Below are 285,702 nucleotides of genomic sequence, written 5' to 3' on the forward strand. Positions count from 1 at the left end.
TCAGGGGCTGGAGAGCAGCAGTAAGTGCCTGGATGGCCCCCGGGGAAGGTTCCAGGCTCAAAGCCCTGGGAAGCTGATCTCCCTGCTCCCCCCAGAGGGTGTTTGAGAACAGGGCCATGACGGCCTCTCCAGGGAAAGGCCAGGCAGGCAGGGACAGCTGCAGCCTAGCCGGGCCGCAACCAGCTGCTGCCCGGGAGACTGGCCAGGGTGGGGTGGGGCGGGGCGGGGTGGGCACAGCCCCCACAAGCCCCCAGTCTGAGCAGCAGAGCGTGGGAGCGGGCAGCAGCCTCGAAGCTGGGCTTCAGGCTTTCACGCTGTGTTAACGGTCAGCTTGGTTAATGCTGAGCAGATGGGGGAGGGGTGCTGCCAGCTCCCTTGGGGACAGTCCCAGGGCAGGCACATGGACACGCATGTGCAGAGGGTCCAAGAGTTCCACCCAGCGGATGGTGCCATGTGGACTCCTCTGCCATTAGCGCTCATTCAGACCATCACGTACACAAGATGGTGCTACGAAGACAGACCAAGACAGAGGTGCACACAGTTCCTGGGGGCGCCCTGAGGTAGCTGAGGTGGATGCAAACCCGAGGCCTGGCACAGAGCCCTCCGTTTGTAGCACGCAGCAAAACTCCCAGCTTGGGGATCCCTCCAGCCAGTTTCCCCTCCATGCACTGCAGGGAAGACACCAGGAACACAGAGGTTTATTTCAAAAAATAATTTATAAAAGGCCATTTGCTTCTGTGTTTTCGGCAGGCTTCCAGCTGCTCAGCTAGGAACACAGGTACCAATGCTCTTTCCACAAGATGCTGGGACAAACAGCAAAGGGGAGGCAGGGGACACCGGGGGAAATGGGGTTTAGAGGCCCAAGACCTCTCGGTGCAAGGAAGGAGGGAGGTTTAGGACAGCTCTACAGCTAGGTCCAGCCAAACCCCTGGATCAAGGACTGAGTGCTAAGGCCCCGGAGGCCAAGCAGAACCCTAACACTCAGGCCATTAGAACGCTGGGGCCATGACTCTAAAGGCAAGGGCAGGGCCTTAAGACTGAGGTTGAAGTCTGGCTTGGGAGCCCAGGCCAGAACAGGAAGCCTCATGTAGGGACCCCAGGAACAAGAACGGAACTCCCCAAAATAGAACTAGAGATCTGGGATGGTAGCCTGAAGTTGGGGCCTGAGGCTGCCCAAGCCAAGCACTGCCAGGGTGCAGCTCAGCTGGGGGTCCGAGGGCGGCCGCCTGCCTGCACCACCTTGTGGCCCTGTTCATGTCTCCGCCCCCGGGAAGGAAAAGGAGCTGGGCCCCAGGGGCAGGGGGTCGTGGCAGAAGACAGAGTCGTTGGAGGAGCAGCTGCTGGCGTCCCCGCCGGCAGGGGAGTAGGGTCCGAAGGTCAGGCGGAGGTCTAGGTACTACGGGGAACAGTCCTGGTCAGTCCTGGTGGTCAGCTGGGACGAGGGCCAGAGGGGAGTGGGCAGAGAGGGGTCATGGGACAAGAGGGGAGCGGTACCTCCTCGGAGACGGCCAGCAGGACCTTATCCAGTGCCTCCACCAGCTGCTTGAACGTAGGCCTCTGAGAGGGTGCTGCGTGCCAGCACTCCCGCATCAGCCCGTACCTGGCGGAGGGGGTGCGGGGTCAGCTCTAGGTGCAGGGCTTGATGAGGGGTAGGTAGGACCACTCAGCGGAAGGGCACGGGACCTAGGCTCAGACCTCCCCTTGGGGCTGGGAGGAGATGGTGACGGTGAATTAGGAGGCTGGGCCTTGAGGCCAAGGTCAAAGCAGAGGATAAGGACTGTAAAGTGGGGGAGAGGAGGGTGAGGCCTCACAGCTCTGGGGGGCAGTTCGGGGGCCGGTCCATCCGATGCCCCTCCCGCAGCAGTGAGAACAGCTCCTCCACGGGGATGCCGGGGTACGGGGAGCCCCCGAGGGTGAAGATCTCCCACAGCAGGATCCCGAACGACCACCTAGAGGCAGGACCAGGGCTCAGCAAGGCACAGCTTTGCTCCCTACTCTATGGCTGGGATGGGGGGCCTCGCAGGCACGAGCCACCATGGAGGGTACGGATTGGAGTCTGGCCCCACGCAGGTCCTAGGGTTGTGTGACCTTGGGCAATTGCTTTGCCCTTTCTGTGGGGCAGGGCAATGAGTGCTGGCAGATATTCCAGACCCCCAAGCCCCAGGACTCACACGTCACTCTGATGTGTGTACACTCGGTCAAATAAGGCCTCAGGCGCCATCCACTTGACAGGTAGGCGGCCCTGGATGGGAGAGGTAGGGGTCTCGGCGCGGAGTCCCACGGTCCCGGTACCCCCAAGCCCCCTTTCCAGCCCTGCCCTGCCCCCTCACATTGCTGGTTTTCTTGTAGTAGTCAATGTGGTGGATGCCGCGGGCCAGCCCGAAGTCGGCGATCTTCATCGCATTGTCCTCTGTCACCAGTACGTTTCGGGCAGCCAGGTCCCGGTGGATGCACTGGGGGCAGGGCAGGGACTTAGTTTTATTAGGACACGTGGCTGGAGGCTGGGCACACTGTACTTCCCAGTGACCCTGGGGGAGGCCTCGTCCACTCGTTGAACAGATGAGGAAGTCAAGATTCAGAGAGGGGAGACTAAAGCTAACTTCAGGGCCCATACCCTCCCGCTCACACGGCCTCTTCCCCTGTGCCATGAGAGGAAGGAATAGGGACATGCAGTGTCAACTGTGTACGGATGGGGGGTACAGAAGGGCTTGGGGACATTTAGACAGGGCAATGGAATGGGGAGAGCGGGAGAAGATGAGGACATTCAATGGCAGGGGCAGGAAAGGGAAGAGACAGAGCGGTGAGAATGGTCCAGAGTGCTGCCCACCGCCCCTACCTTCCTCGACTCTAGATACTGCATGCCTCGGGCCACCTGGTAGGCGCAGGACACCAGGGCGGGGAAGGAAAGCGGCCCCTCACTGCTCCTCGGCCCGTCAGGGCTGAGGTCAGGGCCCGGGGGCCGCCGGGCCCGCAGGAACTCCCGCAGGTTTCCCTTGGCGGCACACTCCACAATCACGTACAGGGGCCCTGTAGAGGGGAGAGGGGCCAGGGAGGCTGCTGAGGCTGGGGCTCCATACCCCCCCATCCCTGCCCTTAGCCCCAGTCCAACCCACCTTCCTGAGTACAGACGCCCAGCAGATTGATAATGTTCTTGTGTCGGCCAATCAGCTTCATCACCTCCATCTCAGAGACCAGGTCTGCCAAGTCCTTGTCGGAGGCATTGTCTGCGGGGGGGACAGCCAGGGCGATATACATGGGGGAGCTGCAGGGTCGGGGACAGGACATGGAGTGCTAGGCCTGGAGTCAGAAAGGTCTGGACCTGAATTCCCACTAGGCTGTGTGACCTTTAAAATGTCGTCTAACTTCTCCGAACCTCAGGATCCTCTTGTAGCAAATGGGACAATGGGTCGCGCCCTACCTCTCACGCCCTACCTCTCACAGCAGCAAGGAAGCAACAAGATCAAGGGTCCACAAGAGGTGGGCCTGTCCGTGAGTGGGACCAGGAAACAGGAGAACTCTGGACAGGAAGAAGTTCTATCTGGAGGTTTGGCATTAGTTCCTCAATGGGGTGAGAAATCCTGGGGGCGGGAAGCAGGCTGGCGCCCTGAGGTCGGACAGGGGCCTGGTGTCCATCTGGCCTGAGAATTCAGGGAATCGTCAGTGGGGCGCAGCTAGGGGAGGCTGAGAAGAAGCTGCTCCAGATTCTCTTGAGAAGGCTGAGGACCAGGGGCTGGCTGGTGGCCCTGGGCCAATGACATACCCTCCCTGCCAGACCTCACGATGCACATTTCCCAATCCCTGCCTCCCAGAAAGTACCAGGTGGCCCCAGCTGTGCAGAGAGGAGGGGGCGGGGGAGCAGAGATGTGGTTTGGGCTGCTCTTGTAGTGGAGGGGGGTTAGCAGTGATAGGCCCCCATGGTAGGTCCCAGGTATGTCCTATGCACTCTGGGGCTGGTGCTTGGGCTGTTCTCCTAGAGTAGTGGACACAGGGAGACAGATCTGGGAAGGGTCCAGGGTGGGGGAGGCTGAAGGTGTGACTTGGGGGTACTCAGGAGGAATGAGGTGGAAGCCTGTGAGGCTGACAAGGTTGTTTGAGGCCAAGGCTGACATGAGGCCAGGGCTGAGTTGGGGGTCTCTGACCCCAGTCACCCCAAATCCTTATAGTCATCATCATTCCAGCGGTTAAGATTTTAGGTACCAGGCACTTTCCACGAACCTCAGGCCGGGAGGTAGGGACAATTATTTACCCCCAGGTGCCACGTGAGCACATAGGCTCAGACATGGCTTGCCTGGGTTGATAGCGGAGTTGGGCCCTAGGCCCAAGGGTGGGGTCCTGCCGCCCTTCTGGTCTAACTGGTAGCACCATGAGCCTCTTCTGTTAGTCCCAAGGCCACAGCACGTCCCCCGGGACCACCACTCACCCTTGAGCATCTTGACAGCCACGGTGCTGGCTTGGTCAGGCCGGGCGGGGTCCATGCCGAAGGCCTCCGCACGCACCACCTGCCCAAAGCAGCCCTCACCCAGCGGCTTCCCGAGCACCAGCCTGGAAATGAGAAAGCCGAGGCCTCAGCCATATGAATGTCATTCCTGCCTGGAGCCCGCACCCCCACCCTCCCTCCACGCAGCATACCTGTCCCGGGGGAACTCCCACAGTGGGTCGAGAGGTAGGTCTAGACTCACAAGGCCAGCGAGCAAGGGAGGGCCACTGGAGGACAGACGGACGCCCCGTACTAAGGAGGAGCTCGACTTGGCCGAAGAACCAGACTCCAGGGAGAACTGTAAGGTGGGTGACTCGGTCAGCCTGCTGGAGCTGAGCTGGGTTGGGAAGGCAGGCCAAGAGCTTCGCTATGGGGACACCATGAGGGGTGGGGAACAGCATGGTACCTGTCGGGCCAGAGGGAAGCGGGACAACTTCTGCACAGTGGCGGGCTGCCTGGGGTGCTGGCTGATGAGAACCTGCCCTCGATACAGCCCGGCCAGCAGCAGGAGGACAACCAAAGCCAGAGAGCCGGACACGTACAGAATGATGTCCGTGTACCTGGCCTCAGGCGCTGCTGCTGTCCATGTGAGGTCCTCCTCTGCCCACAGACAGACACATATATAGACAGAAAACTGACCGGTCAGTGGTCGGATGGCCAGCTCCACACCCTCTAACTCAGGCCTCACAGCTCCCAACACACACACCGGGACACACACCAAGAAAGCTGCAGTTGTACCCATCCTGCACACCCTCACCCCAGAGCATCACACGGCCGTCCCGTGTGGACACGCACAGAAGCACTGCTACACGAGGGATCAAACACACAAATCCGCATGCCACGTCCCAAGCCCTACAGGCCAAGGGACACAGCCCGCCGCTGGATCAGAGCAGGATTCCGGCAGCCTCTCCCGGCCCCCTCGAGTGCTCACCTGGCAGCACCGTGAGCCAGGCGGACTGGTAGGAGAGGCCAATGGAGTTGCCCGCCAGGCAGGTGTATTCGCCCGCATCCTCAGCTGACACGTTCCGAAGGTACAGGACCTCCACCTCTGAGCTATTGATGTCTGCTGTCTGGGGATGGGGACATACTCAGGGGTCACAACAGGGCCTGGGGCCATATCATGGCCAGGAAGGAAGCTGGGGACCACCCCCCACCCCCACGCCCCATGGGAGAGCCGTGGGGTTCAGGAGCTGCTGGGGGCCGGACCTTCAGGACTTGCACGTAGGGGAAGCCGTCGGCCCCGAAACTGCTGCCATTGATGACGATGTGCTTCAGCCACTGGATGTGGGGCTGGGCGTCGCTGTACACCTTGCACAGCAGCTCCACGTCGCTGCCTGCCACGGCTGTCGTGTTGGCCGGGAGCCCCGCCTGCAGGATGGGCCGGTGCGGGGACCGCTCTGGGGGCCGGGCCAGGCGGTCAACCCTGACCGGTGGTACCCACGGAAGCACCCCGGTCACCTGCCTCCAGCATTCCTCCCACCTCAGCTCAAGGGAGGGAACTTCCCTGATACACAACTCAGACCTTGTCTGCCCCCTGCTTACCCTGCTGAAACCTTCCATAGCTCCCTACTGCCTTTAGGGTCAAGGACGACTTCAGAGTCTAGCTTTCAAAACCCTCCACGACGCGGCTCCCCGCTTAGGTACCACACCCCAGGCACACACCTCCTCACAAATGCATTGTGTTCGTTACACCTCGGACCTTTATTCAGCCTGGGCTCTCTGCCTGGATGTCTCTCCCACTTTTTCTCTCAGCTGACCCCTGTTCCTCCAGGTCAACATCACCCCCCCCCCCCCCCCCGCCCCGTGCTTCCCGCCCACCCACTGGGACACCTAGGGCAGTTTGAGCCATCTGAGCCTGAGGCCGCGTCGCCTGCCAGACTGGGCGCTACCTGAGGGCAGTGTCAGGGCCCCACCCCCACACCGCCTTGCCTGCCCGTCCGCTCACCCAGCACATCCAGCAGGTAGCTGTAGCGGATGCTGCCCATCGCGTTCTCCACCAGGCAAGTGTATGTGCCACGGTCCGAGGGCACCACGCTTTCCATCACCAGGCTCCAGTGCTGGTGGCGCAGCTGGGGGTGGGGGAGGCGTCTATGAGTGGCCATTCACCTGTGCCCACCCCAGGTTCCAGGGCACGAAGAGGTCAGATCCTGCCCACAGGGGTCTTCTCAAGCTCCAGAGACCCTGGGGAGGCCAGGCCCAGGCCGAGAAGTGTCTGACCCCTTGGTTTGAGCCTCTGAGTTTTAGTGTGGCCTCTTCCTGGCTGTACCCCTTGAGCCAGTTTTGCCCTCTTGGAGGGAGTCTCAGCTTCCTCACTGCACCCAGGAGCTGAGAATGAGCTGCTAACACTCCATACCTGCCAGTCAGGGAGCTTCCCACTTTACGAGGAAAGCCAAGGCTGAGAGATTAAGTCACTTGCGGGAGGGCGGCAGAGTGGGGATTTGAATCGGAGCTGTCCCAGTCTACGGTCTAGTGCTCCTCCTAGGGCCCGCAGTGGCCTTCCTCATTAGAGAAGGAATGACTTCTAGGTATGAGCGGACCAATGGGGGAGTGAAAACGGAGGAGCAAACGATCTTGGAACCTGGAGACTCACCCGAATGCCTCCAATGCGATGCTCCCCATGGAAGTCCTGTCCGTCCTTGAGCCAGCGGATGGTGGGTGTGGGGTTGCCTGCAGCTGGACAGCGGAACTTGACGGTGTTCCCAGCAGGCACTGCGTGCAGTTTCTTCTCCATGCGCTGAGGGTGTGTCCAGTAGGGAGCTGGAGGGGAGGGGAAAGGAGAACTTAGTGCCCCCAGGATGACCACCTGTTTCCACACAGGTGTCTTCTTTTCAGTGACCAGCTGGGAGGTAGGGAAATGAGTCCCTGACGACTCATACTGACCTTGCTGGGGGTAAATATGCCCGTTCAAGGGGCCCCCATGGGCCTTAGGGTCCTCATTACCATTGCTGGAGGTCAAGGAGTCTATGTCAGGGACAAAAAGAGATGTCTGAGGTCTAGGATGGGAGGGTATCTCTCCCCAGGCACCCTTTAGCCCCTGCTAGACCCCCTTACCATCCACAACCAAGGTAACATTGTGCAGGACAAGCATGGAGCCTCGGGCCAGGCAGAGGTAGCAGCCAGCGTCCTCCGGTAGGAAGCCGGCGATCTCCAAGCGGCCCCTCCAGCCTCGTACCCGGCCAGCAGGTGGTAGGCGACTGCCCTCCTTGTACCAGTGGCCACCACGCTCAGCCCGCCCACAGCATAGCCGCACAGGCTGCCCGAGGGCCACGGTCAGCTCCTGCTCTTGCTGCTCTGGGCTGGGGGCCAGGCAGGGCTCTGTGGGCCAAGGGCAGAGGTCAGTGAGCCCCACAGCCCCAGCTGAGGGGCCGCCTGTGTCTGGAGAAGATGCTGCACGGGCAGGGCACAAGCACCCCTGGGCACATGCCGGACACCGCTGCTCCTCTGCACACACATCCCATGCTACAGATGCTATATGTAAGGCATTTGCGTAGCACACGTGCTGGACTGGACATGCCATCGCCACACACACACGCACACACACATGCTACAGGTGCCACATACAGGGCACAGCACACTCACAGTGCATACACCGCACATGCTGCTGGGCCTCCCAAACCACACACCCGGTGCACAGAACACACACACACACACACACATACACACGGCCAGGGGCTCACCACCAGCTCTGCAGCCCAGCTCAGGACCCTCCACCCTGCAAGGCCATTCCTCTCTTGTGGACACAGAGATAGGCGGACGCTTGCTGGGAGCCAGACACTGAGTCTCAATGGTGGGGCCCTGTCCTGCTGTCACCACCTCAGGGCTGGGCCAGGTCCTTTCCAGCTTCGCTCAGCTAGTAGCCTCCTCCAGGTGCCCACCCCTGCCACCCGCTCCCACCCTAAAGGCCATACCTAGCTCCATTTCCTCGGAGGCTTCAAGAGACAAAGCTGGAGCCCCAGGCACCTCCACCAGGACCCCCAGCAGAGCCAACAGCAGCCACATATCCTTCCTGCTGCTCACAGGGACCCAGTGCGGGCTTACCACCAACTGCCTTCCTGGAAAGGAGGGAGAAGAACTCCTGCTATGCATGCACCTTTGGTAGTGCTATTCCCCTATTTTGCGGATGAAGAAACTGAGACCGGAAGTGGTCAGGAGACTTGTCCAACCCCCCGCACCCCACGCAGCAGCACAGCAGAGACTGGAAGCCACTCTGCTGTTGCCAGAGCCCAAAGCTTCTTCCCAGTAGGTTGTGCGGGGGGCAGGGCCGGGCTTCCTGCTCTCCTCCGGTCCTGCTGAGACCCTGGCACAAGTTCACAGAAAGGGCAGTTTGGGGATTCTTTCCTTGGAGGAAAGCGGAGAATGGAGACATATCTTCTGCTCGCTCTCAGCACACATAATTTATTTTTTGCTGAATAAATGAATTTATTGCTGAAGAACCAAAAAAAAAAAAAAAAACCCCACGAAATCTAATACAAGGCCAAACTTCAGCATCTGGGTGTTATCTGATCTGACCCACACTTCTAGCATTGCTGACATTTTCATGGCCAGCTTTGAATACCTTCAGTGGCAGGGCACTCACTCCTAACAAAGCAGCACAGTCCATGGCGAGCAGAAGTTCTTCCTCACTCTGAACCAGAATGGCATGCTGGGAATACATCTGCTCTTTGTATCCTCACAACTCCGTTTGAGGCAACACGGGCTCTGTGTCCAGCAAAGCCAAGTTCAAATCCTGACTCTTACCAACTTGCAAGTCCCTGTCCCTCTCTGGGTGCTGTCCTCAGAGGACTGCTTTGAGGATAAAAGAGACTATACAGAGGGGCTGGGGACACAGAATGTTGGCATGTTCTCCCCCCCCACCCCACCCCGTGACTGTCACTCTGGGTCTGCCCTTGGCCAATTACCTCTGATTCTGGTGCGGTTCCTGTCAGGTATGAGGTACACACCCACACTATCCATATGCCACCAAGGATGTCTCCATCTCCCAAAAGGAGCACTCAAAACGGCATCAGCTGGGGCAGGGGAAGAGGTGACCAATGTAGTCACAGGGGACTACTGGCTATTACCTGGGACTCCATAAATCGGGAGGCACTGGTGTCTCTGAATCTACTTGCCCAGGAAGCTCACTGCACCCTGTCTCTTCAGCCACTGCCCCCCTTCCAGCTCTGGCTCTGAGGCAGGGGACACTTAGCTTGTCCTGACCAAAGCCATCATCTCCCCCTCCAACTGCTCCTTCCCTGGGTTGCCCCTGCAGCTGGGGCATCATCTCTCCCCATCCCACTTCACCCCTCCTCCACTTCCAGTCCCATCTGCCTCCTCAATCCTCCAGTCCTTCTCACCTCCCTTGCTTGGACCCAAGGCAGGCAATGGTCATCTCTAGCTTGGGCCTTTGCAAACATCTCTCTTGGCTCTCCAGCCTCCACTCTCCAGCAGAGCTTTAGAAATTATAAGTATCTGCCATGTCACCACCCCAGATCCCCCAGCTTTCAAGCCCTTAATGGCTGCCCATGGCCAGCAGGATCCAATCTACAGTTTATCCCCCATTCTAGGCCTCCCTCCCTGCCCTTGTCAATATCTTTGGTTGCAGTCTGCTCCTTCAGCCTCTTCAGCACTAAAGCCATTGGCTTTCAAAACTGGGCATGTCTTCTCTCTTGCACATACATACCTCTGTGTCCCCATTTCTCTTCACCACCCCACTCAGATTCCACTGTTCCTGCACCCACCCCCAGCTTCCATTGCCCTCCTCCATAGAATCCCCCCACCCTGCTCTGTTCTGCAGGGAGAGCAGCCCTCTGGGTCCACAGCTCCAGTTGGGAGAGGGGTGGGGAGGTCTGGGGATTTTATTTCCATTCCTAGGCTGCCCTGACCTTGTAACCTCAGGACCCTTCCTAGGATCACACGCGGCCGCAGACAGACCAACCCACCGCCTTGCTCAGGGGCTGAAGGGCCTGACTCTGGCATCAGACAGTCTTGGGTTCTCCTTCAGCCTCCCTCACTCAAGCGCTGGGGGACCCTGGGCAAATGACCGCACCTCTGGGATCCTCAGCTTCCTCATCTCTACTCGGGGAGCGCAGACGGTCCAGCAGCCGAGGGACCAGCGCGCTCTTCTTCCTCCACCCCTACCCGGCCACCCTGGGGGGAGGTGCGAGTCGGCAGGTCTAGAGGGGGAGCTGCAGAGACAGCCGGCCCGCCCCCGCCCGGGTGGGCAATGAGTAACCAGCTCCATGGCCAGGGTGCTCTTTGGACGGAGCGGGACAAAAGGCCCTGTGTGCGCTGCGGGTTACTGATTTACCGTCTCCTCCACCCCCCTTCCGAGAGGACGCCCAGGTCCCCCGTGCTGGGCGGGGGCAGCTCCCTGAGCCCCGCCGCCGCTCGCCCTCTGGCGGCGGGGAGCGCAGCCTGGGCCCGCAAGGGGACCCGGCTCACCTCAAGCCTCCGGGGTCCCGCTCCAGGCACAGAGTTCCCGGCTCACCTGGGTCCTCCGCGGCCCCGCTCCCAGCTCCGGCCAGTCCCGACACCCGCGCCCAGCGGGGACCGCAGACTCAGCCGGGGCGCTCCTCCGCCGCGGGCCAGAGAGCCAGGAATGCACCCGCGACAGCGGCGTGGCCGCGGGAGGCCCAGCGCCCCGCCCACCTCGGGCCCCGCCCCTCCTGGACCAGCTCTATCCTGACAGCAGCTTGGCGGGGGACAACCCAGCGCCCCGCCCACCTCCGCCCGGCCTCTCCTGGACCAGCTCTATCAAGAGAACCACCACGCGGCGAGGAGCGCAGCGTCCCGTCCACCTGGAGACCAGTCCCCAAATCCAACAGAGCTGAGGGGCGCACTGGGTCAGCCCGATCCGGGGCCCCTCCCCAGCCCTCTACACGCCCCATCAGACTCCGCCTCTTTTGCCGCACCTAAACCAGGCTTCCAAGTTCTAGTTACCTGCATTATCCTCTGCTCTTCACCCCTTTTAGGGAGCAACACCCAGCAGTCCTGACCGGCCAGCCTCCACAGACCTTGGCCCAACCTGGCTACTCTGGTTTCCGTGCAATCACCATACAGTGGCTAGGAGATCCCCTCTGCCCCCAACCACTCCCATCCATTCTCTGCACAACATTAAGACTGATATTTGAAATACAAATCTTGGGGGGCGCCTGGCTGGCTCCGTCGGTGGAGTATGCGACTTTTGATTTTGGGGTTGTGAGTTTGAACCCCACGTTGGGTGTAGAGATTACTTAAAAATAAAATCTTTTCTTAAAAAGATTTTATTTATTTGAGGGGGGAGGGGCAGAGGGAGAGGGACAAGCAGACTCCCCGCTGAGCAGGGAACCCAAGGCCCGCTGGATCTAGGAGCCCTGAGATCACGACCTGAGCCAAGTTAGACGCTTAACCAACTGAGCCACCCAAGCGCCCCTTAAAAATAGAATCTCAAAAAAAAAAAAAAAAAAAAGAAGAAGAAAAGAAAAGAAAAAAAAATACAAATCTGAATGTATCCACTACCCCTTTAAAACTTTCTACTAGCTTCCCATAATGATTCTTGGCATGACCTGGCCCCTGTCCACATCTCCACACAAATCCTTCATTTCTTTCCTTGCTCCCACTCTACCTCTGGGCCTTTGCACATATGGTCCTCTCTTCTTGGAACGATTGTTCCCCTCCAGGTCTGGTTGGTTCCATCTTATTCTTAGATGTCAGCTCACTGCCTCAGAGAAGCCCTCTGGACCTGCCAGGTTCCTTTTAGATGCCTTCTGTCCTGTGAGCATGGAGAAAGAAGCAGGAAGTGAAGCGATTCAGAGCGCAGATTTCAGGACTCACATCTCAACACCATCACACTTGGAGTAACCTTGGCAGGTTAGTCCATCTCTGTTTTTTCATTTTCTCATCAGTAAAGGAAGTATAATGATAGATAGTATCTTCCCCGCGACCTTTTGCAGAGTAAACATGTATAAGGCTGTAGAACTGCCTGGTATATGACACTTGCTTTGTAATGTTAACTATGATTATTTAGGACCCGTTATTTCTTCATCCTCACGGAACATTCCAGAACTGTTACTAAACAGTTGTGTAAATAGAAGGCAGGAACTGCTACAGACTTCAACAATGTATCCCAAGCACCTGGCACACAGTGGCTACCCCCAATAGTTCTGCCCCACCTTGCTCGGGTCTGCCTCACTTGCAAGCATCTCTCCCCTTGAGCAACTAAACAGTGGTCAAACTAGGAGGGCAGCTGAACTTTGACCTCTGCCCAAGCCTCACCTGAAGTCTAAGCCCTCCACTCCTCGGAAGGCTTCTTGAGGAGAAAGGAAACCCCTTAGCTGGGGTCTCAGACTCATCTCCCAGGTGCCCCCCTAGCTGGTGGAGACCCTGCCCAAAGGGAAGCAGCTTCCTTTCCCATTGCTATGCGGAGAAGTCTAGCTCTCTCCACCCTAACTCCCTCCGGGGATAGAGGCTTTTCCTTTGCATAACTTGAAAGCCCAATAAAGTGATTTTTTTCCCCTTCTCAAACAAAATAATGATTTCCTCCCAAAGATAAATCAGAAAATAATTGGCTATCTTTTAAAACCAGTTGGTTCTGATCCCCTCATTCAGGGGCCTTCCTTGCTGAGTACCTGGAAAGGTTGAGGCTCCTGGCACTGGAGGAGCCCAGCAAATGGAAGCCTCCTGCCCAGAGGGGCCTCACCAGACCTCCCGGACTCCTGGAGAGATCCAGCTCCCCACCTGTGGTCCTCTGCGGGCTCCCCTTAGAGAATGTACTTGTTGCGGGGCGGAGGGGGAGGGGTGAGCTGCCAGTAGGAGCTGGACCCCACACAGCTTCGTTCAACTTCCAGGCACTTCTCAGGTTTACCTGAGCCAAAGGCAAAGGAAAGGCTTTCATAGTCCAGGCTGTGCAACCTGCCTGCCTCCTGAGATGGCCAAGTCCCTCGGACTGGCAATCCTATACCTCCCACCCCCACGGCTGCACATCCCTGTCCATCTGCCATCCTGTACTCGTGACCTCTGACGAGTCACACGGACCCTCTGTGGCATCTGATGCTCTTTCACGTCATTCATTCATACACACATTCATTTGCCAGGTGTCAGTTAAAGGTTCATTATGTGGTATGCACTGTTCAAGCGGTAATCTGCCCCAGCCCCTCCCCCTCAAGGAGCTGCTGCTCTGTAGTGTGGAGAGATGGCTAAGTAAACAGAGCACAGAAGGAGACATGCTGAGGGAGTCTGGGAGAGGCATCCAAGCCTGTCTCCCGATCACGGTCTCACTCTCTTGGTAACAATGTTCCACCAGTGACATTTGCAGTCTCTCTCTCTCAAAACCTTTCAAACACAAGCTCTTGGGGCGCCTGGGTGGCTCAGTCGTTAAGCGTCTGCCTTCAGCTCAGGGCGTGATCCCAGAGTTCTAGGATTGAGCCCCGCATCGGGCTCCCTGCTCCGCTGGGGAGCCTGCTTCTTCCTCTCCCACACCACCCGCTTGTGTTCCCTCTCTCACTGGCTGTCTCTCTCTCTGTCAAATAAATAAAATCTTTAAAAAACCCCCACAAAACACGACCCGCCCCACACGCCCCTAGCAGGAGGTCAGGAGCCTGCCATCCTAAAATCCTGCGTTTAGTCTGCCTCTGCCTCAGTTTCTCTATTCAGAAAATGGGTACACTCCTGCTTCTTTTTCCCCAGGGATATTGGAGGAAGTGAATGGGACTGGGTTTCAGGAGAACAGGAAGTAGGGAGGAAGTTCTTTCCTTGGCGAGCTCCCACCGTCCACCAGATGCCATGCCAAGCTAGGTGTTATACATGCAGCATATCCTTTGATCCTCCCCCAAACCAGATGGGGTTAGAATCCTTAGCTACGTTTTGCAGGTAAGGAAACAGAGGCTCAGGCAAATGGAATGACTTGTCTAAAGTCATGTAGCAGGGCGATTGGCTGGCTCAGTCAGTAGAACACGTGACTCTGGATCTCAGGGTCACGATTTCAAGCCTCATGTCGGGCATGGAGCTTACTTAAAAACATGCAGTTGCATAGCAAGTGGACAACAGAGCTGAGCTGAACCCCGATCTTCTGGGACAAAGAGAGCGAGCTCAGGGCGACTCTCCACAGACTTGGGATTTTTGACGCCCCGGCACCAGCCTGCTTTCTGCCCCCATCCTTCACTTCAGCCCAGGAAGGTGCGGACCCTCCCGGACGTGAGTGCAAGAGGCGGCTGGGGCGGGGCACTGCTCTCCCCATGCAGGTGGCCAGTACTGGCGGGGCACCTATGAAGCACCAGGTCCGAGGCGGAGGTTTGCGGAGTCTGGGCTCCTGAAGTGCGAGGCTGGGCCGGGAGGGACTCCTGAGGCCAGGCCCTGCCCCCCACCTGCCTGAGAGCAGAGCTGGGGGGAGGGGGCAGACGTCGCCTGGTGCCGACCGTGTTGCTCTTGGATGGCAGCCGGGCCGGGGAACACTGGGGCTCTTGTGCAGAAGGGCTGCCCTGAGCCCCTGCCCAGGCCCCATTCCAGCCCAGGCTGGCCCAAGCCCTGGCCTCTGAGCCAGGCCTGTGCTTTCTTGTCTTCTTTCCTTCATTTCTTTCCTTTAAAATGATTTTTATTTTGAGAAAGTTTTAAAATATAAAAAAAGTGCACAGGGTAATATCATATACTTGCTACTCAGAATTGACGATTATTATTACTTTTTCATTTTTTTTTTTTAAGATTTTATTTATTTATTTAACAGAGATAGAGGCAGCCAGCGAGAGAGGGAACACAAGCAGGGGGAGTGGGAGAGGAAGAAGCAGGCTCATAGCGGAGGAGCCTGACGTGGGGCTCGATCCCAGAACGCCGGGATGACGCCCTGAGCCGAAGGCAGACGCTTAACCGCTGTGCCACCCAGGCGCCCCTACTTTTTCATTTTTTCTAACCCCTTTTCTCTCTGGCTCTTCTCACAGACTCCAGGGAGGTCTGGCTTGGCTTGTCAACATGGAGGGGACACTGATAGCAAGTGACTGGTGAAAGGTTGGGTTTTAGAACCACACAGATAAAGGTTTGAATCCTGAAAACTTGGGACCTTTGACAAGTCACTTAATGTTAAGCCTCAGTTTCATTTTCTGTAAAATGGCAACAATAGGTTTTCTGTGAGGACTTGGTGTAATGATGTGTGAGAGCCCTGGCACACAGCCCAAGTTCAGGAAAAATTGGCCAGTATTAATAATAGCAGCTCTGGGTCTAGGTAGGACCTACCCAAATGTTGAGTAACACACTTTTGTGACCAAGAGTGAGGGACTGTAAGGGTCACCCCTCTCCCAACCCTTATATCTCCTTATTCCCCACCCATTGGGCACCTTTAAGCCCAATTTCTACGTGGGGAAAACAAAGCCATGAATTGCAGGCTGCCAGGGCATCGTGGTGGAGGCAGGGAGCCTGGTGCTGATGTTGGCAGCCTGGGAGAGGATGAAGCCAGAGAGAGGGGGATGGGCCAGGAGGAATATGGGGCTCTCCTTGGGATAGTCCTGGTGCTTCCCAGAGTCTCAGCAGCACCCTTGGCACTCTCGTCCCCTAGTCCCAGACAGTGCGGCCCCATGTCCTGGGAGGCTCTCAGGGTTTGCCAGACTCGGCTATCCCTAGACTTGGGCCTACAAACCTCACACCTACTGGGGCTTGGCATGCATATATTTGTGAAGGTGAGAAGGGTCCAGGACAGCTGTGAGGTGGCGGAAGCTGGGCAGGAAGGGTTACAGGGCTAGTAGTCTGCATCAGGAAAGAAGCCTCAGGGGGCCCTCACCCTTCTCTACCTTGCCTTGTGCCCACCTGGACTATATAGGATTTTGTCTGGGCATAAAAATCAGAAAACCTAAATGGCAAGGGCTTTAACGAAACAGGTTAACTCATCCCTCATTAGTACCAGGTCTCCCAAGTCTGGGGATGGGTGACGGTGGGTCTGAAATCAGGGTTGAGGTCCCTTTAATTCTCTACACTTTGCCCAAATGGTTGTAAGATGGTGGCTTCAGCTCCTGCCGTCACATTTGTGCTCAGGCAGGAGGAAAAAAGAAGCCACAGAGAGTTGAATCTGTATCCAGCAACTTCTGATTTTATCTCTTTGGGGAGCCTGTTATACATTGTCACCCCTAACTGCAATGGAGGCCAGAAGGGTCTGCTAGAAAGAAGGGGGGGCTTCATAGTCTCTGTATCACCAGCCTTCTCTTCAGTGCCCAAACGACTTCTTTATCATTATTATTTTTTAGGTAAACTCTACCTCCCAGTGTGGGACTCAAACTCATGACTCCAAGATCAAGATTTGCACGCTCCACTGACCGAGCCAGCCAGGTGCCCCACCAAAATGGCTTCTTTAAAACACAGATTTAGGGGCACCTGGGTGGCTCAGTGGGTGAGGTGTCTGCCTTTGGCTCAGGTTGTGATCCTGGGGTCCTGGGATTGAGCCCCACATCGCATCGGGCTCCCTGCACGGTGGGGAGCCTGCGTCTCCCTCTCCTCCCTGCTCTTGCTCTCTCTTGCTATCTCTGTCTCTCTCTCTCTCAAATAAATAAATAAATGAAATATTAAAAAAAATAAAAGTAAACATAAACCACAGATTTAACCAACTCACCCCTCAGCTTCAACTACTCTCTCCCTCCCTCCCGCTGGCAACCCCAGCTCCTCAGCTTGGCACTGGGGGCCCTTCCAGACCGGCCTCTGCTGCTGTCTCCTGTCCCACTTCCCGTCTCCGCAGGGATGCGTGTTCTGTGTGCCAGCTGCCCTGAGCTCCAGGTGAGCCCTCCTGAAAGTGCCTTGGTGCCTTTGTACTTGCTGTTCTCATTGCTGGGAGTATCCTTCCTTGGTCCTGCCTCCCCTCTTCCCTTCCCTCCAGCCATCGCACCAGATGACTGCCATTCAGCTTTCTGGACTCCTCACAAGTGTTCCCTCTTCTCTGACAACCTTCCTGACCACCTTGAACTGGACACCTGAACACTCCTCCTCTCTCTGAAAACAGCTCTTCCATTTTCTTTGAGGTCCTGGCCTTCCCTTACTCCCAGTCCACTGGGATTTGGGTCGAGCCAACTTCTCCCTGGTTCCTGTGGTGCGCATGTGCCCCTGGACTTGGCTAATGAGATTATTCCATCCCCCAGGCTATTATTATTGGTCAGGGATGAGCATGTGGCCCAAGCAGGGCTAATGAGAGCCAGTCTGGGTCTTTTATTGGAACTAATGGGGAACTAACACTCTCTGAGGCTACTGAGGCATGAATACGGAAGCCCAGCCCTGCTTGAGAGAGCCTGCTTATGAATGAGGCCAACACAGGAAACAAGAGGGCCGAGAGACGGAGCATGCCTGCATTTAGCCATGCCTCGAGGCAGAAATTACTACTTGGAACATTTCATTACCGTGAGCCAAATAATTTTTTCTTAAGCTAATTTGTCTTTTTTTTTTTTTTTACTCTTTATAAATAAAAAGCCCCTAATAAACGTCCTCTCAGTAGAAGTGACCCCTCCCTCCTTTGCGTCTGCACTACCCTCTGTTGGCTCCCAGGCCACAGTACTCACCAGTTTACATGTCAGCAAATTCATCACGTCATTGCCCTATTTCTTTAAAACCTTTCAACAGCTTCCTGTTGCTTTTATTTTTAAAGATTTCATTCATTTATTTGACAGAGAGAGAGAGAGAGAGCACAAACAGGGGGAGTGGCAGGCAGAGGGAGAGGGAGAAGCAAGCTCCCCGCTGAGCAGCAAGCCCAATGCGGGCTCAATCCTAGAATCCTGGGATCATGACCTGAGCCCAAGGCAGACGCTTAACCTTACTGAGCCACCCAGGCGCCCCTTCCTGTTGCTTTTAGAATAAACACCTGTATTAGTTACCTACTGCTACATAACAAATACCCCTAAACGTAATGGCTTTGAATAACAAACATTTGGGGACGCCTGCGTGGCTCAGGGACACCTGCGTGGCTGAACTTAAACTAGCTGGAGTTTGTTCCTTTTGCTTTTAGCTGAAAATCTTGATACACCCTGAGGGACCTGGGTCCTGCCAGTCTCTTTCCTTATCTGGTGACATACTATCCCTCTTTCAAGGTGATAAGCATCATCTTGCCTCAGGGCCTTGGCACATGCTTTTCCCTCTACCTGGAACATCCTCTCCCCACCTTTCCCTGCTTACGGGCTAATTCCTATTCATCCTTCAAGTCTCAGCTTGCGTGTCACTTCCTCAGAGAGACCGGCCCTGCCCTTCCCCCACACCCCCTCCACCTAGGCTGTCCTATTATATGCTCTGGCTACATTGGCATTTTTCTTTTAGCATTTTATCACAATTGGAATGAGATCTAGGACTGAAATTATGTCTCATTCCAGGGTCCTGGCATATAGGGGGACTGAGGAAAAATAAACTCTCTTCTCATACTCTCTAGGGACCTCTGTCTTACCCTAACAGCCTTCTGCCACACGCTGCTCAGCCTCCATCAGACTTCCTGACTCTCAATATTTTCATTCGGGTGCAAGTAACAGATATCTCAACTCAAATGGGCTTAAGCAAAATAGTGAATTTATTGGCTTATGTAATTTTAATGTATTTTTTAAAAAAGATTTTATTTATTTATTTGACAGAGATAGAGACAGCCAGCGAGAGAGGGAACACAAGCAGGGGGAGTGGGAGAGGAAGAAGCAGGCTCATAGCGGAGGAGCCTGATGTGGGGCTCGATCCCATAACGCCGGGATCACGCCCTGAGCCGAAGGCAGACCCTTAACCGCTGTGCCACCCAGGCGCCCCTAATGTATTTTTTAAAAGATTTTATTTATTTGAGAGAGAGAGAGAGACAGAAATAGTGACAGAGAGCATGAGTGGGGAGACGAGGGAGAAGCAGGCTCCCCACTGAGCCCAACCCCAGGACCCTGGGATCATGACCTGAGCCGAAGGCAGACATCTAACCAACTGAGCCACCCAGGTGCCCCTGGCTTATGTCATTTTAAAGTCTAGGGGTGGATCCAGGCTTCAGGAACAGCCAGACCAAGACTCATTCTCTTTTGCTTTCTTCCCTATGGCTCCGTTCTCTGGCAGGTGCTCCCCAAGAGGTGACAAAGAAGGCTACCAACAGCTCTGGGGTCAAAACCTTCCTGCTTAGGGGCGCCTGGGTGGCACAGCGGTTAAGCGTCTGCCTTTGGCTCAGGGCGTGATCCCGGTGTTATGGGATCGAGCCCCACATCAGGCTCTTCCGCTATGAGCCTGCTTCTTCCTCTCCCACTCCCCCTGCTTGTGTTCCCTCTCTCGCTGGCTGTCTCTCTCTCTGTCGAATAAATAAATAAAATCTTAAAAAAAAAAAAAACCTTCCCATTTAGCAACTCCTTCCCTGTTCTAGCAGAAGCCAGGAGGGGGGAGGTCATCTCCACCCGAGCACACCAGCCGAGCGTGGGGTTCCTCAAGGAAGAAGACAGGTAAATAGACACCAGGAGGCCCCAACAAGGTATGGTTACTACACTTGGTGATTCTGGAAGACTTTCTGCATAATAAACCATTCCCGCACATGGTGATTTAAAACATTTAATGTTCCTCACAATTCTGTGGATTAAGTGGGCTCAGCTTGGCGGTTCTCCTGCTGGTCTCTTCTGAGGTTGATTATGCTGGTGGCTTCTCTGTGCTGGATGGTCTAAGATAGCCCTCTTCACATGCCTGGAGCTAGCTGCTGGCCTCTCTCACATGGACTCTCATCTCCACTTGGTCTAGCCCAGGATTCCTTTTACAGCGGCAGGAGCGGAAGCTGCAAGGCCTAAGTTCTAGCCTTGGAAGTTGCACAGTGTCACGTCACTGCATCCTCTGATCAGAGCAAGTCTCGAGTCCAGCTCAGGTTCCCCACCTCGGTGGCCTGAGTGACAACGCCACATCGCAGAAGTGCACAGTTGCAGGGAGGCAAAGATTCATGCGAGGCCGTTCCTTAAACAATCACCTGTACTGCACAGCTCCTCTCCTCTAGGTCCTTGCCTTTACTCTCCTCTCGACCTGGGTCCTTTGACCTTGGTAACCACTGGAGGCTCAGCTCTTTCAAAAAGTCTTTCTGTGAAATCCTAGCAATAGTCCCTACCAGCCCATACCCACTTTTAACTTACCCATTAATTGACTCAATCACTAAGCAGTTACTGAAGCAATCACCGTCCCCTGCTGGGCACCAGGGACCCACTATGATAAGACCCAGTTACTGTCCTCAAAGAGTTTCTAGTCTACAGAGGAGACGGAACTGAGCAGATCATCATAATAGTACATTAAGGGCAATGTTAGAGGGGGCACGGGGCATCTGAGAGCACAGGAGGACAACCAGCTCAGCCTTGGGGGTTCATGATCCTCTTAGGGTCACTAGGTTGAGAGCGAAGCTGGAACTTGTATTAGTACTCCTGGTCGTGATAGAAAACCACCTTAAATTGCCTTAAGGAAAAAAGAGTATTGACTCATAACTAAACAGTCCTGAGAGTGTTGGTTTCATCAGAATCAGTCACTTCTCAACTCCCAGCTGTTTTCCTCTGTAATGACTTAATTTTCATGCAGATTGTCTTTATGTGTTGGCAAAGACGGCTACTAACAGCCCAGGGTTACTCTGATTGCCCAGGCTTCAGATTGCCCTGGAACCGGGGAGTGGGGTCAGTCTCTCCGGACTACAGGACTACAGGTGGAAGAATGGAAGAGAGATGTTACCCAAGGGAAAAAGAGTAAAAGAAAAGCTGAGTAGAGTGGCCATCAGGTGTCCTCCCAGGCAGGCGACCAAATTACAGCCTTCAAACAGTGTCCTCCGGAAGGAAATGTCCTGAGGGAAGGGCGAGGGGGCCTTTGGAAGTAGAGATAGCAGGTGTGCTGACAAAGACTTAGAAACATGGGGGTCAGATCCCTCGATGACTGCTTCTTGGTTATGTAAGCTCTCCAGGATTTTGCTTCTGAGTTTCCACTGTGAAATCGAGCCTTTTCGAGTTGTCTTGAGGGCTAGTGAAATATGAAATGCAGGGGCTCAGGACAAGTCATCCTATTCTCTTCAAGTAGCAAGGTCCTGGGACTGACCTACTTTGCCCAGCGGGGGGTGGAAAAAAGGCGCGTTCTCCACCTAGCGGCCATCAGGGTCATTGCGCTGTAGCATTGACGCGTTTACAGAACCGGCTCAAGTTTCTTCTGAGTTTTGGAGCGGCTGGACAGATGAAGCAGCATTTGTGGCGGACAGTGAGCCTCGGAGTGCCAGATCGGGGACATGCCGGCCCTCTCTGTAAGGTGGGCTTGGCGCAGGGCAGGGCAGGTGAGGTTGTTAGGTGGACAGATGGCCAGAGGCAGAAATTGTTTTTTTCTACTCTATTTGACACTAATGACAGCTGAACAGAAGCAAGGTCTGGTTAGGGCTGGGAACAGCTCATCTGGTAGGGGCTGCTGTGAGGGCAGGGCTTTCTTTGTTACCTGCTTTGGGAAGAACCCCCAACTGCCCATCCCTACCTCTTCAGGACTCGGGCTCGAACTGTGACGGAAGATAGCAAGGCTTCAGGTCACATGAAGTTGGTGGCAGCGCTCAGACCAACAACCAGGGACCCTGAATCCCAGACCAGTGTCCCCCATGACATGCCTCACGGCTGCTCTAAGGCTACATACACAGCTGTGTGTCCGCACTGAGGGGTTATTACATCCCAGCTTGCTTTTCATGCAGCTCTGGGTTCAGAGCTTTACATACATGATTCCATTGTCTTCTCCTCAGATGTCATTGGCTGCAGAACCTGAGGTGGCCCTGATGTGCCTGGGATAAGCTGAGTTTCCTTAGCAGTGAAAGGTGACTTCTGGCTGGAGCCCAGGGAAGAACCACCTCCGGCCAGCACGTTCCTCCCCAATCAGACTGAATTAGGTTTCTGGCATTTGATAAATCACTGCCACTTAATACAGGACTCTGTGCCAGATGCCATCTGCTTCTGGCCTCACATCCCCAGGGAGACCCAGAGCTTACTTCAGGCCAATAATATAAGGAACATTTACATAGTATCTATCATATGTCAGGTACTGTAATTGTTTCATATGTATCTATTCTTCTAATTCCCCCAAATAACCCTATAAGGTAGATACTCATGTCTCACCCTTAGATACAGGGCAGCTCCAGATCACACAGTCCTGCGGAGCTAAGATCTGAACACTGGCTGCCTGATTCCAGAGCCTGAGTTTTTGCTGTTAAACTAGACTGCCTCTCCAGGGCTGATGCCTCTCCCTCCACGAGACCTTTCTTAGCCACCAGAGCCAAGGGCAGGGGCTCCCTCTGATGTTTACCTGTTGGATTGGGTATTGTGGGTCCTGGGTACTGACATGAGAGACCATTCCAGGCTAGAGAAATTCAAATCTGATCTCAGGGATGCTCAAAGTAGGAGGGGCTCTGATATGAAGTCAATATGAACCCGTGGGTTCAAATTCCCACGTGCCACGACAGTGTCCAAATTAGAAAGACCGACAATACCAAGTGCTGACAAGTTGGTAAGCGGGTAGAAGCACAGTGGAAATCCATGTAGGGTAGCTAGACAAGCTAAGCACACGCCTGTCCTATGACGCAGCAGTGCTACTCCCGGGGGCATGCGTGCACAGGCACACCAAATGACACACGCGCAGTTTTTCACAAGAGCTTTACTTATAATAGTTCAAAACTGAAATAACCCAACTGTCCATCAACAGAACGGCTAAACTGTGGTGCGTTCATATAATGGACTACTACTGTGCAGCATGGCAAAAATGAACTTCTGATACACATAAAAACATGGATGAGTCTCAGACATAATATTGAGCAAAAGAGGATGTGATTCCATTTTTATAAAGTTCAAGAGCAAGCAAAACTAATTTATGGCGATAGAGGTCAAAACAGTGTTTACTTCTGGGAGATAATAACCAGGAAGGGGAACAAGGGAAACTTCTGGGGAGCTGGCGATGTTCTGTACCTGGATCTGCAGGGTGACTGCCCAGATGTGTACACATATATAAGGATTATCAAACTGTACTTGAAAAATTAGAGCACATTACGAAATGTAGCTCAGAAAGTTAGAGAAAAAGTGATATTTCAAATAAAGACAATTTCTGGGTACGGCTTAGAGCAGTTATTTTTGCCCACCACCATCCATTCTTCTTCCTTAGTCTGGAAGGAGCCCCACACTGTCTTCTTTTCTCTTAGAGTCGATGTGTTTTAGATGGTGCCCACTCCTTCCCAGGCCCCAAATGAGGGCACCATCTCCCCTAGTCACAGTGACTGGTTTAGGAATTGGAATAGGGCCAAGCTGGCTAATGACTCAATCCAGAATTTTTTCTTGGAACTAGTAAGAAAAGATTTTTTTTCTGTACTGTAGTTGCCTATCTATCAGGATACAAGCCTGGAGTTGCCAGTGGCCATCTTGTTACCTTCCGGAGAGAGTCCACCTGAGAAAGAGGCCGCACAGAGGAAAGCAGAGTGAGATTAAATTCTTCCTGAAGACACTGTGTCAGAACCTGGATCTAGCCATCCCTGTACTGAAATTTTCATTAGGTGAAACAAACTTTCCTTCTTAGCTAATCATTTTGATTTCAGTTTTTTACCGTTATAACTGGAGTCTAATACACTGGAAATCTTGGGTAAAATTATGAGAACTGTGCGGAGGCGGGGGCTTGGAATATAAAATAACTACTGAGCCTGGTCTAATCTATTCTATGGCTGCTTGTTCTGTGAGACCATAGCCCTGCCAGAAGGTGGATAGGGCAGACCCAGGGGTCCTGTGGGAAGGATTCTGGTCCTTGTTTGGAAAGGGTTCTGGACTAGCAATCTAGAGAACTGGATTCCACTCTCCATTTTGTTGCTTCTTAGTGGCAGAACCTTGGGCAGAACCTTTGAGTCTTTTCTATAAAATGGAATATCATTACCTAGCTCAAAAGGGTATTATCAGATCAAATGCAAGTTTCCCAACTTCTCCAGCTTCTTCCATACCCTTAGGTGAGTTAGTGCCTGCATCCTGGGCATTCTCACTGCACCCTGTATGACCCTCTGACCATTGCCATAATTATCTTTATAGTGTGAGAGCTCCCCAACGGCAAGAAAGTGTTCATCCCTGTGCCCTCTTGCCAACAGGGCTGGGCACGTGGCTAGCCAGGACTCCTGAATCCAGATTAAGGGGTCTTCCGGGCCAAGGGCTCATGATCTGGCAGCCCACCCACCCTTCTGCCCTCCATTTCCTTGCCTGATAGATGAGGCTGATTCTGAGATCCTGGATGAGGTAAGGACTCCAGGGAAACTGCTGGACAGTCCTGGGCTTTGGATGCTGAGAGCTGAGAAGCCACCATGGGGGCCACAGAGGGCCCTTCCCAGCTGGTCAAGAGCTGATGCCCAAGAACAGTTTGCTGAGTGAAGAATGGGGGCTGAGGCTGCCTGGGTACCCTCCTCAGATCTGAGGACATCTGCCATCTGAGACAAACGTTGGACAAAGGGCTCCTGAGGCCATCATACTCACTCCTTCCCTAGCTCATTTCTGGGTCATAGAAAAGCTTCCTGCAAGAATCTCTAGGCCTATAAGTTGATGGAACAAACCTAGTGCTGAGTAAGAGCTGTGAAGGAAAAGACCATCTTTCCTTAGATACCCTCATTCATTCAAACATTCATTCATTCAACAAACATTTCATGACATACCACTCCACATTAGAGAAGTGGAGGTGAAAGAGGCTAGGTCTCAGCCCTGAAGGGATTAGCCTGGAGAGAGCCATATTGGCACAGCCTCCATTTTGGCTTCCCTGTCTGTCTCTTGTCCTGCTCTCCTGCATCTCTTCTCCACCAAACAGCCAGAATGATCCTCTCAAAAAAGTAGATTCTCAGCTTAACCCCCCTGAAGACCTCCATAAGGCCCTCTGTGACAGGACCTCTGAGGTGGTATTAAGTTTAGGGCACCTGGGAAGGCTTCAACAAGGTTGCCAAGCACTTTAGATGTTTATCTCTGCCCCACCTCTTAAGATCAGTATTTAAAGCCTTGAGAGTTTGAAAGGGGTGAGGGTAAGCAGTCAAGACACACATATTAGATCCAACGGCAATATGGCACCAAATCCCAGGTCTGTTAAGTTGCAGTCTGGCTCATGGGAGAAATTCTTTATTTAGATGCTTCAGTGACCAAGAGACAGAGCATAAGCACACGCACACACACCCATACACAATACGTAAAGGCATTGCACAGGCAAAGGGACAGGCAATCGGGAGAAGAGGCCACGAGAGCCGCTAGGGGCTTCTCTGACTCAACGAAGAGGGGCCTATGATGGTGACACTCCTTGGAATTTCTGCTTGAGAGCTACAAGGAAAAGTCCACTCCCAGTGAGTCCCAGGCCATAACACACAGCAGAGTTGGAGAAATCTAAGCGTGGAGCCTGGGGAACATCTTTTTCCTTATTGCAGAAACCTGTACCAGCTCTCCTTTCTTCCCGTGGGGGTCCTATCCTGTTCCCTGGTACCCAGGAATCTCCTGGTGGATGACGGGAGAGGGATAGCACCACAGCAACCTGGGCAGGTGGTCTGCTGCATAAGGAGAAGGAGAGGGCTAGTAGAGCCAAGGAGCAGCAATGAACCTCTGAGCTGGCTGGCATGAGGCAGTTTGCCTTTAATGGCACAGAACCATCAAGGGAACTTGCATGTGGGGACTTTCCCACATGCCCCTGGGTCAGAGCACCTCTCTGACAGAGGAGGGGAAAGCTCCCCTTGGAGCTTTCCATGATCCAGCAGGGTACTGAGGTCTCCTCCAGCTCTAGCTTTCCCCCAGCTGCTGTGGATCCTTAGCACCATTCAGGAACCGTGGAGAGGGGCAGAAAGGACAGCACTGCTTGGCCAGGACTGTGTCATTGCTCCAGGAGGAAACTTCACAGTGGGCAGAAAGCTGCATAACTGGCCAGCATCTGGTCCCAGGCTCAGGAAAGGCTGTACTTTTTGGGGAAGGGGGAGTGTCATATTAGCTCCAAGCTTCCATGGGGCAGCCATTTCCATCTACCCTTTCCCATGTAGGCCAAGGTCTGGTGTGAGAGCTCCAGGTTTCACTGGAGTGGCCTAGGGCCCAGGGAGAGCCCAGTTCTTTAGCTGCAGAGACTGGTTCAAAACTGACCTGCAGAGGAAAGACAGGCCTGGGGCTCATGATGTATGGCCCAAAGAGACTGGGGAAGGGGAAAGGCCAACCTCCAAACTACTACCCTGTGAGGCCCCAAGTCCTCTCAAGATCCAGGCCCTTCCCTTGTCCTGACCTACAGGGCCCATTCCAAAGGGGAAGAGCAGGGGTGGATTTGCCTGGACCACTCAGAGGCTATTTGTGGCCCACTCCTGCCTTAGGCCTATGTTCTCCAGGTATCAGAAACGAGAAAGAGGGAGCCAAGGGCTGACCATGGTCACAGGAAGCTGGCTCATGGCTGATTCAACCTGGGGTGCCGGACAGAAACATCTCTAGTCTTCCAAGGTGGCTGAGTCTTTCTGAATGGGCTGCCTTTGCACTGGAATCTGGCCCAGGGGTGACGCCATTGTTTTCGGTGACCTGTAATTTGAGAAGGAATAAATGCACAGCATCAGTTCGTGGCGGTTGTGATGTGCTCTAGGTCATTTATTCTAAGGATAGTACAGCTCTTCCAGCGCCTTGGAGTAATAAGGAGGGCAGCTCTCCTTTACTGAGGGCCACTGCATGCTAGGCACAATGCTCGGTGCCTTGCCTCCAGCATCTTATTTCATCCTCATGGCAATTCTACAAGGGGGAGACAGTACCCCCATTTTATATATGAGGAAACTGAAGTTCAGAAAGTGTAAGTCACCTGCCCCCACTAAGCTTTTTATTGTTGTTTTTCGTTGTTATTTTTACCCCCTTCCCCCCCAAGCTTTTTGAAAGTGTGGTTGATTCAGGATGGCAGCCCATGTCTCTCCACTATACCATTTATTCTGCCTACAGGGCTCTATATGATCCGGACAGTACAGACTGACCACTCTCCCCTCACACTGAGTCAGAAGTGTCTCTCCTGTCTCTCTCTCTCTCTGAGCATCTAGCAACACCTGATGCTGTCTTATCCGTGTATGGATTTGTTTAGGGTCTGCTTCTGCCACTAGACGGGGATCCAAAAGATCAGGGAACACTACTGGTCTTGGTTCCTACTCTAGCCCTAGTGCCCCAAACAGGGCCTGCCACATAATCATAATAGGTACTCCATAAATATTTGTTGAATGAATGACAACTTATCTCTAATAGCTCCCCTTTCTGGTACTAGCAGTACACACACATTATCTCTAACTTTCATGTTACCCTACAAGGTGAGGAAAAGGAGCTCCATTTGGAATGGCAGAGCAAAATGAATGCACTTTGGAATCAAAAGATTTGAATTCTGGGTCTAACTCCAAGTAACTAAGCAATCTTAGGCAAGTCACTTAACCTACCTGACATTAGGTTTCCTTGGGTTGGAAAAGGGGGGTTTCTGTGTCTTTAATTCAGAGCTGCTATTGTGAATTAAATGAGATTAAATTAGGTGTTTCACAAATTGTATCTATAATCTCACAGAAAAGGAAGTGGAGGTTCAGAGAGGTTTACTGACTCACCCCAAGTCACAAAGCTAAAAGTGTAGGACAAAAATAGTAAATACTAGCATTTTCAAGATGGGGTGGCCCCAGGGTAGGGCTCTGGCTGGTTCCAGGTAGTCTGATGAAACTGCCACCAGTCACGCTGCATGGGAGGTATGTTAAAATGGGAGTGAGCCCCAGGCTGGATTGCGGGGGCTTGTGCCAAATTCATCAAAAGAAACCTCGAGAGTCCTCCCAATTTAAGATCTATACACAAATAAATAAGAAGATCTGCTGCGATGTGGGAGGGGAAACTTCAGGCAAAGAGGACCAAGGACATTTTGACTCTAATATTCTGTGTTTCCACCACCTTTAATTCCTTCAGCTCTGTGAGCAATACAGCGCCTACCACCAAAGTCAACGCAATCATTTTCGTAGACTCGCTTGCCTGGAACTCAGTCTCCTCAGCTGTAAAATGCAGGGTGTCCCATTCCAGAAAGTTACACAGTGGCGCACTGTCCACACTGCCCAGCACCCTTCTGAGAGGAAGGCGCAGGATCACGTGAGCCCTCCCCTGGCCAGGCCCTAGCCTCCTCACGTCACACGGTGCCACAGCCCCCTTGTAAGCAGGATGCCTGGGCGGAGTGTGCTGTGGGCCAGACAAGCCTTGGTTTGAATTATAGGCTCTGCCTCGTACTGTCACTTGGAATGGTGCTTGCCTCTGTAGTAATAATCCCTTCTACCTAGGGCTGTTGTGAGGGTTACCTGAGAGAATTGGCTTGCCATATGCCCTGTAACAGAATAGGGGCTCAAAGAATGCTAGTCATTTTCAAGGTTATTCTGAACAGGTGACGGATTCTGTTTACTTCTTCCCTTCAAAGCACTTATCACAATTAGTAATTACTGGTTGTTCACTTGCTTATTGTTTGTCTCCTCCCATCAGAACATCAGAATGTAAGGTCACGAGAGCAGGGACTGGGTCTCTGGCCAACACTCAGACGGTGTTCAGTAAATACTTGACCAAGGAATGAACAAACCTGGTCATATTTGGTAATAACCTGTAGAGGGAGCTCTTGCCATAGGATTGATGGCAATCGAGACTAGGTTCTTCAGGCCAATAGTGGGGGAAAAAAAAAGCTTCCCCAGTCAGACTGCTAAAGGGCAGGAAATCGAAGTACTTTTAGGAGACCGCCAAGGAAACTATTTCTCTAGTAAAACCTTCAGCCCAGCAGGTCCAAAGGCTGCAGAGAAGCTGACGGGAGAGAAACGTACAGAGGAGACACTTCTTTCTGTTAACTGATGGATCTTCTGTTGACTGAGAAAAGGCTGTCAGGAGTCCATTTTAGCAAAGGAACACCTGGCTTTGTTTTTATTTAGAAGCCCTGAGCTCCTGTCGCAGACCCCTGAATTTCGAAGCACGGTTACTCACTGGTTCTTGTGTTTGAAGCCGCTGACGTGAGCTTGATACTGTTCTATGGAGTTCAGCACTATCTTACACGTCTTGCAGGGGTAGCCCTTCCCAGCTGAAACACACAGAAAAATCAAGATGCTTAGTTATCCAATAAAATGGGACCTGGGCACTGCTGCTCTTGACAGTAAATGCCCTTCTGAGGATGGATGGTGGGTGAGGTTAGGTGGTTGGCCCTGATGAGAATCCCACAGGCCTCAATGCTCAGGGGGCACAGGCTGTGTGCCTATGTACTTCCTGGGGTTGGGAACATCCTTATCCCCTGCAGCACCCCCAGCATTGAACCTGGTCCACAGTAGCTGTCTGCTGAGTAAATAAAAGATTGACAGAACAAAGACGTGACATTTGGTGTAACTGTCTTTTCTACCTTGACTCTGCTAAGTGGCCTCATTAAGAATGCCCTTCACTGAGAGATCTCTGGGAAACTGCCACTCTCCTTGGGCTTGTAATAACAGTAATTAATGAGAATGCCTGCTATGAAAATTAATCTATCTTTCTACCTTGGGACTCACAGACACCCCGTCTTACTACCAGGGCTGATCCAATGACAAAGTGATCTTTGTTCACATGGTCTAGTAGAGAGCGTGGGTCAGGAACCAAGATATGGAGCTGGACTCCTGGCTCTGCCTTCATGTGATCTTGGCTAAATCCCTTCCTGATCCTCAGCTTTTCTCAACTATAAGCCAATTACACCGTAACTTATAACCATAATACTTATAATAAAAAGTAGTATTATCAACCAAGTATCTGATATAGGCCATACACACTATATAATTTTGTTTGGCCCTCATGACGATCCTGTGAGAATCATCACCATTATTTTATAGATGAGGAAAATAAGGCACAGTCACATGTCTAAGAACACTGAGTTAGGAAGTGGCAAACTCAGGCTTGGCTGGCCACAAAGGCTATACTTATTCTAGCATGCCAAATGTTAGCTGTAGAAGAAAGACAGCTGTACACGTAACTTCAAGAGCCCTCTGGTTTTGACGCTTTCCCAATCATCTGCCATCCTAAAGCTTCACAACTCCAGAGTGAGGTCACCTGGGCTCAAATCCCAGCTCTATCATTTCTTACCTGTAGGACCACAGGCCAGTTACTTAACCTCTCTGAGATTTGGTTTCCTCATTTGTAAAAGTGGGGCTTCTCTGAGACTCAGGTTCCTTACCTATAAAATGGGGTTAATATTAGTATCAACCTCATAAGGTTATTGTAATGATTTAAGTAAAAGTATTTGACACATAGTAAGTGCTCAACAAATGTGAGCTTTCATCACTAGTATTATTTTACTTTCACAGGTTCAGTGCGTCAGTCTGGTAAAGAGGTGGAGGGTATCTTTTAACCAGGCTTCCATGGCAGCTGAAGCTACTGTGAACACCAACGGTCGCTTCTACTGCAATAAACGAGCCGATGTTACAGCTACACTTGTTTCCTTTGCATCTTCAGGTATTTCCTTGAATGAATTTAAGGGGAAAATTACTGCAGTCAGAATTCAGGTTCTTTTTAGACATTAATGGACAGAATTTCCAGAAGGCTGAATTTTAGCTCCTCAGTTCTTCTCTCTCTAAACTCTTTAGGGGGTCTCACTCATTCCCCTGAGTTTAATTACCGTCTAAAACATATGAAACTACCAATATTTAACAGCTACTGACCTACCAAATGGCAGTATCTCTAACCCAGACCTCTCCGTTGAGGTCTAGACCTATTTATCCAACTGTCTACTTGGATATCTCACGGATATGAGATCTTAAACTTAAGCTGATGAAACCTGGCTTCAGGTTTACCTAATAGCTTAAGACTAAATCTGGTTATCATCCTTGACTATTCCCTTTCCTTCACCTTTCACATTTTTTTTTTTGGTAAAGATTTTATTTTTATGTAATCTCTTACACCCAACATGGGGCTTGAACCCAAGATCAAGAATTGCACGCTCTACTGACTGACCCAGCCAGGTGCCCCTCACCTCCCACATTTGATGGCCAAATCCTGGCAATTCTACTTCCAAATAGCTCTTGAATCCATTTACTTCTGTCTACCTTCTCCACTGCTACCTTAGTCCAAGCTCCCATCTTCAATATCCAATATCCTCATTGCTGGGGTCTCCCCACTCCCCTTCCTCCCTGTTCCAAACATTCTCCACTTTGTAAGCAGAATGATCTAATAATGCTCAAACTGTCAGTGGCTTCCCAATGCTCTTAGGATAAAGGCCCAAATCCTTAACATTACCAACAACACCATAACTGGATGTTTGCTCATCTTCCCAGGATCGTTTGGCCCAACACTATTCTCCTTACACTTTGGGAAGTCTTCCTTGATCCCTGCTCCTCCCCCATCTTAAGTTATCCCATTTGTTTCCTTTTTTTTTTTTTTTTTTTTTTAAGATTTGTCTATTTATTTGAGAGAGAGAGTGCACACGTGTGCACGAGCGGGGAGCAGAGGGAGAGGAAGGGAGAGGAGATTCCCCGAGGAGCCAGATATGGGGCTCAATCCTAGGACCATGAGATCATGACCTGAGCCAAAATCAAAAGCCAGGCGCTCAACTGACTGAGCCACACAGGTGCCCCCCCACTTTTAAAAAGATTTATTTATTTATTTGAGAGAAAGAGAAAGCGAGAGCAGGGGGTAGGGGCAGAGAGAGTCCTAAGCAGAATCCATCGCTAGTGCAGAGCCCAATGAGGGGCTTGATCTCATCTCACAACCCTGAGATCATGGCCTTAGCTGAAACCAAAAGTTGATGCTTAATTGACTGCTCCACCCAGGCACCCCATTTTCTTTTCTTTTTTTAAAAATATTTTATTTTTAAGTAATCCCTGAGATCAAGAGTTGCACACTCGGGACGTGTGGGTGGCTCAGTCAAAATGTCTGTCTTCGGCTCAGGTCATGATCCCAGGGTCCTGGGACGGAGTCCTGCATTGGGCTCCCTACTTGGAGGGGAGCCTGCTTCTCCCTCTGGTCACTGCTTCCCCTGCTGTGCTCTCTCTCTCTCTGACAAATAAATAAAAAAAAACCCTTAAAAATAAAAGAGAGTCTCACACTCTCCTGACTGAGCCAGCCACGTGCCCCATTTGTTTTCTTTTCTAAAGCTTGTCACACTTGTAGTTATTTATCAATGCCTAGCTTCTCTGCTAACCTCTAAGCTCTATGAGAACATAGACAGTACCTGTCTTGTTTACTACCATATATACAATGCCTGGCATAGAGTAGGAAAGAACCCAACAAATATTTCTTGACTATATATGAATTTAACAAGACCTGAAAACCTGTCCTATATAGTGGTTGAAGAGACCGGATCAGTATGGGGCAGAGAAAGCAGACCTGTTCTGTGTGGGAGGAAAGGCCCTAAACAGGGAGAGAAAATGATGGGGTAAAGCCAAGGAGGATCCTAGTAACCTGGGGATGTTGAATGCTCTGGCATTTGGAAGGATTTGGCTGCCTGAATGATATGCAGGCTTTAGTTTTGATATTCTTGGATAAACAAGAGAAATGTGAGCCTTGATTACAAAGCAAACTCCAAGTCTTTGCTCTGCTTGGCGGATGCTGCATCTTCTCCTTGGTGGAGAGATCTGGACACTCTGGGTCATCTCACATTTGACTCATACTTGTCATGAGACACATTGACAAGAGCCCCATGAAAACTATTCTCTGGACCCAACATAGAACTTGACCTAAGTTTCAATGCTGGCTCTGCTGCTGCCTAGTGTGGGACTCTGGACAAATCACCTTATCTTTCTGATCCTAATGACCTCATTTGTAAAATGGGAATAATCAAACTTGCACAACAGAGCTGCTGTGAGGATTAAATCAGGTAATTACATGTGAGAGCATCTAGCTTAAGCCTGGACTGCAGCAGCAAGAGCTAAGTGTAGGATGCCTGACTGAATGAACAAACAAGCTTTGGAAGAGGCTGGCAGGGAAAAGTCAAGCTGCTAACACACTTAACACCTTTGCTAAGGCGGAGTCCCTGTCAGCTAAAGTCACTGCTTTGCATGTCCTAGATCAGCATCCCTCCTCTGTGGGTAAGTGGGTCAGAGTAGGTTCAGTGCCTCCACTGATGTCAGGTAGTTGGAAAGCCTCCTGCCAAGTATACTCAGAGCTGTAAGTTTTGGAGGAGTGTAAGTTTTGGAACCAGACAGAGCCAGAGACACATATTGATACTGTTACTTAACAACATCAGGTCCTATCAGCTGTATGACCTTAGGCAAGTCACTCTGAGTCTCAACTTCTTTATCTGTGAAATGAGAAAATCATACTTATTTTTAGGAATGCTGTGGGAATTAAATTATAATATATATGTTAATATCGAAGGGGGTGTGATACTCCTACCCCCTGCCTAGGTTTTTATGAAAAATTTTGGCTGATCTGTAAAGCAGTCAGGTGCCTTAAGCAAGAAAAAAGGACCTAGGATACAGTTCTAGGATTAAGTATGGTAATTAGCCTTAGACAAATGGAGGACTAGATATAGGAAGGAGACTTTGGCTTAAGATACAAGTTAAGATAAGCAGCCTAAAACGCGCCAGTGCCTAAGACATCCTAAGATAATGAGGAAAAGACCAGGGCAGGGCCAAATAAAGGAGGGCCAGGAGCTGGAGCAAAGAAGGGTCAGCTGTAAGAGAGCCCTAGGTCACACCAGCTGGGTGCTGTGTTGTTTCTATCAGTCTCAGGCCAAAACAGCAGGGTGTCATAGAAGAACGGTTCTGAGGAGCGGGGTTCTGAAGTTTCCAGATGCCTCAGCATACGGGGCTGATGCTGTTCAAGGGGAAGGCACTGCGTGTATGTGGGAACACCAAGTAAATATCCAATTTTGAAGAGGTTTGTAAAGCAGCGTCCTTCAGTGGCATCGGAAGAGCACTCCTCAGCACCCTGCTGAAGCCACTGTTTCATGCCCATCTCATCTTGTCAGTGCTGCTGAGTGATGACCTGTGCTGTATGACTGCTCTGGGTTTGGGGATTGTTAGAGAGGCATGACCTCTCCCCTTGCTCACATGTGATCTGGCACATCTACAGCATCTGGGAGTTCGCCTTTCTAGGACTGTGGCAAGAGCACAGACGACCAGGAGCAGCGGGCTCCCCGAGGCCCAGTTGTTTGTCCTCGGCTACCATGGGGGCCGCGAGTGTTGGCTGTCTGGTGCTGCATCTCCATGGCCTCGGTGGGGACCCCCGAGGACCCATATGAATGCTCATGTAGGCTCCAAGAGACAGGGACTGTGTCAGCCTTGGTCACTACTGCACCTCAATGAGGGAACACAGTAGGTGCTCAATAAACATTTACCGACTGAATGAAAGAGAAAATAATAGTCTTCCCCTCCCACACTCTTACTATAAGCCATAAGTAGTTACTGTGATGGGAAGGGTTCTTAACTTTTCATGAATGCTTACTCCCATGATGCTGACTGGCATCTTTTTTTTTTTAAGACTCTATTTATTTATTTGACAAAGAGAGCAAGAGAGCACAAGCAAGGGGAATGGTAGAGGGAGAGGAAGAAGCAGGCTCCCCGCCGAGCAGGGAGCCTGATGCGGGGCTTGATCCCAGGACCCTGGGATCATGACCTCAGCTGAAGGCAGATGCTTAACCATCTGAGCCACCCAGGTGCCCGCTGACTGGCATCCTGAAGTCAGGGAAAAACTAATGTTCTCTGAGTCAGAGTGGTATCCTTCACCACCCTATTGCAGGGATATAGGCAGGCCTGAGTTGCTGAGAGATGAGGGGCCCTGAGGACACTCTAAAATCTCGCAGAGGCTACTGAGGTCTTCACACAGGAATGTGGATGACAGGGAGCTTAAATCAGAGGTTGCAAACTGGTGGCCCTTGACCCAAACCTGGCTTGCAGACAGGTTTGACTCACACAGGGTTTAACATTTTTAAAATTTGGTAGCACATTTAAAACTGAGGGGAATTTTTTTTTTTTTTAAGAATTTATTTTCAAGTAATCTCTACACCCAACATGGGCCTTGAACTCACAACCCCAAGACCAAGAGTCACCTGGTCTACTGACTGAGCCAGCCCGCCGCCCCTAAAAATGAGGGGAATTTTAAAGAAATCTGACTTTCTAGATTCTTTTGAAAAACTGAAGATATGGTAGTAACTAGCTGGAGCTGCCTAGGAGAGGCATGTACTCTTCAGCTCATCAAATCCCCTCTTGGCTCTTTCACTCATTTAAATGTCCTGTCTGGTTTCTATAGCCATTTGAGTTTGCAACGCCTGCTTTAGGAGATGTCAGGAAGAAAGGGCATAGCCTTGGTAGTCTGGGGAACTCCAGTGGTCATGCCCTGATCCAGCTCTGGATGTGAGCTGGGCCCCCTTACCTGATGAGTCAGTGACAGCAGGGTCTGCCAGCCGCCCATAGTGTGCCATGAGTTTGAGCTTGGTTTCTTGTTTCCTGTGTTTCTTGCCCACATAATGTTGTTGAGCCATGACAGGGTCGTTGAAAGTCGCATGGCAGAGGCTGCAGAACTTGTCTGGGTCTATCATCTCTCTATTCTGGTGCAAGGCTAAGGTGGAGGCCACAAGGAAAGGGTTTGTAAGGCGTTTCGACAGAGCTGCGGTGAGAGAGTTCAAACAGAAACAATGAAAAGACCCAGAAGGTGCCAAGCTTTCTTTTCAGAATGCTGAATGGAAAGAAAGGGTCACTAACACACTTGCAGATGTGGCACTGTCTGTGCGAATCACACAGGGAAAGACTTCTCTAACTGGGAAAACTGGGAAGATTTGGGGGAGCTCAAAGACCAGCTACTTGGTCAGCAGCTTCCCCTACTTCAGGTACATGAATCCTGATTTTCTCCTATTCTGAGGAGGCTTTTGCTATCAAGCCGCCAAATTACAATAGACTCGAAATGTACAGGTTTGTAGTCTTTTCATCCCTCAGAATTCCTGAGAACTTCACAAAAAGTGGGACAAGAAACTTGGGTATTTTATTCCCATCCTCAAAGTGCCCTAGTTACAGAGCTGGGAGCCAATGCACAGATGTAGCAACTGAGGGCCTGAGGACCTGCAGGGTCATTTAGAAAAGGCAACCGTACTAGGGAGGCCTTTTGGGTTACACTGCCTTCTAGGCTGAGTAGGGGAGAGAGGGGATAACAATGACCTTTAGTTATATGCTTTGTACATATTATTTCCTCCTCTGGTCCTCAGAACTATCCATGAGATAGGTATCATTGTGCCACATTATAGAGAAAAACCAAGGGTCAGATGGGTAAAGCGACGTGTCCAAGATCATCCTGCTAGTGAGTGAACCTGCCTGTGTGACCCTAAAGACTATGCTGTCTTTGCTATGCCAGGCTGCCAAAATGTGGTAGGGTAACCTGAGGGCCACAGTTCATGCTTTCACCTTCAGAAAACATCCCTGGCTTTGGTCAATGAATTCAGTTAATTAGAATCTGTTATAGGTATATGCACAAGCCCCTGTGGGTCAACAAAAGTCCCGATACTGATGGCAGGCCAGACTGCTGCTTTATGAAGTGGATGCCAAGACTCGCCAATGCGTCCATGTGTCTAGAATGCTGTCAACCTAGTAACCGCTGCTTTAAAAATGTGGTGTAGAACCCCCACCAATGGTGGAAGAGAAGTGGGGCTTAGCAGCACTCAGACAGATGGCTCAGATGCTTGTTCATCCCGGGACCACTTCAATGGGGGAAGTTTTTTTTTTTAAAGATTTTATTTATTTATGTGACAGAGAGACAGCCAGCGAGAGAGGGAACACAAGCAGGGGAGAGGGAGAGGAAGAAGCAGGCTCCCAGCCGAGGAGCCTGATGTGGGACTTGATCCCGGAACGCCAGGATCACGCCTTGAGCCGAAGGCAGCTTAACGACTGCGACTGCGCTACCCAGGCGCCCCGCAATGGGGGAAGTTTTGAGGATTTTTAGCAAGCCAGAGGAAACTCCTGGCTTTTCTCACAATGGTTTTCCAGCATAGGAATCTCAATTTTCCTGACCATGATTTTCCCTGTCCATTGTTTTATTAGCAAGTCACTTGAAAAGTAATGCGCATGTTGTAGAATAGTTAATATATGAGAAAATATTCTATATGTGGTGTTATGTTAAAAAAAAAAGCAGGTTATACAGCAATCTGTTTCTTATGTCCTCAATTTTGTAAAATAAACAAATGAAAAAACATACTGGTGATGCATGGAAAAAAAGGCCAAAGGCATAGAGTAAAAGGGTGCTTTTCAGTATTTTCCAACTTTTCTACAATGAATGTAGATTTTTCACATCACAAAGGGGAGACGATTATGGTCGTTAAGACATAAAAAGGTTATTCTTTAAAAGATACTGAAGAGAAGCATCAGAGGTAAATGGTTAAGTAAAGTTGGAGGAACTGCTTCATGGACAGCCAAGAAATCACTATGGGGGTCTTCTCTCAGGAAACAGTTTGAAATATGGAAAGAGTTTTCTACAGGGATGTTTGCTGTACTATTACTTATAAATATCCAAAAAGGGGGAGGGGAAAATTCAACATTAGAGGAATGGTTAAATGTGGTATGATGGGCTATTATATAGTCATTAAAATGCTTATGAAAAAGTTTTTAGTAACATGGGGAAATACAAATGTTGTATTAAACAGAAAGTATATAAAGTACACACAATATGATCTTATCATTGTTAAAAGATATATGCAGAATCTTTATGTGTATACTAATATTTGGAAATGTCACCAATATATTAATAGTGTTTCTCTTTTTGGGGATATTTTACTTTCTTCTTTGTACTTTTTGCATTGTTTGTGCTAGAATTACTCCTACTGAGTATGCATAGTGAGTATCATTTTTATAAACACAATACGGTCATTTAAAGTATTCTGTTTATATGCACATATATATATGGATTTAATCTGGATATACATAAAACAACTATACACACAGATATACACACATGCACATAATAAAAGATTATAGGAGAAACAGTACTCCAAAATGTTAACAGTGGTTATCCCTGAATGGCAAAATTATAGGTACGTTTTCTTTTCATATAACTATATTTTCCATATTTTCTACAACATGCTTCTATTACTTTTACATTAGAAAAATGTTTAATTTCAGAAATAGAGTTCTACACTCACATAATAACATGGAAATGTGCTTAAACTACAAAATTCAGTGAAAAGTAAAATGGTACATGGATACAAATGGTAGATGCACTTTGATTACAACTATATAAAAACTTATCTGTATGTGGTAAAGGCTGAAAATGAATATGGAAAATAACCTCTTTGTATGGAATCTTTGGGACCTGGCATATTCCAGGGAATTTTCCCATTTATGGAAAAGATCAATCCATATAAAGATAAATGACCTTATAAAATTCTGTTCTTAAGGTAGTTTCCCTAGGCCTGATGTTTTAAACCGACTTTTTTTTTTAAGTTTATGTATTTTTTTTAGCAGTCTCTACACAAAATGTGGGGCTCGAACTCATGACCCCCAGATCAAGTCACATGCTGCACTGACTGAACCAGCCAGGTGCCCCCAACACCAGTTTTAAACAAAAGCAATTTGTACTAGCATAACTTAATGATGAACAAACCATAAGCAAGGCCAATGACATGCTCCAGGTGTTGGATGCTTGACCAAATACTACATTTCATAAGGGGATTCCACTCGCTGGCTACCTTGATGATGGTGATAATACTAACAGCAGCAGCTGTCACTTACTGAGCATCTATTATGTCCTAGGTTCCTTATATACTTTATTTCATCCTCACAACCCATAAACTAGATAGTATTATTAACATTTTATAGGTGAGGAAACTCAGGTACAAAGAAGTTAAGTCATACAGATGGTAAATAGCAGCACCAGGATTTAAGCCTGCATGTCTATGACCTCAAAGTCCATATTGTTGTTTCATAGCATGAATTAGATTTGGGTGTGTTAAGAGGGTATAATTATGAGTGATTTTTCACCTTATCTTCAAAGTCTTCCAAAACATTGTTGTCTTGTTTTCATAATACAGTATTATAAAAAAGAATAATAAGTATTATAAATAGTACAGTTAGTCTCCTTCTTGGTCCAAAATAAATAAAGAAGCAAAAATTACCAAGAAAAAAATGAAATAAAAATCAAAGAACTTTCATTCTTGACCAACTGTAGTTAGCACAGGTTAAAAATTCCAGAAAGTCAGGAGTTAATGAGATGAGAGTGAGGGTTGAGTACCATGGTGACAAGATAAAGGGGACTATTTCAGAAGTCACTGCACTGGGAATGAATTCATGGCAGTTGCAAACACGGCTTGCTGGGCAGTAGTGGCAGCACTAAAGTATCCCGCTTTGAAAAGCAAGTTCCTGTCTTGAGGAGAACAGGCAGCTTTGAGGATTAAAGTGAGCAGGGCATAACCTGAGCACACAAAAAAAACAAGGATTTAGCTTTCAACTTGGAACACATGGTAATAAGGGCAGGTGGAAGCTGGGCGGGAAAAATCTAAGTGGGAGAGGTAGGAGATAGAATGGTCTCATGGTATGGCCTGGAGGAATCTGGCACTCCCAATTATAATTATTTGTCAGGACAAAAGCTCAGGGCTAAAATGCTTCTACAGAGAAAAACTGATGTAACTAAAGAAAGGGAGGTTAGGTGAGCACAACTCGGAGGCTGCATTTCACTGAAGCTGGGTCTACTTTGATATTTTTAAGGACTCTCAAAAGTAGTTCAACCTCTCCAAGTCCGTGGCCCCAGTGAGTGTTTCTGGGAGCACCTGGCATTGGTGCCCTGAGGATGGGAGGGGTACCGATATAGCACTACTCAGGAAAACCAGTACCTTCCACCTTAGTGGATTGCTGCTTCAGCTTTAAGTTCTTTGCGTGGGTCTTCCCCAGGTAGTGCGACTGGGCCACGACAGGGGAGGAAAAGGTCATGTTACAGATGGGGCAGCACTGGTTCTTGTCTTTGCTTCTGCTGCTCTTCTGGTTGGGAGAAAGAACACAGGTCTGATCACGCCACTGCCCAGCCAGAAAATCTTCAATGGTTCCCCACTGCCCATAGAAGAATGGGCATTTCAGGCCCCCTTCATACACTAACCCCAACCTACCTTTCTGGATCTTTCTCCAGGTACTTCATTGCAGGCTCTACTAACCATTCCCCACTTTATTCTCTGTTGCTTCTTTGCTTTGCTTGGGCTATTCCTGCTACCTAGAATGATCTTCCTTTTTTCCTGCCTGGCATGTATCTGCTTAGCCTTCAAGGCCCATATACATATATATCACTTCTGGGAGACTATTACTCAAAAAAAATCATTCAGTACACAATTATCGAGCTGTTCTGTATGGGTATAGAAAGTTAATCTTGTTCCATCTTTGCATGCCCAGAGTACATTAAACAGACCTCTATCATACCACTTGTCATTCAAACTGACAGTGTCACAGCTTAGGAGACTTTGGGCATGGGCCATTGGACTCATCTTTGTTTCCTATCCTTAGCACTCTGCTGGAATCTGGCACATAGCAGATATTCAGGGTTTGCTGAAGAAGCAGATATTTGGGTTTTATCTGTTGATTGTGATTAGGCCAGAAAACCATGTATTTCAAGCCTACGTTAAGCACTCCCAGTCCCTCTCTGAGGTCTGATCTGTGAATAAAGTATTCATTCCAAGAGCAGTTTACAATTTTGGCACTACTGACATTTTGGACTAGATAATTATTTGTTGTAGAGAAAGGGGAATGTCAGTAACTTCATTTGAACTACTGAGGTTGAAGTAATCAAGATACAAAGAGGTGAAGTAACTTGTCTGGAGTCATCGAGTTGGTCTTGTCTTTCTGAATTCTAAATCATAAGCAGAAGGGCAACTAGGGGATGGGTCCAGCGCATTGGAGAAGGGATGAGTAAGGCCCTTCCAAACCTGCGACCACTATAATAGGAGGCAATCTGTAAATTTTCATTCACTGAGCATCCACTAGGAATTGGAATTTTACCTCATAATACCCTTAAAAGGTATGAATTATTATCTCCATTTTATGGGTAAAGTACAGAGACGTAAGTGATTTGCCCAAAGTCACCAAACCAGTAAGTTGCAGAGCTGGTATCGGGCCCTTTTTGGTGGGCTTCTCATCCCATGACATTTGAACAACCCCCCATGGAACAAAAATAATGCCTCCCATGAGCAGGCATTTGGAAAGGTGTTTCTTCCACTTGTTTATTCAAAACATTCAAGTGCTGAACTAAGCTCTTTCCCTCCCATTTCAAGAAAGCAAGCAGCCTGGTTTCCTTCCCCTTTTTCTCCTTGAGTAGTGAATAAGCAGCTTCTTGTCCTGCTCCAATAAACCACTGGGTGGTAATGCATAACAATGGCTCCATTTACTGAGCCCTACTATGTGCCAGGCTCTGTGTTTGGTGCTTTTTATAAACCTTCCCTCATTTTAGTTTGGTAAAATCTTAAAAGATAGTTGATATTAGCATTCTCATTTTTAGGGAGGAAGAAATCAAGGCTCAGAGAAGGGACAAGACTTGTCCAAGTCACACAACATGGCCAGGATTTGAAGTCAATTCAGTCGGACTCAAAGCCCACCTTTTTTCCACCACACCAACCTGCCTGTTGGCTTCATCAGGAAGCGAGCAGTCTCAACATGGCAGCTGGATTACCTGATCTGAGTCTAGCTTCTTCGTTTCCCCTTTTAATGTCTCCATTCCATGGATTGCTAGGTATCTCTTCACTTTGTTGGCATGTTTTTTGCTCTGCAAGAACCCAGGAAAAAGATCAAAAATAGCCAAATGCCATTTCATATCTAAGGCACTCAAAAATACTAGAATTTCATCTGATCCATCCTCACAAAAACTTTTGAGGAGGAGAAGGTGGGGGAAGAAACCTAGTTTATTGAGCTACTACTCTGTTCAAGGCACTTAACATGCTATCAAATCTAACCTTTACAGCAATCTATGAGACAATTACCATCATCTCTATCTTAACAGATAAGGAAACTAAGGCTGAAGATGGTGAGGTTTCTAGCCCCAGATGAGCAGCAGAGTTGTGATTCTAACTCAGGTCTATTTAAAACCAAAGTGCATACTTTCTACTATACCATACTGAAAGGGAAGATGTAAGTATGATGATCCTGATTTGGATGGGAGAAATGAGACACAGAAAAATTAAGTCAACCCTCAAGTCACAGTCAACACGCATGGTGGCAGTGTCTGGGTGGCTAAGAAAGAATTACATACACTTCATTGCGCAAGCCAGGGAGAAGTGAGGGCTTGGCACTGAGTGTGGAAAGTAAAGTATTTATTTATTTATTTTTTTTGGAAGTAGAGTATTTCTAAAGGTACAATGGCATACCTGGTAGTGTGCCAGCTTCTGGGACTCAGAAATGAGCAAGGCGCAGCAAACCTTACACTGGGTATTGGTAAAGAGACACTGGTTCTTCTGGATCATGTGTTCCACTACAGAGAGGAAAATAAAAAAATCTTTGAGTTAAAAACCTACCTCAACAGCATTGTCTTTGAACCCTGTCTCAAATGTAGGCACTGAGTAATGGAATGTCATACGATTATATCTCGGCACACCTTAGTCATTCTTTCCCTATGATTTCATGACTCATGCTATGTTTTCTTTTCTTTTTTTTTTTTTTTTAAGATTTTATTTATTTATTTGACAGAGAGAGAGAGACAGCCAGCGAGAGAGGGAACACAGGCAGGGGGAGTGGGAGAGGAAGAAGCAGGCTCCCATCGGAGGAGCCTGATGTGGGGCTCGATCCCAGGACTCTGGGATCACACCCTGAGCCGAAGACAGATGCTTAACAACTGAGTCACCCAGGCACCCCCATGCTATGTTTTCATATCACCTATACAATTACTTTACAATTCTGTATAAGCCAATTTTCTTTACTGAGTAAAATTTTTTTTGAGTTATAATTGATTTACAACATTGTAGCAGTTTCAGTGTACAATATAATGATTTGATATTTGTATATATTGCAAAATGGTCATCATGATAAATCTAGTTAACATCTGTCACCATATATAGTTACAAATCTTTTTCTGGTGATGAAAACTTTCCAGATTTACTCTCTTAGCAACTTTCAAATATACAATACAGCATTATTAACTACAATCACCATGCTATAAATTCTTTTAAAAAGAAATCTTTAGATCATAAACTTAAATAGCTACCAATAAAAATGAAATAATTCTAGACGGGCACTGGTTACCAGAGGCTTGGAGCTCTCCTTAACAAAGAATAAGAGAGCAGCAGCTGTGAAGAAAGGTGTTAAGACATGACAGCACCCAACTGAGACTTCTGCCCAGATAGAATCAGAAAGATTGAAAGACTTGAAAAGAGAATTATTTTATCACTCATTTAAAAAAAACTGTAATAAATTCTGTATCTGTTTTATTATTTGTGAACATTTTCTGTGGAATTAAAAATAAAGCAACTCCCACATTTATTCCACTAAAAGATCAATAGCATTTTCTGATTTTATTATTTATTTATTTTAAAAAAGATTTTATTTTTATGTAATCTCTACACCCACTGCGGGGCTCAAACTCACAACCCTGAGATCAAGAGTTGCATGCTCTACTGACTGAGCCAGCTAGGCACCCCGCATTTTCTGATGTTAAAAATTTACATTGGTATAACTGTACACACCGTTTTGGTTAGAAAATTGTACTGGGGTTTAGTTATTAAGACTAGAACATTCTTTTTGTATGCAAAGAACATGTTTTTTTATTAAGGAAACATTAAAAATTGGTTTCTTTGGAATAAATCAGAAGATTTGAAAAGCAATTTTGGAGGATAAGTATCAATTAGAAGGTGCTGCTGGATATTTTACCTTCATGAGAAAAGGTAAATTAATCCTGTTATTATACAGTAAACACAAACTATTATCTAATATCAATTAAACGTGTGTGGTACAAATTGTGGTTAGGAACTTGGGCCTCCCAGGCATGCTGACTTAGGTTCAAATCCTGCTGCTGTTTCTGTGACCGTGTGATTTTATAGAAATTACTTAATGTCGGGGTGCCTGGGTGGCTCAGTTGGTTGAGTATCTGGTTTCGGCCCAGGTTATGATCCTGGCATCCTGGGATGGAGCCTCAAGTCAGGCTCCTTGCTTAGCAGGGAGCTTACTTCTCTCTCTCACTCTGCCTCTCTCCCTGCTCTTTTTCTCTCGGGCACTCTCTCTCTAATAAATTAAGAAAATCTTAAAAAGAAAAAAAGAAATTACTTAATTTCCATCCTTTGATTTTCCTCTGTTTACAATGGGAGTACAGAAGTCCTCCCCTAACTGGCAGTTTCACTTTCTGTGATTTCAGTTACCCATGGTCAAGCACAGTCTGGAGGCAGTTGATCTTCCCTCTCACATATCTTCAGAAGGTCAATAGTAGCCTAATGCTATGTCACAATGCCTACATCATTCGCTTCACTTGATCTCATCATGTAGGCATTTTATCATTTCACATCACCACAAGGGTGAGTACAGCACAGTAAGCTATTTTGAGGAAGAGATACCACATTCACATAACTTTTACTACAGTATATTGTTATAATTGTTCTGTTTTATTAATAGTTATTATTGTTAATCTCTTACTGTGCTTAATTTCTAAACAAAACCTTATCATAGGTATGTATGTAAAGGAAGAAATATAGTATATATAGGGTTCGGTACCATCTGTTTTAGGCATTCAGTAGGGATCTTAGAATATATTCCTCATAAATAAGGGGGATTACTGTACTGGTAACATGTATCTCATAGAATGTATTATTCTTATGGTTTTCCATGCAAAGCACCTAGTGCAATGTCCGGCTTAGTACATGCTCCTTGTAAATGGTGAATGTTATATGTCAAATTCTTTTTTGGGTCCTGTATTTCTGAGAAAATTAATTACTTTCTAGATTGTACCTGTGGGGGGGAATATACACACACACACACACACACACACACACACACACATATATATGTATATATATATACATATATATACACACACATATATACATATATATACACATATATATATATATTTTTTAAAGATTTTAAGTAATCTCTACGTCCAGTGGGATTTGAATTCACAACCCCAAGATCAAGAGTCACATGCTCCATGGACTAAGTCAGCCAGGTGCCCTAAGATATATATATATATATATATATATATATATATATATATATATATATATATATATATATATATATATATATATTTTTAAAGATTTTATTTATTTATTTGACAGAGAGAGACACAGCCAGCAAGAGAGGGAACACGAGCAAGGGGAATGGGAGAGGAAGAAGCAGGCTCCCAGTGGAACAGGGAGCCTGATGCGGGGCTCGATCCCAGGACTCTGGGATCAGGCCCTGGGCCGAAGGCAGACATTTAACGATTGACGTAGACGCTTAATGACTGTGCCACCCAGGTGCCCCGCCCTAAGATATTTCTTATTCTAGAAGTTGATAAGCGTTAAAATTTTTCTCACTGTTCTTGATCTTTGAAACACTCAATTCATTTAACATATTACACAATTCTACACTGTAGGAAACCATGACATTAACTGTTCTTAATTGTTGGGCCTGAGGAACTAAGCCTTACCTTTGGGAAGGAAGTAAAATTTCATACAAGGCATGAGTTCTATCATGACACCAGTAATCTGAGGCAGAGGCAGAGTTCAGAAAACTGTTAAGGAATAGCAAACTCACGTTTTTTTATCTTCTACTCTGGACCAAAATGTGGTCAAGATGCCCTGGAGGGAGGTTCTTGGTAGGAAACTTTTTTTTTTTTCTTTTAAGATTTATTTATTTGAGAGGGAGGGGCAGAGGGAGAGAATCTTTAAGCAGACTCCCTGCTGAGCAGGGAGCCTGATGTGGGGCTTGATCCCATGACCCATGAGATCATCACCTGAGCTGAAACCAAGAGTCTGATGCTTAACCAACTGAGCCACCCATGTGTCCCTCTTAGTAGGAAACTTTTGAGGTGACTTTCCCTACTCTGCAAGGTCTAAAGCTTATCTATGCCAGCCCTTTTGGGCAGAAAGGCTGCTGTCTGGCTGTATTTCTGCCCTTAGAGTCTCTGTTTATTTCCCCATTTTTCTCTTATGGTGCTTGGTAAATTTTTGTGAAAGACCTTCCTAGCCTCAGCTGAGTTCAGAGAAACAAAGGGAAGTGGGTCTGTGAACACATCTGGGCCACAGCTTTTATTTTAACCGACTGAGCCACCCAGGTGCCCTCAGAGCTTTTATTTTAAAGGGAGGATGAGAGGCTCCTCAGAATGCAAAGCCCATAAGGGGGAGATGGTACCCAGGAGTCAGAGTCCAGTCATTCTCTCCTGACCTGGAGATGCTGGATTTTTTTCTTTTTAATTATAGAAGATGAGGTTCTTTCTCAAAGATATTCAGAATCTGACTCTCAAAGGCTAAACAGGGCAGGAACCATGTATGACTTTGTATCCCGCTATCTAGTACAATACCTGACCCATAGCAGGGCCTTGGTGAGTAACTGCTGAATGAATGAAATGCACCTCTCTGACCTTAGAGAGTATATCCACACAGTCCACAAATATATATTTGGAATGCTTTCTATGTGCCAGCAGTGGGGCCATATCAACAAGTAAGACAGAATACAAAGTAAACAAAAAGCAAAACAGTGACAGAGAGGGAGAAATGCTATGAAAACAAAGTAAGTGGCTCTCACTGTCAGATAAGTAAATTAATAATCTTTAAAAAAGGGGGGGGGGCGCCTGGTTGGCTCAGGCGGTTAAGCATATGCCTTGGGCTCAGGTCATGATCTCAGGGTCCTGGGATGGAGCACCATTGGGCTCCCTGCTCAGCGGGGAGCCTGCTTCTCCCTCTCCCTCTGCCTGCTGCTCTACTTGTGCTCTCTCTCCGTCAAATAAATAAATAAAAAATCTTTAAACAACAACAACAACAACAAAGTAAGTGGTAGAGAACGGGGGAGGGGGGGCAATATAGTCAGTGAAGACCATCTTACGAGGAATTAGCCATAAGGAGGTCTGGGGGAAATAGTGTTCCAGCCTGAGACAGTGCCAGGTCTCTGAGGCAGGGATGAGTTTGGCATATTGAAGGAGTGGAGAGGAGGTCAGTGTGGCTAGAGCATGGTGAATGAGACAAAAGTGGTAGGAAACAAAGTTGGAGAAGCAGTGTAAGGCCTACCAGATCATGTTGAACAAATATAAGGCCTCAAAAGCCACAATTTGAACTATGCATTTTGTTTTTAGTGCCATGAGAGGCAACAAGATCTGGCTTATGTTTCAAAAAGATTACTTTGATGATTGTGTCAGCAGACCGTATGGGGATGCCAATGGAAGCTGGCAATTGAGACAGAGAAAAGTGTATGGATTTGGAATTACATTCTAGAAGTAGATCTGATATGTAATTTCTCAGATTGGATGTGAGGGAGTGAAGGAAGGAGTCAAGGATACCTCTGAGGTTTTGAGCTTGAGCAACTGAACAGATGAGACGAAAACTGGAGGATGATAGCCTTGTAGGAGAATTTTTTTTTTAAAGATTTTATTTATTCCTTTGACAGAGAGAGAGAGGCAGTGAGAGAGGGAACACAAGAAGGGGGAATGGGAGAGGAAGAAGCAGGCTCCCAGCAGAAGAGCCTGACATGGGGCTCGATCCCAGAACGCCAGGATCACGCCCTGAGCCAAAGGCAGATGTTTAACGACTGAGCCACCCAGACGCCCCTGTAGGAGAATTTAAGACTTTTCTTTGGCTATGTTAAACACGAGTGGTCTATCAGATATTTGGGCAGAGATATCAAGTAGTCAGTTGGAGATTCACATCTGGAGCTCAAGGGAGAGGTCGGAGCTGGAGATTACAAATTGAGAATCATAAGTATATCAATCATACTTTAGGCTATGGACTGGAAGAGAATGCCTAGTGTAGATGGAAAAGGAAAGAGGTCCTGGGACTGAGTCTTGGAGCCCTCCAAGCCCTGAGATAGAACTGTCCAGTCAAGCCCTTCTTAAATTCCTGACCCACAAGAACCATGAGAGGTTTACAAGGTTGGAGGAAGCTAAGGTCCACACTGGGAAAAAGAACTTACACAAATTATAAGAATTCTGAGAACGTGGCCTGAATGTGTGTCTCTATTGTCCTGATATGCACATACAACTTTTTTCATTTATTTATTTTTTAAAAAGATTTTATTTATTTGTCAGAGAGAGAGAGAAAGTGAGCACAAGTAGGGGGAGTGGCAGGCAGAGGGAGAAGCAGGCTCCCCGCTGAGCAAGGAGCCTGATGGGGGACTCGATCCCAGAACTCTGGGATCGCGACCTGCCGAAGGCGGATGCTTAACTGACTGAGCCACCCAGGCATTCCTCCACATACAACTTTAATCCAACTACCAACTACCTCCCCAGAACGGGACAGGTTTGATATAAGAAATTAGATGCTTAGAAAACCATTGGAAAGGCGGAAGGTACTTGGTTGGGCCTTCATAAATGTCTCTAGGAACAATATATGACTGTTGCAACAGAAGAGCTATAACTAGAGGCCTCCACTGCAACCCTATTGAAAGTAAGAAGCTTCCATTGTCAATGAACCCACATCTCAGCCTATGAAGCTTGATAATGGATGCTGAACACTGATGTAGGATGATCTCATAGTTCCATAGTTCTACTTTTCTTGATAGTGACAATAGCCAAAAGTGATAGGAATATGATCTTCACGCATTTCTGTCTTCCAAATCTATGATAAGACATGATTGGGATGCCTGGGTGGCTCAGTTGGTTAAGCGTCTGCCTTCGGCTCAGGTCATGATCCCAGGGTCCTGGGATTGAGTCCTACATTGGGCTCCTTGCTCAGCGGAAGCCTGCTTCTCCTTCTGCCTGCCACTCCCCCTGCTTGTGTTCTCTGACAAATAAATAAAAATCTTAAAAAAAAAAAGACATGTTTGGCAGGATTGGATTCATATCCATATTGTAGCCAATGAGAAGATGTATAGGGCAGAGACTGAGAGATCTAGCACAGGGCTGATTTTCACAGGGTCAGTGAAGTATGGACAGAGAGAGCTAGTGTAGAAAAGCAAGATAATTCATAAACTTAAGGAATGTAGGAGTAGTAGTATTTGGGAGACAAAATGATCATGACACCTCAATTCAAGTTACAGCTGTCTTTGGGTGACTTAAATGTGCCTTAAGTAGCCTTAGGATACTAAGGGCCAGAATAGCTGGTCACTGCATGACTAAACCACTTCCTATATTTCAATTAATGGTGAACACTGCTAATCTATAATGACTTGCTATTCCTTGAGCCCATATGTGGCCTTAGAATCTTCAACTCAGCTCCACAGAAGTTCAAAAATTGTCTGAAGATGGTCCTCAGAGAGAGATGTAACCTATTTAGTAATCTGCTTATTGTGGCTTATTGGGAGGTAGTGGATTTTTAGGTACAGTTATAGTTAGAAAGCAGCATACAACAAAAGATCCCAGTAAAAGCAAGCTGGTTATAATCCACTAGTGGGTCAGATTTGTTAGGAAGGGTAGTCTAATGGGCAGGGTGGTCTACAAGAATGAATTGGACAGCCCCATTAAGATTAGTTAGCCTCAGGACTTCTATCTACTGTAAATCCATATTGTTGATGGTCTGAAAAAACTCAAATTTTAGAAAAAATGCATGAAGAAAGCAAATGTAATGGTATTGATGATGTGATGTTAAAATTTTTTCTACTCAGAACATGTATAAAACAGAGTTGAAGGGCGCCTGAGTGGCTCAGTAGGTTAAGCATCTGACTCCTGATTTCAGCTCTGGTTGTGATCTCAGGGTCATGGGATTGAGCCCTGCATCGGGCTCCATGCATGGAACCTGCTTGAGTTTCTTTCTCTACCTCTCCCACTCTGCTTCCTGCTCTCTCTCTCAAAAACAAACAAACCAAAAAACAACAAAAAATAAAACAAACAAAACAAAAAAGCAGAGTTGAGCTGAAAGTATAATAAATGAAATGAAAAATTCACGAGAGAAAATCAACATCAGTTTCAAAGTAGCAGAAGAAAGAATCAGTGAACTTGTAGATAGATCAATAGAAATATTTGGTCTGAAGAAAAGAGAGAAAAAAATTGAAGAATAATGAATAGAGCCTCAGAGACTTGTGGGATACAGAAAACATACCAAACAAATATATATGGGGACTCTCAGGGGAGAAAGGAGTAGGAAAAAAATATTTGAAGAAACAACGTCTGAAAACTCCCCATATTTGATTAAAGAAAAACATTAATCCATACAGCCAAAAATCTCAAGTCTCTCAGAGTACCTGGATGGCTCAGGTGGCTAAGCTGCCTTCGGCTCAGGTCATGATCCCAGGTTTGTGGGAACGAGCCCCACATCAGGCTCCCTTCTCAGCGGGAAGCCTGCTTCTCCCTCTCCCTCTGCCTGTCGCTCCCCCTGCTTGTGCACTCTGTCAAATTAATAAATAAGATCTTAAAAAAAAAAAAAAGGTCTCAAGTCTCTCAAAAATAGGAATACCAAGAGATCTGTACCCAGATCCATCATAGTCAAACTATTAAAAGATAAGGACGGGGCACATGGGTAGCTCAGTCAGTTAAGTGTTTGACTTTTGGTTTTGGCTCAGGTCTTGATCTCATGGGTCATGAGATCAAGCCCCCTGTTGGGCTCTGCACTCTGCAGGGAGTCTGCTTGAGAATTCTCTCCCTCTGCCCCTCCACCTGCTTGTGCTCTCTCTCTCTCTCTAAAATAAATACTTTTTTTTTTAAAAGAAAGATAACGACAGAAACTCTTTTAAAGTAGCAAGAGAAAAATGACTCATCATGTATAGTGGAATAATTTGATTAATTACTTAACTTCTCATCCGCAACAATGAAAGCCAGAGGGCAGTGGAAGAACAGTAGTGAGAAGATCAAAACTGTCAACCAATAACTTCATGTCCAGCAAAACTATCCTTCAAACATTATGCTAAGAGATAAAAGCCAGTCACAAAAAGCCACATATTATACAATTCAGTTTATACGAAACATCCAGAATAGGCAAATATATAGAAACAGAAAGGGAATGAGTAGTTGCCAGAGGTAACTGCTAGAGGGTATAGGGTTTCTTTCTGGGGTGATGAAAATGTTCTGGAATTAGACAGTGGTGATGGTTGCACAATTCTCTGAATATACTAAAAACCACTGAATTGTATGTTTTACAAAGGTGAATTTAATGGTATATGAATTATGTATCAATAAAGATGTTATTTTAAAAAACTATTCTTTAAGACTGGAAGCAAAATAAAGACATTCCCAGATAAAGACTCAGAGAATTAACTGCTAGCAGGTTTGCTTTGCAAGAAATACTAACAGAAGCCCTTCTGGCCAAAAGGAAGTGGTACTAAATGGTAACTTGAATCCGGAGGAAGAAAAAAAGAACACCAGAAATGGTAAATATGTGGGTTAATATAAAAGACATGATAAACATTTTTCCCCCTAATTTCTTCTCTTAACTTCTTTAAAAGACATATTGTATAGGGTGCCTGGGTGGTGCACTGAGTTGGGTGCCTGACTCTTGGTTTCAGCTTAGGTTGTGATCTCCAGCTTGTGAGATGTCGAGCCCTGCATCTGGCTCCACACTCAGCAGCGGAGTCTGCTTGAGATTCTCTCTTCCTCTCCCTCTGCCCCTCCCCATTGCGCGCCCTCTCTCTAAAATAAATAAATCTTAAAAAAAACCCATATTGTATAAATCAATAATTATGACATCGAATAATTAGGTTTATAACATATATCGATGTAATATACATGACAATAATAGTACAAAGGAGGGGGAGGAATGGAGCACTATTAGAGGAATGTTTTTATAATTTACTAGAATTAAGTTAGTAGTATTAATTTGAAGTACACTGTGATGAGTAAAGATGCATCCTGTAGTCCTTGGGCACTAAGAAAATAAAAAAAGAAGTATAAAAAAATATTAACAAAGAAACTAAAATGGTCCACTAAAAATACTTCACACAAAAGAAGTCAGTAAAGGAGAAAGGAAAGAACAAAATGTAAGGAAATAAACAGCAACATGGAAAATGTAAATCTAGCCATATCAATAATGAAATTAAATGTGAATAGTCCAAACAGCCCACTCAAAAGGTAGAGACTGTCAAAGGATAAAAAAGCAAGATCGATACAATGGGATTCTATTTAGCAACAAAAAGTAATGCAGTACTAAAACACAGCACAACTTGGCTGAACCTCAAAAACATGCTGAGAGAAGCCAAATGGAAAAGACTACATATTGTATGGTTTTGCTTATATGAAATGTTCAGAAAAGGTAAATTTATAGAGGACAGTGGTTGCCTAGGGCAGGAGGTGAGAGTGGAGATTTAATGTAAACAGGCACAAAGGTATTAACTGGAGTGATGGAAATATTCTAAAACACAACTCTGTACTTTTACTAAAAAATCATTATACTGTACAGTTACTGTGGGTGAATTTTACGGCATATAAATTTTAACTCAATAAAAGTGCTAAGAGAAAAACAAAACAAAACAAAAACCAAGGAGAGTAGAACTTGGTGTTACAGGTATCTACCTAGACCTCATATAAATATTGGAAAGTGAGGAAAGTAGGAAAATCAACTGAGTCCTAACTGACACTGTATATTCACACACACATAAGCAATTCATTTTTTTAGAGCACAGCTGCTGTGTTCTCTGCTTCAAGGTCCTTCCCTGTCCCTGGAGGACAAAGGTCACTCCTTCTCTGTGCACAACCAACTCTTACACATTCCTCTTCACTGCCCCCGTTACATTATACTGAAATTGTTTCGGTGTCTGCTTCCTGGACTAGACGGTAAACCCCAACAGGGCAAGGACAGTATCTTCCTCGTCTCTGTAGCTCTGATGCCCAGCCAGTCCTGGGAACTGAGCAGGTATCAATGAATGTTTGTTAAATTAGTGAAAGGAAAATTGGGATGTGTTTGGGGGGGGGTGTTGTACCAAACAAGTTTTAAATTATGAGGCAGACAAAGAGCCCATATTAACTAAACTAGTTTTAAAACTGGAGAAGTATACACAAGGGTATAGGTCTATGTACCACCCCAAATTTAAACATGTCTTCCTTGGATATGGTCAAAATTCCATTTTATCCCAGGGCAATCAATTCACAAGCAACCTATTAAATTTTCCAAGATTAGTCTGCTTACCAAGCAAACAAACCATCTGATTTTATTACAGATTACTTGACAGGATTAGCACAGAAGGCCAGACAGTTCTTGTACTTCTGGGTTAGAATTAAGCAGCTAGCTCTGCTAAGGACTACGAAGAGAGGGTCACACAACCAGGTCAGGGCAGCTCTTTCCATTCTCCTCCATCTCCATCTTACCCAGTGCCAGGTCAAACGCAGAGCAAGCTGGGAAGCTTCAGCCCAGAGGCGGCTCCCAGTGTATCCTGTTCTCCACAGCTTCGGTACAAGCATGGGATACAAAGAAACTGGAGCCAGTTTCTCAGGCTCCTGGGCCCCATCTCATAAAAGGGACCAAGTAGGAGAGACCAGACACCTACAAACAGGGGTAAACCAGGTTGAAAACACCGAGGCCAGAAGGAACAGGGCGTAAGAAGGCCTTCTGAAGTCCTTGGCAGTGTGGGACACGAGAGAAGGGAGGCAAGCGACATCAGGGGTGGGGGAACCTGGAGACTGGGACGACCAAGAGTCAGGGAGAAATGGTGAGGGGCCAGGTTCTGTGGGTCTCCGAGAAGGCACGGATAGGAAATACAGTCCTCGAGTTTAGGAAGAGCTGCGCTCTGGTGGGTGAGAACGGAAGGGGGAAAAACCCCCGCGGCCTAAGTATGAGCAGGACCATTTGAGCGCGGAGACTTCATTCATGTGCTGCTGCAGCCTCAATTTTCGAAGGAGCTGGCCCACGGTACCCGGCCCGGCTGGGGTGCACGAGTCAAGAAGTCCCGGGGCGCGTCACGCAAGGGGGCGGGCCGGGCGCCAGGGGGTGTGACCGGAGACCCCGGGGCTGGTCCGCGTTCCCGCCCCGCGCTTCCGCCAGTCCCTGTGAAACGAGCGGGCGGGTGAGGCTGCCTCTGAGGTCCCCGGACTCACCTTCCTCCCTCCCCACTGGTTGGGCCCCGGACACTGCTTCCCACAGGCGGCGCGCCCTCTCGCGGTCGAAGCGCAGCCCGTCCGGTTCCCGTCCTTCTCGTTCCTCGGAGCTGTTGTATGGCCGGGCCCCTCCACTATCCGCGGCCTCCACGGTGCCCAACGCGGGATACTCCATCTTTCCTGCAATCCCTAACCGGCAGATAGCCCCTCATAAAGCTTGGTCTCGCGAGATGTGGGTGGGAGGGTGACTTTGCCAGGCCAACAAATCTCGCGAGGTTTGGGCGCTGCAGACCGCGTTGCGGTGCGGGCCCAGGCGCTTCTTTTTGATCGCTGCTGGGGGACCTCGGAGTTAAGTGCTATGGAGTTGAATCAGTCGCTGGTTTTACAGCAGCCTCCCTCCGGGACAGGTTTGTGCAGTCCTTGGCTAAAGGGTCTCACCTTGCTCACCGTCAGCCTTTGACACTTCTCATTTTGTTCTCTTGAAGGCCCTGTTATGTGGGAATATTCTCTACGTTGTACTGTTAGGGATATTGAGGCCCAGAACCTAGAAATAGTTTACTCAACAGTTTGCTACCAGGATGTGGTAGAGCCAGGACTCCATCTCCGTGATTCGGTTACTGGTTACTGCTGATAATAGATACATTTGAGTTTCAAGTTCTAACTCCCAGCCCAGACCTCCCCCTTAAACTCTCCAATGTAACGGTCAGGTCTGAAATTTTATCTTCCATCCCCACAGCTTCTCCCCCAGTCTTTCCGAGCCACTATCTCTTGGCAAGGTTATTATGGCGTCTTCACTAGTCCTTTCCCTTGCCCTTCAGGTATTCTCAGCACAGCAGCCCCAGCAATCTTATAACAAGCCATACCATGGTACCCTGATGCTCCTACTCTCCAGCAGTTTCCCATCTCACTCTTGGTAAAAGCCAAAGTCCTTAGTTTTGGCCAAAGGGACTCATACAGTCTGACTTGCCTTAAGCTCCGTGATCTCATCTCCTATTGTGTCAGCCTCCAACACCTTCATTACTGTCCCAGTTACCCTGACGTCCTGGAATGCATTTACCCCATATATCCTTATTTCCTTCTCTGGCTACCCTATCTAAAATTTAACGACTCCACACACATTTCATTTCCTCCTTTCCTGCTTTATTATTATTTTTCCTCCTTAACACTTAACATCAGATACAGTATGTTTTTACTTTTTACCTTGTTTTTTGTGTGTTTTCCCACTAGTAGGCATGCCCCAAGAAAGCAGAGATTTTTGTCTGTTTTGTTCTCAGTTGAATCCCCAGCACCTTGAAATAGAGCCTGGGCTCTCCTAGGTACATAAAAAATATTTGTTGAATGAATGAAACTTTTGATATAATTACTTTATTTCAACTTCATTTATTCAAATGCTTATTGAGAGTTTACTATGAGTTAGATATTATTTTGGGCATTGGAATACCGTTGTGAACGAGAGAGACAGGGCAGCTCTAGTATAGTGTTTTTTATTCTAGTGGAAGAGAGTGTAATAACAAGTCAACAGATAGTAATAAGAGCTAAGGAGAAAATGAAACAGGAATACGTATTGGGTGAATGATGTGGAAGGAATATTAGTCAGGGTGGTCAGAGAAAGCCTCTCAAGAAATGACATTTTACCTAAGACCTGATTGATGAGAAGTGGAAGACCATGCAAAGAGCTGGGGAAGAATGTTCCAGGAAGAGGGAACAGCAGGTCCAAAGTCCCTGCGGCAGGCGTGAACTTGCTCTGTTGAAGAACAGGAAAAAGGACAGTATGGTTGGAGCCCAGTGTACTAGGGGGAAGTGATATCAGAGGAGGCAAAAGAGAGATAGAGACAGAGATGTTTCTTGCCTGAGATGACACAGCTCACTGGTGGGATTTACTTTATACTCTAAATATTTTGCATCATCTCTGTGTCAGGCCTGACTCATAAATAGATGATTGATGTTTGTGCAGTGTTTTATAGTTTACGAAGCACCTTTAACATACATTATAACATTTAATCCTTAAGGTGGTTCTATGAAGGATTCTTTCTTATTTGACAATAAAGAAACAGACTGGGAGAGGTGAATCTGTGAGAGGATCACCCAGCTAGTTAAAGTCAGAGCCCATGCTTGAACACCAGACCTCAGACTGCAAATCCATGTCCTCTTGCTAATACCAGATGACCAGCCTAAAAACCAATACTTATTTATCTTAAAGAAAGTTTCTAGTTGCCCAGATTTCCATAGCATGAGTTATTCAGCTAGAAATTCAAAGGTATAGAGGACATTTTTGTCAAAGTCCCAGAATTCAAGCATATATATTTGACACAATGGAGCAAAAAACAGTCCCCCTCTCCTCGCTCCCAATCTGATTAGATGCTCAAAACAATTTAGATTACTCTCCAGTGAATGCTATCATGAGATTTTCTACTTCTCAGCTCTGTGAACACATCTCTTGTTGTTAGAAGTGACCATAAATTAGGTTTTACTAACAGGAGGTGTACAAGCATTATTTGACTCAGAATCTGAGATTGGTCCAAAACAGCAGGGTTTGCTCTTGAGGAAAACTGACAAAGCTATGTTGACAGGAGAGGTGGGGAGGGATGATGACCACACGCACGCACACACACACACACCTTTGCTGCAACCCTAGCCCACTGCTCGGGATGGGTCATTTTATAGTGTCTTCAGGGATGCAGGAAAGCATTGTCTTCAGGACATGCCAGGTTTTAAATGTCCTTTCCAAGGACAGACTGAGGGTGTAGGGGAGTTTGCTGATCACTGGACTGGGATTTCCAGAGGGTTTTGAGGAGGGGAAGGAGGAGAATTAGATTCAAGTAGAGCTTTCCAACTTTTTCCATGTCACAACCCACTTAAAAAATGAGCATATTTGTTTGGCAAGTTAGACTAAACAGATAAGGCAGTTTCTTCTCATCACCGCAGTGGCGGTCTGGGAACTCCACTATTCCAGGCCCTACTGAGCCACACTTGGGGCAGGAGAGCTGAATATTCGGAGCCCTGTGAGGTGCAACGGATGGCCGTGATGGCTTATACCCTGATAATGTCTGAGGCAAGCAGGATTGGGATTAACCCCAATAATCTCTGAGACATAAACAGGCTGTCAGTTAAAGTCATGAGATACTCAGCTTGACATCAGCTGCTCCATTCTGCAGTCATTGACCAATGCAACATTAGGTAAATTATTTAACATTTGTAAGTCTGCTGCTTCATTTGTAAAACGAGTAAATGATACTTGCTTTAAATGAAGATTAACCAAAATAATTTCCATAAACTGCTTACCACATTGCCTGGCACAAAGTAAGTGGTAGTTGTTACCAGTTTATTCTGAAAGCTATATTTTTCTGATAATTTCACAAACTGATATTAGGTTCTAGTCTCCATCTTGGTGAAGCTAAACCCCATTTTTCTAGATCTAGAGTTTTAGATCCCATAATTTCTAGAACCAGTTTCAATTAATTGTGCATTTGCTTATGGGTCAGAGTGCCTTAGTTTAGTTTAATGTATCCAAGGAAATCTAGAGTGGCTTTTTTTTTTTTTTTTAAGATTTTATTTATTTATTTGACAGAGAGCACAAACAGGGGGAGTGGCAGGCAGAGGGAGGGGGAGAAGCAGGCTACTCCCTGAGCAAGGAGCCTGATGTGGGACTCATTCCCAGGACTTTGGGTTCATGACCTGAGCCTAAGGCAGATGCTTAACCAAGTGAGCCACCCAGGCACCTATAGAGTGGCTTAAAATGATCCAGTGAAGCTCTGCCATCTTCACTGAAGGATTGCCAAGAAATGGGTATAGATCTTGAACTGGCATAGTAACTTGAGTCACATTGAATCAACAGGCTTTATTTTGGGCCTACTACATTGTATGTCAGTATCTTTGTCCATTTGGGCTACTGTAACAAAATACCATAGACCAAATGGCTTAAACAACAGTTTATTTCTCAAGTTCTGGAGGCTGGAAGGTCCGAGATCAAAGTACTGGCAGATCTGGTGTCTGGTCTCTGGTGGGAACTGTCTTCCTGATTTATAGACAGCCGTCTTCTCCCTCTGTCCTCACATGGCGGAAGGGGTGAGAGAGTTCACTAGGGTCTCTTTCATAGGGGCACTCATCTCATTCATAAGGGCTCTACCCTCATCACCTAATCAGTTCCCAAAGGCCCCTCTTCCTAATAGTCTCACATTGGGGGTTAGGATTTCAACATTTTAATTTTTGGAGAACAAAAGCTGTTTATTATAGCCAGGGATTGTACTGTACTCCCTTATGGACAATACTTAATGGCTCCTGTTGCTTGTAGGAGAAAGTTAAAAAGTTAAAATGTCCTGCTGTGGTATGAGAGGCCCATTATAAAGTCTTTCTCCTTCCCTCTCCACTCCCTTCTTCTACTTCTTTTTTTTTATTTTTTATTTTTTTAGATTTTATTTATTTGAGTGAGAGAGTATGATGAGCAACAGGAGAGGGAAAGGGAGGGGCAGAGGAGTGGAGGGGTGGGAGGAGGAACAGAGCGGGAGGGGCAGAGGGGGAAGCGGACTGCACACTGAGATCATGACCTGAGTTGAAGGCAGACACTTAACTAACTGAACCACCCAGGTGCCCCATCCACTCCCTTCTTCTGATACTCTCCCAAGCACCTTGTGCTCGGCCATACTGAAAGGACTTTTCAGCAGTGTGGTTTGTTCCCTGACTGGGGCATCCTTTCACAGCTCTTTGCCTTTGCATGTACTGTTCCCACTGCCTTCAATGCCCTTCCACTATCTTGTCTTGTCCATTTGATGTACTTTGTTGATTTTGCTTTGTAGTCTTTGGCTGTAATGCATTATAGCCATGAATGTAACTGTATACTGAATCCTGAGTCCTTGAGTCAATCATCGAACCTGGGTGATTGTGGGACCCCTGACATACCTACTAAATGAATTTCTTCTTAACTCCTCCTCTTCCTCTAGGAAGTAGTAAACAATTCCTTCCCCCATGCTTCCATAACACTTTCTACCACCTTTTCCTTATTTAAACATTTTTTAAAATAATCATTTAATGCATATAAAATATTATATATAACTTATAAAGCGTAATAATATAATGAGCACCCATGAATTCATCATCCTTCTGAACTAGAACATTATCACCCCACGTATTCTTTTTTTTTTTTTTTTTTAAGATTTGTTTTTTTATTTGAGAGAGAGCAACAGTGTGTGTACATGAGCGGGGGGTGGGGGGACCCTGAGATCATGACCTGAGCCAAAACCAAGAGTCTGATGCTTAACCGACTACACCACCCAGGTGCCCCATATCACCCCACCTATTTTTTTTTTTAAGATTTATTTATTTATTTGAGAGAGAGAGAGAGTGAGGGGGGCGGGGCAGAGGAAGAAAATCTTCAAGCTGACTCCCAGCCAAGTGTAGAGCCTGATGTGGGGCTCTATCTCATGACCCATGAGATCATGACCTGAGCTGAAACGGAGTTAAACACCTAACTAACTGAGCTACTCACCTGGGAGGAAGGGTAGAGGCAGAGGGAGAGAATTCTCAAGCACACTGTGTTTTTAATTTCCTTGCTTTAAAAAATTACGTGTATGCTTAACATATTAATTTTGCTTGCATTTGAGCTTCATAAACATTGTATCATACTATTTGTATTTTTTCTGTGACTTCCCTTTTTCACTTGACATTTTTTGTTTAATTTTATTTATTTATTTGAGAGAGAGAGTGAGAGAGAGAGAGAGAGAGAGCATGAGCAGGAGGTACGGGGAGAGGGAGAAGCAGACTCCACACCACTCCACACTGAGCAGGGTGCCTGAGGTGGGACTTGATCCCAGAACCCTGGGATCACACCCCAAGCCAAAGGCAGATGCCTAACCGACTGAGCTGCCCAGGCACCCGTTGACGTTAAGTGTCTAATATCCATGTTGTTGTAAGTAACTATAGTTCATTCATTTTTTTTTAAGTAGGCTCCATGCTCAATGTAGGGCTTGAACTCAAAACCTTGAGATCAAGTTATTTGCTCCACCGACTGAGCCAGCCTTGTACCCCTAGTTCATTCATTTTTCACTGTGGGATAATATTCTGTTATGTGAATATACCATAATTGATTTATCTGTTCTAGTGGTTGTGGACATTTGAGATGTTTCAGTTTTTGCTATTATGAACAGGGTTACTATTAACATTTTTTAAGATTTTTAATTTTTTAAAGTAACCTCTATACCCCATGTGGGGCTTGAACTCACAACCCTGAGATCAAGTGTTGCATGCTCTACTGACTGAGCCAGCCAGGTATCCCGACATTCTTCTACTTAACTCCTGGTGCACTTGGACAGGAGTTTCTTGGGATATACACCTAGGATTTTTTTTTTTTAAGATTTTATTTATTTATTTGACAGAGAGAGAGAGAGAATACAAGTAGGTGGAGCAGCAGGCAAAGGGAGAGGGAGAAGCAGGCAGAGGGAGAGGGAAAAGCAGGCTCCCCATGGAGCAGGGAGCCTGATACGGGGCTCGATCCCAGGGCCCTGGGATCATGACCTGAGCTGAAGGCAAACACTTAACCAACTGAGCCACCCAGGTGCCCCTACACCTAGGAACTGTCCCGGTTGGTAGGGTATGTGAATGTTGTACTTTACAAGCTAATGCCAAATTGTTTTCTCAAGTGGTTGTATCAATTTATATTCTCGTCAGCAAAGTGTAAGAGTTCCTATTGATTTTCGTTCTCTTCAGCACTGCTACTGTCAGACTTCTTTATCTTTTGCCAATCTAGCAGGTGTAAATTGTATTAGATGTGTAGTAGACCTTTTCATTCTATTCTTTATCTCTCTTTCCTTTTATAATTCATGAAGCATTAAGCATCCTCCATGAACTAGGTATTTTGTTAGGTACTAGAGACTTTAATGTCTCTCTTTTTTTTCTGATTTACTTTTTTTATTGAGGTATAACTTACATGGTATAAAGTATATAAGTATAAATCTTGAATAAATTTTTACATATAAATACACCCGTATAATCACTATCTATATTAAGATATAGAACATTTCAGGCCCTGAATGCTCACTGTGCTTCTTCTCAGCAAAAAGGAATCATCCCGAATACTATTGTTACAGATTAGTTTTGTCTAATCTTGAACATTGTATAAATGAGTTGCTAATTTCCAAATATTTGGGGGCTTTTCTAGATTTCTTATTGTTAATTTCTAATTTAATCCATTGTGATCAAAGAACATATTCTGTAAGACTTTACTCTTTTGGAATCTTGAGATTTGTTTTGTAGCCCAGCATATGGTCTATTTGGTGAACATTCCATTTGTATTTGAAAAGAATGTGTGTTTTGCAGTTGTTGGGTATAGTGTCATATAAATATTCAATTATGTCAGTGTGGTTGATAGTGTATTCAGATCTTTTATATTCTTACTGGTTTTTCTTTAGTTCTATCAGTTACTGAGGTGGGGGTGCATGTGTTCAAATCTCCAACTGTGACTGGATTTGTCTACTTTGCTTTTTGGTTCTGTTGTCTTTTTTTGCTTCATCTATTTCATTTCTGAATATATAATAGGAAAGTCATATTTTTCAGTTAGACACTTTTATCAGTGTGAAATGCCCCTCCTTATCTCTAGTAATACTTATTATCTAAAGTCTACTTTATCTGATATTAATTTAGCTGAGCTAGCTCTTTTCTGTTTGTATCTACATAGTACATATTTTTCCATCCTGTTGTTTTGTATTCTTTTAATCTTGATGATGTTATATTTAAAGTACATCTCTGTAAATAGCATATAGTTGAATTTTTAAAATCCAGTCTGACGGTCTTTTTCTTTTATTTATAAGAGTGTTTAAACCCTTTCCATTTAATTTAATTACTGATGTATTGAGTTTATTTTTACCATTTTCCTGTTTTCTGTTCACTCCATATGTTCTTTGTTCCTTTATTTTCTTGGTTTTTTTTTTTTTTTTGGCCTTCTCTTGGATTGAACAATATTTTTAATCATTCTGTTTTTTATCCTTTATTTTTTATTGTTATTTAACTATTCAGATATTTGATCACGATTTGATTATTCTTTTAGTGATTGCCCTAGAGATTATAATATGCATCCTTAACTCATCACAGTCTGCCCTAAATTAGTATTTGCCACACTTCCTCAATAATGCTAGCACTTTAAAATTAACTCTAATACTTTCTGCTTCCTGTGTTATTGTTGTCATATATTTTATTTCAATGTATTGTTTTAAATCCCATAAGACATTATTTTTGTTGTTGGTTTAAATTGTCAGTATTCATTTATATTTACCAATTTAGTCACCCTTTTAGGTATTCTTCATTCTGTTTTGCAGGACCATGTCTCCATCTGGCTCATTTTCCTTCACCTAAGATTCCATTTAGTATTTTTTTGTAGTGCTGGTCTGCTCATGATGAATTCTCTCAGCTTTTGACTGTCAGAAACTTGTTCTGTTTTGCCCTTATCAAAATTTTTTAAAAATGCTGGTGGGGCACCAGGGTGGCTCAGTCAGTTAAGCGTCTGTCTTCTGCTCAGGTCGTGAACCCAGGGTCCTGGGATCCAGCCCTGCGCCAGGGCTCTGTGCTCAGAGGGGAGTCTGCTTGTCCCTTTCCCTCTGCCCCTTCTTACCTCCCCTCTCCCCCGCTCATGTTCTCTCTCTTTTTCTCTCTCAAATAAAGAAAATCTTTAAAAAAAAAGAAATTGCTGGTAAGATCTATATAGCATAAAATTTACCAATTTAACCATTTTTAAGTGTACAGTTCAGTGGCATTCAGTAGTTCACATTATTGTACAGCCATCACCACCATCCTTCTCCAGAACTTTTTCATCGTCCCAAACGGAAACTCTGTACACATTTAATGGTAACTCTCCGTTCCCCACTCCCCTTAGCCCTTGGTAACTACTATTCTACTTTCTGTCTTTATGACTTTTATTATTCTAGGTACTTCATATGAGTGGAATCATATCATATTTGTCCTTCCGTGTTTGACTTATTGAACTTAGCATAATGTTTTTAAGGTTCATCCATGGTGTGTTATGTATCAGAATTGCCTTCCTTCTTAATGCTGAGTAAAATTCCATTGTCTGTATAGATATACAAACGTATATATGTGCACACACATATACATATATGTACATATACATATATACGGACCACATTTTGTTTACCCATTTTACTACAGCCACTGCTTTTCTTGTGAGCACACTTAGGCTTGAACTTCTCCAAGCTTTGTTGTAAATGAAGTCAGTTACTTGGGGAAGAAATTAGGAGCTATCTGTTCTCTCCGCCTCCCTCTCTCCACCCTGCCTGCCTTTCCCTTGAAGCAAAGTCTAAGCCAGGGCTCTGAAGCTGCAGGAAATGGGACCAATGACAAGCTTCTGTCTGAGTGACCCTCGTACGCTACAGTCTGAGGACTTGGTTTTGGGACCTGAGAATCTGTTAGCTTGTCTATCCTGCTGTGGAACTGTTACTGAAAAACCCAAGTTCTGCTGCCTTAGCTCAAAAATCCAATACTCAAGAAATGAGGGTTTTTTTTTCCCCTTTTCAATTTTTTATTTAGATTCTAGTTAGTTAACATATAATGCCATACAGGTTTCAGGACTAGAGTTTAGTGATTCATCACTTACATATAATACCCAGTGCTTATCGTAAGTGCCCTCCTCAATAGTCATCACCCATTTAGCCTGCCCCCCCACCTCCCTCCATCAACCTTCAGATTGTTCTCTATTGTTAAGAGTCTCTTATGGTTTGCTTGCCTCTGTCTTTTTTTCCCTTTCCCGATGTTCATTTGTTTTGTTGCTTAAATTCCACATAGGAGTGAAAGCATATGGTATTTGTCTTCATCTGACTAATTTATTTCACTTAGCATAATATACTGTAGATCCATCCATGTTATTGCAAATGGCAAGATTTCATTTTTTTGATGGCTGAGTAATATTCCAATATATTATATTATTTAATTTATATTTATTTTTAAATATTTTATTTATTTGAGAGAGAGAGAATGAGAGAGAGCATGGGGGGGGGAGGGTCAGAGGGAGAAGCAGACTCCCTGCTGAGCAGGGAGCCTGATGGGGGACTGGATCCTGGGATTCCAGGATCATGACCTGAGCTGAAGGCAGTCGCTTAACCAGCCACGCCACCAGGCACCCTAATTTATATATCATTATATATCACATCTTCTTTCATCAGCTGATGGACATCTGGGCTCTCTCCATAGTTTGGCTGTTGTTGATAAAGCTGCTGTAAACATCGGGGTGCATGTACCCCTTTGAATCTGTAATTTTGTGTCCCTTGGGTAAATACCTAGTAGTGCAATTGCTGGATCATAGGGTAGTTCTATTTTTAACTTTCTAAGGAACCTCCATACTGTTTTCCACAGGGGCTGCACCAGTTTGCATTCCCACCAATTTGCATCCTCACCATCTCTTGTTCCCAGTGTTGTTAGTATGAACCATCCTGACAGGTGTGAGGTGATATCTCATTGTGGTTTTGATTTGTATTTCCCTCATGATGAGTGATGTTGAGCATCTTTTCATGTGTCTGCTGGCCATCTAGATGTTTACTTTGGAAAAATGTCTATTCATGTCTTCTGCCCATTTCTTAACTGGATTATTTGTTTTTTAGGTGTTGAATTTGATAAGTTCTTTGTAGATTTTGGATACTAACCCTGTATCAGGTATGTCATTTGCAAATATCTTCTCCCATTCTGTAGGTCGCCTTTTAGTTTTGTTGATTGTTTCCTTTGCTGTGCAGAAGCTGTTTATCTTGATGAAGTCCCAATAATTTTTTTTTCTTTTCTTTTTACTTGAGAGAAAGAGAGAGAGTGAGTGAGTGGAGGAGCAGAGTGAAAGGGACAAGCAGACTCCATGCTGAAGCATGGAGCCTGATATGGAGCTTGATCCCATGACCCTGAGATTAGGACCTGAGCCGAAACCAAGAGTCTGACACTCAAACGACTGAGCGCCCCAGGCACCCCAACCAGTAGTTCATTCTTGCTTTTGTTTTCCTTGCCTTCAGCAATGTGTCTGGTAAGAAGTTGCTATAGCGCAGGCCAAAGAGGCTGCTGCCTGTGTTCTTCTCTAGGATTTTGATGGTTTCCTGTCCCACATTTAGGTCTTTCATCCCTTTTGAGTTTATTTTTGTGTATGGTATAAGAAAGTGGTCCAGTTTCATTCTTCTGCATGCGACTGCCCAGGTCTCCCAACACCATTTGTTGAAGAGACTGTCTTTTTTCCATTGGATGTTCTTTCCTGCTTTGTCGAAGATTAGTTGACCATATAGTTGTGGGTGCATTTCTGGGCTTTCTATTCTGTTCATTGATCTAAGTGTCTCTTTTTGTCCCAGTACTGTACTGTCTTGGGGATTACAGCTCTGTAATATAGCTTGAAGTCTGGAATTGTGATGCCTCCAGCTTTGCTTTTCGTTTTCAGGATTGCTTTGGCTATTTGGGGTCTTTTGTGGTTCCATACAAATTTTAAGATTGTTTGTTCTAGTTCTGTGAAAAAGCTGGTGGTATTTTGATAGGGATTGCATTAAATGTGTAAATTGTTTTGGGTAATATAGACATTTTAACAATATTTATTCTTCCAATCCATGAGCATGGGATGTTTTTCCATTTCTTTGTGTCCTCTTCAATTTCTTTCATAGATGTTCTATAGTTTTCAGAGTATAGATCTTTGACCTCTTTGGTTAGGTTTCTTCCTAGGTATCTTATTATTTTTGGTGTATTTGTAAATGGGATCAATTCCTTGAGAAGAGATGAGTTTTGATTGGAAAGGAATATGAGTATTTTTCAGGAAGCTGGCCACCTGGGGTGAAAGTGGACTCTTATCCAAAAACCAAATCCAAAATTTCTGCCTGGCCCAAAGATTTTTAAAGGAACTTTAGGGAGTTTAATCAGTAAAAGGGAAGCACAGTAGTATGTAACACTTATTGATTGCTTGCAGACTTCGTGGTGCAGGCTACAGAAGTTAATGTTGGTGCCTGGGTGGCTTAGTCATTAGGCGTCTGCCTTTGGCTCAGGTCATGGTCCTGGGATCGAGCGCCGAGTCTGCTACTCCTTCTCCCTTGCCCGCTGCTCCCCTTACTTGTGCTGTCTCTCTCTCTGTCAGGTAAATAAATAAAATCTTGGAAAAAAAAATAAAAGAAGTTACCGTGGTGCTAGAAATTGTGCGAGCAGGTTTGTTTCTGAATCTTTCTAGGAAACAATGAATTATCTATAGATATAAAAAGAAATGCTTAATCAATCACATGGGGTAAAGGTGCTTGTTAAAACTTAAAGACTATTAAATTGGCCAGAGGGGCCCAAGGCAGTGGCTTCAGAACTACTGTGTCTCTTGAGCTCAGGCAAGGGTGATGAGGGCCCTAGTGGTCTCAGCATGCCCTGCCCAACTTAGAGCCTCCACTCCGCGAGCAGGGGCTGTGTGAAGGAATTCTCAGCTTCTCAACAGTGTCTGCCTGGGACTTAGCCTCAGCAGCAGGTAGCTGGAGACAGAATGAGAAACACTGATGTCCTGCTCCTCCTTGGAAGGAGACCTCTGACTATGACCTGGGGGGAAGTGTGCCCTGTGTTCTTCACTATAGCAGTATGGAGAGGAATCTCTACCTCACTGAGCTAGGAAGTGGAAGGGGGAGCAGTCTTGGTTCAAATATATGCAGAATCTCACTTTTCTTACTGAATTTTTAATAGTTTGTGTTTTTTGTGTGTTTTGTTTTTAGCAGGTATTTCTTCATTTACTGTTTGTCCTTAGGACTATTTTCAGAGGCTTGAAAAAAAAATTTTTTTTTAAGATTTATTTATCTGAGAGAGAGAGAGCGAGCGAGCGTGTGCCAGCAAGTGGGGGAGGGACAGAGGGAGAAGGAGACAAGAAAACTCCATGCTGAATGCCCAGCCTGACTCGGGGCTCTATCCCAGGAACCAGGACCTGAACCGAAATCAAGAGTTGGAAGCTCAATTGACTGAGCCACCCAGGAGCTCCAAAATGGTTTTTTTTTTTTTTTAAAGATTATTTATTTATTTATTTGACAGAGAGAGACAACCAGCGAGAGAGGGAACACAAGCAGGGGGAGTGGGAGAGGAAGAAGCAGACTCCCAGCGGAGGAGCCTGATGTGGGGCTCGATTCCAGAACGCCGGGATCACGCCCTGAGCTGAAGGCAGACGCTTAACCGCTGCGCCACCCAGGCACCCTGAAAATGGTTGTTTTTAAAATAATTTTCCTGTTTCACTGAGGGCACACGTCAGTAGAGCTCTTACACTGTCATGCTATAAATGGATTTTCTAAGTAGATGAATTTTATGGTATGTTAATTACATCTCAATGAAGTTATTTTTTAATCTTATTTAAATTCGATTAACATATAGTGTATCAGCTTCAGATGTATAGTTCAGTTATTCATCAGTTGCATGTAACACTCAATGCTCATTACATCACGTGCCCTCCTTAATGCCCATCACCCAGTTACCCCAACCTCCCATCCACCTCCCCTCCAGCAGCCCTCAGTTTGTTTCCTAAGTTAAGAGTCTCTTATGGTTTGTCTCCCTCTCTGATTTCATTTTATTTTATTTTGCCCTCCCTTCTCCTATGATCCTCTATTTTGTTTCTTAAATTCCACATATGAGTGAAACCACATGATAATTGTCTTTCTCTGATTGACTTATTTCACTTAGCATAATACTCTCTAGTTCCATCCATGTCATTACAGATGGTAAGATTTCATCCTTTTTGATGGCTGAGTAGTATTCCATATTGTGTGTGTGTGTGTGTGTGTGTGTGTGTGTGTGTGTGTGTGTGTACATACCACATCTTTATCCATTCATCTGTCGATGGACATCTGGGCTCTTCCCATAGTTTGGCTGTTGTGGACACTGCTGCTATAAACATTGGGGTGCAGGTGCCCCTTTGGATCACTAAGTTTGTATCCTTTGGGTAAATACCTAGTAGTGCAGTTGCTGGGTTGTAGGGTATCAGTGAAGTTATTTTTAAGAAGAGAGAGAACATGTCACACTGTGTTTAAGGATTGAGGGGTTGTAGTCCCTGGCTCCTGGCCATGGTCATCCCTCCCATTTCTCCTGTACATGGATTTCACTAAATGATAAAAGTCATATTTTTTAAAAAAAGATTCCAATTCCAGATTATCTACTTATTACAAATTATTTGTTTCTTTGACACCTATATACACATTGTTTGTTAGCTGTCAGCATTGCGTATGGGTCTCTTGGGATTCTTCTGTCTTTAGCTTATCCTTATTTGATAGGGTTCTTGCCACATTCCTAGGAGGTTCTCTTGTTGATATTCCCTGTGGTAATGTGATAACTGTTATTGTATTGCTCTACCATGGCCTGTTTCAAGTTAGCCTCTCTCCCATGGGTGAACATTTGGATTGTTTCTAGTTTTTAGCAAGTATACTGTTTGGCTATAATCACCTTTGTTCGAGTCTGTTCTCTCTTTTGAATCATCTCCATGAGATGTACTCCCCAATGTGGTATTACTCAGGTCGGGAGTGTGATCATTTTTATGATTCTTGACAGCTCTTGCTGAATTTCTCTCTGGAAAGATTACACTTGTTTATACTGCATTCACAATGAAGAAATATACTTATTTTCTCACAGTCCTGTTACCATTGAGTTTTATTTGTTTCATTTTTGCTAATTTAACAAATGTGCTGTGGGACTTTTATTTTATATTTCTTCAGTGGTTCGTGATGCTCTACATTTGTTCTTTTTTTTTTTTTTTTTAAAGATTTATTTATTTTAGAGAGAGTGAGAGAGAGGGCACAAGCAGAGGGGAGGAGCAGAGGGAGAGACAGAACCTCAAGCTGACTCCGCACTGAGCACAGAGCCCAATGAGGGGCTCCAGCTCACAACACTGAGATCCTGACCTGAGCTGAAATCAAGAGTCAGAGGTTTAATCGACTGAGCCACACAGGTGCCCCTCTACCTTTGTTGTAGTGCTTGTTTATTGCCAACATTTTTTTGTGGGTTAACTCTCTGTGTTTGACAGTCCCAACTTTGTTTATAACTGTGTGACTTTGGGCAAGTCATTAGCCACTTTTTCTCACTATGACTCAATTTCTCAAACTGTGGATTAGAAATTGAACTAAAACAGTGTTTACTTTGTTTAGTAAAAGAACTCTTTTTTCCAAACATGATTCTATGTAGATTCCTAATGTTTGAAAGAGATTAAAAGTGGTAATTTATTAATATACAGTTATTTTATAAGTTAAAAATTATAACAGTTTTTTCTAAAATAAATTGATTTGAACAATGAGGCATTCCAGATAAAGACAAAATTTTGCCATTGGGTATTATAGGTGGCAATTGAAGTCTTTGTATCAGAGCCATCATGTAATTTACTCCTGTTCTTTTAACTTTCTATTTTGGCATAATTTCAGACTTATAGAAAAGTTAACAGAATGGTACAAAGAATTCCCATATAACCTTCATCTGGATTTCCCAAATGTTAAAATGTACTACTTTAGTGCCATCATTCTCTCTACACTTGCTTTATAGATAATATTTTTTTGAACCACTTGAGGTCAAGTTGTAGACATGATGCCACTTTGCCATTTTACTTCAGTGTATATTTCTCAATTTTATTTTTTTTTTAATTTAAAGATTTTGTGGGGTGCCTGGGTGTCTCAGTTGGTTAAGCATCTGCCTTTGGCTCAGGTCATGATCCCAGGGTCCTGGGATCGAGCCCTGCATCGGGCTCTCTGCTCAGTGGGGAGCCTGCTTCTCCTTCTCCCTCTGTCTACTGCTTTTCCTACTTGTGCTCTCTCTCTCTGTCAAATAAATAAAGATTTTATTTATTTATCTCACCAGTGAGGGCGAGAGAGCATAGAGCAGGGGGGAGGTCAGAGGGAGAGGGAGAAGCAGACTCTCCACTGAGCAGGGAGCCTGACACTGGGTGAGGTTTGATCCCAGGATCCCAAGATCGTGACCTGAGCCCAAGGGAGACACTTAACAGACTGAGCCACCCAGCTGCCCCTCAGTGTACATTTCTTAAAAACAAGGACATTTTCATATATAATCCCAGTACATTTATCAATGTAAAAAATCACATTGACACAATGGTGTTAATCTATCTCTGTTATTCAAATGTCATTAATGATCCCAATAATTTCCTTTATAAAAGCAAAAGAGAATTCTAGATCATATGTTCCATTCAGTTTTCATGTCTCTTTAGTTTCCTTTAATCTGGATGAATTCCTCAGTTTTTGTCTTTCATGCCACTGTCCCTCAGTTTGGGTTTGTTTCTGTTTCTCTATGATTAGACTAAAGTTTATGCATTTTGGCAGCAAACCACAGGCATCACATTAGATTGAAACATGATATTGCTGTGTCTCATTACTAGTGATGATAACTCTGATCAGTTAATTAAGATGGTGCCTGCCAGTTTTCTCTACTGTAAAGTTACTGTTTTTTCCCTTTGTAATTAATAATGATTTTATAAGGAAATTCTTTGAGATTATATAAATATCTTGTTAGTTATCAACCTTGTATCCACTAGTTTTAGTATTCATTGATGACACTTACTTATTACTCTGTTGCTTGCCAAATGGTGATTTTCTAATTTCATCATTCTTTCTACATTTATTAATTGACATTCCACCTAATGGAAGAGCTGTCCCTTCTCCCTTATTTATTTATATCAATGTAGACTCAAGAATTATTTTATTTAATGAGTTATATTCCATGACTATCACTATTTATTTTGATTTTTATATTGTCCCATATTTGACCCTAGAAACCCCTCTAAATTGGCTCTGTATGTTTGACATGTTCTCATTTTTCTTTGAGCATATCTTTTTTTTTTAAGATTTTATTTATTTATTTGTCAGAGAGAGAGAGAGAGAGAACACAAGCAGGGGGAGGGGCAGTCAGAGGGAGAAGCAGGCTCCCCAAGGAGCAAGGAGCCCGATATGGGACTCGCTCCCGCGACCCTGGGATTATGACCTGAGCGGAAGGCAGACGCTTAACCAACTGAGCCACCCAGGTATCCCTCTTTGAGCATATCTTTACTTTCTTGCAATTTCAGATGATCCAGGCTCCTCTTGTTCTTTCCCTGGAGTCAGCCACTTTTCTGAGGAGTCCTAGATTTGTATAGGAGAGAATGGTTTTAAAAACCAAGATCTGGGGTCTAGGTGCTCCGACGTGAAACATGAGGAGTTGTAAATAAATGATTTTCCCAATATTAATAAATGATCCACTTTAAAAATGACAAGAAATTCTATGCAGAAATGGTAAGAGAAGCTTTAGAGAGATCACGGAAACATTAGATAACTTGTATCTATCAATCACTAAAAACTCTCTGGTGATTACTTTGCTTTAAAATATATAGTTCATTCATTTTTAATTATACGGTAGTTTTAAAAATAAAATCAGAACATTAAGAATATAGTAATCTCTTTGTCTGACCCCGATTTTAGACCTCTAGCTCCCTTTTCAGAAGTATCCTATATATTCTGCTTATTATGTATCCTTGTATCTTCCCAAGCCTATGAAAATACTTCTACATGTGTCTGTTACTTTAAAAAATGTGATATTACTTGTATAAGAGTTTGTGTTCACATACGTGGAATCATGCTGAGCGTGTCATTCATTCTTCTCTATGTGCTAGGCATTCTTCTAAGTACTGGGGATACAGCAATGTAGAGAATAAAGTCCCTATTCTCATGCAGCTTGCATCATCTTATAACTTGCTTTTTAAAGTTAATATCATGTTTTGAGATGTATCCATGATGGCACCTGTAGATTTAGTTCATTTCTTTTAATTGTTCTATATCATGCTATTATGTGAATATACTATACCATGTAAAATATCATTCCCTTACTGATGGACATTCAGATTTACACCAATTAGGAAGTTGTTTACTACAGGTAACAAAACATGACTGATGTAAATATTAAGGGCATTTATTATTTCACATTACAGAAAATCCAGAAGTTGTTTTTTTAATTTATTTTTTATTTTTAAAGATTTTATTTATTTATTTGAGAGAGAGAGAGGGAAAGCCCGAGCAGGGGGAGAGGCATAGGGACAAGCTGACTCCCTGCTGATCACAGAGCCCAACACGGAGCTCAATTCCAGGACCCTGAGATCATGAAGTGAGCCGAAGGCAGACGCTTAACCGACTGAGCCACCCAGGCGCCCCAGAAAGTCCAGAAGTTGAATGGTTTCCAGGTCTATATGATCAGTGCTCTCACCCTGCTATTCTCTATTTTTTCCTCTTCAAAGCTGGGTATTAGTTATCTGTTGTTGTGTAACAAATCACCCCAAATCTTAAATAATAAACATAATTTTTGTGGGTCAGCAGTTTAGGTATGGCTTAGCCAGGTGGTGCCTCTGACTTAAGGTCTCTTATGAGGTTGTAGTTAAACTGTCACCTTGTGGGGGTGGTGGTAGTGGTGGGTAGTGGTGGTGGAGGTGGAATTCTCCCCCACAGGTGGGTCTTTCCACATGACTGCCTCCTAACATGGCATTTGGAGTCCCCCAAAGTGAGCAAATGTAGAGGGTGAGAATGCCCAGGAAGGAAACCAGGAAACCACAGTCTTTTCATAACCTAGTTTTGGAAATGCATCCCATCACTTCTGCCTCATTATATTTTTTAAAAAGTAAGTAGCCCACCCTAAAGAGTGTGAATGCCAGGAGGTAGGATGATTGAGGGCCATTTTAGAAGCTGCTTATCAATGGCTGGTTACAAGATGGCTGCCAACAACAACCGAATCAGCAGTCTTCTCTGAAGTATGATGCTTCAAAAGGACCTTTCTGGCCTTGCATTGAGACATTTTTTCATCTCCTCCTTCCCAATTCAATTCAGTCAACACGAATTGAATGTTTGTTTTTGGCCAGGCTCTTTGCTACTTGCTGGGGTTACATGGATCCTGTCTTCAGAAAGCTCACAAGTCTTATAAAAGAGATAGATACATACAGCAAATAACTCCATTGTACCATCGGTGATCAAATGTCCCAGCAGCTAAGGAAGCAAGCAGGAGAATTGTACTGGGGTTGAGATAGAACAACCCTGGACTTGGGTCTCCTCAACTGGTGTGTGCATTCTCATTCCAGAGATTAGCAAGAAGCAGGGGTTGGCCAGTGTCCCATAGCAGGGGGACTCAGGGCATTCCCTTTTCCAGTGTCCCTCCTGGCAATGACTACTTTGGTTTCATCCCAGATTGACGATTCCCTATCAGTCGTCTGGTCTTCTGGACCTCCTAGGGTCACCTGGAGCTGGTGGATGAATTAGGGCAGCCAAAAGCTGCATCTTTTTGGCCAATTTCCTATCTCTGTTAGCTTCCTCTGCCTTGTCCATGTTATTATAGACCTTGAAGGCCTCTTCCACCAAGGTTGACAGTGGAGTCTGAGGGCTGGCCTCTAACTTTTGTAATTTTCTCCTAATGTCTGGAGCAGATTAGATAATAAAATGCATGACAAACAGCGCCCTTCCCTCTGCAGACTCCAGGTCTATTAGTATAGCGGGCAGTCTTCAGAGTAGACAAGATCAATTTGACTGGCACAGTGACAAGCCCACACACCTCCTCTCTCCACAGACAGGGACAGAGGGAAGAAGTACCAAGAAGTTTTAAAGAGGGTAACAAAACAGGGAGTCTCCAGGTTGAAAGCAGTCAGTGGGCAGAGTGGGGGAAGCTGGAAGAGAGGGAGAAAGACAAGGAGAAAAAGAAACCAAGCAAGGGCTTAGAGGGAGGCACTCTGTCCACTGCCCATTGGGGTGATCAGGCCAAGAGAGTCAGTTTTTTCAACTCATCCCTTACATGTTTCTATTTAGACTACTTGGAGCCAGGGAATGAGAGGAGAAAGAGAGAGAAAAAAAAGAAAGTTTCCTGTGGCTATCAAACTTCCAGCTATTAGGCTACACTGTGTGAGGGTTATAGCTCCAGCACTCTTACTAGTCCCTGGTGAGGGACCGCCTGTTTGACCAAAATCTGCATGGTGTGAAGTGAGCCTTTCCCACCTCTACTGGTTAGTTATCTACCAGAGGGAGCATGTTCTCATAGGCTGCGAGGAGTTAAGCTGTAGCTGTAGACATCCCATTAGTAGAGTATAAGAAGGAGAGGGAAGAGCATGGAAAAGAAGAGGGAGGTTAAAGGAGGAAGGAAGGAAATTGGGAAGGAAGGACAAAGGGAAAAATATTACGTGAATGAGAGTAATGGGAACCCCCCGGGATGCTGGAGGCTGACTTACCTAGCACGGTGACACTAAGCAAAGTTTAGGTGGCTGCTTGTCAGGTATGAAGGGGTTGCATACATACTCCCTGGAGTCCTGGTAGAGTTGCCAAAAAAGTGTGATACCAACCTCTAAGGAGACTTAGGCGGGAAAAGGGTGACATTTAAGAAGCGGGGAATTCTTGACACCTGTGCACTTAAGGGTCATGCTTCTTCATGTCTCACATGTCTAATTAGCATGTGAAATCTCTACTCTTAGTATTATAACGAGGGAAAACGTCAGTGAAAGGTCAGCATTAGTGGGCATCTTGGCACAGATTGGTTTGATCCAGTCTTCACCAGTCTTCATAGTTGAGTCCCTCCTTTCCATAAACATTTTGTTTCTACATTCCTGCAAGATATACTACTCAGGATGCATAGAGTTTTAGCTTTTCTTTTTATGGAGAGCCAGGGAATGCTGGATTTTGCAGTGAGGGTTGAGGGGACCTGAGTTTAGTCCCTGCTCTGTCTCATTTCAGGAGACTCATGAACCTTAGATTAGACTACTTTTGTTAGAGAAGTGAGCCAGAGCTTACAATATATAATTAATCTAGGTCAAGTACATAAAGCAATACCAGACTTCGCAAACAAAATACTACCAGCCCCACCAAGGATGAGGCAGAAAGGAGGACCCATCCACAGGTTGACCCAGGAGATCAGGTCCTTCTTAGAACTTGTAAGCAAAACTCCCCAGAGAACCAACTGTTGGCTAAACCAAGAGACCCTGGCCACTCCAAATGCAGTCAACTTACAAGGAGTCTCTAACTAGGCATATCTTTCCAGGTTAAAATTCCTCTCTCTCAAACATCCACAGGACTATTCAGAAGACTTGAAGTCATCCTACTCCTGTGAGGCTGCAGGAGACCTTAAATAAATATTCAAGGGGCACCTGGATGGCTCAGTCAGTTAAGCCTCTTTAAAGCTCTCCCTGACGTCTCTTCAGGGAGCTAGCCTGAAGACTCTCCTTTGTGCTATCTTCCTTGTGCTGTAGCATAAGCCCCAGTAAAGCCTTACTTGGAACTCCTGTTTGACCTCTTGTCAATTTGTATTGTTCAGCCAGCTCAAGAGCCTTTTTCAGCATCAGGGTTAGAGGACACAAAGGAAGAAATGGTTGAGTTGGATTTTGGAGGATCAGTTGGAGGTAGGTGACTTGGGAGGATAAGAAAAGTTCATTCTAGAATTAAATGTTACAGAAGGGGGTGCTGGGTGGCTCAGTTGGTTAAGCATCTACTGTCGGTTCAGGTCATGATCCCAGGGTCTTGGGATCGAGCCCCACTGCTCTTCGGGGAGCCTGCTTCTCCCTCTCCTCCTGGCTGGCGCTGTCTCTCACTATTTCTGTTGCTATCTCTGTCTCAAATAAATAAATAAAATCTTAAAAAAAAATGTTACAGGAAATGTTAAGAATAATCTAACTAGTGTTTGCTTCTGCAGCACATGTACTAAGCATAATATAACTAGTTCCATTATCGAATCATTAAAATATTTTGTTATGTTTATATTTAGGTTTCTTCTTTTATATTTTGTTTTCCTATTATTTTTTAAAGATTTTTATTTCCTTGAGAGAGAGAGAGTGCAAGTGAGAGAACAAGTGGGGGAGAGGGGCAGAGGGAGAAGCAGACTCTGCGCTGAGCAGGGAGCCAGATGTGGGGATCAATTCCAGGACCCCAGGTCTATTGAAGGCAGACGCTTAACCAACTGAGCCACCCAGGAGCCCCAGGTTTCTTCGTTAAAAAAAGAAATCATGATAGATGTATCTGAAGTCCTGTTTATTCCTCCTCCCCCCTCTCCTGCCCTTATGTTATCATGGTACACATCTGCATATCTACCTAGTTCATTTTCTATACTTAACACATTATTTTTTTACATTATCAGTATATACTGTGATTCCGTTAAATTTACGTAAGTCATTTCACAGTGCACATAATTGACATGTTGCTACTTATAACTCTTAGATATCAAATGTTGTTACATATAGGAGTCATTTATTAGTTTTATTTGTTGTAACATTTTATAGGAACATATCATGTTTTATTCATCTGTGTTTTATTGCATATTTCCGTTGTATACGTTTTTCACAAGGAAGCTCCAACATGAATTTGTCTTCTGGTGCACACCTGTAGGAGTTTCTTTCTGTATTCTTCTAGACATGAAGTTGCTGAATCCTAAAACGCACATTTAAAATTCACCAAAAGTGGCTGTTCTGATTTTACACTGCCAACTGACACCTCTAAGAGTTTATTTTCTCAGATTCCTTCCCTTCCCGGAAATGGTCAGACTGTAACATTTACCATCCGGACATAGTTTTCAAGTAGTCATACGAACAGATAATTTCAGCATAATTCTACATGCAAAGGGCTAGAGGAGGCTTGATGTGGCAGAGGAGACTTTGAAGGGGTTACTGTAGTTCTTTTTTTTTTTTTTTTTAAGATTTTATTTATTTGACAGATACAGCGAGAGAGGGAACAGAAGCAGGCGGAGTGGGAGAGGGAGAAGCAAGGTCCCCACTGAGCAGGGAGCCCGATGGGGGCTCGATCCTAGGACCCTGGGATCATGACCTGAGCGGAAGGCAGGGCCTTAACGACTGGGCCACCCAGGCGCCCCTTCACTGTAGTTTTTGAGCGCCCTGTTGTTACTCTTTGGTTTCCCTTAACGTGCTAACAAATGATACAGCGAACAAGCACAGCGCGAGCGCTGGGGGAGGGCCCCACACTGCGCGAGAAGATCGAGTCTGACTTCCAGCGATGGCGCGCTCCAGCCCTAGGGCAGTGGTACGACCTGGCCGCGGCTTCCCCCCGCGGTGCGGGTTGGTAGCGTCCCCGGACGCCGGCGCACGCGCCCACACCCGTCCGGAGAGCGCGACTCCTCCCCGCGGTGCCTCACTTCGCGCGCGTGCCCGACCCCCCTCCCCCCGCTCCTGTTGTGCTGCGGACGCTCGCGACCCGCAGCGCCCCGGAGGAGGGGCTCGGCAGAGGGGCGCCGGCCGGTCGGTGAGTACCTGCCACCTCCGCTCACCTCCAGCCCGCCCTCTTCCCGCCTCCTTTTTTCTCTCACCGGGGCCGCGGCCCGCTCCTCACTTGGAGCGGCGCCCCTGACGCGGGGTAGAGCGCTCTCGGCGCGGAGGCGGACCTCTCCGGACGCCGGGGTCGGCCCTTCGGGACGTCGGGGTGGGCCCTGAGGATGTTGGGTGGGCGTCTCCGGACGCCGGGGTGGGCCCTTCGGGACACCAGGGTGGCCCCTGGGGACTTCGCTGGGCGCCGCCTGACGCCGTGGTGGGCTTCCGCCCCCAGTGCCAGGCCTGCCCACTTCGCGCCGGGGGTGCGGCCTTTATCCTCCGGGCGCTGCTTCGTCATTTCTCGTCAGTCGGTGGGCTCTGGTCCCCGCCGGTCCCTCGAAAGCGTCTTCCTCAAGCCGAACACCCCGGGAGGAGGCTCGGTTCTCGTCGTCTCCCCCACGGGGCCCCTCCCCCCGCAAGGCTACTGTTTCGTTGCGGAGTGATCCTTCCTTCTGTTAGTTATTTGCCCAGAAAGAAATATTTTGTTTGGAAATCCTTATTATTTGCCACTTCCCCCTCCAGCAGAACTGATGTTTCCTTCTGTACGTTGACCGTCTTTGAAGCCTATTACACGTACGCATTTATTTGATCTTAACGACACTTTGATGAGATAGGTACTATTAGCCTCAGTTTACAGATGAGGGAACTGAGGATGGAAGACCTATCTCGTAAGTGGTAGAGGTGTTTGGAAGCCAGGCAGCCTGACTCCGATATTCTTGCATTTAGTCACTATATCATACTAAGATGTAAGTATTATCAAGAAAAAGTGAAGGTTTTATGCTTCTGTCTTTATTTTTTTCCTGTTGGGAGGCAGTGCCTTGGAGATGAATCAAAGAATGTATTTTTGGAATCAGGCATATTGAGCTACAGTTCACAACATAGCCATTTACCAACCTACTAAGAATTTACCAATTGTTTGAGTAAGTTTACAAACATGTAAAATAGTGATAAAAATCGTTAAAGTAATGATTAGTGATAAAAATAGTGTAAAATAGTGATATCTGTCACATAGAGTTATTGGGAGGATAACCTTTATAATGCGTGTGAGGTGCCTAGAATAGTATCCCAGGACTCAATAAATGACTATAATTATTACTCAAAATGTGTTTCGATTTTGTTACACACTTGTCCTGAGGCTGAGTATAAAGAGGGAAATAAAGAATTCTGCGTGTGCCTGTGTGTGCATGTAAATGCATTTACCTTTTTTATTTTATGTATTTATTTATTATCAGTGCCAAAAGGTGATTTTATTAAAGCAATAGGACAGGATCCGTGGGTAGAAAGAGCTGCCACATTTACCTTTTTTTAAATCAAGGAAACAGTGAGGCACCTGGGTGGCTCAGTTGGTTAAGCATCTGCCTTTTTTTTTTATTTTTATTTTTTTTAAAATATTTTATTTATTTATTTGACAGAGATAGAGACATCCAGCGAGAGAGGGAGCACAAGCAGGGGGAGTGGGAGAGGAAGAAGCAGGCTCATAGCAGAGGAGCCTGATGCGGGGCTCGATCCCATAACGCTGGGATCACGCCCTGAGCCGAAGGCAGCCGCTTAACCGCTGTGCCACCCAGGCGCCCCAAGCATCTGCCTTTGGCTCAGGTCATGATCTCAGGGTTCTGGGATGGAGCCCCACATCAGGCTCCCTGCTCAGCGGGGGTCTGCTTCTCCCTCTCCCTCTGACCCTCCTCCCTGCATGTGCTCTCTGTCGCCCAAATAAATAAATAAAATGTTAAAAGAAAAAAAAAAAACCAACAAGGAAACAAGCTCTTGAAATCAGGTGATAATGTTTGATACCAAATTTCTTGAGTAGTGACTTACTCAGTAATTTACGGTTAATCGTTCATAAAGACTTATTGTTAAGGTCCCTATTTCCGCAAGCTTTCAAAGTGATTTTGACATGTTTGATAGGTAGAATGTCAAGATTTTAAGTTATTTATTCAGTAATTGTTCTTTAGATAGATCAAGATGATATGCTGAAAGAAAATGACAATATCCCAAATTGGGGAATTTCAAGGACACTACTAAAAATGCTACCCGTGAAGTAAATAGGAAGTCTCATTATTTGTCAGCTTTCCTGTTTGTGCATTCATTTAGAGACATTTCATTCCTGTCATGATTAAGATGAGGCTGTTGGCCTCTAAACTCTATTCTTCCTTCACAGTTAGTGGTAATTCATTCTTTAGCCTCAGTGCACGTAATTGAAGATAAGCCATTATTTTAGTGAGTTCTTCATTTTTAAGGGTAGCAACTTAAATAAACAGTAGTGCGCTATATGCTGGTCTGCTTGTTTAAATTGGCCAACCAGTGCCTTGTTTTCACTCTTAAAATTACTGTGTGGTTAAATCTCATGAAGCACTGAATTTTGGAGTCTGTAATCTGTGGGGGGGTCTCTACTTAATGCTTCTTATCAATCCCTTATCTGCTTAATTCTTGAAAACCCACTTTGAGACTGCAGGTCGTTCTGTGCTACAGAGAAGGGTAGAGTTTTTATTTATATATCTTTAAGAAATTATGTATATTTGGTGGTATAGCTAGTCTTGCTGTCAGATTTGAGCGTTTTGGTTTAAATAACTCTAGGGTACAAGAAACATTTAATAAGATGAAAACTATTCCATATAAGATGTTTTCCTGGGGTATCATGATTCCTTCAGAATTCCCCCAAACTAATTCTGACTTCTAAGTCTTACCTATGCAATTCAACCTATAATAATTTTGTCCTTCTGTGCCTTTATGTTGCATTTAATAATTTAAATACATACATTATACTGTTCATTCAGCACGTGTTTTTTTAAAAAGATTTTATTTATTTGAAAGCATGAGCTGGGGGGGAGAAGGGGGGGAAGCAGACTCCCCAGTGAGCAGGGACCCCAACGTGGGGGCTTGATCCAAGGACCCTGAGACCATGACCTGAGCTGAAGGCAGACGCTTAACTGACTGAGCCACCCAGGTGCCCCCATTCAGCACATACTTACGTGTGCATACCATACATCAGGCAGCAGTTTTAGTTAGAAGAGGTGTAAATATTAAGTCATGAAGTATTGGAGTCAGGAGACAGTGTCTCCTTTGTGACTTCTGACAAGTTACTTTTCTGAACTTATGCTTCCTAGTAATAATTATATATACTTTGGCTTTTGTGAAGATTAAAATATTTGGAACTCTTGAATTGCCATGTGAATTTTAGGATCAGCTTGTTAATTTACACACACACACACCCATCCAACTATGATATTATTAGGTATTGCATTGAATCCAAATGCCCGTTTGAGGAGTAGTAGTACTATTTTAAGTTTTTTGATCCTTGAACATGGGATGTTTTTCATTTATTTAGATTTTCTCTTATTTCTTTAAAAAATATTTTGTAGTTTTCAGGGTATGAGTTTTGCATGTCTTCTATTAAAGCTATGCCTAAGTAATTTAGTCCTTAGAATGCTATTTAAATGGATTTGTTTTCTTAATTTCATTTTCAGATTGGTCAATGCAAATGTATAGAAATACATTTAGTTTTGTTTTGATTTTGTATCCTGCAGCCTTGCCGAATTTGTGTATTCTTTTTTTAAAAAAATATTTTATTTATTTATTTATTTGAGAGAGACAGAGATAGTGAGAGAGAGCACGAGTGGGAAGGAGGGGGAGAAGCACATGGGACTCCATCCCAGGACCCTGGGATCATGACCCGAGCCAAAGGCAGACGCTTAGCCGACTGAGCCATCTAGGCGCCCCGAACTTGTGTATTCTGATAGGTTTTTCTTAGTGGATTTCTTAGAATTTTCTATATACAAGATTATTGCATCTAAATGATAAAACTGAATATTGTTTTACTTCTTCCTTTCCAGTCTAGATGCTTTTTATTTCTTTTTCTCTCTCTCTTTTTGCCTAATTGCTCTGGCTAGAACCTCTGCTATCATGTTGAATAGAAGTGCTGAGAGTGGACATGGCTTGTTTTGGACCTGGTCTAAAGGGAAAGCTTTCTTTCACCATTAACTATGATGTTAACCATGGGTTTTTGATAGATGCTTTTTATCAGGTTGAGGAAGTTCTCTTCTATTCCTAGTTTGTTTAGTGTTTTTATCATGAAGGGGTGTTGAATTTTGTCAAATGCTCTTTCTGTGTATATTAAGATAATCATGTGGTTTTTGTCCTTTATTCTACTGATAGGTTATAATACATTGAGTTTCAGATCTTAAACCAACCTTGCCTTCTCTTGATACATTTTAGTCATGGTATATAATTCTTTTTATATAATACTGAATTTGGTTTGTTAGTATTTTGTTGATGATTTTTGCATCTATATTTAAAACAGATTTTGGTTTCTTGTTTTATCTTTCTTTTCTCTTAAAGATTTTATTTTTAAGTATTCTCTGTACCCAACGTGGGGCTCAAACCCAACTCTGAGACTAAGAGTAACATGTTCCACCAACTGAGCCAGCCAGGTGCTCCTGGTTTCTTGTTCTTTTATTGTTTTTGTCTGGTATTGGTATTAACTGGTCAGGTAGAATGGGTTGGGAAGTGTTCCCCCACTTTTTTTTTTTTTTAAGAGTTTGTGAAAGATTGTTACTTCTTTAAATGTTCAGTAGAATTTCACAGCAAATCAGAAATGGTAGGACTAGAGCTGAGCTGAAAAGCCTAGATGCATTTGTATATCTTGTGGGCCTTTAAATTGAGTTTGTGATTGAAAGCCCAAGAGTGAATGCCACTGTGAAGTTACAAAGTAGGGAGAAAAGGAGATTGAGTATAGTATAGTGGTAAACGCTTTTATTTAATGAGGGGAATAGAAGGAAGAGGAAGGAAAGGAGAGGTCAGATCTAGGAGAAAACTCAGTTGAGCAGTGTCACAGACACTAAGTTAGACTATCATAAAGGATTTGCCAAGATGGCTAGTGGAATGAGAACTGAAGAGAGGTATATGGATTTGGTGACAAGGGGATCTTTATGATCCAAAAAGGAGAGCAGATTCAGATTATATAACATAGGAGAGAAGAGGGTAGTAAATGGACATAGTGGATATGGAATGTGCTCTTTAAAATTAATGTCAAAACTTCAAATTATCTCCAGAGTTTAAAAGTTTAAAGAAAAATCAAAGTAATATGTACACATGGTTCAAAATTTAAGTAGTAGAGAAAATGTCTTTCCTGAAGTATCTTTCAAATTCTCTCTCACACTTCCGGCAATTTCTTGTGTATCCTTCCAGATGGATTTTATTTGATTTTTATTTATTTATTTTAAAGATTTATTTATTTATTTATTTGACAGAGACAGCCAGTGAGAGAGGGAACACAAGCAGGGGGAGTGGGAGAGGAAGAAGCAGGCTCCTAGCGGAGGAGCCTGATGCGGGGCTCGATCCTGGAATGCCAGGATCACGCCCTGAGCCGAAGGCAGACGCTTAACGACTGCGCCAGCCAGGCGCCCCTTTCCAGATGGATTTTAAAACAGGGCTGTGTGTGTGTTTTCTAATTTACACAAGTAAAATAATACTAAACATGCTGTTCTGCCTTTTTTAAAAATTAATGATTGCTTTGGAAATTTATAGTGTGTGTCAGTGTGTAGATTCTGAGTAAAAACATTTGATGATAAAGCAAAGGAGAGATAATTTTATTGGTGATAGCGTTGAGGGAAGTTATTTTTAGGCTCAGGAAGTGTTGATAATGTTTGTAGCAAGGAAATAGAGTGGATCTAGAAGGAACTTAAATATACAAAGGGTTGGGAGGAGTTTACTGGGAAAGACTTGAAGGCTTAAGTTCCTTAGAAAGGACCAGTGAAAAATGTCATTGGTATTTTGATCGGGATCGCACTGAAAGTGTAGATTGCTCTGGGTAGCATAGACATTTTAACTATGTTAATTCTTCCGATCCATGAGCATGGAATATTTTTCCATCTTTTTGTGTCTTCAGTGTCTTTCAAGAGTGATTTGTAGTTTCTAGAATATAGATCCTTTACATCTCTGGTTAAGTTAATTCCGAGATAACGTATAATTTTTGGTGCTATTGTAAATGGAATGGATTCCCTAATTTCTCTTTCTTCAGTCTCATTGTTCGTGTATAGAAATGCAGCTGATTTCTGAGCATTGATTTTGTATCCCGCCACATTACTGAATTGCTCTATAACTTCTAGTAGTTTGGGGATGGATTCTTTTGGGTTTTCCATATAGAGTATCATGTCATCCGCAAAGAGAGACAGTTTGACTTCTTCTTTGCCGATTTGGATACCTTTTATCCCTTTTTGTTGTCTGATTGCTGTTGCAAGGACTTCTAGTACTATGTTGAATAATAGTGGCGAGAGTGGGCATCCTTGTCAATGACATTTTTCAAAGAACTGGAACAAACAGCCCTTAAATTTGTGTGGAACCAGAAAAGGCCCCAAGGAATTGTTGAAAAGGAAAAACAAAGCTGGGGGCATCACACTGCCGGATTTCAAGCTGTACTACAAAGCTGTGATCACAAAGACAGCATGGTACTGGCACAAAAACAGATACATAGACCAATGGAACAGAATAGAGAACCCAGAAATGGACCCTCGGCTCTTTGGGCAACTAATCTTTGACGAAGCGGGAAAAAACATCCGGTGGAAAAAAGAGTCTCTTCGATAAATGGTGCTGGGAAAATTGGACAGCTGCATGCAAAAGAATGAAACTTGACCACTCTCTTACACCATACACAAAGATAAACTCCAAAAGGATGAAAGACCTCGATGTGAGATAGGAATCCATCAAAATCCTAGAGGAGAACATAGGCAGCAACCTCTACGACATCGGCCACAGCAACTTTTTTCATGACACATCTCCAAAGGCAAGAGAAACAAAAGAAAAAATGAACTTGTGGGACTTCATCAAGATAAAAATCTTTTGCACAGCCAATGAAACAATAAAAAAAAACTAAGAGGCAGCCCACGGAATGGGAGAAGATATTTGCAAATGACACTACAGATAAAAGACTGGTATCCAAGATCTACAAAGAACTTCTCAAACTCAATACACAAGAAACAAATAAACAAATCAAAAAATGGGCAGAAGATATTAATAGACACTTTTCCAACGAAGACATACAAATGGCTAACAGACACATGAAAAAATGTTTAAAATCATTAGCCATCAGGGAAATTCAAATCAAAACCACACTGAGATACCACCTTACAGCAGTTATAATGGCAAAAATTGACAAGGCAGGAAACAACAAATGTTGGAGAGGATGTGGAGAAAGGGGATCCTCCTACATTGTTGGTGGGAATGCGAGTTGGTACAGCCACTCTGGAAAACAGTGTGGAGGTCCCTTAAAAAGTGAAAAATTGAGCTACCCTGTGACCCAGCCATTGCACTACTGGGTATTTACCCCAAAGATACAGACGTAGTGAAGAGAAGGGCCTTATGCACCCCAGTGTTCATAGCAGCATTGTCCACAATAGCTAAATCGTGGAAGGTACCGAGATGCCCTTCAACAGATGACTGGATTAAGAAGTTGTGGTCCATATATACAATGAAATATTACTCAACCATCGAAAAGAATGATTTCTCAACATTTGCTGCAACATGGACGGGACTGGAGGAGATAATGCTAAGTGAAATAAGTCAAGCAGAGAAAGACAATTATATGGTTTCGCTCATTTATGGAACATAAGAAGTAAGAAGATCAGTAGGAGAATAAAGGGAAGAAGAAAGGGGGGTAAACAGAAGGGAATGAACCACGAGAGACTATGGACTCTGGGAAACAAACTGAGGGCTTCGGAGGGGGGGGAATGTGATAGGCTGGTGATGGGTATTAAGGAAGGCACGTATTGCATGGTGCACTGGGTGTTATACGCAAGTAATCATGGAACTTTAAAAAAATAAATAAATTAAAAAAAAACTGATAGGAACAAGGAGAGGGGGAAGTTGTAAAGAAGACTTTCACTTTTACTCCATATACTTCCACATTATTTGAAGTTTCATTATAAGAATCTATTCATATATAATTTTTTTAAATTAAAAGTCCATCAAATGCCAAAAAAAAAAAAAAGAAACGACCAGTGAAAAATCATTTGGCTTGGTTTTGTGAATCTCTCCAGGAATCTTATCTTGGTGGCTGGGGCAAGAAGTACACAACAAGTAGTATTTTCTCAGGATTAGGGGCTTTAGAGATTCCATTGAAATGGCTGACTGTGGGACTCAGGGTAGGTAGCAAGTTATGAGAGGCAAAATTGTGATTTCTTTTTCTAGTATTGAGTACAATTCTGACTGATAATTGTTTTCCTTAATTTAAACCCCACTTCTTTTTTACATTTTAAAGTAGGTAATACTTAGAAAAATTATTTAACTTTCTTAAGTTACTTGAATGAACAACCTACGAAAGGCTTTTAAGTGTTTTTTAGTTAAAAAGTTTTTCCTAAAAATTTTTGAACTAGAGATGAGAGCTGAAGGTTGTAAATTGATTAATTTCTGTTTTTGATGGCCTGAGAAAGATTTATCAATGCTGATTTTTTTAAATCTTCTGCACAAAAGGTATCCTGTTATTTACTATTTTTCTTTTATTTTTCACTTATTAGTGCACATCTTGGAGACTTTTCCATGAGATTATGTATAGCTGACCCTTGAACTATATAGAAGTTAGGCATGTGACACCCTGCGCAGTTGAAAATCTGTGTACAAACTCTTGATTCCTCAAAAACTTAACTACTAATAGCCTGTTGTTGACTGGAAGCCTTACTGATAACATAAACAGCCAATTAACACATATTTTCTATGTTACATATATTATATATACTGTATTCCCACAATAGATAAGCTGGTAATAAGGAAATGCATTAAAAAATAATAAAAAACATGTTTATGGGGATGCCTGGGTGGCTTAGTCAGTTGAGCGTCCTACTCTTGATTTTGGCTCAGGTCAGGATCTCAGGGTCCTGGGATTGAGTCCTGCATTGGGCTCCCTGCTCAGTGGGGAGTCAGCCTGTCTCCCCCTTTTTCTCCCCCTCCCCTTGTGTGCATGCACATTCTCTCTCTCTCTCAAATAAATCTTTTTTTTTTTTTTTTAAGATTTTATTTATTTATTTGACAGAGAGAGACAGCCAGAGAGAGAGAACACAAGCAGGGGGAGTGGGAGAGGAAGAAGCAGGCTCCCAGTGGAGGAGCCTGATGTGGGGCTCGATCCCATAACGCCAGGATCACGCCCTGAACCGAAGGCAGATGCTTAACGACTGAGCCACTCAGGCGCCCCTCAAATAAATAAATCTTAAAAAAAATACTGTACTGTAAAAAACCCCACATATAAGTGAACCTACATAGTTCAAACCCACATTGTTCAAAGGTCAATTGCGTATGCCTTTGCTGTTTTTCTTTTTTTAAAATTGTAACAAAATATACATAATTTACCAAATATATAAAATTTTACCAAAATATACTTAAAACTTACAATTTTAACCATTTTGAGTGTACAGTTTGTTGGTATTAAGTAATTCACATTGTCATTCAACCATCAGCACCATCCATTTCCAGAACTTTTTTCATCTTCCTAAACTGAAACTCTGTACGCATTAAACAATAAGTACGCATCCTTCCTTCCCCCAGCCTGTGGCAACCACCAATCTGCTTTCTGTTCTATGAATCTGACTACTTTAAGTATCTCATGTAAGTGGAATCATACAGTATTTGTCCATTTGTGTCTGACTTGTTTCACTTAGAATAACATCTTCAAAGCTTATCCATTTTTAAAAAAGATTTTATTTACTTATTTGACAGTGTGTGCACACACAAGCAGGGGGAGTGGCAGGCAGACGGAAAGGGAGAAGCAGGCTCCCCTTGGGGCAGGGAACCAAATGCGGGGCTTGATCCCAGCACCCTGGGATCATGAGCTGAACCGAAGGCAGACGCTTAACCTACTGAGCCACACAGGTGCCCCAAAGTTTATCCATGTTGAAGCATATGTCAGAGTTGCTTTCTTTTTTTAAGGCTGAATAATATTCCACTGTATGTGTATATTGTATTTTGTGTCTGTCAGTGGACATTTGAGTTGCTTCCACTCCTTGGCTATTGTGAATAATGCTGCTGTGAACGTGGGTGTACAAATATGTGTGAATCCTAGCTTTTGCTTCTTTTGTGTATATACCTGGAAGGGGAATTGCTGGATCATATGAAAATTCTATTTTTAATATTTTGAGGAACTGCCCTACTAATTCCCATAATAGCTGCACCATTTTCCATTCCTCCTAGCAGCATACAAGGGTTCCAGTTTCTCCACATCCTCTCCAACACTTGCTATTTTCTGTTTTCTGGATAGTAGCCATCCTAAGGAGTGTGAGGTGGTATCTTGTGGTTTTGATTTGCAGTTCCCTAGTGATTAGTTATGTTGAACATCTTTTCATGTGCTTATTGGCCATTTGAATATCTTCTTTGGAGAAATGTCTATTGAAATCCTTTGCCCATTTTTTAATTGGATTGTTTTTTGTTACTCAGTTGTAGGAGTTCTTTATATAGTCTTGATATTAACCCCTTATCAGATAAATGGTTTGCAAAATTTCCCCCCATTTTGTGGGCCACTTTTTCACTTTATTGGTAGTGTCCTTTCATGCATAAGATTTTAAAATTTTGACATAGTCAATTATTTATTTCTGTTGTTGCCTGTTCTTTTAGTGTCACACCCAAGAAGTCATTGCAAAATTCAATGCCAGCTTTTTTTTTTCCTTTGGAAATTTAATCTTGGGTTCATAAGACTAAGTCATTGTTCTCAACCGTATTTACTGCTAATGCTGGAGAATTAGTAACTCTCTTCACACGTAGTAAAGAAGAATTAGAGATGAGAAAGATGGTTACGTAGTAAGGGCAGCAGAAGGAGCAAATGTGTTTGGAATAGAATTAGAAGGGATAGACTTAGAATTTTAGAGTTATGCAGTTATAGTTAGATTTTTCTTGATCAGAGCTATGTTGTTCAGTAAACAGAGCTCTGGTATTTTCAAGCTTTTATTGTCGATAGGTGACAAAAAAATGGTTTGTATTTTAATCACGAAGATGATGGAGTTCAGCCTTTACTTTGTTATTTTTTTTAAAGATTTTATTTATTTGAGAGAGAGAGAGAGAAAACGTGAGCGGGTTGGAGGGGCAGAGGGAAAGGGACAAGCAGACTCCCCACTGAGCAGGGAGCCCAATATGAGGCTCAATCCCAGAACCCTGGGATGATGACTTGAGCCAAAGGCAAGACACTCACCTGACTGAGCCACCCAGGCATCCCTCACTTTGTTATTTTTTTATTGGGTTCAGAAAATATTCTGACACCTCAATAAAAAAGCTTTTTCACTAATTTATGTTAGAAATCTTTTCCAAATTAAAAATACAGAATCCATTGAAATGAGAAATATAAGAGACTCTGTAGAGGTTAATTGTAACTTTATCACTCTATCAGAGTTGCACCTAAGCCTGTTTGTGTCTCTGCTTCTTTTTCATTTTGCAGGGACATTTAGCTTCTATCTGAATATATTTCAGATCCCTGAATAACAGGCACACTGTATTTGTCTTTTCCCCATCTTCTATGCCTTTCCAAATCCAATTCATTTATTCATACACTCATTTGGTCATTAAATTATTTAATCATTTATTCAGTAATATTTATTGAAAGCTAAGCTCTGAGCTAAATACTGGGATTCAGACGTGAATTAAGAAACAGTTTCTGCCTTTGTAACTTCACAGTTTCTGGGGAAATAAGATAGTAACCATCATTAAAACACAATATAGTTCTTCAGCATCATACTCAAAGTCCACCTGCAGCAAGGCCTTTCCCAACTTATGCAACCTAGGTGACCCAGGCCCCATCTTTTTGTGGATTACTATAGCATATATTGTTTGTGTTATATAATTACAAATATCTTCTTCACAGCAACGGAATTGAATACATAAACTATCATGAAAATAGTCTAACATCTCTTTGCCTTCCATTCTTTCTTAGCTGTTTAATGTTTATATTTTACTTAAATAGGCAATTCATTTAGGCAGCCAAAAATCAGTCTTTTCATTAGATTTCATTTGTATTGCCTTTGTACAACACAGTGTCATGTTCCTGTTGAACAAAAGCTTAGTTTCCATACTAATTCTAAAGTTGCAAGGGGTGCCTGGGTGGCTTAGTAGGTTAAGCATCTGACTCTTGATTTCAGCTCTGGTCATGATTTTGGGCTTGTGGGATTGGGCGGCAAGTTGGGCTCTGTGCTCAGTGGGCAGTCTGCTTGAGATTATCTCCCTTTCCCTCCCCCGCTCTGCTTGTGTAAGCACAAGCATATGTGCTGTCTCTCTCTCAAATAAATAAAATCTTCTTTTTAAAAAAGATTTATTTATTTGACAGAGAAAGAGAGAGCACAAGCAGGGGGAAAGGCGGAGGGAGAAGCAGACTCCCTACTGAGCTGGGAGCCAGGTGTGGGACTTGATCCCAGGATTTTGGGATCATGACCTGAGCTGAAGGGAGACACTTAACTGACTGAGCCACCCAGGTGCCCCTCAAATAAATAAATCTTTAAGAAAAGATAAAGTTGCAGTCTTTGTAAATGATCCTAATTCTCATTTAAGAGGAGAGAAGAAATAAATGGGTAAGTGAAGGAAGAACAGAATAAGTTTTGAAATAGAAAAAGAAATATGTACTTTTGTCTTAAGTGATATTATGATAAAGCAGATATACCTACAAAGATAGGCTTTATATGTTTGTGATAGATTAACATCACATTTTTCTTATTCTAGAATGTTGTAATTTAAGCCAAAAGTTTAGGCCTTAATTTTCTTATTTACTATGTAAAGCAGATAAGGACACTTGGAGAGTGTTGTGTTTGATATGTTTGATGTGTTTTGATATGTTTTTTTTTTCAATGAAGTAATTTCCTTTATTTAATGATCCATTTCAAGGATACATTTTGTTAATCTGAACAGCTAGGATGATGTGTTTTTAATCAATTGATTTTAGTATTATTTAAGTCATAGATTTTTAAAAAATTTTTTTAATTATATTATGTTAGTCACCATACAGTACATCCCTGGTTTCCGATGTAAAGCTTGATGCTTCATTAGTTGCGTATAACACCCCGTGCACCATGCAATACGTGCCCTCCTCACTACCCATCACCAGTCCATCCCATTCCCCCACCCTCCTCCCCTCTGAAGCCCTCAGTTTGTTTCTCAGAGTCTATAGTCTCTCATGCTTCATTCCCCCTTCTGATTACCCCCCTTTCTTTATCCCTTTCTTCCCCTACCGATCTTCCTAGTTCTTATGTTCCATAGATGAGAGATATCATATGATAGTTGTCTTTCTCTGCTTGACTTATTTCACTTAGCATTATCTCCTCCAGTGCCGTCCATGTTGCAGCAAATGTTGAGAACTCGTTCTTTCTGATAGCTGAGTAATATTCCATTGTATATATGGACCACAACTTCTTAATCCAGTCATCTGTTGAAGGGCATCTTGGTTCTTTCCACGATTTGGCTATTATGGACAATGCTGCTAGGAACATTGGGGTGCATAAGGCCCTTCTCTTCACTATGTCTGTATCTTTGGGGTAAATACCCAGTAGTGCAATGGCTGGGTCATAGGGTAGCTCAATTTTTAACTTTTTAAGGGACCTCCACACTGTTTTCCAGAGTGGCTGTACCAACTCGCATTCCCACCAACAATGTAGGAGGGATCCCCTTTCTCCACATCCTCTCCAGCAATTGTTGTTTCTTGGCTTGTCCATTTTTGCCATTCTAACTGGTGTAAGGTGGTATCTCAGTGTGGTTTTGATTTGAATTTCCCTGATGGCTAATGATTTTGAACACTTTTTCATGTGTCTGTTAGCCATTTGTATGTCATCATTGGAAAAGTGTCTGTTCATATCTTCTGCCCATTTTGATTTGTTTATTTGTTTCTCGTGTATTGAGTTTGAGAAGTTCTTTGTAGATCTTGGATACCAGTCTTTTATGTGTAGCGTCATTTGCAAATATGTTCTCCCATTCCGTGGGCTGCCTCTTAGTTTTTTTGACTGTTTCTTTGGCTGTGCAGAAGCTTTTTATCTTGATGAAATCCCACAAGTTCATTTTTTCTTTTGTTTCTCTTGCCTTTGGAGTTGTGTCATGAAAAAGGTTGCTTTGGCCGATGTCGTATAGGTTGCTGCCTATGTTCTCCTCTAGGATTTTGATGGATTCCTGTCTCACATCGAGGTCTTTCGTCCATTTGGAGTTTATCTTTGTGTATGTTGTGAGAGAGTGGTCAAGTTTCATTCTTTTGCATGTAGCTGTCCAATTTTCCCAGCACCATTTATTGAAGAGACTGTCTTTTTTCCACCGGATGTTTTTTCCTGCTTTATCAAAGATTAGTTGCCCAAGGAGCCGAGGGTCCATTTCTGGGTTCTTTATTCTGTTCCATTGGTCTATGTGTCTGTTTTTGTGCAAGTACCATGCTGTCTTTGTGATCACAGCTTTGTAGTACAGCTCGAAATCCGGCATTGTAATGCCCCCAGCATTGTTTTTCCTTTTCAACAGTTCCTTGGCGATTCGGGGCCTTTGATATGTTTTTTTATCCATTCAGCCACTCTGAGTCTTTCAATTAGAGAATTTAGCCCGTTTACATTTAAAGTAATTAATGGTAGCTAAGTACTTATTGCCTTTTGTGTGTGTGTGCCATTGTGTTGTTTTTTGGCTGCTTTGTAATTCCTCTGTTCCTTCTTTTCTTGCTCTCTTCCTTTGTGATTTGATGATTTTCTCTTGTGGTATATTTAGATTCCTTTATCTTTTATGTATCTACTATAGGCTTTTGCTCTGTGATTGTCATGAGACTTATCTAAAACAATATACAACAGTCTGTTTTAAGTTGCTAGGCAACTTAAGTTTGAGCATATTCTAAAGCTCTACATTTTTACTCTCCCTACAAAGTCATTAAAAAAAAAAAAGATTATTTATTTTAGTGGGGAGGGGCAGAGGGAGAGGGAGAGAGAGAATCTCAAACAGACTCTGTGCTGAGTGTGGAGCTGGATGCAGGGCTTGATCTCACTGCCCCGAGATCATGACCTGAGCTGAACCGAGAGTTGGATGCCCAACTGACAGCCACCCAGGCACTCCCAACATGTTTTTGATGTCACAGTTTATATCTTTTTATCTTGTGTTTCCCTTAACAAATTATTGTAGTCACAGTAAAATGTTCATTTTCTCTCCCGCTTTTAAGATTTTTTCCCCTCGTCTGTAACTTTTGACACTTTAATTATAATGTGTCTTGGTGTGGATTCCTTTGGGTTTATCTTTTTTAGAACTCTCTGGGCTTCCTGGATCTGGATGTCTGTTTCCTTCTCCAGGTTAGGGAAGTTTTTATCCATTATTTCTTCGAATAATTTTCCTGCCCCTTTTGTTCCCTCTTCCTTTGGGACCTTTGTAACATGAATGTTGGTCTGCTTGATATTGTCCTATAAATTCTTTAATGTACCACTCATTTTTCATCTTTTTTCTTTTGCTGCTCTAATTGAGTTCCAGTGATGTGTCTTCAAGTGAAGTGATCCTTTCTTCTTCATCTAATCTGATGTTGAAGCCCTCTATTGTATTTTCCAGTTCAGTTATTGTATTCTTCAGTTCAGTTATTGTATTCTTCAGTAATGTGACTTCTATTTGATAATTTTTTATATTTTTAATTTTTTAATTAAAATTTTTACTTTGTTTATCCATTCTTTTTCTGAACTCAGGGAGCAATTTTATGATCATTCTTTCTTTCTTTCTTTTTTTTTTTTAGGAGCGAATACCAAATATTTATTTCTTTTGTGTGTGTGTGTGTGTGTGTGTGTGTTTTGTTTAGAGGTTTTTTTTTTTTTCAATTAACATATTATTTATTATTTGTTCAGGGGTACAGGTCTGTGATTCATCAGTCTTACATGATATATAGCGTTCACCACAACACATGCCCTCCCTAGTGTCCATCACCGAGCCACCCCATTCCCCCCATGCCCCTCCCCTCCAGCAACCCTCAGTTTGTTTCCTGAGATTAAGAGTCTCTTATGGTTTGTCTCACTCTCTGGTTTTGTCTTGTTTCATTTTTTTCCCTCTCTTCCCCTATGATCCTCTGCCTTGTTTCTTAAATTCCACATATCAGTGAGATCATATATGATAACTGTCTTTCTCTGGTTGACTTATTTTGCTTAGCATAATACCCTCTAGTTCCATCTACATCGTTGCAGATGCCAACATTTCATTTTTTGATGGCTGTGTAATATTCCATTGTATATATATACACCACATCTTTATTCATTCATCTGTCATTGGACATCTAGGCTCTTTCCATAGTTTGGCTATTGTAGACATTGCTGGTATAGACATTGGGGTGCAGGTACCCCTTCGGTTCACTACATTTGTATCTTTGGGGTAGATACTCAGTTGTGCAATTGCTGGTTGTAGAGTAACTCTATTTTCAACTTTTTTGAGGAACCTCTATACTGTTTTCCAGAGTGGCTGCACCAGCTTGCATTCCCACTAACAGTGTAGGAGGGTTCCCCTTTCTCCACATCCTTGCTAACATCTGTCCTTTCCTGACTTGTTAATTTTAGCTGTTTTGACTGGTTTGAGGTAGTATTTCATTGCTTTTGATTTGTATTTCTCTGATGCCAAATGATGTTGAGCAATTTTTCATGTGTCTGTTGGCCATTTGGATGTATGACCATTATTTCGAATTCCTTTGTTAGGTAAATCGCTTACCTCTCTTTTGTTAAGGTGTTTTTCTGAACTTTCATCTAATTCTTTTCCTGTGGAACATACTCCTTTTTCTTTTTTTCCCCATTTTCTTTACTCTCCATGTTGATTGTATGCATTAGATAAGATAGCAACTCTTGCAGCCACCAAAAAAAAAAAAAAAAAAAAATCTTGGCATTTGCAACGATGTAGATGGAACTAGAGGGTATTATGCTAAGCAAAATAAGTCAACCAGAGAAAGACAGTTATCATATGATCTCACTGATATGTGGAATTTAAGAAACAAAGCAGAGGATCATAGGGGAAGAAAGGAAAAAATGAAAGAAGACAAAACCAGAGAGGGAGACAAACCATAAGAGACTCTTAATCTCAGGAAGCAAACTGAGGGTTGCTGGAGGGGAGGGGCGTGGGGGGAATGGGGTGGCTGGGTGATGGGCACTAGGGAGGGTATGTGTTGTGGTGAGCGCTGTGTATTGTGTAAGACTGATTAATCACAGACCTGTACCCCTGAATCAGATAATACATTACATGTTAATTAATTGAATTTAAATTAAAAATAATAATTGAGAAAAAAAACCCCCAGCAACTCTCCCAAGTTTTGAAAAAGTGGCCTTATGTAGGAGATGAATTTTATCTTTCAACCTTGCCTTAGCATTTAGCTGTCTCTCAAACTTTTGTGGTTATCCAAGAGTCTACTATATTTTTGGTGTCTTTTAGCACTTGAAGATATGCCAAAAACTGTCAGTGTCCCACAGGGGAGGAACTCAGTTACCACTTAGATTAAGGCTAATTGGAAGCCAGACTCTCAGGCTATAGCTTTTTTTTTTTTTTTTTTTAAGATTTTATTTATTTATTTGACAGAGATAGAGACAGCCAGCAAGAGAGGGAACACAAGCAGGGGGAGTGGGAGAGGAAGAAGCAGCCTCATAGCAGAGGAGCCTGATGTGGGGCTTGATCCCATAATGCTGGGATCACGCCCTGAGCCGAAGGCAGACGCTTAACCGCTGTGCCACCCAGGCGCCCCCTCAGGCTGTAGCTTTTAAAGTATACAAATTATATATAAAGTCCTGCAAGACTGTCCGCTGGTGGCCCCCAGAGGCAGATGATCTGGGAGTATCCCCTGGGAAGCAGCTGTAAATTGGAGTGTCAGACAAGGGTGCAAACTCCTTTCTGGGGGATACTGGCAAGCTTGAGTGAGAGGGAGATGCAAAGATGGTGCCTGCTGGCCTCTGTCTTTGGAATACTTTAGTAGGCACATATGTATGTTGAATTAGATACCTGCCTCTCAGGCTGATGCTTTAGGATAAGCAAATAAGCCTTTTCCACAGAAAGTCTGGGTGCTTTTCACTTGGCTGCCTTTGTGCTGAGCTCTGGGGTGCATGAATTTGCATGCCAGCTTTTTGAGAACTGCTTTTCAATTCCTTTGAGTTTTGGGAGTCTTGTGGATGCAAGCTGTGTTGGCTTTCAAAGCTAGATCTTTAGGGGGCTTATCTCTCAGGTGTAAGTCTTAAAAGTTGTGGTGCCAGGTATGGTTTTTTTTTTTTTCCCCAGCTTGGTTTATTTCTGTAATTTTATTTTATTTTATTTTTTTTATAATAATTTTTAATGTTATGTTAGCCACCGTACAGTATATCCTTAGTTTTTGATGTAATGTTCCATGATTCATTATTTGCGTATAACACCCAGGGCACCATGCAATATGTGCCCTCCTTAATACCCGTCGCCGGTGACAGGTATGGGGTTTTAACCTGTTTCTCCTCAGGGAGAAGTTCCTGGGTTGAGTTCCCTGCCCATTGTGGGTTCTTGTGCCTGGGGTGGGGTTTATGAGATTGTCTCTTAACCTTACCTACTTTCTTTAATGTGGTTTCCCTCTCATTTGTGAATGGGTTGCTCTGCCAGGTTTTAGGTTTATTTAGAATTTGTTCCATATATATTTGTAGATTTGGTGTGTCCGTAGGAGGAGGTTAATTCAGGATCTTCCATTGTCACCTTGAACTGGACCCTTCCTTCCACAATACTTTTAAGTTTTCATTTGTAAGTCTTGCACTTATATTGTTAAATTTATTCCTAAGAATTTTATTATTTTTGATGCTATTAGAAATTGAATTTTATTTTTGTCCTATTTTTTAAAGATTTTATTTTATTTTTGAGAGAGGGGGAAAGAGAGAATCTTTAGTAGGCTCCATACCCAATGCAGAGCCTGACATGGGGCTTGATCTCATGACCCTGAGATCATGACCTGAGCCAAAATCAAGTGTCAGATGCTTAACTTACTGAGCCACCCAGGCACCCCTAAAGATTTTATTTTTTAAGTAATCTCTACACCCAATATGGGTCTTGAACTCAGGACCCTGACATCAGGAGTCACATGCCCTACTGACTGAGCCAGCCAGGCACCCCTAGAAATGGAATTTTTAAAATTTCCTTTTTGGATTATTTATTGCTAGTGGATAACAGTACAATTGATTTTTTGTATATTGACTACATGCTGTAGTCTTTTTGAGCTTCTTCATTAGTTATAGTTTTTCAGTGGATTTCTTAGTGTTTTTTATTTTTTTGTTTTTGTTTTTTTAGAGATTTATGATTTATCTTAGCACAAAAGAGCCCCAGCAGGGGGAGGGGAAAGGGAAGGAGAGAAAGAATCCCCAAGCTGACTTCCTGCTGAGTATGAAGCCCAGCACAGGGCTCGTTCCCATGACCCTGAGACCATGACCCTAGCTGAAATCAAGAGTTGGACGCTTAACCGACTGAGCGACCCAGGCGCCCATTTTTAGTGTTTTTTTTTTTTTTAAAGATTTTATTTATTTATTTGACAGAGATAGAGACAGCCAGCGAGAGAGGGAACACAGGCAGGGGGAGTGGAAGAGGAAGAAGCAGGCTCATAGTGGAGGAGCCTGATGTGGGGCTCGATCCCATAACGCCGGGATCACGCCCTGAGCCGAAGGCAGATGCTTAACCGCTGTGCCACCCAGGCGTCCCTTAGTGTTTTTTAAACACAGGATCGTGTCATCTGCAAGCGATGGCAGTTTTACTTCTTCCTTCCCAATTTGGATGTCTTTTATTTCTTTTTGCATAGTTGACCTGCCCAGAATTTCCAAGATAATGTTCATCCTGTCTTCTTCCTGTCTTAAGGAGAAAGCATTCAGTCTTTTACCTTTAAGTATGATATTAATTGTGGGGTTTTTTTAGATGTCCTTTATCAAGTTGAGGCATTGTTGAAAAAAATTCTTTTTTATGTAAATTATAATATGTAGTCAAAAGAGCGGGTTATCTGGGGCGCGTGGGTGCATCAGTCGGTTGAATGTCCGACTCTTGTTTTCAGCTCAGGTTATGCTCTCATGCATCATGAGATTGAGCCCCACGTCGGGCTCTGTGCTCAGTGGGGAGTCCACTTGAAGATTCTCTGCTTTTGCCCCTTCCCCCACTCTCATGTGTGATTGTGCATGCGTGCCCGCTGTCTGTCTCTCAAATAAATAAATAAACCTTAAAAAAGAGAACCAATTATCTAAGTTAATGTTTAAGGAACTAGGATAAATTGTTGTATTATTTCTATTGAAATGTCCCTACAGAGATGAGATACATCTAGATACAGTTTTTTAAATAGAAAAATTGAAATTATAATGAGTGGTGGAAATGTTCAGAAGTTATTTTACTTCTTTTAGATGGAAACCTTTTTTCTGTTACATGACTAAGTTACAAATAGCATCTGGAAAACTTACACTTAGAGTGAATTACTTACCCTGTGTTTCAGACAAAAGAATGCCTCGGAGAAAGAAAAAAGTTAAAGAAGCCTCTGAAGCTCAGAACCTGGAGAAGAAAGATGCAGAAACTGCCAGTTCTGTCAATCTGAAGAGGAAACGTAGACTTGAAGATGCATTCATTGTGATATCTGATAGTGATGGAGAGGTCAGTATTCTGAAGAGTGGAGCTCTAGGTCTCAAACTATGCCTTCTCCATGACTGGTTTGTTTTGCAATTCTACCTTAATGCCAACTTGCCAGAGCATGCAGTTTTTTTTGTTTTGTTTTTTTTAAGATTATTATTTATTTGAGAGAAAGAGTGAGAGAGAGCATGACTGGGGTGAGAGGCAGAGGGAGAAGCAGAGTCCCCACTGAGCAGGGAGTCTGATGTGGGAATCGATCCTGCGACTCCAGGATCATGCCCTGAGCTGAAGGCGGCCGCTTCACCGACTGAGCCACCCAGGCGCCCCAGAGCATGCAGTTTTTTACTCAGCTTCACTTTGATTTGTAAATGGAATTAAGAATTACTTAACGTAATCATACTGTTTGGCTGAGGATGGATCATAGTTCCTCAGTTTTGTAATATTTTAACCCAAGGTGGTATTTTTAAACTATGAGAATAATGTAAGTCAAATGTAAATGTTAATTTTTATGTGTCTAGAAAGTGAGAGAAAGAGAATGTAAATGTAGTTAAGTCTTTATGGTCCAGTATGGTAGCAATGAGCTGCCTATAGCTATTTAAATTTGTATTAATTAAAATTAAATAAATCCGTTCCTCTGTTGGCCTGTCACATTTCAAGTGATCAAAGCCACGTGAGTCTAGTGTTTGCTGTATTAGATGGCACAGCGACAGAACATTTCCCTCATTTTGGAAAGCTTTATTGGACGATGCTGCTTTAGCTCTTAACATCTCTCCTTTGTTCTTTTTTTCCATTTGTTTGTTAGAGATTTCCCCTTGTCTGTAGGTCACATCCAGGAAGGCAACTAAGTCATTGTTTTTTCTTCCAAGTTCACTTCTCTTTTTTCTTTATCTTCCAACACATTTGATGGTAGAACTACTCATTGTTTTGTTATAAAGCTCAGAAATATCTTTAACTCATTCCTCTTTCTTTCTTTTTTTTTTTTAAGATTTTATTTATTTATTTGAGAGAGAGAGAGATTGCATGAGTATGTGGGGGGAGAGTGAGAGGGAGAAGCAAACTCCCCACTGAGCAGGGAGCCTGATGTGGGGCTCGATCCCAGAACTCCGAGATCATGACCTGAGCTAAAGGCAGACACTTAACTGACTGAGCCACCCAACTCATTCCTCTTTCTCATATTTTATAGCTAATCATTCACCACATCCTTTTTTTTTTTTTTTAAGATTTTATTTATTGAGAGAAAGCACATGCATGCACAAGCAGGGAAAGGGGCAAAAGTAGAGGGAGGGAGAGAATCCATGCTCGAGCCTGATACAGGACTCAGTCCCACAACCCCGAGGTCATGACCTGAGCTGAAATCAAAAGTCAGATACTTAACTGACTGCAACACCCAGGTGCCCCTTTTCACTACATCCTTTAGTTTTTACCTCTTAGAATGATACTCAGATCTATTCTTCCTCTTCCATTTCCATTTCTTTTCTTGATCATCTGTTATTTGAATTCTGGTAACAGACTCTGAACTTGCTTGTCTTTCTTTTTTTCCTCTATCGCAATTTTTTCTCTTATTTCACTTAGTTTACTCTAACTTTTTTTTAAGAATTCAGATTCTTTTTTTTTTAAGAATTCCGATTTTATTTTATTTTTTAAAAGATTTTATTTATTTATTTATTTATTAGAGAGAAACAGAGAGATAGTGAGAGAGGGCAGAGCAGGAGGGAGGGGCAGAGAGAGAATGGGGGCTTGATCTCCACTCCGCAGGATCATGATCTGAGCCGAAGGCAGATACTTAACTGACTGAGCCACCCAGGTGCCCCAGGAATTCAGATTTTACATTATTGTACTTGCTTACTTAAAAATCTTTGGTTGTCTAGTCCCTACAAAATTAGTTCAGAATATTAATATGGTATACTCCATTAGAACCTTCAAAAATCTGTTCTTATTTATATTCTCATTAGTAGTGCATTAGTTGCCTTGTTTCTTGCCAAAACTGTTACCACATTTTTTTCCCCAATTTGATAATCAAACTGTTGTATATTTTTAATAACTAGGAAAATTGAACATTTTTTCACATTTCTATTGGGTATTTATTTTTTTGAATTTCTTATAGTCTAGTTCTTAATTAGGATTTTGTCTAAATAGTTCTTATTTATTTATTTAAAGATTTTATTTGACAGAGAGAGACACAGTGAGAGAGGGAACACAAGCAGGTGGAGTGGGAGAGGGAGAAGCAGGCTTCCCGCTGAGCAGGATGCCGAATGCGGGGCTGGATCCCAAGACCCTGGGATCGTGACCCGAGCTGAAGGCAGATGCTTAACGACTGAGCCACCCAGGCCCCCTAAATAGTTTTTTTAAAGAAAGGTCTAAAAGTATAAAGAAGAAAACAGAACAGTCTATCGATTTTACCGCTTGAATAACTTCTCTTAATATTTACAAAAATAAAATAGTTATACACAAACACATGCAGATTCATTAAATTGTTATGTACATACATGTTAAAACAAACTAAAAACAGTTTAAAACTGTTTGAAAACAAAATAGTATAGAAAGGTATATAATGAAGGTATACACTGCAGTCAGTGCACATTTAATAAAAGGCAATAATTTCTTTATTCTTTATTTAGTACAGCTCGAAATCCGGCATTGTGATGCCCCCAGCTTTGTTTTTCCTTTTCAAGTTCCTTGGCGATTCGGGGCCTTTTCTGGTTCCATACAAATTTAAGGACTGTTTGTTCCAGTTCTTTGAAAAATGTCCTCGGTATTTTGATCGGGATAGCATTGAAAGTGTAGATTGCTCTGGGTAGCATGGACCTTTTAACTATGCTAATTCTTCCTATCCATGAGCATGGAATATTTTTCCACCTTTTTTGTCTTCCTCAGTGTCTTTCAAAAGTTATTTATAGTTTCTAGAATATAGGTCCTTTACGTCTCTGGTTAAGTTAATTCCAAGGTAACGTATGGTTTTTGGTGCTATTGTAAATGGGATGGATTCCCTAATTTCTCTTTCTTCGGTCTCGTTATTCGTGTATAGAAATGCAACTGATTTCTGAGCATTGATTTTGTATCCCGCCACATTACTGAATTGCTCTATAACTTCTAATAGTTTGGGCGTGGATTCTTTTGGGTTTTCCATATAGAGTATCACGTCATCTGCGAAGAGAGACATTTTGACTTCTTCTTTGCCGATTTGGATACCTTTTATCCCTTTTTGTTGTCTGATTGCTGTTGCAAGGACTTCTAGTACTATGTTGAATCATAGTGGCGAGAGTGGGCATCCTTGTCGTGTTCCTGATCTTAAGGGAAAGGCTTCCAGCTTTTCCCCATTGAGAATGATATTTGCTGTAGGCTTTTCATAGATGGTTTTTATGAGATTGAGGAATGTGCCCTCTATCCCTACACTCTGAAGGGTTTTAATCAGGAAAGGACGCTGTATTTTGTCAGATGCTTTTTCTGCATCAGTTGAGAGGATCATATGGTTCCTGAGTCTTTTCTTGTTGATATGATGTATCACGCTGATCGATTTGCGAATGTTGAGCCACGCTTGCATCCCAGGGATGAATCCCACTTGGTCATGATGGATAATCCTTTTAATGTACTGTTGGATTCTATTAGCCAGGATCTTGTTGAGGATTTTGGCGTCCATATTCATTAGGGAACTCGGTCTGTAATTCTCCTTTTTGATGGGGTCTTTGCCTGGTTTGGGGATCAAGGTAATAATACTGGCCTCATAGAATGAGTTTGGTAGCTTTCCTTCTGTTTCTATTTTTTGAAATAGCTTTAGGAGAATAGGTATTATTTCTTCTTTGAATGTTTGGTAGAATTCCCCAGGAAAACCACCCAGGCCTGGAGTTTTGTTATTTGGAAGGCTGTTTATCACTGACTCAATCTCTTCATAATTAATTGGCCTGTTTAAAAAATCAGCTTCTTCCTGTTTCAGTCTTGGTAGTTTATAGGTTTCCAGGAAGGCCTCCAACTCTTCCAGATTGCTTAATTTATTGGCATATAGCTGTAGATAAAAGTTTCTAATAATCCTGCCAATTTCAATGGTGTTGGTGTGACCTCTCCTTTTTCATTCATAATTTTATTAATTTGGGCCCTTTCTCTATTCTTTTGGATAAGTCTTGCCAGTGGTCTGTCAATTTTATTGATTCTCTCAAAGACAGCTTCTAGTTCTGTTGATCTGCTCTACTGTACTCCTGGTTTCTAATTCATTGATTTCTGCTCTAATCTTGGTCAGCTGCTTCCTCGTGCGTGGATTAGGCCTGTCCCTCTGTTGCTGTTCCAGCTTCTTGAGGTGAGAATATAAAAACTGCATTTTAGATTTTTCTATTCTTTTGAGTGAGGCTTGGATGGCTATGTATTTCCCCCTTAGGACTGCCTTTGCAGTATCCCATAGGTTTTGGACCGTTGTGTTTTCATTCTCGTTGGTCTCCATAAATTGTTTAAATTGATTTTTGATTTCCTGGTTTATCGAATCATTCCTGAGCAGGATGGTTGTTAGTCTCCAAGTGTTTGAGTTTCTTCCAGATTTTTCCTTGTGGTTGAGTTCCAATTTCAGAGTGTTGCAGTCTGAGAATATGCAGGGAATAATTTCAGTCTTTTGGTATTGGTTGAGACGTGTTTTGTGACCCAGAACAATGTCTATTCTTGAGAATGTTCCATGGGCATTAGAATAGAATGAGTATTCTTTGGTTCTGGGGGGTAGTGTTCTATATATCTCTATGAGGTCCAACTCGTCGAGTATGGCATTCAAATCTCTTGTTTCTTTGCTGATTTCTTGCTTAGGTGATCTGTCTATTGCTGATAGTGGAGTGTTGAGGTCTCCTACTATTAGCGTATTTTTATCTCTGTGTCTCTTTATTGTGGTTAAGAGTTGGCTTGTGTATCTTGCTGCTCCCCTGTTAGGGGCATATATATTTATAATTGTCATATCCACTTGTTGGATACATCCTTTAAGAATAATATAGTGCCCTTCTGTGTCTCTAACTATAGTCTTTAGTTTAAAATCCAATCTGTCTGATATGAGAATTGCTACCCCAGCTTTCTTTTGAGGTCCATTGGCGTGAAAGATTCCTTTACTTTCAGTCTGAATGTATCTTTAGGTTCAAAATGAGTCTCTTGTAGACAGCAAATGGATGAGTCATGTCTTTTTATCCAATCTGCAGCCCTGTGGCACTTTATGGGAGCATTTAGGCCATTTACATTGAGACTAATTATTGAGAGATATGATTTTAATGATGCCATGTTGCCAGTAAAGTCTTTGTTTCTATAGATTGTGACTTTCTGTTCTGTGTCACTCTTGGGGCCTTTTTACTTTTCTAGAACCCCCCTTAATATCTCCTGTAGGGCTGGTTTCGTGGTTACGAAATTGGTCAATGACTGGCGATTCTGGAAGGCCTTTATTTCTCCATCAATTCTGAATGACAGCCTTGCTGGATAAAGGATCCTTGGCTGCATGTTTTTCTCTGAAAGAGCTTTAAAAATGCCCCCCCCCCAACCCTTTCTCTCATTCCAGGTCTGTGTAGACAGGTCTGACGTAATTCTGATACCTTTGCTTTGTTGGTACGTGAGAGATTTCTTTGCCCTGGCCGCTTTCAATACTGTATCCTTGGATCTAATATTTGTGAAATGCACTATGACGTGACGTGGCGTAGGTTTGTCGTGGTTGAGCTTGGGAGGGGTCCTCTCTGCCTCTTGGACATGAATGTTTGTTTCCCTTGCTAGATTAGGCAAGTTTTCAGCTACAGTTTGTTCAAATATCTCTTCTAGACCTCTGTTTTTCTCCACCCCCTCGGGGATGCCGATGATTCTGACATTGGAACGTTTCATTGAGTCAGTAATCTCCTGTAACCTACATTCCTGAGCGTGGATTCCTTTGAGTCCAGATTCAATTTTAGCTTTTTCTTCTACTAACCCATTCTCCAATTTGCTGATACGTTCTTCTGCCTCATTTACCCTGGCCGTCAGAGCCTCTAGTTTTGACTGCATTTGGCTCATAGAATTTTTAATTTCTGCCAGATTCACTCTCATTTCCGCCCTTAGAGATTCTATATTCTCATTAACATTTTCGTTAATACTTTTTTCAAGTCTACACATCACCTTGACCATTGTTACTCTGAATTCCATTTCTGATAATTTGGTTATATCCATATCCATTAGTTCTGTGGCAGAGGCCACAGACTCATTGTCTTTTCTTTGCTGGGGGGATTTCTCCTTCTTGTCATTCTTTTTTTTTTTTTTTTTTAAAGATTTTATTTATTCGACAGAGAGAGACAGCCAGCGAGAGAGGGAACACAAGCAGGGGGAGTGGGAGAGGAAGAAGCAGGCTCATAGCAGAGGAGCCTGATGCGGGGCTCGATCCCGGAACGCCGGGATCACGCCCTGAGCCGAAGGCAGACGCTTAACCACTGTGCCACCCAGGCGCCCCATCCTTCTTGTCATTCTGACGAGGAGAGGGTGCGGGGTTGTCCAGAGCCCAAATTATTGACCGGCACCCAGGCCGTGCGCCCTTGTTTTATAGGGATCTTAGGGATGTGGGCTTCTTGACTTTTCAGCCTGCCTTCTGGGGGAGGGGCCTGCCGCGCTGATACTCAGGCAGCCCTGTTTGGGTAGAGTCTCTGTGTCCCCTGCGAGGGGGGATGGGGATGGGCACACTCTGAGCCGGTATTTCCAGGCTTTTGTTCTCTGGCGGCTTTCCTGGTGTTTGCTGTGCCTCTTCTGAGAGTCAGAGCAGCAGTGGCTGAATCTCAGCCTCTGTCTCAGAACAGAGGGATCGCGGACCGTTGTCCACTGATGTTCTGGCCACTTTAACTCTGTTACACTGGTGCTGCTCAACCCTGCAGCGTCCCGGGATGTGCGCCCCACACCTGGAGTCCCAGCCCTCACTTCCAGGGCCGGCGCTGTCCTTTGTGTTTCTAACACCGCCAGCCGCCAGCCGCCCCTGCGCGCTCCCGGAGCTTCCGGTCTCAGTCTGGTTCCGGTGAGCGCACCAGAGCTCCGGTTTTCAGTCTGGTGGCGCGCGTTCCCCGGCTCACGGCCTCAGTCTGCTCTCTCGCGGGTGCCGGTCCGCGGTCCGCGAGTCCGCCCGCTCCCCCCGTGCAGGTGGCTACCACTTCCCACCGCCCGAACGCAGCGGCTCCCTCCCCCTTCCGTTTATCTTCCGATATCTGTGCGCGGTTTCAAGGTTCCCTGCTTCGTACCTCAATACTCAGCGCTGGAGATGTTCATTTGTAGAGATCCAGATGTATCTTCCTGCGTCTCAGGCTGATTCCGTGGTTGTTCAGGCTGGTCTGGTACCTATCCAGCTCGACTCAGGGGACCGGCTGAAAAAGGGGTCCCCTATTCCTCCGCCATCTTAACTCCCTCCCCTCTATCTCTGGTTTTAAGCAATTTGATTATGATGTGTTTTTTTAAATTTATGATGTTTCTTGCGCCTGTGCTTCCTAGAACTTCTTGGATCAACAGATTTATAGTTTTCATCAAGTCTGGAATTTTCTCAGTCATTAATTCCTCAGAACTTTTTTTCTGTCCCTTGCCCCCTACAGGGACTGTAGTTACCTGTGTATTAGGCCACTTGAAACAGTCTCATAGTTCACTGATATTTTTTTCATTTTTGTGTGTGTGTCACATTTCAAAGTGCTCAGTAGCCACATGTGACTACTGGCTATCGTATTTGACCCCGCAGATATAGAACATTTCTGTCATCTGGACACTGCCTTTGGCAAGCACTATTCCTTTAAGAGATAACCAGGACTAATCCTATCATGCCTTAAGTCTGTTTACTTTGGACACCAGAGAAATCCAAGCCTCCTATGGCATCTCCCATCACCTAGATTCTCATCCCCACCTGACTGTCATCTGGGGGGATGTTTGTAAGCTGACTTGATCTTGCCCCTCCTACTCTCAGAATGACTTTCTCCCTTGCAACTCGTGTCAGTGATCAATAAAAGCCCCAATGTTTTCAGCGTCCTGTGTGAAAGTTTCCTTCATCCTCTTGCTCGTGTTGAAAGATGGCTGTCCTCTGAACATATTGTTTCTCTTTGTACTTTCTCAAGTACTGGCTGTTTCCCTATGGGGTATCTTATCATGCCCTTTGCTTATGGGAGGAGGTTAAATATTGGTCTTTTTATTGATTTGTAAGAGCTCTTTATATATAAAGAAAATTAGCCCTTTCTCTCATAATTATATTACATAGTTTTCCCTAGTTCTCTTGCTTTTTAAGTACTGATTTCAAATAAATTAATACACACTGACTTTTAAATATAGTTACTCGTTTTTTAAAAATGTTTATTTATTTATTTGAGAGAGAGAAAGAGAGTGTGTGGGGGGCAGGGCAGTGGGAGAGGGAGAGACAGTGTTAAGCAGACTACACGATGAGTGTAGAGCCTTGACATGGGGCTCAGTCTCACAACCCTGAGATCATGACCTGAGCTGAAACCAAGAGTCAGACACTTAACTGACTGTGCCATCCAGGCGCCCCCTGGTTACTCATTTTTTAATTCTCGAATCAAGCTTTCTCTGAACTTGAGTGCTTGCTTACAAATGGTATTATGCATGTGGCTAAGTTTTACACGAGTACCCATATGACAGATAATGTTGAACATATACATTTTAATTTTTATGATTTTTATTTGTTCCAGATCTACATGTTTTCTTTTTTGTACTGTACAGGATCTTTTTTCTGATGTTTTCTGTGAACATTTACAATAGCCACTGATTCTGCAAAGGCTCAGTGTTCTCTTAGTTATAGAAGAGGTAGTCTGATCACTGCTTTTAATAGTAGCTGCCCTGATGGTATTTCTTGTTTTGCAACAGGAACCAAAGGAGGAGAATGGATTGCAAAAAATGAAGACAAAGCAGTCGAATAGAACAAAGTGTTTGGCTAAAAGAAAAATTGCACGTATGTTTTTATTTTTGTGTTGAGAATGCTTTGAAAATTGCAGCATAGCACTGACGCTAATTTCTTCATTAAGAAGAGAGATCTCTGAGTAAGGATGTATGTGCTTCCTATTTGTTTTGGATTCCATTAATATTTTTAGGATTCATCATTACCTACAGCTTATACAATTGACTTATTATGGACAGAGGGTTGAAATTAAAATGTGAACTTCAGAGTTAGGGACACTTGATTTTGAATCCTTGCTTTAGCCCTTATTATATAGACTTTAGGCAAGTTAGTGCTTTCAGCCTGCCTCTGTTTTCTTATCAATAAAATACAGATATAATACTTAGTGGCTCAAGTAATGGTACCTACTATAATGGTATCATTTTCATCATGTTAAAAAAACTATATTCAACTGAATAAATTTGTAGATTTAATTGGCTTTATTAAATGATTCATAAATTGGGCAGCATTCCATCTAGTAAATAGAGGGGTGCTCCTGAGGAGTTGTCCAAAGTGGAAGGTTTTTATAGAAAGGAGGGTGGGGCAAGAAAATTATTAGCAAAAAAAGAAAAAGAATTGTTTTAGGCAAGATCATCTTCCCTTGGTGGAAAGTATAGGGATCTTATTAGGTGGATTACCTCATCTTCATTAGGGATGAAGAGTTGATGTGCTTATCTCATTGCTGCTTAATCAGAAAATTCCTGGTTGACAGGTTAAGACTTACATTTCTGGGGGAATTTGAAATTGTAGTTAGGTTAGGTATTAAGCCCTGGTTTTGTGACTTGGCCTGGTCCAAATGATGCTATTTGGGCCTGTGGTTTTCTTTTTAACGTTCGTTAAAATTATGAGGGAAAAAGTCTTCTGTGTGTCTTCTCTACTCTTGACCCTTCACTCTGGTCATCACATGTGTTGGGGGTTTTTCCCCATACGAAGCAATTCTCCAGTTTTTATTTTTATTTATTTATTTTTAAAAATATTTTATTTATTTATTTGACAGAGACACAGCGAGAGAGGGAACACCAGCAGGGGGAGTGGGAGAGGGAGAAGCAGGCTTCCTGCTGAGCAGGAAGCCTGAAGCGGGGCTTGCTCCCAGGACCCTGGGATCATGACCTGAGCCAAAAGCAGACGCGTAACAGTTGAGCCACCCAGGCGCCCCAGTTCTCCAGTTTTTAATCAGACATTGTCTGGTATCTCAGTTTAACCAAATTCTGACACTGTCTGCCCAGAGATAGTATCAGATCCCACAAGACAACCTTCACTTTTTGATGGCAACTGCAAGTCCAGGTCATTACCTGTGCATCTTACTGACTGGCGGATATAAAGAGGTTTACAGGACCACCTCCTTGGGTTTGATTAATTTGTTAGAATGGCTCACAGAACTCAGGGAAACCATTTATTTAGTAGATGACTGGTTTATTATAAAGGATATATCTCCGGAACAAGCGGATGGAAGAGATGTAAAGGGCAAGATATGGGGAAGGGCTGGAGAGCTTGCATGCCCTCTCCAGATGTGTCACCTTTCCAGTATCTCCACCAGCCTAGAAACTCACCAAACCCTATAGTTTACAGATATTTATGGAAGCTTCATTATGCAGGCACGAGTGATTAAATCATTGACCATTGGTGATTGAGTCAATGTCCAGCCAGCTCCTGTCTCTGTTCCCTCAAGGTTGGAGGACAGGGATGGAAGTTCCAACCCTCTAAACCCAGGGCTGGTTCCCTCATCCTTAGGGGCTTTCCAAAAGTAAGTGCATTAACATAACTCAGGTATGGTGAAAGGGGTTTGTTATGAATAAGAAAAGATACCTTTATTGTTCTTTTCCCTTAGGAAATTCCGAGGGATTTAAGAGCTCTCTGCCAGGAAACAAAGATCAAATATATATTTATTAGTGTAAGTCACAATAGCAGAAAAAAAATTTTTTTGTAGGTTTTGCTTTCTTCTCTGATTTTGTACTCAATTGTGAAGTTATTTAATTATTTTTGACATTTTAATGTGATGTGAAGTGTTCAGGTATTTCAGTGAATTTTTCAAAAAATATAAGTAGTTGAAATTATTACAAAAGTTGATTGAAGATATACAAGGCTTTATTTCACTGTTAATCTGAATTTCAGTGATTTAAGGTAGAATTCTTAGCTTTGTAAAATTAACCACAAACAGTTCTTTGTTGTAAATCATTGCATTATGTCTAGAGGTGGCTGTCACTAGGTTAGATCTGTTGAATGTACTCAAGTTACTTTCAGTATGGAAATTGTTGATAGTAGTTATTTTTTGAGATGCAATAATCTTCATCATTTGATAGTTAAGTTTATGTCATCATTGGTGGACTATTGATAGTTGTCTGATTATTCTGGATCTTTGCAATCAAATTGGGTTTTACTTTTTTATTTATTTGTGTCATGCTTTTTTATCTGGTCTGACAACCCTCTTTATCTTTTTTATGTATTCTGACTTTTGTCTTTTACAGTTACATTTAATGTAATTATTGATGTTATTGAATTAAAATATACCATTTGAAAGCTGTTCATTTGTTCCAACTGTTCTTGGTCTTCTTCTTTTTCTGTCCTTTTTTTGTGTTTGTTGAGTATTATTTTGATTCCATTTTATTTCTATTATTTATATCTCTTAAAGTGTATTTAGTGGTTGCCTAGAGTCTCTAGTACACACATTTAATTAATTAGTCACCTTCAAATAATGTTATATTGTTTCATGTGTAGTGTAGGCTGTGTAACTGTATACTCACAATTTTTGTCTACTCTACTTTGTGTTATTTTTGCCATACATTTTAGTTTTGCATTTGTTATAGTACACAACACATTGATGCTATTTTGCTTTAGATAATTCTCTTTTAAAACAATGAAAATAAAAAACAAAGAATGCCATACTTTATTTTTACCATCTCAAGGGCTGCTCATTTCTTTGTGTATATCCCAGTTTCTGTTGGAAAGCTTCCTTTATCACTTTTGTAATGTAGATCAGTTGCCAATTAATTCTGTTTTTATTTGTCTGAGAAAGTCTTTATTTCTCCCATTTTTATGGTAACTACTTTACTGAGATATAACTCATGTACCATACACTTCATTCATCATACAATGCCTTCATTATTTATACAGTAGTCTTTAGTATAGTAAGTGTTGTGCAGCTATTGCCACAGTCTAATTCTAGAACATTTTCATCACCCTCAAAGGAAACCCTGTATACTTCCAGTCATCTGAAGCCTTCATCCCGCTGAGCTCTCAGCAACTACTAATTTCTTTCTGTCTTCATAGATTTGCCTATTCTGGACATTACATGTACATGAAATCATATAACACGTATCTTTTTTGACTGGCTTCTTTCACTTAGCTTAATGTTTTCACATTCATCCATGTTTTGGCATCAGTACTTCATTCCTTTATTGCTAAGTAATACTTCATTATATTGTTGTGCCACATTTTGTTTATTCATTTATCATTTGATGGACATTTAGATTGTTTCTGCTCTGGCTATTACGACTAAAGTTGCTGTGAACATTTATGTGCAAGTTTTTGTGTGGACGTATGTTTTCATTTCTCTTGGGTGTATACCTAGGAGTAGAATTCCTGGGCCATATGGCAACTTAGTATTTAATTATTTGAGAAACTTTCAGACGTTTTCTAAAGTGGCTACCTGTTTTACATTTCTCCCGCCATTTTATGAGGGCTCCAATTCCGTCACATCCTTGCCAATACTTATTTTTCTTTTTTCTTTTTTTTAAATTATAGGCATGCTACTGGGTAAGAATGTTATCTCATTGTGGGTTTGATTTACATTTCTCTAATGACTAATGGTGTTGATCATCTTTTTGTGTGCTTATTGGCCATTTGTATATTTTCTTTGGGGAAAAGTTGATTCATATCCTTTGCTTATTAAAATTTTTTAAATTATAAAACTCACATAAGACATACTATTTTAGCCATTTAAAATGTTTTTATCATGAAAGGGGTGTTGAATTTTGTCATATGTATTTTTTCTGTGTCTATTGAAATGATCATTTGGGTTTTGTGTTTTACTTTGTTAATTTTGTATATTAATTGCTTTTCTTATGTTAAACTAACCCTGCATTCCTGGGATAAATTCTACTTTGTCATAGTGTAGAATACTTTCTGTATGTTGCTAGATTTATTTTTCTGGTATTATGTTGAGGATTTTTTTTTTAATTTTATTTTTATTTATTCGACAGAGATAGAGACAACCAGTGAGAGAGGGAACACAAGCAGGGGGAGCAGGAGAGGAAGAAGCAGGCTCATAGCAGAGGAGCCTGATGTGGGGCTCGATCCCATAACGCCAGGATCACGCCCTGAGCCGAAGGCAGATGCTTAACCGCTGTGCCACCCAGGCGCCCCATATGTTGAGGATTTTTGCATCTCAGTTTTCTATTCATGTCTTTGGATTTGGTGTCAGGCTAAAATTGGCCTCAGGGAATGAGTTGCATGTTGTTTCCTCCTTTAATTTTTGGAAGAGTTGGTATTAATTTTTAACTATTTGACAGAATTCACCAATGAGGCCATCTGGGCCTGGGCCTTTCTTTGTGAATAGGTTTTGATTACTGGTTCAGTCTCTTATCTGTTGTAGTTCTATTCAGATTTTGTTTCTTCTTGAGTCAGTTTTGGTAGTTTGTGTCATTTTAGGAATTTGTGTGTTTCATCTAAGTTAGCAAATCAAATGGCATATAGTTTTTCATAGTATTCCATTATAGTCCTTTTTATTTTTGTAAGGTTGTAAGTAATGTCTCCACTGTCATTCCTACTTTTAGTGTTTGAGTCTTCTTTTTTTTTTTCTTCCCCCTGATCGGTCTAACTCATAGTTGATCAATTTTGTTGTTTTCCAAACAGTTTTTCTTTTTATCAATTTTCCTGTTTTTCTATTGATTTCTTCTCTGTTACTCATTACTTCCTTCCTTCTGCTTTCTTTAGGTTTAGTTTGCTCTTTTTTTCCTGTGTCTTAAGGTAGAAGTTAAGGTTATTGATTCAAGATCTCTTTCTCTCTCTTTTTTTAAGATTTTATCTATTTATTTGTCAGAGAGAGAGAGCGAGAGAGAGAGCGCACAAGCAGGGGAAGTGGCAGGCAGAGGGAGAAGCGGGCTCCCCACTGAACAGAGAGCCTGATGTGGGACTGATCCCAGGACACTGAGATCATGACCTGAGCCGAAGGCAGATGCTTAACTGACTGAGCCACCCAGGTACCCCAAGATCTCTCTTTTTTAATATAAGCCTTAGACAGCTGTAAATTTCCTTTTTTTAAGTACTGCTTTAGCTGCATCCTGTAAATTTTGAAGACCTATTTTATTTTCATTCATCTCAGAGTATTTCCTTTTTTTTCTTTTTTTTAAAATTCAAATTCAATTTAGTTAACATATGCTGTATTATTAGTTTCAGAGGTTGAATTTAGTGATTCATCAGTTGCATGTAACACCCAGTGCTCATTACATCAAGTGTCCTTTTTTTTTTTTTTTAAGATTTTATTTATTTGACAGAGAGAGAGACAGCTAGCGAGAGAGGGAATACAAGCAGGGGGAGTGGGAGAGGAAGAAGCAGGCTCCCAGCAGAGGAGCCCGATGTGGGGCTCGATCCCAGAATGCCGGGATCACGCCCTGAGCCAAAGGCAGACGCTTAACGACTGCGCCACCCAGGCGCCCCTACATCAAGTGTCCTTAATGCCCGTCACCCAATTACCTCATCCCCCCCACCTCCCCTCCAGCAAACCTCAGTTTGTTTCCTATAGTTAAGAGTCTCTTATGGTTTTCCTCCCTCTCTGTTTTCATCTTATTTTACTTTCCCTTCCCTTCCCCTGTGTTCATCTGTTTTGTTTCTTAAATTCCACATATGAGTGAAATCATATGGTATTTGTCTTTCTCTGATTGACTTATTTTGCTTAGCATAATACCCTCTCGTTCCATCCACATTGTTGCAAATGGCAAGATTTCATTCTTTTTGATGGCTAAATTCCATTGTGTGTGTGTATAAAATACACCACATTTTCTTTCTTTTTTTTTTTTTTCAAGATTTTATTTATTTATTTTACAGAGACAGCCAGCGAGAGAGGGAACACAAGCAGGGGGAGTGGGAGAGGAAGAAGCAGGCTCCTGGCAGAGGAGCCTGATGTGGGGCTCGATCCCAGAACACTGGGATCACGCCCTGAGCCGAAGGCAAACGCTTAACGACTGCGCCACCCAGGTGCCCCTACACCACATTTTCTTTATCCATTTATCAGTTGATGGACATGTGGGCTCTTTCTGTATTCTGGTTATTGTGGACATTGCTGCTGTAAACATTGGGATGCATGTGCCCCTTTGAATCACTGTGTTTCCGTCCTTTGGATAAATACCTAGTAGTGCAGTTGATGGGTTGTAGGATAGTTCTATTTTTAACTTTTTGAGGAACTTCCATACTGTTTTTCAGAGTGGCTGCACCAGTTTGCATTCTCACCAACAGTGTAAGAGGGTTCCCCTTTCTCCGCATCCTTACCAACATCTGTTGTTTCCTCTTTCCTTTTTTTTCTGAATTTTATTTTTAACTGACCTCTATACCCAATGTAGGGCTCAAATCGACAGCCCTGAGATCAAGAGTCGCACACTCTACTGACTGAGCCAGCCAGGCACCCCCAAAGTATTTTCTACTTTCCCTTTTGATTTCTACTTTAACCCATTGGTTAGTTTAGGGTGTTTTGTCTAATTGCACGTATTTGTCAGTTCTCTATATTTCTTCTGTGTGTTATTACTAATTTCACTCATTATGGTTGGAAAACATATATTGTGTGTTTTTTAATCCTTTTTTGTTTGTTGAGGCTTGTTTTATTGCTATCATATGATCTGTCTTTAAGAATATTTCATATATACTTGAGGAAAATGTATATTCTCCCAATAAGGGGAGTGTTCTGTAGATAGCAGTTTGGCCTAGTTGGTTGGAGTGTTATATAGATCTGTATTTTATCTAGGTAGGTTATATTGTTGTTTAAATTGTCTATTGATGTTCTGCCTAGTTCTCTCTCTATTACTGAAAGTGATATATTGAATCATCTTCATTTTTGAAAAATACTTCCCTTGTTTATAGAATTCTGGTTTGGTAATTTTTTCTTTCAGTATTTTCAGAATATCACTCAATTGTCTTCTGGCTGCACAGTTTTTGATGAGAAGATGATGAGAATCTTACCTTTATTCTTTTGTACGTAACCTGTCTTTATTGGTGACTGCCTTCAATATATTGTATTTTTTTAATTACCAGTTTAAATATGATGTTTAGGTGTGAATTTTTTTTTTGGGTGGGGAGAATATATATATTTTAATAATCTTTTTGGATCCGGGATTTGTAGTCTTTTATTAACTTTTGAAAATTCCCAATTTTGTTTTATAAAGACTTTTTTTTTTTTTTTAGTTTTAGGTTTACAGCAAAATTGAGGGGAAGATACAGTGATTTTTCATTTACTCCCTTACCTCATACATATATAGCTTCCTCTATCAGAGTGGAACATTTATTACAATTGATGAACATGGATTGACATATTATAGTCACCCTAAGTCCATAGTTTATATTGGAGTTCACTTTTGGTGTTATCCATTCTGTAGGTTTTGACAAAAATACAATGACATGCATCCATCATTATGGTATACATTTTCACTGTCCTAAAAATCCTTTGTGCCCTTCCTATTCATCCCTCCCCCTGCTCATCTCTTACAACGACTGGTCTTCAGTGTTGCCTTTTCCAGAATGTCATATAAGTTGGGATCCTACAGTATGAAGCATTTTCACATTGGATTCTTTGACTTAATAATATGCGTTTAAGGTTCTTCTGGGTCTTTTCATGTTCTGGTAGATCATTTCTTTATATCAGTGAATAATATTTCATTGTCTGAATAGCATTGTTTATTCATTTACCTACTGACAGTCATTTTGATTGCTTCCAAGTTTTAGCAATTAAGAATAACGCATCTGTGAGCGTTGGTGCGCATTTGTGTTCACCTCTTTTGGGTAAATAACCAAAGAGCATGATTGCTGGATTGTATGGTACGAGTATGTTTAATTTTGTAAAAAATTGCCAAACTGCCTTCCAAAGTGTCTGTGTCATTTTGCATTTCCATCAGCAGTGAGTGAGAGTTCCTGTTGCTCCAAATCCTCACCAGCATTTGGTGTTTTCAATGTTCCAGTATTTGGTCATTTTAGTAGGTGTATAGTAAATATCTCGTTGTTTTAAATTGCATTTCCCTAATGACCTATGCGGAATATCTTCTCATATGCTTATTTGCTATCTGTTTATCTTCTCAGTGAACTATCTGTAAGGTCGTTGGGTCAGTTTTTGTTTGGTTTGTTTTCTTATTGTTGAGTTTTAAGAGTTTTTTGTATATTTTGGATAACATTCCTTTATCAGGTGTATCTTTTGCAGATACTTTCTCCCAGTCTGTGGCTTGTCTTCTCATTTTCCTGATATTGTCTTTTGCAGAGCCGGAATTTTTAATTTTAATGAAGTCTAGTTTATCAATTACTTCCTTCATGGATTATGCCTTTAGTGTTGTGTCTGAAAAGTCATTGCCGTACTGAAGTTCATCTAGATTTTCTCTTATGTTATCTTCTAGGACTTTTATAGATTTGTGTTTAATATTTTGATTTATGATCCATTTTGAGTTAATTTGGGGAAGGTGTTAGGTTGTTGTCTGGATTCATTTTTTTGGATATGGATACCAGTTTTTCCAGCAACATTTGCTGAGAATACTCTATTTGCGCCATTGTATTGCCTTTGCTCCTTTGTCAGAGATCAGATGACTATATGGGTCTATGTCTCCAGTCTCTATTCTGTTTCATTGATCTATTTGGGTTTTTGCTAATATCACATTGGCTTTGATTACTGTAGCTTTATATAGTAAGTGTTGAAGTTGGGTGGCATCAGTCCTTCAACTTTGTTCTCCTTACATGTTATGCTGGCTATTCTGCATCTTTTACCTTCTTCATATAAACTTTAGAATGAGTTCGTTGATATCTGCAAAATAATTTGCTGGGATTTTGATTGGAATTACATTGAATCTGCAGATAAAGTTGGGAAGAATTGACATTCTGACAGTGTTGAGTTTTTCTGTCCATGAACATGGACCGTGTCTTCATTTATTTCTTTGATTTTATTCATCAGAGACTTGTAGTTTTCCTCATATAGATCTTGTACTTATTTTGTTAGATGTATACCTAAATGATAAGTATTTCATTTTGGGGATGCTAATGTAAATGGTATTTTGTTGTAAATTTTAAATTACACTTGTTCATTGCTGGTATTTGGGAATGTGATTAACTTTTGTATATTAACCTTATATCCTGTAACCTTTCTGTAATTGTCTGTTAGTTCCAGGAGTTTTTTTGTCAGTTCTTTTGGATATTCTATATAGATGATCATGTTATCTGTGAACAAAGTTTTATTTCTTCCCATCTGTATACATTTCCTTTTCTTGTTATTGCATTAGTTGGTACGTCCACTGTGATGTTGCCTAAAGTCTTGTTCTTGGTGGAAAAGCTTTGAGTTCTTACCATTAAGCCTGATTTTAGCTGTATGATTTTGTAGATTTTTTTTTTATCAGGTTGAAGACGTTCCCCTCTATTCCTAGCTTACTGAGAGTTTTTATCATGAATGTGTTTGATTTTGCCCAGTGCTTTTTCTGCACCTGTTGCTATGATATTGTGATTTTTCTTTTTTACCCTGTTGATGTGTTGGATAACATTCACTTTTGAATGTTAAACCAGCAATGCATGTCTGGGATAAATCTGACTTGGTCGTGGTGTGTAATTCTTTTTATGCATCGTTGGATTTGATTTGCTAAATTTTGTTAAGAATTTTTGCATCTGGGACACCTGGGTGGCTCAGCTCATGATCCCAGGGTCCTGAGATCGAGTCCCACATGGGGCTCCTTGTTCGGCGGGGAGCCTGCTTCTCCCTCTGCCTGCCACTTCCCCTGCTTGTGCTCTCTCTGACAAATAAATAAATAAAATCTTTAAAAAAACAAAAAGAATTTTTGCATCTGTGTTCATGAGAGATATTGGTCTGTAGTTTTCTTGTAATATTTTTGTCTAACTTTGGTGTTAGGGTTAATGATGGTCTTATAGATCGAGTTAGGAAGTATGGCCTCTGTTTCTATCCTCTGAAACAGATTATAGAGAATTTGTATTTTTTACTTAAATGTTCAGTAGAATTCACCAGTGAACCCATCTGGTCCTGATGCTTTCTGTTTTTAGAAGGTTATTAATTATGGATTCTATTTTTTTTAAGTAGATATAAACTATTCAGATTGTCTATTTCTTCTTATGTGAGTTTGGGCAGATTTTGTATTTCAAGGAATTGGTTATCAGATTTGTGAGTATAAAGTTGTTTTTAGTATGTCTTACCTGTTTTTAAAATGTCCACAAGATGTGTGTTGATACCCCCTTTCATTTCCGATATTAGTAATTTGTGTCTTCTCTCTTAGCCTGACTAGAATCTTATCAGTTTATCAATTTTATTGATCTTTTCAGAGAACCAGCTTTCGGTTTGTTTCATCTTGTCTGTTGATTGATTGATTGATTGATTTCTTTCTTTCTTTCGAGAGAACGAGCTGGGGGAAGGGCGGCATAGGGAGAGGGAGAAGGAGACTCCCCGCTGAGCAGGGAGCCTGACCAAGGGGGCTCAGTCCCAGGACCCTGAGATCATGACCTGAGCTGAAGGCAGCCACTAAACCAGCTGAGCCACCCAGGCGCCCCTTGTCTGTTGATTTCTTGTTTTCAATTTGATTGATGTCTGTTGTAATTATTATTTCTTTTTTTCTACTTACTTTGGATATAATTTATTTTCTAGTTCCCTTAGGTGGAAATTAGATGGTTGATTTTAGGTCTTTCTTCTACGTAATATAGGCATTCAGTGCTAAAAATTTCCCTCTCAGCACGGCTTTTGCTGTATCCCACAAATTTTGATAAGTTGTGTTTTTATTTTTTCTTGAGATTTCTTTGACCCATGTGTTAATTGGAAGTGTGTTGTTTAATCTCCATGGGTTTTTGGATTTTCTGATTATCTTTTTATTATTGATTTCTAGTTTAATTTCGTTGTGGTCTGAGAGCAGACTTAGACTGATTTTTATTTAAATTTGTTAAGGTGTGTTTTATGGCCCAGAATGTGTTCTATCCTGGTGAATGTTTTATGTGAGCTTATTATTGGTTGGAATAACCAGAGATGTCAATTATATCCATTTGATTGATGGTGTTAAGTTCAATTATACCCTTAATGCTTTTCTGCCTGCTGGGTCAGTCCATTTCTGATAGAGGGATGTTGAAATTTTTAAATATGATAGTGGATTCATGTATTTCTCCTTGCAGTTCTATCAGTTTTTGCCTCACATAATGACACTGTTATTAGGCATTTACATGTTAAGGATTGGTATGTCTTCTTGGGGAATTGACCTCTTTATCATTATGTAATGCCCTTCTTTATACCTAATAACTTCCTTTACTCTGAAGTCTGCTCTGTCTGAAATTACTCCTACTTTCTATTTTCTTTTAAACATTTGTTTTTATTTGAGAGAGATGTACCAGGTAGAAAGAAACTGTAAGTGGGTCTTTGGTGATATGTTGGTGAGGTATTGGGGATAGGGAAAGTATTCTGCAGTTCTATGGTTAGGTGTCAGTCTTTCAGTGTCTGTGCCTCTGGACTTGAACCTCACAAGTGTTTCTCAGTAGCCTCCTCCCCCCTTTATGTGGGACAGGATGCCTAGAGAAGTTTGGAATTTGCTATTTCCCTTTTTTTGAGGTCAGTTTGACACTGATAATATCCCATCAGTGTGGACTCTGATTAACTGGTTTCACCTAGGACACACCTTCTTAAAAAGCACAGAGTGCTCTGGCGTATTTCAGAATAGTTCCTTTTCCCCTCCCTCTGTGGGATGCTCAAGAGGAAATTTTTGCTGTATTTATTGTGAGAACCCAGTTGCCCTCTTGGAGGTAAAACCCAACAAAAGTGTGGGGATTTGCTATGATTGAGTTCCTATGGAGTTTTTAATGCTTATGCACTGAGCCTACAGTAATATGTCAGTTACAGTTTGTTTTTCTACCCTGGCACTGGTTTCTGTGGCAGTGTCCACTATTGAATCTCTGTTCTGATAAACCATGACTCCCCTGTATTCCCCTGTTGATCTCTCTGTTTTGGGGCAATAGTTTGCCCTGTGTCCTCCCCCCTCATGGATTCAAGAAGAGTTGTTGATTTTTTAGTCTTTTCAGCTTTTTACTTCTTGGTAAGACAGAATGGCAACTTTCAAGTTGCTTACATGTGGAACCAGAAATTGGTTGTGTCATCCCCATTATATTTTCATTTGGCCTTTATATAGTGTATCATTTTTATATGTCTTTGTGATTAGCATTTTATGACAAATTGTAGGAATTCTTTATCTATTTTGGATATAAGTCCTTTGTCAGATTACATATATGTATGCATGTGTGTTGTGAATATGTGCTCCCATTTTGTGGCTTACCTTTTTATTTTCTTAAGAAGATTTAAATTTTGATGAGGTCCTTTTTTTTCTTTTACGCTTTTTTCTTTCTGAGTCTTGTCTAAGCCATCTTTGAGTACCCCAAGATTACAAAGATTTTCACTTATATTTTCTTCTAGAATTTTTATAGTTTTAGATTTTGTGTTTAGATGTGTGATCCATTTTAAGTTAGTTTTTATATATAGTGTGAGATAAGGGTTGAGGATAATTTTCTCATGGATATCCAGTTGTCGTAGCACTATTTGTTGAAAAGCCTGATTTTGTTGTTAAGTGTCTGCCTTCGGCTTGGGTCATGATCCTACGGTCCTGGGATAGAGCCCCCATCGGACTCCCTGCTTGGCGGGAAGCCTGCTTCTCCCTCTCCCACTCCTCCTGCTTGTGTTCCCTCTCTTGCTGTGTTTCTTTCTGTCAGATAAATAAAATCTTAAAAAAAAAAAAAGTAGCTTCATGCCCAGTGTGGAGCCCGGTGCAGAGCTTGAACTCAAGACCGTGAGATTGAGACCTGAGCTAAAATCAAGAATCAGACACTTAACCAACTGAACCACCCAGGTACCCCTGTATGTCTGTGTGTTATACATAAAGAGAGTAAGATTTTTTTGACCTCCAAGAACCAGTTTTTGTCCATTTGGAGATGATGTCACCCCTTTTGAGAATGCATGATCCAAGTTGTCAGATTTGTTGATAGATAATCGTCCACAGTATTCCCTTATTATTCTTTTCATGACTGTAGAATCTGTAGTATATATCCCTTGTGTTACTCATGATATTGTTAATTTGTGTTTTCTCTTCTTTTTTTCCTTGATCTAGTTACATTTTTATAAATTTTGATTTTTTTGTAGAACCAATTTTTTTTTTAAAGATTTTATTTATTTATTTGACAGAGAGACAGCCAGTGAGAGAGGGAACACAGGCAGGAGGGTTGGAGAGGAAGAAGCAGGCTCCCAGTGGAGGAGCCTGATGCGGGGCTCAATCCCAGAACGGTGGAATCACGCCCCGAGCCAAAGGCACATGCTTAACAAGACTGAGGCACCCAGGCGCCTCAGTTTTTTGCTTCTTTAATTTTTTTTTCCCTTCCATCTGGCATCTTCTATTTTGTTGATTTCTCTTCTTTATATTTCTTTCTGTTTACTTTGGGTTAATTTCACTCTATTTTTTAGTTTCTTAAAGTGTGAAGCTTGTATCATTGATTTTAAACTTTTTTCTTTTTTCTTTTTTTTTTACATTTCTTTATTTGAGAGAGAGGGAGAGAGAACAAGGGGAGGGGCGGAGGGAGAGGGAGAGAATCTCAAGCAGACTTCATGCTGAGTGCAAACCCCTTGTGGGGCTTGATCCCAGGCCCGAAAATCATGACCTGAGCTGAAATCAAGAGTCAGCCGCTCAACTGACTGAGCCACCCAGGCGCACCTCAACTTTGTTCTTTTCTAATATGATCATGAGGGGTGCCTGTGTGGCTCAGTCAGTCATTAAGCGTCTGCCTTCGGCTCACGTCATGGTCCTGGGGTCCTGGGATCTAGCCCCACGTCAGTCTCTCAGCAGGGAGCCTGCTTCTCCCTCTCCCCCTGCTTGTGTTCCCTCTCTCACTGCCTCTCTGTCAAATAAATAAACAAATAAAATCTTTAAAAAATAATGTGATTGTGAAAACCTATACATTTTTCTATAAATATTGTGTTAGGTGCATCCCACAGATTTTTATATGTTTTCATTCTCATTAAGGTCATTTCATATTTAGTAAGGTGCACTTTTTATGTTTGGATTCAGTTTTAAGGATCCCTCATTCTTACCGATTTTATTTTACTTAAAAAAATGTTTAATGTTTACTCAATTTTATAAGTCAAAGAGATACAAAAAGATATAGTCAAAGAAGTGTCACTCTCTCCTTATCCCTTCTGCCTTGTTCCCAACCACCTGTAGGTAACCACTTGGACTAGTTTCTAATTTATCCTTCTTGTGTCACTTTGCAAACATAAACAGGTGTATTATATATTTTCTTATTTCTCCTTTATTACACAAAAAGTAGCATACTATATATAACTCTTTTGTATGTTTTTTTCTACTTAATATTATATCCTTGAAATCGTTCTATTCATGGTCCATAGATATTTTCCTTATTCTTTTTTTACATTTATATGTATGCACATCAGAGTTTATTCAAGCAGTGTCCTATGTTAGTCATTAAGTAGATTCCAGTGTTCTGCAAATTTAAACAGTGCTGCAATGAAAAATGTAGTGCATTATTTACTTTTTTTTATTGTAAGTATATCGCTAGAGTGAATTGATAGAATTGGGATTTCTGGGTCACATATGTACTTTGTTAGATATCAAAATTCTCTCCATAAGCATTATACAAAATGGTGATATTCTAATTCTGTCATTTGTTTTACATTTATTAGCTGGAATAATTCTTTAAAGAGAAACTTCTCTTCATCTATTTGGTTACCCTGTAATGTAGCTTGTATTGGAAGAGTAGCACACAAGCTTGATTCTTTTTTATTTAGCAGTTGATCCACCAAATACCATAGGATCTCACTCATATGTGGAATTTAAGAAAGAAAACAGATGAACATATGGGAAGGGGGAAAAGAAAAAAGGAGAGAGGAAACAAACCTAAGAGACTCTTTTTTTTTTTTTTTTAAAGATTTTATTTATTTATTCGACAGAGAGAGAGACAGCCAGCGAGAGAGGGAACACAAGCAGGGGGAGTGGGAGAGGAAGAAGCAGGCTCATAGCAGAGGAGCCTGATGTGGGGCTCGATCCCATAACGCCGGGATCACGCCCTGAGCTGAAGGCAGACGCTTAACCGCTGTGCCACCCAGGCGCCCCTAAAACCTAAGAGACTCTTAACGATAGAGAACAAACTGAGGATTGATTGAGGGAAGTGGGTAGGGGACGGGCTAGATGGGTGCTGGTTATGAGGAGGGCACTTGTTATGATGAGCACTGGGTGTTGTATGTAAGTGATGAATTGCTGAATTCTACTCCAGAAACGAATATTGCACTGTATGTTAACTACCTAAAATTTAAATTTAAGAAAAACACTTGAAAAAACAAAAACCAAAATAGCTGATCCACTAACATTCTTCAACGGTGACCAGTTAGTTGTGGTTTTTTTTGTTTGTTTGGTTTGAAATTTTTATTTTTAAGTAATCTCTACATGAAGTATGGGACTTGAACTCAAACTCAAACCCAGTGACCCAAGATCAAGAGTTACATGCTCCATGGGGCGCCTGGGTGGCGCAGTTGTTGGGCGTCTGCCTTCGGCTCAGGGCGTGATCCCGGCGTTCCGGGATCGAGCCCCACATTGGGCTCCTCTGCTGGGAGCCTGCTTCTTCCTCTCCCACTCCCCTGCTGTGTTCCCTCTCTTGCTGGCTGTCTCTCTGTCACAAAAATAAGTAAAATCTTTAAAAAAAAAAAAAAAAAAAAAAGAGCTACATGCTCCACTGACTGAGCCAGCCAGGCACTCCAGTTGTGGGTTTTTTTTTTTTTTTTAAGTGTCCTTATGAACTCATACATTTAAACATATTTTTTTTTTAAGATTTTATTTATTTATTTGACAGAGATAGAGACAGCCAGCGAGAGAGGGAACACAAGCAGGGGGAGTGGGAGAGGAAGAAGCAGGCTCATAGCAGAGGAGCCTGATGTGGGGTTCGATCCCAGAACGCTGGGATCACGCCCTGAGCCAAAGGCAGAGGCTTAACCGCTGTGCCACCCAGGTGCCCCTAAACTAATATTTGATGTCTTAATTCATTGCAGTCATTATTCTTACTGATATTGCAGTTCAGTTTTTGGCCAGTGAGAACCTCTTAAAGTTTGCTACTAAGGTCTTTTGATATGACCCTAGTAGTGTAGTAGTGTCTGATACTTTGCTCATAACAGATATCTAGCTCATCTTCTACATTTCATGCTCCAGACTTGGAATCAGCCACTGTACTTTTGTATCAGCCATGGTACCTTTTTCCGAGGTACCCCAGTTGTCTTTAATGGGAAATGGTGTTTGGAGATTACATTCTGGTCACTAGGGATGTTCTTTTCTGCTGGGTAAATCAGAGGATTCTGAAGAGTAAAATTCTTCTGGTTAAGTGTTAAACACAAAGCAATGTGCTGTGTAGCAAAAAACCCTGGAATGGGAGCCAGTTCCTCTATTCATTTATCAAGTATTTATGGAGTCTCTGTCAGGTGCCAGACACTCTTTTATACATTGGAGATACAACAGTGAACAAAATAGGCAGAAACTCTGCCTTTATGGAGTTTACAGTCTAGTTAACCCATGATACTCATTGAAACAACTGTTACTTATCTTGGCCAACACCTTAACCTTTTGGTTCTTTCCTCATTTATAAGATTATAAAATTTTACTAAATAATCTGTAGTGTTTTCATTTGAAAAGTTTAATAATTTCTGTTTCTTGCTTCCATGCTTATTCAGTGTTTGTGGTGTTCCTTTCCTCTCTTTTTCTTATCCTCTTACAGAAATGACAGAAGAGGAACAGTTTGCTCTGGCTCTCAAAATGAGTGAGCAGGAAGCTAGGGAGATGAACAGCCAGGAGGAGGAAGAAGAGGAGCTCTTGAGGAAAGCCATTGCAGAAAGCCTGAATGTAAATATGCCATGTTGAAAAAGTTTGTGAGGATTGATTAGCAGTATATATATTTTTATTACTTCTGCAGTGTTACAGTTGTTTTAGGAATTAGCTGTAGTAGTTCATAGGGTTTTTAACTGACAAATATTTCCCATAATAATTTTTAAAGTGCTCGTCGAATTGTTGGTGAACCCAATTTGAAGTGTTTTGTTAATTTTATATGAAAGAGTTTTCTTCCACCCCACAGATTTTCGATACATGGTTTAAGAGAGCTAAGTAGTTGGCAGCTTCTGAAAAGAGTTACCAAGTCCCAAGAAACCAAAAGAGAACAAGATAAGGTGCTTACCTCCCCTGTTTTGGGGGAGAACAAAGGCAATGAGAAACTAGAGGTGGGTTATGGAAAAAAGAATGAGAAGTTAAACATTCTTCAAATAATGTTAAATTGTGATTTGAATATGTGTAGATGAAATTATTTTAAATGTGAAGGATATTTGCCAGTGGCAGGTCCTGAGCCATCCTTTATGTCATTCGTGTCTCTATTAGAAGAGAGCTTAGTATAGTGATCTGCTATAGCATTTTGCACATAGTAGGCATTTGGTACACATTGTGGAAGTCATTTGAATTGAGCATCTACGTTTTGGAAAGGAGAATCTCTTAGGGGACAGTGGCCTCTCTGTTTTGTCCTTCCTGTGACCCTTCATGTATAGCTATTTTAATAATAAACCTGGTCTGGTGTGGGATCACTTGTTTCAGAGTTGCCGGCCTTCTGATGCGTCTGCTACCAGATCTCGACCTCTGGCCACTGGACCATCTTCACAGTCCCACCAAGAGAAAACCACAGACTCTGGGACCACTGAAGGCATGTCTCCCTGTTCTGACTCCTTCCACTCATCAAGTATAACTATATCACAGGGATCTCATGCTGAGAGTAGATACACAGAAATGCCCCATATCCCTTTGGTGGTATTAAAGAGGTTAAATCTGAAAATAGTTGAGATCTCACTAATATCCAGCATACTTTTATCTCCAAGGAAAAGTCAACATTTGGTTAAACACAAAGAAGAGCCTTTTACCCACATTATGTAATTCTTGGTAAGTGATAACTTACCAAGCCCTCTTAATAAAGAACAGTTTGTCCTTAGCCCTACTTTTTCTCAAATACCTACAGGCATATGGCAGCTGGTACCTTCATCACTGTTTAAAGGCTCACATATCAGTCAGGGAAACGAGGCTGAGGAAAGAGAGGAGCCTTGGGACCACACTGAAAACACTGAAGAGGAGCCGGTCTTTGGCAGCTCAGGAAGCTGGGATCAGTCAAGCCAGCCAGTGTTTGAGAATGAGAACGTTAAATGTTTTGACAGATGTACTGGCCACTTGGCTGAGCACACACAGTGTGGGAAGCCACAGGAAAGTACTGGGAGGGGTTGTGTTTTTCACAAAGCTGCCCAGGGTAGGGGGGACACATCTAGGCATTGTCTGCCTACCCCAGCAGATGCCAAAGGTCTCCAGGATGTTGGGGGCACTGTACACTACTTCTGGGGTATTCCATTCTGCCCTGCTGGAGTAGACCCTAACCAATATACCAAGGTCATTCTCTGCCAGTTGGAGGTTTATCAAAAGAGCCTAAAAATGGCTCAGAGGCAGCTCTTTAAAAAAAAAGGGTTTGGGGAACCAGTGTTACCTAGACCTCCTTCTCTGATCCAGAATGAATGTGGCCAAGGAGATCAGGCTAGTGAAAAAAATGAAGGCATCTCAGAAGATATGGGAGATGAAGACAAAGAGGAGAGGCAGGAGTCTAGGGCATCTGTCTGGCACTCAAAACCCAAGGATTTCCAAGAAAGCCCAATTAAAAGCTTGAAAGAGAAACTTTTGTTGGAGGAAGAACCAACAACCAGTCATGGTCAGGTAAGGGTCAGTGATGCTGTGATTAAGGATGATTTATTCACAGTTTAAACAAGGATTATTATAGCTATTTGTTCTTTTTGTGGTTTTTTTTTTTTCTTCTGATTTTTAAAGTAACACGTGCTCACTGTGGAAAATTAGGAAAGTACAGAAGAGTGTCAAGAAGAAAAAAATTACCCATAACCTCAGCACCAAGAGGCAATCATCATTATTTCTATGCATTTTAAAATATTTTTTCTTTTAAATTTTTCAATAAAATGAAGACTCTTCTGTATAAGCTGTTTCTCTTTCCCATTTCATAGTTTATGTTAGATCTTTTCCTATTTATTAAGTATACTTGAAAACATTATTCTATCACATGGATATACCATAATTTATTTTTTGTGTTTTAAAATTTTTGTCATTTCTAAAAAGTTAAGTTTTTGAATAGATAGTAATATTCATATGGCCCATAAATCGGAAAGATGTCAATGAAAAGTATGTCTCCTATCCCCTTCCCAAACCCACCAGTCCCTTCCCTGAAGTCAACCTATATTACTGGTTTCTAGTATATCCTTCTAAGATATTTTATGTGGTACAAGCAAATGTGTATACATACTCTTTTCCTCACCTTTTTTTACACAAATGATCACATAATCTACACATTATTCTGCACCTTGCTTTTTCTCATTGAAATATTTCTGAGATCATTCCATAACATACATACCTAAAAAATTTCTTCCTTTTTTTGGATGTGTAATATATGGTGTACAGATGAGTTTATTTTTTTCAGTACCCCTATTGGTGGACTTTTAGGTTGTTTCTAATACTTTACTATTAAAAACACTACTGCACTGATTACTCTTGTATGGAGATGTTTCATCCACATGGGAGATATTTGCATAATTTCTTGCAGATGTAATTGGTAGATCAAAGGATATATGCATTTACAATTTCGTTAGCTGTTGCCAAATTGCTTTCCATAGAGGTTGTATAAATTTACACTCACAACAGTGTAAGAGTACCAGCTTCCCCCTTACCCGTTCCAAATCAGTACTATCAGGACTTTATGATCTTTGCCCATCTGAGGAATGAAAAATGCTATCTCAATACAGTCTTAATTTGCATTTCTCTTATTGTATGTGCAGTTGAAACCCATTTATATTTCCTTTTCTGTCTGTTTAGATCTTATGGACATTTTTCTTTTTCAACAATCTTTGTCTTAGTGGTTTGTGTGTATCCTTTATATATTAGGGGAAGTGGTCCTTTTTGTTATGAAGAGTAGATAGTTTTCCAGTGTATTTTTTTCCCCCACATGATGTTATATATCTGATTTTGCTTGTGGTGGTTTTCTATGATTTACCAAAAACAGTCCCCTGTTTGGGAACATTTAGGTTGTCTTTTCAGTTGTTTTCTGACATACCTAGCTTGTATTATATATCAAAGCTTATATTCTGTTTTTTTCTCTGATATTATAAAAGCAATCATATAATTACAAACTGTGTAAACTGTAAGTTTAAAGATTATTCTGTTTTATGACTGTACTCTTCTTTGTTGCTATTTCTGTTTTTGGGCTCTGAGTTTTGGTTTTGTTTTGCCATTATTTTATTCTTTCTCTTATGATAGGGGTTCAAGAAATGGTAGCCACGAGAAATGTCATAGCATAGTGTAGAGAGCATGGATTTGGAGTTTGAATTTTGACTTTTGTGTATGTCTTTGAGCAAGCCATTTAACCTCTCTGAATCTCAGTTTTTACATCTGTAAAATGGGAATAGCAATTCATGTCTTACAGTAGTTTTAATGATTAAAGTGAATTATGTAAAATGTCTAATATGATGCTTAGGAGATTAAGGCACTCAATAAATGATAGTTCTCTCTAAGGGATCAGAAGGCCATTCATTGAGGGTACCTGTCCGAATCATTCTTCCTCAGCAGCCTTATTCATCCACATTCTGGAAAGATTGCTATATGGGAAGAAAAAGCATTTTTCTTTTTTTTTTTTTTTAAAGATTTTATTTATTTATTTGACAGAGACAGCCAGCGAGAGAGGGAACACAAGCAGGGGGAGTGGGAGAGGAAGAAGCAGGCTCCCAGCAGAGGAGCCTGATGTGGGGCTCGATCCCAGAACGCTGGGATCACGCCCTGAGCCGAAGGCAGACGCTTAACGACTGCGCCACCCAGGCGCCCCCGAAAAAGCATTTTTCTTAATTCTTTTAGTGTCTTGCCTCTTTTCCAAAGGAAAGTTAGATTGTGCTTATGATAACATGTTTGTTAGTTCTTGGTAACTCAGAGATACTTCCCCTTAAGAGAATAAATTAACTCTAAAGAATGAACATTTATTTATTGTATTTGTTGACCGATTTTTTGTAATTCAGTTTGTTAGCTTGAAAATCCCAGGGGCCAGAGTTGTAGAGCATAGACTTGTGTCAAGTTCTGAGGTTTGAAAGCAGTGCCTTTGGAATAGCCTGGAAGTATTCAGAACCTAATGGCTGGCCCTATAAAGACTGAAGTTCTCTAACTTCCCTGAACTGGCCACCAGATGCTACAGATAGCATTATTGATTGGTACTATTTGGCCACAACCAATCAAATCAAGCTGGTTTAATTAAAAAGAGGACTTTATCATAAGGAAACAGGGTGCCTCATAAATTCTAAAACAGGTTGGTAACCAAGCCTGGAAAGGTACAGGGTCTAGAATATCATCTGTAATTTTTCTGTATCTCATTGCTATATTGTATCTGCTTCATTTTTCTCCCCTGCATATTGGCTTCAATTGCTTCTCTTTCACAATGGTAGGTGGAAGACACTGATCCTACAGCTCCCAAACTGAAATACAGGTTAAAGGAGATTTCTTCTTTCTTAATACGAATTTCAGATTTCTAGGAAAGGACTTAATGGCCCTTTGGAGTTAATAGCCTTCACCAGCCCAATTGACTGTGGCTTAAAGTGGGGTCTGTGTCAAATTGTACAAATGGCCAAGTCCACTACTATAATATAGTGGGGGGGTGACATACTAGTCTCAGTAAAAGGAGACCAGGGAGACAACCTAGTACGTATCCAGTATAGTCATTGTCATTAACATTAATTTTGGAAATTAGTTAGAAGTATTGAAAAATGCTGAAAAGTTTAAAAGAATAAAGTTGAAAGCATTCACAATCCTGTTTTCCAGTGATATATTCCTTCATCTTATCTTCTATACCTATTTTTATATGGTTTCTATCATATTTTTGTATTTTTAAGTTAACATTATGTAAACATTTTCTTTTGATGTTAAAATTATTTGTAGATTACACTTTTAATGACTACATAATATTCTGGCGTATGAATTTATTATAATATTTTAACCCTTTTCCTATTGTTGGATATTTTCATTGCGATAAATATCTTTTTAAGTAAAATGTTGTTTTATTTAAAATTAGTATCCTTAGGGGAGCCTGGCTGGCTCAGTCGGTGGAATGTGCGACTCTTGATCTTGGGGTTGTGAGTTCAAGCCCCATGTTGGGTGTGGAGATTACTTAAAAATAAAATCTTTAAAAAATAAAATAATAAAATTAGTATTCTTAGAGATAGGGAGCAAGAAAAATTCTGTATTAAAGAGCTATGAACATAAAAAAAAGACTTCCTATTTATTGCCAAATTGCATTTCAGAAAGGTGCTCAGATGTGTACTCCTTCCTTTCAGCAATGTATGAGACTGCCTAGTTCACTGCAGTCTTGCCAACGTAGAATAGTATCTTTAAAAAACAAAGCAAAACAAATAAACTTACTAATTTTATAGGCAAATAATGAAAGTCTACATTGTAATTTCACCACTAATATTGGTCTTTTGCTTTCAGCAACTGTGGGTAGAAAGAATTTACGTGTTTATTAAATGTTTTCTATTGATTATGACTTTGCTGGAACTGCCCATTTGTGAGACTCCTTGGTTGATAGAGATAGCAAAAAGTTCCCAGAACTAAGGACTTATCACCTTGGGTCAAATAACTTTAAGTGTATATGAAGGTTATAAAAGCTTTAGAATCATGTAACTAATTTCTGGCATCACAGAAACAATAGAGAGGTTGTTAATGAAGATGGAGAGGTCATCTTGATGGCTGTATAGCAGGGAAGTGGAGGAGTAGCATATTGATGTGGTCACTATATTTTAAGGTCTGATCTTTAATTTTTCAGTCCAGATACTGCAATTTGTTTTTCAGAAATGGCAAGATTGTGTGGGGGGTGTAAAAAGTGACTTTGACTAGTCAAACTTCAAGCTGATGTATACCAAATGACAGTTTGTTAATTTATTATGGAAGATATTTTTGGTGACCAGAATATTCAGGTCCACCATCTACTGTACCTCCTTCTAGGAAGAAGGTACCTAAAGGGCTGAAAATAGTAATCAGGAAATGGTAATAATTAAGGGATCATTCAGCTAGTCTATGGAAAGACCGATAAGCTACTAGTACCTGATAATAGAGGACATTTCTCTGGTGACCAGATGATGTGTTTGTTTATTTTTACTTCCCAGTCTACAGTGTTAAAGACGGTGCTTGCTTCTGAATCTTTGGATTTTTCTTTTTTAGATTCATTGCAGACTATCATTCCTTTTTCATTAACATATTATTTCTTAGGCAGAATGCAATGTCTTGATTAGGCCACAGCTTCCTTAGTTTAACTTATATTCATATCATGCGTCCCCGTTCAACTTGATTAGATTTGGATATTCTAATAAAATTTTGTTTGCTTGTTTTGCTATGTTATTTCATATTCTGGAAGAACCTCAGTTTACCCCTATGTTCAGATTGCTGTCATTGAGGTGTAAATTTAGAAATTAAAAATGATGTATTGAGATGAAGACATTCTTGAGATTCTATGTTGAAATGGTTCTAAGAAGATTATTTGAGTAAATAACATAACATAGTGGTTAGAACATGGATTTTAGAGTCCGATTCTAGCTCCACTTTAGACCAACTCTGTAATTTCGGGTACATTATTTAACTCATCAAAGTTTCACTTTCCTCATTTCCAAAAAAAACGTATTATTTCTGCCTCAAAAGTTTCTTGTGAGGATTAAAGGAGATAATGCATTGTAAAGTGATTTGCATAAAGGCTTGGCACTTAATAGGTGTACAGTAATAAAAAAAAAATAACGCTAAGAAAGGTAAAGATATGCTTTAGCCTAAGGTAGAGATGGAGGTATCTTGTAGAGATGGAGGTATCTTGTAACTCACCATTGCCTTGATTGCTTCTGAAACCCAAGTTTCATCAACTGTAGTTATTCTAAGATGGTAAAATCTATTAAATGGACACTAGGTGTCAGTATCTACTTTTTTTTTGATATTTCAGTAATGAAACTTTTGTCACTCCTGAGTTCAAGGTGATGTATTTATTGCTGTGGTATTTTAGTCTTTTTGACAGTTTTGTTCAACCCTCATTTTTCATAATGACTGCATTTCTGATCATTGTACAGCTTTATCTTCCCTTTGAATGAACGCTCATCTCAGCTATTTCTGTTTTTTAGTATATTTTATCATTTGCCTGAGTGGTGTAGAGATGCCTAACTTGTTTAGGTTATTTATATGCTGTTAGGAGACCCTGAAAACTTCAGTTAGTAGCTTTATATCTATTAGAAGAAGCCTCGCAGCTCAAGTACTTCTTCAGAAATTTCCCTAAGGCAGCAGTAGCTGCTTTTTCTGTGCACTTACATTTAATGAGTTGACATTTGCACCAACTTTACTATTAATCATAGAAAATAATCTTTTTAAAAATCTAGTCCCTATTTGTTACATTTCTTAAAAGACATCCCTGTAGCCAGATACTAAAATCATAGTGGCAGACTTGTAGCAAAAGGAATGTTTATAGCCTTCCCTTTGGGATGTCTGTGTTATGGCTTGGTTGTGTTCAGAGAGACTTCTTTCACAGATTGCGGTGTTTTTCCCAGTCGAATATTTCCATTGAAAGCTGGGCTTTTCTCTATATTTCCTCCTTCCACGAATAGAACTTTATAGTTGCTTTTCTTGAAATCATAATTCATTTGACTCACCAATTAATATTTATGTGTCTTGCATTTTACAAAGTACATCACATATATTACCTTTTTAAATTCTCACAATAACAGTCTGTGAGACAGTCATTAATAACTTTTAAGATGAGGAAACAGATTGAGATGTGACACCCTCGATTACAGAGTTAATGGGTGATCCACCTGTGATGTAAATCCCACTCGTCTGACTCCACAGGATATGCTCTTTTTTTACTGAAACTTACTGACTTCTGTAAAATGTTTTATTCTTATTGCTAATTGCTGAGTGATAATGCTGAGCAATTTTTTTTTTTTTAAGAGGAGAAACAAGTTCATCTGTGCCTGTATATTTAGGATGTTGTATTTCTTTGCAGTCTTCCCAAGGGGTATTTGTCGAAGAAACTTCTGAAGAAGGAAACTCTGTACCTGCCTCACAAAGGTAAGATTATAAGTTGTTATAGGTCTGAACTCCCTGGTGGTGTCAGAGTAAGACAGATGAAGCACGTGAGTGAGACTGTACAGGGACCGCTTGCCAGGGATCTTTTAGCTCCTTTATATGCACAGACTAAGAGAAATCATGATCTTCTAGTTCTCAAATCTGTATCTCACAGAAGCCTGGAATATTAGAGTAGAAGAGATCTTTGAAGGTGGTGGTGTTTTTTTGTTTTGTTTTGTTTTTGACATAGTCTAGCCATCTTGGCACATACCCCATTTATACCAAAGTGTTTACATCCTGCTACTCTCAACCTAGCTTCCTATGCCAATCTGAAGGCTCTACACTAGTTTCTTTTTCTTTACAGCCCTTCTAGTTCTCCTGTCCCCTTTTTTTATTCCCTTTGCTTATGCTAATTTTATCTGGATGTCCAAATTGTATACATCTTTTAAGTCTATTCTTAAGACTTATGTTTTTTATTATTCCTATTATTCAGGTCACAAAGATCATGGGTCACTCTCACTCCCTGTCTTATGCCACTTATAATCTGATTGTATCTTATTTTTCCCTTAAATTGTTATATTTGTATTACCTCCTCAATTATTCTTGCTGATTGATTGATGGGTGGTTGATTGATTACAAACTGCACTTTTCATTTGGATCGGGTTTATAATTTTCCCTTTTATCTGGTAGTTGACCTCTGGGGATTACTCAAGAGGTTAATTTTGTGTTGAGTGACCTACACCTCTCATATGGAAGTTGAGGCCCAATTACCATTTGCTGTATTTTGCTGGTGCTTCTTAGGGTTTTGGTTAAGTTGATCGTACTAGGTACTTCTTTCTGAGTTGAAGAATATGGTTTTGGTTTGATTCTCCTGCTGTTAAGACGATTTTGGAAGTGGTTTTAACTGGAATAGGCCTTTTGCTTCTTCCAGGCCCCTCTGCTTTGTTGTGGTGAGCCTGTGCAGAACAGATGTAAGTTTTAATAAATGATTATATGCTTTGTCACCAGGAGAGAGTTGGAACTGTAGGCAATGTGGTTTGACTTCAAATTGATTAGCCCATTTTATAAATGTCAGCAAATTGTTTTGTGATGGGCCCTTTGAATAGAGCCCTAATGTTACATGCAGAGTAAACTGTGTCTGACTTGGGTTTACAACAAATGTTATGAGATGTTTTATTTAGAAAGAGAAATCACTTGTGGTTTCCTATCAGGATTTAGTTATTTGTCATGAATCGGTGATGGTTAGTCTCTCTTCTCTGTGGTTCTTGGTTGATGTGAGGTTTTATTTTTTAAGCATCCTCTTGCATACGTGATCAGACTAGTCATAAAGCTCTGTGAAGCATGGCGGGGGGAGCTCAGATGCTCAGATCTCTCAGCCATGTGGTCCTGTGTCAGGAAGAGATTGCATTCCATGAACAGGCAGGGTAAACTGGAAGGTTTAATGATGGGAGTGGTTCATAACTATGTTACTCTCAGAAGAGATATTTAACTTGTGTGGGCAGGTTTTGCTGTAGGGCAGTTTGTGCACCTACTTTTTGTTGCTTGGAAAGCCACATCTTGAGATAAAGAGGAAATTTAACTGCAAGGTAAGGGAAAATTGAGTGTTGTTGTCAAGAGAATCTCCATATTTTCTATTATGAGTTTACAAATCTCTAACCTTCAGAAGGCTGAGATTGAGGCTATAAAACACCATTGACGTTCCTTTTTTTTTTTCTCTCTAAAGATGTATTTATTTATTTGAGAGAGAGAGAGAGCACGTGTGAGTGTGTGCACAGGGAGAGGGGCAGAGGGAGAGAATCTTTAAGCAGAGACTCCCCGCTGAGCAGGAAGCCCAGCGCAGGGCTCAGTCCCACAACCCATGAGATCATGACCTGAGCCGAAACCAAGAGTCAGACACCTAACCTACTTAGCCAAGTAGGTGCCCCCTGTTGACATTCTTATATGGGAGTGGAGTTTTTGTCTTCTAGAGTATTCACAGATAGTCCTTACCCTTCAACTTTCCTTTGTAAAGACTCAAAAAGGGGGTTCTTTTGGTTCAGTGATTTCACTGGAACCAGAGTTGTAAGCATATTTATTTTCCTCATTTCTGGCCTGGAGTTTTCACTACCAATTCCTTGCTTCCCTGTTGTGCTTTGGTATTGGACGGCAGGTATCGGATTACCTGTGGCTTTGTAAATGACTCACCATTGCTTTTGGCCCTGTGTTCTGATTTATTATACTGGGATTCACTTGGGGTTTGGTTCTTTTTCAGCATTGCTGCTTTGACCAGTAAGAGAAGTTCAGTCCTTATGCCAGAGAGTTCTGCAGAGGAAATCACTGTGTGTCCTGGTAAGCACCCCACTGATCTTACTGAATTTCTGATCCCTAGCTATCTACCTTTTTGTGCTTATTAATTTTTCTGGGTTTTCCAACCCACTTTCAGAAGGTTTATGTGTGATTGATGTATGTATGTTTATGTCCTCTACATATATACATGTATACACACATATACATACACACACACACTTTTTTAATGGACATTAGCTCTGCTTCTCCATCTTTTCTCAGAGATATTTTAGTTTTGAAGTTAATATGCTCTTTTGTCTCCTTGTTTGCTTACCAGCCTCATCAGAGATGGCAGCACAGCATCAGGAATAGCACTTACCTGTACATTCAGAGGCAAGAGTACTCTGTATTTTGGTCTGTGGGTTCTCCAGATTGGGCTGTCCTCAAATCTGCCTGTCATGAAGCAGAGTTTTCTCAGAGCCTTCTACTAGTTTTACATTGCCATTCACTCCTTATAGCAGAGGGAGTCTAGAAATTGAATTTTGTGCACAGTTCTGGCATTGACTTATTTTTAATCTCAGATAAGACCCTTAACCTGGTTAAGTACTGTGCTTTTTGTTAATTGTAGAGATGAAAAGACATGTGTACCTTACTTCAGGTGCACGAGATGCTCATTCAGAGTTGCACATGAATACATTTTGACATGCAAAATAATTTTATTTTAGGGGCGCCTGGGTGGCACAGCGGTTGAGCGTCTGCCTTCAGCTCAGGGCGTGATCCCGTGTTATGGGATCGAGCCCCACATCAGGCTCCTCCGCTATGGGCCTGCTTCTTCCTCTCCCACTCCCCCTGCTTGTGTTCCCTCTCTCGCTGGCTGTCTCTCTCTCTGTCGAATAAATAAATAAATCTTTTAAAAAAAAATAATAATAATAATTTTATTTTAATTACAACAAACTTTTATTTATTAAAAATTTTTTTGCTAATGGGATTTTATTTATTTATTTTAAGATTTATTTATTTTGGGGGGGGAAGGGCGAGGGAAGGAATCTCATGCAGACTCTGCTGAGTAAGGAGCCCGATGTGGGGCTTGATGTGGGGCTTGACTCTTGGGGCTCAGTGCAACAACCCTGAGATCATGACCTGAGCCGAAACCAAGAGTTGGATGTTTAACCTACTGAGCCACCTAGATGTCCCGATTTATTTATTTATTTATATATATATCACATATATATGATTTATTTATTTATATATATCACATATGTATGTATGATTTTATTTATTTGTCAGAGAGAGAGAATAAGCTGGGGGAGTGGCAGGCAGAGGGAGAAGCAGGCTCCCCTGCTTAGTGAGGAGTCGATGTGGCACTCAGTCCCAGGACCCTGGGATCATGACGTGTGCCGAAGGCGGATGCTTAACCGACTGAGACGCTGAGGCATCCCTATTTATTTTTAATTGAAGTATAGCTGATACACAATGTTACATTAGTTTCAGGTGTATAACATAGTGATTTGACATGTGTTATGCTATGCTTACCATGAGTGTACCTACCATTTATCACCCTACAACACTTTTATAGTACTGTAGACTGTATTCCTTCTGCTCTACTTTTTGTCACTGTGACATCCCTGTGACATATCCCTGTGAATATCCCAGTATTCCATAACTGTAAGTCTGTATCTCCCACTCCACCTCGATACACAAAATAATTTTATTTTTTTAAAAGATTTTATTCATTTATTTATTTGAGAGAGAGAGAGAGAGAGAGAGGGCAAGCGAGCAGGGGGCAGGGGAAGCAGAGGGAGAGGGAGAGGGAGAAGCAGACTCCACACTGAGTGCAGAGCCTGAGGCGGAGCTCCATCTCATGACCCTGAGATCATGAACTGAGCCAAAATCAGACACTTATCTGACTGAGCCACACAGGTGCCCCACACAAAATAATTTTATTTTTTAATTTTAATTTTAATTTTTTTAAAGATTTATTTATTTGAGAGAGAGCGTACAGGAGTGGGGGGAGGGGCTGACCAAGGAGCCTGATGCAGGGCTGGATCCCAGGACCCTGAGATCATGAGCTGAGCTAGAGGCAGACGTTTAACTGACTGAGCCACCCAGCTCCCCCCCCACAAAATAATTTTAAATGAACTAAGATACCCATTATCTAAGGGAACTCTTGAGTTGAATCATTGTATAATATGAAGAATTATTTTGTGATATGAACCACTACTTTTTAAGGAATTTGTTTTAGCTTATATTTTCTTTTTTTGCTTTTCTTATAAGTGAGGCCAATTATATATATCAGTAATCCCATTCATAAGAGATTGAGGGACTTCTTATCAATGTTTAAACTCTTTGGGCAGTAAGTATTGTACACATGTTACCATAGTCATACCTAGTTTTCCCTTAGGTCTCATATGAACCTATCAGGGTCATGGAGACACATAGTTTTCTTATTTTGGTTTCTTTCAACTTCTTTTTCCTATGGAGACTTAAACTTAGTTTACATATTCTTCTAGGAAAGACCTGTAAACATTTATAAACCTTTGGCAGCATATCATAAAAGGACTTCTTTACTTATTTTTAAGTTTAATTATGTTGCTTTCTATTAAAAGTGGTCTCTTAATTAATATAAAATGTATTTGAATTACTACCTGATGATACCCACTAAGAGACCTCACTACCAAGTGCTCTGATTTTGGCAGGGGCACTCAGGAATGCTGTGCTATCTTTGTGAAAAGAAAACTTTACAACACCCCCAACCCCCTACTGCCCCATCTTGGATTGCTGACTTAAGCTATCCTGTTGGAAGTCACTCCGTCTGTTTAGGATGATGGCATGTGATGTTGCCTAGGGATCTTGCAGGAGGAACCTGTAAATACAATAATTTTGAAAGCCCTAGTTAATGAGAGAGGAAAAAGTAGGCCCTTCAGGCCTGAGGTTAGATAACTTTTATGATCATGACTTGCTGTCATTAGCTTGCTAATTAAGTCCAACTGTTTGCTGACAAAAACTACTTCTAAATGAGATTGCAAAAGGTTTCCATAATATTACTGTTCCTTTTGCTAAGGAAGTATAAATACTTCTCCATGGAGCCAGACTCCTGAATCTCTTTGTAAATATGTAATTTAGAAGCTATGCATCTAAATTTTCCAGAAAATTTGAGTTCTCAGTGTGTTCTAAATGGGTGAAATGCAGATTGAGTGGTAGTCCATCTTACCTTTTTATTTTGTCTTATAGTTCTGAAAGTTCTAGAGATCTGATACTCAAAATTATAACATCTTTTTAGAGTTACTTTGTTGAAGAAGCAGGATTATAGCCTTTTATGCCCACCTTGTGTATGCTCCTAGCATTGCTTATTTCTAAGGAGCTAATGCTCTCTTTTCTTTATAGTTGACTATTTTAGCTATTCACAGAAAGCTTAATTAAAGACTTTTATTATTATAGTAGTGCAGACAATGAGTAGCTCTTATTTTCTAAGAGACTAAATGTCTTTTTTGGTAATATCTCTCAAGGAAACTTGACAAAGAAGGTTTTTTTTTTTTTCATCAGTTTTATTAAATGATTCATGAATTGGGCAGCATCTCATGTAGCAAGTAGAGGGGGGTCCCAACAAAGACGACTTTGAAGTTTATGCACTGTAAGCCTTTTTCCACCAAGGTTGTAAAATCTGTGTGTGTGAGTGTGTGTATTCATTTTTCAAAAAAAATTATAAGGTATTAAAATATAGTTAACACTAGAAATGTATTTAATTCCTCTTTGATGTTGAGAAGATACCTCAGTATCTTATAGGTACTTTATTTGCCCAACGTAGGCCACTCATTGTATTTGTGAAGCACAGAAGTATCCGTCAGATGTACAGTGCATACAGTAGTTAAGAAAGGACTTACTGGATTTGTATTCTGAGATAAGTTTCTGTTTCAGGTTTGTTGTCTTTGTTTGACTAGAGTTACTGGTTTTTTTTTTTTTGTTGTTGTTGTTTTTTAGATTTATTTATTTATTTTAGAGAGAGCGTGAGCATGAGTGGGAGGGGCAGAGTGAGAGTGAGGGAGAATCCCAAGAAGGCTCCGCACGTGGGACTTGATCCCATAACCCTGAGATCACAACATGAGCTGAAACCAAGAGTTGGTCTCTTAACCGACTATGCCACCCAGGCACCCCTGTTCTTTTGTTATATTGATAGGTGTCTAGACCAGAAGTTGGCAGACTTTTTCTGCTAAAAGACTAGGTAGATATATTAGTTTCGTGGGCTAAAGGACTCAACTCTGCCATTGAAACTACTCAGTGCTGCCATTTTAGCACAAAAGCAACCATAGGATACGGGGAATAATGGTTGTGGCTGTGTTCCAATAAAACTTTATTTGCAAAAACAGGAAGCTGGCTGGCTTTGGCCCATGAGCTATAGTTTGCTGACTCCTGTACTAGACTATGAGGGACACCATCTTATATCTCCATATTGCTTGTAGTCTGTATGGTGCCTGGAACTTGTTCATAAATATTTGTTGAGTTACTGTTGAATGAATAGATGCTGCCTAAAGAATATATTAAAGAAAGGTGTATCTTTGTTTAGGATGTATTTTCTATTTCTTCTCCTAATTTTTTTGTCTTCTCTAATCATCCCTTTAACTTTAGAACTAACATTGGCACATTTTTGTTTTCTGTCACAATAAATACACTTTAAGACCAGAACTATGCTGGAAAGAAGCCAGATGGATTAACTGATGAATGGATAAACAAATTGTGATATGCCCATACAGTGGAATACTACTACTCAGCAGTAAAAACAAATGAACTACTGAGAAGTTTGTTTTTCAAACACATTATACTAAATGAAAGAAAACAAAACAAAGAAACAAAACAAAAGATGGCACACTGTATGATTTCATTTATGTGACATTCTAGAAAAGGGAAAACTATGGGAACGTAAAGTAGATTGGTCATTGCGAGGAGCAAAGCAGTGGGGAATTCACTGCAAAGCAGTACATAAGAATTTTGGGGGGTGCTTAGAAATGTTTTATATTTTTTTCTTTTTAAGGTAGGGGTTGGGAGGTGGGGCAGAGGGAGATGGAGGAAGAGAAACCTAAGCAGATTTCATGCCCAGCACCCAGCCTGATGTGGGGCTCCGTCTCAGGACCCTGAGATCATGACCTGAGCTGATATCAAGAGTCAGATGTTTAACTGACTGAGCCTCCCAGGCCCCCCAGAAATGTTTTATATCTTGACTGTGATTGTTATATGGTATAAATGATACCGTTTATGGGTATCTTTAAAAAAAATGATACCGTGTATAAATTATATACATTATACAAACTCACCAAGCTATAACTGAAAATTGGTGAATTTGGTTGTATATAAATTATGCCTTATTAAAGCTTTAAGAAGAATCAAACCAGATCTGCAATACCACTGCAGTATTATACACTAAACCTTAGGGGAAATAGGTGTGTGTGTGTTTTTTTTAACCATGAAAATACAAAATGAAAATTAATGACTTTTTAACTTTTTAAATTACAGAGACACAGCTAAGTTCTCCTGAAACGTTTGACCTTGAAAAAGAAGTCTCTCCAGGTGGCAGAGAGATCCTGGATGAAGTAAGAATAATAATTGCAGATAAGGAGGTGAATATTCTCTATAATTTTTCTTTCTACTGATATTCCTCTCTCTGATGCAACACTGACCTTGGCTGAAAAGATTTAGGTGACAGAAGGTTGTAGGCTTGGAGATGCTTATGTCAGAGATTCTTACAGTTAAGTTCACTTCACTACAGTTAAGTTCAGTTGAGCACTGTTTCTAAAAATAGGAGTAGTTACCATTTCTTGATTTCTTAATATGCTTTATTATTTCTGTTACAGATGGGGAAAACAGAGGCTTAGGATGTTTAAGTCATTTACTCATACTCAAAATGCTGATAATGCTAGAACTAGAATTTGAACATGGATTTATCTCCAAAGTCTGGGATATTTTCTATTATATTACTGATAAGTTAACAGAAATGAACAAACTTGGAAAAAGTCACTATTATTTATATTATATGTAACTTTCAGTCCTAATTTCTACATGGTATCAGAAATGCAGTCAGGATAGCAGCATGATACAATAAGCAGATTTTTATTGGCTTTTTTACCTTTCCTAACTTCACATATCCGGCATCATCCATAAAGGTGGTTGATACAAGTTCATACCTCTGATTAAGATTCTCAGTATATATTTATCATATTGAGTATTAAAAACAGTTTGCCAGGAATTTTAAAAGAGAATTCAGAATCTTTAAAATTTGTTCTCTAAAGCAGTCTGAGAATTAAACAGATTTTTCTATGGAAGTAAATATTTTGGTTACATTTGTGTATGATATCTTACCCTGAGCATTTAAAAATAAAGGTTTCATTCTCATTCCTTTTTATACTCTAGGTTTTTTGAAAGCAGTTTTTATAATAGGAGGTAGATCTCTTCCCTAGTCTCTGCATTGCAGGTAGCTGGGTAGAAATTCTGCTTTCGTGAATCATGCACACTGCTTGGTTCCTTGAAACCTGATCTGTCACAACTGACAGACCGAGATTCCCTGATGCTAGTGGTGGTAGGGAAGATGGTGACACTCCCTACAACAGAGTGACTGAGGACAGATCCTGCTAGATAATGTTAAAATGGCTTCTCAGGGAGGGACTAGAACCTTCTAAATGGGGATGGGGAGCAGAGTGTTATTAACATAGTCATCTTAACTACAGAAGAATCCCTACAATCCTTTTGTTAATCAAGGCTGATTTCTTACCCATCCATGACTGCAAAGGAGACTGTTCTTAGTTTGGGGCAAAGAGCATGAACCCTATTTAGAATTTATAGGGTATATGTCTGCACCACTACACATCAAAGGGATGGAATTATATGGCCTTTCTCACATTGAATGTTCTCTTTCCAGTGTTGCTGTTTGCTGGTATCTGTGGATGTCTGTAAATAGGCTTAGAATTCTGTTTCCATTAAAAGATGTTAGAGATACTGTAGTTTTTAAGTCATTGAGTAGTCACTTACTAGTTACAAGTCACTTATTAGAAAGGTAGAATCTGAACATTTTCGAGCACAAAGATAGTATCATAATGGGTGTGGACTCTTGATCTTGGAATCTGTGTACAGGGTCTTTTGTCCTAAAATGTCTTGTTTATTGGAAGGTGGTATGGTGTAGTACGAGGAGCTTGAGCATTGGAATTAGAAGGATCCCAACCCCATCACTTAACTTTGTGACCTGGGGCAAATTAAGTAATTGTTTTATTCATTTCATATATTTGACAGACACTATAGTTCGTATACTGTGTGCCAGTCGTTTGTTTTAGACTCTTGAGGTACAAAGATCAAAATAACAACAAAACAGTCCCTGCCTTCTAAGGGTCCTGGTAGAGGAGGAGACAGACACATAGATAATTATAATGTGGTCTGACAGATATAATGATAGACAGATGTCTATGGCATTAGGGAAGCATAGAAGAGGAATGCTTTTCTGAATTTCAGTTCTTCATATGTAAAATGGAGACAAAAAATAGCCTATTTTACTGGGTTGCTTTGAAGATTAAATTAGATAAAGAATATGAAACGCGTAGCAGAGATTTGGCACAAGTAGAAGTATGTGTGTGGAACCAGTTATTATTTTACTGCTTTGTAATATATTGTGGCTGTTCAGTGATATTAGCTTACTAATGACAGAGAATTGCTCAACAGTATTTGAGTTATTTGGAATAGCATGGCAGAATTGTAATCCTTCTTGATTTGATTTCCTGCAGTGGTCAGATTCCTTTGGAAATAATATTTTCTGAATATCTTGCCTGAGATAATCCTTTGGTTGGGGATACTATTTTCTCAGAAAAGTTAATAGAAATTATTCGGAATCAAACAGTTGGTTTAGTCAGTTGGTTTTTAAGTAAACTGTGTTGAGTCCTGTGGAAAGAGGGGAAAGATCTAAAGAGCTTTCTAAGCTACACAGAAACTGGGTGGGGGAGGAACAGAGGGTTGGTGATTTGTAGGACGTTTATTTTCACCTGGTTTATTTCTTGAGGTGAGGTTTCTTTTGAGTCCAGAAGGTAAGGACCAACCTTTAAGAGATCAAGATTCAGTGTCCAAGTACCTCTTTTGAGAAATGACTGTATAGTATTTTAAAAGAAGTAGAAGCAGCTCTTCAGAGACTGAATCCCTGACTGCATGGTCCTAATAAAAGCTGCTTCGCTTATATTTTTTCCTCTTGAAGTCCGTCTATTGTAGTTAATATTTAAATAGAACTTTTAAATGGTGCTGAAAAAAATCTTACTTTATATAAAAATGTTCAGAAACCTCTGGGTTGTCTATGAATGTGATTGGAAGTGGTCTTGTATTCACAATAAGACAATAATAGACTATTCCCTCTTGAATACATTAATAGCTGAAGGTACCTTCTCTGCATTTTATAGAGCTAGTGATGAATACAAAGGAGTATAGTGCTGGGTGTGAGCACCAGTGACGTTCATGTCATATAACATTTCTGTGCTTAGTGAACTTTAGAATGCCAAGTAACTGCTCAATTGCCATTAACTTTCAGTAACTCAAGACTGCTTGCAAATTTTAGGGTATATTGATTTTTCTCCCCTCTGTTCAGATGGCTTTGCATGCACAAGACAACTTTTCCTTGTAAGATTTATGAACAGAGGAACCTGGGTTTGTGAGAAGCTGAGTGACTAAGCTTGGAATAAGTAACACCTAGAACTTCCAGACATACTTGGCTCTCTCCACCTTCTAGAGAAGAATAATAGAACCAGATAGTCTCCCAATATCTGGCAGGGTCAGCAACAAAGTAGAGAGGATGCTTTTTTTGCTTTTGCTGCAATTTGGTAGAATAGAAATACTGAAGTTTTGATGCCACAAAAATCTTGGGTTTCAGTCTAGATGGTCCACTTACTAACTTTGTGATCAGCAGGTTACTTTACCTTTCAAACGAACATCAATTTCCTCCTCTGTAATAGTAGACCTAGTGTTCCCTCTGCCAGTTGGGTTGTTGTGAGTGATGCGTATGGAAAATGCTTGGCCAAGCCTGGTATAGAAAATAAATTCAATCACTGTTAGTTCCTATTTCATCTTTCTTTTTTGTCCGCTTTCAGAGTATGTCTTTTTAAGTAAAAGGCAGGTGGGTTGAAAACGACATTTTCTGGCAGTTGTAGAAACTGTTCGACTTGGTATTTAGATGGCCTGTTTCCCTCTGTTGGATCACATTCACAAGCAGTAGATTTTAGGGATGGCCTAAACCAAAAAAAACTCCAGTTGCCTCAGAGCTCAAATTATCTACCCATCGCAGTTTTGGTCTTGTTTTGATCTTGGACCAGAAGAGGGTTTATTTTTTCCCCGTAGTAAGGCATAATAACAGCCCAGGTGTTCTTTGCTCTTAAATGGATGCAGTGGCTATGCGGGACAGTTTCACATTGATTGGTTAGGACATGCTGTCCTTTGAAGCAAGTGTTAGGCAGTAGTGCTGCAGTGCTCACGCATACTGTTGAATTAATCACTGCGGAGTTCTTGGCTCTGACCTGTAAAGGTAAAATAAAACTGCCTCTCAGACACTGGCAACTGTGGAAAAAATGGTGATTATAAAACACTGAGAGGAATAAGAGAAGGTATAAGAATGGCTTCTGCAGAATTGTCTTAAGGACTTTTATTTGAGCCTGCTTAAATATTTGGGTCTTAGTTCTGTTCTGTTTGCTCTTTTAATCCAAAAGTCACAGATAAAACAGAAGAGGTGGTATGTCTTAACTGGGGTAAGCTGAGGTCTAGGTCTTAAATTTTAGTTGTGCTGCTTTTGCTTAGAATAACTCTTTTGTTTCCTAACTCCTTATGTCTGAAGTCACTTGCAATGCTCACAGTTCTTTTATGAGATTGAAAAAGTTTCTTTGAGATGCTGTTAATATGTAGATTGTTTGAAATACAGCAGACACAGCATACTGACCTAAGAACTTGATAGAGAGGAGTGCCTTCAGGTTTTGGAGCTAAATAGTCCTTGATTTGAGTTTCAGCTCTGCCTCTTATTTGTACTGTAACTTGGGGCAAGTTGCTTTACTGTTTTGGACAATGCTTTCTTCATGTGTAAGAAAGGTTATGTTAATACCTTTGTAAGATTACTATGAGGATTAAATGAGTATTACATGCAGAGTGCTTAGCATAGAGTATGCAGGTTCTGAGTAACTATTAACTATATTAGCGTATCTCCTAATCTTGAGATCTGAATTTGGCAAACTGATTGGTATTGTGTGTCTCTCTCTCTCTCCTTCTCCCCCCCCCCTTTTTTTTTTGAGAGAGAGTGCGAGCTTGTGGTGGGGGTGAATCAGTGTTGGGCAGGGCAGAGGGAGAGAGAGAATCTTAAGCAGGCTCCATGCCTGGCGCAGAGCCTGATGTGGGGCTCAATGTCATGACCCTGAGATCATGACCTGGGCCGAAATCAAGAGTTGGAGGTTTAACCTACTGAGCCACTCAGGTGCTTCAGTATTGTCTCTTTGAAAGTAAATGGCATATGGGATAGACTCTCTTGCAGTTCTTTAAGGGAAAAGATATTTTATAAAGTAAAGGTATTACAGTTGCCATTTATTATTTCCTTCAGGTTGGTAACAGGGGAAATGCTGAGAAGGAAATACCTATTTCTACAGTCTCATCCAGTACCCAGGTGTCCTGCCCACTGTGTGACCAAGGCTTCCCACCCACAAAGATTGAGCGACACGCCATGTACTGCAATGGGCTGATAGGGCAAGACACAGGTAAAACTTATCAGGATTTATCATACTCTTTTCTTTGCACGGTAGTTTTGTAATCCTGTACAGTGCAGTACAGGAAAAACAGACCATTCTTCCTCAAAGTTAAAGTTGTTGTTTTTTTTTCTCTTTTCCCTATCTACTTAATTCTCTAGTACTTTTCATCTTCCTTATTACACTGGCAGGTATGCTACTTTGTTGCATATACTGAGGAGAAAGGGAGGGGAAAAATCTTTCATCTTTTAATGTTTCACCTTACTCTTTGGTCTATGTTGGCCAAAAATCAGTGCGATGCTATGGACCTTGCATTTCATCTTGTATATTCAAATATTGAGACTACTATGGAGCTTGAGGAAATAAGTTCTAGAATTGCCCATTTTTTTAAAAAATTGAAGTATAGTTGACAACAATGTTATAAGAGTTACCCATTTTTTTTTTCAAGGTAAGTCCCTGTGGGGTTTTGTGTGTAAAAGTTCTAACTAAAAACTGCAGCTAAAAAGTATCCCTAATTTCCGTTCATGTCCTGTATATCTCTGCTGCATCACCCTGGAACTTTTGGATACCTCTTGAAGAGAACATCAAAAATCTTGGTTTTGGTGCAGTTGTTGACCAAGAGAATCTGCTTGTTCATCACAACCCTTGAATTACCACCCCTAATCTTGCCTTTCTGTCTGTGGCTTTAAACTCTAAATATAATAGTATCAGCTCAGCTCTCTGTGATCCAACGTGCTGAATATAACCATATCTTAGATGATTGGAAGTGTTGCATGTCTCAGTCCTACTTGATTCCCATAACTTAGAAGTATTTAATCTGAAATTGTATAATTGTGAGGTATTTTATAAGTTAAGATTTCCAGGAAGAAAGGCACATGTTCTTTAATTTTTCTGAAGTATTTATTTATTATATAAGGTAGTACCTAAGCTTATAATTTACATAAATTTGTTGATTTTTCTGATTATAGTCATGTTCATTATAATAATAATTGCTTATATTTTTTGAATACTTAAAATGAGTCAGACACTACTTACATAAATGGGACCACACTATAGTATATATACTATCCTACAACTTTTCTTTATTTGGCGGTAAATTTAGATCTTTCCAGGGACAGATATAGTTTTTACATAGTCGAGATCTTACTATCTGTAAACTTTTGTATTTTGCTTTTTCTAATAGCATAAAATTTCCCCCATGTCACTAAAGTTATGTATAAAAATATTTTTAATACTTACATAATATTTTGTAATCTGAATTGCCTCCACTTACTTAGCTGTTGTGTATTTAGCATGTTTCAGGTTGCCATATTATACTTATATGTCATTGAGCCTTTATGCCTAAAGTTGTTGTATTTTGGGAAATTATATATATGTATATATATGATTATATATATGTATATTTATGATTATATATATGTATATATATGATTATATATATGTATATATATGGTTATATATATGTATATATATATAATTATATATATGTGTATATATATAATATATATATATATATTACTAGTTGGGGTGATAGTAAAAAAGGCTCTGGAGTCTAGTCAGTTTGAGGTTGAATCCCATCTTTATCACTTACTAGTGTGTGATTTTGTGCTAGTTTCCTAGCTTCCCTTTATGCAGCTGGCCAATTAATAGTAATGACCTTATTTGATTTTTGTGAGGTTAAATGAGATATTTTAAGGGAAGTACGTATAGTACATAGTAAATACTTAAGGACTTTCAGCTGCTGTTACTATTCCCAGTATAGAATTACTGGGTTAGAGATTTTGTCATCATTTTTAAGCATCATTTTAATAGATTGGTTATCTTTTAAATACAGTGAAAGTGGAAGATCTAAATCTGGTCATCATCTCCTTTTAGTAGAAGAACACTGAAGGACTAGGGTTCTAGATACAATTTTAATTTGACATAGCTCTTCAGGTATGATTTTTTTAGCAGAGGGTTCCAGGGACTGAAAGAATTCTGGAGCTGGACATTTGGTGACCAGAGAAGGAAGAAACTATCTTGCCTATCTCACCAAACATGCTTACCCAACTGGTATTAGTTATCTGAGTCAACAACCTACTCAGCATTGAGGTCCAAAAATAAATGAGTTTGAGAAGCTGAATGTACCTTGAGCTCTAGGATAGATAACCTTCTTCTGGTCAGAATTATTAGGTAAAGGGTAGTATAAAGTAGCTCCTACTGACACCTCTGAGACTGAACTCTCATAGTTGGTGGTTGAATAGCAGGTTTTGATGTTCATTACTGTCCAAAGACATCTTTCAGCTATATAACACTTGTCTTTTAGCCTGTTCTTCCTTACTAGGATGTGGTGGGGCAACTCACAGCCCCAAATACTTGCTGTTGAAATTGATTCAGACTTGTTTCTGAGTATTCTGAAACCAAATGCAGACTTATACCACCCGAACTTAGGGCTCAATCCCGTGACCCATGAGATCATGACCTGAGCCAAAACCGAGAGTCGGACACCCAACTGACTGAGCCTCTCAGGTGCCCCAACACTTTCTTTTTCATAGGGAAATTTGTTTTAAAAATTATTTTAGGAGTATAATAAAGACAAATCTAGAATACTATAAATTTCAACACCAACTTGTCTACCTAGAGTGAGATATTTGATTCCTTTCTGTCACCTATTGCCTTCCTCAGTGTTAATTCATCCAGATACTTACGGAACATTTTTTTTTTCTTAATGGTGCTAGAATTTATGTGGGTTACTAAAGAAGTTTAAGACAGAATTTCTGTCATTAAGGAGCTTGCAGTCTCATTGGGGAGATAAGAATTAACCTAAGAAATTAATTAACAAGATGACACAAAGTCAGTGATAATGTACCCAAATGAATGATTCTGACAGTAAGTTCAATAGGAAAAAGGAGAGCTGCAGTGAATAGGGATGATGTCTCAGAGGGTGGGTTTAGCTTGGGCTGGGAAGGCTGGATAGGTTTGGTTAAACCATGAAAAAGTAGGGGGCCCTTTATCCTCTTATAGGTTAGATAAGATAGGAAGCAAGGGAAACAGCCACTAAACAACAGCTTCCGTTTAATCTTCCTAGTAGTGTTAACTTGCTAACCTAAATTACTCTCTATTACACTATAAGAGAATTTGAAGCAGGGAGTCCCCACTGGAACTGTCCCACTCTTTGCTTTATTCCTGTTCCTAGGAACAGAGTTTGGGGCTATAGGTGGGGTGGGGAAATAGAGGAATTATGTAAAGCACCTACTAGTGTGCCATGTGCCTGCCATATCGTAGGTCTTTGATAAGTTTGCTATCTTTGTTTTTTTCACCAACTTGCCTGCCCCTGTCTTCCTTGCCAGAGATAGTAGTGATTGTTCTGGTTCCTCTCACATTTTATGACTGGAATCAGAGGCCAAGCCCTCAGCCCAGTTTTTGGTTAAAAGGAGCCTCTCCTGCTATGGAAGGGAAGAGTTACTCTTGAAAACATATAACCCAGACTAAGAGACTGTTAGCCCAATGCCTGAGAGTATGGAATAAGAGAGAGGACTTACCTCCCAGAGTTAAGTATCCAGCTCTCTCCTCCTTCCTGTTTTTCCCCAAATCTGATCCTAGACATACTTGGTTTGGCTGTGTAAAAGAAATAGTAATTAGAGTCATTTACATGAAGTGTCTACCATTTATGCCTAGTTACCATGCAGCACAATAACAATTATGCATATCATTAAATATGTGTCTGATTAACTTTGTAAGTTTTATTTGATTATAATACTATACTCTGGGTAAGTTGGCTCAGTCTGCTCAGTTTGTTGCTCAATGACATGGCTATCCACAAGTATGGAAAATTAGAGGTAATGAGTGTTCTTTGCATTGTTTGAAGGGAGAAGATTTGCTAAATTAATCTAGACTAGGACAAAGGCAGGTTGCCTTTGTATTTGCTTTCTAGAAAATGTGTTTGAGACCATTTTTATTTAAACACTTAGGAAGAATGAAGCTCTCCATTACTCATTCAATAAATATCTACAAAATAACTGCTATATACCAAATACAGTGAACAGAATATACAAAGTTCCTGTTCTCATGGAGTATATATTCTAACAGTGGGATACTGACAATAAATAAATAAACATACAATATGTTAAGTGGTGATAAATATTTTAAAGAAGAAAAGAAAGCAGAGGAAGAGGAGGATAGGGAGTACTGAGGTCAGGAGGTAGCAGTTTAGAATAGGTGGTCAGGGAAGGTCCCATTGAGAAGATGACATCTGAGCGGAGATCTAAAGGAAGTGAGGGATTTCAAGGTGGAGAGGAGAGTGCTTTACAGACAGAGGCAACAGTAAGTGCAAAGACCTTTACATGTGAACAGGCTTGGTGTGTGTGAGAAATGACAAAGAAGCCTGTGTGGCTGGAGTGAAGTAAGTGAGGGAAAGATAAACAATGAGATTAGAGAGGTAATTGGGGAGGGGACAAGTGGACAGGTCACATAGGGTTCTTAGGCCGTAGTAAGGATTTTAGCTTTTACTCTGAGCAAAGGGGGAACCATTGGAGGGATTTGGGTAAAGAATGAATTAATATTTGAGCAAAGGATCGCTCTGCTGTATTTATAGAGTGTTGGGGTGGGGGACAAGAGTGGAAGCTGGGAGAACAGCCAACATTTTATTTTTGGCAGTATGATACAGTGGGAGAAACATGGGGTTTGGAACTAGACAAATCTGAATTTAAATATCAGCTGTAGTACTTGTCAGCTGGATAATATTTGACAAATGACTTTACCTTTTTGAGGATCAGATGCCTTGTTTGTAAAATTAGTTTGACGTCATTAGGATTATCGTGAGAATCAGAGACACTTTAGGGCCACCTGGATGGCTCAGTCCGTTAAGCTCAGGTCATGATCTAGGAGTCCCAAGCCCTGTATTGGGCTCCCTGCTCAGTGGGGAATCTACTTCTCCCTCTCTCTCTGCTCTCCCCCACCCCTGCTCATGCTCTTTCTCTTGCTCACTCTCCCTCTCAAATAAATAAATAAAATCTAAAAAAAAAAAAAGAATCAGATACTTTATATAAGTGCCTAGCACTGTGTCTAACATGTAATAAACGTTCAATAAATGGTAGCTGCTGTTATTACTGAATATTACTCCTGCCTGTGTAGTCTTTCTGAAGTCTGTATTTGCGTGCCAATACATAAAGGGTAAGCTATCAGCCAGGTAGAGCTAAGGGAAAGATTAAAGGCAAGGAAGTGGTAAGGTGGTAGGAATAATGAGCTAGTGAGAAATAGATTTTGTAGGAGAGTTAGGGAAGCTGAAGGCATTAACTGTGTACACTTTGGGCCTAGATACAGGGGTGTGGCTTCGAGTCAGGATACTGTCAAGAGTGGATCTTCTTTTCATGGATATCTCCTGGAAAAATAATAGTGGTAAGTGGGTGAATGGAGGTGAGAGTCTTTGCTAAAGACTTGCCTGACAGCTAACAGAGAAGGACTGAGGCTTAGAATAGGCTTGACTTGGGTGACTCAGCAAAAATCATAAGCCCGGAACATCTCTAATGAAAAAGATTTTTTAATTAGACAAAGTTTGACTTTTTCTGTTTTATATACCCGAATTTATCTGCCTGACTGTAGTTTGTGCCCCACTTAGTCTTCTCACTTGTGTTAATATGGCTTTTGTGGTACCTAGGAGGCTTAGATTAACTATATTCCTATTGACACCTAACTACTGAGGTGTTAACAATTGGGAAATAGCATAGGTTTAGTAAAAATAACATGGATTTTGGAGACAGAGGCCTGTGGGGAGATACACAAATCCAAACATACTGAGATTATAGTGCAGTTGGGCAGAAAAGGCATGCACATGAATAACGGTAACAGAAGGTTAGAATTACTAATGGACATACAGTCTGTGGTGTTGCAGAGGAAATGTGATTGGAGATTGAGATGGAAGGGCATTAATGTAAAAGAACAGTAGGCAAAAATCACATAAATAGAAAAATACGAACAGTATACAGGAAAGAACACGTGATTCAATGTTGTAGTACGGGCAGTATGAAAGGAAATAGTAGGCAATTGTAGAATGACAAATTAACTTGAAATATGTTGGTTAATATGGGGTAGGGTTTTTTCCAACTGTAAAAGAGTTTTTTGTGTGTGTACTTCACTGTAGCATATAGGACTCTTTGGGATGTAAGTGTTAGAAATATAGTTCAAGTAACCTTTAAGCAAAAAACAAGTTAGTTCGGGTAATTGGGAAATCTGGTGTAGGTTTCATACAGAGCTGGATCTAGGGGCTCAGACGATGTCTTCCCATCTCTTGACTCTACTTGTCTGTGTTCAGTAGATAGGTCTTTTCAAGGACAAACAAGATGTCTGCCTGCAGCTGTAGACTTTTAGTCTTTGGAAATGGAATGGAAAAAAGGAGTTCTTTCTCCTGAAACTCTTAAGTCATTCTAGAGAAAGACTTTTGATTAGGCTTTATTTGATTTAAGTGTCCATCCGTGGTCTAGTCACTGTAACCAAGTAGATGGGTATGCATTGTTTATAAGTCAGAACAAATAACAGAAAAGCCTATTGATATCTGTCACAAAATTCTATAAATCACAGTAACAGAAAACACCATTAACAATGGGTTTAATATATAGGGTTTCTTTTTCTCACATAACAAGGTATCTAAAGTGAGGCAGTAACTCAGTGATGTAATAAGAATTTAGGCTTTTCTCTTTTGGCTCTACAATCCTTGACTTGTAGCTTCTTGACTCATGGTTTCAAGGTGGGTTTTTTATCTTTAGACCTCACATCTGTGTTCCAGGCAGGAAGGAGGGGTCAAAGGGGCAAGGCTGTAGATTTTCACTGTTGCAGTCTAATACTCCTATATTAGGAATCTAATATTCCTATAATCTTGTGGGATTGACCTTATTCCAAATTATGGTTTTAAATTTAGAATTGTTTATGTCTTTTGTGTATGTTTATATGTCTTTATGTGTATAAAATTATACTGCCTTTGAAGTTAATTTACTTTGTACAGTGATTCAAATTTACAAAAATTTTTGTGTTCTACTAAATTATTTAGTGAAGTGTTACGCTAGGTACTGGGGGTGCTCAAGAGGTGGTAAAGGGATAGGAGAGAGCCGACTGGGACCTCAAATTTATACTCAGGGAATTTACAGTCCAATGTAGCAAACAGACTTGGGTATAATTAAGTATGATACAAATCAGCTGAAGTACTAAAATAGAGGCACTAAGCACTTACAAAGGTGGAAGAGATTACTTCTGGTTGTCAAGAAAAAGAGCAGATTCTTATTTTAGTGTGTATATATTATATAATATATAGGTATATTCTATATAATACATATATAATATATTATATAATATATAAAAATATATATTAATATATATAAATATATATTAATATATGTATATGTTATATATATTATTTACTTTTTATATTTTTTGATTAGTAGTAAATTGAAATTTTTTCTTTTTTTAAAAAAGCCAATTTGTCTCTCTTCTTTGAAGAATTGTTCTCTTTTGGGTTCTTAGTATTTTTCTTATCTGTTTATATAAGTTCTTTATAAATGATTTGACTTTTGCTTCCAGGGTGCTTTCCAGGTTTTTTCTACCCATCCATCAGTTTTCACCAAGTTTCCAGATTTACGTAGCCTGAGACAGCAACTTCCTTGTGTGAATACTGTCAAAGCTTTTATTTCTTGAAGAGGAGTGCTGATTCTGTAGAAAGATCTAATTGGTGTAAATAGAAGTGGCACTGATACGGGGAAAAGAGTATTAGAATCCATGCAGAATTAAGGGGGTGGGCATCAAGGAGAAAGGATACACAATTTATTGCTCTTGATGATGGTAAGAGGAAGCTAAGAGATAGAGAAGGTCATGGCCTGGTATAGAAATCAGCAGGAGCCAGATACCCAAAGTGGTATACTGTTTAGTAGATTCCTCTTTGATAACTTGGGTCCAGAACTGTTTGGCATTTTCTGGAATGGCCACCATCTTATTTGATTTGAATGCCTATTGACATAGCTACTGGATGAACTCTTAGACCAGTACTTTCACCCCAGAATTACTAAGTTGCATTGCATGTAACCCTTCTCTTGTATTAATAACGTAGCAGCAGTGTGCTTCCCTTCCCCTTGCATCTTGGTTGTCTTCTGACAACTTTTGTTCAGCCTTTCTGTGGAACAGTTCCTCATATGTGCTCCACTGTGATACAGTAATAAAGTTGCTGTACGATTTGGCATATGAAATGGCAGTCTGACTGCAGTCTGTGTCTGCTTGAGTCCTCAGTGCCTTCACTCTTCTCATCTTATTCCTCTTACCATTGACTTTGTCTTTGCTTCAGTTACCCCTATTCATTATACCTTGCTGCTAAAGAGCCAGCCCTCAGGATTTCTTTTAGCAGTTTTCTTCTGCCAGATGTGCTTATTCTTTCCTTGAAAAATAAAATAGCTCTTATTAACACCTAAGGTTAATACCCAAAGTATTATGTGTTGAAGGAATATTATCAGCTAAAAACCACTTCAGAGAAGTTCTCTCACTTCATGATCTAGTCACACTTTTTAATTCAGGCATCTAGAGCATTTTAAGAAAGAAGAAAGTTCAAGGAATTTATATTAGATCAGTCATCTCCATTAGAGCTATCTTAGGGCCATAGGCAGGACTTCAGTTACCTTAGAAGATAAGTGTTACTGTTATCTTCATTTTACTCACAAGGAAACTGGCATCAGAGAGGTTTAGTACTTGTCCAGTATCAGATAGTTAATAAGCAGTAGAACCAGGGCCCAAGCCCAGGTTGACCTAATTTCCAGGGCTCTCATTCTTCTTGCTACAGGTTCTATCTGCCTTCCCATGCATGGAGATGGGAATACACACAGTCGGGAAAGTTTGAGGAGACCATGGAAGCCTCAGTCAGTTTTAGGAAAGCAGAGTACTAGAATCCTTCATCCCTGAATGCAAACATGAAATCTGATCTCATCAGAATTGACCTTGTCAGCTTTTCAATTACCTGGAAAAAACAGTTTGGTGGATTCAGACTATTTCCTAGCAAACAGAGTTGATATGACATAAGTCACCTCTGAAAAGCTTGTGTGCAAAGTGAAAGGATCAGGATGAACCATCAGAATTACTTCTGGTGGTGGCTGTGGAAATTGTCCATTTATAGACTGACTTGTTACTAAGGAGTCTGTGGGCATAATATAAAGGAGACACTTGATAGCGAGATACTATTTTTTCATTAAGTAAAAGGGTTTAATTTGCCAAGTCTTTACAAATCATACCTAATATCAACCAATAAGAGCTACCATTTATGAGTACCTGCTATATACCAGGAACTGTGCTTTTTGTATATTTTGTTTTAATTCTCTTAACAATTTTTGAAGCAGATATTATTCCACTTTTATAGAAGAGGAAATTGAGGCTTGGCAGAAAAAGTTTCCCCAGCATCACCTACCTAGAAAGTGGCAGGAGCTGGGCTACACAATCAACTTTTTTTTTTTTTTCAAGATTTTATTTATTTATTTGAGAGAGAGCAAAAGCGAGAGAGATCACAGAGGGGGAGAGGGAAAGGCAGAGTCCCGGCTGAGTGGAGAGCCCAATGTGGGGCTCGATCCCAGGACTCTGAGATTATGATCTGAGCCGAAGGCAGATGCTTAACTGACTGAGCCACCCAGGAGCCCCTCAGAATACTAAATTTAATATGGTAGTCAATATATTGTTTTAAGAATTTATATTAAAACTGTGTGTGTTTCTGTAAGAACAAACTAATGATAATATAATTTTGAGAATAAAGGGTTCTTCTTGGTGGAGGTAGGTGGAGGCAGAGGATGGGATCAGGAAGTCCACAGTTAGATAATCCGTTTTGAGAATAGTGTAGTTTTTAAGTTGGGTGATTGGTTTGGATATATTTTCTTTTGTATATATTATTAACATTTTAAAGAACTTATGTGTTTCTGTTAATGCTTCTTGTCATTCATTTCACTTCTGTAGGAACCTTGATAAAGCAGCCATAAAATTCAGAAAAGTTCAGAGTTCCTTTTTCCTCTATATGAAACACTTTTTGTATTACCTTTATTTAGGCTCTGACCTAAATATTTGACCACTGGATATAGTTTCCATTAATCATTCTCTAGAGAGAAGCCTCTTGGGTTTTTTTCTGGGTTCTTTATATCTGTGCTACCTTTCATACCAGTTTCTTCAAAAGACAATGGCCAGTTTAATTTTTACTATTGTCTTGCAAAAGGACTATGTGTGTTTGTTTGTTTTAAATACAAACATAAAATGCAACATAAAAATTGAGAGGATAGTAGTACTTTGAACCCTAGTGTGCCACCCATTCATCAGCTCATGGTCCCTGCTGTTCTATCTATATTCCATCCATAACCTCTTCTCAGATTATTTCAAATCAGATCTCAGATATCCTTCGTTATATTACTGGGTATCCCTGAAAGATAAGATCTCTTTATTTTTTTATTTTATTTTTTAAAAGATTTTATTTATTTGATAGAGAGAGAGCACTAGAAGGGTGAAGGGAGAGAATCTTCAAGTAGACTCGGTGCTAAGCGCGGAGCCCAACGCAGGGCTGGATCTCATGACCCCTGAGATTATGATCTGAGCGGAAACCGAGGGTTGGATGCTCAACCGACTGAGCCACCCAGGCACCCCAAGATCTCTTTAAAAGAAAAGCCAGACTAACTATAAACATATATTTTTTTTACCTAAAAAATTAATAGCATCAAATATTTGGTGAGTTCAAATCTCCTTGAGTCTCCTGATTGTTTCAAATCAGGATCCAACAAGGTTTATACATTGTAGGTAGTTTTTGATACTAGTAGCTCAGGCTCTCTTAATTTACAGGAGAGTCACACCTGCAAAGTGTTCCTTTTTAAGACTTAAACACTCATGATTTATACTCATAAGCTTAGTATTGTTACTAACAGTAACTGTGTCATAGTCGTTTTTATTCCCTCCATAGCATCCTAACAGTGCTATGCAGGTAGGCCCTCTGAAAATGTACTCTTCTAAAGCCAGAGTTGACAAACTTTTCTTAAAGGGACAGATAGTAAATGTTTTAAGCTTTACAGGCCATACAGTCTCTGTCACAACTACTCAGATCTCTGTTACAGCTACACAACTGTGCTATTATAGCACAAAAGCAGCCGGAGACAATATGTAAATTAATTAGGTGGCTATGTTCCAATAAAAGTTTATTTCTAAAAACAGTTGGTCAGCCCATAATTTGCCTATCTCTGTTCTACAGCATTGGTTTTTCAGAATGTGTTCTATAGATCACTAGGGTTCTGTGGAGGTGTGGAAAGGGCATGACAGCCAGGACTAGTAGTGGTATGAGAGTCTGCCTTTACCACCTACCTCATCCAGAACTCTGCTTTTATGAATTTTTATATATTGGGTTTCAAATGAGATTTTATTTGAAAACAGGATTCTCTCGTTTAGAAAAAAAAAGTTTAAGTTCACAGGTCTATAACATATTCCTAGTCTTTATAACAGTGACTCCTATTACTATTGCTTTGTGTTAAGCACTATGCACTTAATGTATTTATGCTTACCTTTATCTCATCTGATCTTTGCAGCAACCTTAAAATTAAATTCTGTCATTCCCAAGGAGAAGTAAGTAACTTTGTCAAAATCACTAAGCTAGTAAGTTGGATTGTTTGACTTTTTTTTTTTTTTTAAGATTTACTTATTTATTTGAGGTGGGAAGGGGCAGAGGGAGAAGGAGAAAGAATCTCAAACAGACTCCCCACTGAGCAGCAGAGCCTGATGCAGGGCTCGATTTCACAACCCTGAGATCATGACCTAGGCCAATATTAAGAGTCAGATCCTTAACCAACTGAGCCACCCAGGCAACCCTGGTTTGTTTGACTTTTTATTACTGAGACAGGAATTTTCTATATGTCCTGAATACTAGTCATTTGTCACATATATGTTGTACAGACAATATCTTCTAATCTGTGACTTGCCTATTTTCTTAATGGTATCTTGATGAGCAGAAGTTTTAAGATAAAGTTTAATTTGTCATTTTTTTTCTTTTATGGTTAATATTTTCTGTTAGGTTTATGATGCATTCTGAATTAATTTTTGTGGAAGATGTGAAGCAGTAAGGGTTGAGGTTTATTTCTTCTGTATGAATATCAGTTGCTCCAGTACCATTTGTGGAAAAAACTTGCTTTTCTTAATGGATTATTTTGTTGCCTTTGTAGAAAAATTAAATGACTATATAAGTGAGGTCTTGGTTCTCTGTTATAGTTCATTGATCTGTTTTTTATCTTTATGCCAATGATGCAAATATCTTGATTACAGTAGCTTCATAGTAAGTTTTGAAGTCAGGTAGTAAAAATTCCCCTTGTTCTTTTTTAAGATTGCTGGATATTATAATCTTTTGCATTTCTATATAAATTTTTCAGTAACTTGTAAGTATATTCCTAAGTTTCCAACTTTGTTAATATTTTTCTTGAAGTATATTTTTTCTGATAGAACAACTAAATAGTTTTTGCCATTTCAGCTCTTTTATGTCTACTGTTTGCCTAGTATATCTTTTTCCATTCAGTTACTTATTACATATTTGTATTTTCTTTTTTTTTAAAGATTTTATTTATTTATTTGAGAAAGGGAGAGTTAGCACACCCAGGGGGAGCGGCAGAGGGAGAAGGAGAAGCAGGCTTCTTGCTGAGCAGGGAGCCCGATGTGGGGCTCAGTCCCAGGACCCTGGGATCATGACCCTGAGCCAAAGGCAGATGCTTAACTGACTGAGCCACCCATGCACCCTGTATTTTTTTTTTAAGGATTTATTTATTTATTTATTTATTTGAGAGAGACAGAGAGCACATGCTCGTGGGGCAGAGGGGCAGAGGGAGAGAGAAACTTAAGTAGACTCCACGCTGAGTGAAGGAGGGATCACAACCTAAGCCGAAACCAAGTTGGTTGCTTAACCTGACTGCACCACCCAGGTGCCCCAATATTTTTATTTTTATTTTTAAAGTGAGTGTCTTCTAGACAGCAAACCATTGGGTCATGCTTTTTATCCATTCTATGATCTCTAATTTTTTGGGTCATGCTTTTTATCCATTCTATGATCTCTAATTTTTAATTGGAAAGTTTAGTCAATTGACATTTAAAATTTAATTATTGATGTGGTTGGATTTAGATCTACCATTTTATTGTTTTGTTGTTGTTTGGTTGTTCGTCTCTCTCTCTCTCTCTCTTTTTTCTTTCTTATCCTTTGATTATTTGAATATGTTAATAGAATTTTTTAATGCTATACCTCTTTGTATTTTTAGTGGCTGCTCTGGGGATAGTAGGCTTTTCATAGTCTACTTACACCACTTAACAAAAAAGTGTAGAAATCTTGTAACTGTATAAGTCCATTTACTATATTTTCCCTTAACTTTTATGCTATAGTTGTCAAATGTCACATGTATATCTCTATATATTATAAACCCCACAAAACATGCCAAAGCTTTTGCTTTAAACAGTCCTGTGTATTTTAAAGAAATTAAGAGGAAAATAGACTTTTGTATTTATCAGATAGTAATCATTTCTGATATTTTGAAGTTCTTCCTAATGATCTGAGTTCCTATTGTATCACCCATTTCAGCCCGAAGAAATTGCCTTTAGCATTTCTTACAGTGTGGGTCTACTGGCCACAAACTTACTTAGCGTGTTATTATCTGAAAATGTCTTGATTTCACCGTCATCCTTGAAGGTTATTTTTACTGAGTATAGAATTTGAGTTGATAGGTGTCCCCCCCCCCACTTTAAAGACTTTGTTCCACCTTCTTCTGGCCTCCATTGTTTCTGATAAGAAATCTGTGATCAGGGGCGCCTGGGTGGCACAGCGGTTGAGCGTCTGCCTTCGGCTCAGGGCGTGATCCCGGCGTTGTGGGATCGAGCCCCACGTCAGGCTCCTCCGCTATGAGCCTGCTTCTTCCTCTCCTACTCCCCCTGCTTGTGTTCCCTCTCTCGCTGGCTGTCTCTATCTCTATCAAATAAATAAATAAAATCTTAAAAAAAAAGAAATCTGTGATCATTCAAATTGTTGTACCCCTGTAAGTTGAAAATGTCACATTTGCCTCATTCTTTTTGTATATTAAGTAATCTTGAATTTTATCTTGGACATTGTGAATGTTGTGGATATTCTAGAGTCTGTCTTATTTCTCAAAGTATTATTTGTTTTATTAGTTAACTGGGTTGGAATCAAACTGCACATTATTGTTTGGGGAGGCAGTTCAAATCTTAATTTGGTTCTTTTATCCTTAACTGGAGTCTCTCTTCTGCATGAGTGGTTCTGGAGTCAGTCAGAGACCTGGGTAGAGTTTATTTACAAAAAGTAGGTCTTCTCTTTTCTGGTTTTTCCTCTCGGAATATTCCTCAGTTTGGATTTGTCTCATGTTTTCCTATGATTAGATTCAGGTTAAACATTTTTGGCAAGAATATAACAAAGGGAATATTGTAGTCCTCTAAATGCATCATGTCTTAGTCATTTTGGGCTGCTCTAACAAAGGACCAAAGAATGGGTGGCTTATAAACAACAGAAATTTGTTTCTCACGGTTCTGGAGGCTAGAAGTATGAGATCAGGGTACCAGCACTGTTGGGTTCTGGAGAGAGCCTTCTTCTGGGTTGTAGATTGCTGACTTTTTGCTATGTCTCATATGATAAAAGGAGAGAGCTCTGGTTCTTCATCCCCTTATGATGGCACTAATCCCATTCATGAAGGCTCCACTCTCATGAGCTAATCACCACCCAAGGACCTCACCTTCTAATACTATCACATTGAGGGTTAGGATTTCAATATATGAATTATGAGGGGACACAAACATTCAGTCCTTAACATCACATCAAGGGGCAAATGATCATCAGTTTTTACTATTGGCATTGTTCAATTTGATCTTCTCTTTAAGGTGGTGTCTACCAGATTTTCTTCTATAAAGGTACCCTTTCCCCTTTTAGTGATCAGTATGTTAATCTATGGGGTAGTGCTTTGAGGCTCTATGAATATTCTGTTCCCAAGCAGGCATTCACCCATGGTTTTAGCATCAATTGGTGATTCTTGCTTAAATTAATTATTACTATAGCAGTAAATGGTGATTTGTGTGTGTGTGTGTGTGTGTGTTTCTGCTGTTCTTCTACATTGATTAGCTGAGATTTTTCTGTAAAGAGAGGAACTTTCTTTCCTTACGCCGTGTTACTGTTTTTTTAGTGTGGAATGAACTCATGTATTCATTTTTTTTTTTCTTATTTTAGATTTTTGAATTTTGAAGTCATCTCTACATTCAGGGTGGGGCTTGAACTCACAACTGCAAGATCAAGATTTGCATGTTCCTCTGGCTGAGTCAGCCAGGTGCCCTGGATTCATTTCTTAAATTTAATGTGTTGTAGTTCATTCTTTCCAGTAGTCATTTTGATGTTCAAATTGTTCCAAATTTGACCAGTGGAAGTCCCTTCAGGTTGTCTTCTGTAACCTTTGGGCATGTGCCCAACAAATTTTTCAGCACTTCTTTTTACTACAAGAGGTTATAGGGCTACCATGACTTACCCTCTTCACATCTGGAATTTGCCATTTACCCAAGGGCTCTACTCCTAATCATTAGGCTGTTTTGCCTTCTAACAATGTTTTTGAACATCGTGTGTTTATTGTAGAAGATTTTAGGGAAATTTTATTCAGAAAAAATTTATCCATGACCCAGCCCAGTCCAAACCACTGCTATAGTTTGATATGTATCCTTTCTTTACTTTTTTTTTTTTTTACGTAGTTAGTTTGTACCAGCAGGTTTTATGTTGAGCCTGTTTTTTATTTTCATTGTTTAACAGTATAATGAATCCCTATAAACCTATTTTCCAGCTTCAGTAGTTATCAACATATGAAGAATTTTTTTTCACTTATACCTCCCATCCACCCCCCACTAGATTTTGGGGAAGCAGTTTTCAGGCATATCATATCATATCATCTATGAATACTTTAATATGTATCTCTAAAAGGTAAGGACTATTTAAAAAAAAATACAATCATGGGATCATTATTACATCAGTCAGCATCTCTTTTCCCTAATTATCTCATAAGTTTTTAAAATGGTTTGTTCAAATCAGGTTCCAAACAAGTTTTACACATTACATTTGGTTGATATCAGTTGCTTTTAATCTATTATCCTCCTTTCTCCCTTTCTCTCTTTTTCTTTACAGTTTGTTAAAGAGACTGGCTTTTTGTCTTTCAGAATTCCCTTTCTCGATTTTGCTGATTGTATCCCTGTTCTATCTTGAGTGTTATTCTGTTCTAGACAAAAATTTCTGGAAACCTTAGTTAGATTTGAGGTTTGATCAGATTTAGTTTGGATTTTTTTTTTTTTAAAGAGTGCTTTATACGTGTTATTGTATGTTTCATATTGCATGTTTCATATTGCATCAGTTTGGGAAGCACATACTACCTGGTTATCTTTTATGATGTTATGATTGATCAGTAGGGTCAGCCTAATTCATTCATTAGAAAGCCAGCGCTTTCAACTAATGGTCATTGACGATCATTGTCTAGATCTGTTCTTTCTTTTTTTTTAAATTTAATTTAATTTATTTATTAGAGAGAGAGAGCATGTACACAAGCAGGGGAGCAGCAGAGGGAGAGAGAGAAGCAGGCTGCCAGCTAAGCAAGGAGTCTGATGTGAGGCTCGATCCCAGGACCCTGGGTTCATGATCTGAGCCGAAGGCAGACGCCTACTAACTGAGCCACCCAGGCACCCCTAGATCTGTTATTTCATGAAGGATGTCTCCTAATATATTTTTGAAGATTTATTTATTTGAGAGAGAGACCACGTGAGTGGGGGGGAAGGGGCAGAAGGAGAGACTCTCAAGCAAACTCCCTGCTGAGCACGGAGCCTGACATGGGGCTTGATCCCACAATCCTGAGATCACTACCCGAGCTGACTGGACCACCCAGGCACCCTGTCTCCTAATATTTTAACAGTTTTTTAAGTTATAAAGTGGTATATATGCTCACTGGAAAAAAAAAAAAGGCAACAGAAAAATAATTACCCCCTCCCCACCATTACAGCTAATATTTTGGTGTATTTCTTTTCTGCTTTATTTTGAATCCCTGCATAGTATTTCATCTTGTGTTTGAACATTAGGTTGTTTAAATTTTTCATTGTTATAAATAATGCTTTGATAAAATATCTTTGTCTTACGATCTCATTTAAATTCAGATGATTTCCTCAGAATAGATTCCCAAAGTATAATTCATGGGTCAGTAGATATGAATTATTTTAAAATTCTAGATAAATATTGTCAAATTGCTTAAATAAAAATTCCAGCTGTTAAAAAAATTCAGCTATAAATATTATGCACAAGTACTAGGAAGAACTAGACAAGTGACTTTTTCTAAGACCTCTAAATTATTCAATACCTCGTAGATTGAGGAATTTTGTTCATAAAAATATAATGGTGGTAGACCCTTTATTTCTGTATATTAAGTGGGGATTGTGTGGCTTAAAGATTTTTCTCAGTATTTATTCTTGCCTTTAGCCTCAGGGTGGGGGGCACTGCTAAGAATATTTTTATATGAGTACTTTTGTCTTTGTATGGATAGGTATTGAACAAGCCATGCTGACACTTCAGATGCAGGGGCTAACTGTAGCAGCACTTAAGGATAGGGTCAGGAGCTCAACATTCAAGTGTACCTCTTAAGAAAGCAAGCTTATCTCGACACTTGAAAGGAAATTACTACAACTTAGATAGGACAGGGGGCCTCTATGGCTTCTCTAAAACAAAGAAGACAATTTGGTATTGTGGTACTGGCTTTGGAGTCTAACAGACTTGGACTCATATCCCAGACCAGGTATTACAGAATTGAGGCCTCTGAATCTTTATTTTGCTCATCTGTAAATTGGACCCAATGATGCCTATCTATTTTAGGGTTGTTTCTGTTTAGGACGTGTCAACATAATCATTAGGGTTTTTGAGTTAGAAGCTATCTTTAGTAGAATAAGATGATCAAGTCTAGTACCTAAGAGAATAAAAAGAATTTATTTATTGAATGGAATGAGGTAGATAGGGCTTTTCTGTTTCAAGAGTTATTTTGGATCAGGCCGAAGAGACAATTTCATCTAAGTTATAAAAATATTCTATTGTTCTTTTTTTAAAAAAGATTTTATTTTTTTTACATTTTTTACACATGGGGCTGAATCCCAGCACCCTGGGATCATGACCTGAGCTGAAGGCAGACGCTCAACTGACTGAGCCACCCAGGTGCCCCCAAAATATTCTGTTTTTAAAGCCAAAAAGATACTCTGGAATACTTGTGAATAAGAAACTATCTTGCCAAATTGATTCATTATATAAATGTTTATATTGAGTGTCAATTTTATGCCAGGAATGTAGAATACTGAAGTGATTAACAGATAGTCTTCTGGGGGCGATAAGTAGGTAAAGCAGTAATTAGAGTGTTGTGTGAGAAGTGTTATGATAGGGGCGCCTGGGTGGCTCAGTCAATTAAGCATATCTGCCTTCAGCTCAGGTCGTGGTCCTGGAGTCCTGGGATCGAGTCCCACATTGGGCTCCCCGCTCAGTGGGGAGCCTGCTTCTCCCTCTCCCATTCCCCCTGCTTGTGCTCTCTCTCTCTCTCTCTGTCAAATAAATAAAATCTTTGAAAAAGAAAAAAAAGAAGTGTTCTGATAGATGCACATAGGGCCCTTTTTAATTAAGTGTGGAGTTTGGGGCCTTTTTGGGTCAGGGAAGGCCTCCTGGGTACGGGCACTGGTAATGCTGGGCCTGAGTTATTCTTAGAGCAGTATGGAAGATTGGAGGGATTGAGGCTAGAAACAGGGAGAGAAGTAACAAAGGAGTGTCAGTGGAAGTGGACAGATTCGAGAATCTTTTAGTGAGAGAATCACACTTTGTGACTGGGGATCAGGATGAAAGAAAGCAACTTTGAATTAGGTTTCTGCCTAAGCCCACTGTAGGATGCTCAACTTAGAGAGTCCCCATGAATAATTCAGAAGATGACTGTATTATTTATGTTCCCTTACTGACAACCCCAATCGACAATTTATATATAGCACCTACTATAACCCAGGTACTGTTATACAAGCTGAGAATACAATACTGAACAAAAGAGAAATCTGTGCCTCATGAAGCTTACATTCTGATGGAGAAAACAAATAATAAATAAAACTTAAGAAAAATAAAGCAAGAACTAGAGGATAGAGAAGGGAAGGGCAGGGAAGGCAGTGGGGGCCGGGGGAAGGAGCTCTTAAATGGATAGATCAAGGAAGACTTTCTGAGGTGATATTTGAGTAGAGTCGGTCCAGGTAAAGGGAGTAACTATAAAGCTCCTAAAGCAAGAGCGTGTTTGGCATGTTTCTTACAGCAGCAGGGAAGCCACAATGAGTACAGTGGGATGAGCAAAGGAGAAAAGAGAGGAGAGGTCAGATCAGTGATCAGATCATCTGGGTTTTTGCACTTTATTCTAAATATGATGAAATGCCATAGAACGGTTGAGAGCATGAGAGTGATGTAATCCAACTCTGGCTGCTGTGTGAAATATAGTCTGTAGAGGGCCGGGAGCAAAAGTAGAAGTGAACAGGAGGCACTTGGCAGTAGTCCAGGCAGGGTCTAATGTTTACTTGGATCATAGTGATAGCTGTGAGGTAAAGAAGTTGCCAAATTTGGGATGTATGTTGAAGATTGAACCTACAGGATTTTCTGGAGTATGACAGAAAGAGAAAACTTAGGTGACACCATAGTTTTGCCCTAAGCAACTGGTTTAATGATGACTCCATTTTTTGAGATTAGGGAAATTCAAGGGATCCAAAATAGCCAAAACAGTCCTGAAAAAGAACAAAGTTGAGGGTGCACACTTCCTAATTATATAACTTACCAATCAAGACAGTATGCTGCTGGCATAAGGATAGATATATATATAGATCAATGGAATAGAATTGAGAGTCCAGAATTAAAACCATACATTTATAGCTAACCAGGTTTCGACAAGGCTATCAGAATAATTCAGTTGGGGGAAAATAGTCTATTCAACAAATGGTGCTAAGGCAACTGAATATCCACATGCAAAAGAAAAAGTTGACTCCTACTTCACACTATATACAAAACTAGATCAAAGACCTAAAAGTAAGTGCTAAAAACTCTAAAACTCTCTTAGGGGTAAATCTTTATGACCTTGGATTTGGCAATGGATACTTAGATACGACACCAAAAGTATAAGCAATGTAAGACAAAAATAGATAATTTAGACACCATCAAAATTTAAAGCTGCTGTGCATCAAAGGATGCTATCAAGAAAGTAAAAAGGGAAATACACAGAATGGGAGAAAATATTTGCAGATCATATGTCCGTTAAGGGTCTGGATTCCAGAATATATTACGAACTCTTACCACTCAACAATAAAAAGACAACTCAATTAAAACAAAGGACTCAAGTAGATACTTCTCCAAAGAAGATATAACCAACAAGCGCATGAAAAAATGATCAGCATCATTAGTCAATAGAGAAATGCAAGTCAAAACCACGAGATACTTCACACCCACTGGGATCTCTGTTTAAAAGAAAAATAAAAACAAAAATAACAAATGTTGGCAAGAATGTGAAGAAATTGGAATCCCGCACCCCCCCCCCCCCCAGTACATTTCCTGTGAGAATATAAAATGGTGCAGCCACTGTCTGGAAAAAAAGGAATGAACTACTGATATATGCTACAACATGGATGAACCTTGGAAACATATGTTAAGTGAAAGAAGCCAGTCACAAAAGACCAAACATAGTATGATTCCATTTATATGACATGCCCAGAATGGGCAAACCCATAGAGACAGAAGTAGATCATTGGGTTGCCTAGGGTTGGAGGTTAGCAGGGAAATGGAGAGTGACTGCTAATGGGAACAGGTTTCTTTTTCAGTTATTGAAAATACTATAAAAGTGATAGTGGTGATAGTTGCACAACTATGAATATACTAAAAACCACTGAATTATACTTTAAGTTGGTGAATTATCTAATATGTGAATCATATCTCAATACAGTTGTTGTATCAAAACAGAAAAGAATGGTGACCCCAGAGTCAGGATGGATACTGGCGGTTTGAGTATAGTAGAGGAGAAATAAAATACACTCTGGGAGAGTAGAAGAATAAACTGACTATAGAAACATATGATTGCTGGGCAGTACTGAGGGGCCACTTGAGCTTTGTGGTCTTAAATATACTGTGAGCCCAGTCAGCATTGTTGTGCTGCTTGTAAGGACACACAATAAATAGGTAGGGGGTTGGATTTAACCAAAATTGGGTTTTGCCAGGGAGTACAATAGAAATTAGAAATGAGTTGAGAAAATATTCAAGGGATTGTTAATATGATAACCGTGAAATCTAAGTCAGGTAAGAAGTGAGGCCATGACAGGGTGATGGACAATGAAAAGGTGATAGTCTAGAATGAGACACCCCAGTGGGGCTGAAGGCTTAGTGGAGTTAGGATATTAGAGATAGGTGGTGGTGATCAGAGAATGGGACATCTGAAAATGAGATCTTGGAAGTGGCACAATTATTATAGATAGGCTCAACCAGAACCAGGGTTGAGGAACCAGGGTTCTTCACTGGAACCAGAGAACGCAGAAAATGGATTGGCTGTTTCTTACTGCTCCCAAGGATGGTATATAACTGGTACCATTCGAGATGCAAAGGACAGAGGTTAATTCATTATATACAATGGATGTCTTAGGCATTAGGCCTACTTCTCTCTCAGAACCCCACTTGAGAAAGGCTAAGATGGCATGATCCATGGGAGTTGAGAGCCAAAAGGTCAAGGAACTGAGAGGCCAGCATATTGGACAGGTCATACCCTAGGTTGAGCCTACGAAAACTGCAACTTCATATGCTTCATTCTAATAAGTAAATACTAAAGTCACCAAGAATGATGGCAGGAGTGGTGAAGAAATAAGACAGTAAGTGATATGTTAAAATTTTCAATGAATGGCCAGGAAGTGGGGTGGCTGGTAAGGGACAGGTGACCAGGAGGATAGTAGATGACTTCAGGGGCAGGGTAGCAGGGCTAGCACAACGGTTTGTGTTTCAAACTGGGTTTTTCTAGTAATCTGGAAAAAAATGAGAGACTATTTACCCTACCTCCAGGTCAGCAGGACTGTGGTGTAAGGAAGAAGAAACAGCCAGTACTTGAGAAAGTACAAAGAGAAACAATATGTTCAGAGGACAGCCATCTTTCAACGCGAGCAAGAGGATGAAGGAAACTTTCACACAGGAGGCTGAAAACATTGGGGCTTTTATTGATCACTGACACGAGTTGCAAGGGAGAAAGTCATTCTGAGAGTAGGAGGGGCAAGATCAAGTCAGCTTACAAACATCCCCCCAGATGACAGTCAGGTGGGGATGAGAATCTAGGTGATGGGAGATGCCATAGGAGGCTTGGATTTCTCTGGTGTCCAAAGTAAACAGACTTAAGGCATGATAGGATTAGTCCTGGTTATCTCTTAAAGGAATAGTGCTTGCCAAAGGCAGTGTCCAGATGACAGAAATGTTCTATATCTGCGGGGTCAAATACGATAGCCAGTAGTCACATGTGGCTACTGAGCACTTTGAAATGTGACACACACACAAAAATGAAAAAAATATCAGTGAACTATGAGACTGTTTCAAGTGGCCTAATACACAGGTAACTACAGTCCCTGTAGGGGGCAAGGGACAGAAAAAAAGTTCTGAGGAATTAATGACTGAGAAAATTCCAGACTTGATGAAAACTATAAATCTGTTGATCCAAGAAGTTCTAGGAAGCACAGGCGCAAGAAACATCATAAATTTAAAAAAACACATCATAATCAAATTGCTTAAAACCAGAGATAGAGGGGAGGGAGTTAAGATGGCGGAGGAATAGGGGACCCCTTTTTCAGCCGGTCCCCTGAGTCGAGCTGGATAGGTACCAGACCAGCCTGAACAACCACGGAATCAGCCTGAGACGCAGGAAGATACATCTGGATCTCTACAAATGAACATCTCCAGCGCTGAGTATTGAGGTACGAAGCAGGGAACCTTGAAACCGCGCACAGATATCGGAAGATAAACGGAAGGGGGAGGGAGCCGCCGCGTTCGGGCGCTGGGAAGTGGTAGCCACCTGCACGGGGGGAGCGGGCGGACTCGCGGACCGGCACCCGCGAGAGAGCAGACTGAGGCCGTGAGCCGGGGAACGCGCGCCACCAGACTGAAAACTGGAGCTCTGGTGCGCTTACCGGAACCAGACTGAGACCGGAAGCTCCGGGAGCGCGCAGGGGCGGCTGGCGGCTGGCGGTGTTAGAAACACAAAGGACAGCGCCGGCCCTGGAAGTGAGGGCTGGGACTCCAGGTGTGGGGCGCACATCCCGGGACGCTGCAGGGTTGAGCAGCACCAGTGTAACAGAGTTAAAGTGGCCAGAACATCAGTGGACAACGGTCCGCGATCCCTCTGTTCTGAGACAGAGGCTGAGATTCAGCCACTGCTGCTCTGACTCTCAGAAGAGGCACAGCAAACCACCAGGAAAGCCGCCAGAGAACAAAAGCCTGGAAATACCGGCTCAGAGTGTGCCCATCCCCATCCCCCCTCTCAGGGGACACGGAGACTCTACCCAAACAGGGTTGCCTGAGTATCAGCGCGGCAGGCCCCTCCCCCAGAAGGCAGGCTGAAAAGTCAAGAAGCCCACATCCCTAAGATCCCTATAAAACAAGGGCGCACGGCCTGGGTGCCGGTCAATAATTTGGGCTCTGGACAACCCCGCACCCTCTCCTCGTCAGAATGACAAGAAGGATGGGGCGCCTGGGTGGCACAGTGGTTAAGCGTCTGCCTTCGGCTCAGGGCGTGATCCCGGCGTTCCGGGATCGAGCCCCGCATCAGGCTCCTCTGCTATGAGCCTGCTTCTTCCTCTCCCACTCCCCCTGCTTGTGTTCCCTCTCTCGCTGGCTGTCTCTCTCTGTCGAATAAATAAATAAAATCTTTAAAAAAAAAAAAAAAGAATGACAAGAAGGAGAAATCCCCCCAGCAAAGAAAAGACAATGAGTCTGTGGCCTCTGCCACAGAACTAATGGATATGGATATAACCAAATTATCAGAAATGGAATTCAGAGTAACAATGGTCAAGGTAATGTGTAGACTTGAAAAAAGTATTAACGAAAATGTTAATGAGAATATAGAATCTCTAAGGGCGGAAATGAGAGTGAATCTGGCAGAAATTAAAAATTCTATGAGCCAAATGCAGTCAAAACTAGAGGCTCTGACGGCCAGGGTAAATGAGGCAGAAGAACGTATCAGCAAATTGGAGGATGGGTTAGTAGAAGAAAAAGCTAAAATTGAATCTGGACTCAAAGGAATCCACGCTCAGGAATGTAGGTTACAGGAGATTACTGACTCAATGAAACGTTCCAATGTCAGAATCATCGGCATCCCCGAGGGGGTGGAGAAAAACAGAGGTCTAGAAGAGATATTTGAACAAACTGTAGCTGAAAACTTGCCTAATCTAGCAAGGGAAACAAACATTCGTGTCCAAGAGGCAGAGAGGACCCCTCCCCAGCTCAACCACGACAAACCTACGCCACGTCACGTCATAGTGCATTTCACAAATATTAGATCCAAGGATACAGTATTGAAAGCGGCCAGGGCAAAGAAATCTCTCACGTACCAACAAAGCAAAGGTATCAGAATTACGTCAGACCTGTCTACACAGACCTGGAATGAGAGAAAGGGTTGGGGGGGGGGCATTTTTAAAGCTCTTTCAGAGAAAAACATGCAGCCAAGGATCCTTTATCCAGCAAGGCTGTCATTCAGAATTGATGGAGAAATAAAGGCCTTCCAGAATCGCCAGTCATTGACCAATTTCGTAACCACGAAACCAGCCCTACAGGAGATATTAAGGGGGGTTCTAGAAAAGTAAAAAGGCCCCAAGAGTGATACAGAACAGAAAGTCACAATCTATAGAAACAAAGACTTTACTGGCAACATGGCATCATTAAAATCATATCTCTCAATAATCAGTCTCAATGTAAATGGCCTAAATGCTCCCATAAAGTGCCACAGGGCTGCAGATTGGATAAAAAGACATGACTCATCCATTTGCTGTCTACAAGAGACTCATTTTGAACCTAAAGATACATTCAGACTGAAAGTAAAGGAATCTTTCACGCCAATGGACCTCAAAAGAAAGCTGGGGTAGCAATTCTCATATCAGACAGATTGGATTTTATTTTTTATTTATTTATTTATTTTTTTTTTTTGCTTACTCAATTTCTAGAGATTTTATTATTCGGTAACCATTTGGAATTTAATTATGATGACTAGTGTTATTATTGATATTTTAGGTATTGATTTACCCTGATTAGAGCTCTTTTTTTTTTTTTAAATGATTTTTTATTATATTATGTTAGTCACCATACAGTACATCCCCGGTTTCCGATGTAAGGCTCAATGATTCATTAGTTGTGTATAACACCCAGTGCACCATGCAATACGTGCCCTCCTTACTACCCATCACCGGTCTATCCCATTCCCCCACCCCCCTCCCCTCTGAAGTCCTCAGTTTGTTTCTCATAGTCCATAGTCTCTCATGTTTCATTCCCCCTTCTGATTACCCCCCCTTTCTTTATCCCTTTCTTCCCCTACCGATCATCCTAGTTCTTATGTTCCATAGATGAGAGAAATCATATGATAGTTGTCTTTCTCTGCTTGACTTATTTCACTTAGCATTATCTCCTCCAGTGCCGTCCATGTTGTAGCAAATGTTGAGAACTCGTTCTTTCTGATAGCTGAGTAATATTCCATTGTATATATGGACCACAACTTCTTAATCCAGTCATCTGTTGAAGGGCATCTCGGCTCCTTCCACAATTTAGCTATTGTGGACATTGCTGCTATGAACATTGGGGTGCATATGGCCCTTCTCTTCACTACGTCTGTATCTTTGGGGTAAACACCCAGTAGTGCAATGGCTGGATCATAGGGTAGCTCAATTTTTAACTTTTTAAGGGACCTCCACACTGTTTTCCAGAGTGGCTGTACCAACTTGCATTCCCACCAACAATGTAGGAGGGATCCCCTTTCTCCACATCCTCTCCAACAATTGTTGTTTCTTGCCTTGTCTATTTTTGCCATTCTAACTGGCGTAAGGTGGTATCTCAGTGTGGTTTTGATTTGAATTTCCTTGATGGCTAATGATTTTGAACATTTTTTCATGTGTCTGTTAGCCATTTGTATGTCTTCATTGGAAAAGTGTCTGTTCATATCTTCTGCCCATTTTTTGATTTGTTTATTTGTTTCTCGTGTATTGAGTTTGAGAAGTTCTTTGTAGATCTTGGATACCAGTCCTTTATCTGTAGTGTCATTTGCAAATATATTCTCCCATTCCGTGGGCTGCCTCTTAGTTTTTCTGACTGTTTCCTTGGATGTGCAGAAACTTTTAATCTTGATGAAGTCCCATAAATTCATTTTATCTTTTGTTTCTCTTGCCTTTGGGGATGTGTCATGAAAAAGGTTGCTTTGGCCGATGTCGTAGAGGTTGTTGCCTATGTTCTCCTCTAGAATTTTGATGGATTCCTGTCTCACATCGAGGTCTTTCATCCATTTGGAGTTTATTTTTGTGTATGGTGTGAGATAGTGGTCAAGTTTCATTCTCTTGCATGTAGCTGTCCAATTTTCCCAGCACCATTTATTGAAGAGACTGTCTTTTTCCCACCGGATGTTTTTTCCTGCTTTATCAAATATTAGTTGCCCAAAGAGCCGAGGGTCCATTTCTGGGCTCTCTATTCTGTTGCATTGGTCTATGTGTCTGTTTTTGTGCCAGTACCATGCTGTCTTTGTGATCACAGCTTTGTAGTACAGCTCGAAATCTGGCATTGTGATGCCCCCAGCTTTGTTTTTCCTTTTCAACAGTTCCTTGGAGATTCGGGGTCTTTTCTGTTTCCATACAAATTTAAGGACTGTTTGTTCCAGTTCTTTGAAAAATGTCCTTGGTATTTTGATTGGGATAGCATTGAAAGTGTAGATTGCTCTGGGTAGCATGGACATTTTAACTATGTTAATTCTTCCGATCCATGAGCATGGAATATCTTTCCATCTTTTTATGTCTTCCTCAATGTCTTTTAAGAGTGATTTATAGTTTCTAGAATATAGGTCCTTTACGTCTCTGGTTAAGTTAATTCCAAGGTAACGTATGGTTTTTGGTGCTATTGTAAATGGGATGGATTCCCTAATTTCTCTTTCTTCGGTCTCGTTATTCGTGTATAGAAATGCAACTGATTTCTGAGCATTGATTTTGTATCCTGCCACGTTACTGAATTGCTCTATAACTTCTAATAGTTTGGGAGTGGCTTCTTTTGGGTTTTCCATATAGAGTATCATGTCATCTGCAAAGAGAGACATTTTGACTTCTTCTTTGCCAATTTGAATACCTTTGATCCCTTTTTGTCGTCTGATTGCTGTTGCAAGGACTTCTAGTACTATGTTGAATAATAGTGGCGAGAGTGGGCATCCTTGTCGAGTTCCTGATCTTAAGGGAAAGGCTTCCAGCTTTTCCCCATTGAGAATAATATTTGCAGTAGGCTTTTCATAGATGGCTTTTATGAGATTGAGAAATGTACCTTCTATTCCTACACTCTGAAGGGTTTTAATCAGGAAAGGACGCTGTATTTTGTCAGATGCTTTTTCTGCATCAGTTGAGAGGATCATATGGTTCCTGAGTCTTTTCTTGTTGATATGATGTATCACGCTGATTGATTTGCGAATATTGAACCACGCTTGCATCCCAGGTATGAATCCCACTTGATCGTGGTGGATAATCCTTTTAATGTACTGTTGGATTCTATTAGCAAGTATCTTGTTGAGGATTTTGGCGTCCATATTCATTAGGGAAATCGGTCTGTAATTCTCCTTTTTGATGGGGTCTTTGCCTGGTTTGGGGATCAAGGTAATATTGGCCTCATAAAATGAGTTTGGTAGCTTTCCTTCTGTTTCTATTTTTTGAAATAGCTTTAGGAGAAAAGGTATTATTTCTTCTTTGAATGTTTGGTAGAATTCCCCAGGAAAACCGTCTGGGCCTGGAGTTTTGTTATTTGGAAGGTTGTTTATCACTGACTCAATTTCTTCATAATTAATTGGCCTGTTTAAGGAATCAATTTCTTCCGGTTTCAATATTGGTAGTTTATAGGTTTCCAGGAAGGATTCCATCTCTTCCAGATTGCTTAGTTTATTGGCATATAGCTGTTGATAAAAATTTCTAATAATCCTTCCAATTTCAATGGTGCTCGTCGTGACCTCTCCTTTTTCATTCATAATTTTAATAATCTGGGTCCTTTCTCTTTTCTTTTGGATAAGTCTTGCCAGGGGTCTGTCAATTTTATTGATTCTCTCAAAGAACCAGCTTCTAGTCCTGTTGATCTGCTCTACTGTACTTCTGGTTTCTGCTTGATTGATTTCAGCTCTAATTTTGGTCAACTGCTTCCTCGTGCGTGGATTAGGCCTGTCCCTCTGTTGCTGTTCCAGCTTCTTGAGGTGAGAATATAAAAACTGCATTTTAGATTTTTCTATTCTTTTGAGTGAGGCTTGGATGGCTATGTATTTCCCCCTTAGGACTGCCTTTGCAGTATCCCATAGGTTTTGGACTGTTGTATTTTCATTCTCATTGGTCTCCATAAATTGTTTAATTTGATTTTTGATTTCCTGGTTTATCGAGTCATTCCTGAGCAGTATGGTTCTTAGTCTCCAAGTGTTTGAGTTTCTTCCAAATTTTTCCTTGTGGTTGAGTTCCAATTTCAGAGCGTTGTGGTCTGAGAATATGCAGGGGATAATTTCAATCTTTTGGTATCGGTTGAGACCTGTTTTGTGTCCCAGAACATGGTCTATTCTTGAGAATGTTCCATGGGCATTAGAATAGAATGAGTATTCTTTGGTTCTGGGGTGTAGTGTTCTATATATATCTATGAGGTCCAACTCGTCGAGTATGGCATTCAAAGCCTTTGATTCTTTGCTTAGTTTTTGCCAGGGTGTTCTGTCTATTTCTGATAGTGGAGTGTTGAGGTCCCCTACTATTAATGTATTTTTATTTATATGTCTCTTTATTCTGGTTAAGAGTTGGCTTGTGTATCTTGCTGCTCCCCTGTTGGGGGCATATATATTTATAATTGTCATATCCACTTGTTGAATACTTCCCTTAAGAATAATATAGTGCCCTTCTGCATCTCTAACTATAGTCTGTAATTTAAAATCCAATTTATCTGATATGAGAATTGCTACCCCAGCTTTCTTTTGAGGTCCATTTGCGTGAAAGATGGTACTCCATCCCCTTACTCTCAGTCTGAATGCATCTTTGGGTTTGAAATGAGTCTCTTGTAGACAGCAAATGGATGGGTCATTTCTTTTTATCCAATCTGCAACCCTGTGGCGTTTATGGGATGGTTCAAACCATTTACATTAAGACTGATTACTGAGAGATATGATTTTAATGTTGCCATGTTGCCAGTAAAGTCTTTGTTTGTATTGGCTGTGACTTTCTGTTCTGTATCACTCTTGGGGCCTTCTTACTTTTATAGAACCCCCCGTAATATCTCCTGTAGGGCTGGTTTCGTGGTTACGAAATTGGTTAGTGACTGGCGATTCTGAAATGTCTTTATTTCTCCATCAATTCTGAATGACAGCCTTGCTGGATAAAGGATCCTTGGCTGCATGTTTTTCTCTGAAAGAGCTTTAAATATGCTCCCTCAACCCTTTCTCTCATTCCAGGTCTGTGTAGACAGGTCTGACGTAATTCTGATGGTTTTGCCTTGGTACGTGAGAAATTTCTTTGCCCTGGCCGCTTTCAATACTGTATCCTTGCATCTAATATTTGCGAATTGCACTATGACGTGACGTGGCGTAGGTTTGTCATGGTTGAGCTTGGGAGGGGTCCTCTCTGCCTCTTGGACACGAATGTTTGTTTCCCTTGCTAGATTAGGGAAGTTTTCAGCTACAATTTGTTCAAATATCTCTTCTAGACCTCTGTTTTTCTCCACCCCCTCGGGGATGCCGATGATTCTAACATTGGATCGTTTCATTGAGTCAGTAATCTCCCGTAACCTACATTCGTGGGCGTGGATTTTTTTAAGACCATCTTCTATTTTCATTTTTTCCTCTATTAACCCATCCTCCAATTCACTAACCCGTTCCTCTGCTTCTGCGACCCTGGCCGTCAGAGCCTCTAGTTTTGCCTGCATTTGGCTCATAGAATTTTTAATTTCTGTCAGATTCGCTCTCATTTCTGTCCTTAGGGATTCTATATTCTCAGTAACCTTTTCGTTAATAGTTTTTTCAATTCTACTCATCATTTTGACCATCGTTACTCTGAATTCCATTTCTGATAATTTGGTTACATCCATATCCCAGACAGATTGGATTTTAAACTAAAGACTATAGTTAGAGACACAGAAGGGCACTATATTATTCTTAAAGGATGTATCCAACAAGTGGATATGACAATTATAAATATATATGCCCCTAACAGGGGAGCAGCAAGATACACAAGCCAACTCTTAACCACAATAAAGAGACACAGAGATAAAAATACGCTAATAGTAGGAGACCTCAACACTCCACTATCAGCAATAGACAGATCACCTAAGCAAGAAATCAGCAAAGAAACAAGAGATTTGAATGCCATACTCGACGAGTTGGACCTCATAGAGATATATAGAACACTACCCCCCAGAACCAAAGAATACTCATTCTATTCTAATGCCCATGGAACATTCTCAAGAATAGACATTGTTCTGGGTCACAAAACACGTCTCAACCAATACCAAAAGACTGAAATTATTCCCTGCATATTCTCAGACTGCAACACTCTGAAATTGGAACTCAACCACAAGGAAAAATCTGGAAGAAACTCAAACACTTGGAGACTAACAACCACCCTGCTCAGGAATGATTCGATAAACCAGGAAATCAAAAATCAATTTAAACAATTTATGGAGACCAACGAGAATGAAAACACAACGGTCCAAAACCTATGGGATACTGCAAAGGCAGTCCTAAGGGGGAAATACATAGCCATCCAAGCCTCACTCAAAAGAATAGAAAAATCTAAAATGCAGTTTTTATATTCTCACCTCAAGAAGCTGGAACAGCAACAGAGGGACAGGCCTAATCCACGCACGAGGAAGCAGTTGACCAAGATTAGAGCAGAAATCAATGAATTAGAAACCAGGAGTACAGTAGAGCAGATCAACAGAACTAGAAGCTGTCTTTGAGAGAATCAATAAAATTGACAGACCACTGGCAAGACTTATCCAAAAGAATAGAGAAAGGGCCCAAATTAATAAAATTATGAATGAAAAAGGAGAGGTCACACCAACACCATTGAAATTGGCAGGATTATTAGAAACTTTTATCTACAGCTATATGCCAATAAATTAAGCAATCTGGAAGAGTTGGAGGCCTTCCTGGAAACCTATAAACTACCAAGACTGAAACAGGAAGAAGCTGATTTTTTAAACAGGCCAATTAATTATGAAGAGATTGAGTCAGTGATAAACAGCCTTCCAAATAACAAAACTCCAGGCCTGGGTGGTTTTCCTGGGGAATTCTACCAAACATTCAAAGAAGAAATAATACCTATTCTCCTAAAGCTATTTCAAAAAATAGAAACAGAAGGAAAGCTACCAAACTCATTCTATGAGGCCAGTATTATTACCTTGATCCCCAAACCAGGCAAAGACCCCATCAAAAAGGAGAATTACAGACCGAGTTCCCTAATGAATATGGACGCCAAAATCCTCAACAAGATCCTGGCTAATAGAATCCAACAGTACATTAAAAGGATTATCCATCATGACCAAGTGGGATTCATCCCTGGGATGCAAGCGTGGCTCAACATTCGCAAATCGATCAGCGTGATACATCATATCAACAAGAAAAGACTCAGGAACCATATGATCCTCTCAACTGATGCAGAAAAAGCATCTGACAAAATACAGCGTCCTTTCCTGATTAAAACCCTTCAGAGTGTAGGGATAGAGGGCACATTCCTCAATCTCATAAAAACCATCTATGAAAAGCCTACAGCAAATATCATTCTCAATGGGGAAAAGCTGGAAGCCTTTCCCTTAAGATCAGGAACACGACAAGGATGCCCACTCTCGCCACTATGATTCAACATAGTACTAGAAGTCCTTGCAACAGCAATCAGACAACAAAAAGGGATAAAAGGTATCCAAATCGGCAAAGAAGAAGTCAAAATGTCTCTCTTCGCAGATGACGTGATACTCTATATGGAAAACCCAAAAGAATCCACGCCCAAACTATTAGAAGTTATAGAGCAATTCAGTAATGTGGCGGGATACAAAATCAATGCTCAGAAATCAGTTGCATTTCTATACACAAATAATGAGACTGAAGAAAGAGTAATTAGGGAATCCATCCCATTTACAATAGCACCAAAAACCATATGTTACCTTGGAATTAACTTAACCAGAGACGTAAAGGACCTATATTCTAGAAACTATAAATCACTCTTGAAAGACATTGAGGAAGACAAAAAAGGTGGAAAAATATTCCATGCTCATGGATCGGAAGAATTAACATAGTTAAAAGGTCCGTGCTACCCAGAGCAATCTACACTTTCAATGCTATCCCGATCAAAATACCGAGGACATTTTTCAAAGAACTGGAACAAATAGTCCTTAAATTTGTATGGAACCAGAAAAGGCCCCGAATCTCCAAAGAACTTGAAAAGGAAAAACAAAGCTGGGGGCATCACAATGCCGGATTTCGAGCTGTACTACAAAGCTGTGATCACAAAGACAGCATGGTACTGGCACAAAAACAGACACATAGACCAATGCAACAGAATAGAGAACCCAGAAATGGACCCTCGGCTCTTTGGGCAACTAATCTTTGATAAAGTAGGAAAAAACATCAGGTGGAAAAAAGACAGTCTCTTCAATAAATGGTGCTGGGAAAATTGGACAGCTGCATGCAAAAGAATGAAACTTGACCACTCTCTCACACCATACACAAAAATAAACTCCAAATGGATGAAAGACCTCAATGTGAGACAGGAATCCATCAAAATCCTAGAGGAGAACATAGGCAGCACCCTCTAGGACATCGGCCAAAGCAACCTTTTTCATGACACATCTCCAAAGGTAAGAGAAACAAAAGATAAAATGAACTTGTAGGACTTTATCAAGATAAAAAGCTTCTGTACAGCCAAGGAAACAGTCAAAAAAACTTAAGAGGCAGCCCACGGAATGGGAGAATATATTTGCAAATGATGCTACAGATAAAAGACTGGTATCCAAGATCTACAAAGAACTTCTCAAACTCAATACGCGAGAAACAAATAAATCAAAAAATGGGAAGAAGATATGAATAGACACTTTTCCAATGATGACATTCAAATGACTAACAGACACATGAAAAAGTGTTCAAAATCATTAGCCATCAGGGAAATTCAAATCAAAACCACACTGAGATACCACCTTACGCCAGTTAGAATGGCAAAAATGGACAAGAAACAACAATTGCTGGAGAGGATGTGGAGAAAGGGGATCCCTCCTACATTGTTGGTGGGAATGCAAGTTGGTACAGCCACTCTGGAAAACAGTGTGGAGGTCCCTTAAAAAGTGAAAAATTGAGCTACCCTATGACCCAGCACTACTGGGTATTTACCCCAAAGATACGTAGTGAAGAGAAGGGCCATATGCACCCCAATGTTCATAGCAGCATTGTCCACAATAGCTAAATCGTGGAAGGTACCGAGATGCCCTTCAACAGATGACTGGATTAAGAAGTTGTGGTCCATATATACAATGGAATATTACTCCGCTATCAGAAAGAACAAGTTCTCAACATTTGCTGCAGCATGGACGGCACTGGAGGAGATAATGCTAAGTGAAATAAGTCAAGCAGAGAAAGACAATTATCATATGATTTCTCTCATCTATGGAACATAAGAACTAGGAAGATCGGTAGGGGAAGAAAGGGATAAAGAAGGGGGGGTAATCAGAAGGGGGAATGAAGCATGAGAGACTATGGACTCTGAGAAACAAACTGAGGGCTTCAGAGGGGAGGGGGGTGGGGGAATGGGATAGACTGGTGATAGGTAGTAAGGAGGGCATGTATTGCATGGTGCACTGGGTGTTATACGCAACTAATGAATCATCGAACTTTATATCAGAAACCAGGGATGTAACTGTTCGGTGATTAACATAATATAATAAAAAAACATTAAAAAAGAAAAACCAGAGATAGAGGAGAAAGACCTGAAGACCATCCAGAGAAAAAGACATGTTACGCACAGATGGGAAAAATAAGAATTAATCGGATTTCTTGTTAGGAAAATACACGTAAGAAGACAGTCGGGCAAAATCTTTTAAAATTCTGAAAGAAAAAGGTTATCAACCTAAATTTCTATACCCAGCAAAATCTTTCAAAAATGAGGGCTACTAAATGTAATAAGGTATCTTGGATTAGATCCAAGAATTTTTAAAAAGGGGGGTGTAGTAGTAGAAAAACTGGTGAAATTTGAATGAAGTCTGGAGTTTAGTTTATCGTTGTGTACCAAAGGGGTGCCTGGGTGGCTCAGTTAGTTGGGCGACCAACTGTTGGTCTAGGCTCAGATCTTGATCTCAGGGTCGTGGTTCAAGCCTGCATTGGCCTCCACGCCGGGTGTGGGGCCGACTAAAAAAAAAAATAGTTATGTACCAATGTTAATGTTTTAGTTCCGACAAACATACCATGGTTACGTGAGATGTTAACATTAGGAGAAACTGTGAACGTTATAAAGAAATCTGTACACCATCTTTCCAACACTTTTACAAATCTAAACTATTCCAAATTAAAAATGTTATTAAAAATTTAAAAGATGAAACAGACTTTTCAGATATGCTAACACTGAAAGAATTCATCACCAGAGACCTACTCACAAGAAAGGTCAAAAGTCCTGGAGGCAACAGGAACACTGCAATGGACTGGATTGTGTCATCATGCCTCATGGGACTGAGGAGCTGAATTTTAAATTTTATTTGTTTCTAATTAAGATTTAAATTTAAAGAGTCACACGTCTCAGAAAATGATAGATAATTCTAATGATGACCTTTTTTGGGGGACTAGTCTTTTAGAAGAGGCTGGTAACACTGAGACAGGCATCATGCCCGTGGAACAAGCCTTCCCTTCTTCCTTTTAGCTCCTACTGAGGAAATGCTAGGCTGGAGGATGGTTAGTCTTAGCAGGACCATACACAATTCTGTGGCCTCCCATTTTTTTTTATTTTTTTACAATTTTTAAATTTATTCATTTAGCAGACTCCCTGCTGAGCAGGGAGCTGGATATGGGGCTTGATCCCAAGACTCGAGGATCATGACCTGAGCGGAAGGCAGACACTTAACTGACTGAGCCACCCAGACGTCCCCGTGTCCTCCCATTTTTTTCTGCTGAGATGGTTTTGAGTTTGAGGGACTCAAACTGTCATTCTGCCAAATTTCTCTTCTTTGTATATATAATTTCCACTCTTTCAAGGAGCCATCATCTTCACTGTTTACAGTTCTAGGCCACATGTTTTTATTTTTTTAAAGAATTTGTTTGTTAGAGCATGAGCGAGGGGATGAGCAGAGGGAGAGGGTCAAGCAGAGTCTCTGTTGAGCAGAGAGCCAGACCTGGGGCTTGATCCCAGAACCCTGGGATCATGAACTGAGCCCAAGGCAGATGCTTAACCGACTGAGGCATGCAGGTACCCCCCCACATCTTTATTTTTGATTGCTTGTCTTTTTTGGATTTTGGAAACAGTGTAGAAACAAATATTTGCATAGTACTGATAATTGTTTTGTAAGGCTTTGGTTATTTACTTGACCATTTTGTTTGTACAAATTAGTATGAAAACTGAAGATTAAGACCTAACCTAAATTATGGATAAGCTGGGCACTGGTTCTAAGGGTAGTCTTAAATCTTTGGATAAAGTTAAGAAAGAAATCTGGAATAATAATGGGAATATATAATAATGACAACAAATGTTTGCTGAAGGCTTTCTGTGGGCTGGGCACTATTACAACTTACTTTAATTATCTGATATGATCTTTGCCAAAACCTATGAGGGTAGATGCTGTTACCTCATTTTGTAGGTAAGTTGACTGACACTCAGGCTAAGTAACTTGCCTAAGGCAACACAGCTAGTAGAATCCCAACTTGGACAACTCTAAAGTGAATGCAGTTTATTCTGCTAGGTGTTGCTGCTTTTTAAAAATATATTAACAGTTCCAAGCCAAGTCCCAAGCACAGCTCCTTAGGATATTTTCCATCCACCGTTATATAAAGGCCTGAGTTAATGGTTGTAGGTTTATAGGTGTCTCTCTTAGCTCTCAGTGGTATCCCTCCTTTCTGTTCTATCCCTCCTACCTGGTAGTTGCTTTTCTGGTAGTTGTCCTCAGACTCCATTGTTCCCTTTTGAAATCTTTGGCTGTTGTCGCCAGCAGTTAGGTTTTTGGACTTAAGTTTCGTACTGAAATTTCTTCCTGCAGCTATCTGAATTGGCTGTCTCAGCCCTCAGAAACTAAAGTAGAAGGCTCCTTTAGAATAACATATACCTTCATGCTCCTTCGTTGGGTAATAGGTTTCAAAGGGAAAATGTAGCTGCAGGGTCCAGTCCAGTTCACTCTGAGCATAACATTTAATAATAGAATTAGCATATAGTTTTCAGCCATCTGCCAAATTTCTCCCCTCAGATTCTTTTCTACTTGCCCACTCGTTTACCACTGCTAACTTTTTCTTTTCCATCTTTTACCCTCTTATTTCCCAGGAAAGGCAGCCTGCTTTTGTAAAACAACATATGCTTCTTTATTTTATGTTTGTTTTATTTTTTTAAGATTTTATTTTTAAGGGATCTGTACACCCAGTGTGGGGTTTGAACCCACAACTCTGAGATTAAGACTTGCACACTCCACCAGCTAAGCTACCCAGGTGCCTCAACATATGCTTCTGTAAAGTTAGACTTGTATTGTGTTCCTGGTGCCATGTTTCTTTGTTGTTGTTTTAGCTTTGTGATCTTGATCAGGTTATTTAATATTTCATCGTCTGTAAAATACAGATAATCATATATGCTTTGCAGAATTGTTGTAAAAGATTAGAAATTATGTTTATAAATGTCCTTGGCACAGAGAATGTCCTCATAAAACAAGAGCTTTTTTAAATCCATTGCTGTGATTTAATTTGGCAAATATTTATTAGCATCTAATCAATGCTGGACTCTGCTGAGGATGCTGAAGAAACAAAACCCAGAATCTCTGAATTCAGAAAGTGGCATGGTATAGAAGGGGGACTGACATATAAACAAATAACAGAAATGTGCTAAGTGCAATAGGGGTGTATATAAAGTGCTAGAAGCAATTAATTATTTTCCAGCCTTGCCTGTGGAGTGCTTTCCAAGTATTTCTTTTGGAAAAATATTTGGTAGTCAAGATAGAGGACAAATAGAAAGAGAGAAAGAGGGGGGAAAAATGACCCTTAAAGGTTTCTGTAATCTGTGAGGTGCCAACCTTTTGAGAATTGATTTCAGCAAGGCACTTGATAAAATCTCTCATGAGGTCCTTATACATAAGATGGAGAAATGTGGACTGGCTGATAGAATAGGAAGTGAATTTGAAGGTGGTCATACAACTATGTCCAGGATGTTTTTCTCCTATAGTACTTTATTTTTACTTATAAAATCTCTGGGTTGGAAGGAGCCTTAGAAATAGTGTACTTCAACTGGTACCTAAGGCCTGTCTCTATAATCTGGTCTCTTTTTTCTTCCCTTTTAATTTTTAATTCAACAGTACAGAAAAATATATAGTGCAAAAATATGTCTCCCTCCTGTTGCATTCCCCAAGTGTCCCTGTCATCCTCCCCAGAGACAAACACTATTAATAGTTGCTTGTGAGGGGAGGGAGGGAAGGAAAAGAAGGAGGGAGGGGGAAAAAAGTTGCTTGTATATATGCTCTTGTTTTATTATGCATATCTTTTTACACCTTGTGTTATAGTTATTTAGTGTATGTGCTGTCTCCCTAGTAAATTGTAAGCTCCTTAAGAGCAAGGACCCTGGGGTGCCTCGGTGCCTCAGTCAGTTAAGCATCTGCCTTCAGCTCAGGTCATGATCCCACTGGGATCAATTACCACAGCCTGCTCCCTGCTCAGCAGGGAGCCAGCTTCTCCCTTTCCCTCTGTAGCTCCCCCTGCTGATTCGTCCCCCCCCCAAATAAATGGATAAAATTAAAAAAAAAAAAAAGCAAGGACCCTACCACATAATTTCCATATATCCCCCAAATCACTTGCACATTGAAGATTCTCAATAAGTATTTGCTTCATTAAGTATTTAAAGGAAATTTGGACCAGGAAAAAGAAGACAGGCCTACCTAGTAAAATGCCACAGGTTTCTGTCCTTGGCCATGTCATTTATCATAACCATTTTCCTCAGTGACTTGGATGAAGATGTAGAAAGCATGCTTGTCATATATGCAGATGACACAAAGCTGGAAAAGAGAGCTGATAACATCAGACGACAGAATCAGGACTGCTGATGATCTCAACAGACTAGAATGTTCAGCTGAAAAGAACAGGGATAAATATAAAGTCCTGTGTTTAAGGGGGGAAAATAATCAACAACTTAGTTGCCCAAGTATAGAATTAGGAGACTTGTATTGATAATTTTTTATTTGAAGGTAATTTGGAAGGGTAGGTGATGGATCTTAATTACCTTTAAGCTCAATTTAAGATTATCAATAAAGCAAATACAACCTTGGCTGGATTAGTAGAATAGAGTCTCAGTGGGTTAGTTTGTGGTTCTTGTGTTCTCTCTGCTGGTCAGACTGCTTGTTGAGTAATTGGTCCATTTTGGAGTTCCACACATATATAGAGAGACTGACAAATTGGGGTGTATGTAAAGGAGGTCAACTAGGAACATAAAACTTGGGTATAGGAAGTCAGACTGATTTAGATCTGTCCTGGGTTCTACCACTTACCATTTATGATAGCTTGGCAAAGTCAATTCCTCTGAGTTTGTTTCCATACCTTTAAAGTAGGGCAGAATAATAATACCAGTCTGCAGGGTTGTTATAAGGATTAGAATTAACCTAGGCAATCAAAAGTTTCTGTAGTCATTAGAGACTGGATTAATGACTACATATAGTCCCTGCTTTGAAGGAGGTTACATTTTAGTGGGGGAGACAACTGAGTAAATCCAAGATTGTAGTGTAGCTTGTGAAGTGTTCAGAGAGCTGACTTATGGAAAAGGGGGTAAACTTACTCATACAGCCCCCAGTAAATACAGATTGAGCTGGATTGTTGTGTAGCAATAGAATGAGTTTCCCTAGGAGAGGTAAATTCCCCTCAGTGAATGGATATAATCAAGTTGAGACTGTATGATTACTTGTTGGGGATGCTTATAGAAGGCATTTTTTATGAGTAGAAGGTTGGACTAGAAGGATAGGCAAACTATGAACAGCTGGGGGCCAAATCCAGGCAGACATCTGTTTTTGTAAAGTTTTATTGGAACATACCACACCCCTTATTTATGTGTTGTCTATGGCTGCCTTCTACTACAGTGTAGAGTTGGGTAGTGTGACAGAGACCACATGGCCTGCCAAGCCTAAAGTATTTAATGTTTGGCCCTTTAGAGAAGAAGTTTGCTGGCTCCTGGACGAGATCAGTGCTTTACAACCTAAATTATTTTGTGAACTGATAACCTTCCTAAATTCTCTGGCATGGGGATTTCAAGTCAAGAGGGAAGAAGGCGAGATTTGAAGTGAGATGGTTATAGTTCTTCTTGCTACTGCAAGGAACGAAGACTGGAAAACAGTTGAGTAACCTCCAAGATCTTTTAAGAGACTGTTATTTAATAAATAGATGCCTTTTGGTGTGAGACAAAGTATTGGTATGCCACCTGGGCTAAAGCTGTCTATACCCACTAGCACTAGGAGGTGGTCCCAGTGTAGTGGGAAAAAGTGGTTGTGTTAACCATTGTGAACTTGTTTCCTGTCTTGTATTCGGAGCACTTTCTAGAGTAGAGATTGGAGTTACTATGGGTATTCAGATAGATGTAGCTATCATTACTGTATGTTATAGAACACCTCATTGGAGTGTGTGTCACACCAGACAGAATTTTGGTTGGGAAAGTGTAAAAGGATTGAGTGCTGCCTAGTTGGGGGTACTACACAAAATCTTTCCTTATGTGGACAAGATCTTTATCTTTTTTTTTTAATTAAAAAATTAAATTTTTAATTAAAAGATTTTTTTAAATTTTAGGTAGAGAGTACGCGCCTGTGCATGAGCGGGGGGAAATGGGCAGAGGGAGCGGAACAAGCAGACTCTGCACTGAGCATGGAGCCCTTTGGGCTCCATCTCACAATTCTGAGATCATGAGCTGAGCTGAAACCAAGAGTCAGATGCTTAAGTGACTGTGCCACTTGGGCGCCCCTTGACTAGATCTTTAGATCTCATGGCAATAGGGGATAAAAAGATTTCATTAGCAAATACAGGAATATCTTGTGGCTGGCAATTTCAGTCCATACATTACGGTACATACATTATTCTCTTTCCTAGAAAGGCAGATGTTTCCCACACAGTGCACTTCTTCCAGTGGATTTTAAATTTCGCTTCTTCCCATACATTTTGTCTTTTATATTTGGAGTCTATTGCCAACTAACAGTTTTTCTTTCCCTCCCTCCCTCCCTCCTTCCCTCTGCCCCCTCCCTCCTCCCCCCTCCTCCACCCACCCTCCCTCCCTTCTTCCCTTCCTTCCTTCCTTCCTTCCTTCCTTCCTTCCTTCCTTCCTTCCTTCCTCTCTTTCCCTCCCCTCCCTTCCCCTCTTTCTTTTTTTGTCGAAAGTGTTGACTCGGAGACAAAAAGAGGCCAAGAGCAAGAGTGATAGTGGGACAGCTGCCCAGACTTCCCTAGACATTGACAAGTAAGTAGGTATGCTGTGTTCTCAGAGCTCTTTTAACATGCTATTGCTTGGACCGAATAAAGAGACCTATTCCTCTCCTACCCTGGTTTTCTTTGGACTTCTGATCACTTTATTACTTTGATGTCTGAACTTATTTTTCTTATTCTGAATTTATGTCAGTGCAGGTGGCCTCTGTATCTTTTTAAATTACCCTAAAAAAGTTCCTGCCACCCATTCCATTTCTACATTGCTCTTAGCTTTCTGTTTTCTTTGAATTTGTATATTGGTGTTTGGTACTTTTGGGAAGCTGTGAGCTGTTTTGCGATGTAATGGTACAGAAGTTGAGTTGCAAAAGGTTGGGCAATATAGGTGACTTCCTTGGGTTGTGGGTTGCAACTTGACTAAGAAAGTACATTCTCAGGGGTGATCGGGGGTAAGTGATGCCTCTTGAAAGTAAAGAGATTACCAACAATACATTAAAGCAGTCATTAGGCAGAAATGTTTATCTTTGAAATACAGATTTGAGATCCGAAATTTCAGGGCTGCTTTCCTTAATCCAGTTGAGCAGAGCTGATGACTTGTTCTTTTGGAATCCCGTCATGTGGACATTCCTCTAGGACTGTATTCATCCCACCATGTTGCAGTAAATGGTTTTTTCTTTTTTTATATTTCTGTCTTCCTGGGTAGGCTGTGAATTATTTGAAGGCAGATACTTGCCTTCGTTCATGTTTATATCCTCAGGATCTAATAAAATGCACCTGAGACCGTAGTCACAGTAATAGCTGTTTGTCGAACACCTAATGTTATGTACCAGCCACTGTGCTAAGTGTTTGATTTACTTTGTAACTCTCACAATAGCTGATAATATAGTTATTCTTTCTTTCTTTTTTTTTAAATAGTCAAGGAAATTGAAGAGAAATTATAAGTAACTGATTAAGATCATGCGGCCAGAACTGGCAAAACCTACTTGACTTAAAAACTTAAGCTCCTTCCCCAGTGCTGCTGTCTCTCATGCAGTAGGGCATTAATATATTATTTTTGCATTAATTCATAAATTTTTAAAAGTACACTGGTCTGGCTTTTCTCATAAGGCAGTTTTTTGCTCCTATTTTTAAAGACCTCCAGAGAAAGTTTTCCTTAGAGCTAATTCAGATCTCTCTTGCTGTATAGTAACTGAATAGTAATGACCAGAAAGAGAAGTCTAAAATAGCAAGCTTTGGAAAGTTGTCTTTAGCTCTTTAAAACTAAGATGATCTTAAGAATCAAGCAGACCTGGTTTCTGATATTTATTAGCTATAGGACCTTGAGGAGAATAGTACCTTCTTAATAGGGCAAAAAAATTGAGAAATTGTATTTAAAGAGCTTTGTACCAGTTCTTAACTACAGAGAAAATACTTAATGAATGTTCATTTTCTTCCTTTGTCCCCAGTGATTCCATTTTCACTGATGCCCAATAAACCTAACTTCAAGGACACAATTTCCTCTCTTCCTACAGATTCTACTGTTATAAAAAGATAAAAAATAACCATGTGTATGAAGTTACGCAAAAGTCCCTGGCAGAACTACATGGTTTTGGTAACTTCCTAGTTGATGTTGCAGAATTAGGGAAGGTTGTAGAATTAGGGAAGTCAGCATACAGACTTGATTTACTAATCAGACAAGTTCATCCACCCTAGTAAAAATGTCATCTTGATTTAATACTTTTGGTGTTCCTTTTCTGTCTAAATTTTAACTTCCCTTTGAAAAAACTATTACACTTAATTTCAGAAGAGTTTGACAGAATATTTTATGTCTGAAGAGCAATCAGCATTGTTTGAGATAGTTAGAAGAACTGATTTCATTACCATCCCACTGCTGCAACAGCAGGGTACAGAGAACAGCCAGGGAAAACCGCTAATCACTCAGTCCTTTTGATTGGCGTTGGGTTAGTTTTATTGGCCATCCCGCTGAGCAAATCTGCATTGGTTGACATGTCTCCTCCACAGAATAATGTAAAAACACAATTGAGACAGAATAACATAAAAACACAATTTGAGACATATCCAGGAGCCCAGAGGCAAAAGCAAATCTTTAAACTGCTTTCCCCCCCTTTCTTTTGATTGGCTAGGAATGAGAAGTGTTATCTCTGTAAATCCCTGGTCCCATTCAGAGAGTACCAGAGTCATGTAGAGTCCTGTCTCCAGCTTGCAAGAGGTGACCGAGGAGGTGAGCCTGAAGAGAGTGGGAAGGTATGCTCAGCTATGGAGGAGAAGCAGCAGCAGCGGCCAAGGAACCTAAAGGTGTGTATGGAATGTTTTAGGAAATTCTCTGAAGTTCTGTTCTATGTTTTTTTTCCTTCCTCCTTCCTTTTCTGCTTATCTAGAACTCAAGACTTTGTTTTAAAATTCTATTTTCTTTTAATTAAAAAGTAATATATGCTCACTGTAGGAAATACAGGAAATTAAAAAAATATATATAAAGAATCAGGGGAAATCATCACCCACAATGTAGTTACTTAGAAATAACAACTCTTAGTATTTTGGCCTATTTTCTTTTTTTTTAATGCATTTTTAATGTAGTTGAGACCGTGTGTGTGTGTGTGTGTGTGTGTGTGTGTGTGTGTGTGTGTAAACTTAATGTTGTAGTGTAAATACCTTCCTGGGTTTATTTTCAAACTATTTTTAAAAATTACTCTTAATGTTTGTATCACACAGAAGTCACTTAACCATTCTCATATTATTGGACATTCAGGTTCTTTCCAGTTCTCTCGTATTATAAGATTGTATTTGAACCATTAATCTGTGTACCACTGACTGTTTCTTAGAATAGATTTCCTAAAGTGGAACTCATTGGGGAATGCATATAAACATTTTAAAATCTGTTGAAACATACCACCAAATTCCTTTCCAGAAAGGATATCCAGTCATACCTCCCAGTGCCAGGAGCATGTTTGAGATCAACTCTGTTTAGCACCTTGTGTGCCTGGTCTTAGGAAGCTGTCAGATCTGGCCCCTGGTCACTGGGAAGATGAATGTGCTTTCTGGGCTTTGCAATTAGAGATCAGGAAGAGCAAGTCTTGGCTTAGAGATCAAAGATAGAGCAGCAGCTCCATATTCTAGGCTTACTCACTTAGCAATCACTGCACACTAAGATGGATAAGCCATTATCTGTCATGACAAAAGAAAGGGACCCCTGTATGAATGGGGTGATTTTGAGGTAGTGATTTGGAGTTGGGGTTGGTAGGTAAGTGCCTGTATCATAGAGCCAGTTTTTTCTTCTGGCGTCACTACCTCTAGAAGCTACCTTGAAACTGTTATTTTCTATTTTTAAATCTCTCCAAATCTATCATTGGTCAAAGGCTATTGTTCTTTTATATGATCTTGTTGGAATAATTTGCCTTGACTCTGATTATCCATTCTTGGATAATATTCTAAGCATGAAGATGTATTCTGTTCATCATTACAGTGTGTGTTTTTACTTGTATACCCTCATTTATTAGAAAGCAAAAGACTTTCTTAGAGCTATGTCCTACATTCCCTCTCTCCTGGAGACAGGTGTGATCTGGGCTAAGGAAGTTGTATTTTAGATTCTCTGCCATGAGATAACCCTTTCATCTCTGTTTCTTTGTCATAGGAAAAAAAACGCAGTGAAGGCCGGCTCCTCAGTCTCTTGGAACAGTCTGAGCACAAGACTGCAGGTGAAGAACCCTGGACCAGTTTTCTGGGCTTATGTCGCAGACCTTCCAATAAAAATAGCCACAGCCAACTCACTATTTGTTGGAGTTATGTCGGTGTACATTTGACCCATTAGCCAGACTTTGAGACTCAGTCTCGGTTATATCTTCCTAAAGATGATGAGGACATACCCTGTATTGTTCATTATATGTTTCATTTCAGGCTTTACAAAGCCTGAATTTTCGGGACTTCCTGTTAAGGGGGAAAAATTTTCCAAATCACAGAGGAATGACACAAGCCCCAAATACCTTCCAAAAGAACAGACTTGGAAAACCAGACATGCAGACATTTCTTCCTCCTCCTAATGTTTTGTGCATCATTTGTTACTTGTAATTAGTGTCCCAACCTACACTCCTGAGGGGTTGTAGGAAGTAACTCTGTCTCTTTGTGCCTAGTATTTAGGCAGCAGTAGAGTGGATTGGTTAAGAGCATTGCATAAAGTTAGTAATACTAACTTCATAGGTTTTAAGGGTTATATCTAGTAAAGTTCAAACATACTCCCTGGCATAAGTAGGCTCTTGATAAATGGTAGCTGCTATTATTACTCTTGTTATTAGTTGCCATTGTTAAAATTCACTAGATGCAGGTGGAAGAGGAGCTTTTGCTTAAGCCCGGTGAGATTTGCTTACCTTCTAGTTCTAACAGTTCATTCCCACTAAGCAAATCTGTTTTGCCTTCTGATGACTATAAAAGGCACCTCTCCAACTGCTATAATCTGCTGCCTCTAGATCAGCATGTTGTGAATCTCTGCAGGCGGCAGATTTCTCTTGGCAACCCCTTGTTCCTCAAGTCCAGATTTGAAGTAGATTATTCAGAGGTGGTTCATTCAGAAGTGTTCACCTTGATACTTCAGCAGCTGAGCCTGTTGGATGCTAATGCTCACATCTTATGGGTCTGGGGATGGGGATCTGAGCTCTCTGTATAAGGCTGATGAAAAACAGTGCCAAGAACACAGGAAGCACATGAGCAATGAGAAGTGGTGTGATTATAACACTATTAACATTGTTACTTTTTCTCTCTTATTACAGATGGAGAAATAACGACCAAGTCTTCAGAAACAGGAGGCTTCAGGTGAATTGGGGTGTATGTTGAAGTATGGCTGTCAGTAGTTCTAGAAAAGTACAGGCCTGGTCCTGGGTTCTGTGTATAGTGTGATATTCAAACTATTGAAGGTAGAAATCACCATGGAACTGTGTGACCTCTCTCTGTGCTACCTCCCCCCCCAATATATCTGGGCTAAGAATTGGATGGCTAGTTCCGTTTCATGGCATTAAAACAGGCAGAGCAAAAGCTGTGACTTATTCTTCCCTCCTAACCCTGGTCTTCCAACCTAGATTTCAAGACATTTGGGAATTTGGTAAAAAATAATTTTTTAAAAAATTGGGGAATTTGGGTCTGAATTCTTATTGTCTCGCTATCTAACTGTGTGTGGCTTTGGGTATGTGATTTACCCAATGTCCGTATCTGTGAAAGGGGAATGATAGTACTTAACCTGGTTGGATTATTGCAAAGATTACATGAACTAATAATGTATGTAAAAGCCTCTGGTACAACGCATGACACATACTTAGTGCTTATTAGTAGGTATATATTGAATTCTGAATTTTTTCCCCTTCTCTCTAGGGTACCCTCACCAGGGATGGAAGAGGCAGGCTGCAGCAAAGAGATGCAGAGTTCCCTTGCACATCTTGACTTAAACGAGTCTCCCATCAAGTCTTTTGTTTCCATTTCAGAAGCCACAGATTGCTTAGTGGACTTTAAAAAGCAACTTACTGTCCGGCCAGGTAGCCGGACGCGGACCAAAGCAGGCAGAGGAAGAAGGAGAAAACCCTGAATTTCTAGGGTCCAGACGTTGACAAAACCATTAGCAATAGGGGTGGGCCATGGTCATTAAGTCTTAGTAGCCCCTGTTTCATTGTTGAGCAAGTTTTGGCCCTGCAGTTTTCACCACCAGCATCCACTCAGCATTCTCGTTTTGATGTTTTCTGTAAGCTATACAGACGATTGTGTATAGTATTCTGTTTTATAACAGTCTGGATTCACTTATAGTTAAAAGAAAATTTAAATATATTTGTTTGTATGAAATCTTATTTCAATAAGATGGAAATCTTCCTTTTTTTTCCTCTGTGTTATAGGGTTTGGGGTGGGAGTATTTAAATTGTGGAGCTAAATTACATCCTAAATTACATGTTTCCAAATTAATTCCACTACTGGTCTTTGACATACTGCCTATATTCACTGAATGTATAGTGCACAATTCTGAGCACTGTGTGGTTACTTCCTTGACCTTTTCTGACATCATTGTGAAAGGTGCCAAGGCATCAAATCCTACTTTTTATTTTTCTATCCCTATTCAGCAGCCTGTCACTTCATCTTGCTGCTTCACCTAGTTAAGAATTCTGAGCCAGAGCATAGAACCTTTGAGGGATATCTCCTGCCATTCTTACCAGGAATTTGTAAGTGCTCTGTTACTAGTTCCTATGTAATTATTTTTCTTCCTAGATTAACCAGGGGGGGAAACCAGGCATATTCATCTATTAAAACCAAGATTAGTTCTCTTGCTGTCAAAGGTCAGCAGCAACAGGAAATAACTTCTGTTTCAGAATATTGGTAGAGGAGTGCACATTCTTGACCACATTGCCCAGGAGCTTTCAGTGCGGAACAAGATGTGGTCTGTCTGCAGTGTACTTGCAGACTTCAAAGATGAGAGGATGTTGAATGACAGAAGCAACTACCTGAGGAAGATGACCAAACAAGGACATTAAGAAAGCTAGCTTTGGCTCAAGCTGATTTGAAGATGTAATAAAAGACTGTGGGAGGTGGCTGCTGACCAGGAAAGGATCCTGGGACAGGATAAATAGGGACATCACTCAGAGTCTGCTAATTCTGATTCATCAAATTCAAAGTTACCTTTTTCTTGATTTTAAGATGAAAATGAGGTATGTGTTAGACTGAGTGGGGAGGTTCCGAGATAGCTGGGATGGAAGGCACCGTATAGGCCTTTAAGATACTTTTTTGCCTGTGCCGTTGCACACAAGCTCTTTGAGTTAAAAGAAGGCAGGATGACAGGCTCATGATTTCTTCCATGTTTTGGTGTTGGATGGCACTGACATTGTGGCCAGCATCACATAAATAATAGGTGTTATTTTTTTGAGGAACTACTATGGTTTAGGTAATGTATGTACCTTCATTTAATTCTCACAGCAACCCTGTGAGGCAGGTGGTATCCTCCCTAATTTTCAGGCGAGGAAACAAAGGCTCAGGGGAATAAATAAAGCCACTTTTGGTCCATGCAGTGAGACCACAGTGCCTCTCATATTCAGTCCTAAAAAAAATGGTTTCTTTTGACTCTCGTATTATTTTCGTGTTTTCCTTCTAACGAAAAGTAATTTATTAGTTCTGTCCCATCAACTTAATTTTCACTAGTCTCTCTCATTAAATGGCAATTTATTGGAGGTAAAACATTACAAACGGGATAGTATGTTTATCTCTTTGCCTGAAGAGAAGAAAGGGTGAAGGCTGATTCTAGAAAGTGTGTTTTTTTTAGCTTAAAACTGGGCAGTCTCCCTAGAACATGGGTTTGATAAAGGCTGCTTGTTTATTCTCCGTGTGCCAGTGGTCCTGTGGGAGAGGCATTAGTGAGACAATGAAGAGACAGAAAGTCAGTGGAAAGAGCATCATATCACATGAACCTGAGTCTGAACCCCTGCTTCTGATACAGGTTAACCCCCATGAGACTTAGTTTCCTTGTCCATAAAATGGGGGAATCATACTTACGGGGTTCTAAGGACTAAGATAATGGATATAAAGGCACAGTATCTGTCGTATGAAGAAGGTGATGAGTAAGTGGCATCAGTTATTAATGTGATGCTAGTTTTGTATGTCATAGGTAGTGTTTGGGTGAGAGAGAACAAAGCCAGAGAGAGATGGGGTGCAGATGCAAGAGGAAACAGTTCTTAGAGGAGTTAGCCCTTGACTATGTTAGCTTCATCAATTACCAGCCTTCTACAAGTTTGGGTCCCTGGACATTGAGAGCTCACCTAGGACCCTTACATTTTGGGTTGTTTTGTTGTGTTGTGTTTTGTTTTTGCTTCTTCTGAAAGATGGGAAGCAGATGTTCTGCTGGTGTTACCAACTCTTGGAGAGCTGGAAATCTCCATGAACTTCACAAACTATTACCATAAATTGGGAAAGAGAAGAGGAGTTCTCTGTGTCAGGCATTGTGGTTGTGTAATTTCCTTTCATCCTTACAACAGCCCTCTTCTAGCAGAGGCTGTGCCTTGCCCATTTCCCCTGGGCACTCACCATTCTATTACATACCCACAATGTCCTGTTGCAAGAACTTGCAGCTCTCTGCCTTAGCACATCTCTAGATTTGTGTGTGGCATAGGCTGGGAAGGCCAGGACTTAGGCCCCTGAGGCAGTCCTCAGTCAGTGAAAAATAGAAGTTGGGGGATAAATCTTGAGCCTCCTTACCTCTTAGGTGGATGCATTCTCCACCAGAGTTCTCAGAGTTCCTTTGTGGGATTGAACCTCAGTAGCTCCCAGCAGCAACTTAATTATATACGTTCTATTGTTTTTCTTTTCTTCCTACCTCACTTCCAGCTCCCCTGTCAGTGCTTTCTAGATCAGAGACTAGGGTGAGGGGCCCTCACTCTTGGGTTCATGTAAAGGCAGAGTTGGCACTTAGGTGAAGGTAAGAGGACCTCTTTGCATTTTGTAGCTAGGCACTTCCCATGCATCACCCTAATCCTAGCCCTGGCCGGGATCGCTTCCCAGTTAAGGTATTTGCACTCAAATTAGGTCTGCCTCTGGGGAAACCCAAAGTAAGGCAAATCCTATGGAGAAATTAGTCTCCGTGTTTTATGCTTAGAAAACTGAGACCCAGAGAAGTGAAGAGATTTGCCTAAAGTCATACAGCTGGTAAATGGGATGGGATTTGAACCCAGGTTTACCTAACACTAGAGCTGACGCTCTCTGTACTTCACTACCCTACCTCCTACCTCTCACTTGAGTCCCAAAACTCAATGGAAATTTCAAGTTTGGGTGGGCTCATTCTCACCTGTGAGGCAGAGAAGCTTTGGCCCTAAGTTGATTTAGTAGATGGAAATTAGGCTGAGGGGAAGGCAGATAGTAAGTGGGTGGGGGTACCATTGGGAAGATAGAAGAATGTATAAATCTGGAGTGGAAAGACTGCTGAAGCCATATGCACCAGGAAGGCAGGAAGAGGTTATTTCAGTTTCAAAAGCCCTGGACTATTGAAGAGGTGGCTCTTCAATTTAACAAAAATTAACTGATACCTATTACATGTCAGGTCTAGATCCTGGGACCTGGGTCTCTGAAGATGAATAAGAAACATTCTCTGGGAGCCCATGATACAATGGGGGAATACAAACACATAAACAGATTATTTTTTTTTTTTTTAAGTAGGCTCCACATCCAGCACAGAGCCCAGTGTGGGGCTTGAACTCACAATCCTGAGATCAAGACCTGAACTGAGATCAAGAGTCAGATGCTCAACTGAGCCACCCAGGTGCCCCTAAACAGATGATTTTTAACAGACTGTTGTCAATGCAATGGTATAAGCCAATTCAAGACACTGGGATCAATAGACCACCCTCAGCTGGGGTCAAGGCCAAGAGGAAAGGCTCCACAGCATTGGTGGTGACTGAAGTCTAGAGGATAACGAAAAATTAGGTGAAAAGGCTAGGGAGGGCAAAGGGGGAGGTTATTTCAGATAAATCAGCATGAACAAAGACTTATAGCAAGAAGCAGCTTGATGGGTGTAGAAGATCTGCAAGGCACACCTGGAGTAAAAGGGTGTGCAGGGAAGGGTGGGGAACTTAGAGCCTGTGTGCTTGGCTGCTGGGCAGTGTCAGCTGTGAGAAGCAAGCCTATGAACAGCTCAAGAGTAGGGAGACCCTGGCTCCTAGCCCAACCGTGGCTGCAACCCACCTTTCCCTGACCACCAATTCCCATTCCTTAGTTCCTTCTGGACAGCTGGAGATTGGTACTAATGGGCTACGGGGGAGGCTTGTCAGGATTTGTCCTTCTTGTTGGTCAGTGGCCATCTGGCATCTGAAGAGAACTGTTGGCCACTACTATGCCTCTGCTACAGCCAGGGTTGTCACAGCTGCTCACAGACCTTAAGCCCAAGGCACTTCCACCCTCCATAGGCTCTGACACAGACCTTCCCTGACACTTTGCCTAGGGACCCCTGCTCCTTCGGAAATAGATACAGGACTTCCAGAAACGTGGATTAAAAAAACCTCTGGCATTACTTGTCAGGGACATGCCCTTACCCTAGCCCAGAAGACTGCGGACTCTGGCTGTCAGCATGAATCACATTCAGTTCCATATTCTTTCCCAACTAGACAAAACAGAGAGAGACTAGAGCCCCAGGCTAGGCAGGATGTTATGGGTGATGGCCACTCTGTCCTCCCTACCTCCAACCCCGATTTCCCTGTCTTTCAGAGCCTGTATGTCTGATTGGTACCCAGTGAAATGGGCAGTAGGGCTGATAATCTGGCATGTTTCCAGGCCCAGTCATGCCAAAACTAATACAAGAGCCACTGTCCCTGGTCTCCATCCTGGTGTCATACGGAGGCCATGTTCTGTCTGTAGATAATGGTAGGGTTAACTGCTAATGAGGTAGCCCAAAGTTTAAAAATATCTGCTCACCAATTTCCCAGAAATGAAAATTGATGTGGTATGTCTAATCTCCTATCATGGTGGGTGTCTTAGTCTGTTCAGACTTCTATAACAAAATACCACAGATTGAATAGTTCATAAACAACAGAAATTTATTTCTCACAGTCTGGTGAGATGCTGGAAGACTCAGATCAAGGTGCCAGCATGGTTGGGAGAGGGCCCTTTCTTAGGTTGCAGACTGCCAACTTATATCCTCTCATGGCAGAAGGGGCAAGGATGCTCTCTGGGGTCTCTTTTATGAGGGCACTGACCCCATTTATTAGGGCTCTGCCCTTATGACCTAATCACTTTTTGAAGGCCCCATCTCCTAAAGTCTTCACCTTGGGCATTAGATTTTCAACATAAGCATTTTTTTTTTTTTTTTGGTGGGGGGCTGATATAGATATTCAGACCATAGCAGTGGTCATAGTGATGCCCCAAGGTTCTATGCATTCAAGAAGACTAGTTTGTGGTAAACCAGCTTTGTGGCCAACAACTCTATCGTAGCCTGAGATTCCCCTTCCCTGCTGGTAGAGAAGACCCAAGGTATGAACATATACCCCCTCTACCCCTCCTTGGCCTACCATCTCAAGGCTAGATTCCACAGTCTGGCTGCTACCTCTCCCATCATATATACCCACATACATGTATCTTTAGGTCTTTGGAGCTGACCCCCATACCATGAAGTTGCCTTGTGCTCCATGATTTTGTACACGCTCTTCTCTTTGTGAAGGATCACCTTTGCCAGCATACTGCTCTTCTTCCTTCAAGGCAGAGCTTCCTCAGCTTGCCCTGCCCACTCTAGGGCAGAGTTAGTCTCTTCCTCTTGTGTTCCACATTGCCTTTTGCTCGTTAGTACATTTTTGAAAACTGTCTATTGTATATTTTCATGCTAGATTCCTCCATCTTTCCAGGGGCGAGCCACCACGTCAAAACTCAGACTCTGAGTGTTTATAAAGTGGACGGAGCTCCCAGTATTAGGGGATGTCCCAGGGTCCTTGACCTAGTTCAGGGTTCCAGCTTCCTGCAGTCATCTTGCATAAGTTTGCACCATAGCACTGCCTGCCCTGGGCTTCTCTTAGGGCAGACTCAGAAGGAAGTGCACCTTCCTGAACTAACTGATGTCTAGATAGTGGTGGCCGAGGAAGAGGGTGGGACATTATAACTCAGGTGACCCATGAGTTTCATTTTTGGGTGCAAGCCAGGTCAGTGGGATGCCTCACATTGAGAGAGAAGAGCTCAAGCCTGAGGAAAGTGACCAACTGCTTCTTCTCCCGGGTAAGACCCTCCTCTAATTCCTCCTTGCTTCAGCCCCATCCCCTCACCTTCATCTCTCCAGCTTGGCCCATGCTAGCTGAGTAGAGGCTGGAATGACTAAGCCAGCTGGTCCTCAATGATAGCTCCCATCCTTGGCAGGGGTCCCTGGGATCCTTTTCAGAAGGAAGACTCACCTCATGTATCTGATTCATCTGAGTTAAGCTGAGAGGCCAACTGTTACTCAAACATGTGCAGACCCTGGCTGAGTTCTGGGAATCTAGTGATGTGGGAGACATGTCCCTCCCCACCAGGCTCAGCTGGAAGAGGCAGACATGAGTACATTTACTGGGAGTGTAAATATTGAGGTTTCTTGGAGGAAGCTTCACAGTCTCTGGCATGTAGAAATACTGAATAAATGTCCAATAGAAGAGTGAATGAATAAGAGAGTAAATGAATGAAAGAATGATTGAGTTAGCTGGGCCTCAAAAGGAGAGCGAAAGCTTACTCCGTGTAAGGGGTTGGCCCTTTCCTGAGATTATAATTGCCTCAGTCACCCCATTTTAGTCTTGAAATAGACCTGTAACATTTGGGGAGTTAACATTCCTATTTGACAGATTTGGAAATTAGGTACATGTGACTTTGAGGAAATTTGTTGGAAACTGATTTCTTAGTTCTCTGAATAAGGACCCCATCCCCACCCCGCACCCCCAAATTTTTCAAAGCTGTGTTAGCACCTATCTGTGTCAAATGCTGTGCTGGGCTGAAGATGCAGATGACTCAGACACAGTGGTTCCAGGCTCGAGGAATACACAGTGGTTCCAGACTCGAGGCTGGACAGCAAGAGACAGGGCGAAACTTGTAGTCAGTGTGGCTGGAGTATGAGGGGGAGGAGCAAGAGAGGAAGCTTGGGGCCTGCAATTCTATGATAAAGAGTTTTACACTTTTTTCCCCCCACAGTGGGAGATATCACAATGTGAAGGTTTACCTCCTTTCTTAGGGGGAGATAGGGCTGGGGAATGGCATGATAAAATCTGTTTTTGCACAGTCATTCTGGTGATGTGTTGGGAGTTGGTGGTGCAGGGAGGTGGACAGTATCAGTTTGGAGGTTGTTGGAATAATCAGATGGGAAGAAAGTCTAGGGCAGTGGCAGTGGGAACCAGGAAGAGGGGATACGTGGGAGAGCACTTTCCATTCTTAGCTCTTTCTTCCTGAGACCTGATTGCATAGAGGAGGTGAGGGTCAGGAATGTAGACAGTCACCTGAATAGCTGTATGAGTGAGCAACCTTGATGTCTCCAGCCAAGGTGGAGGACAGGAAGAGTTTCATGGGGAAAAGTGAAGGAGAAAATGAATGTATCTTCAACCATGGAGTTTGAGGAGTCTCTCCAGCATCTGGAGAGTGATGTCTAACAGACCATCAGAATTTGGGATTTGGCTCAGGACGGGGATTTGGGAGCCCTGACACAGAGGTTTTAATCAAAACTTGGAGATGATACAAAGGGCTGTGGAGAAGAGGGCTGTGATCAGAAACAGGGGTGGGGTGGGGCATTGTTAAAGGGGAGAGGAGAGAAAGAGTTTTGAAGATTATGAGGGACTCAGGAAGGAGGCCCAGGAAAGACTGGCTGTTGAAGCCAATGGACAAGAATTTTGCAGTGAAGAGAATACTCATGGTTTGCATGCCTGACAGAAGACAGTAGGGGTGGGGACTGAGGAAAAGACCGGGATGGGGCAATCAGCAGCAAATAGGTGACCACGAGGAGGGCAAATTCATGGGCATGATGGGAGTGGAAGGTGGGGAGGGGTTGCAGGGATGGGAAGGTATCTTCCCCCGAAGTCTTGCTGTTACAGGAAGAGAGGTAGACTGATTCAGTGGACAAATCCCTTCTGCCCATCTTGGGGCCTTTACTGCATTTCCCTTTTCCTTTACCCCTGAAAGACACCTAAATCACTGAAGCTCCCTTGGGAACTTCTTGGAACAGCAATACCACCTCTAGCTTGAATTAGCAAAATACCAGACATATCTACAGTTCTTTACAGTATGCAAAGGACTGTCAGAACCATTAACTCCTTTAATCCTCACAAGAACTGAATTTTTGTTCTGTTATAGAGGAGGAAATTGAGGCTTAATTCAGATTTAGCTAAATAAATCTGAAGCCACACTCTGCACAAGGTTCTTTTGCTCTCATTATTTCATTTGCCCCACACAGGTCTTTGACATATGTTGGTCCCCATTTGGCAGATGAAGAAACTTAGGCCTCCATATTGGAGACCTGGTGCTAGCTCCTTTGGGGAGAGCTGGGTCCTTAACTCTGAGCACAGGGCTCTTTCCATTCTGCATCATTATAGCTTCCAAAACCCACCCCTGAGCTGATGTTTCTGTTGCATATTAAATTTCCCAAAGCATTTTTCAAGTCTTATTTCATTTAATTCTTACAACAACCTTGTGAAAGTAGGTATCTCCTCCCACATGAAGAAACTAAAACTCAAAGAAGTCATAAATGACTCACCCGAAGTTATGCCACTAGTGGAACCCCTTTCTGAAGTGCAGATTCATCCTTGTCCACTTCTCTCTTCAGGATGAAGTTTGTACACCTTAGCTTGGCAGAAAGGCCATCCATAGTCCAGCCTGCCTGCTTCTCCAGTGGGTCTTTGGCTCCTTGTTACCTCATACCCTTTGTTCCAAACCTCTAGAACATCTCTGAACTCCCAAGCACAGTAGCAGGTCCATTTCTTACTGCCTGCGTCAACCGTACTGTGATTGTTGGTAAGGCTGTGAGATCCCTCAGGACAAGGCCTATGTCTGCTTTGTACTTCAACATCTGGCACAGTAGGCATCAGGAACTGGTAAATGTAAATGAGTGACAGAATGAATAAATGGCGTTGGGATTAGAAATCAGCCTTTGCAGTGCTCTGCTAATATATGTGCTTCTGGAAAGTAGGGGCCTTCTGTTTGATTACTAAAGGATCATTGATGGTCAGAGGTTCTGAGTCTGCCTACAGCTTTCTTCCTGGTCCCCTTCTGAAGGACGAAAATTAGGGGTCACAGCCTCTGAGGGCCTATAGACTATGTGGTTCACCCGGGCTGTCCCTTTCCTCCTATAGGTGGCCACCCTCCATTGTGGAACCACATGGACTCCATTGGGCCAGTAGGGTTGCAGCAAAGGGAAGGAGCTCCTGGCTGCTCCCAGGAGGGCTTGCCCTGCCCCTCAGACAGCTCTGAGCTGGTAAGTTCAGCACTGGGTTTCTGACTCATGCCTATTCAAGGCTATCAAGAGCAGGATCAGTTGAAGATGCCATGGGGCCATGGGCTCACAGCAATGCAGTCCTTTCTAGTTTATCAAGCCTTTCAGATCTGATCTAGTACCTTTGTGGCTCCACACAACAGCAAGTTGGGGATTATCTTCTCATTTTACAGCTGAGGAAGAGGGGGCTTAGAGAGGTAAAATGATTGGAGTTTTAACTCGTGACAGGAGCTTGAGCTGAGGTATTTCAGTTCCAAAGGTGTTATTACTTTTGCCACCTTGCTACACAGGTCCTGTCCCTGACCTAAATAGTCTAGAAAGGACCCTCTTGGGGTTTTCTGGTAGAAGACTGTATTCATAAGGGACTTCCTTCCCCTATTTCTCTAGTTACCCCTGCACATCTCCCTCCCTTCAAATGGCCACTGCAGTCAGGCCCACAGATATGATTTCAGTGCTGAACTCAACTTGGAGGTTATTCTGCAGCATAGTCCATAGGCCTCAGGTTAGCTCAGACTGAGTTTCTCTTTTCTGTCATCTTGACCAAGATTTAGAAACCCTTGCATATCACACCATCAAGCAGGAAACACTTGTGTAAGTCATTTCCTATCTCCTAGTCTGTTTCCTCATCAGTCAAATGGAGGAAAATAGTCTAATCCTTTGACCCCCTGGAGGATTAAGTGAGCTAATGGAGATAAAGGACCTGTACAGAGGAGGCATCTGTGAAAAGGTTCTTGAATTGTTCCCTGCAGTTTCTTTAGTTTTCCAGTTTGTTCTGACATCTGCTGGACTTGGCTTATTGCCCAAACTGTGGGGGCATCACCCCTCACTGCATTTCATGCTCCCACCTCACCCTTGTTCAGTCTCTGCCCCAGACCCTGCTGTCAACATTTCCTCTGTATGCAACTCATGGCTGGGCCACAGAAGTGAGAAATGACATGGCCCCTGGTACTGGGGACTCAGGGGCCTTCTGAATATTATTATTTTCTCTGGAATAGGGCCACACAGCCAGGAAAAGTGGCAGGGCAAGGACTCAGTAAGTTTTCTCATCCTATGGGGTTTCTTCACTGCAACCTTCATCAGTTTTGGGTTATTTTCAGGTGAAATTGCTTGTTTCTATAAGGCTTCACATTCATGTGGAAACACCTCTTCAGTCAGATCTGGGTTCAAATTCCACTCTGTCCCTTAATAGCTGCTTGGGTTATGCAGATGACTGTTTCTCTCTGAGCCTCAGTCTCCTCATTTGTAACATAACCTAGGAATAACCCTTCCTGGTGTGTGTGGCTGCTAGAAGCATCTCCTATAATGTAAACATGGAACTGAACATCTGGCACTCCAGTTAGGGTCATTTGCCTCCTTAGGGATCTGTTTTCCATTCTCTTCCTAAAGCAGAGGTGGAACTGAGTCACCCCCATCTCCCTCACTGAACAGCCTCTCCTCCCTGGCTCCCCCTGCCTCCTTATTCAGATGCCTGGGTGGTTACTTTACAGATACGGGTCCAGTGTGGAGCAGTGGGTCATAGGAATGGAATTCCTGTGGAATAGGTGGTGAGGACCTGGGAAAGGCTAAGCCCAGGAGAACAGAGTCACAGGTTGGGACTCCAGCAAACCCAGGGAGGCTGCTGGCGTCTCTTTGAAGGACAGGCCAGAGGGTCATCTGAGGGAGGTTTCCACATAGAGGTGGAGTACAGGGGCTCCTCTTAGCTCCCCCACAATGGGCTACTGGTGGGGAAGAACCTTGGGTGTCCCATCCTCTGCTTTCTGACTGCCTACCCCTCCCATTACTCTGATTCACACCTGGCCACCCTTCCCCCAAATCCATCCCCTCACTCTGAAGAAAATCCCTATATCCTCTTCCCCAGATTTACAAATGGCTTGTTCCCTTCCTTCATTTAGGTCACTTCCTCAGGGAGAACTTCCCAGACCAATATCCAAAAACACCTTTTCTCCCCTGGTCACTCTCAAACTTCTATTCCTGCCTTAAATAAATAAATAAATTTAATAAATAAATAAATAAATGAATGAATGAATAAATAAATAAATAAATAAATAGCTACCGTTACTACCAGAACCATATTATATGTTTATTTGCTTATTTTCTGCCTCTGTGCTGAACTCTGGGCTCCACAAGAGCAGAACTCACCTGGTTATGCAACATATAGTGCTTAGAATAGTGTTGGGCCCCTAGTAGGCGCTCAGTCAATGTCTGTGGAAAGGATGGCCGACTGCTGGGAGGACTCTCCTCCACAGTGTGGCCTCCAAGTTCTCCGGAGCTGAGCTTACTTAGGCTCCAGAGCTAAGTGGATTGGGAGAGGGAAGCACCTGACTTGAAATTCATTCCCACATTTGTTCATTTGTTTGCTCATTCAATGAATGACAACTCACTGAGCAGCCCACCTCTGGGTACTGGAGCCAGAGCGAATCAGTGTTATAACAGGAGAGGCCTCCAAGAAATGGAAGGGGCAGGGGACATAGGGATCTGAGAAGGAGCAGCCAGAGAATGGAGCAGGAGGAGGAGGTGGGTGTGTCTCCCCTCCAGGAAGGAGCCTTCTGAGAATGCAGGAACTGAGTATGGGCTGTGGGCAGCAAGAGAACCTAGGTGTGTGAAGAGGTGAGGAGTGGGGCTGGGCAGGTGCTGGGGAGACCAGCGAGGCTCAGAGAGGACTTAGGCAGGGCTCTAGTCAGCCCCTGGGAAAGCTAAGGGACGTGCTGTTCTGGACTGGGAAAGGGGGGAGCAAGCTGGGCAGGGCGGGCCTGGTTGGAGTCAGAGGACTTGGCTAGGCAATGGGGCTCCTGCCCAGATATTAGCCTGTTTCTCCCCAGGTGCTGGAGTGTCTACAGCAATTCAAGGTGACGGAGACACAGCTGCAGCAGATCCAAGCCAGCCTCCTGGGCTCTATGGAGCAGGCACTGCGGGGGCAGGCCACCCCTGCCTCTGCTGTCCGGATGCTGCCCACATACGTGGGGTCCACCCCACACGGCACTGGTGGGTGGCATAGGCCAAAATGGGTGGCCAGGCCTGGGGAGATAATTCTGATCTGGGGGACGAAGAAGTCCTTTATCCCTCTTCCCATTAAGGTTCCCAACTCGAAGCTCCCTTAATGAGACTTTGTAGTCCTTGGGGATGTTTCTGGGAGGCAGAGGGCTTGGTCTCACCAGCTGCATGCCTTTCTGTGTCCTGTTTGCCCCAGAGCAAGGAGATTTTGTAGTGCTGGAGCTGGGGGCTACAGGGGCCTCACTGCGTGTTCTGTGGGTGACCCTGATGGGCACTGAGGGTCATAGGATGGAGCCCCAGAGCCAGGAGTTTGTGATCCCCCCAGAGGTGATGCTGGGTCCTGGTCAGCAGGTGAGAACTCATTGCCCAGTCTCTGGGAACTGGCTGGGTGGCTGGGGCTCTGGTGGACAGAGCTGAGCCCCCAACTTGTCCCACAGCTCTTTGACTTTGCTGCCCACTGTCTGTCTGAGTTCCTGGATGCACTCCCCATGGACAAACAGGGTCTGCAGCTTGGGTTCAGCTTCTCCTTCCCTTGTCACCAGACGGGCCTGGACAGGGTGAGGCAGAGTCGGCATGGGGACAGTGGGTGGAAGGGTTGTAACCCCATGAAGGCTGTTGGAGGAGTGACCCAGCTTTTCTGCCCCCAGAGCACCCTTATTTCCTGGACCAAAGGTTTTAGGTGCAGTGGTGTGGAAGGCCACGATGTGGTCCAGTTGCTGCGAGATGCCATCGAGAGGCAGGGGGTGAGTGGAAGCAGGGGCAATGGGAGGGCTGCCTGTGTGGCTGGGCCTGGGGCCAGCACGCAAAGGCTGTGCCTGTGCTTCTGGGAGGGCCTGCTTTCCTTTTCTATTTATATCCTTTATCCAGTTTAACCCTGGGGCAAATGTTGCTACCATTCCCATTTCATTGGTAAGGAGTTTGAGGCTAAGAAGGGTCAAATAAATTTTCAGGACCATAGGGCAAAACAAAGATGAAAAGACTTGATCCTGTCTTCAAAGACCTCACAGTCTAGTGGAAAAGCATTCTGACAAAGGATTGTCCCTGTCAAGAAGGTGGTTACAGTGACTCTGGTAGCACTGGGAAGGGCACACTAGGACTTGGGCGGGGGCTTGAAGGAGGAGTTTGCCGGGTGCATAAGCTGGGGCTGGGGTGGAAGGTCTGTTTTCAGAGAAAGGTATATGCAAACACTTGGATGTGGAAGAAAGGTGGGTCTGGATCCATCTGGACTAACTGCAGTGATGCTAGTGGGTGGAAGTCAGGGCTGGGAGGGGCTGGCTTGGGAAGCCAAGTACCTACAGTGCGGTCTTCAAGGTGCCACGCTTGCTCACAATCATCTTGGTCCTGTGGGGAGCACTGGTGTTCTGGAGGTAATGACTGAGGTTGGGAGACTTTGAGAGACCCAGGGCCTGAGTAGGGGGTGGAAGAGACAAGGGGGAGTGTGGGATGGGAGGAAAATTCTCTACGAGGGGTTGGGGGGGGAGGACCTAGAGTATGTGTGTGGGCATGAACACGCATTGTGTTTCATGGACTCTGAGCACTTCCATCAAAGCCAAGGCCTTAGCCTTGCCCATCCCCCAGGTTCCCTGCTCTGCCCACTTAGGTCAGCCATGACCTCTGCCCTCTCCATTGTCCAGGCCTACAGCATCGATGTGGTTGCCGTGGTGAATGACACAGTGGGCACCATGATGGGCTGTGAGCCAGGGGTTGGGCCGTGTGAAATCGGGCTTGTTGTAGGTGAGCCATGGGCCATTTGTGGTGATGGGTGGGGGGTACAGCTACCTGATGGGCAGGTCCTGATGGATTCATCCCTGCCAGACACTGGCACCAATGCATGTTACATGGAGGAGGCAAGGCATGTGGCAGTGCTGGATGAGGACCGGGGCCGCGTCTGCATCAGCGTTGAGTGGGGCTCCTTCAGTGATGATGGGGTCCTGGGACCAGTGCTGACCACCTTTGACCATGCCTTGGACCGAGAGTCCCTGAATCCTGGTGCCCAGAGGTGGCCTGACCTTCTGCTCTAGGGCCTATCACTCTTCTGCTTCCTTTCTCACTGCTGTCCCTGAACTCAGGCCCTTAGGCCCCTCCCTATTGCTTGCTCATAGGGTTTCCAGGTGGCATCTTGGGGGGCCCTGGCCTGGCTCAAAGAAGGAAGGGCTCAAGATTCTAGAACCCATAATTTTCAACTCATAGCCCTCTCTTATTACTAACAGGTGTTGGGGATTGGGGGTAGCAAAATGTTCCCTGTCCTCCAGGAACCCCTCTGAACCTAAGCCAGAGGGGGCAGTGGGGTCTGGATAAACATCCATCTATCTCCTGGGAAGCCATTGCTTCTGGAACCTCCAGTCTGGGGGACCCCAAAGAAAATGATCTTTCTTTTGGGGCCCTTGGAGGTGGGGCCAGGTGGGCTAAGGGCTTAAGGAAATCTCTGTCCAGACACCCTTCTTACCTGTAGGTTTGAGAAGATGATTGGAGGCTTGTACCTGGGTGAGCTGGTGAGGCTTGTGTTGGCTCACCTGGCCCAGCGAGGCGTCCTCTTTGGTGGCTGCACCTCCCCTGCCCTGCTGAGCCGAGGCAGCATCCTCCTGGATCATGTGGCTGAGATGGAGGAGTAAGTAGGGAAAGCCAGTGGGCTTAGACAAGGAGCTTCTTGGCTTGGGAGAGGGGAGGTTGCTCTGTCCCCCAGGTAGCCATGGGGCTGGGGGAGGGCAGGAAGCTTTGGGGCTACTTGAGTCCCAAAGCAGTACCCTGTGTCCCTCCAGCCCCTTGGCTGGGGCAGCCCGTGTGCATGCTCTCCTGCAGGACTTGGGCCTGAGCGTGGGGGCCTCGGATGCTGAGCTCGTTCAGTACGTATGTGCAGCCGTGTTGACTCGGGCTGCCCGGCTCTGTGCCGCCGCCCTGGCTGCTGTTCTCTCCCGCCTCCAGCACAGCCGGGAGCAGCAGATGCTTCAGATTGCTGTGGCCACCGGAGGCCGAGTGTTTGAGAGACACCCCAGGTACTGGAAATACACACAATCCTGTGTGGGCAAGCAGCAGGAACATGAGTGTTTTCCATAAAGACCCAGAGGGCACTCAGGCACCATGTGTGTGAGGCAGTGGGTATGAGTGGCACCTGAGCAGAGTAAGGTCAGATGGGGACTAAGGGAGGCCAGAAGAAGTCGGAAGAGAGAAAAGATGCTTCCCTTTGGGTGTGCAAGGGAGGGGAACTCTGGGGGCACTGGGAGCACTGGAGACACTGGGCATAAGGTTGATGTAGAGCTGGATTTAGAACTGAAGGGATCTGAAGTGATGGGGCCCAGGACTTCAGCAAGCCCTGGGGCTCAGGGTCAGGTGTCAAGCCAGGTATGCCTGCTTTGTGTCTGTGTAGTTTCCTCAGCGTCCTGCAGAAGACTGTGATGCTCCTGGCCCCCCAATGTGATGTCTCCTTCATTCCCTCTGTGGATGGGGGTGGCCGGGGCGTGGCAATGGTGACTGCTGTGGCTGCCCGTCTGGCTGCTCACCGGCGCCTGCTGGAAGAGACCTTGGCACCTTTCCGGTTGAACCATAATCAGCTGGCAGCAGTGCAGGCACAGATGCGGGAGGCAATGGTCAAGGGGCTCCGAGGGGAGGCCTCATCCCTCCGCATGCTGCCCACTTATGTCCGGGCCACGCCTGATGGCACTGGTGAGGACCTGGCCTGAGTGTGGGGCTGGGGTGTGGGTTCCTGGAAGTCACAGAATGTGCTTTGTCCTGACACTGAGGACCTCTGTCCCACAGAGCGTGGGGACTTCCTGGCCCTGGACCTGGGGGGCACCAACTTCCGGGTGCTCTTGGTGCGCGTGACAGCAGGAGGTGTGAAGATCACCAGCCAGGTCTACTCCATCCCGGAGGATGTGGCCCAGGGCTCTGGACAGCAGGTAGCCAGAGCTTGGACCTGATGTCAGGGGCAGGGAAGGACCAGGGCTGGGCCACCCCCTGACTTGCCCTCCACCTCAGCTCTTCGACCGCATCGTGGACTGCATTGTGGACTTCCAGCAGAAGCAGGGCCTGAGTGGGCAGAGCCTTCCGCTGGGTTTCACCTTCTCCTTCCCATGCAGGCAGCTCGGCCTCGACCAGGTGAGGGAGGGCCAGGAGAAACCATCCCCAAGGGTTTTCCACCCTCATACCCTTCATGGAATGGGCAGAAGGCTGGGGAGAGGGCTTCAAGTATCCTGGGCTGGATGGGGGAGGGCAGAAGCACGGCTGGGCTGAGCCAACACCTAGCCTCGGTTTCACTGGACATGGTGGGTGCAGGTGGAGGGGGTGTGGTAAAATGGCCTGGAAACCAGGGCTGTAAAGAGGCCTGGGATGGAAAAGATTATGGATACCCCTGGGGACTGCTAATGGGCAGGAAAGTGGAGCCAGGTTAGGTGTGGGCACTTGGGAGCAGTATAGGCCCAGCTCAGGGCTGATGAAGGAACACATTGACTGTAGCCCACAGCCCTGGTGTACTGATCTAGGAGAACTGAGGGGAACAGCACTCGTTCCTAGTTCTCGAAAGGGCTCGGTTGCGCGGCTTCTTTGCCCTACCTCCCCTTCCCAAACTTGCTGTGTCCCTCTCCTGCCTGGCTTGGTGTTGGGTGGCTGACCGGAAGGGCAGAGCCGCAGGCACGGATCTAGACATAGCAGCACTAAGCCTACACCTCTGCATGGCCTTCAGCAAGAATGCTCGGCTTCTGAGTGCACACCCCTGACGCCTGTCCTGGAGACAGCTCCTCCCATACTCTGGTCCAAGCTCCCAGGAGTCTCCTCGTCAACACCCCCAGCTTCTGCCAAAAAGCCTCCTGTGAGGAAGAACTTGCTGCCCCTGAAATTGCCCACTATGTTCTTCCTGAAAAGCTCTGCCTACTCTACCCCACCCAGCCTTTGTGCAGTGTTCAGCTGTGCTCCAGCCCTGACCTCTCTCAGACACATGCTTCTGTACTTGGCTTTCTTTTACACAGTGGCCCTTTGGAATCAAGCATTCAGCAGTGTCTCTCTGCTGATCTGCTCCGCTCTAGACTAAGCATGCTGGTACCATTTGATTATTCCTTGTAAGGTGTGAGAAGCAGGTGGGACTCAGTATGCAAAATCAGGTGCGCAAGAAGAAACACGGCCCTATTCATTTTCTAGAACTGAACTTAATTTCTGTGTTGAGCCCACATTCTTTTGGGGGGGGGGGTGATAACTTAATGATAATCAATTTGGGGACCTTTATCCCCAGATAGGGGCCCCTTTCAGCTGCATAGCATCCTTTGCTGTGTGTGGGCAGACACTCTGGGACCTCAGGAGATGTTCAGGCCCCAGCTGTATGGACTCTGCCACTTCCTCTCTTGACACCTCCCTTGACAACTCACCTTCCCCTCCATGGGGAAGGAGGACAGAGACCTACTCTGCTATCAGATCACTCAAATCTCTTCTGTGTCCTCCCTTCCCACAGGGGCATGGCCCAGGTAGAAGCATAGGACACCCTACTCAGGAAAGTCCAAAACCTGGCTCTGAGGGCCCCCCAGCTCCCCTTCCCCAGACCAGGGGTCTTTCTTTTGTCTGGGAGCAGAGAAGTATTGCTGCTACTTGTAATCTGGGTTCCCCCACATTAGCCCTCCTTCTCATTTGCCCTCTCACTCTCTGGTTTCTGGTTTCTGTGTTTGAGACAATGAGCATTGAGCACTCTGGCTGTGGTTACATAGGGAAAGGGATAAAAGGAAATATTGTTGGGGGAAGCGTCAGTTCATATCTCTAAAATCTTCTGCCCCAAAGATTTCCTTTCTTTCTTTTTTTTTTTTAAGGTTTACTTAGTTTAGCGAGGGTGCAGGTGGGGGAGGGGCAGAGGGGCAGGGAGAGAGAGAATCTTGAGCAGACTCCCTGCTGAGCATGGAGCCCAGACGCAGGGCTCTATCCCACCACCCTGAGATCATGACCTGAGCCGAAATCAAGAGTTAGACACTCAACTGACTGAGCCCCAGGGCACCCCCGGAAAGCTTTTCATGCCTGCTCTACATCTCCTGCTTTGGGCAGAGCTGTGATCTTCTAACAGCAGGAGAATAATTCCCCCTGCCCGCTCCCTCAGAGGAAGCACACTTAGGAAAGAATAGTCCTAGACTGTGTAGCCCATCACTAAGTTCACAATTTAAGGCCAGTTTCTCCCAATAAAGGCCCATCTGTCTTGTCTCCTCCCATCCTGCCTAGGTGTTCTGGGTTCTGGCTTTCCCTTTTGTCCTTCACTCATTTCTGGAACACAAGTGAATCTCCTATCGATACGGCTCCGTCCCTAATTCCTCAGTTTCCTTATTCTCAAGTAACTCTTATCAGTTCTTTCTAAAAGAGCAGAATTTTCTGTCATTTGGACCTCTGAGCCTTCTCTGTCCTCCCCCTTCTCATACATAGCACTATTTTACCTGCTCTGTTCATTCCTAACCCAATTATGAAGGGCCATTCCTTCTGGGCAGCCGTCTTAAAACGTCCAGACTTTCAGACCATCTGAGCATTCTGGCACTAATAATAGAAGACACAGGTCCGATAGTTATTAATAGGTTTCTTTACATTGGAAGCCTCCTGGGGAGTTAGGTGGGGGCAGAGGGCAAGGCCCTCAGCCATGTGGCAGAGTGGGCATGGAATCCTGCTTGGTGAGGGGGGATATCATATGCTTCTGATGGGATACAGACTTTGGGGAGGGAGAGTGAGATTCCAAGGGCCTTCACCTTCCTGTCCCACCTTTGTCCCACCCCAGGGCATCCTCCTAAACTGGACAAAAGGTTTCAGTGCATCAGACTGTGAGGGCCAAGATGTTGTGTGTCTGCTGCGGGAAGCCATCGGGCGAAGACAGGTGAGGGGTCTGCCTCCAGGGGTGCTTTGGGGCTGTGGCAGGACTTGAAGGGAGCAAAGGGTCTCCTGCTTCTTGACCTGGGGGGGTCGAGTGGGTGGCTCTCTGCAGTAGAGACCTCTGGGTCCAGCGCTGGTTGCCATGACAACTGTGTTGCCCAGCAACTAGCAGCATCCTTTTGTGTGCAGGCAGTAGAGCTGAATGTGGTTGCCATTGTCAATGACACGGTGGGGACCATGATGTCCTGTGGCTATGAGGATCCCCGTTGCGAGGTCGGCCTCATCGTTGGTGAGGAGGGCCCTGCTCTTTTGTGCTCCTACTGCCTGATGTTAATTCATTGCCTCCTGTTGATTCCTCAGGTTGGACGTTCCTCTGGCCTTGGGGATGTGGCATCATTCCTGCCTGACTCAGCTAGGCCCTGCAACACTCATTTAGGCTGGGTGTCTGAACTTGGCTCAGCTCAGCTACTGATTCATAGTCATTTAAGCTTTCTGAGCCTCAGTTTGCCCTTCTGTTAAATGAATATGAGCTTTGGAGTCATACAGATTTGGGTGGAAATACTAGCTCTGCCACTTCCATCTGTAGGACCTTGGCCAAATCACCAGAGCCTCGGTTTCCTTCTATGATAGAGATAATAGTAACACCTATCTCAAGGATCGTGAGGGTGAGAGGAGAGGGAACAGTGCCTGGCCCATGGTACACACTCAATGCTTGGAACTGGGTAGAGGCTGGGGGTGGAGGACACAGAATGAGCTGTGAGTGTCCTTCAGGTAGCCCAAGATCCTGTCTTTATTAAGCATTTCTCCTCTGGCCAGATAGGGGCTGGATGAAGAGACAGAAAGACTATACATAAAGATGGGGGAGATACCTATCTTCTCAAAACCCAGCATTTAGCGGGGATTAAGCCCAGGACAGATGTAGCAGTCAGAGAGAGCTGAACCTGACTGTGCACAACAGGGTGACAAGGCCAGGAGCAGAAAGGAAGTGGTCCTAACACAAACGGGACTTGAAAAGAGGGTCTAGGTCAGGGAGGAGGGCTCCCACAGCTCTCTGGGCATCAGTCTCCTAGGGCAGGAGGTATGTGGTAGCCACCTTTTTGAAACTGGGAGCTTCTTGAACATAGAGCCTAGAGTGGGGAGGTGCTCAGGTGAGGTATGCCTAGATTGCTTTATGAATAAACTGGTCAGAGGAAATCCAGGTGGGGCTGACAAGGAGACCACTTGCCTAGAGCTGACCATGTGTTGGTGAGAGGAAGGGGATATCTTTACCCAGAATGTGCCTTCTGCCTAGAATGCCTTTCCTTTCTGTGCTTCTTGGCTTCAAAGTCAAATCCAAACATCGTTTCCTCTCTGTAGCTTTTCCTGAACCTCTAGGCGGGAAGACTCAGCTGTGCTCAAGGCTCCCATGATGCTCTTCTTTGCACTTCTATTTGGGTGCATACAGGCAATATCAGAGTTAGCGGCTTATTGCCCACCCCCTGGCCACTGTGGGGCTCCTCATGTCTGATTCCTGTCTATGTCCCCAGCTCCTGACCCAGAACCTGCTAGTTTAGACTAAAGCTCTGGAAAGCTAGTCAAGGGAGCTTGGGCCTCTCAACTGAGGACAGTGGGGGAGCTTTCACAAACCTATCAGGGGTGCCCTGGCATAGTATGGAAGATCCACGGATGCTGGTGCTCGTAGGGAAGTCAGTGGAGGCCCAGAGGGGCTGATGCTGCCAGGGTCTGCAGAAGGAATGTCCGAAAGGAAGGCAGACCAGGACATAGGACAGGTTGTGAGTGTGGGGAAATGGAGAGGTAAGAACGGAGCCCAAATTTTGCCATCTCAGTTTGGGAAGGGCACAGAGGGTCTTATCTATGTCAGTAACTGACTTCTACCCTGTCTGGCCTCTCTGCAGGAACTGGCACCAATGCCTGCTACATGGAGGAGCTTCGGAATGTGGCAGCTGTGGCTGGGGACTCAGGCCACATGTGCATCAATATGGAATGGGGTGCCTTTGGGGATGATGGCTCTTTGGACTTGCTTAGAACCTGCTTTGATGCAAATGTGGACCAGGCATCCATCAACCCTGGCAAGCAGAGGTATGCGTGGGGCTGGGCAGGGGTAGCGGGTGGTGGCTGGCACTGGTTATGGTAGCCAGTAGGGTCTCCTGACCTTTGTGCTTTCATGCAGCTTTGAGAAGATGATCAGTGGCATGTACCTAGGGGAGATCGTCCGCCACATTCTCTTGCGTTTGACCAGCCTTGGAGTTCTCTTCCGGGGCCAGCAGACCCAGCGCCTTCAGACCAGGGACATCTTCAAGACCAAGTTTCTCTCTGAGATTGAAAGGTGCCTAAGGCCTGTATTGCCTCCTTCCATCTCCCAGAAGAATCTATCTATCCACTTCGGGTAAAATGCTGGCTGGTGGGAGGTCTATTCCAGAGTATGGAGAACTCAGGAGGTGGGAAAGCTAATGCAGGACCTTGGCCCTCTGTGCTCTATTCCTTCCTGTCCCCAGTGACAGCCTGGCTCTGAGGCAGGTCCGAGCCATCCTGGAGGATCTGGGGCTGCCCCTGACCTCAGATGATGCCCTGATGGTCCTGGAGGTGTGCCAGGCTGTGTCCCAGCGGGCTGCCCAGCTCTGTGGGGCGGGTGTGGCTGCTGTGGTGGAGAAGATCCGTGAGAACCGGGGCCTGGAAGAGCTGACTGTGTCCGTAGGGGTGGATGGGACCCTCTACAAGCTGCACCCCCAGTGAGTCTGGGTTCTGGGATGGGCAGGGAGGAATGCCCCGGTGGGATCTGGCTGGCCTGGGCTCACCTCAGCCCCCCACGTCCCACAGCTTCTCCGGCCTGGTGGCAGCCACGGTGAGGGAGCTGGCCCCTCGCTGTGAGGTCACCTTCCTGCAGTCGGAAGATGGGTCCGGCAAAGGTGCAGCCCTGGTCACTGCAGTTGCCTGCCGTCTTGCCCAGATGGCCCGTGTTTGAGAAAGTCTTCAGAAACTACTCTTGCTGGACCAGGGCCCAGGTTCCACTGTCCCCAGCCACCCAGGACTCCCAGAATAGCCCACGTGTGGCTCTTCTGCAGCCGCTAGCCTTGACCTCTGGCTTTCCCAGAGAGAAGTAGCACTCGGGTTAGCAATATATATATATAATTTATTTACATTCACGTCCGCTAAAATCCCTACGCGCCCTGGCGGCCGGGCAAGGCTGTGTACATAAGGCCAAGTGTAAGTGCGCGAATGCACTTAAGACAGAGTCAGGGCACGAGCTTCACACAACAGGCCCCACATCGGGGAACCGGCCAGCCCCAGGAACGGGCACACCACGGCACGCACACTTGCCATTGTCCAGCCCGGGACTCCCATTGCATATTCACATGCCCTGTTGGGCAGGGCTCCTCCAGGCTGGGGGCAGGGAGAGGACCAGGCAGGAGCCACTGGGTGTCCCTGGGTGGGTGGGAGAAGGGCAGCATGTGAGAGGCAGATGTGGACTGACACTGGTGTGAGAGACGTGAGTGGCCTCTGGGTGTACAGCATGAGATGTGTGTGTGTAGTCAGTGGGGGGGAGCATGTGAGATGAGCACACGAGACATGCATGGGCACGTGCCCGTGTGGTGGTCGTGTGCCTGAATCCAGGGGCCTCCCCTTGTCCAGCTGTGGCCCTCGGTCTCACAGGCTTGGAGCCAGGCCCCTCAGATGTGCCCCTACCTGGCAGGCACAGAAATGTTTGCATAAGGTCCAGCTCAGGCAGGGGCTCTGGGGGCCATGTCCCAAGCCCAGCGTGTGCGTGCATGCCCGTGTGTATGCAGGCTCCTGGCCGGGGCAGGAGGAGAGGTAGCATCACACGCACATACATACACACAGATGGGCTGGGCCTGGCTTGGGCTCTAGGCACTGTCCACCCGGGGCCCCACAGGCTGGGGCAGGGTCAGAGCAGGTGGCAGTGCCAGCCTGGCCAAGCAGGCCTTAGAGGGGCGGAAGTGTGGGCAGGGTCTGAAGGGCCGGTGTTAAGGGACAGTGTCTGCCAGGAGGGGGCCTGTCCACACAGCTTCCCCTGAGTATGGGGAAAGGGCCCCATCTGGCTTCTGCCCGTCCCTGGCGGGTGCCAAAGCTGGTGAGAGTGTAGGCATTGTAGGCCTGCCCGGCCTCAGCACTCCGCCTCTGACACCGTGAAGAGGCCAGCGTCGGGCTGGCCCAGTCCGGCTACGGCTGCAGCCAGCTGGCTGAGGTTGCCATTGGGGAAGTGCCGCGCCTCCCACAGGTTGAGGATCATGGCTGTGGGGCTGGGCTTGGAGGCAAAGAAGCTGAGATGGCTGTGGAACGGAGGGGACAGGAGCCAGTCAGCAGCCCTGCCTCATCCCTGGCTGCACCCTTCTGCCTCTCAGCCCGCCCAAGGGCATGACCTCCCCTCGGCCAAGTGCACTGGAGACCCTGGCTGCTGGTGGATGGGGTGCAAGCCCCATCGAGCTTCCTATCCACCCCACCCATCCTCCCCCACCGGGATGGACTGCAGGGGGCCTTTGTAGCCCGTCCCTGCCCATCTCCCACCCACCTGTCCAGGTGGAGCTTCTGGGCCAGAGTCCGCCAGTCGGCACCCCGGCTACAGGGCGGGTCGAGGCTGGTAATGATCTTCTGCCGAATGAGGAAGGGGATCTTGAAGGCACTGGGGCCCACTAGGGCTGGGACCCCCCCTTCACTCTCCAGAGCCAGCAGCTCAGCAAATCTTGTGTCCTGGAGGTGGGGGAGGGGTGGAGGTGCCTGTTAGAACTTTCATGGCCCAGGCCCACTGCCACCTCTTGCTGGGGGAGCACCCAAACCACCTCAGAGCATGCGGGAAGCACGGACACTGTTTCCTGGGCACCCTTGGTGTGCCAGAGCCCTGCTCACTAGAGCTTAGAAGGTCTCAAGGCTCAGAGGTATGGTGACCTGCCCAAAGTCACACAGCCAGTGAGCAGAGGAGCTGTCTAGCCTCATTCCCCTCCTCTCTCCCCATCGCTCCCCCCGAGTGACCCTTACTGACCATTTAGAACTCACTGTGCTCCTCTCACTATCTTTGTCCTCCCCACTTAGTTCCCACTGCCAGAAGCCCCCTTTCCCTCATTTCTGTCTGTCTCTTATTCATCCTTCAAGGCATTGTACAGGGTTCCTCCTCCTGGAAACCCCAGGGCCCCCAGGCTCTGTCTCTCCCTCCTGCTGCTCCCACATCCTCTTCAATCTCCACCCAAAGTCAGATAGCGATTGCATCTGTCTGCATCTGTCTGTTTGCATCTGCACCTCTCTCCCTGAAGACCCGGAGGAAGCCGCTAAGCAGTTTCTAGGAGGAGGTGGGCTTGGTGGCAGGATAGGCCCAGTGTGTGGGGGAGAGTAGTGGGGGGAGCAGGCACATTTCTGCAGTGCTGACACCCCCTTCTGCCCACCTTGGTGATGTTGAAGTTGATATTGAAGCTCTGCCCATCGCCTTCCACCTGCCACACCCACACCTTGCAGGCCAGGTCGCTGGTGCTGGGGCTGACGCGCTCCAAGGTGAAGGTGCGGTGCAGGCACTGCTGCGTGCCGTTCCAGATATGGTAAAAGGGGATCTCCTGAGGGGGCGGGCGGAGAGGCGCGGTCAGGCGTGCCCGGCCTTGGGTGCGCCCGCTCCAGGCACCCTGCGCGCCCTCACCTGGTAGCTGACGAGGAGCTTGCTCTTCCACAGGGAGCTGGGCACGTCATGGATGGACAGGCGCAGGTTGTGGTAACTGTCCTTGAAGTGCAGGACTCGAGGCTCCTGGATCAGCTGGCCCCCCAGCTGCTTCTCTAGCTGCACCACCTCCTGCAGCACACCGCAGGCGCTCCGCTGAGCCTGGGGCCTAAGCACCTTTCCCGCCGCCGCCCCCTCCCAGAAGGGCCGGGGGTGGGGCGGCCTCCCCGTGGGGGGGGGCGGGCAGTACCTTGAGTGCGTCGTGGGTGTCGTGCAGGCAGTAGACGCGGATGTTGTACTCGAGGGAGGTGCAGGCCACGGGGGCAAAGAGAAGCAGCTTGAGGCGCTTGGTCGCGGCCACGCTGAGCGCCTCCCCCACCAGGGCGAAGCGGCCCAGTTGCTCGGTGAAGACGTAGCAGGCGCCGGCCTCCAGCTGGCAATAGTAGAGGCGGGACGGCGCCTCCTCGCCCAGGTGCAGCACATCCTGTGAGCAAGGGCCGCACGGCTCAGCTCGCGGCCAGCTCCAACTCCGAGCGGTGGCCAGACTGGGGCGAGCGCGGCTCAAGGGCCAGGTGGGGACCCCTCAGGGCTCAGGTGGGTGGGCTCGGGGCCGCTCCTGCTCACCTCCCAGCTGCCCTCACAGGACTGCTTTTTGAGGCGCAGGCTCCAGCTCTCCGGGCAGGGCTCCCCACAGTGGTCCATGGCGAGGATGACCGGCCGGGTAAGCAGGACTCCGGGGGGCCCGCAGCTAACGATGGGACTCAGCAGGGTCTGACAGCCAGCTAGGGGCAACCTCAAGTGGGGAAATACGGGTGGGAAGGGAAAGGCGTCAGGGGGCTGTCCCGGGAGCCGGCTGGGGCAGGGCAGTGGCACCCCGGGCTGGGGTCCCAGAGCTGGGTGGAGCTTATGGGCAGTTCTCCCCTGCCCTGCCTCGGGCTAGGCCAGAGCAGTCTGACCGTGGGTGGACAGGGCGTGTCATGGTGACTGAAGGCAGAGGGCAGGACCCGCCCAGCCCCAGCAACAGGGCCCGCGCCCACACCTCACGTCCTCCGGCTTGTGCAGCGTGAGGTAGACCTCGTAGATCTTTCCTCGGGGTATGGCGTCTGGGGGGATGAGGAGGCTGATCCCTGTGACAAAGCGGGAGGGGGGCTGGGCTTCACCAGGGCGGCAAAGACACCAAACACCCACTCTGCCAGCCCCTACAGGAGCCTCCCTTTGAGGACTGACCAGTGCCAGCCTGGACTAGGGGACAGAGGTGCCACAGGGACTGCCAGGCTGTCCATCTACCCACACGGGCTTCAAACGGAGTCCTAGGGACCCCAAGAGAGGCTGAGGGAACCTGGGTGGGAAAAGCATGCCTTGTTAGCCTGGGCACAGAACACCCTGGAACCAAAGGTAACCACCCTGTAGTTACCTGACCTGTCACCCGAACTCCCTGCTTAAAACCTTCCCTGCCTCCAGCATAAGGTCCAGCTCCCTGGCCTGGCACTGAAGGCCCTTCACCTCTGGCCCCAACTGCCTTTCCGGCAGCTTCCTCAGCCCAGCCTGTGCTGTATAGTTGGCCATTCTGAAGCCCTCTCTTGAGCACACGTCTGCCTGGTGCCCTCCTGCTCTGCTCAAGCTGTCCTCCTCCCCATCGGCCCTGGCCATCTTTGGGGACAGCCATTCCCAGCCCCCATGGCTTTGCTCCTCATTCGGTAGTGGCCCCTGCAGGTAGGGCAGGCCTTTAACAACCTTGCTGGCTTCGGTAGCCCTCCCTGGTTTGGGAGCCATTGCACGTGTATCCTCTTGTCTGGTGGATTCGGCTCTGTCCCAGGGTCTTGCAGGGCAGCATCAGAAGTGACAGCTCAGGGAGGAGTGGTTCCAGGGGAGAGGCAGTGGGACAGGGGCTGCAGAGTTCTTCTGGGGACGGCAAGGAGTGGTCCTGCTCCACCGTCCTGCTCTTTTAGGACAGGGGCCCCTACATCAGGAGGGACCTCAGAGGCACGTGACTGGGGAGGGGAAGGAGTTCTATGACTTTATCCCACCAAGTCCAAAAGCTTACATTTGTGCTCCAGAGTGAACTCTGAGGTGGGCTGGTTGGAATGACACTACTGCCCAGAAACTGAAGCCCAGGAGAGGGAAGCCACTGATGGCATATTTACAGCTACTGCTCCCTTCACCAGCTCTGTGATGCCTCCCGGTACCGGCCGCCAGTGCTGGTGACGGTCGCAGAGATCCACGTGCGAGTGCTCTCTGTGGTGGAGGTATACATTCAGTGGTGCTCATGTCCAGTACTCAGGGCAGTGAGGAAAACCAGGGGCCCTGCTCTCCTGAGGCACTCAGCCTGGCGGGTAGAAAGACAAGTGGATGGTAGCAAAGGGTGCTGGAGGAGAGTGGGGAGGGGCGGCAGCCCCCCGGCCCAGGGCGCAGGAAAGGCTGATGGGTCTCTGAGGGCCCACTGTGCGCCTGTCCCTTTCTAGGAGCTTCACGTGGACCATCTCACCTCATCATCCTAGCAGCCCCGTGAGCAGGACATGAGGCACAGAGAGAGGGCTGCCAGGCCAAGCGCTGAGCAAGAAGCAGCAGATGAGTCGGCGCGTGGGGCAGAGGGACCCGCGTGTGCGAAGGGCGGCATGGTGTGTCTGGAGTGCCAAGAGCCCACCATGACTGCCGCATGCAGAAAAAGAATGCACAGGACGGTAGAGGCCACGGCAGCTGGCCAGAGGGGACAGACAGTTCATTGTGGCCTGGTCATGTGGGCTTCATGTGGGGGCATGGGGAGCCCCGAAAAGGGCTCAGGAAGGGGAGGGACGTGATTAAGTCTGGCTTCGTTGGTGAGTGCTTGTTGTCTGGAACCAGGGGAGAGGTAGGTATGGTGGCCTGAGCCAGAAAAGACAATGGGGAAGAGGAGAACCGGGAGGATGCAGGAGCATTTGAGGAGGAAGAATGACGGAACTGGTGTGTGACTGACTAAAAGCTGTGGTGGAGGTGAGGGGGCAAAGTGAAAAAGAGCAGGAGGTCAAGGTGACCTCCAGTTTCTGGCTTGAGCAGCTTGACTCCGCTGTCCCCGAGGTGGGGAAAGCCAGGAAGCAGGAGGTTCTGGGGGAGGGTGGGAGACAGTGCTGTTTTAGGCACCAGGAATCTGAGGTGCTGTGAGACATCCAGATGGAGCTGCCCAGGAGGCAGCTGGGTGTATGATTCTGTCGCCCAGGAGAAATGTGGCTGGGGAGGGAGGAGTGGGAGTGATCTGCACAGACATGGCGAGTAAAGCCACGGAGGAGGCGAGATTGCTCTGCGGGAGGGTGCCAGGAGGGAGCTCTGAGAAACACCTCCATTTAGGGCACAGGCACCAGGAGTAGCTGGAGAGGGGTAAGAAAATCAGGGGCACGTGGGGTCATCTGAGCTGAGGGGATAGAGACTTTCAGGGTGGGAACACCAGAGGCTGCCGTGCTTGCTCAAAGATGACTGTGGAACGGGCCTGTGGATTCCCGACCCTGGACCTGCCGGAAGGGTGTCCGTGAGGTGGTGGGCAGAGCGGCCCCGTCCAGGCACTTGTCCTCTGCCATCTGTCCACTAGTTTGCCGGCTCCTGGGGGCTGGCACCTCCCCTACCTCTCGGCCCAGGGCCCAGCACAGAGTCCGGCACACACAGGCCGGCTGACCGTGTAAACGAATGGACGGTAGTCCTGTGCCCTTAGGTAACAGAAAGGAGACACTCTGGCCATGGCCTCAGTGCCGGCCCCACTGTCAGCCATGACTGGATTCTCTCCAAAACTCTCTTCCCTTTCCTTGCTGGCCTGGCTAAGCACTTGGGGTGAGGCTGAGCAGCCCAGAAAGGACATCAGAGCTGTCCCATCCTCCTCTAGGAGGGACACAAAGGCTAGTTTTGCCTCTTAGAGCTCCCCGGGGCACTCTGGGGTCCTTCCCACCTGTGTTAGGGATCATCAGCCGGCCCCCGAGGAAGTTGAAGGTCCCATAGGTCATGTTGCTGGTGCCGCGGGGCAGGGAGCGGAAGTAGTTCTGGGTAGAGAGGCGGGAGACGAAGTCCTCGGCCTCAGAGGTGGGCGAGCTGTGGTGCAGCGTGTGGCGCCCACCACCCAGCGGGCTGAGCAGGTGCCCATTGGCGAGCTGGAACTTGGGGCTTGGCCCGTCCTGCCGGGGACACAGACTGCCCTGGCAGGTGGTGGTGGTGGTGCTGAGGTCTGGCTGGATGGTGAGCAGATGGGGATTGTCTGCAAGGGTAAAGACAGACTCAGGGGATGTCACTGAGGTGACCTGTTGGGCAGCTCTTGGCGTGGGGGCCCGGCAGGAATGTGGAGAGCGAGGGGGCACCCCACCTGCTTTGTTAGGCTTGATGCTGACGGGCTGGAAGCCAGAGGTGAGGATGGACGAGTCAGCCACATCTGAGTCCAGCCCTTCCTTCTTGCGGCAATAAACAAGGATGAGGACGAGCAGCAGCAGGAGGAGGCACACAGCCACAGCAATGAGGCCCACGTAGAGGGCCACGTCCTCAGGCCCGGAAGCAGCTGCGGGAAAGAGCGCGGCCTTGGGAGGGGAAGGGTGCAGGAGGCCGGGAAGGAGAGGTCAGCGGTCTACAGCCCAGGAGGATGAGGCGCTCACTCACTGGGCATCAGCACTAGCGGGGCTGCGGATGCTGGCGGCAGGGAGCACGGAGTCAGCATGTGCGCGTCTTAGCCCTACATCTGCCACCACCTTGCTGTGTCACTCTGGGCAAATCACAGTGCTCACTGCTCGTTCGGTCTGAGGTCGCTGCTACTGAAGGATGGAGGAGGGGAAGAGACACTTCCCCAGACAGCCCTCGTGGGCTGCTAGGCTGAACCTACTCTTCTGGGGCACAGGGCAGCTGGGGCTGGCAGAAGTTCCTGGGATCCCCAAAGTAGGGGCTCTTCTTCCTGGGGGGGGGGGTCTGCTAATCTGATTCCTAGTCATGTCCTTGGGCCAGAAGCAGGGGTGCCACGGCTCTTCTCCTTGTCTGCCTCCCCAGGCCTGAGGCAGGGCTGCAGAGGGGGTGATTGCCTGGAGGAAGTTATATTGATTTTAGAAGGGCTTTGCATAATGGAAGAAACGTCCATCAGAAAGGAATTGACATAGATAATTAGGTTTTTAATTGAAAGAATGGGGGAGGGTGTGTTGTAGAGAAAAAAATCCAACAGAGATCTTTAATTGTTAGTTATGGCCTTGTAATTAACAGGCCTCACAAGGCCAGTGTCCCCATAGGACTTGTGTGTGCACTTGGGGGACCGCTTGGAGGTGAAACTGCAGGAGAGGAGGGGATCCAGGAGCCTGGGGTGCATGGGAAGGGTTCACATGTATGCATGTTTCAGGAGAGGCAGGAGAGGTACTGGGGTATACACAGGCACATGTGTGGGTATATTAGGGATGGGGAGTTCCCAAGGGTCCTAAACTTTGGAGAGGGGGTACAGCCTGTGGCAGAGGACTGATTCCCTTAGCCTTCACCTTCCTGGGGCTGGTCAGGGCCAATCCTGGCAAAATCAAGAGGACTCCTGGGACAGGGAGGACTCACTGTGCACACAGAGGTCGCTGGTACAATTTCGGGTATCCAGGTCAGTGCCCCGGCACTCCTCGCCTCCATTGCGGGGTGCTGGGTCAGAACACTCACGACTCCGCCAGTGGGTGCAGTCGAGCCCACAGGCCGACCACTTGCTCCATGGGCTCCAGCTGCCGTCCACTAGACGAGAGACAGGAACAGAGAGGAGACGGTGCGGTCAGCCCGGGCGGCAGCCTAGGCAGTTGGCCAGCGTGGCCCTGCTGGGCATCCAGACCTAGGTGCAATGCTGTGGTAAGGAGCACACCCTCTGGTGTCCAGCTGGCCTGAATGATGCATGCTAATGACGGGAGGCACGATGATGCCGGGCCTGCTTTGCTCTAGCCGCACTAGGGGGCCGTCCTGGCCCTGGGGCAGCAAGGGCACTCGGTCCCACGATGACCCTGTGATTCCAGGCACAGGTGGTTCTGTAGGCTCAGGCGGTGCCCTGCCCCTGCCCCACACCGTCTGTACCTGTCCTGATTGTACCTCAGACTGACTCAGGCCCTCTGTCAAGGCCTCGCCTGGACACAGACCAAGCCCTGCTTCCAATCACACTAAACCCCATCCCAGCCTTGGACTGAGCCTGGCCCTGCGTGCAGGCGGGTGGGATGGAGCCATGGGGGGCAGGCTGGTGGGCACAATGGAGCCAGGGCACGGAGATGGCGTGGTGAGCGATGCGGGAGGCAGCGGCCGCTGGTACCTGGGCACAGGGTGGCGCAGGCTGTTTTCTGGACATTCTGCCCCTCACAGAAGGCACCCCCGTTGAGAGGCGCCGGGTTGGTGCAGCTCCGGCTCCGTTTCTGCCAGCCGCGCCCACAGCTGGCGCTGCAGACGGACCACTCGGTCCACGTCGACCACCCACCGTTCACTGGCCGGACAGAGAAGGACTGGGGTCAGGGAGCGGGGGCTTCCTTAGACACGCTGGCCCAGGGGCCAGGGCAGGAGGGCAGAGGGGCTGTGAGCTGGAACGGGGCAGGCTGTGGCTGTGCTGACAGAGAAGCCCTGGAGGGGAGCCCATGCTTGTGCTTGCTGGCCCCTGGGGCCTGGCAGGACCCGCTCCACAGCCCTTCTCCCAGCAGGCTCTGCAAGGGCTCAGGGCAGCCGGCCCTCGCTGCAGCTCCCATGCTCCTCCGGCCCAGACCCCAGTCTTTCAGGAGGGCAACTCCTGCACCCGTCCCCTCTGCCTGCTCCTGGGGTGCCTGTGGTCCGTCACCTTTCCTAGACTCCCATCCTGTGCCCTCATCTCCACCTGCACTATGTCCCTGGCCCACAGGTAACCCAAGGGATGGTCTCGCCACAGAGGACCACCAACCTGTCCCACACCTCTGCCCAGATACGCCCCTTGGCTCCTGGACAGCCACAGCAAGCCCTCTCCCTGTCCTTCCCAGGGAGGCCACAGCCTGGTCCCCTGGGCCCTGGCTCCATGGGGAGCCACCCACCATCGTCGCCCGTCTCCCTGCACCTGGGGCCCTCTGCCCCACCAGCACTGGGGCCCACCGTAGACGATGACAGCAGCTGAGGCGCTGCGGCGACGCGCTACGATGTTCTTGGCCACGCAGGTGTAGTTGGCCGTGTCGGCCAGGCGGGCCTGTCGCACCACCAGGCTGTGCTCCCTTGTGATGTACACATTGGGGTCCAGGGACGGGTCCACCAGGTCCTCGTTCCGAAGCCACTCCACCTGGGGGAGGGAGCCATGCCACTGCACTGCCCGCCCGTGCTGGCCCTACCTGGAGCGCGAGTAGCCCCTGGGGGCGTCAGGGCAGGCAGGACCCGAGACCTGGGAGCCCTACCCACCTGCGGAGTGGGCAGCAGAGCCCCTCTCACCTCAGCCGGGGGGATGCCCTCTGGTGGGCGGCAGGGCAGCACGATGCCCTGCTCCAGGGACACCTCCTTGGCCAGTGGCTCCTGCTCGAAGTTCTTGCGCAAATCTGAGAGAAGAGCAAGAGTGTCCTCCAGCCTGAATGCCTCATGCCGGCTCAGCCTGGCTGGCCCTGTCTCCTGGTCCCGCAGGGGCCATGGTGCATGGCAGGAGAAAGTGCCAAGTGACTAGGGGGACACGGGGGTGGCTGGGCAGTGTGCAGAGGCACTTTCTCCACCCATCAAGGCAGGACCAGACCCTTACCCCTGGTGATACCCTCCTTCCGCCCCAGCCAAGGGCCAGGCCCTGGACTCACAGGCAATGCGGATGTAGGCCTTCTGACTCTTGGTGGTGCCCGAGGAGCTCCACGCCACACACTGGCACCAGTACTCCTCCAGCCCAAACACCTTCTCCACCTGCTGCCTCGAGACGTTGATGCGGACCTCCATGGCCGGCAGCCCTGGGGGCAGGAGGGGTGGGTAGCCAGGGTCCTGGTTGTGCCATGCCTCATACAGTTCTTGCAACCCAGATCTGTGGGGGTCCCTGCGCCACCACGGCTACTCTGCTCAGAAGGAGAGTGGACCCTGAGGTCAACCCTTAGCCTGGAAGGAACTCTGGGGGAGCTCCACAGGGTGCTCCATTTCTCTCTCCTGAAGGCCAGGAGCCAGTCCTTAGCACTTCCATTCGTTATACTCTGTTAGCAACGCCTGTCTCCCTCGAGCCACAGAAACATCTCTACGTCGCAGAGACAACAGCCCAGAAGAGCTTTGGGCTACAAGGGCTGGCCTTCAAGGACCCAAGGCAGAAGGGCTGGGGCAGACACGCTAGCTCAGGGGCTTTGTGGTTAAAACAAGGTGAGGAAGGATCTGGTTCACCTCCCTGGGGGTTAGCAGGTAGGTTCTGACATGTGATAATGTAATAACAGCTATTAACCATATAATTACTGCGATTATGTAGTATGATAATAGACCCCTGGGGCTTAGCCAGGGTCTCCCACATGCTGGCTTATTTTCTTCAATCTCCTCCCTTGGACGGTATTGCCCCCACTCTATGGACAAGGAAACAGAGGCTTAGAGAGACGGTGACTTGCTGTAGCCGCTCAGGGCTGTCTGAATCCAGAGTGTGTTCGGGGGTTCACCCCGCCCATTTCACGGGGGAAACGGTGGTGGGGGTGAGGGGGGGCAGTCTGCAGAGGTGAAGCTGGCCGGTGACGGGTATCTCTACCCTGACTGCACTGGGCTGAAGGGACCCCTCTCAAGGACAGACGGAGCCCCCCTACCCTCTGCCACACCTGGACCCAGAAAATGGGGCACCAGGGGGCCCAGAGCCTCTGAGGACCCAGAAGGGGAGATACCAGCCCTCTTCCGGTCCCCTGGCCCTTGGCCAAAACCAGTGTCCCCAGGAGTGAGAAAAGACTGTTTCCAATTTCTCCTTCTCCTGACCCCAATTTCCCTCGGGTCATTGGCTTATCAGGAGAAGGGAGAGAGGCCGGGCAGCCAATGTGTTTCCATTGTTAACAGAGAAATTCAATTAGGGCTGCACTGCGGGAGGGGGGCGGCCTAGCTGAGAAGGCAGGCCTGGAGGCTGTGTTCCCTCGTACCTTCCCTAACATGTCTCTCCCTGACCACTCCCAGACCCCTCCTCCTGAATCTCTCCAGCTTCCACACTGGGTCCCCAGACTTTTCCCACTTGGCCCTGCCCCCGGCAAGTTCTCACGGGAGACTTGGAGGTGGGGGGCCGTGTCCACCTCTGGCTGAGGTCGTCATGGCTGAGCTCCCTCCATTCTGGGCACTGCCTGCCACCTCTTTTCTTGAAGGTGAAGAATGTGTGCGTTCTCTGGGGGTAGGGTGAGGGCTGAGAACCCAGGGTCCCTCACAGGGTCTGTATACAGGAAGAGGGCCCTGGGCTCCAGCTACCTGTCAAGCACACGGAGTCTTAGGGCAACTGAGAAGGAGCCGTGCATTCAGTTGGGGTGGTGACAGGGCCCTCCAGCTCTAAGCCTCTGGGGTTAGTGGTGAGAGACTGTCAGAGCTTTCTGAACTAGGTACCTCTCCTGAGTGGACATGTCTATGGATGGATGGACTGTTGCATCCCCCGTGGTGGTGGTGGGAGCTCAGGCAACTCAGCTTGGGGAGAACAGCACTAAATTTAAGCACTCCTATTTCTTTCTCCCCTCTGTCCTGCCACTGCCACCCCCTCATCTCCTTCCTGCTGCCATGAATGAGGGCCAAGTTTGTCCATGATGTCCCAGATCCAGGCAGTGCCCTTGAGGCCCACATGCTCCAGGAGGGTGGTGGACCCAGGGGGAGACCCAGACACTGCCCTGCTGGTCCTTGATGTGAAGACGGTGCCTTCCTCCCTGCAGGTCACTGAGCAGATGCCAGGGGAGGAAGGAGGCAGGGTCCCTGCTGGCCCTGGCATGTGTGGGGTGTGAGTGGGTATGTAAATGCTGTGGGCACATGGGGAGGCCCCGGTGTGGGCGTGCTGCGTATTTTTGGGAAGTGGAGGGTTAGAGGGGTGGAGGGTGGGGCTCTGAGGCCAAGTTGGGGCTTAGGTTCTCACGTTCTCACCAATCTGCTTCTAATAATCCGTTCATTTAACAATACATTACACTCCCACGTGGGACTCTAGGGCTTGGTCTCACAGATTTTGGGCTTTTATAACATTAGCAGGTTTGGGTTTGAGGGTTTTCAGGCTTTGGTCCCTTCTCCTGGCCTTCTGGATGCAGAATGGGGACAAGTGAGGGGAAGACAGGGGTGCTGTCTCCTGGGGTGTCCACCCAGCTACCCAGGAAGGGTGGGGCTTCAGATCTGCGCTGACCTAGGACCCCCCATACCTGCCTGACAACGGAATGTTTCTGGGTCAGGGTCTTCGGCCTGAGTGTCTGCGCGGCACCACTGTGGGCTGCAGTGCCATCTGTTCGTGAGCAGGGGAAGCTGTCTCTTCTCGAAGGCCTCAATGGCTTTGGGCGGAGAAATCAACAAGATCAATACACAGTCAGATGTGCCGGCCGTGGGAGGCCTGAGTCTGTGTGCTCAGGGCAGGAAAGGGCCGCAGTGATGACAGGAGGGATATGTCCCCAGGAGCTCTGCTCTCTGCCTGGTTTGAAGGGAGCAAGGCCAGAAGAGTCTGCTGGGGAGTGCGTGGTGGCTCTTGGCATGTGTGGCCCAGCCTGTGACGGCTATGCAGGCACTGACCTGGGTCTCAGCCAAGCCTTGGATTCCAGACCTCCTGAGGGCAGGAGACAAGGAGGGATGTGTGGGGAAGCCTGGAAGGGGAGGCTGGGAGCAGTAGGAGACTGGCCTAGAGCCTTCTAAGAAGTTCCAGACAGGCCCTCAATGATGCGGGAAGGCAGTTGTCTGGCTACAGCTTCCTTCTGCTCCCCTGTCCTCTCCCTGGGGGCTGTGTCACAGCAGTGGGGGGCCTCATCACGCCCCAAAGTGGTGCTGGGCCCTGAGTGTGTGGTGGGAAGAGAGGGAAGGCCTGGAACTGGGCTCACACAGGGTGCATGAGATCTCATGGCTTCCCCCACCAATCTGAAAGGGGACCCTCCTTACCCCCATTTTGCAGATGAGGAAACAGAGGCCCGGGGTGGGGAAGGCAGACACTCCCAACAGGCCCTAAAGTTGCAGGGGTAGGGAGGCTTCTGGTACTCTGCTGGGGTCTGAAGGTGGGGTCTGAAGGTGGGGGGTCATCTTGGGGGCTAACCTAGGCCTGGCACAGAGTTAACCTCTGGGGACTGCAAGAGAGAAGCTGCAAGCAGCAGCTGTGCATACGGCAGGGCACTGCGGAGCTCCGGGGCCTGGGCGGGAACGGCTAGCTGGGGACCTGACACTTGGCGGGAAGGAGACCAGCCCCTGCCGACTCTGGTAGGGGAGAGTCAGGTGTGACTCCTAGGGACCTGAATGTTTGGCTGGAACTCTTTTGGGGCCTGGATGAGTCACAGCCATCTGTAACACGTCAGGCTGGTTCTGAGGACTAAGTCACCCGCTGCCTAAACTCACAGCTACCTTTGCTTGCATCCCGGTTATTGTGAGAGCTGCCATGTTCTCCCCAGCAGGGCCCCTTCCTCCAGTCTCCTCCTGTGCAGCACCAACTTGCCACAGTTCTGTGTCTCACTGCCTGCCCCCCAGGGCCCCTTCGGCCCCCACCTGGGTCTCGGCAGGCTGGCCCACCACTCCAGTGTTTGCATCTTCTGACCCTTCGGCCTGGGAAATGCTCATTGCAATGAGACTCGCGCTTGGAAATTACCCCTCCTCTTTCCTGGGCTACCAGACCCTCCTGCCTGGCGGCTTGCGCCACCCCTCCGGGTCTCTCGCCTGCCTTGACATCAGCATGAGCTGTCCTGGGCACGGCCTGCCTGTCCTCGTCTGCACCGCAGCTCCGGCCTCACACTGGTGGCCCACGGGTGTGTGCTGTGTGTCTCGGACTCAGCGTGAGGGCTCCTCGTGTGTGGGGCCTCACAACGTGCCAAGGAAGGGAGAGGAAGTCAACCTAACTGGGGTCCAGCTAGTGAGGAGGAAGAGAGGCTGTAGTTAGCTCCCCCAGGCCTGCCCTTGGGGAGTGCTGGGACCCAAACAAGGGCTCTCTGCTCACATCCCCATTGTCCACCTGCTGCCTAAGGCCAGGGTAGGGGCAGAAAATGGGGCGTCCCATGGAAAGGAAACTTCTTGAGTCAGCCTGCTGTCCCTGGAACCCCTCCCTCCACGTCTCAGTTCAGTCTCACTGGTTCCCTCTCCTCAGTGTCTCTGGGTCTGCCTCTTCTATCAGTCCCCTCACCCCCACGGGCCCCAAGTGTCACCTACAGCTCTGGCCATACCTCCCAGCAGTTTGAAATCGCATGGGACTGTGACCTCACTCCAGAGCCCGATGGGTGAGTCTTCCAGATGGCACCACTCACTGGTCCCTGTGCACGCCTCTTACCCTCCCTGCTGACCCTGACAGCACAGCCACGTCTCTGACTCCAAGCCTTTGCTCGAGCTGAGCCCCTTTCCTGGAATGCCGCTCCCCTCTCCTCTCTCTGACTAGCTCTCGTAACCCCTTCGTTTCCACATCACCTCCCCTGAGGAGCTTCAGTCCTGCTTTCCTCTTGCTGCCATAGCTCCCAGGACTCACTGAGAGGTCACCGTGCTGCCCACCTCTCGGCAGGGGTGGGGCTCTCTGAGGGCGGTGGCTGTGTGACCAGCATGGAAGTGGATGCTCGGGGAACGTGCACATGAGTGAACGGGGGCACACGGATCAAACAATCAGAGTGTGAGGTCTGTGAACTCTTCCACCATCGGGGACCTTCACCCTCCAAACTGCCTTTCTTGGCTGGCAACTCTCACCAGGCTGCCCCTGGCCCAGCCCGGGCTCCGGTGTGGCGGTGGGACTCCCCCCCGCCAACCACGGAATCCTGGGGCGTGTGCAGGGGGCTTCCCTTTTACTCATGCCCCCACCGACGGTGAGGTCTGGTGAGGGTGGGGCCCCGGATATGGGAGCCCTGCCTCGTCTGGGGAGCTGGGGTGGCAGGCTCAGGGCTGGTGACACCGCGGCCTTCTGCTCACGGGGGCGCAGCCAGCGGCAACTATAAGCCCCTCCCTGGGGCTCCATTTCCCTGAGGCTGAGACTCGTTTCCCCTTCAACTGGCCCTGCCTGGCCGCCCCTCCTGGCTCACCGCTGCCGTCGTCCGTGCTGCGCTCAATTGCGTGGTCCACCTGGCGCACCCACTCCCCGTTGCACTTGAAGAAGATCTGCGTGGCAGGCGTGGCCTTGCACGCCAGCAGCACCGGCTTGTTCTTGACGATGTACACATCCTCGGGCTCCACCAGGAAGTGGGGAAGCAGGTCCGGGTTGGCGCCGGGTACCGGGTTGGCCACCGTGGCGCTCTGCTGGGCACCTGCAGCGGGGGCAAAGCAGGAAGGTGAGCCGGGGCCTCTGCCAGGCCTTCAGGGCCCTTGGGGGCTACGTGCCCATTCAGGGGCTGGGGCCGGGCCCTGGGAAGGCAGCTGGTGGGACTGACGGGAGGAGAGTGAGGCCAGGCTGCCACTTCCAGCCCAGCAATCTAGGCTACTGAATGCGCCCCTGAGCCTCAGTGTCCCCTCTGTAAAATGGGGGGAGCCCACCCACTTCTGAAGACTTTGGAGAGGTGAAATGAGACGAGGGTAGGTGCGCCAGCACTTAGGGGGCCCTCCACACACGGCAGGTTAGGGCTCTTTGTGACTCAGGTAGAAGAAGTTGAGGGTCCTGTGGAGGCAGCCCACCACCCTAGGAGGTCCAGAGAACGCTGGAGGGAGGGAGAGGACCCCAGCAGGGCAGGTGGGCAGGGTCCCTTGCTCCTGTGCCTGGCTGTCTCTGGGGCCACTTCTGGGTTCATCCTCATTCCTGGCCCCTGGAAGTAGGAGGTGCTCAGAAAATAGCACATGAATGAAGGAGGCGAGGGGTCAGCTGCGAGGTGGGGCGTGGGGAGTTGCTGGCGACAGCTCTATAAGAGAGGCCCAGGGGGAGAGCCTGGGCTGCCAGTGGGCCCGGACAGAGTGGGAGTCAGGAGAGTGTGTCTGGGAGCCTGAGGGACCTAGGCCAGTTCCCGCCCCTTCAAGGAGACCTGAATATGGGCTTCCTTCTAATTTTAACTGAAAACCACAACCATCCCACAAGTCATTTGTTGCTAATGACACAGGTAGGTAACCCCCCACAGCAGTCTGACAGTCTGTTGGACCAGCAGGACCTCTGGGAGGGTGGAGAAGGGTGAGTTGGGAGGGAATGGGAGGATGGGGGGGTACCCTCAGCCTCCAGCCAGTTACCCACCAAACAGGCCCCCAACAGCCTGGCTTCCCTTGGGGCCACTGTGATTTCCACACAACCCACTCTTACAGCCAACAGTGGTCTCTGGGCATAAAGAGGGAAGAACTTGGTGGTACAGCCACTCTGGAAAACCGTGTGGAGGTCCCTTAAAAAGTTAAAAATTGAGCTACCCTATGATCCAGCCATTGCACTACTGGGTGTTTACCCCAAAGATACAGACGTAGTGAAGAGAAGGGCCATATGCACCCCAATGTTCATAGCAGCAATGTCCACAATAGCTAAATCGTGGAAGGAGCGGAGATGCCCTGCAACAGATGACTGGATTAAGAAGTTGTGGTCCATATATACAATGGAATATTACTCAGCTATCAGAAAGAATGAGTTCTCAACATTTGCTACAACATGGACGGCACTGGAGGAGATAATGCTTAGTGAAATAAGTCAAGCAGAGAAAGACAACTATCATATGATTTCTCTCATCTATGGAACATAAGAACTAGAATGATCAGTAGGGGAAGAAAGGGATAAAGAAAGGGGGGGTAATCAGAAGGGGGAATGAAACATGAGAGACTATGGACTATGAGAAACAAACTGAGGGCTACAGAGGGGAGGGGGATAGGGGAATGGGATAGGCCGGTGATGGGTAGTAAGGAGGGCACGTATTGCATGGTGCACTGGGTGTTATACGCAACTAATGAATCATCGAGCCTTACATCGGAAACCGGGGATGTACTGTATGGTGACTAACATAATATAATAAAAAATCATTATTAAAAAAAAAAAAAAAGAGGGAAGAACTTGGGCTTTAGACACCAACTCCGCTCTTTGCTAGCGGTGACCTTGGGTGAGTTAGGCATTCTGTCATTTGTGACACTGAGGTCCCATCTGCCCTTTGGGAAAGTCTGGAGGGGCCTCATGTAGGCAGCCTCTTGGGTTTTCTCCCGCCTACCCTTTTGGGGGGCAGTCCAAAACCCACAGAGGGCTTCTAACGCAAGAAGACCTGGCTCCCTCTCTGGCTGGAGGGCATCCACACTGCCCTTTCTTTGCCGTTTGCATAGGGCCTCCCTTTCCAAGGTGGGAGTCTGCCCTCTCCACCCCAAGACCGTGATTTTGGGGAGGGGATCCATGCCTGGTCCTGTAGGTGTTCTGGGCCAGCTCAGGTGAGCTGGGAATGCTGGCTGAGAGGCTAAAACCTGGTGCGACTTCAAGCATGCCACCCCCACCCCGAGCCCGTCTCCCCGCCTGCCAGAGGGAGCACCCCGCTCTTTGGGCTATTGTGAGGATGAGATGAGAAAAGGCACCGTGCTCGGCCTACGCTGACTGCTGCCAGGGCCTAGTGGTTTTGCATTTCCAATGGCAAAGGGGTTCTCTCCCTCAGCTCAGCAGCCCTCAGAGCAACGTCTTCTTGGTTGAGGGCTGATGAGGAAACTGAGGCACAGAGCCACCAATGCCTTGCCCTCAGGATGGGGGTGGGGAGTCATGCCCTTGTGTGGGAGGTGGAGGGCATTTCTGACTCAGCAAGACAGCATCTGCAGGAGGGCCCTCACCCCTCAGCCCCCACCATGGCCTCTCCCCAGCTTGTCTCTGCCTCTCGTGAGCTCTTTGGCTGGGGCCTGCGCCCTTTCCTTCAGCTCCAAGACGAAGGCCAACCTGCCCAGCAACCACACTGGCAGCTGGGAAAACAAAGCTCCCCTTTCTCCATCCTGCCCCATCGGATATACCTCGGGGGCTCTGCCAGTGCCCCCTGGGGTCTGTTTGAGGCTGAGGAAGGTGGGGGTGCGGCAGAGCGGAGCTGCCGCCTAGACATCTTACAGACGGACGCTGAGCTCCCAGGGGAAGTCACAGACCTCGGACCCCCTGGCTCGCACCCTGGACTCACAGAGTGCGTGGGGGCCCACCTCATTTTTGTTATTACACTCGCTCTTCACTGCCACTCGGTAGCCACTCGCCACTCAGCGAGGGCAGGGCTGGGGCAGGCTCAGGCCTCCTAAGATGTGGACTGTGAACGGGAGCGTGGGCTCTGTGCGTGGGCCTGGAGTGGGGAGCTGGCAGGCCAGGGGCCTCTTTAGACACACTATCTCCACAGACCCCAGGGCTGCACAGAGCGGGGCCACTCTTGACCACTGCATGGGGCCTGGAGGGGGCTGGGGGTAGGGGTCACCGGCTCCAGCGGGGGACGGGACCCCTTAGTGGCAGGTTCCGGGCTTCCCTGCGCCTCACCTTGCAGAGGCTCGATGCAATGGCCGGGGCCTGCCTGCTGGCTCGGGGCTGGGTGGGCCGGGGTCCCGGCCGGGGGCACGGGCAGTGAGTGGCCCTCTAGCCTCCCTATTGATTGCGGCACCAAGCACTGCTCACGTCAGCTGCCCGCTGAACCCAGCACAATCCCTCATGTCTGCATTTAACTGCTAATGAAAAATAAATGTACTGTGACCAGTAAGGGACATAGCTCACTTCTCCAGCACCTCTGTCACGCCACGCTGGTGCGGCCTCCCCTCCTCACCCTGAGGGGAGGCATTTACCGGGTGGACCCAGGGGGCACCCTCCAGGCTGCAGCTATGCCCTCTCCCAAGGACACTCTGAGGCCACGGGTAGGGGTAGATTCAGGGCCCACTCTTGGAGCTACTAGAAGCTTCCTGGGTGGCCAGAGCTGGCTTCCCAACCTCTGGCCCCGGAGCCCACCATGCGGTCTCCATCCTGTGGTCAGCACCTGTGATCTGCCTGACCCCTCACTGTCCCACTTAGGCCCCTTGCCTGAACTAAGGTGGAGCATGAGCCGCGGGTCTCTCCCCCTCCATAACACAGGCCACCAGAGTGAGCATCTTTCTCCTTGACGTGAATCCCGTACTTTGCTAAAACAAAGTGAGCACTAAGCAGTGCATGCTCAGGGCCAAATGATCGGTGAGCCTTCCCATGAGGCACGAGCTCTCTAGTTTGCCACAGTCCCCACCGCTACCTATTGCCCTACCCCAGGCCTGCCTCTTCTAGTTTCCGCTGTGTGCCTGGCTCCCACGGGTGTTTCAGGATGGAGCCAAGTGCTTTTGCTGGCATCCCTGAGTCTTCTGTTCCAGCACAGACAACTCTCCAGCCTTCCTGTGCAGAAACATCAACTGATCACTCCTAGGCACCACCCCCACCCCCTCTAGGTCTCTGCCCACAGTCTTCTATGTCTCAAACACCCTTCCTCCCTCCTCTGCCACCACTCTTCTTCCTTCTCCTCAGGGCCCAGTTCTACTGTCACTTCCTCTAGAAAGAGAGTTCCCCCACCTCACTCTCCCAGGAAAGCACACATACCGTTTTGCCCTCTCTGCATCCAGGGCCTGGGCTCACTGGTGCTGTAGCTCTTACACAGGAGAAACAAGTGGGCAGCTAAGGCCTTTGTCTTCAGCCAGCCTATCCACCCTGGTCCCTGCCGCTCAGCTCAAGGCTGCCTCGGGCCAGCATTAGCAACTGGGGAGGCAGAGCGGGCCGCCTACTGCTGCTGCCCTCGGGGCTGCTGAGCAATGAACATGGAAGGATTACTCTGCCGGGACAGACACTCAGGGGCTGCAGGAAGGCTGGCAGGTACAGGTCCCACCAACCAGACTGCCCTGGCATGCTCTGAACCCCAGCCTTCACTTCCCCAGAGGCTCTGTTCACCATGCCCCAGCCAAGCCTCTCCCACTTGCAAAGGACGTGTGGCCCAGCTGCCTTACTGGAAATCAGTTAGAAAACCTCTTTCACTAACTGGCAGATCCCCAGTGGGTTCTTGGTCACCTGCATACAGCCCAGGCCCCGAGGCATGAACCCCACTTCTAGTGAGCCCTGGGGCTGGCCAGCTGGCCCCCACCTGTCTTGGGAGGGCACTGGCTGTCCAAGCTGCCCCAGCTGACACCCCTGCTCCGGACACCCCATTAAGGGTGGGAGCAACATTCCAAGCAGTCCCCATCCCCAGCATCTCCTGCACAATGAACAACGAGGGAGAAGGGCTTGGGAGACGACGTGGGTTCATCTTGGTGTATGTGGAAGCAGGTGGGGGCTTGGCCAGAGCTGAGCCTGGGACTGACTCCCTTCCCTCCCAGAGTGCTCCCATGACCTGAAATGTATTCATTCATTCATTCATTCATTCATTCATTCATTCATTCAACAAATACTTCTGGAGTGCCAGAACTGTTCTGGGATACAGTGAGCATGACAAACACAGTCCCTGCTCTCCAAGTTGGAGAAACAAAACAAAATAGAGGATTCTAGATGTTGCTGAGGGTGATGACGCAGGTAAAAGGGGTGCTATTTCAGAAAGGGTGTGGGTGCAAGGGCTCTAGAGGGGAGGAGAACTCAGGGCAGATGTCTCTGCACAGGTGATAGCTGAGCAGAGCCCTGAATGCCAAAGCCAGATGGAAGAGGGTTTGAGGAAAAGGGAGCAGCAGAGAACAGCCGGGCTTGTGCGAGGCCCGTGAGGAGGTCAGCATGGCCAAAGTTGAGAGAGGGCAGGGAAGACTCATGAGAGACAGGGAGCAGGGGCCTGACCTGGGGCCTTTAGGGTCCAGTCCAGTAAGGAGCTGGGATTTTATTGCAACGGCAGTGGGAGCCTCTGGAGAGCTGTGTGCAAGGGAATGATGAGATCTTCTTGCATGAACAGGTAGGTGGAGGGAGGCAGGAGGGGCAGTGGGGAGGTGGATGAGGGAGCAGCTAATGGAGTGGACCCCATGGCAGACCTGCCCCATGAGGTCCATCTGGGAACTCTCATCCAGTCTTTAAGTTTCAGCAGGTGTGCCACTTCCTCTGGGATGCCTTCCTGGGTCCACACTCTCTGTCACTCGCCCTAGTGTCCACCTGTGCCCTGAGCCTCCCTCCAGGGTGCATTCAGAATTGGTACATACAGGATAGTTTGTGCACTATTGTACTTGCTTGGGGTGGGAGCCCAGGATACGGATGGAGTGTTTGTTGAGTGACTGAATGACTACCCCCTTCTTCTCCCTTGAATTTCAGCAGCTCTGCCAAGGGTGGCCACTTCACTCTTGGGAGAGCCAGAGGTTGTGCAGAGAGGCCTGCGGGCGGAGTTTGGGCAGGGAGAAGGCTCCTGCATGGCCATGTGCCGCTGCCCTGTTGCTCTTCAGAAGTTGAGCCCCCCTTTTTCACTTGCAGCTTGGGATGATGAGACCTGCCCGTGTAACTCTGAGGCCCAGGGTGGGTGTGAAAGTGCTTTCAAATGTTTTATTTTTAAAAGCACCATGAAAATATGAGGTGTGATTAATCAAGCTATTAATGAACTCGTATTTTCTGAGCAAAGACTGAGTCCCTGGGAGGGAGGTAGGAAGGGTGGGGGCAGGGTGTCATCTGGCCTCATTCAGCCGGGAGACGTGAGCGCTGCTTTCCCAGCGCAGCCTTGGCCCTGCTGCCACCTGCTCCTTTCATCTTCCCAACAGTCCTAGTGGTCAGAGCCACAAGTTCCCGCTTTGTCTGCTCTTGAGAAATATTCTGGATTGGAAATGGGGTGGAGGAGGGAGCGCGGGGCCTGGCAGTTTTCTCTTTGCTCCAGCCTGAACTTTTCCTGCCCATTCACCCAACTTTGAGCCCCCTGACCCCTGGGCACTTATGTTCCCAGACTGCCTTGCCTGGAGATTTGCACTTGGTAGGTCCCCATGGGGCCTGGGTGTCCCGGCTTCATAGGCCTGGGGGGAGAGAAGAGAGTGCCACGGGCTAACGCACCACACCCTTCACCCGGCATTGGAGGCCCTGTTGGTCCAGGGCCTGAGCTGCCACTTGTCCTTGCCTCTCGGGCCTCCCTCCAAGTGAGCCTGGGCGATGGCAACTTGACTCTCAGCATTTCCTCAAGGATTCGTGCACTTTGTGTGCCAGGCTCTGCCTCCCTCACCTCCCGGCTAAGAGTACCTAGTTTTCTGCAGAGGATGCTCTCCCTCCGCCCCATTCAGGCCATATGCTCATTCGGTCCAGGTGGGCTGAGCCCATATCTGGCCCCAGAAGTGGGCATCTGACACTGGTTCCCAGACGTACAGGTCACCCACGTGAACAGATGGGATTCTGGGATTTGGATTGGGCTGCTGGGAAGAGAACCTCTCTTTCTTCTGGGCCAGTCCCGAAGGCCTTGTGGGTCCCTCTGCCTGGGTGACTTCTACTTGTCCTTCAAGGCCTGCTCAAATACCTCCTCCCCGGGAAGTTTCCCTGACCCCCCCCACCCCCACCCCGCCAGAGCAGGCCAGCCCTCCTCCAAGCTTCCACAGACTTGTCCAGTGCCTTGTACCTCATAGTGTCACCACTCATGAGTCTGTCTGCCCACTGCCAGCACCTTGAAGGCAGGGACTGAATGGTGACATGCCTTTGCACATCCCTGGAGCCTGGCCGGGACGTGACACACAGCGAGCACCCAGTAGGTGTTTGTTGAATGCGTGGTGAACGTCAGCTCCTTGAAGGGCTGGAAGTGGAGGGCACGCACTCAAATCTGACGGGAAGCCGGCTCTGCTTGCCCTCCAATCAATCACGCAAGCCGGCAGCAATCAAGGAAATCAATGGGAAGGGAACTTGATTTCTGAAGCACCTGGGCCAGACCCCAGGGAGGCAGAGCGCGTGCGCAGGGCCCCGGGGAGGCGGCTGGGACCGCAAGCCAGGGCCACAGTGGCGGGGGGCTGGGGGTGCAGACATGCAGGGGAACGGCGAGGTCTGCTCTCCTGCCCACTTGCACCTTCACGGCCTGAGACTGCTTCATGCGCTATTAGTTTTTAAACGTGGGCAACTGCATGATGAGGGCTTCCCCGAGAGGCTCTGATAAGCAGGGACGAAGCTGCACTTGCTGTCACAGAGGCGTGGACAGCTGCAGGAGGTGGTGGCCGTGGAGGAACGGCGGGCCGGAGGCCCGGGGACTACAGACCAGGCCGCGACTCAGACACATGGACCCGCCTGGAGGTGACACTGGGGTGCCACAGGGCCGGGGCAAGCTGGGGTAGGTGCCTCAGAATCCTTCCAAATCCGACATGTACCAGATCCCTGCGCTGCCTGTCGGCTGCTTCTGGGGCCCATCCGGCTGTTGCAGGAAACCCCCCCTCCCCCGCCTACTGTTTCTTAAGCCTTGGTTTTCCCATCTGGGGCACCCCACGCTGACCCTGCACCGGCTGCCATCCTGCCTGGGGTCTGGAGGCGCCCACCAAAGCCTCTCTTCTTTCCCTGCTCTGCCCCTTGGCCCATCTCTCGGTCATTGTCTCGCAGGCCGCTGCTTGTCGCTCCCAATAGCAAGGACTTCCTGGAGGGCCGTCGCAGGACTGAGGCCAGGCTCTTCGGTCCCAGTGGGTGCGTGGTCAGTGAACGAGGGAGGACGCAGCTGCGGGGCCTCCGCCTAGGAGTGTGCACAAAGTGGAAGGAACAGGGTGGGGGGCTGCTCCCCTAGCCACACTCACACGCACACACACACACACACACACACACGTGCGTGTGCGCGTGCTTGGCCCTCCCGTTTCCATGGCAATGCGTGTGTGGAAGTGCTACAGAAGCCGCGGCCACCTCCCCAGGATCGGCGGAAAGTTGCCCCCTTCCCCGGGGGCTCTGGGGGCCTGGTCACAGGCACAGACAGGGGCGCCACGAGGAGGGCCTGCGGGCAGGCCGAACTGCAAAGCACAAAGTGGGGAGGGGTGGGGGACAGCGCCGCTTTGTCCGCTCAGAAGACACTCGTACCTGTTGCGGCCAGGCCGTACTGCCCGTGGCATCTGGGAACTGTACTCAGGGGCTTTCTGTTGGCCCCTTGTTCTACAGACAGGGAATGCGGGCTCAGGACTTGCGTAAGGTCATCCAGCCACAGAGGGCTGAGTGAGTTCTTGACACCTCTCAGCCTGGGCCAGGCACAGGGCAGGGGTTCTGGGCATTCACTGGACCAGTGTCAGGCCCTGTCCATTTACCGTCCTCTGCTCACTCTTGTGTACACACTGACACTCTGTTCCTCAAGCCCTCCAAGCTTATCTCACCCCAGGGCCTTTGCACTTGCTTTCCTCTGCCTGCAACACGCTGCCCCTTGCTCTTCCGCTATTGCCCGCTTGAATCCCTCGGGTCTCAGCTGCACGGTTACCTCCTCCGAGCTACCGTGTCTGAACGTGCCCCTTCTGGCCTCCTGTCTCTTTCCCAGGCTATTTTCCTTACAGCACTCACCACTACGGGAGGTCATCTTGTTTGGAGACTTGTTTGCTTGTTACTGTCCGTGTCCCCTTCCCTACAATGTTGCATGACAACAGGGACCACGCTTGTCAGGTTCACTGCTGTAGTCCCAGAACCCAGCCCTGGGCACATCGTAGGTGCTAGACAAGCATGTGCTGAGTTCCGGAACACACAAACTTGGGTCTTCCAACTCGACCCAGTGCCCGCACTCAATGTCACGGTGCTACCATCACTAAGGTCCCCAAACCCACCAGGGAAGGAGTCTTAGAAACTAGTGGGATGCCAAAGGAGGGAGTGCTGTGACGGGGGGACAGGTCCCAGGGGCCTCTTCCCAGTGCCCCTTCCTACCGGAGGGCCTTGCTTTGGGCCAGAGAAATAGTTAATAAAGCTGAGGCCTAAATAAGCATTTGATTAACAAACGATAAAATAGCTATTGTGTCCCTGAATTAAGCTGTAATTGTGGCTGATAATTGGCTGGTTAGAATTTAATAAGCTGCAATTAAATAGAATGGAATCCAGGGTAATTATGTGGTCGCACAGCCCAGAGAGAACTAGGGGAGGAAGGCTTTCTCCTACTATGGCATCTTCCGCTGGTGCAGTGTGTGTGTTGCTGCGGGTGTGTTTCTGGTTGGGGTGGTAGTGGTTGTGTGTGTGTGTGCGTGTGTGTGCGTGTGCGTGGCAGGCTTCCTCCACCTTTCACCTGGCAGAAGTTGGGCAGTGGGCGCCGGCCCAGCCTCCTTACCGCTGCTCAGCAGGTCAGCAGGCAAGCTCTGAGCCCTGCCAGGGCCTATGGCAGCCCTGGCAGAAAGAGACCTCCCAGGATCCCTGGCACTGTTCCCTGCAGGGCAGGAGGCTGTGGGAGGGAGGCCAGGAGGGCTCTGGGCAGGCAGGCGGGGTGGGGGTCTACCTGTCTTCCTAACGAGGAAGGTGGGGCTCAGAGAGAGGAGGGACTTGCTCAAGGTCACTCAGGGATCAGTGGCCAGGCTCGGTCAGATTCTCACATTGCCCGTGGATCAAGGGTAACTCCGACTGGCCAGCAGGCTGAAGGATGCCGCCTGCCCTTCCCCTCCCCGCTGCCCCAGCCCGCTCCTGAGCCGCCCCTCGCCAGGTAACCACCCGGGCTAAGCTACGAGTGGGGCAATTGTTGCACACACGCACCCTTAAAACAAGGCGCCCCCTCCACTCCCCTCTCCCTTGGCCTCCCTGCCCACCCACCAGCCTGCCCGCCAGAGGCCCTAATGGCCGCAGAGCTCCCCGGTGCCTCAGCCCCGCGGGCCCAGTCCCACCCCCAGGCCAGGTGAGGCCCCGGCGATTCCGAAGGATGATGAACGGCATCGCCGACGCGCCGTTTATGACCCCATCAGCATTTTTACAATGTTGCTGGCAATTAATTTAATTAAAGACCCTGTCCCAGATAGGGTGGCATTTCATATCTCACTGGTTTAATGCCAGCCTGGCCCCCGTGGAGGCCAGGGGTGATGCAGGAGCAGTAGCACCGCCCCCTCGCCTGCCTGGGCTCTGTGTGCGCTGGCCCGGGCGGGGCAGTTTCAGCCTCTGGACAGAGCCCGGCGACAAGGGGGCGGCCGTAAGGGACGTGCCCTTGGCCGGTGGGAGCTGCTGCCCACAACCACGGCCAGCAAATGCCCACCCACTTACACGTGCGTGTGCGCACACGCTCACACATATACGCGGTCTTAGCAGAACATGGATTTTCTTATTTAACCCTCACAATAATTCTAGAAGGCAAAGAGCTATTTTAAATTTCCAACTTCCAGGCAATGAAACCGAGGGACAGAGAGGTGAAGTAAGTAGTGAGCGATGGATTCCTACCCAGGCCAGATGGCTACAGTGCCCTAAGCTCTTAGCCAGGACACATGCGTTCACCAATTACGTGCCGGATGCAACGTGCCGGCCACGAGCTAGGCATGGGCCACAGAGCAGTACCCAAGACAGACTCCAGTCCTTGCCACACGGAGCATCCAGTGGTCACAGGCCCACCTAGGAAGTCCTGGGCACACAGTGTTCCAGAATCACACTCGCTGGGCCAAGTGCTCTGGCATTCACGCGCACATACACACCAAGCCTTGTACACACGTACACACACACGTACACACACACACCCCCAACATTGCCTACTGTCCTTTGGGCTAAATCTGGCCGGGGTGGCCGACGCCCTCACCAGGATGGTAACCCTGAGACCAAAGATCATCAGCCATCCCGTGACCCCATTCTCGGCAGCTGAGCCCACCTGGACCTCTCTGCGTACAGGGACCCAGAGGAAAACCCAGTCCCGATCCTGCTCCTAGCAGCAGCAGCCGTGTCCGAGCCTGCACCCCAGCTCCTCCTCCGTTCCCCACCACGCGGCTTGCCCTGCTACTCTGCCCTCTCCTGAGTCTGCTCCCATGGCCCCCAGCTAGGGTCCCCAGCCCCCTCACTGCTGAGCTCTACTTTCCCTGCTTCCAGATCCCTCCCAGAACCTCACACCAGGCACGTCCCAAGTTGGGCTCAGTGGCTCCCCCAAACCTCCTGCTCCCAGGGATTGCTCTCAGTCAGCAGGGCTATTCCCCCACGGAGCCTCAGGGCGAATCGCAGAGCCACGAGACCCTCTTGCTCCCTGACCACTATTCTAGCCCCCTGAGTGCCCCCAGCCTCCCGCCCACCCACTTCTTCCTCTCTCCTCTCTCGCTGTAGGGCTCCCCAACTCCTCAGCCCCCACCCCGCAGTGCCCAAAACGTGCCTTCCCATGGGCCATCTCCTGGCTTCGGCGCCACCCTCAACTCTACCAGCACAGTGCTATTTTTAGAAAGAAAATCTCATCCCACACTGCGAACCCCTGAAACGGTTCCCACTGACCACAGGGTAAAGCTCAGCTCCCTGTAACCCAGCCCTACCCCACCCAGGGCAGCAGCCTCATCCTGGGCACCGCTCAGTGCATCCACTAATCCCCTCTCACCGCACTCCTGCACCCTTCCCCTCACTCGAACTTTCCCCTGCACCTGCAGGGCACCCCACCCACTCCCAATGCCCACCAGCCCTGTCAACTCATAATTCAAGGTGTCACCTTCTCCTGATGCCTCTCCAGCTCCTCTCTGTGCAGGAGACACATGGCTTGCTCGTCTGGCTTCTGGCTGAGAGAGCATTACTCACTGACACAGGCTGGCGGGACCATGGCTGCCTCTTCCATCAGACTGTGCGCCCTTCAGGGCACGCAGCAGGTGTGAGTCCCCTCCTCAGCAGTGTCCACCTCGAGGACTGGCCAGCTGGGGGCAGTAACTGCGGCTGAGTCAGAGCATCCCCCTGACTTACGGCAAGCTCTGGTCGGGGCGCTGTGTCATCTCTATCCCTGCCAGCGACTGGCCCGGGGCACGTACTTGCTGAGAGCAGGGGCCAGAGACCTCAGCCAGGCATCAGAAGACTGGGTCTCCAGTCCACACTCTGCCTCTACAAGACCATGTGGCCTCGGGCAAGTCACTGGCCTCTCTGAGCCTCAGAAGGGTCGTGGGTGGCAAAGTCAGGTATCTTCAAGGGTTGGGCGGGGGCCAGACATGGAGAGTAAAGATGCCTGTCCGAGAGGTCAGCCCAGCCCAGCCCAGCCCAGCCCAGCCGGCTGCTACTCCACAGGCAGGCTGGCCAAGACGCACTGGGTTTTCATCTTTGAAGAGAAGCTGGAAATCCATTTTTATGTGAAATTTCCTGTTTTAAAACGTTGACAACTAATTTAAACATTTAAACACCTTGTGGGCCAAGCAAGTTGGCAGGCCAAAGCTAGACTGGACAATGTCCAAGGTCTCCTCCAACTTTACAGACCTAAGAAACCGGGGTCCCACCAGGGCGAGGGCCCACCAGTCACTGCCCTGCCCTCCTGGTCTCCTCCTCCCTGGCTCTTCCCACCTTTGCCAGCACCCCATCAACCTGTCTTCCCCCCCAGGACCTCTCCTCATCAAGGCTTCCTGAAGGAAGTCCCCTGGGGTCTGGGCAGAGGCTGGAGGAGTCGTCAGTCCACCACCCCAGGTGGCTGGGATTTAATTGTCGGCACAGGCCTCCACCCTCAGCTGAGGCCTGCAGGCACTGCCCCTCCCCTAGAGCCTAAGGGCTGGAGAGAGGGAGAGCCGCACCCTGCTCCGGGAAAACAGTGGGGTCAGGAGAAGGGGCAGACGGAGGGCTAACGGCTGCCCTGCCTTGCTTGCCTTGGGTCTGGTCCTCAGATCCTGACCCACTGAGAGCCAGAGAAGGCTGCTGAAGACAGACGCAGGTAGGACAGGGGTGGGCATTCACAGATGAAACACCCTATGACGAGCATCCCCCCTCCCCCCCAAATTCTGGTGGGTCAGAGCCCAGGCCTGGCTGTGAACTTCCAGCAGGGAAGAGGGTGTCTGGCTGCGCCCCTCATACCCCTGACCGAGACAGTAATGAGCCCTCACCCCAGTTTAATTACCCGCTGTCCAAATAATTACCAGCTTGTTTATTGTACTTAATGGCAGCCGTACTTTTTTCTCCTAATATTGATTTCATGTTTTCCTGGTTTGTTCATTATCTTTCCTGCCCCTTTAATGGGCTCCGAGGTCTTGGGAGGAGGTTTGCTGTGGGGACTAGAGGAAGGTAGGGGAGAGGGTGTGAGGGAACATGGAGGCAGGAGACACAGGTGGCCTAGGCCTTGCTGTGCAGCCTGAGGCAAGCCACTGCCCTCTCTGGGCCTTGAGTCCCAGAACCCCAGATCCCTGCACACTCTCTCATCTTTGATGCAATCAGGGTGGAGCATTTAAAAATGAGACAGGAAGGAAAGTTGCCACGGCAGGGGAAAGAGAAGCTGGCGTACTCTCTCCCCTAAAGGGATGGGCGGACTCAGACAAATGTGAGGGTAGGAGGGATCTGGGGGTGGGTGGGGGTCGGGTGGCGCTAATGCCAGAATGAGGTGGGGAGGGGGTGCTCCGGGAAGCCAGCCTGGAGGAGGGTGCAGTGTGGAGGCTGCTGGTCAGTGGGGGTGTGGAGCGGGCGGGTAAGCAGCCTCCTCGTTCTTGAGTCTTCCCTCTCTGGCTGGGAAGGGAGCAAGAGCCTCCACCCTCATGAAGCCCAGCCCCTCCCTGGGCCTGACCTTGGTCCTTGGCCTGCACCTCCCCTGTCTGCCGTAGCCATGGAAACATGGGTGATGCTATGATGTCATCTGGGCTGTGGAAGCACAGCTCATTTTTCTGATTTGGGGGGAGGGGGCAATAAGGAGAGATGGGGCAAAGGGGGAGAGGAGGGCCAGGGCCTCTGTGGGTGAAGATTTAGAGCCTCTTGAAGGGGTCATTAGCTCTTAATAAATCTCTAATAATTGCATGAATATTTAAATCTTAATACAAAAATACAGTGGACCCAGTGAGTCTCCCTGTGTGGGTATTTACTGCTCTCGGGCTGGAATATATAAAAGTTGGTATCGGTCTGATTGAACTGCTGTTATCGCCACAGCTAAATGGGTAATTGGGAGCGAGGGACGCTATCTGCGGATATAAATTACATACAGTAAACCGAGGGCATTAACTGAGGGTTTATTATCAATTATCTCTGTGCTTGTTCCCCTTAAAACGAACTTTAAGTATATTAATGAGAAATTTACAGGTCTTAATGAATCGAGGGACGCTAAAGGCTGCCGAGGGTCTCCCACCTCGGCTCCTGTTCCCTGGTGGGGGCCCCCACCCAAGGGAGGCCCTGAAGAGGACTCTCGGCTCAGCGTGGCAGGCCGCACACCCCAGCCCTCCTGCTTGCACCAGCTGGGACGGCAGGTCAGTCCCTGAGGGGCACAGAGCCCCTCTGCCAAACCTCATCCCAGAGAAAGGGGCTGGGTGAGGACGGGGAGGGTCGTCTGAGCAACCTTTCGTCCAGCAAAGACCCAGCCAGGGCCTGTCCTGCTGTTGGGAGCTTACAGCCAGCTACAGCCCAGCTGTAGACGGATGTGGGCCAGGCAGACCTTCATCTGCCCCTGAACCAGAAAGTGGGTGCTGCCATTGGAGCCGCACAAACGGCACGCGATGGGGTGGGGGCTGAGAGGGGCTGGGTGCTCCCGTGGAGGCTCCGGCCACAGAGCACTTGTGTCATGTCTGTAGCCACCCTGCTTTCGGATGTCCAGCCCTGCTGAGATGTGCTCACAGCCCACAGGCCTGCTGGCTTCAAGGTCAGCATGACCTCCTTCTGGGCCGATTCACCACCCGGCAGCCTTGGCTCCCTCTGGGGCCTCCACGCCAGGACTGTGCCTACTCTCCTGGCATCCTCAGCCTCTCCCGCCAGGCCCTGGGTGACGGCCTGAATTTTACACAGAGGGTAAAACCCAGGCCCCTCTCTCAGGAGCTCACCCACTTATGGAAGACAGACATTGGCTAGCTGTCAGAGCAGGAAGTCAAGGTTATAACCCAGAGTTCTGGTACAGAAGCACCGGTGTCATGAGAACACATAACTGGGGGCTTGATCTGAAGCATCCAGGAGGGCTTCCTGGAGGCAGAGTCACCAGGCTGTGTAAAATGCCTCGAAAGCCCACAGGTCTCCAAGGATGCTCAACTCTCCTCCATCAAGGACAAGAAAAACACTTGTTTGACTCTTTTGCCCCTCTCCAGCCTGGGTCCCTTCTCTTTCTTGCCCTCTCAGGTCTACTTCTGTCCTCTATCCTGTTCCTGGCTCCACCACTCCACTAAAACCCTTTCTCTCACTTGCCAGTGCCTCCTCCGTCTGACTCAGGAGCTCCTCCTGGCCTCCACTGTCAGGGCTTGGCTGAGGCTCTTCCCTTCCTCCTGTCCCTCTGACCTGCTTTCTCCTTGCTCCTGGAGAATGGTGGGCTTCAACGAGGACCTTGGGGCAGAAGACCCCAACAACCCCACGGCAGGACCTTCGGGCCTGTAGCTAGGACACGTCCTCTCAGCCATCCTGCGTGGCCACTCCAAACGGTTAGTTCCCCATGCAAACAGCATTGTCACTACCCCAGCTGGAAAGCTGCTGGCTCTGCCTCTCCTGTCCCTTTTTCTCCTGTCCCTTCAGATGTCACAGGCCATTGTCCCCCTCCCCCCCGGCCCAAATCACCATCTAATCCCGTGGCCTCTCACCTGTTCTGCTAGCACTCTAAGATCAGTCCTGCCTCAGAGCCGTCGTACCTGCTGTTCCCTCTGCCCAGGATGCTGTTCCTACTGATGCTGTAGCTCACCCTCGTCGTCCAGATCTTGGCTCAGGATACCTCCTCAGAGAGGCTTTCCCTGAGTGCTGCATATCAAACAGTACCCCTGGCACTCTGACAGGTTCCGTGTGACCCTTTTGCTGCCTGGAAGTAGCAGGGCAGCTCCAGGAGTGGACAGCCTGTCCATCTCGATCACCTGGAACATGTCCTGGGATATTGGAGGCCCTCACTGCATGCTTCCAAGTGAAGGAATAAGTAAGTTTGTGCAGGATCTGCTCGGTGCCAGGCCCTGAGCCCTGCACTGTGGGGGGCTTCTGGGGTGCTCACTGTCCGGGGGGGGGGCGGTTGGCAGGTGCAGCACACAGCACGTGTGCCCTGCTGCATGGAAGAGGCCAGGGGATGCACTTGCCTCGGGGGAAAGGCAGTGGCCTGGGGAAGGGCATTCTCGGCTGGGGTAATGGCAGAAGTAAAGAAGTCGAGGCAGGACATATCCGGTGGCGGCAGAGGTTCAGTTAGGAGAGGTTTGAACCTGTGCCAGGACACCGCACGCGGGAAAGCTGGGCCGATGGGAGCGACATGCTGGAGAGACGGCTCTGTCACGCAAGCAGGAAGAGAGTGGAGGCTGTGGCCACACTGCAGAGGGAGCAGCCTGACCTGGAACAGGCTGCTGGAGACAGGGACGGATGGGAAGAGCATCTGGGGGGCGGGGTAAGGAGATGCCCGTCGTGGCCCGGAGGGAGGGAACAGGGAGCAGAAGATGACGCTGTCATTTCCTGCCTGGCTCAGTGGATAGATGGCCACACAGCCAGGCATAGTTAACTGGGAAAGCCCACTGCTCACGCTCCAGGGCGGGCAAGATCGAGAGAGCCATCGACCCACCCTGTGGCAACCCCATGCGTGTAGTGACTGCTGTCTGCCGAGCACGGGGCGGGGAGTCCGTGGCCGGACTGAGCTCTGAGGACCACTGAGTGCAGGAGGTCACAGAGAGTTGCTGAGCCTCCGCCCTGCCTGGGCCTCTATCTTCCAAATGGAACAACGAGAGGAGAGGCTGGCTTTCAGAAGCTGCAAACTGCTGGTCCACAGGCCTCTAGATGTGTCTTGTAGGTTTAAACCACCATTTAAAGACTAGGAAGTCTCACACAAACACTGGTTTCCCCCTCCTGTGAAGAAGGAAGCTGGGTCATACCAGGCCGCACACTCCCGGAGCCATGACTGGCCGCTCTCTTTTGGGGTAACACAGTCCAGCCAAGTCCCCTCTGGCCCCTTCTCTCACTGGCCTGTAGAACCAGAGGGTGCCCATATCTGGCTCAGTCTGGCCACCACTCCCACCTCGGTGGGTGGAAATAACCCTCCGCCGGACCGGAACACGAAAAGCCCAGGAGAAGAGAGCGGGGCTGGGCAGCGGTGCGGACACTGGTCCGCAACCCCCCGGGATTCCATGTTTGCCCCACACCCCACCCAGAGAACCCCCGGGCTCATGGGATCCATCCCAGTCTCAAGGACATGACAAAGCCTGGGACCTCTAATATGTCTGTTGAGACACTTTCATCAGCGCGGACCCAAGTTTAGTTATAGCTTTTATTTAAAAAGTGCCTTTACTCCCCCAAACACAACCCCATTTGCTTAACTCTCTCTGGCCCTCCACTGCGTCTCCACACCTCGCCTCCGAGCCCCTCTCCCTCCCTGCTGCCTCCTGCCTCTGTAAATAATCCTCTGTGCCTATAATTAGCCCCAAGAAGAATAATTCATAACAGACTTTACTTCTCATGGCATCTTCCTTGCTAACGTGTCAATGAGTGCCTCACGGGGTCAGCAGGAAGGAAACCAGACTCAGGAAACAGCCAAGCGCCCCCCCCCCCAGGCGTTCCCTCCCCATCTGTCTGCAAGCACGGAGTGGGTGGGGTGGGCCAAGACTCCCCACCGTGTCCTCCCCTGCCAGCCTGAGCGGGAGGCTGGGTGCTGATGCCCAGCCAGGGTGGACCAGGGTGGGTCTGGGACGTGAACCACCAATCCAGAGGCTCTTCCCTGGGTAATCAGCATCAGAAGAGGGATAATAATGATAATTATGGCAGCTAACACTTACGTAGTGTTTACTATGCCCCAGGCTCTGCTTTTTAAAAATCAGGGTTATCTGGGGCACCCGGGTGGCTCAGTGGGTTAAGCCTCCGACTCTTGGTTTCAGCTCAGTTCATGATCTCAGGGTCGTGAGATCACCGCCCCCCCAACACGCTCACTGCTGAGTCTGCATGAGATTCTCTGCCTCTCCCTCTGCCCCTCCTCCTGCTCTCTTTCTCTCAAATAAATAAATAAATAAATAAATGAAATCTTTTTAAAAAGTCAGGGTTGTTTTTTTTGATGTATAAAATAAAACTCGCCCCTTCAAATCTATAGTCTGATTTGGTTTGACAAGGGTACCCACCACCACAATCAAAACAGGAAACAGTTTTGTTCCCCCTAAAAACGTTCCCTATAGTCCTTTTACTATCAGTCCCTTCTCCCAACCCCAGCAACCACTGGTCTGCTTTCTGTCACTACAGTTTTCCCTTTCCTAGAATGCCACAGAAGCGGGATTATACAGTGTGCAGCCTTTCGTGCCTGGCTTCTCTCACTTAGCACAATGCTTTTGAGGTTCACGGGTGTTGCTGCTTGAGTCAGCGCTTGGTTCCTTTTTATTGCTGAGCAGTATTCCATCATATAAATGTACCGCGGCTTGTTTACCCATCCACCAGTGCTATTTCTAGATCTTGGTGATCACACAGCTGCTGTGAACATTCACATACAGGCTTTGGTGGACAGGTCTTCGTTTCTCTTGGGAGTGGGGCTGCAAGGACCTGTGGTAAGCTTGTGTTGAACTTGATTAGAAATTCTTTATGTACATATGTATGCATACATAACATGTCACTTAATTCTCTCAACAAGTTCATGAGTTAGGTACTATCACTATTCCCATTTTACAGGTGACAAACTAAGGCTCAGAGAGATGAAGTAACTTGCCCAAGGTCACATTGCTAGAAGTGGCAGAGCCAGCAGTCTGGCTCCAGGGTGCATATCCTAACACCTCACAGCATTCCTGGGTCGAGCCCTGGGTGAGGCTTGGGATGGGGGCAGAACACTGACCTGAGAGCTGAAGGCCTGGGTCTCAGTCCCAGCTTCACCTCTGCCTGGCAGTGTGCCCCGTCCAAGTCCCTTAGCGTCTGGCACATCCCTGTTTGCAAATGGCACCCACAATTGGATCACTGGGCAGCTCTGTGGCTTGAAGAAGATAAACCGGAGCAGACACTGGGCGCCCCTCCAACTTTAGCTTTGTGGTCATTACCACGCTGTCGGACCTCCGCACCGTACAAGGTTAGTGGAAGAGAAAAGAATACTCCCTGCCTACCATGGCCTTCAGTGCACAACCAAGTCACACGGCAGGCATTCGATGCCTAGTCATTCACCACCCTCTGCTACAGACCAAATGTTTGTGGGGTCCCCCCATTCATAAGTTGAAATCCGAATCCCCAGTGGTATTAGGAGGTGGGCCTTTGGAAGGTGACTAGGTCATTAGTGGGAGCCCTCATGAATGGGATTAGTGCCCCCATAAAAGAGACCCTAGAGAGCCTGCTACATGTGAGACACCGGGAAGAGATGGCCGTATCTGAACCGGGAAGCAGGCCCTTACCACTCAATCTGCCGGCACCCTCATCTTGGACTTCTCTGCCGCCAGAACTGAGAGGGAGATCTCTGTTTATAAGCCACACAGTCTGTGGTATTTTCTGTTACAGAAGCCCAAATAGACTGAGACACCTTCGGTCTTGTGGATGGAGGTTTCCAGTGAGGAAACCCATGCCCAAATATCCAGAAGGAGGGAAGCAGCTTTCCCCACCTTGGCCACTTGAGGACGGGGGACATCGATGAGAAGGGCGAGATTGAGGAAGGCAGGAAGCTCTCACCAACCCTGCCACGACTGCCTTTTTGCAAGGCTGTCAATGTGGGGTCACCTGGGCAGGTCTTCCTGTCATCTGGTCCCATTTACCCCACTGCAGAATGAGATTTCTCTGAAGTTGGCCTGGTGATGATATATCCCCTTGTTTAGTGATTTAGAAGACGGTCATCAGGGAGGCCCGGGGCCAGGTTGGGGAGAAGCCTCCCTCTTGTTCTGCCTACCAGCTCCTTCACAGTGAATCCCTGCTTGTCCCTCACTTGAGGGCTTGGCCACCCTGAGGTCTGCTCCAGATCAGTGGCTCCCGGACAGGGTGAGGGCCCCTATCAAACAGAAAGAAATGACGAGATGTGGTCAGCCCCTGGCTGGGCCCAACTGGTTATTAAAACAAGAGCTTGAAAGTGTGAGTGTCACCTCATTGAGGGAAGCTGGAAGGCTTGGTGGTGGGAATGAATAATGGCTCTGGTCCCTCCGCAGACCCACAGCCCAACTTCTGTCACTGCCCCACCTCCTATCTGTGCCCCCTCCATGTCAGCACGGCTGTGCTCCTTCCCCACTCCCTCGGACACTCCGATCCAGTGCCCCACCTCTCTTAGGCCACCAGGGTCCTCACAAGTCCTCCCTCTCCCCACTAACTCCCCCCGCCAATGCTAGAGAGGCCTGAAGGAGGTTAACGCTGAGAAGAAAAAGGAGGTAGTGAAACCACAGGAGGACAAAGAACCCAGGGTGCTGCCTGGTTCCTGTCACATCTAGACAGGCACTGCAGGACAGTTTCAGAGGCAAAGACTCCACCCACAGACTGAGCAAGTCCAAGCCTTCACTAGGGGTGATGGCAAGGGACAGCCCAGGCCCTGTGGACGTGGCCATGAGGGATGGCCCTGGGCCTGCCCAGCCTGCTGGTCCTCCTGGCCTGTCTGTGGATCAGCAATGCTGTTATCCCACCCCACTGAGCCAATGTGACAGCGGCCATCCATCACCCAGTTGCATCCAGCACACGTGCCCTGGGTTGCATGTCCACTCCACTCACTGCCTGCGGATCAGGGAATGGGGAGAAGACAGAAGGGAGAAGTGAGCTAAGTGCAGTGAGGGATCAGAGGAGGTAGATGTGACTTCCTGATGGGAGCTAAAGGAGCAGAGTGAGCAAGGCAGTAGCATTTGAGAAAGGCCTTGGAGGTGGCACAGGGTATCAGCAGGTGAGACGACAGGGGAGCGGCAGGTACCAAATCAGGGAAGCAGAAAAGAAAATAATGTTCAATGACTGGACACCTGCTGACTCCTCCCCAGCTTCCATCTCTCCCATTGTCCCAAACCACTTCTCTGGGGATCCCCTGTTGTTCTACATTCAGCTGTGTGTGTTGGGTAGAAATGACTCTCCCACCAGCTCCAGGAGTGGGCCCTGATTGGCTTAAACCAATTGTATTTCCTGTCCTGGATTTGGTGATTGGTTTGGGAGAGGTGTGGGAGCCAGTCAATGAATGATGTGGGGGTTGGGCTGCTGCAGTCATTTTGCTACCAAGACAAGGAGTGTGTGGAGTTGTTGGGGGCTGCCCTGAGGATGCCAAGCATGTAGCCAAAGCCACAGATGGCAGAGCAGAGAAACGGAGAGAGTAGCTGCTGAGTGACATCGTTTGAGCCAGTGGATCAAGCCTTGCCCAAAGTCAGCCATACCTTTGGGCTTTTTAGTTACAAGAGTCAATAACATCCATTTACTGTTTAAGTCTGTTTGAGTTGAGTGTTCTGTCATATTGCAACCAAAAGATGCTTAACTGAGAATCCAGTTTGGCTGGAGTGTAGGAAACAAGAGAAGAGAGGCACAAAGACAGGACTGGCAAGATGGGGGAGCAACATTTTACCAGGGGCTGGACTGATAGCTTGGGAAACTGCTATTCATTTCCAGAGGCACTGGGGAACCATGGAAGGTTTTTCAGCAGAGGCATGACTAGATGCCGCTGGCTTTCTAGAATCCTAAAATACCATCTGAACTGGGCCTCACCAATGCCTACTCTCTGCCTCTCCAGCTCCCTCACACAAGTTAAACAGAAGAATCGGGTTTGTAAGAAAGCATAACATGTTCACCTTCCATGGACATGCAGGGCCACCTTGCCTGGAGCAAGCTCGGGGAACATCAGTGGAAGCCTATCGGGCAGGAGTCCAGACCTGGAGGAACGGAGGCTCCACAGGGTGAGTATTTGTTTTGCTCAGTGATGTGCTCCCAGCATCTAAAACAGAGGCTAGCACATAGTAGGCAGGTGCCCAGTGAATCTTGGTGAATGGATTAATGAATCCTCTGGAGGTGGTGGCGGGGACTTCCCCAGGGGAGCCAGCAGAGGTAGGAGCAGAGGTAGGTGGAGTGGCCCCAAGAGCAGGCAGTGGCACCAAGCAGAGCTGTCCGTGGTGCTGAAAGCATGCGCTGCCTCAGGGACCGCTATCTGTGGTGCTAACACAGAGCCCACAGCCCATCCATGGTAACTCGGAAAGGGCTCAGAGGACCTAAGAACCACAGTGGGGAAGCAGACTCCATAATCTTGCCTCCCCTTGCTAATCCAAGTCCCCCAAGACCTTCTGCATGAGACAGATAACCTGGCCCAGACCCAAGCAGGCCCACTTCCTGATGGTAACATTGTCCCCAGCATAGGTATCAGTCCATCCTCAGGTGTCCAAGCTCTCCAGGGTTGTGGGTTCCTGAAGGGCTTGAACGTCAGTCTTCATTCAGTCAGCCTCTGCTGGGGACCCTGGAAGAGACAGCCAGGCAGAGATGGGCCCTGGGCAGGCAGCCGGAGAGAGACTCTGCATGCCAACAGCATTAACTGGAGGGCCTGGCGGAGCTTCCAGTCCTCACTGGCTCATGGGCACTGCCAAGCAAGGTGCCTGTGCTGGAAGACAGTACACAGAGGGAGGGTGTGTGGCTGCTCTATGGTGACAGGGGAGATGGACGGGGCAAGATGGAGCACAGGTCAACACTGTGAAGGTGGAAATGGGAGGGCGGGGATAGGGGACAGCAATGGGGGTGAGGGACTGGGGAGGAAGTAAAGTTTCAGAACAGCAGTGGACTGGTAAGTGAGGAGCCATTTTCATCAGATAGGGACAAGGTAGTCCCAAATACAGGCTCACACACACACACGTACAGAGGCAGGACTACCAGGTGGTTCGGTCTGGCCCAGGCATTTGGCTGTGACAGGACTTCCTCTCTGACATCATCCTCACAGCCTGGAGACCTCCCAACATTCTAATTTTGCCTAAGAACTATTCTGACTCCACCATCCATGAACTTATCTAACCTTTCCGGAAGCAATTTATATTTCCAGCCTGTATCACCACTAGGGGAAATGATTTTCAAAGTTTATTCCCTGCTGAGTGCAGCAGGATTTCCTGTTATTGGTTTTAAACTTACCTCTCTTGAGCTTTGGTGGGGTCCAGGAATGGGGAGAGGTTCATTCTGTCAGGCTGGGATTTAGTGAAGGAGCCCATGTTCCTTCTCTACACCCTTTCTGATGTTATAGATTTCTACCATATTCCTGCTTAGCTTCTCTCTGTACCCAGTTGTCCCAGGCGGGGTAGTCTGATTTTATACGACAGTTGCCTTCTCATCACAACTCTCTTGAGAACAACCACTCGTGGCTGTAGTGAACTTTATAGTTGCCTATACACTCCTCTGTGTGAGAGCTCAGCGTCTCTCACTCCTGTGCAGCAGGCCCCAGGGATCACGACTTCCATTTCACAGACATACAAACTGAGGGCAAAGGAAGGCAAATGAATTATTCAGATCATGTAAGTCTGTAATAAAACCCAGGTTCCCCCCATCTTGGGTGGGGGGCCCTCCTAAGGAGGCATGAGCACAAGTACACCAGAATGTTGACGCACGTGCCCCTTGCTCATGTGTCAGGAGAAGGGAACATTTATGGCTTGCTTCAAACTCCCTTCCCAACCATGTCCAGCCTTCTATTGCCTTTCTGGGTCCCTCTTTAGGAAAGAAACTTCAAATACCTTTCCCCAGACACCATCCGCATTATTTTCCCCCAACTAAAATTTGCTGGCCATTCTCTGCCCAACCCACTGCCTTTCAAGATAAGATTTTCTAAAGCTTATCCCTCACCAGCCTGGCATTTTACTACCACCCAGGAGAGTTTAGATTTAACTGCAAACTTGGTGATTTCACTGTACACATTCTCTTCCAGATCTTTTATTTAAATGTTAAAAAAAAAAGATTAGCTCCAATTCTTGGCTGAGCTCACATCTTACACTTCTCTATCCAGAACACTGTTTATTAATTCAGACCTTTTGTTTCCTTTCTTTGTCAGCTCCTTATCAATGATAAAACAGTTGCTTCAAATTCCAGATTAATCCATTTTTAAGATACACTTTCACAGAGGACCCACACCCCAGAACAGGTAGGATACACAGAGTCAGAGGACACACACACACACACACACACACACACACACACACACACACACCCTTTCTCAAAGCATCCATTTCTACTGATGTTGGTGCCTCTACACCAATGTTCAGGCACACAAGTGTTTACTCACACACCCACACTTCCCTCCACACTCACTCATACACCTGCATGCTGAGGAGGGACTTGGCATTGGCCTTTGAGGAGCCCAGTGATTTCACGTGTTTGACAGGAGGGAAGGGGATGGAGCCAGGCAGAAAAATGCCAGCACATGAGAGAAATGGATCAGAGGCTCTGGAGCATCTGGAGCTGTTGGGAGGGGATCAGGGAATTTCCTGAAATTTGGACTAGGGTTGTTAGAGAAGCCTGATGAGGACCTCTCTCGGCCATGGGCAGGGGGCCCGGCGAGCTGCCCAACTGCCATACAGTGGGCTGGGCAGGCAGCCTCTGTTCACACTTAGAAGAGAGGCAGGCCTGGCAGGTGACCCTGAGCCCCCAGGTGCAGGCATCCCTGTTTTCCAAGCATGCCGTGAGGTCACCTTCACCCGTGGGCACATATTTCCTCGGTTGTACCAATACCAGGTGTACCAAGCCATCCCCTGGCCAGAGACCTCATTTTCAGCCTCATGAGATGCGTGAGAGCCCCTGTCACCCCTCCAAGACAGCCTGAGACCACCTCTCTCCTTGGCCACACTGCTTGCAGAGGGCAGAGGTTGCCCACAGTGCCAGGCAGGGACCTAGAACTTCTGAATGCTTTCATGAGAAGTAGCTGCCACCTGAAATCCCGAAGGGGTGATGACTCCCAGCCTGGAGAGTCCTACAAGCACCGATCATGGCCCAGAGCAAGCTTATCTCCTTCCTGCACTCCATGCTGCCGCGGGGGTGTCCCACTGGCCTGTTTTCTCTAGCCACCTGGCACAGGGTGGGTCCAGCTTGCCAGCCACTCTGGCCCAGCTACAGGGGACAGAGCGCACCGAGGCTGTCTCCACAGGAGCCCTCACAGGACACATGAGGCCTGTCAGAGAACTGGGAGGGAGGAGGGAGGAACGCCTGCAAACTGAATTATAATCAGGGACACCATCTCCCAGCACCTGGGGACAGCTTCCCCTTAGGGGGGTGGGATGTCAGAGCTCAGATTCCTGCAGGGGTGCAGGCAGAAGGGAGGAGGGGAAGTACTTACACTACTGGATAGATACGTCTCTGAGCAAGCTGGGCCCTGATCCCTACTGTGTCTCCTGCTGCTTGGGAGTTCTGATATCAGATTCCTCTTGCTCTCTTTTTCGTCCTCTCCTGGCATTTTTCTTTCCCTCAGGTCCTCAGAGGAGAAGACTCCATAGAAAGATCTTTAAATGAATGGCCCCTCCCGGGCCCTGAGGAATATATTAGAGTTCTGAAGTGATAGCCAAAATGGTGGAAGTAATCCAGAGAAGACAGGGAGACATATCGGGCAGGCTGGGCCACTAATGCCAACCATGCATCTCGGCAGGGCCGGGGAGCCGTGAGCCACTTCTCACAGGCAGACAGGCCAGGGAGCGAGAGGAGGAGAGAGGAGGGGGACCTCTATCTCAGTGCCTTCTCTGTTCTCTGCACTCCCGACAGCATGCAATTATTCCATTTCTTCATGTGCTCACTGGCTCGTTGCCCATCTCCTCCACGAGAGCACCAGCCTTCAGGAGGGCGCCGCCATACTTCCCCGCGTCCCCAGGGTCTGGCTCAGAGCCTGGTACAGAATGGTGCTCAACAAACATTTGTTGAGGACTTGAGTTAAGGGATGTACGAACGAGTGGTGAGTGAATGAATGAACAAGCGAGGCCATCCACGCAGACTCCCAGCCTGCACCCAAGCCTATCCGGGGGACATGGCCAGGCTCCTGAGGTTGCTCAGAGAAAGCCCCACCCCAGTCCCTGCCAACGGCCTAAAGATTCTCTTCCCTACTTGGACTTGGCTGCAGCCCCAGATATTCCTGCTGTGCCCTGGGACTTAGCCTGTTACCTACATACTGTCAGCGAGAGTGGCCACCACGCATGCCAGACCCATGCTTGACACTGGGTCTTCATGGCTTTGGTACTGTCCCTGCCATGGCCAGGGTGCAGGCCTTGTCAGCCATCATCTGGATCATTCTGGTTCTGAGCTTTGCTCTCTCACCCACTGATCTGCCATTGGGCCACCATGATCCTTCTAAAACCCAGATCTGATCATGTGTGTCCTGATTTCAAATCTTCAGCAGGTCCCCACTGTCTCTGGAATGGCTTGAAACTCCTTGGTGTGGCATTAAGGGCCTTGCATAATGTGGACTCAACTTATCTTCACAGCCTCAACTTCTGCCACCGTTACCATGGCAACAGCAAGGCCAGCAGCTAACAGGTCCTCTGTTCTCACCACACACCTTGCCCTATGCCACTCACTATGGCACGGGCTTATTTGATGCCCTCACCCTATAGGGTAGGGGAGCAATGTCCCCATTTTATAGGTAAGGAAAGTGAGGTATAACTAAAGCAGCTAAGTTATTTGCTCCAAGTTGAACAGCAATGACAGCAAGAATTATTATTAGAGCTAAAATGTATTGGCCATGAACTCTATTCCTGGCACTGTTTCAAGGACTTCATAACTGTTACCCCATTTAATCTTCAGACCAGCCCTCTCTCTGAAGTCAGACTGACAGCCAAACACTTGACTTCTCCATGCCTCAGTTTCCATATCTGTAAAATGGGAATGATGACAGTACCCCCTCAAAGCTGTGTGAAAGTGCTTAAAAGGGAGGAGGGTTCCCCAGGCAGGGGTGTGCCATCTGGGGCTTTGGGGAGATGCAGGCACAGCAGTAACGCTGGCTGGGCTGAAAGCAGGAGGACAGATGAGGACCTCTGCCAGAAGGCAGAGGGCAGGAGACAGGGCTTATGGGGGTGGCTGGAGGATGGGGGTGGCCACAGCAGAGCAGGGTTGTGGGGAGACAGGCCTCCACTGCAGTTCCAGCCCAACACTGGCATGTCTTCCGTGGAGCAGAAAGACGGGTCAATCCAAGGTTCACCCTGCAGGGAATGGAGCCTCCAGGACGCTTCTGGGTACGTGCTGGCATATCTCCCCCGGCCCGGAAGACCTGGCCTTAGGGACAGGGAGAGGGGGCCCTGGGGTCTCTATACCAGCTGACTGGAGTTGCCAGCTGCAGTCCCATAAATCGTGCCCTGGCCCAGGCTGGCAGTCCATTAACATGAAAGATTTTATCGCGCTTTACAACCTCCCTGTCTTGTACAGCGACAGCAGGTAATTAAAACAATAATTGTTTTCTGATGTTGCTTCTGCTGAACGATAAAAGCTTCCAGTTATTTTCCTTTCACTGGGGTAAGGTGGGGGGAGGGGTCTGATCTGGGGGAGTGGGGGAGGGTGGGGAGCCACACAAGTTTAGGATGGCAGAAGGGTGAGGAAGGGCCTCCTGCGTGCCCACTGTGGGGAGAGGCCAGCCGGATCCTGGTTCTCACTTGGCAAAGCTCCGAGGACCTTCTATTGCACACGCGCCAGTATATAAGCAGATTCACGCCACACACGTGCCCCCGGCAGGCGCATGCCTTCACGCCCAGACCTTGGCTGCCCTGTGAGCTGCTCCAGGGAGGCCATCCTGCTTGAGAGCCCCTGGGAGGGGAGGGGAGGGGAGGGCTGGCAGCAGCTGGGACCCGGAGGAACTCATCTGTTGGGAACCCCGTAGAGCAGCTCCCATCCATCCAGAGAGGGCGGCACAGAGGTTCTAAAGACTGGAGGTGATGAGCAAGCATTGGGGAGCAGTTTGGAGGCCTAGGAGTGCAGCCCCGGTGCTAATGAACTTGCGCTTCCCAGGTGCCCAGAGACTGGCACACCAGAGGTGACTTGCCAGGGAAGGGCTGGGTTTCCTCAAGTCACGGAGAGCTTGACTTAAGGATGACAGGATGCGAGGTACGGTGAGGAGTCTTCCGTGCCCTTCTGTACCCATCCATCCACCCACCCATCCATCCATCCACCCACCCACCCATCCATCCATCCACCCACTCATCCATCCACCCATCCATCCACCCATCCATCCATCCACCTACCCACCCACCCATCCATCCATCCATCCACCCACCCACCCACCCACCCACCCATCCATCCATCCATCCATCCATCCATCCATCCATCCATCCATCCATCCATCCACCCATCCAATATTGAGCATCTACTTAGTGCCAGGCTTGTTCTAGGCACAGGGGATGTAGCAGGGAGCAAGCCAAAGTCCCTCTGGAAGCTTGTGTTCTAATGTTGGGATGGGGGGGAATAAACAAGTAAATAAGTCAATAAAGAAGGTCACCTCTGATGTTGCAAAGCCGCCACATGAGGTTAGGGGACCAAGGGGAGCCTCTGTGAGGAGATGACTTTCAGTGGGGCTTGAATGACAAGAAGAAACAAGAAGATAGTGGGGGCTGAGACTTCTGGGTCCCAGTGCCTTCAAGGGACCCTCAGACCTCACCATCTCTACCCCCTGGTCCTGCAACACTCCCACTCCTTGCCACCTCCAGCCCCAAACCCAGGAAGCCTGTGATGGGCACAGGTGGGCGGAGGGTGATGACTGGCATGAGCTTGGTTTATGCCGGTGCCTGTGAATGACATCACACCTGGGGGCTTCCCCACCCCTGCCCCCCCCACTCCCCAGGCCCACAGTAAATCATCCTGATGCTTTAAAACAAATACTTCTTAATCACTAAAAATTGAAGTGATTTCACGTGAAAATGTTAATGCATTCGGAATCACAGCCGCGCACTGCGTCTGACAAATTAGCACCCGGCCCGCGTTGTTTGTAGCTACATTTATCCTGGCGATGAGATGCAGAGGGGTGGCGAGGGCCGCTCCCGGCTGGGGCGCGCACATAGGGAGAGGGAGGGCAGAGGGACACAGGAGTCAAAGCCCAGCCCCATCCCTGACAGCCGGCCTGCCCCACTCCCTGCTGCAGAACCGCGTGTCTCCAGCGGCCCGGGCCCCCGGCCTGCCCCGCGATGCCAGCTCTGGACCATGAGAGCCACACCGGGCAGCGCTGGCCGGCCTCATGGCACGCGCCACGCGGACGCAGGCATGAGCGGTGCAGGAGCGCCAAGAGAGGAGAAGAGCGATTTTTGTAAGAATTTAATGAATCAGAAATTAGCATTAGGACGTGGAGACACTGGAACCCTCACGCATTGCTGGTGGGAACATAAAATGGTACAGTTGCTGAGGAAAACAATTTGGTGTTTCCTCAAAAAATGAAACCTAGAATTACCTACCATACGACCCAGCAATTCCACTCCTAGGTATATACCAAAGAGAACCGAAAACAGGTGTTTGAACAAATGCTCACACATGAGTGTTCAAAGCAGCATTATTCACGCCAGCCAACAGGTGGAAACCCAAACGGATGATAATGGATAAACAAAAAGGGGTCTATCCATACAAGGGAGTATTATTCGGCCATAAAAAGGAATGATGTGCTGATACACGCCACAGCGCGGATTCGCCTGGAAAACACTGCGCTCAGTGAAAGAAGCCAGACACGAAAGGCCCCATGTTGTCCAATTCCATTTACAGGAAAATACCCAGGGTAGGCCAATGCACAGGGACAGACAGCAGGCCAGCGTTTGCCAGGGGTGGGGGGAAGGAGGGATAGGAAGCGACTGCTAATGGGGTAACCCCTTGGGGTGAAGAAAATCTTTTGGAACTAAAGAGAGGTGACGGTTGTACAACACTGTGAATGTACTAAATGCCGCTAAACGGCGTACTTTAAAATGGTTAATTCTATGCGACGTGAGTTTCACTCCAATTAAAAAAATATGTATGCATATATGTACACATGCATCAAAACACTTGAGAAGGGACTGAATCTCAACTGCATCGGACTTCCCTCAGCACATTTCACAGGCTAGTATTTGGTCTGGGGAGGTGGTGGGAGCAGCAGGCTCCGAGACTACAGGCCTGTCTTGCCTTCTCCTCGCACCTCCCCGACTCCCGGCCCTCTCCCCACCCCTGCCTCCGGATCAGCAACAGGACAGCCCAGGCCCGGGTCCTTCTGGATCATTGGCTCCATTCCACAACGAGGCAGAGGCGCACATCGGGGGTAAGGAAGGCTTGGGCTGGGCTCCCGCTCTCCTGGGACCCTGGCCTCCTGACTCCCAGGCTAGGACAGAGCCAGCCACTCCATACCTGGGCTCTCCTGTCCCACACCCCCGCCTCCTAGCCATCTTCCTTACCCCTGTTGGCCTTACCAGATCTGCTTCAGCGATTTTGAGCCTTTCTGGTAGACAAGGGGGCCTATAGCATAAACGAACACAGAGATAAGTCATGATGCTTTCTCTTCACCTAACTCCACACGTTCCTGTGCCCAGACCACAACGGACCCCTTAGTAACCAAGTTCATTCCCACCTTCCTCAGACAGGTCTGACCATCCAGTCTAACCAGCACTCAACATGCCCGCATGAGCTCACTCCTGGTCACGTGGTCATGTGGCCTCTGCCGGCCTTCCAACTCCTGGAGAACACTCCTCATTATCTGAATCTACTAGTTGATGGTCGTCTCCTCCCACTAGAACGTGAGTTCCTCAAGGTAGGGACAGTTCCTGCCTTGCTCACTGCGTATTCATAGAGCAGAAGCCTGGTCTGGCACACAGGAGGTGTTCCATCAACGCGTACTTAATGACAGGTGCGCCCCCACCTTCACCTTGCCCTGTCCCCCAGTCCATCTTCTCCACTTCCCTCGAAAGCTCACTGGGGCCCTGGACCTTCTGCCCCACCCCCCTCCGCAGATGGCATGCAGAGGGGCTGGGGCTGCATCCTGGCTCTGCAGGGGGTGTGACTCTGCGTGGGCACATCATCTCTGAGCCCACCTGCAGACAGCTTCCAAGCAAGTGCTTTGCAAACACTCAGCAATCAACCTTGTCTTGCCCCTGCTCCCTTTGCTCAGGTTCCTCCTCTGAGGAATCTGCCAGAACCTGAGCCTTTCCTGGCTCTAATATCCTTGCACCCCAGCTCTACAATTTCTGAGTGTCCTCTGTGTCCTGGCACCCACTCTTCCCCACTCTCTAATGCTGGTTCTGTGCTTCTGAGCAATGGTCCCAAGCAGCTCCTGTCGACCTCCTGGGGGCGAGGGTCCTCCAGGCCTCCCTCATCTGCACGCACCCTCCCCGCCTGCAGCTTTCCCCGCCGCCTCCCAGCCGTGCTCCAAACCTGAAACTCTCTTGGCTTCCACTGCTCTCACTTTGGTCTGCCTCTGGCTTCCTCGGAAACTCCTCCCAAATTTTCCTTTTCCGTGTCAACGGCAGCCATCCCCAGTCGCTCCTTAGAATGGGATCTGAGCTCACGGTGCCCATGACCAGCTCCTTACAAATGGGCCTTTCATCTCCACTTCCCACCCTCACTGCGTCTCCAAGTGCCAGTCCTGGCTTTCCAGTGGTCATTTAGACGTTTCCGCCTGACCTTCTGTCGCTGCCTCAAAATGAACCAGTGAAATCTAAGGCCCCAAATGTGGGCTTTTCAAGCTGGAAGGGAGGGAAGGGGCAGGACCGTGCCTGCCATGTGCCGAGCACTGCGTGTGAGGTGCAGAATGCAGCCTTGTGTGCATGGGCAGTGGGGGCACACACTTGCCAAGGTGACAGCCTGGTCCCGGCTCCTGGCCGCCCAGGAAAATGGGCTCTCAGTGCCAGATCTGAGTCTTCAAGGGAAGCCTGAGATCTGGACTTTTTGTGTGTGAATTCTCTCTTTTTTTTAAACGTTGTATGTGCCACCTGGGGGTTGACTTCTCTGCACACTGCCACCTTTGGGTACATGCCAGGCCCCTTCCAGGTGCAGTACCAAGACCCAACCCACACTGGCATAAGCCTAAACAGGAATTTCTTGGCTCATGGGATTGACAGAAGAGTGCAGGGACCGAAGTCTCTAGGGCCTTGGGGCCTCCAGGACAATCTTCCCTGCTGTTTGTCTCTGATTTCCACATGTATTGGCCTCACTCCCCTCACCAGACAGGCTCTCTCCACACAAGGGGGAAGTAGCTGCCACTGGCCCAACATCCCCCCCCCTGCATCTTCACAGCTGCTAACCCCAGAGGCAGAGAAGGCAACTTCTCCACCTCCACGTGGGGAAAGCCATGAGAAGAATCCTGACTGGTCACGTGGCCACTTGGAACCAATCACGGAGTCCAGGATGTGCACCAGGATTTGCCCATGACTGACAGTCCCAACAGGACATGGTGTCGGGGAGGAGGTCACCTAAGGAAGAGTACAGGTGCCGTGCCCATGAGAACATGTGCTAAATACTCAAAACCATAGGCACCAGAGAAACTACCACATCTCATGAGATGGGGTCAACTCGCCAGAAAGCCCAGTTCCCAAAGGGCGAGAAACTTCCCAAGGACAATGAGTATGGGTAGGGCTGAGAGTAGAGTCCAAGTCATTCCAGGAGCCCCAGCCTTTCCCTTTTGCCACAGAGCCTCACCAAGGCCGCCTGCCTCCCATCCATGGTCTCCATGAGAGGCCCCAACAGGGCCTGTTTCAACAACCTCCCCCGCCCCCCCCACCGCCCCACCAGATGGAGAGCTTGCTGCCTGCTAAGACCACCTGTGTCCTCACCTATTAGGAAGGTCTTTCTCAGCCTCCAGTGTCTCGCACCTGCTGGTCCCAACCCTACCCTCTGGGGCTATACAGAACAAAGCAACTCCATCTTCCCTTCCTGCCTTCAGTGCCTTAAATTAAACAGTACAACTCCATCACCACCCAGGCCTTTGAGGACTTCTCTCTTGGGACATGACTTTAAGTCTGTCTGTTTGTTACCCACTGGCCAGAGGCGGGTTCTGTTGCTTATGGCCAAAGTGCCCAGACAGATGGCTGTGGTCTGGAGAGGCCCTGGCATGGTGCAGGTCCCTGGTTGCAGCCCACGGCACTGTGCAGCCTTCTTGCTCTTTCAGCTTCTGTCCCTCCATTACACAGCTCCCAATCCATTTTCTCTTTCTGACATCACTTCCCCTGGCTCAAGATCTCTGAAACATGTTTGCCTCTTCCCGGTCCCTTGCCTCCCACATGTAACATCCAGAGGCTCCTCCTTTCAAATGTCTCCCACATCCATCTCTTTTACTCCATCCCTGCTGCTTGCTCACTGGGAAGGTGGGGGGCTCATCATTTCTTGCCTGGATGACCGCTGCAGCCTCCTGGCTGGTCTCCTTGCCTCCAGCCTCTCCCTGCTCCCATCTATCCTACATGTGCTGCCAGATTAATCTTCCTTAAACACCACTCACCTCCTGTCACTCCCCAGCTCAACGATGTGGCCAGCCCTATCACTTGTTGGCTCCCTACAGGCCCCATCTGCCCCAGCTGGCCTGTGCCTCCTGGCACCCCCAGCACACACACTGTCACCAGGGAATGCCTGTGCCCTCCCCCACCCCTTCACTGTCGGGCCCCATCCCACCACCCGCCCAGGCCCCAGGTAGAATCCCTTTCCTCTGGCCTCGGAGGGCCCCTGGAACTCAGGAGCAGAGGATGGGGGTAGCCAGGAAAATCCCTGAAGCCACGGTCCGTCCAGTCTGCAGGCCGGCAGGGAGGTTACCCCTGCCTGGCCCATCTAGGCTCTCAAATGTCGCTGTGGCCCCTGCCACCCCTCTGCTTTGCTCATCCTTAGGTCTTCAGGCTGTCAGGAGTCATACCTGGCCAAGTCACTGGGGGTGAGTCATCCTTCACCATGTCAACCTTCTTTCTCAAACCCTCCCACGAAAGCTCGTACCCCAGAATAAGCACCTTCCCAAGATTCCAGACCTGCAGGGTCTTGCCCTTGAGGCTCTCTGCCATTTTTGTCAACCAAGGACCTGGTGCTCCACTCCCCCACACCTCTGGTGTGGTCCCAGAGGGAGGCCCAAAGTGTCCCCATAGCGTGGGCAGCACCTCCCATGTACAGAGCATTCACCGTGGGCCTGGCACGGGGCTGAGTTGTTCCCCGCGGAATACTTCATTTACTCCGGGCAACCCTATGAGGTAGGAACCTTTCATTATCCATATTTTCTAGATGAGGAAACCAAGGCACAGAGAGCTGAAGTCACCTGCCTAAGGTCATCCAGTTTAAGATTCTAACGCACTCCATCACCTGCAGAGCCCTGGTTCTTAGTGGCTCTTGTGCCTCAGGGACTCCCCACCCTCAGCCCACCGAAGAGCCTGGTGTCCAGAAGGAGCAGCCCCACCTAGCTTGGGGAGATCAATGGGTCCTACAGGCCCACTCCCTTCCTGTGACTCCCTCAGAGGACTGGGGTGACCAGGGAACAGCAGTGTGCTGGAGCCAGCTCGCCTGTGCTAAAGAGAGCCCATCACTGGGGCACCTGGTGGCTCAGTTGCTTAAGCATTCACCTCTTGATTTCGGCTCAGCTCATGATCTCTCAGGGTCACGGGATCTAGCCCCAAGTTAGGCTCCCCACACAGCGGGGAATCGCTTCTCTCCCTCTCCTCTCCCTCCCCCTGCTCACGTGTGCTATCTAAAATAAATAAATAAATCTAAAAAGAGAGAGAGAGAGCGTGCCCCTCATTAAAATTTCTAGAATTTTGCAAGCCAGTTGACATCATCACACTGGTAGCTGAAAACAGGCTCTAGTGGGAGTATTCACACCATGGAAATTGGCGAACCAGGCCTCCAGCTCTCCCAGAGCGCCAAGTGCTAAACATCTACCAGTGTACCGTGCTTGAGAGGGGATGCTGACCACCGGGAGGGAGGGCTTCCTGGCCTTTGGGTGGTGGGCTTCACACAATTCTCACCAAAGAGAGGCCCCCCAGTAGAGCCAGGGATCTAAAAGGAAAGGCATCTTGAGAGGAATGGGTGGGTCTCAGACATGGATCTCTGGCTGTGTGATCCCAAAAGATCTGGAGAAAGGTCTCTAGGAGTGTCAGGGAAGTTCTGAGGCATTTGGTAGGCTCGGATTCTGACTGGACATGACCAACATGGAAAGATGGACGAAAACCAAGTACAAAACCACTGACAAGAGACACGGAGTGGAGAAGCATGTAGGGAAGGCTGAGCTCAGGTCCAGCTGGGGCTTGGGGGAAATGCCAAAGCCACATGGTGCGGGAGGGGGCTTGGAGGAGGAAGAGCGGGCCTGCTGTGGGGGGGGGGGGCCTCCAGGAAGCCGGCCCATCTGCCCCACCATTTTGCAGCTGAGGACATTGAGCTAGAGGGGCAGGACGCACTCCGGCAAGAAAGCACTGAGGATCGGAGGGCAGCGATCACAGGCCAAGCGGTTGTTTTGAATGAGTTCAGGTCTTTTGACCCAGACAGATCCCACCCCAGGGGCTGGCAGGGGGATCTCGTGCTGACCTCCAAGAAAGCGGGAGTGGGAGCGGCCACAGGGCAGGAGACTCATGAGCTGGGGTTGAGCTCTCGGAAGAGGAGGCAAGCTGGACTCGGTGAGCACATCAGGGTTCTTCAAGCGCAAGCAGCAAAACCGACTCTCACAAATTTAAGCAAAAAAGGGAAAATACTTGCAAGAAATTGGGTCATTGAGAGAAGGGACAAGAGGCTTAAAAAGCAGGTGCTGAAGGGAGAAAGGAACCAGGACCGGGGAAATGACTTACTTGTCTCATTGAGCCCTGCTGCTGAGATTAGGGGTCCCCCTAAATCCCCACCAAGGCTGTATCCAAAAGGAGAGAGGTCATGGGGTCCTAGTGGGACCAGGAATGGCAGCCGGACAAATACAAAACCCAACCAATGTCCACTGAAGGGGCCACAGCCTGATGACCCGCCGCAAACCCCAGGCATGATTCCCGTGGAGCTTCTCCGTCTGTTACAGATGAGCAGGAAGGTAGGGGCCACACAGAGACACACCAGGACTCCCACGAACCCTTCCCTCCAGACCGGCTTCCCTTATCATAGAGTTACTGTTGCGGTAGTTCAGGGCCAGGTTGGAAACAGTGTGTCTGGATTTCAGCCAGGCACCTGATACAATATCTCAGGATCTGCAAATGGAGATACATGAACCAGAGGACAGCACATTGAAGGGAATGGAAAACCTGTTGAATGGCCAGCATTGTTTTCTAACACCGCTGATTAAATAGCTCAGGTTGATCCATTTTCGGGCCTTTACCTTTGAGCCTCAGGCTGTGTCCTTGGTGCTCTTCAGCATTCTTATTAAATACTTGGGCAACCTATACTGATGGCACACTGGTTAAATCTCAGAACAATGCGCTCATCTCTTCTCAGTGGAGATCTGTGAGTGGTGGCAAACAGGACAGTGGCACAGGTGGCTTGGCTGTGGGGACTGGCGCACGTGGCACAGCACTTGAGTTGGCCCAATGAGGAAGGACCAGGACATTTGATGGATGGCTGAGGAAAAGAGATGCTCCCTCCTTCCCCCTGGACTGGGCCTGCAAGAATGTAACGCCAGTAAGTGTGGCAGCCACCGTGGAACTGTGAGGGGAGAGGCTGTCGGAGAGTGGTGCCGACCCCTGAAGAGCAGAGATGAGGCATGAACCCTGGTCACACTGTTCTTCCTGGATCCAACCATGCCTGAAGCTAGTCTACCCCCTGTCTTTGAGTTACATGCGCCCATAAATCCCTTTTTGCTTAAGTCGATTTGGGTTGGGTTTCCCAATGTTTACAATGGATACACTTAGTATTCTCTGCTAGTTCGTGCCAGGGCATTGTATCACAGTGGGACGAGCTGGGACTGACATCCAGAGGCAGGTAACAAGGATGTAGGAGACAGAGAAGGGGCTTGGAACCATGCTACATGAGGAACAGCTAAGAGGACTGAAGGTGCCTGGCCTGGAAAGAGCAGACAGGGCCAGGCAGGGGCCCTGTCTTAAATAACTGAGAAGGGGGAAGGCATTCAGCCTGGCCCCAGAAGGAAGAGCCAAGAGCCATTTGGGGGAGCTTACTGGGAAGGATTCCTTCTCATTCTAAGAAAGTGGCTTTGAACAGTCCCAGCCACCTGAAGATGTGTGGTTGGGGGCAAGTTGGAAAGCCAACACCCAGGGCGTTTTATATTCAAAATCCTAGGGCCTGGACAGCCCTGCCTAGGCTTAGGAAGCACCCAAGATGGGGTCAGGAGGCAGGATATAGAGGGGGCAATGAGCTTGGAGAGATGGGGGAATTAGCCCAAGACCACACAGAGAATCAAGGTTCCCTGACGTTCTCCCATAGCCTTTCATGTCCATGGGGCACCAGACAAGGCCCTGGCAGTAAATGACCACATGGAACAGTGTTCTGCTTCCGACGGTGTGGGAGTGTGTAGGGAAGGGGGTCAGGCTGAGCAGTAACAAGGTTCCAGCCCTGCCACTTCATCTAAGAAGTGGGACTAACTTCACCTAGCTTGTGGGCTGTCCTGATTCTGATCAGACGATGCAGGTAGAGCCCAGCACGGTCCATGATTAACACCAGCACGAAGTTAATTAAGAATAAAAAATGTAACAGTTTACAGCCACTGAAGGCTCGTCCTCTCCCGCCCCAGGCTTCTCTCCGAGCAGAAGGAGTGTGAGTTTTGTAGTCAAAGACCTGGACTGGAACTCCAGCCCAGCCTAGTTCCACTTGGACGGCAGGAAGCCCCGCACTCCCTCATCTGTAAAATGGGACCGATGACGGCGCATTCAAAGCCCCGGCCTACAGGCGGTGCTCACGGAGCTCTGCGATCTCTTCCTTTCCGCAGAGGTCAGCGGTGGGTGCTCCGCAGTCCTACGCACACCACACCGCCCGCCAGTGGGGCCCACCGGCCAGCCACGTCTCCGGGCCCCGGGGAGGGCGGTGGGGGCGGGGGTGCCGCTGGGCGTGAGAACCGAGGCGCAGCGGAGGCCGCCGAGCCGCGGTGGCCGGAGGCTGGACGGCTGCTCCCCGGGCGGCAGCCGAGCGCTCAGCCAGGAACTTGTTAACAGGCCCCGAACAAAGAGCCGCTAATCCGGCGGGCGGCCGCGGGCGGGCTGGCGGGCGGAGGGATCCCGCCCCTTCCCCGGCCCCGGCCCCAGCCCCTTCCCCGCGCGGCCGCCGAGTTTACAGCGAGCTCTGCACCCGCACCGAGCGGGGCGGGGCCGCGGGGCAGGACGCACCCGAGGGCGCCCCTCCCCAGAACCCGGCGCGCGAGCAGGCTAATTGCTAATCCCTTGGGCTCGGGCTCCCATTGGCTCGGGCCCCGGCCGCCCCTCGGCTGCCAACGTGCCCCACAGCCAGCCTAGCCGGGGGTCCCCCGCCCTGCAAGCTACCCAAACATCGGCCACGGAGTGGGGATGGTTTTTTGGAAGCAGGGCAGGCTCCCGTCACGCGGAGACTCTAAGGACGCACTCCTACCTGCCCGTGCCTGGCACCCTTTTTTCAGGGAGGAGGGAGGGGCCTGGAAAGATGCGAGGGGGCGGGGGGGGGGGGGCGTGATTCACCCTGCAGCCCCTCAACTCCATCTGGTCTCTGCCCCAATTAGGAAGGGGTAAGGTCTCACTCCGGGTGTACCCCCTGCAGGCTCCCTGCCGGACGTGCTGGGGTGGGGCAGTGGGGGGAGGTGGGGTCCCACCTGCCCTCCTGGCTGGGGAGGTGCAGGGCAGAGGTGGGATACAGGGTCCAGAGCTCCCTACCCAGGGGCCCTGCAGCTGTAGCTCGGGCTCAGTCTAGACCGACTCCCCTCCCCAAATCTCAGCCACGTATTTGCCTGGAGCTCAAGGTGACCCTGAGCCTTCCAGATGGACAGAGCTCTGACATCCAGGTGTGGGGAGGGTCCCAGCTCTGGGAGACTCACCCATCAGGGCGCTGGCCCTTGGTGCTCTCTTCAGGGGCCCCTCCCCCTTCTAAGTGGGACCTAAAACCTGCCCCTTTGTGACCTACCCTGGGGACGAGCAGCTGCCACTCAGGCCTCTCCAGATTTGAGTCTCTCCCTCTCCCCCCTCTCAAACAGGGCTGGAATGCGCTTGTCTACAACCACACCTGGAGAAGGGAAGGAGCCCGGGCAAAAGAGACAGAAAAAAACGCCAGCCAAAATGCAGGCCTCCCCTCAAGGGCTCTGCCCTCCCACCTGGACCCCCAGCTGTACCCTCTCCCATGAAGATGGCACCAAGGACCCCCCCAAAGTGAGGACAAAACAGTGCCCTCTGTCATATCCATCACCGTCCATTGCTAACAGTTACTGAGCACCTACGGTGTGTCAGGGCTATGACACACTGATGACATGCACTGGTCCACGTAATCCACATGACAACCCTGTCAGGTCCTTTGAGCGCTCCATTTTATAGACAGGAAAACCGAAGTCCCGGGAAAAGCTAGATCGCCAGCGAGGACTAGGGCGGGGCACAGGGGGTGCCAAGGGCACAAAATTTAAGGAGGCTGACACTGCACTTGCACACTTAATTTCTGCACCCTGGGCACCTCCCCGGCCTCACCCTAGTCCAAGACCTCGTCCAAACTCAGACTCCGGAACTTGGCGACTCAACCATTCCGCCACCTCCTCAGCGTGCCTGGGATTCTGGCTCCCAAAGACCAAAGGCTGCTGTGGCTTCTGCCATCAGTGCTTGGGAAGAGGGTGGGCCTCAGGCACTGGCACTCTGACCTTCTGGGAGCCCTAAGAAGGCCGGTTTTTGCCATTGGGGGTGGTCACCGGCTAAAGCAGGGCCCTGTTTCCTGACTCAGGTGCTGGGACTCACAATTCCCACCTCTGCTTCACAGCCACCTTTGGCCCTGCCACAGCAAGCCACCCGGCTCCAAGGCAATGCCGGCAGCTACCGCTGGGGTGGCTGGGGGCTTCAGCGGGTGCTGGGCAGGTGTGAGTGGTTCCTCGGGGAGCCTGCTGCTGACTGCGCAGTCCACCCCAGGCTCCCAAGGCAGCCTCCCTGTGCACCAGCCTCTGCTCCAATAGAGTCATCAAGTCTAATGCTTAGTATACAAAGAGGCAAACAGCCCAGAGAGGTTAAGTGACTTGCCCAAGATCACAAAGCCATCGAATGGCAGAGCTGGGACTAGAATTTAGTCCCATCCAGGGCCCCCACCCCTTTTGCTGCCATGTTCTGTGTCAGAGTTGATCATCAGAACATGGTTCCAGGACAAGCTGAACCCAAATCATCAGCTTCGTAGAACACCAAACAAAGTTCTTTGCACGCTGGAGGAATCGGAGTCTGAGTCAGTCCCAAGTCCCTGCAGGGGGTGGTACGTGTACAGATTGGAAGGGGGGTGTTTACTTCTTCCAACTAAAAGCATGACTCCTTCCTGGGGCTCCTGCCTGGGGCTGGAGCAGCAACAAATGTTCTCTCTTATCTCTGGACTTGGGCCCTGGTCACCTCAAGACTCTAGCTCTGTCCTAATTCATGCCACTTCAATGCCGGGGAAAATGGAAGGAGATAAACAGCCATAGCTGTCTCGCCCATGCTGGGTTCCACCCTGGGCACTCTATGTCGCCCATCATCTCCTTACTATAACCTCAGGAAGCAAAAGCAACCCTATTCTAAAAACGTGGGAACAGGCTAGGGAGTAAAAGTTACTTGTCCAAGGTCAGGTGGCTTAGACTAAAACCCAGGCCTGTCTGTCTTCAAAGCCCCTGCCCTTGCTATGGTACCTGACAGGAAGAGGGGGCTGAGGCTCCCCACAAGGCAGGAGGACCTGTCAATGCCATTCCCACAGGAGCAGACAAGAGGTGTGAAGGGGTGGACCAGAAGAATTGATCACAGGAAGCTGAGCTCCCCTTGGGTGGTGAGGATGATTGGGGTTCAGGGGCCAGACTTCCCTGGTGCTTGGTTTCAGGAACCAGAGGTCCCAATAGGTTCTGCACAAAGCAGCCCAAGTCTTGGTGTCAATTCCATTCCTGAGGATAGGGGTGGGGCCCAAGGAAGAGGCCACCAGGACAGATGGTCAGGGACAGGATGGGCAACGCCATGGCTCAGTGTCCCTCAACCCCACCTTCCAGGGGCTTGAGTCTACAGGGCTGGGGCCCGGAATGACATTATTTGCGTGACAAGACACTGATCTGGGAACATCTATGTTGGGAGGGGTGGGGATGAGTAGGGCGGTTCCTACTCAGCAGACCTAGGCATACAACCTGTAGGAAAGACCCACAAACACGCATGATCACGTGAGCTGGTTTGCCATCTGTGTGAGGGTCCAAGGCACAGCCACCCCATGGTGGGGCTTTAACTCATTCATTCCTACCTCGGACAGGAGCCATTTCTAGCCTCCCCAGAGTGAAGCAGTCTGTGTTCAGGGACAGGGATGGGGAGGGCTGCCAATGGGGACAGAGTAAACCTCTCTCCCCCTCCCTAGCTGTAGCAGCCCTCCCTACCTAGCAAGAGAACCCTAACACAAGTGGAGGAAAAAAAGAGAAAAAACACGCACTTGCCTGAGCGTGACTCGGAGCACGTTAGGGGCTAAGAGCAGGGTCGCGGTGCTGCAGACGATGGCAGTACTTGGAGGAAGCTCTGGCATGAGCCAAGAGGGAGCTCAGGCCCGAGGCTTCTGGCAGTTGCCCCAGACCCCATCTGCCTCTCCAGGGCTGAGGAATCTGCCCTGTAGGCCACTCAAAGCTCAGCAATGTGCCATGGCCCCTCCATGGGCCCTGGGAGGAGTTGGGGAGGCCTCTTGGAGGGAGTAGGGTCGAAGCTGGGGGCTGAGATAAGCAGAACAGTTGGGACTGGCAGCGGCAAGGGGGGGTTGGCCTAGGTCTGGACAGAGCAGAAGACGTCATCCATAGGGTGAGGAGTGTGGCTGGCGGGGCCGGGGGCACCAGGTTCTGCAAGGCAAGGGAGCTATAGGACAGAAGCCAGAGTTTGTCTGGGGGTGTGGATGCCCAGCCCATCAGCAGTTAAAGCTGAGTCCTAGTGGATCAGCCCAGTCATGCGTGGTGGTACAGGTGTTTCCCTAAGGACCTCAGGCTCAGGGCTGGACTTCACCTTCAGGCACTGGGGAGCCACAGAAGGTTTTCTAGTGGGGTTCCAGCCTGCATACCAGGGACATTAATCAAAGTAGAGGAGGCACAGAAGGGGGATGAGTAGGGGTGGTCACTGCACTGGTCCAGATGGGGAAGGTTAGGGAGAAAGGGGCTGGGGGGCAGAGTTGTGACAAAGGAAGAGAGGGACACAAGCAATGTCACAAGTACAACTGAGCTGGAGGACTCGGTGACAGATTAAACATGAAGCGTGAAGGAGAAGGGAGAGCCAAGAGAGACGGCAAGGTTTCCAGCCCCGGGCTGGAGGACTAGGGGGAGGGGGAAGGCGAGGAGGGGGCCGCAGGAGAGGGTTGGCCTCGATAGAGCAGGCCCAGGCCCAGGGACACGTGTGTTCCCAGGCAGCTGCTGAGCCCAACACCACGGCCTCTGTGTGGAGAAGGGGTCCCCCCACCCCAGGCTGGAGGCAGCTCCTGCCTTTAGACTACATGGCTTGAATCTGCAGGTCTGGGGCCCAGAGCAGCCCCGGGAGGACAAAGTTATATAAGACAGGAGGGCTCCCGGCCCCTGGCTGAGGCCAAAGCTGGCTGCTTGGAGGAACCTGCCAGGAGCTCCTGGGTGAGGGTTTGGGACCTGGATCAATGCCAATCCCCAGCTTCCTGAGGGAAGCCCCTCCCAACATGGGCAAGGGGAAGCAGGCAGGCCAGTCAGAAGATAAGCCCTCTCCTGGGGACACCTGGGGTTCCTGAAGTCCAGCACAACCCATCCCTGAGGCAAAGTGACAGCAAGGTATCTCTTAGCCCTAAAGAATTAAGACACCCTCCCCCTGAGCAGCTGTTCTAGTCTGGGGTGAGGGATGGACAGAGGGGTCCAGGACCAGCCCTGAGGATGGGGCTGGGGCCCGAGGAAGAGACCCCAGGATAGATTGCTGGGGTCAGGGTGGACATACCACTGCTCAGTGCCTTCAGCAGCACCACCTTCCAGGAGAACCAGCTCCTTGTGGGCCCCTCCCCCTAGGAGTGCAGGGATCCCTGTGCCAGGCAACCAACAGGTGGGAGCGGCCCACGGGGTGGGGAGGCAGGTGCCAGCTGTGCGACTGGGTATGAATGGGAAAAAGCTGTGAGATGGGGTGGGGTGGGGTCCCTGTGTGCAGGGGCACACAGGGGGTGAGTGTGCTGAAGGGACAGGCTTTTGTGTGAGTCGGTGACAGAGGGTGGACCCCTGGCCTGGGAAGCGGGATGCTGCAGTCCTGCTGGCCCCCGGCGCCCCCTGCCCCCCGACTGGCCGTCCCTCCCTCAGCCACTCACACACATTTTTCACTGGCTGCTGTTGCCGAGGAGATGATGGGTGGTGTGGGAGGAGGTGCGGGAGGAGCTGGGGTCATCTCAGGGCCAGCCTGCCTGGGCACGTGTGCCCAGAGCCCGTGGGGGACAGCAGTGAGGGGCCCCAGATAAGGAGAAGGGCCCCTGCATGCCCTTCAGAGGCTCCTCCCACAGGCCTGGGAGTGGATGCCCAGAGGCAGCCTCTGCTCCCAGGGCGGCCCTGCGGCGCTGGTGCCCACCTGACAGCTCCCTGGGCAACCTTGGACCAGGCCCCAACAGGTGCCCCACCAACCCCGGATGCCGTTCCCCTACTCTGTGACCTTCCGAGGAATCCATGTGGCACCCCCCAGGCTGTGGCACCCTGACTCACCGGCACCCACCACCCCCTTATCCTATCCACACACGCTCACCTGTGCAACTGCTCGCAGCCGCCACACATGTGCAGCAGGCCAGCCGTCACACGAGCTCATCTGGCCGCACACACACCCGTGCTGCACACACTGCCGGCCCCCATCGTCGCCAGGGCACACATGCCAACCCACGGGCCTCACACGTGCTCACGTGGGCAACATGCAGATATGACCACAGCCTTCTCACACACAGCCGCCTCAGTAAACATTTCCTGGGCGCCCAGCTGGTATTGGCAACACCTCCCCTGTGTGAGGAGCACGGACACCCCCAGTTCACCATGACCGGCTCGCCAACCCTGCACCCCTGAGGGTTGCACACAACCCTAACACGGATATGTGTGCAATACGAACACACGCCCAGCAGCGGTGCGGCCTCCCAGCTCGATGAGGATTAAAAGGGGAGGTCACAGGGCAGGAAGGTTTGTTAAAGTGAGGATTTGGGGGGGTGATGGGGTGTTGGAAAACGGATAGGGTAGAGCCAAGGGAGGACTGAGGGGGCAGATTGGGGAGGGCAGCCAGGCAGAATGGGTGCAGGATGCTACGCAGAGACCCTTTAAAGAAACAGCCATCAGCTTCAACCATCAGGCTGGTCTCAGCTCTCACTCATTGATCTTCAATCAGTCTGGCTTCACATCTCAGGAACCCCAACGCTCCCTTCTGACCCCTAGGTTTAACAATGGCCTGGCCAGGCTGGGAGGCATTCCCCAGGTTCTCAGGGCAGCAAGAATCAAGAATTGCTAGGGTGAGCCTCATGCCCCCTTGATCACCCAAATGACCCCCCCAATACACACATAACCTCAGCTCTGCTAAGTGCATGGATTGGGGGGGGGGATCATGAGGCCCTAACAACTCAGTCTAGGTGGAAGCTCCGGGAGAACAGACAAAGGATGCAGGGGAACTCCCCCCACCCCAAGGGAGGTGGGCTGAGAGCTTAGTTACCAAGCAGGTTAGGGTGGCCAACGGGACATGAAGGGAGGAGGAAGGGCGGTGCAATGGAAGGGAGAAAGGAGAGTGGCAGCGGCCCCAGGTACACAACTCTGGCCCCCCACGCACCAAGGAGGCTGGGAACCACAGCTCTGGCCAGGGGCCACGGGCCTTTGTGCGGGCTGCAAGGTCTGGGGGCTGGTGTATGCGCCTCCACGCCTGAGTGTGTGCGTGTGCGAGCGTGTGGCGGGGACAGAGGAGGACACTGTGTTCTGGACGTGGGCAGAAGCCAGGTGCCAAGTCGGAATTGTGAGTAGCTGTTTGGGTCAGATACGACCGGGAAGAGGTATCTTAAGCCCCCTCCTCATTTTCCTGGGCACTTGGAATGTGGTCAAAATCCTCTAATCTGTGACCCTCAAAGTCAGGCTCCCCCAGGCATTGATTCAACCCCCCGACTCTGCTCTGGGGCCGGGCAACCAGCAAACTTCCCCCGCCCGGAGGCGTGGAACGTTTACACTCGCCAGCCCCGCGCGCTGACAGCTGCTCCAGCACTTGGCAGAACCCAGGCTTCCGGGGAAGCGCACGGGGAAGCTGCGCAGCAGCGACAGGCGGCCCCCGCGTCCCGCCTCGCAAAGTTTGGCCTCGGGGGGCTTCCAGCCGGGTCGGCAACGCGGGTCAGGGACCCCCCAGAGTAGCGAGCGTTCACGCGCACAGTCCCCCGCAAGCCTCCCCAGAGCGCGCGCGTGACTCACCCGAGCCGTGGAGCCAGGCGGTGAGGACTATGCCCAGGAGCGCTGGCCACAGGCCGGGCCGGACGGCCATGGCCGCGGGCGGGCGGGAGAGCGGGCCGGCCGGGCGCGGGGCCCCGCGGGCGGGAGGGCGGCTTTCAGCGCCGCAGCCCAGAGCCCCAGCCCCGGGCGCCCCCGGGGCCCATGCCAGCGGACTGCGCTGCCTTGGGGCGGCCGGCTGCGGGGCGCACGCGGCGCGTGGCTCCCCTGGGCACCGGGAGCACAGCAATGCAGCCGGGGCGGAGCGCAGCGCCAGCCGCGCAGCGCACGGAGCCAGCCGCCGCGCGGAGCCCGCAGCCGGGGAGCGGGCCGGTGGGCGCCGCAAAACCCGGACTGGAGCAGCGGAGCGGGGCGGCGGCAGGGCGGGGCGGGGGAAGGAAGGAGGGGCCGGGCCGCCCCACGCCGCGCGAGCGGGCCACCCCCAGCTCCGGGGATCCCTCCCGGCGTTGCCCGAGGCTCCCCCGGGGAGGGGTTGGGGTGGTGGGCGGGGAGGCCTCCCACCGCCCCGCGCGGTCTCCGGGGACAAGGCCGGGAGTCCGAAACCCGGAGTGGATCGGTTCTCCGGATCTGGGCTCTCCCAGGCCCGCCAGCCTGCGCACAGGTGGCCCGGGAGGGGCCCAGGGCTGCGGCGACCCCGGCGCGGAGCCAGCCTGCAGAGAACGGCCTGGGGCAGGGGTGCCCGGGGCAGGTTCCGCTGCAGTCCTCTCCCCCCCACCCCACCCCACTCCCCGCCTCCCGGCAGTGCTCCGAGGCCGTCAGCGTGCTGCGGTACGCCACCAGCCCGCGGCTTGGATAGGGGACTGCAGGAGAGCGCCCGGGCCCCGGCCCTCGCTCAGAGGCGCTCGGGCAGGCCAGACTCGGCCACTCGCAGTCCCAGCTGTGTAGCCTGGTGGACCCCAGTGTGACCCAAGATTTCTCTAACCCCGTGGCGCCTTTCGCTTAAGGAAAACAACCCCAGGGTGCAGCGTCTCTGACTGGGCGCGCGGTGCTTGCGCCCTGAGCGCGCACGACGCCAGAGACGTGGGCGTGAAGGGCCGAGCAGGGCTTTGGAAGCTGTGGAGACCGGGGGTAGGGTCTAGGCGCCTCCGCCTTCTAGCTCTGTGACCTTGGGCATGTCACGTAGTCTGCCGGAGCCTCCAGCAATGACCGCTGCTGGAGTCTCCTGCTCCCCACCCCCATTCCCTAATCTGGTTAAAGTAAACAGGGTTGCCTTGAAGGAGAAAGGAAATGATAAACGCGCAACATATACACAGGGCGAATGGTCAGAAAAAGAGAGGGTCCTATTCTGGGTCTGGAGAGGGATGAGAAGCGTGAGGGCAAGGTCGCAAACGAAACCTCCTACGGGGACCAGCCCATAATATAAACTGGTGCTGCACGCTGGGTGATATAACAATGGTCTGCGCTTCCACAAAGAGATATGAGCTCTCCTATATTTCTTGAAACCACGAGGCCCTCTCTCGGTCTGTCTTTTGTTTCCCACTTTTGATAGAGAAGGGTTGCAAGAAATGTTTTGCTTTTCTCTTAACTCGTGTAAGAAACATTAGCCAATGACCAGATACACAGGTATGGGCGCTGGACTTCAGCGCCAAGGAGGCGGCAGCGCCGGACACGGGGCAGAGGATCCCATCGCAGGAGCAGCTGGCTCTTCTAGTCCAGGTGCCAGTTGGTGTCGCACTGGGACCCAGTATGGCCATAGCGTCCAGATTTTCAACAGAAGCCATCATATGTGAAATCTTGGGGTTTCGATATTTTAACTAAAAAATAATTTTTATTTACTTACCTCATGCGAGCCCAAATGAAAATGTCCACAAACGCCCCGCAGCTTCCAGGTTTTGAGCTTCGGTGATCGCTCGTCTGCGGGCTTCGTCCACTTGATCCACCAGCTGGAGCGTGCGTGTGTTTGCCCAGGCTGCTCCCTCTGACACTATGCCTCACCGTGCTCCCAGGGAAGAGGTGGGTAGGAGAGGTGAGACCTTACCAGGACCATCATTTGGGGCACCTGTGGAAGAGGGATAGTTAGGAACTGGGGTTTAGGCACTGAAGAGAATGAAGTACTGGGATTGGGGGCTGGGATATAAGATGACATCATAATGGTCCCTGCTGACTCTGCTGTGTCCTTGCCTACATTTATAATATCCTCACATGCAATCCTGTTAAAGGAACATTATCATCCCCATTATACAGATGAGGTCATTGAGACTCAGGGAGATGAAGTGCCATATGTCCAGGGCCAACCTTATTCAATGTTTGCAGGGCTAGTTAAGATTGGTCCTAGGGGGGCTTTGACTTCAATGTCCATGCTCCTTACGTTTCCTCTTCCTGCAGTTCTTGCTCTGGGATTAGAATTTGGGAATAAGGTTTGGGGAACAAGAAAGGAAAGGGTCTCTATCTCTCTTCAGTTCTCTGCTGTGTTCACTTCGCTGGCCTCCTTCAGCCAGAGTAGAATGATCTGTGTAGTAGTCAGGATAGACTAGGTTATGTCGTGGTAACAAACAGTCCCCAAATCTCAGTGGATTCCATCAACAAAGGTTTATTTCTCATTTGTTCATCATGGGTCTACTGCTCCAGATTATCTTACAGGCTGACAAAACAGCCACTCCCTGGAATATTGCTGGTCAGTGAGACAGAGGAAAAGAGAGCTCTGGAGGTACACCCACCAACAATCAATGGCTCAGCCCTGAAATGACACATGTCACTTCCACTGACAATTCATTGGCCAGAACCGGCCTCATGGCCCCATCCAAAAGGGCCAAGAAGTGCACTTGTCCTCCATGCCGGCTTCTGAAATATGAGGAAAGTAGCATAAATGATGACCACTGCCGCAAAGCCCAACATGATCAGGCCCTGCCTACCCCTGCAACCCTGCTTAGGCCTCAGCCCTGGTGGCCTCCTCCTCTGTTTCTCCAGCATCCAAGATCACCCCCACCTCTGGACCATCCCATTTGCTTTTCTTCCTGGGACACTCTGTCCCCAGACCTTCACATGGCTGGTTCCTTGTAGTCATTCAGGCCTCAGCTCAGCTGCCCCCTTCCAGTTGGTACTCAGGGCATGTCAGGAAAAGGAGCAGGGATGCCCTTGCAGAGATGGGGCGTAAATGTCTCACCTGAATTCTGCTTAAGAATCCAGGTTGGAGGGCTGCCAGGAAGTGCTTGTCTCAGGCTCAAAGGTAGATGGTCAGATAGGAGGGCTCCTAACATCTTTAACCTTCTTTGCCTTTGAGCCTCAGACTCCAAGGGAGGGAGAGGCCAGACCCTGCCTAGGCTGGACCCTCCGACAAGTATCTGTGGCCCCCTAGCAATACCCCAGTGACTGTGCATGGGTTTCACCTCCAGCTGCTCTGCTGGCTAGGAATTTCTCCTTGCTAGGCAGCAGGAATCTGCCTCTCATCGGATTCACATTTTGGGGCCTCATCAAAACTCTCTCCCCCCTCCCCCCATGTTCATTTCTGCTATTCAGAAGACTCTTAATCCTTTTTTTTTTTTTTTTTTTTTTTTTTTACTTCAGAAGACAAAGTCTGGGTCTATCTTGAATTTTCTCCCTTTAGACCAAACAGTTCTGCTTCTGTTACAGGCTAGCAACAGAGCCCTGGGGCCCTGTCCTTGCCACCCTGGCCCCCTACTGCAAGTACCCTGCACCAAGGCTGCCCCTCTGAAGCATCTCTTGAAGGGACTCGGCACGTCTCCTGCCCACATGGCCTGATGCACTAGCAAGGTCCCAATTAGCTGCTGGTGCGCGCTGGATGGGGGACCTCTAAGCCCATGGGGAGACCATCACTGACTTGGAGCTGTGCCAGAAGCTGGTTACAATGTGCATCTGCAGGCCCTTCCCTAGCCTGATTCGGATCCAGTGTGTCTGGGGAAGTGTCTAGGAGCCTGTGCTTTGCCCACGCGTTCCGCCCCTACCAGCTATTTCCACTGGTGCCAGTGGTCTGAAGACCGCGCTTTGAGGAACACTGCCCTGTGTCTTTCCCATAGGCCCTGCCGACAGCTGGATGCTCCCCCATCTACCCTTGGGACACTCGCTTTCTGAATTTAAGTGCAGAGACTTCAATGCATCCCAATTCTATTCCATTGTATTACATCTAATCCCTCTTTCCTATATGGAGCCCTCTCAGGAAGTGGAAGCTGTCGGGCAGGGTGCTTGCTATTTTCTTCAGCTTCCTGTCATTACCAGATGAGATTGGAAGTCATATATTCTTTCAACCAAGTCCTTCATAAACCGGTTGCTGAGGGCAGGACCAAGGAGAGAGCCCAGTGGCTCCCTACTTCAGACTACCTTGTAAGTTGCACTAGGGTAATAAATCAATATCTCTTTCATCCACTCAGGAAACCTCTGACCACACCATCCTTCTGCTCACATCTCATTGCTGCACCCACAAAATAAACAGAAAGACCCTGAAGAGCCCCAGACTCATGAGCCTCTAACTTTGTCCTAACCTACCAGGCCAATAACTGAAACAAGAAATTAGTTCCATGGGCTGGACTTGCTCTTGGTGACCCAACATTGGGTCTTGATAGTCCCTGCCTTGACCCAAACATCCATATTTGTCCATTGCTCAACATCCAGCTCTGTCTTCTGGAAGCAGCAGCTTCCTGTCTTTCCTTCGTGGGATCACCCTTCCCCACCATCAGTGTATGAGATTCACATGGGGCTACCCCACCCCAGTTCTAGAGGATAGCACATGCTTCAGGCCTAACCACTCGGCATCCACTATGTCTTGAACCCCAATGATTCACTTAGGGATGGACGTATGACCCAAACCAAGTGCTCAGGCTCTTTTCTGGGATTTTTGTTAGAACTAAGGAGAGAAAGAATTTCTTTTCTTGGTGAACTTGGAGCAGAAAAGAGGAGCTCCTGGAGCTGCCACCATGTGAGGAGCACATGCCTGACACTGAGCCTGGGCAGGAAAAGCAGAGCCTGGAGAAAAGAGAGACACTGAATATTGGCTCATCTTTCAAGCCCTCTGGGTCCAGCTGCTCCTGAAGCCACCAGATACACCCCTGGTTTTTCAGTTACATGAGCCAATAGATTCCCTTTTTTGTTGTTTAAGCCCTTTTGGGTTTCTGTCATGTGTACTTTAAAAAATGATCCAGAATCATCTTTTATAAAAATCAGTTCTCGAGCCTTGCCCAAGATGGAGCAAGCATTTATTAGTGCCTACTGTTTGCAAGGCTTACTGCCACCCAGTTGGGGAAACTGCAGCCTGTGGGAGAAGACATAGATGTCTTCCCAGTTGTAAGTTAGGGTGCAATGAGAGCCAGGTCATAAGACAAGTGAAGGATGTGTGGGGGCTATAAGGGAACGAAAACTAGAAATAAGCCTCTTCAGAGGACCCTCAGCAATATCTGGACCAGTCTCTTCCTCACGCAGAACTCCAACATACACCCATTGCTGAATTCAACACACACACACACACACACACACACACACACACACACACACACAGAGCATGCCAGCACCCACTCAGTCTGCTCTTAACTCAAGTGCACGTCCCACACCCAACTCACACACACGTGCATGCCCAGCCACTGAACATGGTCAATAAAAACACGTTTCCCATATATATTTATGGAGACGTAAAAACACTTCCACGTATCCCTGCTTCCTTCCTGCACCAACTATTGCACTCTCCACACTGCCCTGTGCTACCAAAAACTTCGTGCCTGGGTCTCTCCTGTGCTGAGCATAGGAAAGGAGATCTCCTTGCATTGGCGCCTCCAGAACCAAGGACAGTGCCCAACATTTCTTGAGATCTCACCTTGTGCCCAGCATAGGACAAAGATCTTTAACTGGTTTATCTTTTTTTTTAAGACTTTATTTATTTGACAGAGAGAGATAGTGAGAGAGAGCACAAGCAGGGGGAGCAGCAGGCAGAGGGAGAGGGAGAAGCAGGCTCCCCGCTGAACAAGGAGCCCAAAGTGGGGCTCAATCCCAGGACCCTGGGATAATGACCTGAACCAAAGACAGACGCTTAATCCACTGAGCCACCCAGGCACGCCTTAACTGGTTTATCTTTTTCAATGCTCACAAGCCTTTGTGAAGTAGATGCTACTATCATCCCCATTGTATAAAGACAAAAACTAAGGCACAGAGAGGGGATGCAACTTGCTTAAAGCCACTCAGCTTGTAAGAGATGGGACAGGATTTAAACCTAGAAGATGCCTCAGAAATGTTTGCTCAGTGATTGAAAGAATGTTCGGTTTAACAAAATGGTTTTATTAGAGATATATATGCTATCACACACACACACAACACACATATACACACATACTCAGAACCACGAACAGAGAAACATACACACCCAGACACAACCTTTCTAGCTCCATGAGCTCCATGGCATCCCAGATTCTGAGGGGCTACAGAGCTCCCCTTTCTGGTTTCCTCACTGGGCACTCTCAGGCAGGTTCGGTGGTGAGATATTCCCTGCTGAAGGGCCTGTTAAAGAGGAGGGGGCGGGGAATCATCAGGAAGGGGCAGGAGGAGCTGAGGAGGAGGAGGAGGAGGACGGGATTGGACCAAGCGGAAGCCTGGCACCGTGCCCTCTGCAGATGACCTGATGAGCATTTTGCAGAGTTAATTTCATTAGCGTCTCTGGGAGATGAACAATTAGCAAGATGCTCTGATGCTTTTAAAAGCTTAAGAGAGGGAGAAGGATGCCTTCTTGGCTTCCCCACCAAACCACAGTGCCCCTCCTCCTCACTCTTTCTCTATGCTCCCTTCATCATGCTCCCTCCATCTCCCACCCACTGTCATCCCATCTTCCCCTCTCCTGCCGTCAAACCCTCACAGAGCCATTTCTACCACCACCCCACCCCACCCACCTCACCCCACTCCTCGTCCACCACGATGGCCCCTCCTTCCCTTTTGTGGCCTCCCATCTGCCCCTTGCCAGCCCCGTGCTGGACCACTGCCTGCAGTGCATCAATTGGTCCCCTGTGTTCTGATCACTCAGACACCCAGGGCTGGGGCTTGGCTCTGGTCCAGGCCTCCAAAGTGGCACAGCTATTCTTTGGTACCCACAGAGGGCAGGGCCAGGTAGGAGGTCTGTGTTTTTGATTGATTTTGCTACCAGGTCCTTGGCAACTTCCAGACAAGGCTCCAACCCTTGACAGCTTGGAACTCCCGTTCCAATTCCAGGGCTGGTCTGCTGGACAGGGCTGAAGTAACCTTCCACCTCCTCTCCCAGTGCCTGGCATATTGAGTACCCAGGACCAGGGGAGGTTGGGGCTCCCAGAGGGGAGGCCCAGGTTAGTGTGGGGGGCATCTGTAGCTCCATTGAACAGATGGAAAATGGGACTCCAGACACCTTGGATCAGTGTTTGTTCCAGACTCCAGCTGCATGATCCTGGTCTTGGGGACACATGCCTCATTTTGCCTTATCTAAGTGCTAGGTCTGTGGGAGGAGTTCTGGCCCAGCTGCCAGCCTTTCCCAGCCTCCTCTGGGGAGCTCCAGGGCAGTCTAATATAGGAAGGTCCTGCGGGCCAGGACCCCAGCCTTCGTGGGTTGAGATTCCATGTTCTCTTGGACTAGGTGGAAGCTTCAGATAGACCTCCTCTCAGACTAGATGGTCCCTGATGGTTCTAAACTCCCTTCCATCCCCAGTCCTCGGGCAGGGCATCAGAATCCCTGGGAGCTTACTAAAACCTGGATTCCTGGACTCCTTCCCCAGCCCACTATAGGATCTCCAGCCCTTGAGACTGGGAACCGTGGCACACAACATCAAGGGTTGCAGATCTCTGGAGCCGGAAACTCTTGCTCTACGTCACGAATTCTCAGTAGGGGCAGTGTGACCCCCAAGGGGGTGGAAATTTTTCTTTGGGGGTGGTGGTAGGTGAAAAAAAAAGAGGACTCTTTCTCTATATAAAGCACAGATCTATATACAGTACCTAAGGAGATATATAGTGTATCTGTGGTATACAATTCAGAGAGGGGGCGACGCAGAATAACATGTCTACAAAGGCTCTTTATGGGGGTGATAGTGAAAAATAGGTTGAGAAACTGCTCACCACCGAAGGATTCTAAGAAGCGTAAAAGCCCGACACACACCTCACGCTGCACGCGCGGACACGTACACACAGACGGCAGCACACCCGACACACAGATGCATCAAAAGTCTCCTCTCACACATATGCAAATACACACACGCCAGTTTTCACCCTCCCACACAGACATCGGGAAGCTCCGGTAACAGCGCGTTGGGAAGAGAAGACTAGGCCAGGGTTTTAATAAGCTTTCAAATAAATAAATATATAAACCCCTTTACCAGAGCCTCTGTGCCTCTTATTAATGCGACATCTCCGGCCTCACGCTTCCTGACAGCAGAGGAGCCATGTGGCCCTCTTCATGATGCGGGCGTGTTCAGGGACGGTGCACGTTCTGCCCGTGCCTGTGTGCGGGGTGCTAAATGTGGGGTGCTGCGGGTGGCAGGCCAGGAAGGAGTGCGTGTGTGTGCGTGTGTGAGGGCCACTCTGGAGTTGTTAGCCAGACACCGTCGATTCCCAGACAACTCAGTCTCTAAATTCTCTCTCTTCCTCACGGTGCTGCTTACCTTTGCTAACGTGTAGCGCACAAGCCGTAAACGCGGGCCGAGCAAGTGAACGAATACGTGAGTGTGATTTTACAGGAGGCACCTTGACCTTTGTCCTCTTCACGAAGCCTCCCGTCCTAGGCATCACTGTGCTCATTTTACAGATGACAAAACCCCAGCTCGGAGGATCGAGGGCAGCTCCTGCCCCATCACCATCCAGTAAGTGGTAGAGGAACACACGTCTCCCGGTCCCCAGCCCACCCTGCAGACACTTGGGAGACCCAAGTGGGGTGGCCCAGGCTGACTTCTCTGTCTTTTCTCACCCAGGGTCACTTGCAGGAGGGCTGCGGAGGAAGGGCAGTGTTGGAATCCAGCACCCACAGCAAGACCCCCCGGAGACGGTCCTAGCAATCCCCGCCCACTTTTCCCTCCCCTCCTCCCTGGTGCCCCCAGACCCCAGGCCCTCAAAGCCCACTGGCCCAGTCCCTTGAGGGCCAGCTGAAGCTAGCGCTGAGCAGATGGGTGATGTTCATCCAGCGTGGCAGTTGTGACTCAGTCCCTCAGGGGTTGGTACATACTGTGTGCCAAGGTTAATTAAACTGGTAATTAGAAGGAGAGATGCTTAATCTATCTGGTTAATAAAATAACCCCCCTTGCATGAGCGTGCAGACGCTGTCACTCGGCCAGTGGAAGCAGAGATGCTGTAGCTCTGGTATTATGGGATCCAGGCCAGCAGAATGCTCTGCACTCCCTCTGGGCATTGACTGCCCACCCTCTCTGCTCCTCGTCCTGGAACCGATTCCCAGGTCTGCCGCAGCCACTTCTGGGTGGGGTCGTGAAGAGTCAGGTCCAGGAGAGCAGCCAGGGATGCCCAGCCCCCAGGAAACTCAAAGGTGAACAGCAGCACCTGTGGGGATCCTGCCCAGGCAGGATTCCTGGGGTGGTGGCCCAGTTCATCTCCTATGCCGGCCAGGACCCTCTTGTGTCCTTTTGTGACCCTTCACACCGCTTCCTTTAAGAGTTAGGTCTGACCCTCGCAGTCCAAATTACATCCTTGGTGAATATCTTTAAAAATTAATTTTTAATTTCACATATAAAACACAAATACCTTGTAATTGTAAAAATTTTTTAAAAAGACTGCAAATAACCTTGGCCCAAATCTCAGGGGTTTTATTCTAAGGAGGAAACCACAGGTGAAAGTCCTGTATATAGCCTTCTAGGCCTTTCTCTGCATGTATACAGGTATGTCTTTGATGCAACTAGACATAGTTTCATTTGATTTGTGACTTTTTACAACATGGTGTCTTACCGTGTGCTTCCTTCTGCAGTGTGCTTCCCCCCACCCTCCAACCCCACTCAGCAGTACTATGGAGACTTGATGTTTTCTTCCAACAGATTTCACAGAGATGGAATTTTCCAGATAGGGAGAGGAGCCTCCCTTGTCCTCAGAACCTTATGCTAAGAATGGCTTGGGACCTACATCAAGATGTCCCTTGAATGTGGGCTCTCAGCCCAGTGGGTCCACCTTCCTCCCCCACAGGCCCCACAG

General features: G+C 46.3%; 5 protein-coding genes and 1 long non-coding RNA gene across 27 annotated transcripts; 3 read left to right on the forward strand and 3 right to left on the reverse strand.

Moving 5' to 3' along the window:
• Window positions 1-697: 697 nt before the first annotated feature.
• Window positions 698-11,094, reverse strand: FGFR4 (fibroblast growth factor receptor 4). Of its 5 annotated transcripts, none has more exons than XM_087867788.1 (19): window positions 10,944-11,094; window positions 9,376-9,483; window positions 8,386-8,529; window positions 7,529-7,792; window positions 7,358-7,438; window positions 7,068-7,234; window positions 6,423-6,546; window positions 5,684-5,874; window positions 5,409-5,547; window positions 4,884-5,077; window positions 4,630-4,775; window positions 4,421-4,542; window positions 3,114-3,224; window positions 2,837-3,027; window positions 2,331-2,453; window positions 2,172-2,242; window positions 1,812-1,949; window positions 1,495-1,600; window positions 698-1,396 (listed from the first exon to the last, which is right to left on the reverse strand). In XM_087867788.1, exons 2-19 carry the CDS (start codon window positions 9,428-9,430, stop codon window positions 1,253-1,255), a joined length of 2,511 nt encoding a protein of 836 aa, XP_087723914.1. In that variant the 5' UTR covers window positions 9,431-9,483; window positions 10,944-11,094; the 3' UTR covers window positions 698-1,252. The 5 variants fall into 5 exon arrangements, with proteins under 5 accessions (XP_087723914.1, XP_087723915.1, XP_087723916.1 ...); XM_087867789.1 differs by lacking the exon at window positions 10,944-11,094 and adding an exon at window positions 10,503-10,822; XM_087867790.1 differs by lacking the exon at window positions 9,376-9,483.
• An 8,637-nt stretch (window positions 11,095-19,731) lies between these two features.
• ZNF346 (zinc finger protein 346) lies at window positions 19,732-54,533 on the reverse strand. Of its 7 annotated transcripts, XM_045799476.2 has the most exons (9): window positions 54,322-54,533; window positions 53,946-54,012; window positions 50,544-50,551; window positions 42,620-42,723; window positions 41,929-42,021; window positions 40,112-40,256; window positions 35,677-35,862; window positions 29,335-29,428; window positions 25,470-26,901 (listed from the first exon to the last, which is right to left on the reverse strand). In XM_045799476.2, the coding sequence occupies exons 1-9, from the start codon at window positions 54,494-54,496 to the stop codon at window positions 26,814-26,816; spliced, it is 960 nt and encodes a 319-aa protein (XP_045655432.1). In that variant the 5' UTR covers window positions 54,497-54,533; the 3' UTR covers window positions 25,470-26,813. The 7 variants fall into 7 exon arrangements, 6 of the variants coding, with proteins under 6 accessions (XP_045655432.1, XP_045655263.1, XP_045655203.1 ...); XR_015726825.1 differs by lacking the exons at window positions 50,544-50,551; window positions 53,946-54,012 and adding an exon at window positions 19,732-23,797 and having other exon boundaries at window positions 26,754-26,901; window positions 35,677-35,910; XM_045799307.2 differs by lacking the exons at window positions 50,544-50,551; window positions 53,946-54,012.
• A 77-nt stretch (window positions 54,534-54,610) lies between these two features.
• Window positions 54,611-192,016, forward strand: UIMC1 (ubiquitin interaction motif containing 1). Of its 5 annotated transcripts, XM_087867794.1 has the most exons (16): window positions 54,613-54,728; window positions 64,917-64,968; window positions 97,947-98,101; window positions 106,886-106,970; window positions 123,921-124,045; window positions 124,781-124,886; window positions 125,196-125,932; window positions 132,285-132,349; window positions 134,598-134,674; window positions 140,117-140,220; window positions 145,200-145,353; window positions 186,156-186,234; window positions 188,321-188,492; window positions 189,826-189,889; window positions 190,955-190,997; window positions 191,550-192,016. In XM_087867794.1, exons 3-16 carry the CDS (start codon window positions 97,955-97,957, stop codon window positions 191,758-191,760), a joined length of 2,169 nt encoding a protein of 722 aa, XP_087723920.1. In that variant the 5' UTR covers window positions 54,613-54,728; window positions 64,917-64,968; window positions 97,947-97,954; the 3' UTR covers window positions 191,761-192,016. The 5 variants fall into 5 exon arrangements, with proteins under 5 accessions (XP_045655557.1, XP_087723920.1, XP_045655634.1 ...); XM_045799601.2 differs by lacking the exon at window positions 64,917-64,968 and having other exon boundaries at window positions 54,611-54,728; XM_045799678.2 differs by lacking the exons at window positions 54,613-54,728; window positions 64,917-64,968 and adding an exon at window positions 77,347-77,501.
• Window positions 192,017-197,669: 5,653 nt separating this feature from the next.
• On the forward strand, window positions 197,670-214,060 carry HK3 (hexokinase 3). 5 transcript variants are annotated; one of them, XM_045800206.2, is made up of 19 exons: window positions 197,675-197,894; window positions 200,975-201,096; window positions 203,934-204,096; window positions 204,302-204,456; window positions 204,543-204,662; window positions 204,753-204,848; window positions 205,740-205,839; window positions 205,921-206,104; window positions 206,558-206,713; window positions 206,847-207,098; window positions 207,470-207,765; window positions 207,859-207,998; window positions 208,078-208,197; window positions 210,830-210,925; window positions 211,111-211,210; window positions 212,817-213,000; window positions 213,092-213,247; window positions 213,417-213,650; window positions 213,739-214,060. In XM_045800206.2, the coding sequence occupies exons 1-19, from the start codon at window positions 197,831-197,833 to the stop codon at window positions 213,881-213,883; spliced, it is 2,883 nt and encodes a 960-aa protein (XP_045656162.2). In that variant the 5' UTR covers window positions 197,675-197,830; the 3' UTR covers window positions 213,884-214,060. The 5 variants fall into 5 exon arrangements, with proteins under 5 accessions (XP_045656304.2, XP_045655994.2, XP_045656162.2 ...); XM_045800284.2 differs by having other exon boundaries at window positions 197,676-197,894; window positions 206,865-207,098; XM_045800038.2 differs by having other exon boundaries at window positions 197,674-197,894; window positions 204,543-204,848.
• Window positions 214,031-275,909, reverse strand: UNC5A (unc-5 netrin receptor A). 4 transcript variants are annotated; one of them, XM_045800444.2, is made up of 17 exons: window positions 275,590-275,909; window positions 229,642-229,863; window positions 224,302-224,445; window positions 223,952-224,055; window positions 223,625-223,805; window positions 222,828-222,995; window positions 222,104-222,268; window positions 220,896-221,084; window positions 220,488-220,790; window positions 218,312-218,479; window positions 217,617-217,704; window positions 217,202-217,370; window positions 216,828-217,061; window positions 216,560-216,709; window positions 216,315-216,479; window positions 215,450-215,628; window positions 214,031-215,210 (listed from the first exon to the last, which is right to left on the reverse strand). In XM_045800444.2, exons 1-17 carry the CDS (start codon window positions 275,657-275,659, stop codon window positions 215,045-215,047), a joined length of 2,865 nt encoding a protein of 954 aa, XP_045656400.1. In that variant the 5' UTR covers window positions 275,660-275,909; the 3' UTR covers window positions 214,031-215,044. The 4 variants fall into 4 exon arrangements, with proteins under 4 accessions (XP_045656400.1, XP_045656554.1, XP_045656477.1 ...); XM_045800598.2 differs by lacking the exon at window positions 222,828-222,995 and having other exon boundaries at window positions 275,590-275,908; XM_045800521.2 differs by lacking the exon at window positions 218,312-218,479 and having other exon boundaries at window positions 275,590-275,908.
• LOC123794464 (uncharacterized) lies at window positions 217,544-219,174 on the forward strand. The gene is made up of 3 exons (XR_006780209.2): window positions 217,544-217,645; window positions 217,774-217,972; window positions 219,040-219,174. It is a non-coding gene; the product is annotated as an uncharacterized LOC123794464 (long non-coding RNA).
• Window positions 275,910-285,702: the final 9,793 nt, after the last annotated feature.

This window comes from Ursus americanus, chromosome 15 (assembly GCF_024610735.1).
Source record: "Ursus americanus isolate L20-20 chromosome 15, mUrsAme1.1.p, whole genome shotgun sequence".
NCBI lineage: Eukaryota > Metazoa > Chordata > Mammalia > Carnivora > Ursidae > Ursus > Ursus americanus.

Excerpts from the sequence above, each read along its gene's own strand:
- FGFR4 (XM_087867788.1), bottom strand. The coding sequence starts at position 9,430 with ATGGATAGTGTGGGTGTGTACCTCATACCTGACAGGAACCGCACCAGA. Across the intron at positions 8,530-9,375 it reads GAACCGCACCAGAATCAGAG|GAAGGCAGTTGGTGGTAAGC; the intron begins GTAATTGGCCAA and ends CCTCCTTTCCAG. Across the intron at positions 2,243-2,330 it reads ACTACAAGAAAACCAGCAAT|GGCCGCCTACCTGTCAAGTG; the intron begins GTGAGGGGGCAG and ends TCTCCCATCCAG.
- ZNF346 (XM_045799476.2), bottom strand. The coding sequence starts at position 54,496 with ATGGAGTATCCCGCGTTGGGCACCGTGGAGGCCGCGGATAGTGGAGGG. Across the intron at positions 42,022-42,619 it reads AGAAGCTGGCACACTACCAG|AGCAAAAAACATGCCAACAA; the intron begins GTATGCCATTGT and ends GGGTTCTTGCAG. Across the intron at positions 35,863-40,111 it reads GCAATCCACTAAGGTGGAAG|CCTTGCACCAGAATAGAGAG; the intron begins GTACTGGTTTTC and ends CCTCCACCTTAG.
- UIMC1 (XM_045799601.2), top strand. The coding sequence starts at position 54,680 with ATGGAGTTGAATCAGTCGCTGGTTTTACAGCAGCCTCCCTCCGGGACA. Across the intron at positions 124,887-125,195 it reads AGACTCTGGGACCACTGAAG|GCATATGGCAGCTGGTACCT; the intron begins GCATGTCTCCCT and ends AAATACCTACAG. Across the intron at positions 186,235-188,320 it reads ACTTCCCTAGACATTGACAA|GAATGAGAAGTGTTATCTCT; the intron begins GTAAGTAGGTAT and ends TTGATTGGCTAG.
- HK3 (XM_045800038.2), top strand. The coding sequence starts at position 197,831 with ATGCCTCACATTGAGAGAGAAGAGCTCAAGCCTGAGGAAAGTGACCAA. Across the intron at positions 207,099-207,469 it reads GTGTTTGAGAGACACCCCAG|TTTCCTCAGCGTCCTGCAGA; the intron begins GTACTGGAAATA and ends GTGTCTGTGTAG. Across the intron at positions 213,248-213,416 it reads TTTCTCTCTGAGATTGAAAG|TGACAGCCTGGCTCTGAGGC; the intron begins GTGCCTAAGGCC and ends TCCTGTCCCCAG.
- UNC5A (XM_045800444.2), bottom strand. The coding sequence starts at position 275,659 with ATGGCCGTCCGGCCCGGCCTGTGGCCAGCGCTCCTGGGCATAGTCCTC. Across the intron at positions 229,864-275,589 it reads CGCCTGGCTCCACGGCTCGG|GTGCCCAGCAGAGCGCCACG; the intron begins GTGAGTCACGCG and ends CCCCCGCTGCAG. Across the intron at positions 218,480-220,487 it reads GCTGATGATCCCTAACACAG|AAGAACTCTGCAGCCCCTGT; the intron begins GTGGGAAGGACC and ends TGCCGTCCCCAG.